Source organism: Chiloscyllium plagiosum, unplaced genomic scaffold (assembly GCF_037043375.1).
Source record: "Chiloscyllium plagiosum isolate Xiang-an unplaced genomic scaffold, Cpla_swu_hap1 HiC_scaffold_11, whole genome shotgun sequence".
Lineage (NCBI taxonomy): Eukaryota > Metazoa > Chordata > Chondrichthyes > Orectolobiformes > Hemiscylliidae > Chiloscyllium > Chiloscyllium plagiosum.
The window spans coordinates 56,189,430-56,477,787 of NW_028270149.1; the positions used below are offsets into that span (position 1 = coordinate 56,189,430).

A 288,358-nucleotide genomic window follows, 5' to 3' on the forward strand; every position below is an offset into this window, starting at 1 on the left:
TCCTATCTGCTCCAAAGGTGCGTCAACATATCTTAGTGTCATAGAGATGTACAGCATGGAAACAGACCTTTCGGTCCAACCCGTCCACATATCCCAACCCAATTTAGTCCCACCTGCCAGCACCTGGCCAATATCCCTCCAAACCTTTCCTATTCATATACCCATCCAAATGCCTCTTAAATGTTGCAATTGTACCAGCCTCCACCACATCCTCTGGCAGTTCATTCCATATATGTACCACCCTCTGCGTGGAAAAAGTTGACCCTTAGGTCTCTTTTATATCTTCCCCTCTCACCCTAAAACTATGCCCTCTAGTTCTGGACTGCCCAACCCTAGGGAAAAGACTTTGTGTATTTATCCTATCTATGCTCCTCATAATTTTATAAACCTCTATAAGGTCACCCGTCAGCCTCCGACACTCCAGGGCAAACAGCCACAGACTGTTTAGCCTCTCCCTGTAGCTCAGATCCTCCAACCCTGGCAATATCCTTGTAAATCTTTTCTGAACCCTTTCAAGTTTCACAACGTCTTTCCGATAGGAAGGAGACCAGAATTGCATGCAATATTCCAACAGTGGCCTAACTAATGACAGGTTGATTAAAAACATCTAGAAGGTCCTAGGTTTAGGGTGAGAGGGGAAGATATTAAAGAGAACTAAGGGATAACCTTTTCACGCAGAGGGTGATTCTGGGGAAAAAGCTACGAAATTCACTTTGCTGCACAGCTGATCCGCTGTATCTTTTCACCATTAAAATAAAAGCAAGATACTGTGGATGCTGCAAATCTTAAACACAAAATATTGGAAAATTTCAGCCGGTCAAGATAGACCTGAATTGTATCGCTTTCCACAGATAAAGTTAAAAATCACACAACACCAGGTTATAGTCCAACAGGTTTCATTGGAAGCACTAGCTGCTCCTTCATCATCTCTCCATAGATGCAGCCAACCCTCCTGAGTTTCTCCAGCATTCTCTGTACAGTACACTTTCCAATGTTGTTTTTTGTTTTCCTCAAATGTAGCGTCTGGCTTCTCGCGTGCAGTAAATGGGAGATGTCTCACCTCGTGTTTCCAGATTAGTTGTCGCTGACACATTTCAATCATTCATTTCTGAAACCATGCTCCAATTTGGCGCCAATCTCGGCTCGCGGTGACCGCGCATGCGCCCCCGGTCACACCAGGGGTCTGCGCATGCCCAAAGTGAGTGTCAGAGGTCGTCTTTATCTAAGATGGTGGCGGCGATGGTGGTGAAGCTGATGGTGATGCGAGCGGTCGGTCTGTGAATGCCACTGGCCAACAAATGGTGGGACCGAGTTCAAGCGAGCCCGAGGCGGGAGTTGATCCGGGGGCACCAAACGGCTCGGGATGCGCGGCTGCCATCGTCACACCGCTGCTCGACGCAGACAAGGAGGTCAAAAAGCTGCAGGATTTGGTCAAAAAGCTGGAGTTGCAGAATGAGCAGCTCCGGTGTCGGAGCGGCCGCGGGGGGAAGGCGCTCACTGGCGGCGGGGACAGGCCGCCCCCTCCGGCTAACGGCGATCTGATCGGGTCCGCCCCTGATGTCCTGGACGTGGAGCTAAGTCCCGGTGACCCGCTTCTGGCCGACTGCGAGGCATTGTTGAGTACCGTCCTCCCCGGGGTCGCCAGGTGCTGCTCGGAGGGGGGTGAAGAGCAGCCGCCGCCGGTTTATCTGGAGGAGGATATCCTAGAGCTGGAACCGGACTTCGGGACTGTGGAAGAAGACAGCTGGTAAGTGCTGCCAAACAGAACCGCATGGTTATCCTCCCCAGTCTGATTACAGTGCACCTATCCCGACATTTTGAACTGTCTCATGAAATCCGTGATATCCTATTCCGAGAAGTTGTCGATCTAGTCGTGTAGTGTTCTCCCAGGTCAGTTTTAGGACATTAGCTGTCGACAACGCATTCCTTTGGCAGCAGAATTTTATCGACCAAGTATTTGGATCATTTTTAAGCTACCTACTTTATTTTCCCATTGAGGGTGATTCGTTCGCTGCTTGTTCTCATGTTTATACATTTTTTTTCATGTTTTAGTCAATATACATAACACTTAAATAAGGTGAACCATTTTAAATCAGAGGTATTGGCTGCAAAGCTTTTACCTGTTGATGTTAAATATATAGAGTTGCTAAGTTTAAACTAAGCTGTATGCTTAGGTGTATCATTAAAAAAAATTGTTGGAAAACTTGATCTCCCAATACTCTAAAACCAACCAACTAATTACTTGAAATGGCTTCTTTTCATGAACAAGTTTCCTCTCTTGTCTCCATTTTAAAACTTTGGATGCAGCCTATCTTGCTTAAATAAAGTAGTATCTGGTAATTTTGATTTAGAGCTGAAATTGAAATTAAACCAGACTAACTTTTTAATATAGTCTAAACTCGCCATAGTCTTGCCAGATCATAGGGCTGCTCTCTCATCAGACTGGTAGCAGTTTAACCTGAGGGTCACCATGCCTCAGGCTAGGGGAGAGGTTGCTAGGTACTTTATGGTAACTGTGTGGGAATTGAATCCATGCTGTTGGTATTAGTCTGCATCACAAGCCAGCCTTAATTTCAAAAACATACTTTGTTCATAAAAAATATATACATTGTCACTAAAGCAGTTTGGCTCTGTACAATAGCATATGGAAAAAAAACAAACACTGGCATTTGTTTGTATCCAACAAACTGAAAGCATTCCTTACTTGTGAAAGACAGTATTTACATATACTGGAGCCACTGTTGGGGGTGGAAAATGTTTGATAACTGAATGAATCCCATTTAATTCTGGCAGAACGACGTTAAACAGTTGTCTTTTCCTGTTGTGCCTTGGCAGCAGCTGCCGCAAACTTTAATACACACCTCAGCACGTAGTCCTAGATTTGGAATGCGCCAGTCTGCAAAACTCATTCAGGACCCACTTCTTGCTCTGGAATACCAACAGGTTTTGGACAGACTAAACTGCATATTTCACTGAGTCAATGGTCCTCCATGCACAATCAATCTTTGCCTCAGTGTGTCCCCCAGACGAACATTGACAAAAACCACTGGATCTCTCTCCAGGCTTCCCTTGCAAGGGCACATTCCAGTAGGTGTATTACAGTCTCCATCACCCCACCCAGCAGTGGTACCACAGACTCCAGGCATACATGAAGGATCTCCCAGTTATTGTCCTCCTCACCACCAGCCAAGTAATGTATGGGTGCGTTTCAAAAGTTCTGGTGATGAGGCATTATGCAAAAGACTATGATAGTCTGATCAAGAAACAACCCGACAGGGTCCACTCTATGTCCCACAGGGTCTCAAGGATGCTTTGTGCTTACCATTTCGTGATGGACTTGTGATTGAAGATGTCCTTAATGAAGACATTTGCAAGGGAAAAAACAAATATGGAGTGGTCCAATGACTTGAAGCCAAACTAGGCCAGGCCAGACCATCCTTTGTAACACCGGTGCCAGATAGAACCTCAGTACAAGTGACACTTGGTGTTTGTGTACCGAGGATCTGCACAGAGCTTGCTGCAGCTACACATGGGTGGCTATCCGGATGAGGGTTGTGTTGGCAACGTTCTTCCTCACTTTATCCAGAGTTTTGTACATGTCCCTGACCTCCAAATGAAATGGAAGATGGCTCGGGTGAATTCAATGACGCTAACCAGCCTAACTGACATTGCATAGCTGTTGGATACAACTATGTAAATTTACTTTTTACATAACATTTTTAACATAGTAACATCACGAGGCACCTCGTGAGATAAATTGGTATCTAGACAGATGAGCAGATACTAACCACTGCGCCATTGGCGAGGCATGGGACCAAGTTCAGTTCCACCTCTGATTGCTGTGTGGAGTTTGCCCATCCCTGTGTCTGTGGACTTCCTCTGTGGGTATGCTAGTTTCCTCCCAAGCTCCAAAGATGTGGATTTAAGTGGATTTGCCATGGGAAGTGCAAGGTTATGGGGATATGCTGGGAGGTGGGGCTGGTTGGAATGCTGTTCAGAGGGTCAGCAATGAGCCAAATGGCTGGTTTCCACACTTCAGGCATTCTATGACTCTGTTCTAAAACAAGAGACCAAAACTTGATAGAAGGAATCATCTTCTAGGAAGAAAGACAAACAAGTGTTTAGAAGCTGAATTTCCAATAACTTGGAACCTAAACAATTAAAGGCTGTCACAAATAGAGGGCTAAAGGAATGCAGATCTTGGAGGTTTGTTTAACTTTTTTTGTAAATTGTTGAAAGTATGGTCACCATTTGAAGGGAACCATGACAATCTGTTTGTGTGCAAGTTCGTAATTATGGTAGGCAACTGAACCTTTTTTTTTTGTATCAATATCAAAAACACCAGGGTGAAATCCAATATTCTTTAAAATAACCTGAGGAGCCAGATAGGTCTTGTTGCAACTGAGTGATATTCTACAGAGAAGAGTAGAGAGAGATGATTATTGGTGAGCTGGTAGTTGAAAGTGCTGGTGAGTATGCAGTTTGGTTAAATTGACCTACAGCCTTGCTGGGTAGAAATGGTGTGAGTGGGATGGCGAAGTTGAGACTAGTATTTGTAGAGGGCAGTGTTGGTGAAAGGTGAGAAATATTGAACAGTATGGCCAGACTGCTTTTCTTGCTAAAGAAAAGCCTTTTAAATAAGGTTGTCATTCAGTTAGATGATCTGTTGTTCAGATATCATAGTTCACTGATAACTGTACAAAGTTATAGGTTTCTTGTTTAAAAATCTAGTCATTATAGGAGGAGGAGGATGTAAAGACAGGAACGCTAATTCAATTTGAAAATGCTTTCCAGCTGAAACTACTACCGGAAGAGATCCATTCTTGTTAGTCAAAAGTAAGCTGCTGTAAAGTTTAATTACTATAATGCTAAATACTAACACCCTCGACACTTCAGAGATTTTGCTTCTTTCTCAGTAGAATGTTGGAGGTTCAGTCGACAATCCCAAATCTCAGCATGGAATCTTTGAAATAGTCTCCCAGACCTTCTGAGAGGGAATGAGGTGGAGGTGGAAAGCCCCAAGCCTCCAGTGTAAAAAGATAAGCATGCTGTTTTAAACAAGGTCAGCTGTGTGCACACTTGCTCTGCAGTTGATGTGGGCCAATATGTGAATGTTTCTTTATGCTGTGATGTTAAATTGAACTTCACGTGGATTCAGAAGTTTGGAATTTATTTTGGAGACCAGCGATCTCACCCACTATCTTTTAACATTTTGTCCTTCAACCAGGACCTACAAAGCAGATTATGCCATTGCTTAGCTTTGAGTTGTTTATTATTTGTTTGGGTTGGTCACACTGTTTTTGTTTTAAGAATTATTGTATTTTTACATCAGAAGATCTTTTACTGTGAAGGTCTTTGATTTTTTTTTTCTCTCTGGTTGGTGTGAAATATGTTGTATAATTTTCTTTTCTGGTCCGATACTTTGCTATCATAGCTTGAATTTTCAGATCAATGACAGGAGCATCCTGGTTTGCTTCTGTTGACTGCCACAATTGTGACAACTGTGCTCTTAATCACAGTGCAGAATCAATGGGTGAAATGGCCGAGTTCTGTTCCTGTATTTTATGTTCTTACGATCTTAAACCAACAAAGTTGCAGAATGCCCATGAAGAGGCAGGATCCAAACCAGGAAGTAGAAAACAACAAATACAAATTAGATTGCATCTGATACAGAGATCAATATAAATGGAAAAGAGACGGATAAAGTAACAAATTTTGTAGATTTTTCCAAAATAAGACTCAAGACCATTTGTCAGAACCAGATTGGCTGATCATGCTACTAAAAATGAATGCAGCTTTGCCATAACTTTGAATTTGCATTAATTTCTTTGTAGAATTCATTGATAAATCACTATAATTACCTGTTCTGTGGAGGCAAAGGGTAATTTGGATGGAAACTTGGAGGTTGTTGTGCTTAACTCCATGCATATAAGCAAAACATAGAATTGGACAATACTGTATTAACTGGAGAGTGTTGATGGCCCCATGTACTTTTTTTCGCACATAGTCAAGGCAGTTAGCTGAGCCTACTTCTGTTGATCACAGTTCCAACCAGGCAAGATTTTCTTTTTGTTGAATTTCGGTAGTAAAAGAAATTGCAACAACACCTTCTGACCCTGAAGCAGTTTAGCTTCATAATGTTCATAATGACTTAACTACCTTTTTTGCTTTTTAAAAAAAGCGCAAATTAACCAACTTTCGTATAATTTAACAACGTGACTATTGAGACACCTCTCTATTCTTACCCTAATGTAAACTTCAGGCTCCATAAATCCTCTTTCCTTGAAACACAATTTTTGTAAGAATTCAGCATAAGTCTCGAATGTAGCCTCAGCATTTATTAAAGGACTCTTGCCACATTAACTTTGTGGCAAATTTTAAAAGATTAGAACACAACCACACATTTGGAAAGTTCTTAGTTTGGGTGGAAAAAAGCTTTAGTTAATCCATTAGTCACCGGATACTTATTAACTGCAGTCAAATAAGGTTACGATGGATCACTAAGGGGTAATTTTATCAGAAGGTGGTGTGTGACTGGAATGAACTGCCAGAGATAGTTGTGGAAGTGAGTACAATTTCATGATTCATGATTTCATGACTTGGACCCGTGGACACAGCCTTAGAATTAGAGGGGGTCATTTCAGAACAGAAATGCGGAAACATTTCTTCAGCCAGAGAGTGGTGGGCCTGTGGAATTCATTGCCACGGAGTGCAGTGGAAGCCGGGATGCTAAATGTCTTCAAGGCCGAGATTGATAGATTCTTGTTGTCTCGAGGAATTAAGGGCTACGGGGAGAACGCTGGTAAGTGGAGCTGAAATGCGCATCAGCCATGATTGAATGGCGGAGTGGACTCGATGGGCCGAATGGCCTTACTTCCACTCCTATGTCTTATGGTCTTATGGTCTTAAGAACCATTTAGAGAGGTGTGTGGAGGCGCATAGACCAAATGTAGGCAAATGGAACTAGTTTAAATTGTGAAAACTAGCCATTTGGGCAAATTAGGTCGAAAGACCTGTTTTTGTGCCATAGACCCCTGACTTTACGACTCTATTAATAGAAGGAGAGCTATGTTGCTATAGACATTTGGATAATGAGGGTTTAAGCCCAAATTATCTTTATCCATATAGTTCCTTGTTGTCACTCTTACTGCATATTAGTCTGAAGTTGCATATCTGCAGAAGGAACTGTTTTCTGTTTTTTTTGTTTAAAAGGTTATATGTTTCACCAAAGAAGACAGCAACAACAGATGCAAACCAGAAGGCACAAAGTCCTCTCAAATGGTGCAGGCAGGTGCTTGATCATCCTAGCCGAGAGACTGAAGCTGCTTGCCGCAGTCTCATGTGCAGACTTGATCAAGGTAAGTTGAATGTGCTAACTGAATAAAATACTCAGGTTTCATGCAGTCTTTTGTTCAGGATATCTTGTAAATTGCGTTTGTCTTGCAAGTGATGGGTATAGGGTCTTCTGCTTTGTTTTTACCTCCGATAGCTCAATGACTGCAGATGCTGGAAACCAGATTCTGGATTAGTGGTGCTGGAAAACCACAGCAGCTCAGGCAGCATCCGAGGAGCAGTAAAATCGACGTTTCGGGCAAAAGCCCTTCAGGAATACAGGCAGAGTGCCTGAAGGATGGAGAGATAAATGAGAGGAGGGTGGGGGTAGGGAGAAAGTAGCATAGAATACAATAGGTGAGTGGGGAAGGGGGTGAAGGTGATAGGTCAGGGAGGAGGGTGGAAAAGAAGATAGGCAGGTAGGACAAGTCATGGGGACAGTGCTGAGCTGGAAGTTTGGAACTAGGGTGAGGTGGGGGAAAGGGGAAACGAGGAAACTGTTAAAGTCCACATTGATGCCCTGGGATTGAAGTGTTCCGAGGCAGAAGATGAGGTGTTCTTCCTCCAGGCGTCAGGTGGTGAGGGAGCGACGGTGAAGGAGGCCCAGAGTCTCCATGTCCTCAGCAGAGTGGGAGGGGGAGTTGAAATGTTCGGCCACAGGGTTGTGTAGTTGATTGGTCCGGGTGTTCCAGAGATGTTCCCTAAAGCACTTTGCTAGGAGGCATCCAGTCTCCCCAATGTAGAGGAGACCGCATCGGGAGCGATGGATACAATAAATGATATTGGTGGATGTGCAGGTAAAACTTTGATGGATGTAGAAGGCTCCTTTAGGGCCTTGGATGGAGGTGAGGGAGGTGGTGTGGGCACAGGTTTTCTGTAACTACCTGGTCAGGTCCACGCCCCCCCCACAACCCACCCTCCCGTCCTGGCACCCTCCCCTGCCACCGCAGGATTTTACTGCTCCTCGGATACTGCCTGAACTGCTGTGATTTTCCAGCATCACTAATCCAGAATTTGAGTTGTCTGAGCCTGGCTATTGGTTTATGGGTTTTTTTGAATCCCAATGGTCGGAGAAGTCCGGCTGTCAGTTCTGAGACCTTTTCATGTAAGGTAGCATGGATAGTGGCATTTCCTTGTCGCCTTGTTCGTCTGTTAGCCATCTGCAGATGAAGTTGCGGGGATATACATTGTTGGTGGATACTCTGTAGAGGGGTTATTCCCTTCATAGGTCGGGAGTGTTGCAATGTTTTTTGCCCTTTTGTACAGGGTCCCAATGCAGCATCTCTTGTGTGTGTTTGTGGTTTCTGCGTTGTTCAGGGCCTGGTCGGCATGTGCATATGGTTTTCTTGTACACTCTGATGCATTTACCATTATATGTTCTTTCTACCATCACGTCCAGGAATGGGATTTGATTGTTGGTTTCTTCCTCTTGTAAATGTGATCCCTGTGAGCATGGTATTGATGATCCGGTGTGTGTGCGCGTGAAATTTCTGTTCTCTTAATGATAACAAAAGTGTCGTCCACTTATCTGATCCAGAGTTTGGGTTGGATTTGTGGGAGAGGTGTTTATTCCAGTCTTTGCATCACTACTTCTGCTATTTGCCCAGAAATTGGTAAGCACATAGGTGTTCCACTGAGCTGTTTGTATATTTGGTTGTTGAATGTGAAGTGACGTCAAACGCAAGTCTAGTAGTTTGAGTAAGCAGTCCTTGTTGATAGGTTCCCCGTTGTTGTCTGTTCTGCTTGTCCAGGAGGTTCTGCATGAAACACTATACAGGGGAACCTCGAGTATCCAAACATGATGTGCGGGCATTATTTCATTCAGGTAATCGATTACTCAGTTAATCGATTTTAAATGCCTTTTTCCTCTGGGGCTTGGTGTGTTCAAAGTCTGCTCCCCATTCAGGAGACTGCAGTAGCGCACAGCATGCGAATCCCCAACCCGCCCCAACACCACCCTCCTGACCCCAACCCCGTCCAACGCTGACCCCCACCCCCAACACTGCCCTTTGATGTTTCTTGACCCCATACTTTTTCCTTACTAACAGTGTTCTTATCCCTTATCATAATTAACCCACCTTCTTTTCTTTGAGGCCTATCTTTCCTAAATGTCTTTTTTTTTAACGTTCAGTGCCTACCAGTGGCTACTCTCAAATCCCATCTCCATCACAACCAGATCATGCTGGCTTATTTCTCCTGTCAATTCACCTGCTTTATTATGAAAACTGCATGCATTCAGAGTGCCTTTTAATTATGTGCTTTTAACATTATTCTATTCCACAATGTGACTCGCTGGTACTTGTTTGTGCTGTCTTCCACTTTCGTTTACTACAGCAATACTTAACAATTGTTAGTTTTGTTTTTCTCGCATTAGAGTTCCCTCTGGTTCCCATCCTCTGACTGGTTGCTTTAAATTAGTCAGACTGATCAAACAGCAACCTGACATTATCTGTATAGTACGGTTGATAGCATGTTTCTGATGTGCAATTTAGTACTTATTTTGAGAGGACTTGAATATAAAAGCAGTGATATACTTCTGAGGCTCTATAAAGCTCTGGTCTGACCACAATTAGAGTATTGTGAGCAGTTTTGGGTCCATATCTCAGGAAGGATATACTAGCCCTGGAATGGGTTCAGAGGAGGTTCACAAGAATGCTGGAAGACTGCAGGTTGGCTAATGTGTACCACAGCTTTAAGGTGGTAAGGAAAAGCCAGGGAACCAGTAATGAAAAGCGTCTCACATGAAGAACATTTGAGGACTTTGGGTCTATATTCGGAGTTTAGAAGAATGAGGGGAAATCTTTAGAAACTTACAGAATACTGATTGGCCTGAACAGAGTGGATGTTGGGAAGGTGTTTCCGTTGGAGGGAGAGTCCAGGACTTAAGGCACAGCCTTAGAGTTTAGAGAATACATTTTTAGAATGGAGAGAAGGAGAAACTCCTTCAACCAGAGTATGGTGAATCTATGGAATTCGCTGCCACAGAAGCCTGTGGAGGCCAGGTCATTGAGTATATTTAAGACTGAGATAGGTACATACTGGATTGTCCAGGGTTATGGGGAGAATGGGATTGAGAAACATGCCAGCCATGATTGAATGGCGAGCAGCCCCGATTGGCTGAAGGTAGCAGAAATTAGGCCAATGTCTTATGGTCTTGTATCACTGTCCCATTAGTGGTATGCTAGTGCCCACCCCTGTAAAGGGAATCTACCCTTGCATTGATGTTAAATGGCATTAGATTTGCTGAATCTCCTGCTATCAACGTTCAAGGTTAGCATCGACCAGAAAGTGAATTGGGCCAGCCATAAAATACTTTCTACAGGAGCAGGTCTTTGATTAGAAATTCTGCAGTAAGCAATTCCTGCCCTTTTTCTTCCCCACTGTCCATCTGTCATCTGCTGTGCATGAGTCGGGAGTGTCAGAGGTTACTCTCCATTTGCCTGATGTTTGAAGTTGCACAAAGGACCCTTGCTATGATATCTATATCATCGATGGTCACAGATGAGGTGCTGGAGGACAGGAGGTTGGCTAACATGGTGCCACTGTTTAAAAAAGGTGGTAAGGAAAAGCCAGGGAACTATAGACCTGTGAGCCTGATATTGGTTGTGGGCAAGGTGTTGGATGAAATCCTGAGGGACAGGATGTGCATGTATTTGAAAAGGCAAGGACTGATTAGGGATAGTCAACATGGCTTTGTGCGTGGGAAATCATGTTACGCAAACTTGATTGAGTTTTTTGAAGAAGTAATAAAGAGGATTGATGAGGGCGGAGTGGTAGAATGATCTATATGGACGTCAGTAAGGCATTCAGCAAGGTTCCACCTGGGAGACTAGTGAGCAAGATTAGATCTTGTGGAATACAGGGATAACTAATCATTTGGATATAAAACTGGCTTGAAGGTAGACAGAGGATGATGGTGGAGGGTTGCTTTTCAGACTGGGGGCCTGTGACCAGTGGAATGCCACTAGGATCTGTGCTGGGTCCATTTGTCATTTATATAAAATGATTTGGATGTTGCAGATGACACCAAAATTGGAGGTGTAGCGGACAGTGAAGAAGGTTACTTCAGAGTACAATGGGATCTTGATCAGATGGGCCAATAGGCTGAAAAGTGGCAGATGGAGTTTAATTTAGATCAACTGCGAGGTGCTGCATTTTGGAAAGGCAATTCAGAGCAGAACCTATCCACCTTAATGGTAAGGACCTGGGGATTGTTGCTGAACAAAGACCTTGGAGTGCAAGTTCATTTCTCCTTGAAAATGGGTCGCAGGTAGATAGGATAGTGAAGAAGGCATTTAGTATGCTTTTCTTAATGCTCTGACCAGTAGAGTATAGGAGTTGGGTGGCCATGTTGCAGCTGTACAGGAGGTTGGTTAGGCCACTTTTGGGATATTGCGTGCAATTCTGGTTGGAAGGATGTTGTGAAAGGGTTCAGAAAAGATTTACAAGGATGTTGCCAGGGTTGGAGGATTTGAGCTTGAGGGAGAAGTTGAACAGGCTAGGTCTGTTTTCCCTGAAGTGTCGGGGGCTGAGGGGTATCCTTATAGAGGTTTATAAAATCATGAGGGGCATGGATTTGATAAATAGACAAAGTCTCTTCCCTGGGTGGGTAAGTCCAGAACTAGAGGATATACCTTTGGGATGTCAGGGGCAAGATTTAAAGGACCTAGGTGGCAATGTTTTCACACAGCGGGTGGTGCATGTGTGGAATGAGCTGCTGGAGGCAGTGGTGGAGGATGGTACAGTTACAACCTTTTTTAAAAGGTATCTGGATGGGTATATGAATAGGAAGGGTTTAGAGGGATATGGGTCAAGTACTGGCAAATGGGACTATATTAGGGTAGGATATCTGGTCATCATGGACGAGTTGGACTGTTTCCGTGCTGTACATCTCTTTGACACCAACCGGCACAAAGCAGCCTGCATGATTGGCACCATATCTAACAACTTTGACATTCATTCCCTTCAGCACTGGAAGCTGTGTGCCACCCATAAGTTACAATGCAGTAATTGCCAAAGGCTCCTTCAACAACATCTCACAAACTGTAATCTCTACCATTTAGATGGACAAGGGCAGCACACAAACACCACCATCTGCAAGTTTCCCTCCAAGTCTCACTCCTTCCTGATTTGGAGCTATATCAATGTTCCTTCACTGTCACTGGGTTAAAATCATAGTTATCCCAAAGAATGCAACAGTTGAGAAGGCAACTTGATGACATCCATGTGCAAGAAGGGCTTTTGTAATGCAAAGAGGTTGAGTATGTTAGACTTCTAATCATTGCACTTGAAGAATGAGTGAGAAGAAACTTTATTGTAATATATAAAATTCTTAGGTGACCTGACTGGCTAGATGAGAGGTTGATTTCCTTTGTGGGAGAGTCGAGGACCAGAGGGCATAATCTGAGTAAGGAGTTACCCACTTAAGATAGATGAAGAGGAATGTTTTGTGGAAAGTCAATCTCCAGAATTCTTGACTGCAGAAGGCTGTGGAGGCTGGGTTGTGTGTTCAAGGACTGAGGAAGGATTATTTTAAAAAAGAATCGGAATCATTATGGGAATAAAGCAGTAAAATGGATTTGAGGGTTATCAGATTGGCCACTATCTCATTGAATGGCTAAGTAGACTGTGAGCCAAATGACCTTCCTTTCTCCAACATCTTAAGTGACCTGTTCTCCTTGTGCAAGACCTATCTGCCCCAGAATCAGACTGTAGAAATTGAAAACCCTCCCTCCTAATCCATTTTCTGTGTTTATTTCTTCTCGTTTTGTGGTGCTGCCTTAGAAGATCACCTCTTACAACTCTTTCTTTTGTAAATTCTTCATCTGTGCTTCTTGGGCTGTATCCTTCTTTCTACCTATCTTATTGTTACCACAATCTCAACCTCTGGCAGAAAAATATACTGGAACAGCTCAGTGATAGCTTTGTTCCTGTCACCAGTGAGACAAGACAGAGTCCAGCACTCGCATCTACTTTCTTTGATAGCTGCATGTGCAAGCATTCTTCTCCTGCCCTGCCCTCTGGAAAAATAAAAGTGTCATCTTCACAGTTCTTGGTGTTGTCATCTGTCACAATCACTTTTCTGAATCCCAGGTTCTACTTCCTGCAGCTGGTGACACTTCCTGAGCATGTGCCTGCAGGCCATGTCAAGCTTAGCCATAGCCCTGCCGTGCCTAAATTTATGTTCAAACTGTAGACTAGAAAACAAAATTACTCTCCCTTTCTCCATCATTCCTGTGACTCTAAAGTAGGCATCTGAGTCGTGTAAAACACTTGATTTTTTTTACATTGCATGTATTTCGACTTTTTTCTAAAGTCGAATCATAGAATCCCTACAGAATGGGAGCAGGCCATTTGGCATCAAGTCCATACTGACCCACCAAAGACTACACTCCTTCAACCCTCTCCCCCTCCAACCCAATCCTGTATTGCCATGGACAATTCACCTCACCCACACATCCTTGGATTATGGGAGGAAGCTAGAGCACTTCGAGGAATCCAACACAGATACTAGCAGAATGTGCAAACTCCACACAATCACCTGAGGGTGGAATTGAATCCGGATCCCTGACACTGAGGCAGCAGTGCTAGCCATCATGCCATCCATAATGGATGACCTTCCCTTTGGAAGTGCAACATCTGAAAATTTGAAGGTGAGCTGCATTTTGTGTAATTTCACAAATCAGGGTACAAGATGTGAAAACTATTAAACACTCATTACACTTTACTGAAAAGCTAGTTACACCATTATTTGACTGACCAACCACCAAATATGCCCATTCACCGTGTTCAGTCAAAATATAACATACTTGAAGCTGTGACGGTCATATTGGAAGTCCATTAAAATGACAGCTAAAGAAATGATGACCCAACATGTCCTGCACAAAAATATTACCTGGCCAACTAATTCGACTTCAATGTGCACACCATATTTTTACTTTGCACTATGTCAAGAGTGCAAAAATAATGAGCCCCTCAATATCCAGAATTCTGAGCAAGCAGTAGCTCCCAACAATTTTATACCTTTTGATCCAGCTAACGAAGGAATTAGTCACTTGCAAAATTATGGTGAAATAAATACTGATCTAGATTTACGGTTAGGTGCTTAATTCTGATATTAATCACATCAAAACAGATTCATCAGAAAAGCATTCTTCAACTCATTTTATTTGTATTCGTCAATTATTCGGTTGATGCCATGCATCCTACTAAAAACATAAAGTGGTCAGGTTTTGACCTAAAGGAACATTTGCATAATCCTGAGTTTATTAGAAGTATTATTTGTTCTCCTTCATAAGAATTTCCCACATATATTTAATTATATATAAAAACATTATCTGCCTTCTAAATTTCTGAAGTTCAGCTACAGGTAATGTCTTACAGACTGAAGACATTGGAAGAGCTTTGTTTTGCAGATTTAAAGCAAATCTGGTCAGATGTCCTTTCATCTTCTCCTCCCATTTTCCTATTAAACATATTTAGCACCCTCTAATGCCAATCATTTTCTGAAATTACCTTTATCCGCTTCTAACCCAAATCTAATAATTACCAATGCCAAGATTGTCATCTTCTAGACAACAAATCAAAGGAATAGTAATAATGAGGTGCCCGCTGCACAAGGTGTTGTAAAGTGGGTTGTACAACCTATGAAATAGAACTTGGGGCAGCTCCATCCTCAATATTCAATCATAGTCCCTTTGGCACATTGCTGAAAAGAAAGAAACAGGTGAGTGCCGACAGTAATGCCTGCAAGTAACAGAGGCACACGTGTGTGTTGGATTGGATGTGTTAAGCATACACTCACTGGTTAAACATATTTCAGACCTTTTGGGGTGGACTTGTGGTGGAGGAAAAGTTTAGTAAAGCAAAGTGGTCTTTTAGGTTACTGTTCAACATGCACTTGTTTGTGTAAGTTCTGTGGATTTATTACTGCCAGTTCCTACACCCAACTTAAGACAACACTCGGATCTTACTCCATGTTCAGGAGGTATCAAAATGTAAAAGGTACAACTGGAAAACTGAAGCTGTTAGCATATGGTCCTTTCACTTGCACAAAAGTCAGGAAAAGAGAACATCACCAATAACCTAAATCACATGCCTAAAGGGAAGAATAATAGATTAAATCTGGATGTGGATATTTTTCAAGGCATCCAAAACTAATTCATTCTTACTGCATGCACCTTGCTCTCATATCATTTAGCAGATCTATATAATTAGTGCATGCTCCACAAGAATATTTATGACAAAACATCACTCTTCAATTATATGTGCAATTCATCTGCATGAAACAAATTATTTGAAACATTTGTTTTAAGATCTCCTTATACATAAGGAGATATTATATATTAACATCTACAAGAATGCAGCTATTTAATAGAGTTTTGAATTGAGCTCCCAAAATTCTGGAAGGAGTCTGAGAGTTGGATTTCATGTATACAACTTGGAAGACAGGAAATGTGATCAGTTTCATCTTTTTCTATAGCTCTTGACATGTTGGTTGTTCTGAATGAAATAAGCTTTATAAACTGGTATCTCATCGAGCTTTCTTTCGGACCCTTCAGTTGGAGACTTATCAATCAATTGCTTCCTTCTTAGTGGCACCACACTTCGATTCTTCAAGTGGCAGTCCAGACTGAAGTGGCTGTTATTTTTCCCCTTGCTTTCTAAGTAGCTAGAGTTCTGCCCATGTCGCTGTTACTTAGTCCTGCTTAATTTTTAAGTTTTTTTTTTGTATTTATTTAGCTAGATTGGACCTTGAGTTTTATTGCATCAAATTCCCTTGCGCTCAGAATTCCTAAATGCTTTATCTAGCTGCAGTCATTAATAAGCTGCTGTCTTTGTACTGCTGATGTGTTTGTAAAACGATCTGTTCTAAACTACAATGTTGCCTATTTCACTTTTAAAATCCTTTCGTGGGACATCAGTATCATTGGCAAGTCCAACAGCAGTTGCCCTTAGATTGAATGACTTTTCGGCCATTTCAAAGTCAGTCACCTTCCTGTTGGTCTGAGTCACATTGGCTAGATCAGGTATGCATGGCAGATTTACTTCCTTCTAAAGGACATTGAACTCGACTGACTTTTTTTTAAAAACAAAAATTGAGAGTCTCAGTGACGTGTGAAACCAAGTTTGAATGCCTGATTTTAAATTTCTCTAAGGGTAGATTATGGCCTAGTGTTGTTATCGCTTGACTGTTAACCCAGAGGCCCAGGTAATGTTCTGGGGGCCTTGGGTTCAAATCCTGTCACAGCACTGGGAATTTGAATTCAATAAAAATCTTGAATTAGGAGTCTATTGACGATGTGGAGGTGTTGGTCTTGGACAGGGGTGGACAAAGTTTAAAAGTCGCACAACATGGAGCTGTGCTCCGAAAGCCAGTACTTCCAAATAAACCTGAGAGTCTAATGATTACCAGGCAGCTGTTGCTGATTGTCGGGGGGAAACACCCATCTGGTTCACTAATGTCCTTCAGGAAAGGAAATTGTCATCCTTCCTTGTTCTGGCTTGTATGTGACTCCAGACCCACAGCAAACACAGTAGACTCTTAACTGCCCTCTGTGCAATTGGTGAGGGGCAATAAATGCTGGACTAGCCAGCAATGCCCTATGAAGGAATTTTCTTTTAAGAAAGCTGCCCTGGTGAGACTTGTACCCATCTCTTGAGTGTTGGCCTGGCCCATGGTTACTAGTCCACTGATTAGCACTATATAACTATCCTGAAGGCTTTAGAGTCTGTCAGCCTATTGAATATCTATTTGGAGCAAGCTTTGCACTATGCCAGGTATGAATTTCAAAGACTTGCTGCCCGGGCATGTACAGTTCGCGGGGAATTCCTGCACCCAAGAAGACTCTGTGGAATTTTCTAGAAGTGCAAAAGAACTTGGTGAAGTCGCAAAGGTCATCCTGAGCAACCAACTTTGGCAGCCAACCAAGACAAATGAAATGAGCTCAACTTTGCAGTTGTACACATTCCCAAATACATTGAATTATTTTTGCACCATTGGGTCTATCCTATAAAATAATGTCATAACCCTAGAAAAAGGTGAATTTTAAAGTAGTTGCAAGTAAAAATATGACCAATTAATTTCACTTTGATTTGAAGGAAGCAGAGTGGCCAGGATTTCAGAAGGACTACCTGTTCTTTAAATCTTGCCAAAACTTTTGGAATGTGCACTGGCATGTGGAAATAGAACATTGCTTGGAGAGATCTTACACATGCATCCTTTGTATTGCACTAGTGTCTATTTAGATTATGCATGAAAGTCCTTCAGTGGGGTTTGAACTTGCAACCTTTTAAGCATGCCAGCATTTGAGCCAATCATAATTTGTAGCAGTATTAATGACTAATGCAGCCTTGGTAGCTCATGGAAGATTGTTTCTAATAAATGTTACTTGGTATGATGTGGTAGAGTTTGCTTTGTTACTTTAGTATCTTCATATTGTGATCAGTATGTAATTAGCTAATCCACCCACTTCTGGTGACCCACTTACTCCAACGTCTCGAGTTGTAAGGAGCAAGTTGCTAGCTTTTCCATCCAAACTACAGCCTGCCATATCAGTTATGAACTAACTCGTTGCAGCATTGAGGGCAGTAACCTAGCCTCAACAAACATAAAAGTACATCTACAGTAGAGCTAGATTTCTTTTTAATGTGCACTGTCAATACAGACTGCGTCTGTTGTGTTCATATCTAACTGTGCATGCATTTTTGCTTTTCCACTCTAGCCAACAGATGGAGAAACATCTATTGCACTCCGTTTGCTTCAACCTGTGCTTATAGCTCCAATACAGATGTCACTTCGTGTAGCAATCTCTCAAACTCTTCTGGTTTCCTCAAAACATCTACTAAACCAGTACTAACCTATGGCAGTTCAGGTATGGTACACCTGTCCATTAATGAAGTGTGGATCCTGTAAAGTATTTTAAAACGTTAACAATGCTTTTTAAAAACTTTGTACAGACTGATGCATGTTCTGTTAGAGCTTCCAGATTTCATCAGTGTGAAATTGAAAATAATGCATGATGGATGTTGCTTTTTGTTTCACTGCATGGCTTTGGTGAAAACTCACTGATCTTAGTCTCAGATATTTGCATATTATTATGCCTCAAAAATGAAAAAGTTATAAAATTTGCATGTTATATTCCTTTCAAAATTGAATCTTAAATTAGAAACTAAAGGTACAAAACTGTAACAGTATTAGTTAGCTTTCACAACATTTTCCTCTTGATCTTGGATTCAACTTGTTTTGATTGCATGAAGGTATATTAAATGGAATGCAGTGCATCAAACTAGCAATGTACTGTTATCAATTCAGCAGTTGGGTCCTCCGTAAGGAGTGTTTTCCTAAATTAAAAATTGTCAAAATCTACTGTCTGCATTTACTAATATTTCCTTTATTCTTCCAAAACTATCTTAAATGCAATTATTAATGTGCAAGAGAAAATTATTGTCTGCTGTCCATATGAAATTATGATTAAACATTTTTGTTTATTCTAAGCTTTGTGATCTTCCAGTTGAAGATTTAAAAGTAGGACATAGCTTATGACCGTATTGTTACTGAAGGCACAAACTCATTTTAAAATACGCTTCCGTGGCTCTGCTGCTGTACCTTATTAATTTACTGTTTATTCAGTGTGAGCCCTGGTGATGAATGTCAGAAATGTTTGACCTTGAGACATTTATCTCTGAATCTTATGTCTTTAACATAGATCAGCATATAATCTCTAAAATGAAATAAGAGTGAGCAGGATCACTGGATGTAAGAATGCTAACACAAATTGTTGCTCCCTTAGTGAGTTGCAAAACAGAATAACAAAGTTCGTTTAACTTCCAAGTTACAAACTGAATGGAGATCCTTTGTGACTTGAATAATTCAGTGTTGAAATTTATGATGCACTGAGTTAAGAAAACAATTGATCTATTCTATCAAAATCATGTATTGATTTTAAAAATTAGAGTGCTATGTTTGTCATTTGTGATTTTCATTATAAATGAGTGCTTGCTCTAATCCAATTATCTATGCATTAAAAGCAAATTGCAGAGTTATATTTAAAAAGCCAATTTTAAAAAAAAAAAATCTGTTCCAGTATGGTTGCCGAAGGCTATATCAAGTTTTGTAAAGGAGCATAAAGGGTATTCTTCTGATCTTAGTCCAAGAGGTGTAGTTGGATTTCATGATATCTTTTCTGGGAAATAAATGAACTAAGTGCTTTTAGCGTTACCTTTACAACAATTAACCATTGCAACAAACAATGAATGAATAGGTTATTGATTCTGTGTCGGTTTGAATAATTCAATGTCTGTCTTTTTGTTTACAAGCAACATTTGTGAATCTCTTGTTGAAGTAGGGTCACTGGAACTGAAATGTTAACTCTGCTTCCTCTTCACTGATGCTGCCAGACCTGCTGAATTTTTTTCTAGCAATTTATAGATTCCAAGTTTTTCCAGTTGGATCGGGTTGCCATGAAAAAGGCACAAGAAAAGTAAAAGCTTTTGGTTTGTGTGAAAAAAGCTATTATGTTGCGGTTACTTGATTATTTCAAAAACGTGTATTTCAGTCTTGTTTATACTGACCAACTTAAGCTGTACAGCCCTCTGTGGTTAAACAATTCTAAAAACATTCAATCCTCAGAAGAAATTCCTAATCTGTGTCTTGATAGGGTGACCCCTTATTCTGAGATTATACCCATTGGTTCTAGGTACTCTCACACAGGGAAACCATCTTTTGTGCTATGAACCTTGTATGTTTCAATAAGGTTGCTTCATTCTTTTAAACTCAGTACAGGCCTAACCTCTCCTCCATAAGGGTCCCTTCATATCCGAAATCAGCCCATTGAACCTTCTGGTCTGCCTCCAGTGCCAGCATATCTCCCCTTAGAAAAGGGGTCTAAAACTGTTCACAATAATCCAGCTGTGATCTGATGAGAACCTAATATAATTTTAGTAAGAGTTCCCTCTTTTCATATTTCATTCTTTTTGGAAATCAAGACCAGCATTCCATTTGCCTTCCCTATTACCTCTGAACCTGTACGCTAGCTTTGTGATTTGGTGATGGTTATAGATAATGTCTTTAATCTGTTGGACAGGTTTCTGTTTATGACTATTATTGTTTCTATTGTAGTTGAGGGTGAATGAATTTGTAGTGAAAATAATTACAGGTACACAATCCTTTATCTGAAATGCTCAGAACCAGCTGGTTTTCGGAATTCAGAATTTCTTTTGAATTTCAGAATAAGTGACAGTTCAACGGAGAAATTAAAAAAAAAACCTTAGTGAACAGCAGACATGGTGAGTACTACAGGCCCTGAGACAGAATTGAGGCCTGCCAGTACTGGGCCATGCCCCAATCACATCTGAATGACATGCATCGAGTGGGTGTGGATTTGGGTTAACTGTTTGTACACCAAACAACCTTGTTAATGAGATTTTTTAAAACCTTCAGATTTTGTAGCTTTTTGGATTTCGGATAAAGTTTAACATACAGGTAGATGTATGTTAATTCTAAATTTAAGTTATTTTTATTTTCACTGACAAAATTATAGTTTGAAGTTCCACCTGAATTCACTTAATTTTTTTCTCTACACCTACATAAATTCAGGATTTATAGATGCAATTTATGCTCGAGCCACTTAGCAAATTGTAATGTGTTTAGTTTAAAATGCTGATTATCTTTCAAGCTTTTAAGCTATTTTTTCTAATCCCAAATTCAAGAGACTGCGGCAATGCTGTATATAGTGCCAAAGTAGATTTTATGATAAGTAACAGTAAAATCATCATAGTCCTACCAGACTATAGGGCTAGGTGAGGAGAGAGGTTGAGCAGGAGAGTCCTTCACGATAATCTCAGCTAATGCAGAAAATAAACCCATGTGTTGCAAATCAGCCATCCAGCCAACTGAGCCTGTCTTATGATCGATAATCTATTGTCAAGCTTATCCAAATATTCTAAAGAATATTATGCCTCAGTTTTTTTTCTGATTCTTAATTGAAGTGGGTATTATATTTTCATGCATGACTTTGAATTTTTGTGTACCATTTTCTTCATAAGTTACTGATCTTTTAATAAAGTAATTTCATAGATGCTGGGAACTCTCTAATAATTAACTTGCATTTTCATTCTTCATATTGAAAATCTCTCTGCAGTGTTAATATTGATTTTGCTGGGCAAGATTTTGACAGGAAAAGTTACTGATATTATTTTCTCTTTAAGCAGTACATGAAATGTTCTTAAACTATTGAAAGACTTGAGTCAATAGTTAATTTTGGCTTGGTAATTGAGAATAGTTTTGTAATTTGATCCCTGTAAATGACTAAAGCAAAATAAAAATGAGAATCTGGGATATATACAGACAGAGAGGATTTTTAACAATGTCGCAAAACCTGGATGCAGTGGAAAGCAACGCACAGATGTTTTGCTGTCAGGAAAGTCCAGACCATTACCCAGGAAGATATTTATTTGGATTTTTCAAAGTCCCGATGCATGGATTACATGATATTTGGCTGGCAAGTTGAAATTTCCAAGGGCGAGTATCTGGTATCTGGAAACCTCTGGATAGAGTCCCTAGTTCTGTCAGAAGTCCGGTTTCAGAGGGTTCTGAATTTCAGGTTGTAAGTTTGCTCACTGCGCTGGAAGGTTTGTTTTCAGCCGTTTCATGCTAGGTAACATCGGTGAGCCTATGGTGAAGCACGAGTGTTATGTCCCGATTTCCATTTGTGTGTCTTAGTGTCAGAGTGGAAAGGATTTTGAATTGCATCTCAAGGCAATCTTTGCAAACTCCTCTAAACTTGCAAATTCATGTCTTAAGTGGACTTAAATTCTACAATGCCTCTTTTCCATCAGTTGTACCGTACAAGGTAAAGGGAATGCAGTTTCTAATAAATTGGGATGTGTAGATTTTGTACAAAATTATCAAATAAAAATAAATCTCGAATTTGTCAATGTGGATCAGTGTGTTTCAAACAAAGAAAAACTAGGAAAGGGCCAAGTAGAAATACTTTCTTGTTTTGTAACGCTATTTTGTCCAAATTCTTTTTGCCAACTTGACCATTCTTGATTTTTGACTTCTGTGGACACTTTTTGCATGTCCTCTCGTTTTTTTTTTTCAGTAATTGTATTCCATTTCCATGTTGTCTTTTGGAGTTTTATTAGTGGGTCATTTGGAAAATGTTTTATAATTTGCCTGCTGATTTATAAAAATTACATATGCCCTTTTGCACAAGTAGAGATTTGGGGTACAAACATTATCCACAAAAGCAATTGAATAAATATGGATAGGATCGGTGAAGTATTTCTTTAGGAATGTGAGTAACGATGTAGTTCATTCTAGACTGTACACTTCACCGCAAATCATGTGTTCATAACATTCAAATGAATGGAAGTACAAGTAGGTGCATGTGCAAATCTGTTCTGAACCCTCTCCAATTTAATATCATTCAATAGCAGGGTGACCACAACTGTACATAGTACTCCAAAATGTGGCCTCTGCCTCGGCCACGTCCTGTACAAACTCCACAGATGTCCTGACTCGGATATACAATGATCTGAGCAATCAGTGCAAGCTAAGTGCTTTCTTGACCACCCTGTTTACCTGTAATGCAACTTTCAAAGAGCTATGTACCCGAACTCCTACGTCTCTCTGACAGCACTACTCATGGCCCTACCATTAACTGTACAAGTCCTAGGGTGTAGGTTTGCTTGCTGAGCTGTAGGTTTGATATCCAGACGTTTCATTACCTGGCTAGGTAACATCATCAGTGGCGATCTCCAAGTGAAGCAAAGCTGTTGACTCCTGCTTTCTATTTATATGTTTGTCCTGGATGGGGTTCCTGCGGTTTGTGGTGATGTCATTTTCTGAGGGGTTGATAGATGGTATCTAGATCTGTGTTTGTTTATGGCGTTGTGGTTGGAGTGCCAGGCCTCTAGGAATTCTTTGGCATGTCTTTGCTTAGCCTGTCCCAGTCGAAATGGTGGTTTTTTTTCCCTCCGTGTGTAGGGCTACCAGGGAGAGAGGGTCGTGTCTTTTTGTGGCTAGCTGGTATTCGTGTATCCTGGTGGCTAACTTTCATCCTGTTTGTCCTACGTAGTGTTTGTGGCAATCCTTGCATGGAATTTTGTAGACGACGTTGGTTTTGTCCATGGGATGTACTGGGTCTTTTAAGTTTGTTAGTTTTTGTTTGAGAGTGTTGTGTGCTACTAGGATTCCGAGGGGTCTTAGTCGTCTGGCTGTCATTTCTGAAACTTCTTTGATGTATGGTAAGGTGGTTATGGTTTCTGGCTGTGTTTGGTCTGCTTGTCGTGGTTTGTTCTTGAGGAATCTGCACACTCTTTTTTTTTGAGCATCCTTTCTTCTTGAATACGTTGTATAGGTGGGTCTCCTCTGTTTTCCAAAGTTCGTCTGTGCTGCAGTGTGATGTGGCTCATTGGAATAGTGTTCTGATACAGCTTCGTTTGTGTGTGTTGAGATGGTTGCTGATGTAGTTAAGTATTTGGTCAGTGTTTGTCAGTTTTCTGTATTTGCAGGTTTGTAGTTCTCCGTTGTCCGTTCTTTTGACTGTGACGTCCAGGAATGCGAGTTTGTTGTTGGTTTCTTCCTCCTTGGTGAACTTTATGCCTGTGAGGGTGTTGTTGATGATGATAAATGTCTCTTCTATCTTGTTTCGTTTTGTGATGACAAAGGTGAGATCTACGTAGCGGACCCAGAGTTTTGGTTTGATGGTTGGTAGGATTGTTTGTTCTAGTCTTTGCATTACCGCTTCTGCTATGAATCCTGATAGCGGAGATCCCATGGGTGAAGGATAACAAACTCCTGGTGCCGTTGGTTTGTTTGTAGATTATGTTGTTGAAGGTGAAGTGGGTGGGTGGTGGTGGGTCCACTAGCTTCATGATGTTTTCATTGGTAATGTGATTGATGGTGGTTGGGGGTGTGTGTGATGGTCTCTTCTAAAAGTGTGGCAAGTGTTTCCTTTGCCAGGTCGATGTTGATGGAGGTGAACAGTGCTGTTTCGTCCAATGAGATCATTGTTTCGTCTTCCTCTGTTTTGGTGTTTTTGATGATTTCTAGGAATTCGTGGGTGGAGTGCTGTGACTCTTCTAGGTATTTCAGTCTTGCGTATAGTTCTTTGGCCAGTCTGTAAGTTGGTGTTCCGGGTAGTGAGACAATGGGTCTGAGGGGGGCTCCTGGTTTATGGATTTTTGGTAGACCGTAGAATCGTGGGGTGTTGGTCCCGTCGGGTTTCATTTTTTTTTGGAATTCCATCTTGTTTAATTGTCCGGAATTGTGTAATTTTCTTAGGAGATATGTAATTTTGTTTCCTAATTGTGGGGGTCGGGTCTAGCGCCACCTGTTGGTAAGTGTTGGTGTCTGCGAGTAGTGCCTTGGCTTTCTCTATGTAGTCCCTTCTGTTCAGGATGACTGTGAGCCGACCTTTGTCTGCAGGTAATATAACGATGTTTTTGTATTTTTTAAGGTTTTCTAGGGCTTTCTTTTCTCGTGTGTTCAGTTTGTTTCCTTCCCTCTTTCGGCTCAGAGTAGGTGCAACTGTCTGTGTGATCGCTTGTTGTGTTTCTTCCAGGAGTTTGTTATCCTTCAATGTGGTTTCTAATGCCGCTAGGAAATCCTTGTCAGCATCTCAGTAATTGAAATTTAGTTCACCAAGGAGGAAGAAACCAACAGCAAACTCCCATTCCTGGACATCACAGTTGAAAGAACGGACAATGGAGAACTACAAACCTGCGTATACAGAAAACCGACAAACACTGACCAAATACTTAACTACACCAGCAACCATCCCAACACACACAAACGAAGCTGTATCAGAACACTTCCAATGAACCACATCACACTGCAGCACAGACGAACTTTGGAAAACAGAGAAGAACCAAGAAGAACAGATACTCAAAAAAAAAGTGCGCAGATTCCTCAAGAACAAACCACGACAAGCAGACCAAACACAGCCAGAAACCATAACCACCTTACCATACATCAAAGAAGTTTCAGAAATGACAGCCAGACTACTAAGACCCATCGGAATCCTAGTAGCATACAAACCCACTAACACTCAAACAAAAACTAACAAACTTAAAAGACCCAGTACAACCCATGGACAAAACCAACGTCATCTACAAAATTCCATGCAAAGACTGCCAGAAACACTACATAGGATAAACAGGAAGAAAGTTAGCCACCAGGATACACGAACACTAGCTAGCCACAAAAAGACACTACCCCCTCTCCCTCGTCGCCCTACACACAGAGAGGGATTAAAAAAAACCACCATTTCGACTGGGACAACACACCTATCCTGGGACAGGCTAAGCAAAGACATGCTAGAGAATTCCCAGAGGCCTGGCACTCCAACCGCAATGCCATAAACAAACACACAGATCTCGATACCATCTATCAACCCCATAGAAAACGAACAGGAAATGACATCACCACAAACCCCAGGAACCCCATCCAGGACAAACACATAAATAGAAAGCAGGAGGCAACAGCTGCGCTTCACTTGGAGGTCACCACTGATGATGTTACCTAGCCAGGTAATGAAACGTCTGGATATCAAACCTTCAGCTCAGCAAGCAAACCTACACCCTAAACCTCAACCTGATGTACAGGTCCTGTCTTTGTTTTACCAAAATGCAAAACCTTGCATTTATCCACATTAAATTCCATTTGCCACTCTTCAGCCCATTGGCCCAATTGATCTAGATCCCTTTTCTAATCTTAGATACCCTTCACTATTAACGAGACCACCAATTTTGGTGTTATCTGCAAAATTACTCACCCTGCCTCCTAAATATTCGTCCACGCAAGTAGGCAGTATTCCATCATACATCTGACTTGTGCCTTGTAGGTGCAGTTGATATGGCTAAAGCAGTTCAGTTTCTGGTTTAGGGTAGAACAACCTCCCCACCCTACCCCACCAACCCATACAACTCCTATCAGCTGTATTAAAGGAGCTGAAGTATTTGTGGTAGGCTTAGAGAAGATGATGACATCATGGTAATGTCACTTGGCTGGTAAGCCAGCACCCCAGGTTAACGTAGTGGGGACTGAGAAATGAATGCTAAAATTTAAGATTTTTATAGCATCTGGAAACCAAAGCTTGTCGAATAGTGACTTTTTTTTGTAATCATAATACAGAGTTCACAGTTTTTAGGAGAGAGAAATCTGCTATCCTTGTCTGGTTTGCCCTGAATATGATTGCTGAGTTGAATGTGATTGACTTGCAACTGCTGTCTGAAATAACCTACCAAGACTGCTGAAGGACTGTTAGGGATCTGTCTAGTGGGCCTTACCAGTAATGCTATGGAAGAATAAATAAACCCAAAATTTTAGCTAACATCTTGGAAAGTAATGCTTGCATTGTCATCTTTGTGTGCTATCACATTTATTTCACAATCTGTTCATGTTATAGAGTCATAGAGATGTACAGCTTGGAAACAGACCCTTCGGTCCAACTCGTCCATGCCGACCAGATATCCTAACCTAATCTACTCCCACCTGCCAGCACCCGGCCCATATCCCTCCAAACGCCTCTTAAATGTTGCAATTGTACCAGCCTCCCACTTCCTCTGGCAGCTCATTCCATTAATGTACCACCCTTTGTGTGAAAATGTTGCCCTGTAGGTCTCTTTTATATCTTTCCCCTCTCACCCTAAACCTATGCCCTCTCATTCTGGACTCCCCGACCCCAAGGAAAAGACTTTGCCTACTTATCCTATCCATGCCTCTCATAAGGTCACCCCCCAGCCTCTGACGCTCCAAGGAAAACAGTCCCAGCCTGTTCAGCCTCTCCCTATAGCTCAAATCCTTCAACCCTGGCAACATCCTTGTAAATCTTTTCTGAACCCTTTCATGTTTCACAACATCTTTCTGATGGGAAGGAGACCGGAATTGCATGCAATATTCCAACAGTGGCCTAACCAATGTCCTGTACAGCCTCAATATGACCTCCCAACCCCTGTACTCAATACTCTGACCAATAAAGGAAAGCATACCAAACACCACCTTCACGATCCTACCTACCTGCGACTCCACTTTTTCAAGGAGCTATGAACCTGCACTCCAAGGTCTCTTTGTTCAGCAACACTCCCTAGGACCCTACCATTAAGTGTATATGTCCTGCTAAGATTTGCTTTCCCAAAATGCAGCACCTCGCATTTATCTGAATTAAACTCCATCTGCCACTTCTCTGCCCATTGGCCCATCTGGTCAAGATCCTGTTGTAATCTGAGGTAACGCTCTTCACTTTCCACCACACCTCCAATTTTGGTATCATTTGCAAACTTACTAACTATCTCTTATGCTCGCATCCAAATCAATTATGTAAATGACAAAGCGTAGAGGACCCAGCACCGATGCTTGTGGCACTCCACTGGTCACAGACCTCCAGTCTGAAAAACAACCCTCCACCATCATCCTTTGTCTTCTATCTTTGAGCCAGTTATGTATCCAAATGGCTAGTTCTTCCTGTATTCCATGAGATCTAACCTTGCTAATCAATTTCATGGGAAACCTTGTTGAATGCCTTACTAAAATGCATATAGATCACATCTTCTGCTCTGCCCTCATCAATCCTCTTTGTTACTTCCTCAAAAAACTCAATCAAGTTTGTGAGACATGATTTCCCATGCACAAAGCCATGTGGACTATCCCGAATCAGTCCTTGCCTTTCCAAATACATGTACATCCTGTCCCTCAGGATTCCCTCCAACAACGTGCCCATCACTGACGTCAGGCTCACTGGTCTCTAGTTCCCTGGCTTGTCCTCCCCACTCTTCTTAAACAGTGGCACCATGTTAACCAACCACCAGTCTTCTAGTACCTCACCTTTGACTATCGATGATACAAATATCTCAGCAAGAGGCCCAGCAATCACTTCTCTAGCTTCCCACAGATTCTAGAGTACACTTGATCAGGTCCTGGGGATTTATCCACCTTTTATGCATTTCAAGACATCCAGCACTTCCTCCTCTGTAATTTGAACATTTTGCAAGATGTCACCATCTATTTCCCTGTAATCTATATCTTTCATATCCTTTTCCATATTAAATACGATGCAAAATACTCGTTTAGTATCTCCCCCATTTTTTGCGGCTCCACACAAAGGCTGCCTTGCTGATCTTTGAGGGGCTGAAAATGTGTTGCAGGAAAAGCGCAGCAGGTCAGGCAGCATCCAGGGAACAGGAGAATCGACGTTTCGGGCATAAGCCGTCGATTCTCCTGTTCCCTGGATGCTGCCTGACCTGCTGCGCTTTTCCAGCAACACATTTTCAGCTCTGATCTCCAGCATCTGCAGACCTCACTTTCTCCTCAATGATCTTTGAGCGCCCTATTTTCTCCCCAGGTACGCTTTTGTGCTTAATGTTTTTGTAAAAACCCTTTGGATTCTCCTTAATTCTGTTTGCCAAAGCTATCTCATGTCCCTTCTTTGCCCTCCTGATTTCCCTCGTAAGTATACCCCTCGTAAGTATACAGGAATATACTTTGTGGATTCTTGTTATCTCATTTCTGAAGGCTTCCAATTTTCCAGCTGTGCCTTTTCCTGCGAACATCTGCTCCCAATCAGCTTTTTAAAGTTCTTGCCTAATACCATCAAAATTGGCCTTTCTCCAGTTTAGAACTTCAGCAGCTTTTGGATCTGGTCTATCCTTTTACATCACTAATTTAAATCTAATTGAATTATGGTCGCTGGCCCCAAAGTGCTCCCCCACTGACACCTCAGTCACTTGACCAGTCTTATTTCCCAAGAGTAGGTCAAGTTTTGCACCTTCTCTAGTAGGTACATCCACATACTGAATCAGAAAATTTTCTTGTACACACTTAACAAATTCTTCTCCATCTAAACCCTTAACACTATGGCAGTTTCAATTTATGTTTGGAAAGTTAAAATCCCCTACTATAATCACACTATTATTCTTAAAGGTAGCTGAGATCTCCTTACAAATTTGTTTCTCAAATTTCCCTCTGACTATTAGTGGGTCTATAATACAATTGCAATAATCATCCCTTTCTTATTTCTCAGTTCTACCCAAATAACTTCCTTGGATGTATTTCCAGGAATATCCTACCTCAGCACAGCTGTAATGCTATCCCTTATCAAAAACGCCACTCACCTTCCTCTCTTGCCTCCCCTTCTATCTTTCCTGTAGCATTTGTATCCTGGAACATTAAGTTGCCAATCCTGTCCATCCATGAGCCATGTTTCGGTAATTGCTATGATATCCCAGTCCCATGTTCCCAATCATGCCCTGAGTTCATCTGCCTTCCCTGTTAGGCCCCTTGCATTGAAATAAATGCAGTTTATAATTTTCGTCCTACCGTGTCCTTGCCTGCCCTGACTATTTGACTCCCTTCTGTTCTAAACTGTGTCAGTCTTGGATTGACCTCTTTCCTCACTATCTCCCTGGGTCCCCCCCCACCCCCCCCCATCCTTACTACTTTAAATCCTCCTGAGCATCTCCAGCAAATTTCCCTGCAAGTACATTAGTCCCCTTCCAATTTAGGTGCAATCCGTCCTCCTTGTACAGGTCACTTCTTCTACCCCGGGAGAGATTCCAATGTTCCAAAAATGTGAATCCTTCTTCCATACACTAGCTCCTCAGCCATGCATAGGAGGCTGTATCCTCCTGTTCCTGCCCTCACTAACTCGCAGCACCAGGCGTAATCCAGATATTACTACTCTCAATGACTCCTTTTTAAATTCCTGCCTAATTCTCTGTAATCTCCCTTCAGACTCTCCACCTTTTTCCTTCCTATGTTGTTAGTTCCGATGTGGACAATGACCTCTTGCTGGCCCCTCTCCCCTGTGAGAACATTCTGCACCCTCTCTGAGATATCTTTGATCCTGGCACGAGGGAAGCAACACACCATTCTGATTTTTCGCTACTGGCCACAATCGTCTGTCTGTACCTTGATCTCGAGAATCCCCTAACACAGTTGAACTCTCGGAAGCCGATGTACTCCTCATTGCATTAGAGCTAGTCGCAATACCAGAAACTTGGCTGTTTGTCCTACATTCCCCTGAGATTCAGTTCCCCCCCCCCCCCCCCCCCAACCCCCAACATTTTCCAAGTCAGCATACTTGTTTGAAATGGGTTTAGCCCAAAAAAACTCCTGCACTAAGTGCCTACCTCTCTACCTTTCCTGGCGTAAACCCATCTATGTGACTGTATCGGAGACTTCCCCCATTCCAATAACTGCCATCCATCACATATTATTGTTGTTGCAAATTCCTCATTGCTTCTAACTGTCTCTCCAACTGATCCATTCAATCCGATAAGATTCGCAACAAACAGTATTTATGGCAGATATAATCCGCTGTATTCCTTAAACTCTCTTTTAAACTCCCACATTTGACAAGAAGCACATTTCACTCTACTTGCATCTTCACAATTTATAGACCCAGAAAATAACATTGTCTTATTCCTCTACAAACACTGCCCCAGGTTAAATTAATAGTTATGACTTATATTTTAAGTTTCATCAAGAGACACCTCCAAAAATACAATCAAGAAACGACCCATTCTACTCACTACTGCAGCCTTTCTGTAGGTCACGCTTAAGACAACAGTACACTCATCTGTTTCTGTGCTGTGAACTTCACCCAACAGTTCCTCCAACATCAGTTGTGAATTTCACTGTTTGTTAATTTTCCCACTCTCACTCCGATGTCCAGCGATACATGAATTCAAACAGCAAAGGCAGTGTCAGTTTCTTTATCTCTCTCTCTCCTGCACTGACCTCACCATGTGTTTCCTTTGTCTATTCTTTCTTTTAAAACTGCTGGTTTGACTTTTTTTTTTCCTCCAAAGTTCCAAAACAATGTAACAGCATATTAACAGCTGCTCCTGGAATTCAAGGAAATCACCTTCAGCACCTAAAATACTTCAAAAAAAAGGAGCAGCTGTTAACAGCCAGAAATTTTTCCTGTCATTCATCTTAGATTACTCAGAATCCAAAACATGATTTTAAATTCACAAATGTTTGCATTCAAAATATCAAGAGTAAGCAATAATGCATTAACGAATGTAATTTAACAGTGCCTGTTCCCTGACCAGGATTCGAACCTGGGCCGCGATGGTGAAAACGTCGAATCCTAACCTTGGTATAAGCAACAATTTACACTACTTTTTGCTCAATAGCGTCACGTTAGGTGAAAAATAAAATTCCTACTTTATTTATTAGCTGTATAAAGTTGAGTCCCTCAATTTGAATTTTATTTTTCTGACTGCTTACACGAGCTTGTCCAGATTGGACCAGTTTAGTCTCCAGTCTGCTGCCTAAATGTTTCATCCATTCCCAATCAGGTCACATTGGAGTCGCTTAAGTGGAGAAAACATTTATGTAATCATTGTGGATTTTGATTTGAGCTCTTGATTCCAATAATGAAAAGCAACAACAATCCTCTTGCACCACTATCTCTGATGTTTCAGTATATTTCTTATTTCATACACTGGTTGTTCTGATTGTAGTGCACTGCTGTATATTCTAAGAAAATCATGTCCCAACATGTGTGTGATTGTTCTGTATATCTACAAAAACAGGACAACCATGATTATCTAACGAGATGGGCAGAGAGTATTTTGTTCAGATAACTGTTCGGATAATGATTTTACAGGACCTTGAGATAGTATTTGGATAATCTGAAATTCAGATGATTGATGTTCGTATAACTGAGGCTGTTCTATAAAAAGTATATTTTAAAAAATTTGATGTAATGTGATGTTTGTTTAGTTACTAATGATTTTAAAAGCTAATTTGAAAACTATGTATCCATTTGAATCTGCAGAGAAATGGTGTCAATCTGAATCAAAAAGAAACTGACAAATTGATCATCCGACTCTGTTTGAATAGAAAAATATTTGCAGCTACCTAATACTCAATTGGATTTGAGTACTTTGGTAAATTGTTCCTGTACATCTGCTTTAGCTAATTACTATATTTCACTATTTGTTTTCCATCTCTTTGATTATAAAGGTTATCCAAATATTCACTCAGCACTAAGTTCCCAGTCATCCATTGACAGTGAATTGAGCACTTCCGATGACTCCATCTCCATGGGGTATAAATTGCAAGATTTGACAGATGTCCAGATAATGGCTCGATTACAGGAAGAAAGTAAGTGGAAAATATGTGAAAACATATTGTTTTCATACATAATGAAAACAATATGTGTTATCTTGTTTTCATTTGAGTAATGTGGAATAGCTTCGCCATAAAGAATGAGAGCAGGAGGCAACTATTTCGTTTTCCCAAGCCATGCTTTGGCATTCTGTCCAATTATGGCCAATCTTAAGCTTCGAGTTGATGCTTCTGCTTGCTCCCCATATCCTTTGAGATTCCCTGAGGAAAAATAATTGGCACCTTTGGTCACAAATATGGATAACAATGGACCATCCACTACCATTTGTGGCTGAGAATTCCAAAACATCATAACCCTTTGAAGAAATGTATTTTCAATTTGGTCTTGAATGATCAGCTCATTATCTTGACATTGCCCACATGTTCTCCATTTCCCAGGCCTCTTGCCATCCTTTTTAGTGATCGTTTTAATATTTTGATCAGGTCATCCCTCATTCTTCTAAAACTCCAGAGAGAATAAGCCCAATTTACTCAACTTCTCACTGGAGGACAAACCTCTCATCCCATATATCGATATAGTGAATCTCTGCTGTACTGTGTAAAAATTGTCTCCTTCCTTGAATATGCTGACCAAATCTGTATACGATTTTACAAGTTTGGTCTTGCCCCATTGCTAGGTCGTGTTGCTACGTGATGTCCATGGCTGTCTGGATGTGCTTTTCAGATTGCAGTTTGAGAGATGGGCAAAGAGAACAAAATTCTAGTAATGAGACTGTTTGTTTTCTTTCTAAAGGTCTCCGTCAGGACTATGCTTCTAGTTCAGCATCTGCATCCCGCCGCAGCTCTAGTGCCTCATTAAATTCCCTCCGGAGAGGTACTTATAGTGATCAGGAATTTGACACTTACAGTTTGGATGATGAAGATGAATATGATTACTCATTACCCCAGCACAGTGTGCATAGATATTCACCTTCTCCACGAAATTCACCTCGATCGCAGTCTCCAGTTCGTGGCGCAGCAACTGCAGGCAGAGTTCGGCCTTCTCGGCACTGTTTGCAGGGTCGTGTATCGGAGCTAATGAATTATACAAAAAATCAAGGTACTAAATCTATAGTTAAATTGAGTAAGAAGTTCCTGGAGATTGTTTTAAGGAAGTGAAAACTTCCATGAATCTTGTTCAGTGCAAACCTTTCTTTTGACATAGGCTATGATTGAACTTGTGATTCTAAAATATTCTATCTAATTGTTGATAATAAACACACCCACCTTTCTTTATGGACAAAGTGCTCATCTTCTGGATTTTCTTAATGTTGCACATGTAAAAAAAAGTTTTTTTGTTCTTGGGATATTGACGACTCTCAAAGTGGCATTTGTTAACCAGTGCTGTTTGCTGGGAGCATTAAGTCAACCACAGTGTTAGACTGGAGTTGTATATAAGCTGGATCAGCTAAGCCTTGCTTCATTTCATTTTGTTACAGAGGAAATGCGTCGTAGTATGCCCAATCTGGCCAAGTCTGGAATTCGCTGCTCTGATTCGGGTAGAAACAGTCGGAACTTTGAGTCTAATTTGCAAATACCCAGCAGTCGAATTTCACGATTGCAGCAGTCTTCGGCTGGTATGTTGCATTGGATCTGCTCTAAGAAATGAGGAAAACATTAACCAATCGCTCACGTGAAGCACATATTTTCAGTTTTTTCAAATGTGAAATTAACCTGCCAGATAAATTTTATGATGGGCCCACATGGTTTCTGTTTTAATTGAGAATTTCAAAGTAAGATTGAACATAAGGCTTTTCTGTTAATTATCCTCCATAACAATAATCAATCCAATTCTGAAGTTACAGCACCGTTGATCGGTTTGAAAATTTATCATCTCTCAACTTGAGGGACTTAGATATTTTAGATTTTAAATTGCAAAGTTTTTAAAATCCAATTTAATGTGGTCTGGTGTTTGTGATGTAGCCTTTTTTACTTGTTTTCCTTTCCTTGAGCTAATGCTGCACAGACACAGTTCTCGGGCAACAATTGAAAAGGATTCCAGATATACCCTTACAGGATTGGCCTTTGATTTGGGATGAATTGAGGTTTAATTGTTAAATAAGCCTGAATGTAAACAGAATAACACTATTGCCAATTCACCCGGAAACTTAATTCTGAATATCACGCTCTTAGAGAGATACCTAATTAGCAGCACAACTAATTTCTTCTATACTGTGATCTAGGCAGGAACTCATTGGTATAAAATAGAAAATTTGGAGAAATACTAAGATTAGGCATCATCCTAATGAAGGATCATTAGGCCTGTGTTTTTATTGCTCCTCGGGTATTGCCTGACCTGCTGACTCCTGCCATTTTTTGGTATTTGTTTCAGATTCCCAGTATTTACATTTTTTGCTTTGTTCAAATTATCCAGAGTGACAACCATTTTGACTAATAAAGAGGAACTTCAGGAGAGAGGGAGGAAAGAAGATGAGCACCCAAAGGGATTGTTGATAGTAAGCTGGGGAGAAGTGAAGCTTGATAGGTGATAATGGAGGCTAAGTGTGGAAAATGGTTGGCTGTGCTAAAAACAACCCATTTCATTATAGTACCTGGGTGTGGGGGTGGGTAATAAACATGGAAGGAAGGCATTGTGCTCTGCAATTGTTTAACTTGATATTGAGTCCTGAAGGACGCATGGTTCTTGAGTGGAAAATGGGTGTTGTTCTTTCAGTTATTGTAGTAAATGTTTAGTCAAAATCTTATGCTGGAGCAGCTTAGCTATCTGATGTATCATAAGTTTTATCAGTTCTGTCAAATGGATAAATTCAGCTATGTATGCCTTATTTATGGTAGGAATAGAATTCACTGTTTTGAAATTTTGTTCTTAGTCCATATTTTTAAATTTTAACTGTCATCTTGAAAAGATAAAGTAGCTTTATGTGAAAGATGCTTCTATAGATAAGTGTCTTATTAATAATTTATCTTCTTATTTTGGCTAGGTTCATCTGGTAAGCTCAGGTACACTACTGGGAACAGTAGCCAGATTTCTCCCTCCAGCAGACAGCCAGTGAAAGCTCTTGCAAACAGTAATTCTCCCTTGACAACAAGGCATCCAGTGAAAACAGGATACCCATGTTCTGGGAGTACTGTTCGTAGAATCCAGTCTCCAACTTGTTCGAGCATTTCTTCACCTACTGGCATTGCCACGAATGGAAGATCTTCTAGTTCAGCTCCTGTTCCTAGGAGCACCCCTACTAAGTCACGGGTTGCTAGCACTTGCACTCCCACTTCCACAGTTTCCAAGACCAAGCTTTTGCAGCCATCAAGAAGGTATGTGTTGGTTATTTCAATTAAAGATAAAAGAAGCATAACTTGATGTTCAAAGTCTTTGTATTAGCAAGGACAACTGCAACACTAATTGGGAAAACTTGAGTTTATTTTTCTCTTTGAGAAAAGGAAATATATCACTTTAATCAAGATATGAGAATTTTGTTTAAAAGCAAGAACTTTCCAAACCCCTCCAAATAAATGGCTTGGCAATTAGCTTCAGTTTGGATAATTTCCCTAACCATCGATATTCTGTCAATTTGGAATTACAATCGTCAAGTGCTATATTGACCCCAGGTGTTCTCTACCATAGCTACTCTTCATTGGCTATGATAGCACAAGCCATTTAACATATTGAGGTTCCAAATGCTCTGAATGAATAAGTCAATCTCTGGGTCTGTACTTAGTTTACCCCTGGCATGTCCTGTGCACCCTCTTAAAGTGATTTGTTTTTGACCATGGCAGAGAGACAAAAAATACCCAGGGGGACACTCGCACAGACCATTATGAATTCTTACATCATGTTTATATTTTAGGGTTTTTTGTACATTGATCCAACTGCATATTCTTGAAATGCAGCCTTCTGGACCAAGGTATTTAAATGAGAAGCAGCCTGCTAAAGTCTGCTGATGCACTTTCACTTCTCTTAAAAAGAGTCAAAAAGGAGCTTTATCTCGGTAGACATGGTGATCTTGAGAGTATCCTCACAAAAATGCTACTTGCCAAAATAATATGCTAATTTGACAATTCAAAATATCAATGTACTTGATCAACTTCGTGCTTGCCATACTAACTTGCAAAAGATTTCCACCTGTCAAAGCTATATTTTTGCCCACTTGTTTTCAGCCATTATTGCCAACATAGCAAATAAAATTCTGAAGGTGAAGAAATCGAAAAGTCAGGGTGTGGAATGAAATTTGGAAATGGCAAAGAATGCAAATAAAAAGTCAGGTAATTGGAGAATATTCAGATAGTCATGCAATAGACGCATAGCCAGCTGATTTGAGATGGATAGACATAAAAGAATATACATATAGGTAAAAGGAAGAGGAATGGGGATAATGTTTTTTTTCTCATTTAACAGACTACATGCTAGTTGGAGACTGATCATTGCCAGTTGATTCCTATCAGTATTCTGGGCACTCCTGTTGGTTTGCTTCAACAAAGTGTTTGTTTTTGTGAGCTTGTCTGGGTGTTCGATTACATGATTTGGAACTAACTGAATTTCCCTTATTATCAGGACATTGCAACTCCCGAAGACACACAGCACTGTGACAGAAGACAAATGGAAAGAAGGCTGTTATTGAGGAAAGCCCAAAGATTCGCAAACTGCTGGCACCTGATGAAGTGAAAGCCCAGCTGGCTGGGCAGAAGTCCAATTTAAATCAAACGAGAGAAAAATTCAGTTTCTGGTAATGAACAATATTTTGTAAAGACAGGTTTTAGAAGTCAGAGACTGTCTGTGCCAGGATTCTGCCTCCTGGGCTCCTGTTGATTGCATCATCAGCCCAGTTATATGAAGTCAGGTTGTGTCATGTAGGTATCTTTAAATCCACTTTACATATTTATGCATTGCAAATCCAAACTCTCCAAACTGATCTTGAATGTGAGGTAAAATTATGTACTACTCAATCTTTTAAAGAGCGAAATCAATCACAATTTGTCTTGATGCTTTAACATCTAATTTCTTTATCATTCCTTTCTTAAATCAATGCACAACAGAAGAAGGCAAGAAAATGAGATCAGTGTTTGGAGATGTCTGTAGTTGCCAAGTGCTTGAACATTCCTTTGCTCAGTTCTATTCGAAAGCTTGCAATTTATTTAAAGGTTGGTTCATAAGAGCCACATCATTTTTTTTGTATGTGGTAATGTTGCAATTGATCAAACTATATTGCATGAACATTAGGAGTCTATCTTTCTCAAGTACTTGTTGCATCCTGCAGGAGCAGCTGAGAACATTGTTTAACTTTGTAAGTTGAGTATCTAATATCCTTACAGCGCTCCAAATGTGCAATGTTTAACTAAACTTGCCTACTCCCTTAAGGCGGTGCTTACCAATAATTGCTTTTCAACAAAGAACCCATTTTAATGCCTTGTGGTTCAAGTGAAAGTTTGGATGTGGGGATTTAGGGGTATAGATTGATGAATGGGATCCCACATGGCGGATATATATTGGTGGGGTATAGTGTTTAAAACTGCTGAGAAAATTTCACGCTCACTTTTTATTGGCTGTGGTTCAGAGGCAATTGAGCCTCCAAACAGGCTATTGAGGCATGTCTAGCAACAGGAAATAAAACCAATTAAAAGGGGACCTCAAAGCTGTCAAAATACAGTTCAAGTTTCGCAGCCACCTTTGCCTTGGAGCTTGTCACCCCAAAATCTTGTGAACTCGCTAGGTGTCAGTTTGGAATGTCCCTACCCCAAGGTACAAAAACTTACACCCAAGCGTGTTGAAGTGAAAATTTTAACAGTATTTCTTGTGATGTGGTGCAGTAAGTTTAAAAGTTTCAAGAACATTAAGTTACTGATCCTGTCAACTACTCCACTAAATCTACTGTAACATTTGAAATGATGTAATAGATCCTGTGTTCTGTGGTGGTGGTGATCAATTGCTGTTAGTTATTCTTCCACAATTTCCAGCTACTGCTAATTTGCCTGCTGTACCAAAAATCAACTGACTTTTTTTTTACCTTGTGCAAAGATACTGCCTGTGCACTGAAGGTCAAATGTCTCACGTTTGCACAGTGAATGTTTGATCTCTGGACATGTTTTCAACTGAAAGAGAAATTGACTGCATTGTAGTTGCATGGCACCTAATGTGAAGTTGGTTTGCTTCAGAAGAAGATGAATTGAGATAACCTTTGTAAAACCTAGAATATTTGATTGGGAAAGGGGAAAGAAAAATTTCAGCCCATCAGTCTTTCTATTTCTGTAAGAAATTGAAGTTTTCAGTTAATTTAAATAACTCCAAAAGAGAACACTTTCAGCAGTATTCTATAGCAAGTTTCAATAGTAAACTGCTAAATACAGGCACACAATCCTTTATCCAAAATCTTCGGGGCCGGTTTTCGGATTTCAGAATAAATGACATTTTCACAGTGAAATTAAAAAAAATTACCGAACAGCAAACCCATGTGTAACTAGTACGAGCGCTGAGATGCAGTTGACGCCTGCCAGTGCTGAGCCACGCCATCATGTCACATTTGAGTGATGTGGGTCGAGTGGGTGTGGAGTTTGGTCACCTGTTCGCACGCCAAACAACCTTGATATGCAGAAAAAAACTTTACAATAAAAACGCCGGATTTCGGAATTTGAGATAAAGGATTGTGTACCTGTACTATACTTTTAAATTAGTCAGCAGTATGCCCCATTTATATACAATTTACCTGGTTGGTTGGTTCAATTACTCTATTTCTTGGAGTGAGGGAAAGTATCAGTTACATACTGGTCAGCAGCAAACCGGTTGAAGTATGGGATTGAATCTTCAAAATATGTTTCTTATGCAATTAATCCCCGTAAGTTAGTAGTAAGGTCTGTGCTGTGATGTGAATTTTATAATTTCCATTCTCAAGCAGCTGATTTACCCAACTAGCTTGTTTTGAATTTTAGTTCTTAAAGGACATTATTGAAGAACTTTTGAATTTGTGATTACGGAGTCTTTATAAGATAGAAGTGTTAACAGTCTGTTTATATTCAGTTGTAGACTAGCATGAAGTCATGTATGTGTTTTTATTTCCTTCCTATGCCAGCATTGATTGGGTAAGTGTCAAAGGCATTCCATTTGAATTTCTTTATTAAATTAAACTTTTTGAATGAAAATTTCTGAATGTTTTATCTTTTTGATGTGCAGCAATTACGAGACTTGTTTTTATACCCTCAGTTGGACTTCCAAATTTTGCTACACTCAGTTTCTGACTTAAATTCCTTTGTATTGATGGGAGAGTGAGGAAACCATTGCCACCGCAGTAAGCAAAATAGCTTTGTTTCCATTTATTCTCTAGTCTTGCTAATGTTGGAAGGAAAGGCTGCATTATTGCCCACATGTCAAGGTTGGATTGCAAGGCTTCTAGTGGGCCTTTTCCTTTAACTGTTACAGTTCTTGTGGCATTCTGTCAGTGACATACATGGGATCTTCTAAGATATTGACTGAGCATTAGTAAAGGAATGGCAAAAACTCTTAAGACACTACGGTGTACCATGACATTGTGCTTATCATCTGTCATAATAATAGATGTTTAAATGGGCATTGTGTATAATCCACCAGTTCAGCAAAAAGTGTGATTATAACACAAGTTTTCTTTTGACATTCTCATTTTCACTGTGCAATTGTTATTTCAACAGCAAACCAAAGATTAACTATATCATAGCACCAAGACTTTAGACTTAAACTCTTGGGCTTCTTGCTCTAAATATATTTTTGGTCATTATGTCTATGTAAATCTGATCTCAACTGTTATCTGCTGCATCTCTAATCAGCACGTTAAATATTAACAGGAATATCTATCCTGTTCCTCAGATGCTGCCTGTCCTGCTGTACTTATCCAGCATCACATACTTGACTGATCTCCAGCATTTGCAGTCCTCACTTTCTCAGTCGATTCAACCTGTTGCCAGGATATTGTGGCTATTCAGTATCCCAATTCCATTTGCCAGCCTTGATTCCATATCTGTATGAATCAAAATGGAATTTGCACTCATTTGTATGAAGAGCAACATAATAAACAGTGCCAGAATATTGCCAGCCTGTGAAATCGTGCAGGTCAGCATCAAACCATCTCTTTTCTGTTGACTTGGTACTAATCGATTCCACAATGTGGAAGGCAGGATGGGTCTGTGATGCACAAGCAAAACAAAAATGCATATGTCTGATTTTCATGACCACTTGAAGCCTGTACTTCACTCGTCATGAACTGTTGTAATAAATGTGGTAGCAATATGTATGCAGCAAACAGTCAAAAGGCAATGTGAAAATGACCAGAATTTTTTTTGGTGGTATTGATAAAGAATTAACATTGGTCAATTCATCGAGAATAATTTCTCTGCTTTAAAAAGTGTCATGGGAATTTTTATATCTGTATGAGCAGACAGTCTGAACATTTTGGTTTTACACTTCACTTGCAAGATAAACTCTCTGGTGTTCTGTCAGTCCTGCAATGGCTTGTCAGTCTAGATTTTGGAACTCCAACCCCAAAGTGAAACTTGAACATTAGACTTATGACACAGCCAAGAGTGCCACCAATCTGAATCACAGAAAATTAAGTCTGTTAACCTACTAACTGTCAGACATTTTCCTGCATTTTTCTAATATTGTACATGCCACAAGCTATCCATAGGAGTTTGCTCTCACTGCCTCATTAGAAGCCATACTGTGGAACGGTCTGCAGGTTGTCTCTTGTCTCTATCACATTCGCACTTGGTGGAGACAAAGGATGCCTCTGTCTGCAGTGGCTAAGGAGATGGGGCAAAGAGACTTGAGTGTGTGGGCTTTATCTGCCCATAGTATCAAATTTCTGATTGTACTAATTTTTGTCCCCCTCCCTCTCTATATTGGAATTAGAATTGGGGCTGCAATTACATGGAACAACTGTGCAATGCTAAGGTGTCTCAGGAGAGCTAACGCCAAACAAATCAAACTTTGTACTCTCAAAATGCTGCTTGGGTTAAAGGGTGTTATGTCAGAGGTTTGGCTTTATGGAGATGAAGGACCAATATCTCTGAAGATTGCCTAACTCCAGGCAGGTAATGAAGCTGACTGCTATGCTGAAATAAAACTTTACATCATGGAAAATCTTAGACATCCAGAGCCCATGGCAGCAAATGTGATGATGGCACCTCTTCTCATCTGGTGCATTGTAGGTATCGTTAAGATAAACATGGCATATGAAGGATTTCAAGTACCATCCAATGGTTCAATGTATTGGAAGTTTGAACAGTTCAGGCCAGTGACCATTTTTCTTCAGAGTCATAGCTATATTTCCCCAGGTGGAGGGGAATCATTGATCATACCCACATGGTTATCAAGACTTTATTTGCAAACAGGTGATTTTCTGAACAGGAAGTATTACCTAAATGCTTACATTATCTGCATCCGCTTGTAATGCAGGTTTGCATATGGGTTTTGGGAAGCTGCCAGGGTGCCGACATCATTAGACAACCCTAAAGCCCTCCATTCAGGTCACATGAATGGCATTCTGGTTGGCTCCAAGGTTGTACCTTTTTTAAATTTACTTATTCATGGATGTCATTATCTGGGTCGATGTTTATTGGTTACAAGGGGTACTTACTTGCGACATTGTCTCTGAACCCAGTGCACAATCCCAGAACAGCTTTATTTTAAAAAAAAAAAGTGGACCAGCTTTACTGTATGCTAGCAAGGGTGACCAACTACCCAATTTTATAGGAATGTCCAAAATTTGATTCTGGGTTGTCTGTTTTCTGGAATGCTGTTTGTCCTGTACTTTTTGATCATTTGTTACTTAATTTCCTTTTAACCCACAGGAGTTCTTATGTTTACCTTCGTGTTTCAGCTCCTTGTGACAGATATGTCTATTCTATTTCAACTACATGTGCAGTATTATCACCATGAGGATATGCAAAGGCAATCAGTGCTCATCCTTTGTACTGACTCTCTCCAGTGATTCACGAATATCGCTCCTTATTCAGTGGAGGATGCCATGTGTTCTTGTGACACAAAGAAAGCGTGAAACTTTATTGCTGGAACAGCACAGCAGGTCAGGCAGCATCCAGGGAACAGGAGATTCGACGTTTCGGGCACAGGCCCTTCTTCAGGAATCTACACAAAAGAGCCACTACTACGATGAATGGGTTTCTTTTTGTGCAGAGCATTGTGCTGTATCTGTAAACTCAGGTATTCACGCAATTTATTCTACTGCTGAAGCAATTTCCCTCTTGACAGCAGAGACTAGGCATTGGCAAGAGATCTTTTGTGAGACCTCTCCTCACTTCAAGTCAGAGCCACAGCTGTCAATACCTTTGTTACCTCTTGCACATCTGTGCTGTACTCACCATATTATAGCATTTGTTACTTGCAGCAATAGGTTTAGTTTGATTTGATTTATTGTAGTCACATGTACCTGAGCTTTGTTTTGTGAGCAATACAGGCAGCTCATAGGGTGCTTAGAGTATGACATGCAAGCACAATGAACATTAGCAAGTTCCATGTTATTGTAAGTTAGAGTCCATTCAGCAGCCTAATAACTGCAGGGAAGAAGCTGTTCTTGAACATGTGTGTGTGTGTGTGTGTGTGTGTGTTCAAACTTCTGTAAGTAAGCATTACTAGAATGAGACAAGTAGTTGGCAGCCTTTCTGCGGCACTGAGAAGTGTAAATGGAGTCCATGGATGGGAGGTTGGCTTCTGTGATGGTCTCTGTGCACACGACCTTCTGTAGTTTCTTACAAACCTGGGTAGAGCAATTGCAGTACCAGGCCATTATGCACCAGGATAGTATGCTGTCTTATGGTGCATCTGGAAAAGGTGGTCATTATGCACGTGCTGGAATTCCTAAGCCAGCTGAGGAAGAAGAGGAATTGTTAGGCCTTTTTGACTGTTATATCTATATGGAAGTCCAGGATAGGTTGTCAGTTATAGTCATTCGTAGGAGCTTGACGTTCTTGCCCCCGCCACCTCAGCTCTGTTGATGTAGTTGGGGGCATGTCGTCCTCCTTTATTCCTGAAGTCAATGATCTGTTCGTTTGTTTTGCTGGTGTTGAGACCAAGACCTCTATCTCCTCTATGTTCTGACTCATCGTTGTTTGATATCCTTTCTATTTTTTTATTCCTGTTTGTATATAATTTTATTACAAAATTACAAAACATCTTACAAAAAGGAAAACTTAACATTTACAGCAATTTTACAAGGGAGAGGAGCAGCAAAGCCAGGCCCCAAACCCTACCGTTCAACCAGTTACAGGGAGATGAGGACAACCCTCAAATCCCAGTTCCACATGTGAAAAGACTGTGACAATGACATTTGCACATGTAACAATACTGTTACATACAAAAGTGCAGACAATACAGACCCAGCAAGCCCCTATCCCTCCCACACCTTCAGGCTCTCAGTCCATCCCATGCCCCTTCCAGTTCTCGGTCTGCCCTGACACACCTTTTGACCACCTCTAGGCTCCCACTATTGAGGGTTATCGTGGAAGAGGTGCAGTTGTCTACCTTTTCTGATTGCGGTCTGTGGTTTAGGAAGCTGAGGATCCGGTTGCAGAAGTGGAGCAGATACCTAGGTCCTGGAGTTTTGAGATTAGTCTGGAGGGGATTATAGTGTTGTAGTCTGATGTAGGTGTCCTTGTATCCAGCTGTTCCTGGGATGAGTGTAGTGGTAGGGAAATAGCATCTACTGTGCCTCTGTTTCAGCAGTAGGCAAATTGCAGGGGATTGAGGTGGAAGTTGTGAATGGAGGGTGCACTGTGTTAAACTATCTAAAATTGGTATTTGAAATCCCCTCAACATTTTGTGTAACTAAAGCAGTCAACTCTTCCTTATCTGTTGCTGGACCTTGACAGAAGTAATTGAATGAACAGCTAATTCAGTTTAATCAACCCCTCATGCTTCCACTTCCCTTTTTGGATTAGGCCTTCCACTTGTGAAACTTGATATGGTCTGGGAAATGTCTTGCCACTGGTGACCAATCTGTATCCCATGGCATTGTTGACAACTGGCATCACTGTCTATATGAATGGCACTCCACTTCCTGTGCATTGACTTTCTTTGGCATTATGAACAATTTTTTTCTAAGTCCATCTGTGCACTCTGTCCCACTTCACCAATTACTAACCAGAGGGTTCAACTCATCTGTATTAAATGGAGTACATTGCCTGACCTTTTAATTTTTACTTCTATATACTCTATTCATGATCACACTGGATTAATAAGTCTCATGAAGTGGATTTAGGTTTTCAAAACCATCTTGCCTCTACCAATAATTGAGGTTTGCTGGATGTCTAACACCTACTGGCAACAGGAAATCTGTCCTTTGTAACATGACCAGGTATACCACTGAATCATGGCATAAATATTACTTATGATTTTATTGTTGTTGTCTCAATTAACATAGACCCCTACTTTTATCTTGTCTACAACCTACCTAGATATTGCAGTCTTTAGAATTGATGTTGGCAATTTGTTGAGATGCCATTAGCTACTCACCATCCATAATAGGCTAATTTCTCACCTGGCCTTAATCAACTTACCCTCATGAAATCCTAGTAAAGCTGTAAGTGAAATGTTCCCATCAACCCCTATCCTGCTGAACCATCCAGCCAACTGTAGATGTAAAAAAACAAACAGCTACTGCAAGTCTGGTAGCAATGGAAAGTTGTCCAGGCTTGCTTGTAGTTTACTGTGTCTCTGTCTCTGTTGCAGTCAATCCATTAATATTGGAAATTACCCCATACAATATTGACTTTATTTCAAAAGTAAGTTCCCAAAGTGAAAGATTCTAATTCCAACCCTGGGCCATTTTAGAACTCTGAATACGTAAGCATTTATTTTTCCAAATATCTCCAAACTGCCCTTCAAAAAAGTCAGTATATTTGAAGACAAAGCAAAGGTTGTTACAAATGTGTTTTGATATTCTGATAGTCATACCACTAATCATATAGGTGTTAACAATTTGTAGGAATGGCTTGATGTTTTTCAATTGCTTGCAAAAGAACATTGCATTGTATTGAATTGACAGGGTCCCTTGAAATAGATTTAGGGAGATGGTTTCCAAAGTGCTGGACTTTTCTTTAGACTAACAAAGATATTAACTTTGTCTACAGATGTTGCCAGTCCTGAAAGTGTAATGTTTCAGCTCCAATGGCTCTGCAGAAAAAGATACTGAATTTTTAACAATAAAGTTTACTGCCTTTAACACTGAATTTACTTGTTTTCAATCTCCCCCCATCCCAGCCTCAACCCTGACTCATCTGCCCTCTTGACTTGACCTACCTTCACCCACCTATCACCATTCCTATTGATCTTAGACCCTTTCTTTCTCCCCAGTCCTGAAGAGTCCTGCCCCAAATGGTGACTTCCTTGCTTCTCGCAAACCATATTATCAACTTTGACTGTCCAGCATCTGCAGTAACTCAGTTTCTCCAGGTTTTTAAATAGACTCTGCAAAATGGAATTATAGTTTACCAAAGAAAATAACAAATCTTAAACATTAAATTGTAAGTTCATGTTGATTTCTGGGGCCTGGGATATGAACCCAAGTCCCTCCAGCTTCAGAGATACTTAAGTGGAAGGGATCAGTTAGCAAAAACTTTAAAACAGAGCTGGAGACTGGAAATTCCCAGTATTACTTTCACTGTCTCTTCTGGGATTGGAAGTTACTAAACAGAAAAGGAAAAGTGAAGCCAGTCAGGAGCCAAGAATTATTTTGAACTAATTCAGAGAACTGAAGGGTAATCTCCAAAGGCTGCTGGAACAAAAGGCAAGTGTGCCTTGTTATACTAAACTAGTTGTGCTGTGCTTTAAACTAGAAGTAATTGACAAAATTGAACTTCCAATTGATATATTAAAAGTAATTTATAAAAACCATCTATAGAAATTGTCACAACATCTTAAAGCAATGTAGTCATTTTTCATCCTAGTTAATGTCAAGGTATAAGCATATACTTTCAGTGAGTCATTTTTCACCCAATAGATATGACACTGATGAATGAGAATGATCTTGAAATTTGAAACTGAATGCCACTTCAAACAGGAATCTTAAGGTTGAACTTTGATACAACTCTGGCATGTAATTGTCCTTAAAGTCCAACTTTAATTAAACTGCAATTAATTTGAAATTGAGTTGGTGTTGAACTGCTTGTATCTTGCAATTTGTTTACTATATTAAGTGTACAAGTGGAATATTAGATGTAATAAAATCTCACTATGAAGTGAGTTTCGTTTAAACACCAATTTTACCAAATTGAGTTTAATGACCAATTATGTAACTGAAATGAAAACATTTCAAAAGCTGGTTTAAGTGCACAAATTGGACTGCACTCACTATCATTGGAAAAGAGTCTGGATGGAGCCTATTCTCTAACTCCACACGTATTACATTTAGTTGCTGTAGAGCACAAAATTTTAAAATGCAACTACACAAGTCATGTTTAAACAATTTATTTCTACCATTCAATAATGCAAAGTACAAGAGCAAAAGCTTCTTATACAGCCAAAGTTTATTACAAATGATTAATATTTTAACAAGAGCAAGATTGATATTAATATATTTCCACACAGTTTTAAAACTTGAACAGTGATCTGAATGCTTATCCTGAGGTTAGTGTGGGGGACAGGTGTAATTTATTCAGAGGCCATTATTTCACATGAATCTTCTACTAGCAAAACTTATGAACAGTGAAGGATTTCAGTAGATGAGTTGAGATGTAACTACGACTTAAATTAGTGACATCTAGATTTGTTTCAATCTACACAACTACTGAAGATACCAGATATGCATAAAGAGTACCAAGGAACCCAAGCATAAATCTTGATTAAAATAGATAATACTTAATCTTAAAGATTTGCACCAGAGATTACATGTTAACTCAAACAAAGCCCTCCTGTAAATTTGTGCTTGTTAAAAGGCAAAGATGTAATTGCACAAATAAGTTGCAGTATTAAATGACAGCCCATTGAGCAGATTCTTTAGAGGTGGGGGTTCAGTAATAGATATGCCATTAAAACAAAACTAAAATACATACATAACAGGTGAGGAAAGTGTTGCTTTGGCTCCAAATGTGAGAATCCAGTTGCAAGTAGGCTAAGATTTATATTTAACAACAGCTGTAGGAGTTAATATTTATTGATACTTTGATGCAACCCTCCCATCTTGTTAATCTAATAGTGATAGAAACAGTACAAATGCTGCATTTCTCTTGCGTGACATGGACCAACTTATCAATAGGAACCATTCTGCACAGCATTTTACCCAAGTATTTGGCAAGGCAAACCAAAACAAATGTAAAAAGTGATTTTTTGGATTCTTATAAGGATTAAGAATGCAGTGTTAATGTAAGCACAGGGAACTGAACTGGGTTGAGTTATTCTAGATAGGAACTATACAAGTTCCATCTCATGGACTGAGCTTCACAAAAATCCATATCCCACATATCTGATCATCATTCTTATCCACAATCATCCAGTAGTTCACATCAGAACCATGGAGGTGATGTGCTTCTCTTGAAATAATGCAAATCCAAATCAGATGACATGAAAAGACAGAGCCACCACTTTTTTTAAAAAAGCCATGAGTCCCTGCATAATCTCCAGCCACCAAAGGATACAATTCCAAAATTATAGGAACATATGGTTTAAAGATTTTAAAAAGGTTGCTGCCTTGGGTCCAGAAACCACAGTGGAGGCTGTTTTTGAAAAATCCTGTTCAGTTTTATAAAACAATAAAACTTCAAACTGAAACTCTTATTTTGCCTGCAAAGGGATCAAAGCTGCACAAATACAAATGTGAACCATAAAAAAAACTTTACAGATTTGGCTAACAAAAGCTCTACATACAGCAGCGTAAAAGTAATCATTTAAGTAACCCATGACAGGTGTGTACCACATTGCTATAGTAGATTTGTTGGGATGTACTGTACATAATACTGGCCACATGACTGGCATAAGAAACATATTTACATTTTTACATTGGTCCAGTAAGGATTCCCATTACTACAGCATCCATTCAAATGTCTTTTTGGTTAATACCATCCCTCAATTCTGGAGTTATGCAACACCTCAAACACTTTCCAAAATGTTGCGGAATGGAGCTATTTAGCATTACGGTTCCCCAATTTGTATTGAGAACACAGATGGTCAGCTCCCCTGGATGATTCAGAGGAAGCACTGGTATTTTTTGTTTCTGCTCAGACAAGTTATTCTCATTTTACTGGGGAAAAGGAGGGGGGCACCAAAAGAGAAAAGAAAGGCAAATCACAATTGACCTCATGCTTCTCTAAACATCTCCTGCACACAATTTTAGAAAGTGCTCAACAGGTTGATTCATGTCAAAGTAATGCACTATATTAATTTTTAAAAATTAGAACATTTATTTCTCAACTGAACACAATAAAATGAATTATTTCAATTGTAATGCAGTAACTCCTTCAGTTAATATGAAAAGTATAAAAATGTCAAATATAAGGCAAGCAGAAACTACAGCCTTTCAATGCATGGTATTTGGAGAAAGAAGATGAATTTCATGTAGATCTCCAATGAAATCTGCATACCAGTGGTTAAAACTAGATTGCTCCATTTTTCCTTCCAGCGAATAGACCAACCACTCAACTCATTTCTTGATGCAAGTTGGCCATGAGAGACCACCACATGCTGCTGATACAATGATGTAAACGACTACCTGCAAAAGATTGTTTGTTTTTCAAAGCAAATCTGCACTGCAGGTTTCATTCTCCTCCTCCCAACCAATCATCCTCAAAATAATACACTTAACACTTCCAAAGATGAACAGTACAATGGAGTGAAAAGATGGTCCACAAAAAAGGTGAAATCTGAATGCACATTTTCGAAACAAAAGCACACGAATTGATAGTGCAAGCAAAAATAATATGATTTATTAATCAGTTTAGAGAAATGGCTGTAGAATGTCACATTAGGACTTGAATATGATAAGGGTGCATGACATTTAGGAAGGACAAGCTGGGAAAAGGTGGCTTTGTCAGTTTTAAAAAAGCATCGACCCAGCAGAGTGGGTTAAGTTCAAGAAACTAGGATGTAGAAGCAATTTGGGGAGAAATAAGAAATGATAAAGACAGGAAATCACTTCTGGCTATGATGTGCAGGCTCCCAAATAGTACAGCAGATAAAAGTAGTAATTGGACCTTGCCAGAAACGTGTGATCATGTGGGATTTTAATCTACATAGAAAATCAGATGAGCAAAAGATAGCCTAAACAAAGAATTCCTAGAATGTTTTTGAGTTGGTTTCTTGGAACAGCACAATCTGGATTCAACCATGCAGCAAGCTGTATCAGATCTGGATAGTGGACTGAAATTGACTAATATAATTAAAAGTTTTACATTTAAAATAGAATATTTCTGAATCCAAAGAAATACATTCAAATGGGAAAGAAAGCTTTCAAAAGGGGAAACCTACCATCTTTGGTCAACTTGAAAAGTTAAAGAAACCATCAAATTTGTAGAAAAACCATGTAATTCTGCAAAAAAAAAATGCAGAAGATTGTATAGAATATAAAAGACAGTAAGAATGGCAGATTAAGGAGGGAGATTTAGAATGAGAAAAAGCTAATAAAAACAGTTTTTTGCTCCAAACATTGTAAACTAAATGGGCAAGAGTTCCAGCAAGTGTGTGTTTAGGGAATTTGAAAAGGGAGAATTAGGGGATGGCAGATGAAATATTAAAGTAGTCTTCAATAGAGAAGGTAAGACAATATAGTGGAAATATCGAAGTCAGGAAATGGAAGAAAGGGAGGCTAAAGAAATTGCACAGGGCACTTTGTTGGAACAGCAGGCCTACAAGGCCTTGGTGGATTTCATCCTAAAGAACTGCCAGTGACAGCTGATGTACTGATTTTAATTTTACAAAATTTCCTAGATCCAGGGAAAGTTCAGTAAGACTGAAAGTTAGCAAATGTAACTCCTACATTGAAAAGTGGAGGGAAACAAAGCAGGAAAGGCAAAGCACTTAACGTTGTAGGTTAATCAGGAAGAGTCACAGTTTTCAGACGGTTAAATGAGTCCAAGCACATGGAGTGGCAGCAGAGGGAAGCAAACCTCGGGGCAAACAAATGTACCTTCCAGATAAATAGCTAAGGAGTAGTGCCTGGATCAAGTGTATTTGGAGGAGTGGTGGCAGCACAGTAAAGCAAACCTGGATGTCAATGGGAGCAGAGTAGACCAGACAACACTGTTCAGAAAATGACAGATCAACAGGAGCAACTGATTGATGAGTAAGTGAATATTTTCAAGCATAAATAAGTCATTACTTAAGCAAGGGTAGATACTTATTTGGTTTTCAGAGAAGTCTATAAAGTTTTTAAAGAAAGTGATTTAGGGGAGCTCAAAGCCATGGTTTGCCCCTCTTGCTCCACATGGGAAGCTGGGCACATTTCCAGGTGTGCAGTAGACTGCAGCTCCTAGAAATGTGGGTTTAGAACTAGAACGGTAACTGGAGACATTATGGAGCATCCAGGTGTCAGACAGCATTGTGGATAGCATGTTTACAGACATGATCACACTGCAGATGAAGGGACCTGAAGAAAGGGAACAGGTGACCACCAAACAGCCCAAGAGAAACAGGTAGGTAGTTCAGCAGACCCAGGGTTTGACATGATTGACAGACGGAAGGAGAGATGAGGTCCTGCATCAAAAGTTCAACAAGCTAGGCAGTAGACTAAAAAGTAGAGCCACTTCAGTTGCAATCTCTGGATTACTCCCAGTGCTGAAAATGTGTTGCTGGAAAAGCGCAGCAGGTCAGGCAGCATCCAAGGAACAGGAGAATCGACGTTTCCGGCATAAGCCTTCCTGTTCCTTGGATGCTGCCTGACCTGCTGCGCTTTTCCAGCAACACATTTTCAGCTCTGATCTCCAGCATCTGCAGTGCCGCATGTTCATGAACAGAATAGCAAGAATGAATGTGCGATTTAACAGTTGAGGCAGGAGGGGAAGAGTGGGTTTTAGATTCCTGGATCACAGACTGTTTCTGGGGAAAGTAGGACCTGAACAAAAATCTGTCTCCAGCTGAATCAGAGTGGGACTAACATTCTTGCAGGACATTTTGTGCGTGCTGTTGGGAGGAGTTTAATTCAGCAAGGGGAAGGAACAGTGTGTTACTGAATAAGGACACAATCAGAGTAAAACAAATCAAGTCAGGGAGTGTAGCTGTATTAGTTTAAGGGTGTAAAGTAAGGCTGGGTGGTCTTCTTTGCCAGGAGTATCCTAGGTAAAGTGGATGAGTTAAAAGGTGATGGTTCACACATTGAAATGTGATATAGTGGCCAAGGACAAGGTTGAGAGAAGGGCAGGATTGGCATCTGAACATTCCAGGTTATGGAATCTTCAGATGAGACAAGGAGGGGGGGGGGGGGGGGTTTAAAAAAGGCAGCATTGCATTTTTAGTTGAGTAAGAAATGATACCTTGGTGCGTCTATGAATAAAAAAAAAAGGGGCAGCCACGCAAGTACGTGTTTATTATAGACCACCCCAAATAGCTAATTATTGTATGTGATATCATTAACATTAACTGGGATAGGTAGTGTTAAGGGCCTTGAATGGAAAGGATTTCTTTAAAACATGTACAGGAGAATGTTCTCAGCCAATATGTAGAGGGTTAACAAGGTGGAGTTTTGGGGAATGGAGGTGGAGGAGAAGCAGTTTGGTGATAGCGATCTCAACATGATTCAATTTAAGCTTATTATGGACAAATAAATAGATAAGTTGCAAAAACGAAGTGCTATAGGAGAGAGCATATTTTAGTAAAAGACGACAGGATTTGGCCAAGGTATATGGGTAACAGCAACTGCTGGGGAAAATCTACAGAAAAACCACAGAGGGATGTTTAAGAAAAGGAAATGTGGAGGGTACAAGCTCAACATGTTCTGTCAAGACAGATAGGAAGGATTAACATGCCCACAGAACCATGGATAACCAGAGATATTCAGGATACAATGAGGAAAAAAAAGGGGGCTTTTAGCAACTGGGAACAAATCAGCAGAGGCATTGAGAGAACCGAGATTGCAGGATGGAGTTAAAGCAATTATGAAAGCAAACAGGAGATGTAAGCAAGCTCTGGCTAGGAACAGTGGGGAAAATCCTAAGATATTATAGATCAATGGGAAGAGGATAACCAGGGAAGTAGTAAGGACCAAGGTGGGCAATCAAAGTGGATCCAGAGGACATTGGTAAATTGTTTAATCAATACTTCACATCAGTCTTTATCCAACAGTATGACGATAAAGGTATGGAGACCAGCAGTAGAGACTGTGCAGCTATTGAGTAAATTCATATAGGGAAGGTCAAGGTACTGGAGGTGTTGGCAGGCTTAAAAAAAAAATGGACAAATCTTCAGGTCTGAATGAACTGTGCCCAAGGTTGCTGTGCGAGGCAAGGAGATTGTAGGGGCTCTGACCCACATTTTTAATTCCTCTCTGACCACAGGGGAGCAAGCAATCAGAATTGGAGAACAGCTAATGTGGTTCAATATTTAAGAAGGATGACAAAGATAAGCCAGAGAACTATAGACCATTTAGTCTCAGGTCAGTGGTGGGGAAACAACTAAAAAAATTTAAGTATGGCTTGGTCAGGGATAGCATGACCACCTCTGAGGGGAAACAACATTTAACAGGTTTGACTGAACTTTTGAGATGACAATTATGTAGATTAGATTAGTGTAGTTGATACAGTTTACATGGATTTCAGCAAAACCTTTGACAGATCCCATTAGGAGACTTACCAAGGCAGCAAATGTACACGGAATACAGGGTAATTTGATAAAGTGGATTCAAAGTTGGCTCGGCTGTAGGTGATAAGGGTAATGACAAAAAGCTGCACTAGCAACTGGAAACCAATGTCCATTAGTGTGCCACAAGAATCTATGTTGCATCACCTATTGTTATTGTGTATAAATGACAGATGTCTAGATGGAGGGTTGGATTCGTAAGATTATGGATGACAAAGATTGGGTGGATGATTGACCATCCAATATATAACAAGACAAATTGGCAGATAAGTGGCAGATTGAATTTAGCCCTGAAAAGACAGAGGTGATACAGTGTCAAAGGAGTATTTTAACAAGGAAGTATTCAAATGGCATGACACTAGGAAGTTCTGTGGAACAAAGGGATCTTGGGAGTGTTAGATCATGTGATCTCAAGATAGAAATGACATGAGTGTTGGATGGTGAAAAAGGCATAGTGTACACTTGCCTTTATCAATCAAGACATGGATTACAAAAAGTGGTTGATCTTTTTGGAGATCTTTAGAAAGCACAGCTAAAACACTGCTTGCAGTTTTGGTAGTCACATTACAGGAAAGATGTGATTGCACTGAAGAGGGTGCAGAGGAGATTCACCAGGATGCTGCCTGCGGAGTACAGTGTACAGTTCTGGTCACCCCATTAATAGGAAGTATATTAAATTGGAACGAGCACAGAAAAGATTTAAAAGGATGTGCCCCTTCTAATAATGTACATCTCAATCTGACTGAGATGTACATTATTACCAGGGGCACAGAGTGAATAAGGAGTAGCTGTTCCACTTAGTTGAAGTGTCATTCAACAGGGGACACAGGTTCAAGGTGAGGGGCAGCATCATGTGCAAGAATCTTTTACTCCGAGGGTGCTAACATTATGGAACGTCCTGCCTAGGAAGATGAGAGAGGCAAATTGCCTCATCCTTTTAAAAAAGTACCTGGAGACCACTTGGAATATCATAACATTCAAGACTATGGGTCAAATTCTGGTAAATGAAATTAGGATGACGGTCAGGAGTTTCTCATGTCAGAGCAGACTTAATGGGACAAAAGGCCTCTTGTCGACTGATTCTATGTCCCAATTTGGAGTTTTTTCAAGTAGTAACCTGCTGTGGGCAGATGCACTTAGATTTCTACAAGGTATTTGGTAAAGTTCCAACTTAAAAAGATATTGTTAAAGTGTGTTAGGAGGTACACCATTGGTACAGATAAAAGATTGGCTAACAGGAAACAATGGGCAAAGCGTCTCTTTCTGGTTGGCACAATTATAATGAGAATTGTGCTAAAGAGATCAATGTTGCTCCTTCAATTGTTTCATTTCTACAAATGACTTTGAAGACAACAATGAAGTATGTTTCAAATTTGGTGACGACAAAGATACAAGGTAAGTTAGTTGTGAGGGCGCACAAATATAATCACATTGCAGTGCCCTTAAGTGAGTGCTCAAACAGAATATTATGTGGGAAGATATGAAATTGTACAACTTAGCAGGATGAATAAAGGAGCAGCATATTTTGGTAATGACAGATTGCAGAGCTAAGTTGTAGAGGGATCTGGGTATCCTAAAGCATGCACTGTAAAAAGTTTATGTACAGCAAGTAGTTAGAAAAGCCAACAAAATATTATTGTTTATTGAGAGGGGGATTGAATATATAAAGGATCAGATGTTTTACTTTAGTTACATCGGACATTGGTGAGAGCACATCTGAAGAACTGTGTATAGTATCGGTCGCCTTATTTAAATGCAATGGAAATATAGACCAATATTTGGAATGAAGGGGAGGCTAGGTCACAGACTACAGAACTCCAATGAATGAGCCTAGCCTAAGAGATGACTTGACTGAAACAAGATCTGTCAAGTCTTGAGTGTGGATGTGTAAGGGCATTTCAACTTGTGGGAGCACGCAGAACTAGGGTTTACTGTTTAAAAAGTAAGCAGTCACACATTTCAGACAGATAAGGAGAATTTCCTTCCCTCAAAGGATAGCATATTTTTCTAAGTCTCTTCCCCATAGGCAGTGGAATCAGAGATTATTGATAAGGGGACTCAAGTTAAACATGGTAGGCAGAACTGTGGAGTAATTAGATCAGTCATGCCTTTATTGATTGGCAGAGTAGGCTCCAGCGGCCCAATTCATTGTTCATACTCAAATCCAACTACTGTCCCAGTTTATTCAAACATCAGCAAGGCAATGGAAAATGCCGTCAATAATGCTGTTAATGGCACTTAGTCAATAAGAACCTGCTCAGATTCTAGGTTCTAATTAGATCCACAATTCTTGACCTCATTACAGCCTTGGTCCAAACATTAAAAAAGTGTACTCAAGACAGGAAGTTTGTTACTGCCCTTGACATCAAAGCAGCATTTGACCAAGTGTGACACTGGGAGTAAAGCTTGAATTGGGGAAGTCTCTCCATTTGTGGAGAGTCCTATCTAAACGAAGATGACCATGGTTATTAGGATTAATTGTCTTAGCCATAGGACACCACGGTAGGCATTCTCTCCGTGCAGTGAACCACCATCAATATCTTTATCAAAGACCTTCCCTCCATTAGGTCTGGGGTGAACGTTTGATGAACGTACAATGGAATTTGCAACAGCTCAGACAGTGAAGCAGCCTGTGCCCAAATACAGCAAGATCTGGAGGTTTGATGTTCCTTATGGGGCAAGTAACATCAGCACCACATTAATACTGGGCAATAACCACTGAGTAAGAGAATCCAGTCATCAACCCATCACATTCAAAGGACATTTCCATTGCTGAATTAGCACAATCAAAATCTTGGGTTTAACATTGATCAGAAACTGAACTGGATTAGTCAAATAAATACCATAGCTTCCACATCACCTAAAAAAGGTACAGTGCATCAACACACTAAGCTTTACTAGACAACACCATCCAAACCTGCAACTCCACTGGGACAAGGACAGATACATGGGAACAGCACCACCCACAAGCTGCCTCTGGAGCTAGATGTTGTCGTCACTTGGAACCACACAGATTATTTGCTGTAACAGGGTCAAAACCCTTTGCAAGTTACAAACGGGAAGGAAACACTACCAGTTTTGCAAGGCAGCTGAGCTACTATTTTAAGATCCAACTATCCAAAATAGGACATTTTGTACTAAGGAATTTCACAGCAGGGAAGCACTGTTCAATCATTAAGTGTTCATTAGTATGCTTTTGTATCTTCTAAACAGTCACATTACAAAGAGAGAATATACTTACAATTGCTACGATGGCGATAATTATTGTCAACTTGAGGTTTTTCATACACATCGCTCTGGCCAGGTTCCTACTGGTGGTTTTAAATGTGACCGACTACAAAAATAAATACACACTACATTTGATTTTTGATTCCAAACAGAATTGAAAAGCAATGCAACATGAATGCTGTGGTGGAAGAACTGGAGGCAAGCATGGGGCAGAAGTTGGTTGGAGAGGTTATTCAGTCACTGTCTTTACTTTGGATGCTTGCAAAACCAGAATAAGCACCATAATAAATGGGCATGTTAAAAAACAAAATACTTGCACTCAAAAAAACACCTTTTATGACGACCAGATGTTTAATGCACTTTAAAGGCAATGAAATACTCTGACATGTACTGTCACAGTGAAGAAAAATTAGCCAATATAAATCTCCAAGCGTTGCTAATGTTTTGCGATATTAAGCTGGATTTTAAAATTGGCCACGACACCAGGATTAAATGTTTTGCTCTTCTGCAGAAAGTGCCATGGGATCGTTTACATCCCCTCAAGCAGAGATGCAGCTTTGGTTTAACATCTCATCTGAAGACAGCACTTCTGATAGTGCTAAACTTCTTTAGTAACACACTGAAGCTTCAGGTCTTATCTCTGTACTCAAGCCCTGGAGTGCAACTTTATCTAGAATCTTGTGACATGATGTGACAATTCTAGTGACTGAGCAACAGATACTCAAGGAGAAATTAAAAAAAAAAGCCAAGGCTCAAAGGAAATAATGCACTGACAGCATCATTTTTGACTTCACAACCGATATTTGCAACATAAAATAAATTCCATCTTTTCAAAATAAGATAATAAGACGGTGTGTGTGAGAAGCAGTTCAGAGAAGGATTACTAGACTAATGTGTATTAAGCTGATTGCTTTATGAGGAAAGGCTAGACTTGTAGGCTCTGAATTAAGGACACAGAAGAAACAACTTAATTGCAACATACAGTTTAAAAATCGGGGGACAGACATTTAAAACAAATGAAACAACTTCTTCCATCCTCAGGTTTGAGTTGCTCAGAATTTCCTTCCTTAAAAACAGGGAATGTTTGCAGAATTGTTAAATACTTTAAAAGACAGAGGTAGATAGACTCTAGATTTCCAAGGGGATGAAGGATTATTGGAGACATGCAGAAATATAGAATTTAGGTTAGAATCCGATTAGTCATGATTTTACTGAATGGTGGAGTAGGCTTGAAGGCCAAATGGCCTACTCTTGTTCCTTGTTCAAATATTATATGCAGTTGCCCCAAAAACACTCATTGCAGGTTTTAACTTCTGATAACTAAAATTTTCCAGAGTCTGAGAAAAGATCTGTAGTCAGAGTGGAAATCTAACAATGTTTGTACTTGCAGCTATTGGCTGCTTCTATGGGAAGGAGTGAAGCCACTGAAACAGCTCTTGGAACCTCAAGAGCATGGGTTCCATATCATTACATTGGCAGCTCGCAGGTAAGCAATAGGGAGGGGACTATAAAATTGTAACTTTCACTGTTCTACACAAAAGTAATGAAAATAACAAAGAAACTGAACATATACAGGGGACCCTCGATTATCCGAACGTGATGGATGGGCACTATTTCATTCGAATAATCAGTTATTCGGTTAATTGATTAAATGCCTTTCCTCTGGGGCTCAGTTTTTAAAAAGTCTGCTCCCCGTTCAGGAGACTGCAGAGCCCGCGCCCAGAACTTATCCAACACCGCCCTGCGCCGTCCCGTCTCTCCCCCCCACCCAACACTGCCCCCACCCACTCCCTAACCCTGTACACACCCAACCCCTCTCCGGGGCAGCTGTACTGTACACCAAGACTGTTGTTGCTGCTGCTGCAGTTGCCTTTGGGGTATGTCTCCAAAAAGTGTACACACTCGTGCGCGCACGCACACACACAGCCATAGACCCTCACACAACATTTGGACAGGTTCCACCTTTGCCCTGTACAGGACAATGTAGGAGAGATTATCCAGGGAAGGGGGGGGGGGGGGGGGGTTAGGTAACACCTCTAGAATTCCAGGGAATGTGTGGGGAGAGAGAAGGGGGTGGGGAAAAAAAAAAAAGAGGGGAAGAGAAAAAAAAGAGGGAAGAGGGGTCATTTGGAGATAGTGCCTGTTTAATCACTAAACAAAAGACCCGATCTCTGTTGGAAACATGTCTTTGATGTAATGTTTCCATCGGGACCTCAAGACCTCCTTCAGATAATCGAAGTTCCTGTGTATAGTGAAAACTTTCAGGGGCTTCAAAAGACATTACAGATTATTATATAATCTCTCCTCGACCTCAACCATTGCTCACGGAGAAAAGTCACATCACCTGAGAAAATATTAGAATGTTTATTTTGAATTTCAGTGCAAGGGATAAGACAGACACTTGATACTCACAGAATCCACTAAATTTTCAGTTTTGTCAATTAACAACTCCAATTTTTCTCCTCTTTGTGCTACCAAATCTGTAAATTGAAAAAACCAACAGATCAAGTCATATCACAAAGTAAAATTTCATGACATCAGTTCATATTTCAGTTGAAATCTCAATTCAAATTTTTATTCCTGGTATATATTGCATCAGCTTACTGTAAACAGTAAAAATTAATTTTTACTATTGGTCTTTGACACCAACATTCCATAGCAGATTATTTAAAATAAGTCTACTGAAGGAGGCAGGACAGGAAGGTTGTGTGAAGTTGTAGAGAAATTTGAAGAGAAGTGCTTCAAAATTCAATGTGCTCCTTAATAGCAAAATCAAATAAGAGAGAACTTCACATGTAGCAACAATTACAGTTTTGAAAAATTGTGGTTCACAGTTTGGGCAGGAAGGAATAGAAATGGGAGCAAGCAACGAGGACTTAAGGAACGTACAGATGATAAAACATGCACAAGGGTTTCACTGGTAGATTACAGTTAAAAATCAAACAACAGGTTTATTTGGTAGTACAAGTTTGCAGAGCGCTGCTCCTTTGTCAGTAGTTGTTATAGGGGATTCTATAATTAGGGGGACAGATAGTATCCTTTGCAAGTCGGATCGGGAGTCTCACATGGTGTGTTACCTGCCAGGGTGCGGGACACCTCCAACCGACTTGAAAGGAGATTGGAGCAGAAGGGGGAGGATCCAGTTGTGGTGGTCCACGTTGGGACTAACAACATAGGCAAAGCTCGGGTGGAGGACCTGTTTGGGGATTATCAAGTACTAGGAAGGAAATTGAAGTACAGGTCCTAAAAGGGTGATAATCTCTGGATTACTGCCCACGCCACGTGCTAATTGGCATAGGGATAAGAAAGTTAGGGAAGTAAACAAGTGGCTAAAAGTTTGGTGTGGGAAAGAGGGATTCCACTTCATGGGGCATTGGCATCAATTTTGGAACCGGGGCGATCTGTACCGTTGGGACGGTCTCCACCTGAACCGGTCAAGTACCAATATTCTAGCGAAGAGGATAAATAGGGTGGTCAGTAGGACTTTAAGCTTCTGAGTTTTTTTTTTGGGGGGGGGGGGGGGGGAGAGAGGGGAGGGAAAGTGAAAGCGACAGGGAGTATGGAGTTAAATGGAAAGATAAGCAGCAGGATAGCATGTGTGCAGGCAGATTTAAACGAGGCAGATTGGGAATGCAGCAAAAAAAAAAAAGAGGATAACTTAAGACATCTTATGACTTCCAAAATCTCTAAATAAGGAAGTTAGCATTAAGGCACTTTACCTGAATGCTCGTAGCATTCGTAACAAAGCAGATGAACTAATGGCACAGATCGTGAATGATTATGATGTGGTAGGCACAGACGTGGTTGCAGGGGGGTCAGGATTGGCAGTTAAACATTCGAGGATTTTCAACTTATCGAAAAGACAGGGAGGTGGGCACAGGGGGCGGGGTTGCCTTGTTAGTTATGAACAAAATTAAATCTATGGCACTTAATGACATAGCGTGGATTTGTGCAGTCTGTGTGGGTGGAATTGAGGAACCACAGAAGGCAAAAAACCATAATGGGAGTTATGTACAGACCTCCTAACAGTCGTCAGGACCAGGGGCGCAACATGTACCAGGAAATAAAGGCATGTCAGAAAGGCAAGGTCACGGTGATCATGGGAGACTTCAATATGCAGGTGGACTGGGTAAATAATGTTGCCAGTGGATCCAAAGAAAGGGAATTCATGGAATGCTTACAGGATGGCTTTTTGGAACAGCTTGTCATGGAGCCCACAAGGGAGCAGGCTATTCTGGACCTAGTGCTATGTAATGAACCAGACTTTATAAAAAAATCTTAAAGTAAGGGAACACTTAGGAAGCAGCGATCATAATATGGTAGAGTTCAGTCTGCAGTTTGAAAGAGAGAAGGCAAAATCGGATGTAATGGTGTTACAGTTAAATAAAGGAAATTATGAGGGCATGAGAGGAACTGACGAAAATAGACTGGAAGTAGAGCCTAGCGGGGAAGACAGTAGAGCAAAAATGGCAGGAGTTTGTGGGTATAATAGAGGACACTGTACAGAGGTTCATCCCCAAGAAAAGAAAGATTATCCAGGGAGAGATTAGACAGCCATGGCTGACAAAGGAAGCCAGGAAATGTATTAAAGAAAACGAGAGATCCTATAAAGTAGCCAAGAGCACTGGGAAATCAGAAGATTGGGAAGTCTACAAAAACAGAGAAATAAGGAAGGAGAAGATCAAATATGAAGCTAGGCTAGCCAGTAATATTAGAAGTGATAGTAAAAGTTTCTTTCAATACATAAGAAACAAACGACAGGCAAAAGTAGACATTGGGCCACTTCAAACTGATGCTGGAAGCCTAGTGATGGGAGATAAGGAAATAGCTGGAGAAGTTAGTAAGTACTTTGTGTCAGTCTTCAGTGGAAGACATGAGTAATATCCCAACAATTAAAGGGAGTCAGGGGGCTGAGTTGAGTATGGTAGCCATTACAAAAGAGAAAGTGCTAGAAAAGCTAAAAGGTCTTAAAATTGATAAATCTCCTGGCCCCGATGGGCTACATCCTAGAGTTCCGAGGGAGGTAGTTGAGGAAATAGCGGAGGCGTTGGTTGAGATCTTTCAAAAGTCACTGGAGTCAGAGAAAGTCCCGGATGATTGGAAGATCGCTGTTGTAACCCCCTTGTTCAAGAAAGGATCAAGGCAAAAGATGGAAAATTATAGGCCAATTAGCCTAACCTCAGTTGGTAAAATTCTAGAATCCATCATTCAGGATGATGTTTCTAAATTCTTGGAAGAGCAGGGTCAGATTAGAACAAGTCAACATGGATTTAGTAAGGGGAGGTTGTGCCTGACAAACCTGTTGGAATTCTTTGAAGAGGTGACAAGTAGGTTAGACCAGGGAAACCCAGTGGATGTGGTCGATCAAGACTTCCAAAAGGCCTTTGATAAGGTGTCACATGGGAGGCTGCTGAGCAAAATGAGGGCCCATGGTGTTCGAGGTGAGCTACTGGTATGGATTGAGGATTGGCTGTCTGACAGAAGGCAGAGAATTGGGATAAAAGGGTTCTTTTTCGGAATGGCAGCCGATGACAAGTGGTGCCCCGCAGTATTCAGTGTTGGGGCCGTAGCTGTTCACGTTATATATTAGTGATCTGGATGAAGGGACTGGGGGCATTCTAGCGAAGTTTGCCAATGATACGAAGTTAGGTGGACAGGCAGGTAGCACTGAGGAAGTGGGGAGGCTGCAGAAGGATCTAGACAGTTTGGAAGAGTGGTCCAGGAAATGGCTGATGGAATTCAATGTGAGCAAATGTGAGGTCTTGCACTTTGGAAAAAAGAATACAAGCATGGACTACTTTCTAAATTGTGAGAAAATTCATAAAGCAAAAATACAAAGGGTTCTGACAGTGCTAGTCGAGGATTCTCGAAAAGGTAAACATGCAGGTTGAGTTAGTGATTAGGAAAGCGAATGCAATGTTGTCATTTATCTCAAGAGGGTTGGAATATAAAAGCACCGTTGTGCTATTGAGACTTTATAAAGCTCTGGTTAGGCCTCATTTGGAGTACTGTGTCCAGTTTTGTTCCCCACACCTCAGGAAGGACATACTGGCACTGGAGCGTGTCCAGCGGAGATTCACAATGATGATCCCTGGAATGGTAGGTCTAACATATGAGGAACGGCTGAGGATCCTGGGATTGTATTCATTGGAGTTTAGAAGATTAAGGGGAGATCTAATAGAAACTTACAAGATAATACATGGCTTGGAAAGGGTGGACGCTAGGAAATGGTTTCCTTTAGGCGAGGAGACTAGGACCTGTGGATACAGCCTTAGAATTAGAGGGGGTAAATTCAGAACAGAAATGCGGAGACATTTCTTCAGCCTGTGGAATTCATTGCCGCAGAGAGTAGTGGAGGCCGGGACGCTAAATATCTTCAAGGCAGAGATTGATAAAGTCTTGACGTCACAAGGAATTAAGGGCTACAGGGAGAATGCGGGTAAGTGGAGTTGAAATGCCCATCAGCCATGATTGAATGGCGGAGTGGACTCGATGGGCCGAATGGCCTTACTTCCACTCCTATGTCTTATGGATTTATGGTAACTACAGGTAAACATCAAATAAACCCGCTGGACTATACGGGTTGTGTAATTTTAACTTTGTCCACACCACTCCAACAAATGCACCTCCACATCACTGTTAGGTTAGACAGTGGAAGTGGATAAAACTTTCAGAGATTCAAGTAATTGGCCTTGGGGATGGATGAGGGGTTGGATTTGAAACACCCACCTGTTTAAAAAGAATGAATACCAGTGGGAACTGACAAAGACCACAAGCCCTGAAAGTACCTATCCCTGAATACAGGAGGGAAGAGAGTGTTGAGAGAGATGCTGGCAGAGTTCAAATATGAAAATGGAATGTTGTTTAGCTCTATGGAGTTGGACAACATAGGAAGGGTGGAGGAGGAAGTAATGATGGTCCAGATTATTAAGGGCTGTGGAAATGCAGGAGGGAAAATACGTAAAGGGAAACTTTGATGCTCTGGAAAACAGGACAGAAATTGGCATGTAGAGATTGGACGAGAATTTGGGAGAGACACAATAGTTAGTTGATGACAACACGAGCGCCTTAGTGATAGAAGCATTTAGAGACAACATACGAATTGGACTGCACAGACATGGAAGAGGTTTGTGACATCTCTGTACATCTTCGTTTCAAAACAGAATATTATTCAGAAATTAAATTAAAACAAAAAAGTTTAGTGGAGAAATTAGATTGGAGAAAGGACAACAAAATAGAAGGGAAATTGCAAAGTGATGGAAGAATTATAGTTAGGAAAGGAAGACTAGGCAGAGGAACAAAATATAAATAGCAATGACTGGGCGGCACGGTGGCACAGTGGTTAGCACTGCTGCCTCATAGCGCCAGAGACCCAGGTTCAATTCCCGCCTCAGGCGACTGACTGTGTGGAGTTTGCATGTTCTCCCCGTGTCTGCGTGGGTTTCCTCCGCGTGCTCCGGTTTCCTCCCACAGTCCAAAGATGTGCAGGTCAGGTGAATTGGCCATGCTAAATTACCCGTAGTGTTAGGTAAGGGGTAAATGTAGGAGTATGGGTGGGTTGCGCTTCGGCGGGGCAGTGTGGACTTGTTGGGCCGAAGGGCCTGTTTCCACACTGTAATGTAATCTAATCTAATCTATACGAGACTGCTCTGTATTGGACAAAGAAGCAAAAAGTGAAGTAGCAGAAACACATTTATTGTCTCATGCCAAAAATGAGCTATATATAGTTCAGAATGATCCTGAAAGGGTAGGTCAGAGGCCTAATACTTAAAGCTGGAGACAACTCTAGCTATGAATAATTGTGCGTGAAGTTGAGGATTATTACACAAATAGAAATTGAGATAATCTGGTGATGAGGGAAAGGCATAGAGACAACAATTATGAGTAGCAAAGTATTGAGTTGATAATCAAATTATAAAAGATTGATCTAATGTTCTCCAAACTGTAACTTTTATTTTCCCTCTCAAAATCGTCCCATTTATGACCGATGTCAACCTCTTGATCAGGCTGCCTCATGAGAGGATGAAAAAGGGCATTCACAATGTTTTCATTGAGGCAGATTGGGGTTTGGGGATAGCAAGAGAAGAGTGCAGGGAAGGACACTAGATAAAAAGTCGGAGAATGGAGCTGAAAATGTGTTGCTGGAAAAGCGCAGGTCAGGCAGCATCCAAGGAACAGGAGAATCGACGTTTCGGGCATAAGCCTTTCTTCAGGAATGAGGAAAGTGTGTCCAGCAGGCTAAGATAAAAGGTAGGGAGGAGGGACTTGGGGGCAGAGGAGATGACCTGGGGTGTCAGAGGAGGCAGACTCTAATTGAGAACAAAGATCGTAAGTCAGACAGGTCTACAGCACAGAAAACAAGACAAAGAAATGAGCAAGTTTTACAGTAGTTCCTCTTTCATAGTTACTCAAGTTTCCCTGAACTAATCCTATTATGATCATCCACAGAAGTCATGAGCCATGTGAGAGTACCACACAAAAGGATAATAGACTGAAGGTCAGGAGTCTTTAAAGGGTATTTTCAAATTGCTCACAATAATACACACAATAGTGACAACTTGGGTCACAGATGTTAAATTCAAATATACAATATTTTGCACAAATCACTTATTCCTGCAATCCTAAAACATCCACAGCATCCTACTGCCCAGTTTAGGACAACACAAAGAATAAAAGTATCGAGAATTAAACTTAAAGCAAAACATTGCAGATGTTGTAGATCTGAAAAAACAAAAAACAATGTTGCTTCCAGCAATGTCAGGATGCATCTGGAGGGTTAAAATTTCAAGTTTAACAGATGAAAGGTCATTGGATTTTGACCTGTTTCTTTCTGCAGAGGTATTGCCTGACCTGCTAAGTGCTCCCGTCGTTTGTATTTTATTTAACTAAATCCAAAACACATTGGTGTGAATAGGAAAAGATCTGTAATGCCTTTGATTTAACAGATTCACAATGCTGGAATCATACAATAGTACAAAAACATGAGAAACTTATATATGCAAACAAATTTACTTAACTAATGTTGTATTATAGATCAATATTTTTCAGGGGATAAACTCACCAAACCACAAATTATATAGGTCCCTCGGAGAGGTGGTACTGGTGTATATCAATATGCAGTTATCACAAATCTTAGCAGCTAGGTTAAAACCAGTAAGGCTGACAGAACTGTGTTGAACTAGATTTTTATATTGCCATTTTTATACATACCAATATTTCTGACCATGATTCCTTTCAACTCATCAACCTGCGCTTGAGTCTCCAAAACACGATCAGATTTCTTGTTTTCTGACAAATGTTTCTGAAATCATGTGAAAAGTTCAATATTCTCTATTTAGAAGAAAGGTCAGATACACATGACATCCATGCAGATCTTCGTTCAAACTACTTATTTAGAGATCCACTTGCATGAAAAGCAATACTGAAATGACTGCCAACCTAGAATTTCCTTTTCTCACTCGTTCCCTATGCTCAAGAAAGTTTCTTATTCTTACACATTTATTTGGGATTAAGATGTATGAATTTATACAAAATGCTGGATTCCAAAAAGGTGGTCAGCAATATCAAGTGGTCACAACATTAAAAAAGGATCTTTCAAACCTATATTCAGTCATTTTACTAGAATTAATGATTTTGTTGAGGTAATAGTGAACAAACTATCAGATCAATTAGGAAATTCACAACTTCTGAGTTATAGTGTCTTCAACTGAGACCATTTGCTGGAACAAACCAATCTGAAAGAGAGACCACAAGAGTCAATAATCTGTTATTGTGCAGGTCTATGAGAAACTAAATTGGACAGCATGCATTTGAAATCAAGCACTTTTGCCCAAACAGTTAATACCAACCTTTTCCTTTCAATGCTTCCTTGTTTATATCCTACTTCACAAAGTAGGAATCTTCCCTAATTTGACACCCTTTTAAGATGAACACACAAGACGCTTTTACAAAAATATCTGATAAAAAATGCCATGTAAAGCAATGACAAGGTATTGCATTTTAAGTAAAGGCAGGACAAACTGTAATTCTCTTTACAGTTTCTCCTGAATACACACACATGTGCAGTTATACTATGCTATTTGGTCTCCAGGCAGACCAATGCACCTTAAGTCCAAACAACGAGTCTAGCAACAATATTTAATTGTGTGGAACACCTGCCAATCATGACCTTCTAATCTATAGAGTGCCCTGTACATAGGGTGTTAGTGGTATCAATGAATAGCTCTCAAGAACTTTGGAACCTTGACCATTATTTCCCTTTTCAGCTGCCTTAGCTGGAATCAGCGAAACTTAAGCAAAATGGAACTTGGAACCTTTTGGTTAATATAGCCAAGTGCTGTACTGAATGTTGACTTTAAAACACCATTCTTAGACAAGATGATATCAAACTTCAAATCAGAGATTTAACTACTAGCTTCTCAATGTATTTATTCTGTTGAGGGGCAGGTAAGGAGATAAAGACTTATAGAATGTTGTATTTTTGTACTAAACTGCAAATACGTTACTTATTAAAACTTGTGGAATAGTGGAGAGAGATACTGACTGAACTGAAACAAAGCAAAAAAATTTCCATTTGTCAGGAGTGAGACAAAGTTGCACAGGACTGAATGCAAAAAAAAGGTTAAAAACACACCAAAACAAAATGAACAGCCTCTCTACTTTGAGTTCTTTGGGCATTAGTTAAAACAAAATTATCTAGCCTTTCAATCACAGTTGTTTCTCACCTGAAACAACAATCTCCTTGGTTGCTAATGCATCATTTACAGTTAAGAGATTGCACTCACCATTTGTGCAGCTAACACACTGGAGAATTCGCTGTTCATTGCATAAGGCAAGGCTGTTTGTGCCCTTGATCCATATGTAGTTTGAAATCTTTTCTTTATTTCATTTAGAAAAGTAAATGCTCTTGATCGCTCAAAATCCTGAAATGTTAAATGGAATAACGGTCATCTCAAATCATAGAAATTCATTTAAGTTTCAAAGGACCAACATATGCAAATTGGTAAAAATAATAGTCAACAAGTTCCTTCCTTGGGAGCAACTGAAGGTCAGCCCATTCTTTCTCTTTACATTACTATTACAATCAATCAGTCAGCAGACTTGAAATACCTAGAGACTGAAATCTAGGTGATCTGGATTAGAGTGCATTCTTACATCACAAGGAAAGTTGTCAAAGCAGTTTAAAAAATCTGTTCATTAAAAAGCATAAATTCACTGTGCAAAAAGCACATAACTGGCTCTAAATCTCCAAATCATATTTAGCTGCATGTTAATCCCCCAAAGGTTACTCGTTTAGATTTCATACTTACATCATCTGTGATACACAAGTATATTATCCTCTCTTGGCAAATATAATGGAATAAGTAACTGAAAAAGTGAAGAGAAATTGGTTAATATGCAAAAGCTGGATAAGTCGAATAGTTTGTTATTAATTATCAGCATGTTTTGTCACTAGTCACTTGCAGTGGACATGGGAAATTAAAATATTTTTCTGCATCTCTCTGGCTACTTTGAGTATTAGTTAACATGTGTAAAACAGCAATTATTTTTAAACTCACATAAAATGTGGGGGTCATTGGTTGGTTCAACGCTAATTACTCTTCAGATGACGTTGAGCTGTTTTCCTGAATGTCTGCAGCCTAAATGGTGTAGGTACACCCACTGTTGTTGGGAAGGGAGCTGCAGGATTTTGACCCAGTGTCAGAAAGAATGGCAAAATAGTTACAAACCCAGATGACGTGACCTGGAGCAGAATCTGCAGTCAGTGGTGTCCCCACGCATCTGCTGTCTTTGTCTGTCAAGTTGGTAGAAGTCACTAAAGGAGCCTTGGTGAGTTGTTGCAGTGTAAACTATAGATAGCACATATTGCTGCCACTATGCAGTGATGGAAGGAATGAAAATTGAATGTGTTAGATAGGATGCCAAACAAGTGGGCTACTTTGTACTTGGTGTCAAGATTCAAGTATTGGAGTTGCACTTGCCCAGGCAACTGGAGTGCATTTCTTCGCATTCCTGATGTCCCTCGTAGATGATGGATACACTTTGGAAAGGAGATGAATTACTTGTTCCTAGCATTTTACCTGCTCTTGTAGCCAGAGTATTTAGATGGCTCATCCAGTTCAGCTTTTGATAAATGGCAGCCCCAAGGATATTGATAGGGAATTCAACAATGACATAAGTTTCTATCGACATGAAATATCATTCATAAAACTCTCAGCAGTATTTGCAAAGTATGTCAGCACATCAAATAAATTGAAAAATTTAGGTGGGAAACAGAACATGCACAAAAGATAAGTTCAAAAATGTTGAAAGTAGAAAGGTCAATACACAACAGTATATTGACAATATGAAATCGTGATGGAGGAGGAGTCAGGAAACAAACACTACCTCAGATTCAAACAGGGTAAATACACTTGGACATGTGACTGAAACATATACAAATGGCTTGACAGAGGGAGAGATTTTCAATAGGTGCACCAGTTGAGCCACTGAAGGTGATGGAGTATTTAATTAGCTTGTCAAATTTAATGCAGAAGACTGCAAATACTGAATTGCAGTAAATGAAGTTTATACTAAGTTGCATAGTTAACAAGGATACTATTTGAAATGTTGATCAGGTGATGCACGGTATAAGCAGAGTGAGAATAAAGCAGATAGTGCGTTAAACATGAAGGCTGTGACCTTGATTACATACCAGATATAGGTTGAGGAGTATGACACTAGTTATAAAACACTACAGGTACAAAATGCAAAGTTCTCAGAAAAACACAAATCAACATTAACATAAGCAGTCTTGCTCAAATCTATCCAGGTTCAATTTACTGAATCCAAACACTGTTACAGATTAGCACTATTATAACTATTGATTTTTAATCTCACCTTCAAGATTAGAAAACCCAAGATGTTTTAAAGCAAAATTTATAGAAGCTTAAATGTGGTTTAGCAATGCAGTGCCATGCATCATCTCTCTAGTCTTGATTTGGCCCTTCAAGTCTGCTCCACTATTTAGTATGATCATGCCTAATCTTTTACATTTCTGCCATATGCCTACCTTCTCTCATACCCCTTGATCCCTTTTATTTTAGAAAAATACAAAGTTAAAATTCAGCTCTGAAAGTATGGATAGCATTTGGTAGGAGAGATGTCCAAGGTGAAACTAATTTGGGTTCATGACAAATGCAGTTAAATTCAGCAACATGGCAGCCATAGATAAGCTGAAATTGGAAAATGGAAAAATGTAATTAGCACTACAATGACAATTTTCTAACTTTTAGAAAAACTGATGCAAGTGTTAAAACAAGTTTACTTTGCATCAGAAATAACCTGATTAGTTGACCCTGAAACAAAAAGTGGTCGGCCATTCAGCACAAAGCTGCCCCACCATTCTAGGTCATTGATCAAGTGACATTTTTGGTTCTTCAACCCACACAATGATTGAGCTTCCATAATCCTCTAGAGAGGATTCGAAAGACTCAGGCCTTTCCAGTGAAGATTTTTTTTGTTTATCACAGTCTTAAAATGGCCTGCTCTTTAACCAGTGATTTGGTGCCTGGGATAAGGTCACAACCAGGGAAGTGCCTATTTATATTGTCACACAGCATGAATTTTGCAAGTTGCAATAAAGATCACTACTTCCATTTCCAAACTTTACAGAATACAGACCCAGTTTCCTCAGTCTCTCATGACAATCCTGCCATCTCATTAATCTAGTGATCTTTCTTAAATGGGTAAGTGTTCAAATAGCACACTTTGTCTTTGTGGTATTAAGTCATTCTATTAACTCAATATTTTCCAAATAGTAAGACAAAAACAAGCTCAATCTCTAACCATAAAATGAGGGGAAAAAACTAGTTTGGGTCACACTGGTGTTAAATTACAGGAATAAGGATTTCCTCGTGAACATTTTGTTCTACAGAATGTCCAACACATACAAGTAGGAATGATTCACTACCAGAATAACCCTTCCACATATGCATGACATTGCTAAAGGAAATGAAGCTTCTGCTTTTATTTTAATTCAAACAAAATATGCTGGAAACATCTCCGTGTGAAAGCAGCATTGCAATACAATTCTCAGATCCAAGACTTTGGTGCTTACTTTCCATGGGAATAAGTCAGTTTATTATTTTCTGATGGTATTTTTGATAGTATCTGTTCAGTCACTTCCAAAAAATTCCCTCCACACCAGGCATTCTTTGCAAGGATGGTAGTGCCTCTTGCAACTACTGCAAACAAGATAGCCATGGCTCCTCTGCTATAAGATATAAAACAAATATACATCACAATTTACAAATTACTATTTCGACAGAATAAATACTCCCACTATCAACAATTTTTTTATATACTCAAAGTACAGAGGTAATAATGAAATACACAGTTTGGGAAAAGCAGGATCGAGAGTCAGAATTTAAGGATCAAGACAGCCAGACAAGAAAGTTTTAAAATCACTTCACTTTGCCCTTCACTGGTAGAACAAGTGCTTTACTTCAAATCAATTTTAACATTGGCCTGGAAATAGGATTGAAATAAATGTTCACCTTACTTCACAGAATCATGCAGTACAGAAAAGGCCCTTTGGCCCATGAAGTTTTTACAACCAGAAAGACACTACACTCGTCCACTTTCCTACACTAGGCCCATAGCCTTTAATATTATGGGACTTCAAGGCATTCATCCAAGTATTTTTTCCCCCAAAGTTGAGGCTTCCCACCTCAACTGCCCTTCCAAATAGTGTATTCAAGATGGGAGAAAAAAAAAATCTTTTCCTCAAATCCCCCCAATCCTCCTGCTTTTCACCTTAAAGATTCTGCCTCCTGTTGACCCTGAAGGGGAACAATCCATTCTCCTCCATCTTACACATTTCAACCTTCTCTGCTCCAAAAAAGGAAAAAAAAGAGACTTGAGTTTATCTAACCCCTCTTCATTGAGAAAAACTCCATCCCAGTGGATCACCATTGAACACCTAATAGTGCAATTACACCCTTCCATAACATGGTGAACAGCTGTGGCCTAACCAAAGTTAGGTACAGCACCAACCAACCACCCTGTTTTTAGAACCTATGCCACGACCACAAAAAAGTGAAGGAACATGTATGCATTGTTAACTACCCTAGTAATCTGCCTTGTCACCTTCAGGACAAATACCCCAAAGTTTCTCAAAAAACTGATGAGATTGCACCAAAATCTGAACATATAACCCGAGAGAAAGATAACCATCTAACGCAGTATTACAGATCCTGGTTACGCTGTCCAACCACAGACTGCAACGTTCCGTACATAAAATTATACATTCAGGATAAAGAAAGAAGAGGTAAACCGTCATTATACAAACAGGGACAACTACACAAAATTTTCTCTCGACTTTTCCCAACAATGTCATTACGCTGATGTAACACACTTCCACTAAAACTATATTATACAAAAGTCAGTGGAACAATCACATTTTTATACCACACACTTATCTAAACACTCTTTGCAAAACGTCGCAAATTTCAAGAATCTCAAACAGATCCTGCAACTGACTTCCAGTTGCCTTCGCCGACGACCATTCACATTTCGTAGCGTTAGATAGCCGAGAGCAGGGTCTTAACAACAAATGGAAGAAACGATGCGATCCGGAACAACCCACAGTTGAAGTTCTCCACCTGCAACTCGTCAAAACACCAGCAACACCTGAGCCTTTTCCCTAAATAAACATTCCTCAAACTGGAAGTTCCACACCACAATGTTACACGTCTTCACCGTTAAAAACAAACAGTATCAGCACATCCCATGCTAACTTGACTAAAGTCCAAACGAGTGTCAATTAACCAAAACCTATCCCATACCCTTCCCTGAGCAGCAGCCTCCTCCTCTCCAGGGCCTGATTATCCTCAAGCTTCTCCCTTTCCACACACACACACTTCCGGTCAGGTGAGCCCTTTTCACGGTGCACCCGCAGGTCGGCGCAACAGCCCCGACTTCACACACACACACACACGACGCACGCGCAGTGAGCCAGGCTTGATTTGTGGGAAATGTCGTTCACACCGTGAAAATCTTGGTCAGTCATCGGCGCGTGTGGTTTCAGGAGACTACAATTCCCGGCATCCATGGAGAGTGACGTACAATCCTGGTGTCGACTTCAAGGGGCCTAGGTCGACCCGCAGAGCGACAGCGTGAGCATGGCAACAACTGAAGGGACGCAGAGACCTGTGCTGGAAGTGGTGAGTATGTTCTCTCGGACAGCATAACACTTGACGAATCTTGTTGACTTTTTTTGTTATTTGACGGTGGTACCAGAGAAAGTTGATAAATTTATAAATGCAAGTGATCTGAATTTTCGAAAGGTTTTCAGAAGGTGTTTGGAAAGAACGATAAGGTCAGAGAGTATAGAGTTTGGAACCAGAATTGATTATCAGCTAGTTTCAAAACTATTACCTTGCATCACAGAAGAAGCACCAAAATATTTATGACTCAAATATGAAGTTCTATGAATTTCTGTCAACAAGAATAATTGGTGAGTAGAAAACACCAATGAAATCCAGTGCTACGCAGACCTCTCTAACGTGCTCAGCTATTTCCATTCTTGAAGACAGTAGTACATTCCTCAAGGATGATATAGTCACCCAAGAGTTTTGGAAAGAGAATTACCAGTGTTGGACAAGACCCCAGCAGTTTGATAAATTAATTTTGGGTATATGCCAATGCTTGCTGAGAGACAAAAGACTATCCAAAAGATGAAGTACAACAAGGTGTACAGTTAGACAATGTTTCTGCAGAATTCAATAAAGCTGGTAGGCATGAACACTTAGGGTCTGTTTATGTGACTTTATGACTCTTCGATCCAACTTGTCCATGCCAACCAGATATCCTAAATTATTCTAGTCTCATTTGCCAACACTTGGTCCATATCCTTCTAAACCCTTCCTATTCATGTACCCATCCAGGTGCCTTTTCTCAAACCAGGATCCCAGGTTCAATTCCAGCCTCGGGTAACTGTTTGTGTGGAGTTTGCGCATTCTCCCAGTGTCTGCGTGGGTTTCCTCCCGGTGCTGTGGTTAGGCGTTCAACAAAATTGAACAATCTGCAAGTAAACTGGTGTCTTCCACTTGGTGAATCATTCAATACCAGACTGTGAGGATTGAAATGCAACCGTATGCAAATGTTTGTCCTATGCTGCCACAGTCTGACAGACCCTTCGGTTTCCCAAACGAAACTACATGTGACCTCTAATACGAGACATGTCCAGGGTCGCCATTCATAGCTTCAGTCTTGCTCCTGACATGTGCAGGTCAGGTGAATTGGCCATACTAAATTGCACATGCTGTTGGGTGCATTAGTCAGAGAGAAATGGGTTTGGGTGGGTTACTCTTCGGAGCGTCGGTATGACTGGTTGGGCCGAAGGGCCTGTTTCCGCACTGTAGGGAATCTAAACTGATCTAGTCTAAAAATCAAGGAAGAAGATGTACTTCCTCCCAACTTCCATAATACTATTATTGTTTTCCTGTTTTAAGAAGGGTGCTAAATCAGTGCCATCACTGGGGTATTATCAAGGTCAGTGGTCTTAGTGGTATTCGGTGCTGTCGCCTGTTTCTTGATATCATTGTAGAGTGTATCGAATTGGCTGAATACCAGTATCTGTGATCCTGGTGTGTAAGGTGATTGACTCAGTACTTCTGGCTTAGAGGATTTCAAATGTTACCTCCTTTTCTTTGGCATGGATTTGCTGGGCTCCCTTACATTTGAGGAAAGAGCTGCTTAGGGAGCCTCAAGCTTCAGTTGTTCAGTTGTCCACTACTATTGATGACTGGATGATGCAAGACTACATAGCTTAGTTTTGATTCCATTGGTTGTAGGATCATTTAGCCCTCTCTATATCATTTGTTGCTTCTGCCATTTGATACGCAGTAGTCCTGTATTCTAGCTTCAACATACTTTGAGGTATGTCTGCTGTAGCTCCTGCTATGTGCTCTTGCACTGTTCATTGAATCAGCCTGTCAGCTTGATGGTAATTGTACAGTGGACTTATGCAAAACAATGAAGATACAGATTGTAGCTGAATATAATTTAGTTCCTGATGGCCCATCGTGCCTCGTGGATGTGTAGGTTTGAGTTGCTAGATCTTTTCTAATTCTGTCCCATTTAGCGCAATGGTAGTGCCATGCAATAGGATGGAGATTATTCACAGTGTGAAGATAGGACTCTACCTCAAGGACAGTCCAACCATAAGGTAATTGACAGGTTCATTTGCAACAGGTAGATTGGTGTGGACCTTCTCAGCTGAGCAATCTGGACTCCCTTTACTCTACTAACAATCAAATGACCCATGGTTGCTATCAAGAGCATTTCAATATAGGTTACATGAAATGAAGATCCAGTCCCAAGAAATGATAATCTTATAAATTTCATCATTATAATGTAATTGATCACAGAGAATTCTCTTGGCATTTGATCATTTTGGTCAGTATGGACCAGTTTGGGCCAAAGGGCCTGTCTCTGTGCTGTAGGACTCTATGACTCTGTCTGGCCATCACTATTTTGGTAGGATGGGGTACAATTCTTCAAATCTAAACTAAACAACAGTTTAGATAGAAATGAGCAGAGATGAAGATTTGAACTTTGAAACAAACTCTACTCCCAAGCTGTTGACCCTGTTCATCTTTGGAGCTACTGTCTAAAACATTAGAAGACCGTGTTGTTGAATATGACCCCAAATTAGCTGACCGCATACTCACTTCAACACACAGACTGCCTCTGTCTGATTCTGGAGCACTGCCCAACTCAGCCCCCGTTTCAGCTCATCTGCTGCTGAGATCTTCACTTGTTGTTACCTCTGGACTTGATTATTTAAATACACTTCTGGCTGACCTCCCATCTTCTCCCCCACATAAACAAGTTCATGTAACTTTATATCTTTACTGGAATCTAGCCTTGTTTTCACATTGTCTCAATGCTTTCTGATCTACATTGACTCAAATCTTGCAGTTTCTCAAATTTTAAGTTCTCTTCTTTATTTTCAAATCACTATCATCTTACTACTCCCTATCTCACTGTAACCTTTCTAGTGAGCTCTCTTAACTCTGCAAAACCTGTCCTCTAACTGCCCTTGGCCATCTCTGGACCCTAAAATCCAGAATTCCTTCTTTTCTTAACCTTCTCTGCCTCTCTCTCCTCCCTTTCAGAAGCTCCTCCAGACTATTAATTTGATCAAGAATTTGGTCATTTCCTTACGTGGCTTGGTCTCAAATTTTGTTTGCTAAGGCTCCTATGAAATTTCTTGTTACATTAAAATGCAAGTTATTTTCTTACTTGACATTTTCAAGCATTGGCTTGGATCTCTAATCATTTGAAAGCTGTCTGATGTTTGCTTCTCTTCAGGTTGTGTATGACTTTAAAACAGAGCAGGTATATGTGTATTATGGTCGTTGTCAATTGTATGACAGAAATTAAGCAAAGTAGGGAGAGGCTGAACAGGTTGGGGCTGCTTTCCCTGGAGCGTCGGAGGGTGAGGCGTGACCTTATGGAGGTTTACAAAATTATGAGGGGCTTGGATAGGATAAATGGACAGAGTCTTTTCCATGGGGTCGGGGAGTCCAGAACTAGAGGGCATAGGTTTAGGGTGAGAGGGGAAAGATATAAAAGAGACCTAAGGGATAATTTTTTCACGCAGAGGGTGGTATGTGTATGGAATGAGCTGCCAGAGGATGTGGTGGAGGCTGGTACAATTGCAACATTTAAGAGGCATTTGGATGGGTATCTGAATAGGAAGGGTTTGGAGGGATATGGGCCAGGTGCTGGCAGGTGGGACTAGATTGGGTTGGGATATCTGGTTGGCATGGACGGGTTGGACCGAAGGGTCTGTTTCCGTGCTGTACATCCTCTATAACTCTAGAGGAGAGTATTCAAAGGTGGGTGCCATTGTTATGACCAGAGGCAAATAAGTTGATATTGTAATGATTTTAAAATCAGGAATGTAGCAATATTCAGTTTGTGCCAACTTTTATCGTTCAGTGGCTGCACTCCTGATATATCTAAAGTTTTACACTTCTCTAAAAGTAATGTATGATAGCCTGGTAAGACATGCATTTTATATTTAAACAGGTTACTTATTGGGTGTGCACACATGTGCAGCCTCTGTTGTAAATTAATGGGAGAATTTTAAAGTAAACTGTAGGGAGCTAGCTATGCTCAATTTTGAGATATGGAAGTTCACGTGGCCAAGGAAGTAATTGGTGTAACAGACTTATAGATTTTGCAACTTCTAAAAGAAATTCATTAACAGGATGTGGGCATCACTGGCTAGGCCAGCATTTATCACCCATCCCTAATTGCCCAGAGAGCAGTTACAAATCACATTGCTGTAGCTCTGGACATATAGGTCAGGACAGCAGTTTGCTTGCCTAAAGAGCATTAATAATCCAGATTTTTTTTTTTCTTTTTATGACAATCCTAGTTTCATAGTCATCATTTGATTCTTAATTTCAGATTTTTATTGAATTTAAACTCTTCCTTTTGCCATTGCAGGTTCAAACCCAGATCATGAAATGCATCTTTAGTGTAACAGTCTCAATAATATCATAGGGCCATCATCTACCCTGGTCCTGTCAAGCTATGTTTGTACATATGATAGGGTAAAACAAAACTAAAAGATTGAACTGGAGATCTGAAACCAAAACTAAGTGCTGGACAAACTTGGCAGGTCCAGCAGCATCTGTGGAGAGAAAAACTGAACCAATTTCCCGAGCCCAGTGATCCTACTGAGTTTCTCCAGTACTTTATTTTTCTTTCATACATTGGGTAGTTTCTCTATTATTGAGTTATAGAGATGTACAGAACGGGAACAGACCCTTCAGTCCAACTTGTCCATGCCAACCAGATATCCTAAATTAACCTAGTCCCTTTTGCCAGCATTTGGCTCATATTCTTCTCAACTCTTCTTATTCATGTACCATCCAAATGTCTTGTAAATGTTGTAATTATACCAGCCTTCACCACTTTCTCTGGCAGCTTATTCCATACACACACCACTCTCTGCATGAAAAAGTTGCCTCTTAGGTCCATTTTTAAATCTTTCCCCTCTCACCTTAAGCCTATGCCCTCTGGTTTTGGACTCCCCTATATTGGTAAAAAGACCTTGGCTACTCAGCTTATCCACGCCCCTCATGATTTTATAAACCACTATAAGGTCAACCCTCAGCCTCTGATGCTCCAGGGAAAAATGCCCCAGTCTATTTAGCCTTTTCCCATAGCTCAAACCCTCCACACCTGGTAACATCCTTGTAAATCCCTTCTGAAATGTTTCAAGTTTCGCAATATCTTTCCTATAGCAGGGAGACTAGAAATGAGTACAGACATAATGTGACATCCCAACTCCTATACTCAATGCACTAACCAATAAAGGCAGGTATATAAAATACCTTCTTCACTACAATGTCTACCTGTGACTCCACTATCAAGGAACTGTGAACCTGCACCCCAATGGCTCTTTGTTCGGCAACACTCCCCAAAATCATATCATGAAGTGTATTAGTACTGCCCTAATTTGCCCTACCAAAACCTCACACATATCAAAATTAAACTCCATCTGCCTCTCTTCAGCCCATTGGTCCACCTGATCAAGGTGCACTGAGGTAACCATCTTTACTGTCCGCTATACCAATTTTGGTGTCATCTGCAAACTTACTAATCATACCTCCTGCATTTACATCCAAATTATTTATGTACATGATGAAAAGCGGTGGACCCAGTACCATTCCCTGTGGCACACTGTTGGTCACAGACCTCCAGCCAAAAAGCAACCCTGCACCACCACTCTGTTACAATATTAAGTTGCTGATTTTCGGATAGTCTTTTTATTTATACACTAGATTTGCTTTTACTGATGTACTGATTAGATTCCCTACGTTGTGGAAACAGACCCATTGGCCCAACAAGTCCACGCCGACCCTCCAAAGAGTGACCCGCCCAGACCCATTTCCCTCTAACTAATGCACCTAATACTATGGGCAATTTAGAATGGCCAATTCGCCTGACCTGCACATCTTTGGACTGTGGGAGGAAACCGGAGCACCCGGAGGAAACCCACACATGGGGAGAATGTGCAAACTCCATACAGTTGCCCAAGGATGGTATTGAACCTGGGTCCCTGGAACTGTGAGGGAGCAGTGCTAACTACTGAGCCACCATGCTGCCCATATTTATACTATGTTTGTCTCTCTTCAATCTGGAAGGTCCAATGCTCAAGAAATATCAGTGAAGGAATGAATTTGCTGAATGAAAAACTGAATTCAGTGGCATAAGTTGTGATATCACTAATGCTGGCCTCTGTCAGTTGCACTGTTTACAATTACAAAGAAGGAAGTGAGAAAGAAGCAGGTTAGTACTGGAAAATAATTTCAAAATTGTTTACATCAATAACTAGGATCATGTTTGGTTTCCTTTTTTTTAATACTCCCATTATAACTTCTTGCAACAACACTCCAAGATATCATTTCATGATCTGTTTCGAAACAAGCCTGACAGTGGGTGAAAGCGTCAGCAACATGAAAGTGATAATATTTTTGCTTTTGCTTGAGAACACTGTGCAAATCACATTATAGTCACATTTTAACTTTATTTTTCAATTTGTTACTGTACGAATAAAACTAAAAATTGCGCAACTGTTGCCATGCTTGCGTCTCTGAAATGGTATAACAGAATGCATCATGGAGTGATTGAAAAAAAACTGTGGCTACCATCTGGAGAGGAAAATGACTGTAGGACCTGTTTTGATAAAGTCCTTTGGCTTGTTGTATGCTAACAGAGATGACACACTTCCTTTTTTTTATATAGAGCAAAATTATGGAAAACTGGTGGTTCTAAATTCCAGTACTTAAGAGCGAAAGCAGGAGGGTGAAAAGGGGACATGAGATAACTCTATTTGCCAAAGCTAAGGAGAATCCAAAGGGTTTTTACAAGTACATTAAGGACAAAAGGTTAACTAGGAAGAGAATAGGGCCCCTCGAAGATCAGCAAGGCGGCCTTTGTGTGGAGCCTCAGGAGATAGGGGAGATACTAAACGAGTATTTTGCATCAGTATTTACTGTGGAAAAGGACATGGAAGATGTAGAATGTAGGGAAATAGATGGTGACATCTTGAAAACTGTCCATATTACAGAGGAGGAAGTGCTGGATGTCTTGAAACGTATAAAAGTGGATAAATCCCCAGGACCTGATCAGGTGTACCCTAGAGCTCTGTGGGAAGCTAGGGAAATGATTACTGGGTCCCTTGCTGAGATATTTGGATCATCGATAGTCACAGGTGAGGTGCTGGAAGACTGGAGGTTGGCTAACGTGGTGCCACTGTTTAAGAAGGGTGGTAAGGACAAGTCAGGGAACTATAGACCAGTGAGCCTGACGTCAGTGGTGGGCAAGTTGTTGGATGGAATCCTGAGGGACAGGATGTACATGTATTTGGAAAGGCAAGGACTAATTAGGGATAGTCAACTTGGCTTTGTGCGTGGGAAATCATGTCACGCAAACTTGATTGAGTTTTTGAAGAAGTAGATTAGATTAGACTTTTAGATTAGATTACTTTACAGTGTGGAAACAGGCCCTTTGGCCCAACAAGTCCACACCGACCCGCCGAAGCGCAAACCACCCATACCCCTACATTTACCCCTTACCTAACACTACAGACAATTTAGAATGTCCAATTCACCTGACCTGCACATCTTTGGACTGTGGGAGGAAACTGGAGCACCCGGAGGAAACCCATGCAGACACGGGGAGAATGTGCAAACTCCACCCAGTCAGTCGCCGGAGGCGGGAATTGAACCCGGGTCTCTGGAGCTGTGAGGCAGCAGTGCTAACCACTGTGCCACCGTGCCGCCCAGTAACAAAGAGGATTGATGAGGGCAGAACAGTGATCGTGATCTATATGGACTTCAGTTAGACGTTCGACAAGGTTCCCCATGGGAGACTGGTTAGCAAGGTTAGATCTCACGGAATACAGGGAGAACTAGCCATTTGGAGACAGAACTGGCTGAAAGGTAGAAGACAGAGGGTCGTGATGGAGGGTAGTTTTTCAGACTGGAGGCCTGTGACCAGTGGCGTGCCACAAGGGTCGGTGTTTCGTCCACTACTTTTCTTCATTTTATATAAATGACTTGAATGTGAGCATAAGCGGTATAGTTAGTAAGTTTGCAGATGACACCAAAATCTGAGGTGTAGTGGATAGTGAAGAAGGTTAATTCTGATTACAATAGGATCTTGGTCAGATGGGCCAATGGGCTGAGAAGTGGGAGATGGAGTTTAATTTAGATAAATGTGAGATGCTGCGTTTTGGAAAGCAAATCTTAACAGGACTTATATACTTAATGGTAAGATCCAGGGGAGTGTTGCTGAATATAGAGAGCTTGGAGTGCAAGTTCATAGCTCCTTGAAAGTAGAGCCACAGGTCGATAGGATAGTGAAAAAGGTGTTTGGTATGCTTTCCTTTATTGGTCAGAGTATTGAGTACTGGAGTTGGAAAGTAATATTACAGCTGTACAGGACATTGGTTAGGCCACTATTGGAATTTTGTGTGCAATTCTGGTCTCCTTCCTATTGGAAAGATGTTGTGAAACTTGAAAGGGTTCAGAAACGATTTACAAGGATGTTGCTAAGGTTGGAGGATTTGAGCTATAGGGAGAGGTTGAATAGGCTAGGGCTGTTTTCCCAGAGTGTCGGAGGCTGAGGGGTGACCTTATAGAGGTTTATAAAGTCATGAAAGGCATGGATAGGATAAATAGACAAAGTCTCTTCCCTGGGGTGGGGGAGTCCAGAACTAGAGGGCATAAGTTTAGGGTGAGAGAGTAAAGATATAAAAGAGACCTAAGGGGCAACTTTTTCATGCAGAGGTGGTACGTGTATGGAACGATCTGCCAGAGGAAGTGATGGAGGCTAGTACAATTGCAACATTTAAAAGGCATCTGGATGGATATATGAAAAGGAAGGGTTTGGAGGGATGCTGGCAGTTGGGACTAGATTGGGTTGGGATATCTGGTCGGCATGGACAAGCTGGACAGAAGGATCTGTTTCCATGCTGTACATCTCTGTGACTCTATTTTGGTTATAATCTCACAGACTGATGAGCCCAGGAGTACATGGATCTGCACATTTACAACAAGTGACAGCACAGTTAGAGACTGTTTTGCAAAATGGTAGGATTGTTATTGGAAAATAGGAATGAAAATGGCTGAAGGTCCTTTATCTTATTTCATGGTATCTTGTACAATAGCACTGAAACATTTAACAATATTACCAATTATACTTTTTAAACTTTATTTTGCTGTTTGAGACCTCCACAAGTCATTCCTATAATACAGAAATTTTTGCTTTCCCAGTATCCTGGTAAAATATAAACACGGAATGCTAAGGAAACTCAGTAGGTCTGGCAACATCTGTGTAGAGAGAAACAGTTAATGTTTCAAGCTGGTATAACTGTTCTTCAGAGCTGAATCTTACCAGTAAAATATGTCAACAACAACAACAACGTTTGGTTCTATAACACTTTCTAACATTTGGAAACCTTCCAAAATTTTGCATAAGGAGTGGGAAGTAAAGCCATTATTGAGCATGTGCTAGTGAAGTAACTGTATTCCAAGCAGTGGATTTTTAAATTCCTTTTAAATATGGCATAGCGGAGAAGAGAGATTTACACAGAGTAGTGGAGTGTTATTGCCAGGAATTTATGATGAGGGAATTAATATTGTTGGTTTAAGAAAACCAGTGGCAAGTGTTGTAGTAAAAGTCACAGTGAATGTGTAGGTTGAAGCAAAGAGAAGCCTTGGGACCATCTTTTTTGGCTGATTGTACATAATAGAAAAGTTAAATGCTACAGATATAAACAAGAGCAAATGTTGTTTATAGAGGCGAGGGTGTATACTCAGGTGTTTTATTTGCTGTGCTGTATGGGAGATGGTGTGGGGTGATTAAAGTGTGGGTCTTGATGTTGCAGACAATTCAGTGTCTTCGTCATACTGAATGGGGCAGAAAGAAGATGTTTTTTGTGATGATCTCACGCTGGAAGCAGTCTGCCATTCAATAGGTGAATGGCAGATCCTCTATCTATCAGTGATATTCCCACTTTTTCTCCATACCATTTATGCCTTGAATATCTAAAAAAATTAAAAGTCTCTTTCTTGAATATACTCACTGAACTGGCCTCCTAAGGATTCTGTGGTGGCAAATTCCACAAGTTGACTACACCGAATGAAGAAATCTTTTGTTATCTTAGTCCTAAGTGGCTGACTTCATATCCTGAGACTGTGATCTCAGTTGGTGGATTCTTCAACCAGGGGAAACGTACTTCCTGCATCTAGTCTGTCTAGCTCTGTTAGAGTTTTACATGATTTAATCAGATCCTTTCTCACTCTTCTCCTCCCTCGTGAATACAGGCCCAGTCGAACCAATGTCAGTAATAGCCTTGTGACCTTTGCTACATTCTATGGCAAGTATATCATTTCTTAGGTAGAAACCAAAACTGCACACAATACTCCAGCTGCAGCCTTACCGAGACCCTGAATAACTCCAGTAAGACACCCCTACTTCTAAACTCAAAATCCTCTTGCAATGAAGTTCAACATTTTGTTTGCCTTCCTAATTGCTTTCTGCCCCTGCTTGTTTACGTTTATTGAGTGGTGTACAAGAACAACCAGTTCCTTTTGTAAGTCCACATTTCCCAATATATCACCATTTAAATCATACTCTGCCTTTCTGTTTTTCATACTACAAGTATATAAGTTCATATTTAGCTGTGCTGTATTGCCTCTGTCTTATAGGAACAAATCAATGCAGTGTTGAAATCTGTACCGAAAACAGAAAAGGCTGGAAATCAGTGGTCAGGCAGCATCTGTGGAAAGAGAATAAACTAATGTTTTGAGTCTGGATGGCTCCTCATCAGAGTTGATGTGAAATCTAGAGGAGATGCACTTATGCAATAGTGGGAGAGTGGAGTGCTTGGTCATTCCTGAAGAAGGGCTTATGTCCGATACGTCGATTCTCCTGCTCCTCGGATGCTGCCTGGCCTGCTGCGCTTTTCCAGCACCACACTTTTCAACTCAGGTCTCCAGCATCTGCAGTCCTCACTTTCTCCTGCTTGGTGAGAAAGGGTGCTTGTAGTGCAGATTAATCTGATGTTCAAGCCTTGCTCAAACTGAATAAATCATATATTTTTCTACACCTGCTTAGATGCCTTAAGTCTCTGGAGAAAAAGCTACTGTAATTTTGAACAAGGGGAAAGCTGTCAACATCAGATCACAGAGTGTAACCTTCCATATCAATCAATCATGCAGTCAAAGCTATTCAAGGTCATTGGTTGGGTATACTATTGCTTCATGAGATGCTTTACCCTGCAAGTGGCAAACCTAAGTGGTGCCATATGAGCAAATTCACCTTTGGCAGGAAAGATAAAGCATATGATAACCAAATGGATATGCATGTCACATACACACATGATTTAGCAATATATAAAAGGAACTGATGAGAATAAGCATTGTTTACTTCTTCAGTAAGCAGCTTTTAATCACTAACTTTAGATAAATATGGCAGAGGTAACCTGATTTTATTTTAAGTGATAGATACAGATGCCAGGAAAGCTTTACAGGTCCGTTAATATTTCTGTCAAGTTCTAGGAGATCTTGACAGGAGATCCTGAGCCAAATCTTCTCTTAAATGCCCCTATTCACCAGTAGTCTGTTTTAGGGACAACAGAAAGAGGCATTCCTAATTCTGCTGCTGTGTGAATTCATACAATGTTGGAGCACAGAAGAAAGCCAGTCATTTATGCCCATACCAGAACACTTCAAAGGAGCTGTACACTCAATTGGAATGTGTGAGAATGGCAGAACAATGGTGTGTCTAACTGCCAAACTGGAAAGAATAGACCGTTCTACTGGGGGGAGGAGGAAAGAGGGGTGGAGCAGAGAAGAGAGGACATGGTGACAGAGAATGCAACAAGTAAAGCTGGAAGAAATGGAAGTGAGTACACAATCTGAAGGTGTTGAACTCGTTAAGTCCAGAAGACTGAAGATGAGCTGTTGTTCCTCAAGTTGTGCTGAGATTCCTTGGAGCATTGCAGCATGCCAAGGACAGACAAGTGGGCATGTGAGCAGGATGCTTTGGCTACAGCAAGGTCATGGTCATGCTTGCACATGGACTGGAGGTGTTCTGCAAAGTGGTCACCAAGTCTGCATTTGGTTTCTCCAATGTAGAGTAGGCCACATTGGGTGCAGCGAATGCAACTTACCAGATTAGAGGAGATACAGGTGAAATGCTGCTTCAGTTGGAAAGACTGTTTATGTTTAGGCCCTTGGACAGTGAGCAGGGAAGAGGTGAAGGGGAAATTACATGGGAAGGTGCTGTGGGAAGCAGGGTGGTGTTGGTGGACGAGAAATGGACTAGGATGTCCTGGAGAGAACGGTCCCTGTGAAATGCATACGGGGAGTGAGGAGATGATGTATTAAGTGGTGATGTTCTACTGGAGTTTGTCTGAAATGGCAGAGGATAGTCCTTTTGAATGCAGAAACTAGTGGGATGAAAATTGAGGGCAAGGGGGACCCAATCATGCTGTTGTGAGTGATGGGCAAGGACGGTAGCACAGGTGATAGGTTGAATGTGGTTGAGGGCTCTGTCAAAGACAGTGGGCGAGAAACCATGATAATGGAAGAAGGAAGCCAAGTGAGCAGTGCTGTTTTAGAAGGTGGCAATCATTAACCTTTTTTAGATTATTCTGAAGTCTCCTTGAAACCTCCTTACAACTCACAGTCCCACCTAGTTTTATGTCGTCAACAAACTTAGAAATATTGCATATGGTTCTCTCATCTAAATGATATGTTATATATCGTGAATAGCTGGGGCTCTAGCACTCACCCCTGCAGTATACCTCTAGTTGCTGCCTGCCAGTCCAAAGACCAATTTATTTCTCATTTTCACGTGGACACAGACATACATACACGCACACATACTCCTCTGTTCCTGGCACACCGATTGTCTGAGCCTGCTCCTGCCAGACAGACCTTATTTTGTTCTGTCTTAATCTTTCCCTGTTCTGTCCCTTCCCACTTACATCTGCCATTCATCTGAAACTTCATGTTGGTTTCAATGCTTCCACTTTACTGCCACCAGCCTACACCATGTACATGCAATCCCTGTACATGTCTGTTTCCCATCAAGGTGATTTTGGGGTTCTCCACTTCTTCCTTGAGAGTAGGGAGTAACCATCCCCCAGATACCTCCACACTCTTCTGCACACTCTTCTGCTTGCTGCGTTTGTCCTTACTTAGAACAACAACTCATTTAACTCGTCTCACTTTCTTCAGGAGAAAATTGTGGCCATGGGTACTTGTATGGGCCCAATTGTGCCTGTCTCTTTGTGGGTTACATGGAACACTCAGTGTTCCAATCCTACTTCTTGTCCTTCCTTCCTCCCTCACAACTCTCTCTCAGTAATATCGATGACCTGTTCAATGTTACTTTCCTCTCTCATCTGGAATTGGAAAAAAGGTCAATTTTGCTTCCGATTTCCACCCTGCTCCCCATTTTTGACGACTCCTTTCCCTTCCTCCACACCTTTTTTTTCCATTTCTGGGGGTAGACTAGCTGCTGATTCCCACAGTTATCTTGACTATTAATCCTCATACCCTGCTCTCTGTAAGGCCTCTATCTCCATCTCATGTGTTTTGATAGTGCCATCTTTTGCAGAGGGCTGGTAAATGTCTTCCTTTTTTCCTCAACCAAAGATTCCCCACCATCGTGGTTAGCTGAGCGCTCAGCCATATCCAACCCTTTTCTTGCACCTTGCCTTTGCCCCTTCCCTCCCCTCGCATAACAACAAGAGTCATCCTATTCCTCACTATCCATCCCATCAGCTTCCACATCCAAGGATCATGTGTCATTTCCCATACCTTCCAAAGATATGCCACCACCAGATGCACATCCCCCTCCCATTCCTTGTCAGCCTTAGCAGAAACTGTTCCCTCTGGGACACCCTGGTCCACTCCTCCTCCACTCCAAACACCCCACCACACACTAGTGCCATCTTCTGATGCGACTGCAGGAGGTGCAACACTGCCCGTTTACCGCCTCTCTCTTCTCTACCTAAGGCCCTAGACACACCTCCCAAGTGAAGCAGCAATTTACCTGCACTTCATTCAATGTTGCCTGCTCACAATGTAATCTCCTCTATACTGGGGAGACTTAACACAGATTAGGTGACCACGTTGCTGAACAACTATGCTCTGTCTGTTAAAAATGATCCTGGGCTTCAGTTGCCTATCACTTCAATACAATGCCATGTTCCAGTGTTGTCATTTCTGTTTCAGGCCTACTGCAGACCTCCAGTGAGTCTCACCATAAAGTGGAGGATCAGCAGCACATCTTTAGCCGAGACATCTCACGACCTTCAGGACTCAACATTGTGTTTCACAATTTCAGAATGTGAACAACCTCGCCCTTTATTAGCTTTCCCCACACCCCTAGGTCCTGATCTGTATGGGCTGTTCTCAGCACAGCCAACCTGTTTTTAAACACTTTGCACTCCACCTAGCTGTTATGCTCTTTCAGTTTATCATCAGCAGTCTCTATATGCTTATCCTCTTTTTTTTCTCTCTCTCACTCTCTTAAGGAGAGTCATTGCACTCAAAACATTCATTCTGTTTTCTCTCTACAGATGCTAACAGACCTACTGTATTTCTGCAGCACTTTATGATTTTGTTTAAGATTATTAATTAATCTTTTCTCATTGCCCAATACCCAGTCTAGTTTAGGCTGTAGGTTTGCTCGCTGAGCTGTAGGTTTGATATCCAGACGTTTCATTACCTGGCTAGGTAACATCATCAGTGGCGACCTCCAAGTGAAGTGCAGTTGTTGTCTCCTGCTTTCTATTTATATGTTTGTCCTGGATGGGGTTCCTGGTGATGTCATTTCCTGTTCGTTTTCTGAGGGGTTGATAGATGGTATCTAGATCTATGTGTTTGTTTATGGCGTTGTGGTTGGAGTGCCAGGCCTCTAGGAATTCTCTGGCATGTCTTTGCTTAGCCTGTCCCAAGATAGATGTGTTGTCCCAGTCGAAATGGTGGGTTTTTTTCATCCGTGTGTAGGACTACGAGGGAGAGGTTAGCCACCAGGATACATGAACACCCGCTAGCCACAAAAAGACATGACCCACTCTCCCATACAAGTACCCATGGCCACCCTAAACTTCAACCTGAGCTACAAACCTTGCAAAAACCCAGTCTAGTATAGTCTCTCTAGCTGGCTCCTCAGCATATTCATCTAAAAAATAATCTCACATACAGTCTATTGTTGCTACTTTGGTTTGTCTAATCTATATGTCAGTTACAAACAACCACCCATAATTACAGCTGAACCTTTTTATGCATGTGTCTCTGATCTCTTGTTTAATTTGTTGCCTTCTATCTCTGCTACTGATTGGCAGCCTAGTCAACATCCATCAATGTTTTCTGACCCTGAGTGTGTTTATCTCCACCCATGAAGATTTCATATCATGATTTTCTAAACCAATACCCTGCCTCAGTATTGCATTGATATTTTGTCCTTTACCAATATTGCTGCCCACATTTCCCTATTTGTCTCTCTTTCCTAAATATTAAATATGCTGGACATTCAGTTCCCATCCTTGGTTGCTCTGTAGCCATGTCTACATAATTGCATCTGTATCATAATTGTATATCCGTAAGTGTATATCTATTTGCGCTGATTGTTTATCTACTTCCTTGCGAATACTCTGTGCATTAAGATACAATGCCTTTAACTTGGGGAATTTTGCAGAATTTTTTAAGAACATTTAACTTTTGTGTCTACTCTGAATAGCAGGGCTTGATTTCCAGTCCTGTACCCCAGTGAGTTGTGATGTGATAAGTGTAGAGGTTCAAGGATTGCTGAATATCATGGGTGGAGCTGGAACACAAAGGCTGGAATCTCACTTGAATTCATACAGTATAAATCAAAGTAACAGACAGTTGCTGAAAAAGGAGATGTACAAAACGTTTGGTACGTGCAGAAGAACCTCGAATATCTGAAGGACGCAAGTGGGAAGTATTTTGTTCCGTTAATCAAATTCCGGATAATCGAATAGATAAAATAGTTCAGCCAAACATCGGGACCTTGCGATCTTGCCGGCTAATCCAATATTCAGATAATCAGTTGCCAGATAATCGAGGTTCCTCTGTATATACTTCATCGAACGTGAGAGAAAGTGAAAGCAGTGGAGGCGAATAAGACAAAAGAGACAAACAGAAAAGTCAAATTTCTTCAAAGTGGGAATTCTTAGGAAAGAATTCGGAGAGTGTTGCACCTTGGGAGTGATTTTCATTAGTGGTTGTTATAAATAATTTGAAATATTCCATGTTATAGTAGTACCACAGGGAACCTTCTAGTGGTGTTGCAATGTTTTTGATGATTCTCCACATTGCTTTTTGGAAAGAACTTAGGTCCTGCAGGAGCAGAAGAAAGAGTGGAAGAGTATACTATGCTGAGGCCTGGCCTATTTTAACTCCCAAGCCCGCTTTTAATTTCTGGCAAGACCATTATCCCTGAATTCCCTTATTAGAACCATGTTGACCGTGGCTGCAATATTCCTTTACTTTCCATGTTTCTCTATTTCTACATTGAAAATAGAGGTCTTGAGCTTGCTGGGCCATTCATTATGATTGGCTGATCGTTGAGTTCAATATTCTAATCCTGACTTCTGCCCCCATATTCCTTGATCCCTTTAACAACAAGAGCTCTCTCTACCACTTCCTTGAAAACACATAATGTTTTGGTCTCAGGCAAATTCTGTGGTATTGAATTCCACAGGCTCACTAAATACGAGGGAATTCCCTGGCACCAATGATGTCATGCATTCTATTCTGTTGACCCGTGGAGTTCTGAACCCGTCTGTTATAGGCCTGTTTGTACGTTATGACAATGAGATCCATTTTGCCTCTTCCATTTCCCTGCAGCTCAGTAAAGCCCTTTCATTTGGTCTTCCCTCTTCTTGCCTCTACCAGAATGCAAAGCCTACAGTGCAATTTAAAACAAGTTTCAGAGAAAATCTAAAAAGATATTTTCAAAACATCTCAACAATCGAGATGAATGCTGCTTTAAGTAATTTCTAACCTCGTCATTCTCTTCTTTATGCTTCAAATTATGATCAGAAGTGTCAGCTCTGAGTCACTTCAAACTGTTGTCAGGATCCTGAACACACCACCAGACCTATTTGAATATGTTCCCAAGCCTCTTTATCTGTTTCTGTTCAATCAACTTCCTGTTTGTGGTATTACATTCCCTTTAATACCATGTTTCTTTATTTTATTGACAAGCAAAGTATTTTTAAAGTCGAAGTACGCTACACTTACCCCTTTCACTGAGTTTTCTTTATTGATACAGTTCCATAATTCCCATATTGCTTATTATTGCTAAAGGGGCTAACAATATTTCAGAATCTGTGTGCTCAGGATATATGCTGTAATAATTGTTATTTTGCAGTAGAAAAGGTACTCGGGCTTTTTTTTGTTGTGATCTTGACAGACGTTTTGTAATCAAAGAAGTGAACAATAATTATAGGAACATTGAACTTTTTTTTGTTTTTGCCTTGGGTGGGAGGATGGAATCAATACTTTCTTGCATTCATGGTTTATTTGTTAGTCTGCGTCTCTTCCAGGTCCAAGCAGAAGGTTGTGATGATTCGAGCGTTACATTTGTGTTGCATGATGAGGACCACACACTCGGGAATGCTCTACGATATATGATTATGAAGAAGTAAGGAGTTTAGATATCTGTAATTGAATATTTGGAAATACTCTGTTGGAAAGTTTAGGCCAAGGAGCATGATTAGCACTCGTTAATTCAGATCCAGAATTGAAATGAAATATTTTAAATTGGAACATATGAATGTTTTTATTTAATTTTAACAATTTTTCTTTTATATAATTGTGATGTATTTTGATGAGAAACAGTGAGAAATAATCTGTGAATAGACTTTTTGGTCTGGGATTAGATTACATGATTACAGTTGGAGTTCTGTCCCAGTGTTTTTTTTCCCTCAATTGATTTATGAGGAGAGCAAACTATATCAAAAAGTACAGAAATAAAAGCCACAGCAAATATGTATATGCTTTATCCATTTCCCATTCACACAGTCAACATTACTTATTCTACAGATAGCAAAGGATAGGATTACATTGGTTCCATTGCCAAATTTAATTGAAACCATTCCAACTCCCCTCTTTCAGAAGCTTCCGTAAATAACTTATATTCCATCTGTATTTGTACACCAGACTTTTGGACTATATTCTGTTGCAACGTTTATGTGTAACATGAGACTACTGATAAAAGGTCACAAGTCTGAAACCTTAACTCTGTTTCTGTATTCACTGATGTTGCCTGATGAGCTGAGCATGTCCAGAGTTTAGGTTTCCAGCACGCTCAGTGTTTTCCTTTTGTATTTTTAAAATTTGTTCATGCAATGTGAGCATTAGATGCCCACCTTTAATTGACCAGTGATGATATTCTCAAGGGCCATGTTTTTCTTCTTTTGGTTGTATTTTAATATACCAAAACAGATTGATAAACTCGTCCAAACAGTACACAAAGCAATGTGTTTTGAACCAATAAATTTTTGTTACACCAAATGAAACCAGTTTGGAAATAAGGAAAGGCTGATCAATCCAATTTCTTTATCCATATATATCAATCCAGTCTAGATAGCAAACCAGAGCTGAACAGTGTTCAATCTGGCCATTTTCTCAAGGTAGATGAGATGATTCCAAATTTGTACTGCAATATTCCAGGGAGTTGGGGCCATTAAGTCCCCATATGACTTTGTGTTTAGTATAAGTGAAGAATTATGTTTTGAAAATTTGCTGCACAAATCTGGACATTGTAAAATAATAGTGTACAGATTCAAAAAGTGATCAAAAGACTAATCAAGTGTTGAACTTTACTTCGAAGTAATTGGAATTCCAAAGTAAAGAAGTTATGCTTCAGTTGCACAGAGCCTTCTCCAGAACTTATCTGAATCGCTGATGTTATAGTCCAGGCCAGATCCCCTGAAAACATTTTAAGAAAGTAGGCCGGACCTTAACTTTGCTAGTTGAAAGCAGGTGTAACGTGGATATTCCAGGAGTGGTGCAGCTGGTCAAACCACATAGTTTTAAACAAAGCAGAATTTATTTACAAGATTACTGGATGAAACACCAACAAAAGAGAACAGAATAATTTAACCTATCTGAAAACCCAACAGATTATGCCAATTTAACGATGCTGTTTCCAATACTTGCAACAATCCCCATAAATATCCCTTGGCACAGAAGGTAAAATCAAACACTAGGTCTTACAGGAGAGAAGTGAGAGAGAGTGAAGGTCAGCATAGACCTGCTTCTCTTGTGTCCAGTAGCTTCACAACATGACCTTTTTCAGTGAATAGCCAGACTGCCAAAAACCAAATCAAACCAGAGAAATGCTGAACTGGGAGAACTGGCTACTCCCCTTCCATTATACGTGTTTAATTTTAAACCTTGAAAGCCTTTTTCTTGAGGCAGTATCTGTTAGCTGTAACCAAATTGGCCCTAAAATCCATCAAACTTGGACTTTTCAGAATCTGTGTCTTTTCCAACCTTTTTGGGGGAAAAGAAAAGCCAAGGACACCATAACTTTGTTAAAGGAGCAGCATCATCAGAGGTTCAGGTTTGAGTATTGAACCTAAGGAAAGCTGCAATAACTATGGAAAGGATATAGTACTAATTCACCAGAATAATGCAAGAGCTTAAGGTGTTCAATTATAAAGACAGATAACATTAACAATACTTCTACTCCTTTTGGTAGAAGGTTGAGGGGTAATTGAATAATGTTTTTTAATAAAGTTAGATACAAGGGAAAATCTTTGCTCATTGGAGAAAGGATTGTGATGCTTTGGGTTGGATTGTAAATGATAACTGCCTATAATACTCCTGCAGTTGTCACAGTGTATCTATTACCGCATTTCTCTCTCTTGAATGTTCTAATATTCTGTAACTGACACTAATAGACTGAAATCTATATAAACTTCCCGGTTTGTAGAAGAATGAGCAATGTTTTCAAGAATGACTTAAGCCAAAAGGGCATTTATGGATATAATTAAAATAAAGAACTGCATGCGCTACAAATCTGAAACACAACAGAAATTACTAGAGGAACTCAGCAAGTTTGGTAGCATCTGTGGAAAGAAAATAGAGTTAACATTTCGAGTCCAGTGAGTCCTTTCTGAAGAAGGATCATGGGAATTTAAGGAATTCTGTGCAGTCTTTTCAGCCTCTTTTATTCTTTCAATGACCTATAACAATAACTCATTTAACCTTGTGCTTCAAAAGCAACCATTGCGTGATGTAACTAACTCTGCATGTAGATCGTGCCAGAGTTTTTTTTTAGATAATTAAAATAATTAATATTAGTTTAAGTTTAAAAGCTTCATATATTTAAGCTGTAGTCTATAATTTTTCACACATTTACTAATATAGTTGTAATAGTGGATCAACTATATGTTCATTGTATTTTCTCACACACACACACACAAAACACATGTGGATGGAGTGTAGGAAATCTCTGTCCTTTAGTCTCGTTTCTCCAGGTTCTTTTCACTTCTTTGAAGTTGTGTTATATACAATTGGTACATTAACTGCAAAGTTTCTTTGTTACTAGTTAAAGAGCACAGCTTACATCAACTTGTGAGGGAAAATAAATTGGCTTTCTTCAGGCCTTGGGTATTTTACTGGCGAGTAAGACACACCATCTGTCCTTGCAGCAGCCTGAAGGCTTCAGCCAGTATCTTTCCCACCCGCAAGCTGCTCAGCTACTCAGGAGTCAATCAGATATTTGTTATCAAGCTGTTAGGTTTTGGCATCTTTAATTGATCATAACTCCACAAGTCAATCAACAACCTGTTGTAGGAAACATCTCGCTTTGTATATGCTTCTTGGTACAAACAGCCTCCCTCAGTGCTTGAACAAAGCAGCAGTGTAAACCGTCCTTGCAACAAGTTTCAGTTTTTAATAGTATAGCAATTCCTTCCTCGGGGCTTTGCTGTAAGATAGTCACTTTCCCATTTCAGAATGAAACATACCAAAAAAAATATGGGCTTTACATATCTCAATTTAAAAGTGAGATGGAAACATTCAATAATCTGGATCTGTATATGGAAAGCCAAAATTCAAGAAATCCCTATTACTCATCATTGTAGCTCTCCCCCTTCTCTCGACCCACTTTGGTAACAATTGGTTTCATGGAAAAAGATTCCATTATATTTTCTGTTGTAGATTGTAGAAATTTCAGGTGTAACATTCTAGGACAAAGATCATTTAAACCAGAGTTCAGAGTTATCCGTTGGAAATGAAATGTCTTTTAAAACTACAGAATAGTTTTACAATCTGGTGAAAAAGAGATTTTTAATTTTACTATTCACTTTTTAATCCTAATTTCTTTCTTCTCAGCCCAGAGGTAGAATTTTGTGGCTATAGCATCACTCATCCATCAGAAAGCAAAATTAACTTCAGAATTCAAACAAGAGGTAATTCCTGTATTTGATCCAATAAGCCCTTCTAATGGATTTGTGGAAGTCTTCATTGTTGATTAATCTTGTCTTATGCTCTGTACATCTTTCTTATTTCCCTGCTGTCGTTGATTGTTGCATGTACATACTGCACATGTAATATTCATGACCTATGTACTAAGTGCATGCTTTTGTTTCTATATGGATACATGGTGCGAAATATTGTTCATCAGAAAATGAGATGTGATAATTTTGAGAAATTCAGACAATTAATTAATAAGCTGTCAAACAGTTCAGTGGAGAGCCTGCAATTATGTCTAAGATGCCCAGTTTTTGCTGATTGTCATGACAAGATTACTATCAAATGAATCTGTCGATTTCTACAAATCTCAAATATTTAAACTTTCAATAGTCTCTAGTTTTCTATCTTCATCTCTTCTAAAGGCTCGTGCTTGGAGTGCAATTGAATGTGAACTAAAGCACTGCAGAATCACAGGACCATAGAAAGATTACAGCACAGAAAGAGGCTATTTAATTCATCTTGTCAATACTAGCTGCGCATTCTAACCTGACTGTCCAGAATGTGGTCTGTACCTTTGCATGTTTCAAGCTCTTCTGATACATATTCATTCTGGAGTAGCACTGACCATGAAAAGTCCTCGAGGTCTTTTCCTAGATGAGGTGGCCATTTTAACATGAAAGCTCCAAATTATTAAACTATCCCACCCTGTGTTTACAGTAGACACTTAACCATGGTTTATAAAGTATCTGATCAAATGTATCACACTGCTTTAAAAGTGTACATCCAAGAGGAAATTAAAAATTATTCTTAATGGAATTATTAATGGAGACAAGAATATTGATGAATGTTTCAATGTATGACACACAGTGGCAGGTGGGCTTCCACTCACCATCATCCCCAAGCTTTGCCATACAACTGCGTTTCTCCTGCTTATTCCTTATTCTTTGTGATTTCATATTCTAGGTTCATACTGAAGGGCACAGGCAACCTCAGGTTCCTCTTCCTTCCAGCTAACTACCTATTTGAACCCTATCATCTTTTTTTCTAAATATAGAATTTGCTGAATGCTATATTTCTGAAATTGAGGTCATCAGCTTTTTTGGCTGCTTTCCACCAAGTCATCCACCCATACAAGCTGTCATTTCTCATCACTTTGCAGGTTTTCTCACATTCATCTCCTCTCCTCTCATTTCCTCCATGACTCTATCATCTTCTGACCGTTGACGTTGCCTGTTCTTGACTCATTAATACATTTCTTTCCTTTGTCATTATCTCCTTTCCATTGTAAAATTTTTTGTCACCCTTCCTCAATACATCCGTCCACCTTGTGCATCATTATCTTTTTGCTTCACTTTCATGTCTTCAGGCCTCTCTGCTCCTAGCTTGTATGCTCGTTTCTCTGAAAGCTTCGTTTTTGAGTTTCTCCAGTTCACTTAAATGTTGCATTTTTGTTTTTATAAATGGCATTTTCTGTGACCATAATGTATAATTTCCCCCCTCGATCTCTTTGCAATGTTTGAGTAAGTTGACAGTCATCTTTCACACCTTTACCATTTGTTAAACTCCTAATTGAACTGCATTTGCCGTGATTACAGCATTAGAATTCAATAAACCCCAACAATACCTTGTATCTATTCTCATTGGAGTAATTTCAAAAGTCATCCAAAGTTCAATTCTATCTCTGTTTTTCCTATTGATATGTTGTTTCTCAACAATATCATCTGTAGATATGTAGTCACCTTTCATTTGTACTCTTAACACCAGATCTACAACATCAATATCATACTTGAATCACTGACCGCTTGATGCTCACACAGCACTTGTTTGACAACAATTCTTGGATGAGGTCCAACTGTCTTCAAATTGACACTGGAGACCAAAAAAGTCATTATTTTCAGTTCCTACATAGAATCAATAGGAAGAAGCAAGATTTTATTTACCTTTTAGAGGCATTTGTTCAGACTGTACCAGATTATACAAAGCCTTTGTATCTGTTCCACCCTGATTTGAGTTTCAAATCTGACATCCCTTCCTTCATTAATTTCTTAGTTCCAACATTGTCTACTCCAGCCTCTTTGTTACTGAAATGCTTATCCTTTATTTTTAACTTTTGGAAGCACTTATTCAATGCGAGAGTTTCTGTTTTTCCATGTTCCAACATGTCCAAAATGTTGCTTCTTATATCATGTCCTACTCTAAATACACTCTTCCAATATTGCTGAGGCATACTAATTTGCTGTCTGCTTGTGCTCATTTTCAAATAATTTCATTGCCTGATACTTTTCTATTACTACAGTTTCTTTCCTGCATTAAGTGCTTTAACTTTGTATTTAAGCTCTCTTTGCATCGCCATTGCTGGTTGATCCTTCCATTGTCTTGACTTTACAGTATGATGCTCTTTTCGTAAACCTCTTCACCAGTTTGTTGAAATCCTATGCTTTTGACCAGGGTTTGAATACCCCAGTCTTTCACTTCTGCCAATATACATTTCTCTAATTTTTTTTGTTTGTACAGCACATTTTTTTAACATTATGGAGACTGTATAAATGTTAGTTACTCTTATTTGTCCATGGAGGATGGTGCAACTGATTATCTTTATTCATATTCTCACCTGACATCGAAGCAACTACTTGGAGTATACTGGGTTTTTCTCTCTATGACCCCAAATATGCTGTGGTCAATTGGTCACAAAATCAGTCCTCTATGCTGGCTCAGTTTGGCTATTTCTGCAACACGTACATAGAGTCATAGAGATGTACAGCATGTAAACGGACCCTTCGGTCCAACCTGTTTATGCTGACCAGATGCCCCAACCCAATCTAGTCCCACCTGCTAGCACCCGGCCCATATCCCTCCAACATAATTGATTCTCTAAATTAATTGTTGCCATGGCTTAGCACAACATCTCTAAATGCATTTGTGCTTTCCAGTTGGGTTACTCAGTACCTTTATTTTGTGTTAAAAGCTGATGATATTGTATCTGGCTCACAAAAGTGAAACCTGCAACAAGCAAAAGTTTTAGGCCCCCTAGAACAGTTTCTGTCCTAATCTCAGATTTATTTCAGGCAGCCTTAAATTAATTATCCCTAATTTTTGTTTATTAATGAAGATATAGTGGAGTCAAATGAGTTAGGATATTGCATTTGTGAAGATGATATGCCTTGTGCCCTGCCATAATGCTGAATGCATTCCCAAACAATTAAGTTCTACATTAAATAGGACAATTTCAAGAACTTGTTTTGTGTAATTTGTACTCCGCATTGCTGAAGGTGCATTGTGCTGGGAAACAATCCGGCATCTTTCAATTTGATGCATGCTACCAGATGTTTCAATATACCATTTTGCAATGGTCCAAATGCACCGAATACTTGCACTGCTATCACCGAACTCCAATAACTCCCCAAAGCTTTTGGCTGTGATTATTTATTTTCCATTTCATGAGGATGTTCTGTACCTGTCAGGAAAGTGAGATTGATGGTTTGGCCAGAATACAAGGTTATCTTTTAAATGGCTTTCTTTCCCCTAAGCCAGCAAAAGTATTTGGGAGTTTTTCCAGTCAAGGTCATTCTGTGGAATTAGGGAATGAAATTCACTATCCTGAGTTCTGACTGTGCCTGAAGCTATTCTGAGGGAACATGATCCCATTTGTAAACGTCTGTACCTAAAAAAAAATTTACATCCCTTCTTGGACTTTGAGTTATTCCATGAATAAATGACTAGAAATGCATAACAACATGAGCAGTTGTGTTCAATGAGAGCTGTAATCCTGATGACACCTGATCAAACAAAACAAACTAATGAATAGTTACATCTGGTTTTCACTTTTGCTGCTTTCAGCTGTGCTGGTTTCTGCGCAAGTATCCTAACTCTTCAACTAGGTTTATTGTTTGTGACTATAAGCACTGCATTCTAGAGTATTATAGCATAATAAAAGACGTTTTATTATTGTTAAACATATACATCCAGTCAAGTAGTTGTCATAGTGGAGAAAGTACAACAGCAAGCACTGCATCCCACTGCATGTGTGTCCCTGAAATGTTGCATCAGTCCATAAGCTGTAACTATATAACCATATTCATATTTTAATTGTGGATAAACTTTCAGGAATGTTAATATATGTGAATCTATGGAAAGACTGTAAAACATAGAAACAATTTCAATTGTGAAAAGCCTGTAGGGAATGGTGTATTAGAGTTGCATATTGTAAATGTGAAACAGAATGCTGCAGTGAACTGGAAGGAGTTAATTACAATGTACTGTGAATTATTTTGCAGGCGGAATTCCATCTGTAGAGCCTCTTCGCAAAGGTCTCAATGAACTAATGACTGTCTGTCAACATGTGCTGAATACATTTGAGGTTAGTCTCCAATTCACTGAACAATTCCTAAGACACAGAAAGCTGCAACACTGAAAATGAGATTCTGCAAATTATTCAAAATTATTTGCTTGTGTCTGATCTATTCAATCATTTGTTGTTAACATAATCTTGCAATAGCTGTATGTTTAAGATTAGCATTTTCCCGCATCAGTGGACTCAACTGTTATTAATGACATGAGTGAATGTTTTAAAAATGCTGACCATGAAACTACTGTATGGTTCTAAAATTTAACTGGCTTACTGATAACCTTTTGGGGAAGGAAATGTGCTGTCTTTACCTCATCTGGTTTAAATTTCTCTTTCCCCCACCTCCTCACAACTTCCTGTGTCCAGTTGGGAAATTCAGTCTGGAGTGGGAAGGTTCCCATTCTGCTGCCATTAGACCCTTACGTAGGTAATCTATGCCCACTGCCACCACTTGTATAGTCCAGCAGTGATAAGTAGGGAAATCACCATGCTTGAAACCCAAAAAGCAAGCCTAATTCTGTTTACCAGCAGGCTCCCAGGGGAGGTTCAGTCATTCAAAGGCACACCGTTCCTGATCGAGGAATCCAATGCTGAGAAGCTGCTTGTCTTAACTCCATGGAGAAAGCAGGGTTGGGCATTATTGAGATGGCCATTGCTGCAAGTGGAACTGAAACTAGTGTAGTTGGTATCTTCATACCTCTTTCACTATACATTTTACCACCATTCCTGGAGCAACAAGGACACTTCTGATACCCAGGAAACCGTTCAAATTATCCTAATTCTTGCCCTCTGCTTTTGTAGGATATATCACCAAAAATTGCAATAATAAATTATTCAACCTGAAGCAAAAGTTTGTTTTATTACATTTTGTATTGACATCACAATATTAAGAAAGATTGTATACATGTAGGGTAACTATTGATAGTTGAATTATAAGTGCATTTCCAATAACTATGAGAGTATATATTTCAATTGCATCATTCAGGAAGTTCTTATTCTTCCCAATTTGAAGCTATCGGTACTGAGATAGTTCTGTGAAAGTATATCAGCTTGTTGCAACACATTCTGCCTGACTGTCACATTCCTAATTCTGATTAATTTCTTCTTTTAGATCAGTATTAAGGAGTATAAAGAGCAACATAGACAAGGAGAAGCAATGGATCAATTGTGATAAGATACATACTTTGCTGTATAGTTTTGTATTTTGAAAAATAAACATTAAAAATTTATTTTAAAATTTGTTTGATGACTTAGGGTTTCTGTGAAGACTATTTTATCATCCCAGTTGATTGCAGCTGATTTTCTGGATGCATTTAATTTCCCAGGTTGATCATCTTCTCTTGGTTTAAATCAGATTTTGAAATTCCAGATACATAGCAAGTCCAACTCAAGACTAGATTAACTTGTGTTAGGTCTTTTTCTCTATATTTTCTGTTATGTCCAGCTGCTTATAGATATACAACAGGCATGCAGTGCAATTTGACAGATCTAAGGGGACTTTTGTGGATGTGAACCCCCCCTTAGGCAAGGTAAACACTGTCAGTTAAGGGCATATAGTACTGCCAATAAAGGGTATACTGTAAACATCTTAAAATAAAAGGATGCAGACTGAAAAATAGTTATCTTCTTGAGTTCAAAAATGTTTGGATACTTTCTCTGGTTAGAATTGAATCAAGTTGATATGGGTAAAATGTAATTTAATTGTGAGCAATGGCCTTTCTCTCTCTAAGTTGTTCCAGGTACAACAATACACTTGTGATTGGGTTAACCCCTCTCTCAAGTAGCAGTGTGTAAATATGCTTTTCCTGTTTATGTTCCTGCTAACTGGAAAAAAAAATTAGTTTCAGTCTTTAAGAATGTAGTTTATCAAACTTTTAGAAGTGTTTCATTTCAACCAAGGAATTTGTCAATGATAGCTAGCTGTTTTTAACATGAGTTTGTAATGGGGTTGTTGGCCTAAGTCTGTCTAAATCACTCTAATGACCCAAAGCATTAACTTTTTCTTTTGCTACAGATGCTGCCAGACTTGCTCAGTTTCTCCTGCTTAAACTACTGCAGTATATCTGGTACAGACACATCTATGCTGCTGTTTGGAAGCAAGTTCCAAGATTTTGACTGAGTAACAACGAGGGAATAATGATATAGTTCAAAATCTTTATTTTGTGTGGCTAGGAGGAGAACTAATGGATGGTATTCCCATGTGTTTGCTGTCTTAAACTTCTAGATTTTAGAAGTTTTGAAAAGTGCTAATAAAAGGGGCTTATGGAATTGCTGTGGTGCATCTGTATATGCACTGTTGCCGTTTTGGGTTGGTTGTGGTGAGAATACCTGTTTTAAATTGACAGATGAGTTGTTGATCAGGTTGACTGATTTGTCCTGATACTGTTGAGCTGCAGTCATCCAGGCAAGTGGAGAGTATTTATCACACTTCTGATTTGGCATTGTAGATGGTGGATAGGCTTTGACAAGTTAGGAGGTGAGTTACTTATCTCAGCATTACCAGTCTCTGATCTGCTGATGTAACTATACTATTTATATAGCTGGTCCTATTCAGTTTCTCGTAAATGGTAACCCAAGACGTGAAATTGAGGGTTCAGTAATCATAATATAATGTCAAGGGAATGTGGCTAGATTCTATCTTATTGGAGATGGTCATTGCTTGGAAGTTGTGTGATGTGTATGTTTGCCATTTATTAGCTCAAGCATGGATGTTGTCCAGGTCTTGCTGCTCATCACACAGATGGCTTCAGTGTCCAAGGAGTTATAAGTTTTACTGAATATTCAGCAATAACCAGTGGACACCTCTACTCACCTTATAATGGAAGGAATGTAATTAAGGAAGTTGCTGAAGACAGTTGGGCTGCTGATACAACCCTGAGAATTTCTTGCACTGATAGCTAGGGACTGAGATGATTAGATTACATCAATCATGACCGTGTTTGTTTGAACTAGGTATGACTAACCAGTGGAAGAGATTTTTCCTGATTTCTGTTGACTTCAGTTTTCTTGGGGCTGCTTTGTACCATGCTTATTCAAGGTCCATCTTGATGTTAAGGGCAGTCACCTTTCACATCGCTATTCAGTTCAATTTATTTGTTCATGTTTGGACCAAGATTGTAATGCATGCCAAGAGCCAAATGGCCCTGACATAAGCCAAACTGAGCATCAGTGAACTGTACAAGTGGCACTTGACAGATGTTGTCATCAACTTGCTGATGATGGAAAATAGCCTAATGGATAATTGGTTGGTTTGATTTGTCCTGCTTTTTTTTTTGTTAGGTTGGTGTGGACTTGTTGGGCCAAATGGCCTGATTCCATACTGTAGGGATTCTATGATTCTCTATACCATGGCAATTTTCCACAATATCAGGTTGATGCCAGTGTTTTAACTGTATGGAAAGCTTAGCAAGGGACACGGCTAGTTCTGGGGCCAAAGTCTTCATTTCTAATTTTACAGATTCAAAGTGGGCATGCCATCTAGGAGTAAGGTAAATCTCCCAGTGATTGGTACATAGATATCTGTAACTGCAACTACAATTTCTTGGAAATATAGCATTGTTTAAACTTCTAATGGTTAGAATCTTTATGAAAAAAAGTCTGCTTTTCAGTTTCTTACTTTTTAAAGAGCTTTTGGCCGTTAGGATAAACTATTTACATTTTATTTTTGTTCTCTATGGCAATTAAACATTTATGTAGGTGATCAGTAAAAGATGAACATTTGATATTGGAATATAGAGAGCACAGTCAAAGCATTTGCTTTATTCATGCCTGCAAATATTCAGAGACTCACAATGTGTAGACAGACATCTCCTTTGGATCTTCCAAAACAAAATGCAAGTTCACGTATGAAACTGACCTATGTGGCAGTGAGAGCCAAGAAGTGTTTTCTCCTTTTCTTTAAAAAAAGGCTCATGATGAACTGTACTTGTTACTGAAGCGTGAGCTGCTCCGATCCAGGCCATTTGCATGGCTGTTGGCTTTCCATTTGACAACAGCCATTCTCTCATCCATTGGTGTGCTCAGAGCTGGCCGCTGACACCAGCAACACAAGCAAGACTGTGGTAATAAGGAAATAAATTTAGCATAAAATTAACAGATTGGGGGAGGAAACCCATGCAGACACTGGGAGAATGTGCAAACTCCACACAGACAGTCGCCCGAGGCAGGAATCGAACCCAGGTCCCTGGCACTGAGGTAATAGTGCTAACCACTGAGCCACTATGCCACCCTAATAGAATAAGATAGTGATTTAATAATAAAAGTATTTTAAATGTTACTTGTATAAACATGAGCCAGTGTAGATGACTGCCTGAAGACAGAGATAAATGGGGCAGAACTGAAAGTCATTAAATTTTGAAAAAAATTAGAGCTCCTGGAGGGTGAGAGCTGAGGATTATTTAACAAGTGAATGTTAGCAAAGCTGTTATTGGATTAAAAACATGAACATACAGATTAGCGGCAGAAGTAAGTTACTCAGCCCCTTGAGCCTGCTCTGCCATGACTACTCCACATTCCTACCTACAGCAATAACCTCTCATATTCTTTGCATAGCTATTTTCCTCTGTCTTAAACATATCTAAAAATACTGCTTTCACTGTCTTTTGAGGGAGAGAGTTCCAAGGACCCTTCCCCCTTAGAGAACAAAACTCTCATCACTGTCTTAAATGGGTGACCTATAGTTTCAGAGAGTTATGGATCAAATGAGGGAGCTGAATGTGAATTACTGATGGAGTAAGTGAGTTAGTTTGTTTTCTAGGGTTGTGGTGGGTAGAAAAGTGTGGGTGGAAATGGACTTTAACAAGTGGACAGAAAATGGCATGAAGATCTAAGCAACAGAGAGTCCTAAAATGATTGTGAGATCTGGGTGAGGCTATTATTATATTAATTTACTTGCAGAGTAAGAATGAGCAAGGTTAAGAGGTAGAGAAATTGGTGGACAGCAGACAAGGGGCATGAAGACATGTGTATGACAGCGCCTTAGAATGAGTATAAAGCTTGCTTATGACTCTCCACGTGGAGTCTTTAACATGAATAGGCTGTTACACTCTGGCTACCATAGAGTTCTGGCTGACCAGGAAACACTCCTGCTCTCAACACCTGTTGTAGACAGTCGGAAGCATTTACAAGATCATAATCAATCTGTTTGGCTACATTATGATACCGTTTTTCTAACCATTCGGAAGTGGGTCTTGAATCCAGAATTTCTGGACCAGAGGTAAAATTGCAGCTACATGATCTCCAAAAAAAGTTAAGGTAGAAAGCTGAAAGCATTTTAAAAATTGTTCACAGATGGGGTGTCAAAGGTTACCCCAGCATATATTGCCCAAACCTAATTGCTAGGAGTAGATGGTGAGTTACTTTTTGAGCTGCTACATTCCCTGGAGGTTTAGGTGCACCCACAGTGCTGTTAGGGAGGTAGGTCTAAATAATCGCAGTAAAGTGAGGTCCTTGTGCCTTGCTACAGGGTTTTTAGGCTGGTCTGCATCCACTGTTCTTGATGACGGTTAGGATATAGTTCAAAAATCTATATAGAAAATAAACCCTTTGATTTCACTATTTGTAAACTTTGTTTCAAAATTACCTTGAAGCAGTTCTTGAATTTTTGACTCACAAAATACAATGCCACTGGATTTATGCAGGAGTTGAGAGAAGCCATGTTAATCCCAATGTAATCCAGAACTAGAAGAAAACTGAATAGAAACACTGTGAAAATTAATTGTGTTGTAAGTTAGCCATTTATTTTCTACCTCTTTTCTAATACATGAAATTACAGTCAGATCTATTAGCCTGTTATTCTTCAATTCAAGAACTGTTATAATTAATACGAAATAAAATGAAAGCCTCATACCTGACGTGATAAAAGTCAGAAATTAAATGATTATAGGACAATGCTCTAGCAAGTCCCAAATAATTTACAGTAGACAATTTAAGATTTGTCATTCTTCCTATTCATCCCCCCTACTCCCAAATCATCAATGTCAGACCCCAATTTTCTTATCTCCTTAATCTCTTTCATGGAGTAAACATAAATTTCTTTTGCTATTTCTTAGCCTATTGATTTAAGAACTTGAATTATCCAATGTTTCTATTTTTCTGTAAGAGTAAACAGGGTGGCCACAATAATTTTAAATGTTATCTCATTGCAGGCTGCATTGGTTCACTTCCATTTTTGGCTAAGGGATACTTGGTACCTACCCAAAGTATGAACAATGGTTTAATGACCTTGTGTACCTGAACTAAGGAACCAAGGTGAAAAACCAAGATCTGCAGTACAGGGTGCCACCAAATAGAAACAAAGGCATCTTTCAAAATGTACCACACACTTACCTGAGGAGTTCACATCTGTGGGGGTCTTGCTGATCATAGATAGTTTTCTTAAGAATTCTGCTTAAATGCAGTGGGAGCCAACACATAGCAAAGACAACCACTAGACAGAAGACTGTTTTAGCCACTTCACGTCTCTGGGGAAAAGTAAAGACCATTTTAACATTTCTCTAATTATTAAGTCTCTTGCTCTAACAGAATAGCTAAAATCAACTTGGTATGACTGTGTTGGTATTTGAACAAAGATCCACTAGATAAATAGATGTTTTAAAATGTTTATGTGAAAGGAAAAATGCAGTTTATGGTACAGTCACAAATAGTCTACAAGTGTTATGACCAGACTCAAGTGTATCTTTGAACTGAGGAGATGTTAGTGGGGGTTGTGTGTGTGGTCAGACTTGGGTGGGCAGTTTTATTATATTGATTTAATCTCTTACTTAATTGTACAGTTGGACCCATTTGGACAATGGTCTTGGTTTAATAGCTGTTGTGAATGTATCCTGAATACGATGGATAACTGCCTCCTCCGCTTCCATTAGAATTACTACTTTTATCTATTGTCCATGCTGTTGAAATCTGGTTTATTAAATTGGAGTGTAGCCAAAGGAAGTTGAAGTATTGGGCCACTATTTGTGGTGTAAAGTGGATCATGTTAAAGTTAAATGAAAGTTTGCATTCTTTAAATTTTGAGACTTTATTTTCAGTGTAGGCTTATATTTCTGTATACTGGGTACTTTGTACATGTGTTTTGGTGTATCTGAGTGTTTCAGATTCCTTACCTGTTTGATATGATCATTGAGAGCAATTTGCATCCCATTCCTCCTGCTCAGCATCTCACAAGTCATGAGAGTGTAGAATATACCAGTGCAAGCCAGAGGCAGACAGAAGTAAAAGCCAAATAGCCACCAATCTTTCACATTCTTGTAGAACTATATGAAAACAATCCTGATAGTATGAATTTATAATTGATAAACAACAGCTACCTAAACTTTACACTAAGCACTCTCCATGAGGTAGTTCAAATTACTTCTATGTTGAACAAAGTAGAAATTGAAAAATCTAATTTTGAAAATAAATCCTATTATAATAATAGTTTTTTTTTTAAACTGGACGTAAGTTGGAAACTACCAGCTCCTTTTCACACAGACAAGTGAATGTCTGATTGTAAGTAATTCTAGCTCCATTCTTATTGAATGTCAGAATTTCATCAGGAATTCAGATTCGAAGATTATTTTACTCAAATTTTATAATAATTTATTAAATGGCTAAATAAAAGACAAAATGTTATGTAGAGAGAGAAAATCATATTTGATCCTAACCAGGGAAGAAAGCAATCAATTACAGCACTAAGCTCTCTAAATATGAACTGGATCTTCACTCCCTCGCACACTTTTTTAAAATCCAACTCTTGTTCCTTCCTCCATTCCCATTTCAAGGAATATTCACTTTGTCCCGATGCCTTGGAATGATGCCACACAATTGAGATTAGAATTGTTTAGATTGCTTAAAGTTGTAATAAAATTGCAGCCCAAATTACGTTTAAAAGAGAGTCTAGCAAGTATACAGTGCAATTGTAATGTCAATAAAGGACCTTTTGAAAATGGTGGTTATGGGAAACGTGGCAGCCATTTTATAGAACAGCAAGGTCTCAAACTTGCAAACCATATCTATTTGGCAGGTGAGAGGTAGTCTTATGATATGCCATAGATGCTAATATATCCAGGACTTTCATGTCGCTGGCCTTTTCAACTTCCCAAACTACTGGATAACACTGGGACATTAACACAGGGATAAATCTGTTTCACGGATAATTTATTTTCAGGTTCTGGATTCAGGACATCTCTATTCCCTTCCCTATTCCACATTACATCAGGCTGTATAATAAGAGTAATTATGTTATCTAAATATTCACATCCAGTACAGATTGGACTGTTACGATCAAATTTCTAATTGTCATTCTTGTCCCATGTTGCTTAAATGTTAATATAGAGATTTGAAGTTTTATGTTGACACCTACCTCCATGAATACTGATGGCTTTGTTAGATGGAGTAGACATACTTTCAGTTTCTCTCCCCGATAGTCTATTGAGAACATGTTAAATCCTACAGCTTCTGGAATTGCTAAAACAATTGAAATGACCCAAATAGCTATTACTTCCACTGCTTTCCTCAGGGGAATGCCAATTCCCTGAATTCGGCTCCAAGATGCTACAGCTCGGTACCTGCAAAAAAACACAGGCAAAAAATCTTCTAATTGAAATGTTTTCATTTTAGGAAATGTATTTGCAAAGGTAGTTATGATGCTCAGTTGTTTCATGACAAATCTGCACCCTTGTTATCACTTCCATTCAGCAGAATGTTTCTGATAATTTTAGAGTCAACTAGTTGCCATTAACAATATTTTAGAAATATATTAGTTGATTTCTCATACTGTTGCTCATGGACAAACTAAATGATGCCTTTGTGTAATTGTAAGGTTGATTTCTTTCCAGTGTAGCAATTGGAATCCTACTCATCTGGAACACAAAATGTGGGTGGACCTAATGTAATCATGGGCTCTGAACTTGCGTAGGAGAAAAAATTGGTAGTCTTTCATGCAGTCTGTCTCGTGTATGCTAGATATGCTGCTTCTGACTGAACAATTCCCAGAGATGGATGCTTGACTGAATTTGAGGCAGATAGTGAGGAAATCAGTAACAGGAAGTAACGTTTTTGTCCTTGCCAATCTATCAATTGCAGATGCATCTTTCCACAATAGGATTGGAAGGAATGACCACCATACAGCCCTTATAGAGATAAAATCCTGTCTTCACATTGAGAATATTCGCCATATGTGTATTGTGGTGAACTAGATAGGATGGATTTAGATGATCCAATAGATAGTTTAGATGATCCAATCTAAACTCAAAACCAGTCATCGATGGGGTGTTAAGGAAGCAACAGGAGAATTGTATTCAACCACAATGACTGAAGGATCTGTTTCCATGCCATATGACTCTATGACTATAACAATCTGTAACCTTATGGCCCAACATATTCTCCAATCTTCCATTACCAACAAATTGCGGTATCAACCTGGTTCTCTGATTTTTCAAAGTACTTCAATAATTAATCTGTGTGGATAAAAGGGAACCGATCTCACACCTGCACACACACAGCATGGCTGCTGGGGGAAAAAATAAGCACTACTGCAGTTAGGCGATAGTGTGGGGTTAAAATAAAAAAGGAACCGATAGATGTACAATATGGATTTCAGGCGACTGACTGTGTGGAGTCTGCACATTCTCCCCGTGTCTGCGTGGGTTTCCTCCGGGTGCTCTGGTTTCCTCCCACAGTCCAAAGATGTGCAGGTTAGGTGAATTGGCCACGCTAAATTGCCCGTAATGTTAGGTGCAGCGGTAAATGTAGGGGAATGGGTCTGGGTGGGTGCGCTTTGGTGGGTCGGTGTGGACTTGTTGGGCCGAAGGGCCTGTTTCCACACTGTAAGTAATCTAATCTAAAAGGCAATAATGCGGTGCCACATTAAAGGTTATTACAGAAAATATAATCTTATGGTGTCGGGGCTAATATTGGTAGGGATAGAAGTTAGTGAGTTAACAGGAAACAAAGATTAGCCAACAATGGATCTTTATTTCTGACAATGCTTCTGAAGCAGGACTTGCTTAGCAATAACCAACTAATGACACTTTGTTTATTTGGGCTGTGCCAGAACCACTCTGCTCCTGACCTCATTACAGCTTTGGTCCAACAATGGTTAAAAGAGCTGAATTCCACAGGTGAGTTCCTTAGCATGAAGATAGCATTTTTCTGAGTATGACCTAAAGGAATGCTAGCATAGCTAGAGTCAATAAAAATCCAGTGAAAGCTCTCCAATAGCTGGCACAAACAAAGATGGATGTGATTGCTAAAGGTCAATCAGTTTGGGTCTAAGTCATTGCTGCAAGAATTCTTCAGAGTAGTGTTGAAGGCCCAAATCTCTTCAGTGGTTTAATTCATCATAAGGTCAGAAACGGTTGGTTGTGAATGCACTATGTTCAGCACCATTTGCAGTTCCTCATACTGAGCAGTCTGTGTCCATATGCAACAAGACCTGGACAGTGTCCAGGCATTGGATGGTAAGTGGCAAGTAACTTTTGCACCACATCAGTTCAAAGCAATCACTAATCCAACAACAGAGAAAACAATCACCATCCTCTTACATGCTCAATGGCATTACTATTGCTAAAACCCCAATTTGAACACCGTGGAGTTTATTGCTGCTCAGAAACTGACTGAATCAGTTGTTGAAACTTTATTGCTGGAACAGCACAGCAGGTCAGGCAGCATCCAGGGAACAGGAGATTCCCGGATGCTGCCTGACCTGCTGTGCTGTTCCAGCAATAAAGTTTCAACTTTGATCTCCAGCATCTGCAGACCTCACTTTCTCCAACTGACTGAATCAGCCTTTTAAATACAGTGGTAACAAGAATAAGACAGAGATGGGTTCAGTGGTGCATAACTCAACTCTTTGAACTTCAAAACCTGTTCTTCATCAACTAAGCACAAATGAGGATTTTGATGGAATGCCAATTGCCTGGATGAGTGCAGTCCAAGAACAATCGACACCATCCAGGGCCAAGGCAGCCACTTGATTAGACTCTCATGCATCACCTTCAACATTTATTCCCCTCACTACTCACGCACTATGGCAACAATGAATTCCATTTACAAATTGCACTGCGTCAATATACAGTAGCGCCTCGAATTACGAACTTAATCCGTTCCGGGACCCGGTTCGCGAATCGAAAAGTTCACGAACTGAATCGATTTTCCCATTGTTCAGATATTTCCGGAGTCTTTTCTCTTTTTTGTCTCTTGGAGGTTGGTGATGCCACAAGAAAACGATCCAGAGAAACTTGTTTTTTGCTTTGTTGCAGAATTTTCCGAAAATGGGACATGACATTGTCATTTAAAATGTTCACTTTCGTTCGTACCTTAAATTTCGTATGTACGTTGAAGCAAAATTTTACGTACAATCCTGTTCGTAAACCGATTTGTTCGTGAATGGGGTCGTTCATATGTCGAGGCGCTACTGTACCACTGATTCAACATCACCTTTCAAACTCCCAAACTCTACACCTAGAAGCACAAGCATAGCAGATTCACAGGAACACCACCACCTGCAAGCTCCTCTCCAAGCTATGTGCAATTCTGATTTGCAACTATATCTCTCTTCTTTCATAGTCATTATGCCAAAATCCTGAAACTCCTTTATAACAGCAGTGGGTGTACTTACATGCCAAGTACTGCAGCAGTTCAGGGATGCAGTCCACCCTCACCTCAAGGACAATCAAGCATGGATTATAAATGCTATCCTAGCCAGTCACACACTCATCCCAAGAGCACTGATTAGATTATAGATTACATTACAGTGTGGAAACAGGCCCTTCTCCCCAACAAGTCCACACCGACCCGCCCATACTCCTACATTTACCCATTACCTAACACCATGGGCAATTTAGCATAGCCAATTCACCTGACCTGCACATCTTTGGATTGTGGGAGGAAACCGGAGCACACGGAGGAAACCCACGCAGACACGGGGAGAATGTGCAAACTCCACACAGTCAGTCGCCTGAGGCGGGAAATGAACACTGGCGCTGTGAGGCAGCAGTGCTAACCACTTTGCCACCGTGCCGCTCATCTTGTACTATCAAATTAATATGGATATAGGAAGGTTTTACACTCTGAAATCACTGTCATGTTTTAAGCACCAGCTCTTGATTCTGTGAATATCTGTACAGAATAAGTATATTGTTTTTCAAACAAAAAGGCTGCAGCCTGTTCTTTCGTTTCCAATTGTTACATCCTAGTAAATCCTTTCTGCAATTCTAATCATGCTTAAATGTCCAGTTATGAAATGGAAATCACACCTGAACATAATACAATATATCAGATCTCACTAAACTTCTTGTTAAGATTACCCTTTGGTTTCCGGCTAATGAGGTGTCTGCATGAGTCAGCTGCTTCTCTGTGCTGCTAAGTTCTGAGGTAGCAAGCCGAGTCATCACCCTGAGTGAGCATGTCTTCATCAGCCTTGTTTTATTTATCAGGGTCTAACTGTCTCTAATGCATGACCGGGGACATGTATAGACTAATGATTTTGTCTGCAATGAAAATTTTCATATAGCACCTATAACATAGCTTTACAGGGACATTAAAGATCAAAATTTAACACTGAATCATGCATTTCAATATTGAGGCAGATACCTAAATGCAGTTTCAAAGTTTCATTTTAATAAGGGCCATTTTAAAAGAGGAGGGAGATGTACAGGGGTGGAGATGTTTCCAGAGTGAATTCCATAAATTAGGCCTATGACACTGATGGTGTAGTGACTAAATTTGGGGATGCTCAAATGGCTAGACTAAGAGAAGTGCATTTAAGTGAGGAGCAAGAGGATGGCCAGAGTGAGAGTAGGATTGATCGTGTTAGGGGATTCTGTAGTCAGAGGTACAGACAGACGTTTCTGTGGCCAGCAGAGAAAAAGCAGAATGGTGTGTTGTTTCCCTGGTGCCAGGATCAAGGATGTCTCAGAGAGGGTGCAGAATGTTCTCACGGGGGAGAGGGGCCAGCAGGAGGTCATTGTCCACATTGGAACCAACGATACAAGAAGGGAAAAGGTTGAGACTCTGAAGGGACATTACAGAGAGTTAGGCAGAAAATTAAAAAGGAGGTCCTCAAGGGTAGTAATATCTGGATTACTCCCAGTGCTATGAGCTAGTGAGCTGAAAAATGTGTCGCTGGAAAAGCGCAGCAGGTCAGGCAGCATCAAAGGAGCAGGAGAATCGGCGTTTCGGGCATAAGCCTGAAACATCAATTCTCCTGCTCCTTTGATGCTGCCTGACCTGCTGCGCTTTTCCAGCAGCACATTTTTCAGCTCTGATCTCTAGCATCTGCAGTCCTCACTTTCTCCTACGAGCTAGTGAGGGCAGGAATAGGAGGATAGAGCAGATAGAGCATGGCTGAGGAGCTGGTGTATGGTAGAAGGATTCACATTTTTGGATCATTGGAATCTCTTTTGGGGTAGAAGTGACCTGTACAAGAAGGACGGATTGCACCTAAATTGGAAGGGGACTAATATACTGGCAGGGAAATTTGCTAGAACTGCTTGGGAGGATTTAAACTAGTAAGGTGGGGGGGGATGGGACCCAGGGAGATAGTGAGGAAAGAGATCGATCTGAGACGGGTACAGCTGAGAACAGAAGTGAGTCAAACAGTCAAGGCAGGCAGGGACAAGATAGGACTAATAAATTAAACTATCTATTTCACTGCAAGGGGCCTAACAGGGAAGGCAGATGAGCTCAGGCATGGCTAGGAACATGGGACTGGGATTACATAGCAATTACAGGCACATGGCTCAGGGATGGGCAGGACTGGTAGCTTAATGTTCCAGGATACAAATGCTACAGGAAGGATAGAAAGGGAGGCAAGAAAGGAGGGGGAGTGGCACTTTTGATAAGGGATAGCATTACAGCTGTGCTGAGGGAGGATATTCCTGGAAATACATCCAGAGAAGTTATTTGGGTGGAACTGAGAAATAAGAAAGGGATGATCACCTTATTGGGATTGTATTATAGACCCCCCAATAGTCAGAGGGAAATTGAGAAACAAACTTGTAAGGAGATCTCAGCTATCTGTAAGAATAATAGGGTAGTTATGGTAGGGGATTTTAACTTTCCAAAAATCGACTGAGACTGCCATAGTGTTAAAGGTTTAGATGGAGAGGAATTTCTTAAATTCTTACAAGACAATTTTCTGATTCAGTATGTGGATGTACCTACGAGAGAAGGTGCAAAACTTGACCTATTCTTGGGAAATAAGGCAGGGCAGGTGACTGAGGTGTCAGTGGGGGAGCACTTTGGGGCCAGCGACCATAATTTTATTCGTTTTAAAATAGTGATGGAAAAGGATAGACCAGATCTAAAAGTTGAAGTTCTAAATTGGAGAAAGGCCTATTTTGACGGTATTAGGCAAGAACTTTCAAAAGCTGATTGAAGGCAGATGTTCGCAAGTAAAGGGACGGCTGGAAAATGGAAAGCCTTCAGAAATGAGATAACAAGAATCCAGAGAAAGTATATTCCCGTCAGTGTGAAAGGGAAGGCTGGTAGGTATAGGGAATGCTGGATGACTAAAGAAATTGAGGGTTTGGTTAAGAAAAAGAAAGAAGCATATGTCAGGTATAGACAGGATAGATTGAATGAATCCTTAGAAGAGTATAAAGAAAGTAGGAGTATACTTAAGAGGGAAATTAGGAGGGCAAAACAGGGACATGGGATAGCTTTGAAAAATAAAATTAAGGAGAATCCAAATAGTTTTTACAAATATATTAAGGGTAACTAGGGAGAGAATAGGGCCCCTCAAAGATCAGCAAGGCGGCCTTTGTGTGGAGCCACAGAAAATGGGGGACATACTAAATGAATATTTTGCATCAGTATTTATGGAAGATATAGACTGTAGGGAAATAGTTGGTGAAATCTTGCAAAATGTCCAGATTACAGAGGAGGAAGTGCTGGTTGTCTTGAAACGGTTAAAAGTGGATAAATCCCCAGAACCTGATCAGGTGTACCCGAGAACTCTATGGGAAGCTAGAGAAGTGATTGCTGGGCCTCTTGATGAGATATTTGTATCATCGATAGTCACAGGTGAGGTGCCGGAAGACAGGAGGTTGGCAAATGTGATGCCACTGTTTAAGAAGGGCGGTAAAGACAAGCCAGAGTACTATAGACCAGTGAGCCTGACCTCGGTGGTGGGCATGTTGTTGGAGGGAATCCTGAGGGACAGGATGTACATGTATTTAGAAAGGCAAGGACTGATTCAGGATAGTCAACATGGCTTTGTGCATGGGAAATCATGTCTCACAAACTTGATTGAGTTTTTTGAAGAAGTAACAAAGAAGATTGATGAGGGCAGAGCAGTAGATGTGATCTATATGAACTTCAGTAAGGCGATCGACAAGGTTCCCCGTGGGAGACTGATTAACAAGGTTAGATCTCATGGAATACAGGGAGAACTACCCATTTGGATACAGAACTGGCTCAAAGGTAGAAGACAGAGGGTGGTGGTGGAGGGTTGATTTTCAGACTGGAGGCCTGTGACCAGTGGAGTGCCACCAAAATTGGAGGTGTGGTGGACAGCGAAGAGCGTTACCTCAGATTACAACAGGATCTGGACCAGATGGGCCAACGGGCTGAGAAGTGGCAGATGGAGTTTAATTCAGAAAAATGCGAGGTGCTGCATTTTGGGAAAGCAAACCTTAGCAGGACTTATACACTTAATGGTAAGATCCTAGAGAGTGTTGCTGAACAAAGAGACCTTGGAATGCAGGTTCATAGCTCCTTGAAAGTGGAGTCACAGGTAGATAGGATAGTGAGGAAGGTGTTTGGTATGCTTTCCTTTATTGGTCAGAGTATTGAATACAGGAGTTGGGAGGTCATGTTGAGGCTGTACAGGACATTGGTTAGGCCACTGTTGGAATATTGCGTGCAATTCTGATCTCCTTCCTATCGGAAAGATGTTGTGAAACTTGAAAGGATTCAGAAAAGATTTACAAGGATATTGCCAGGGTTGGAGGATCTGAGCTAAAGGGAGAGGCTGAACAGGTTGGGGCTGTTTTCCCTGGAGCATCAAAGGCTGAGGGGTGACCTTATAGAAGTTTACAAAATTATGAGGGGCATGGATAGGATGAGTAGACAAAGTCTTTTGCCTGGGGTCGGGGAGTCCAGAACTAGAGGGCATAGGTTTAGGGTGAGAGGGGAAAGATATAAAAGAGACCTAAGGGGCAATCTTTTCACACAGAGGGTGGTACGTGTATGGAATGAGCTGCCAGAGGATGTGGTGGAGGCTGGTACAATTGCAACATTGAAGAGGCATTTGGATGGGTATATGAATGGGAAAGGTTTGGAGGGATATGGGCCAGGTGCTGGCAGGTGGGACGAGATTGGGTTGGGATATCTGTTCGGCATGGGTGGGTTGGACCAAAGGGTCTGTTTCCATGCTGTACACCTCTATGACTCTATGACTCTATTCAGTACCGAGAGGGACCTTGACGTTTTTGAGGACAGCATGAAACAGGCTGATATGCTCGAACAGGCTGATGTTAAGAAGAAGGATGTACTAAAAATTTTTAAAAACATAAGGATAGATAGGTCCAGGTCCAGATGGGATATACCCAAGGTTACTACAGGAAGCGAGGAAAAAGATTGCTGTGCCTTTGACAATGAACTTTGACAATCCTCACTGTCCACTGGAGTAGTGCCAGATGACTGGGAAGTGGCAAATGTTATTCCCTTGTTTAAGAAGGGAATAGGGATAATCCTGGGAATTACAGATCAGTCAGTCTTACGTCAGTGGTGGGCAAAATATTGGAGAGGATTCTGAGAGACAGGATTTATGATTATTTGGAAAACTGTAGTTTGATTAGAGATAGTCAGCGTGGCTTTGTGAGGAGCAGTTCATGCCTCACAAGCCTTATTGAATTCTTTGAGGATGTGACAAAACTCATTGATGGAGGTAGAGCAACAGATGTGGTGTACATGGATTTTAGCAAGGCGTTTGATAACATTCCCAATGGTAGGCTCATTCAGCAAGTAAGGAGGCACGGGATACAGAGAAATTTGGCTCTTTGGATCCGGAATTGGCTGGCCCATGGAAAACAGAGGGCGATAGTAGATGGAAAGTATTTAGCCTGGAGCTTGGTGACCTGTGATGTTCCACAGGGATCTATTCCAGGACCTCTACTCTTTGTGATTTTTAGATATGACTTGGATGAGGAAGTGGAAGGGTGGATTAGTAAGTTTGCTGATGACATGAAGGTTGGTGGAGTGGTAGATAGTGTGGAGGGCTGTTGTAGGAATTCAATATAGAAAAGTATGAAATGATTCATTTTGAAAGGTCGAATTTGAATAAAACATTCGGGGTTAAAGGCAGGCTTCTTGGCAGTGTGGAGGAACAGAGGGATCTTGGGGTCCCATGTCCAAACATCCCTCAAAGTTGCCACTCAAATTGATAGGGTTGTTAAAAAGATTTAGTGTGTTGGCTTTCCTTAGCAGGGGCATTGAGTTTAAGAGCTGCAAGGTTATGCTGTAGTTTTATAGAGCCCTGGTTAGACCACACTTGGAATATTGTGTTCAGTTCTGGTCGGCTCATTGTAGGAAGGATTTGGAAGCTTTAGAGAGAGTGCAGAGGAGATTTACCAGGATGTTGCCTGGACTGGAGGGCATGTCTCTTGAAGAAAGGTTGAGGGAGCTAATTGTTTTCTCATTGGAGCGAAGGAGGAGGAGAGGTGACTTGACAGACCTATACAAGATGTTGAGAGGCTGAGTTAGAATGAATAGTCAGGGACTTTTTCCCAAGGCAGAAATGGTTATCCCAAGGGGGTATAATTTTAAAGTGATTGGAGGAAGATTTAGGGGAGATGTCAGAGGTCAGTTTTTTACACAGAGTGGTGGGTGCATGGAATGCACTGTCAGCAGTGGTAGTAGAGTCAGATACATTAGGGACATTTAAGCGACTCTTGGATAGGCGCATGGAAGATAGTAAAATGAAGAGTATGTAGATTAGTTTGATCTTAGAGTAAGGTAAAAGGTTGGCACAACTTCACAGGCCAAAGGGCCTGTACTGTGCTGTTCTGTTCTATGTTATGTAAATTGATGAAGAGGAGCAATGCAATGGATAAATTTTAAAGTAAATATGAGTTGCTTGATAAAGCAACTCATCAAGCCCAGTGTAATGGGTGAACAAGACTTGGTGCAAGTAAACACGTAAGGAGTAGAGCTTTGGAGGATACCACGTTGGAGATGCGATGGTGGATGTCATAATAGTCAGGTCTACAGGCAAAACGTGTGTGGATGATGGCTTTTATCAACAAATGAAATTGTGACCCTGGGTTAATGACATACCAACTAGGAGAGACAGAATATCCTTTGCCCATTGTCAAAAATTGTTCAGAATTTTGAACACATCAGATAAGGTCACTTCTAATCTTTTCTCTGCTGCAATAAGTTACAGCATCCCAGCGTGATCAAGCTACTTGATAGTCAGGTGATTACAGCAAATTCTTAGTTCAGACATAACAAGATGGCCAAACCATTTTCAGCTCCTTCAGCAATGACATTCCTTCCTCCTTCAGGTCAGAAATGGAATTTTCACTGATGGTTGCACAATGCTCAATACCAAAAATGGCTCCTCGGATACTGAAGCAGTCCATGTAGAAATGCAGAAAGATCTGGGCAATATCTAGGCTTGGGCAGATATGTGGCAAGTAACATTTGATCCACACAAATTTTAAGCAATGGCCATCTCCAACAAGAGGGAATCTAGTCATCTCCCTGTAATGTCCAAAGGCATTAGCATCACCAAATTCTCCCATTATCAATATCCTTGGGGGTTACTATTGACCAGAAACTGTACTGATCTAGCCATATGAATACTGTGAAAAAATAAGCAGGTCAGAAGGTGTAAGAGCAGCGAGTAACTCATCATTTGACTCTCCAAAGCTTGTTCATCATCTACAATGCACAATTGAGGGATGTGATCGAATACTTCCAATTTTCAAAAGTCTAATACTACTGATTGCCTGGGTGTGTGCAGCTCCAACAAAACTCAAGAAGCTTTACAACATTCAGGGCATCACAGTCCCCTTGATTGATGTCACATCCTCGAGCATTCACTCCCTTCCCCACTGATGCACAGTACTCTGATCCATGAAATGCACTGCAGAAGTTCATCAAGGTTCCTTAGACAGCACCTTCCAAACCCACAACCATTACCATCTTGAAGTAAAAGTGCAGAACATACATGGGAGCACCACCACTTGCATGCTATTTTCCAAGCTACTTCTTATCCTCACTTGGAAATATATTACTGTTCCTTCAGTATCACTGGGTCAAAATCATGGAATTCCCTAACTACATTGTGAGTGTACCTCACCAAATGGTTTGCAGCAGTTCAAGGAGGCAGCTCACCATTACTTTCTCAAGGGCAACAATGTTCCCTCTAAACAGTGCGCAGCCACTCTGATGTTCTGTGCACAGTGATTGGCATTGGCACACTGGCATTGACTTCTGGTTCTGTAAGTCACTACCATGCAAGGGGCGCAGGGGCATGCACAGCCAGAAAAAAAATTAAAAGGAATACTGATAGACAATAAACTGTGCCTAGTCAGTGAAACTCACATCCCATGAATAAAAAGTGTCATCTACTCACATTCCAGTCTATGATGACTAGTTATGGATTTGCTTAGCCTTTTAAAGTAAATGAGCACATCGGAACACAACGTCCTTTTGCAAATGTGGCTGGAATATTGTCTTAATATGCTCAAAAATGCATTCACCATTCTGTGAAAATCCATTAAACATTCTTTACTGTCTGTTTTTAAGACAACATTGTAAAGAAGGATGATATAATCTTTATGAAGTAACTTGACACTTTTGGTAATGAGTTCAGTATCTTGACTAAGTCTGGAAATTATAGTATATTTGGGGTAGATAGGGCTCTTGTGGTATAGTGTTATGACCTTACCTTTGGAACACAGGGTCCAGGTTCAAGTCTTACTTGCTCCAGGCATGTACCTGAGCAGGTTGATTAATTGATTCAGGGAAGATGCTTTTGTTTTATTTAACCCATTTTTCCTAAATAACCTGTTCAAAGATGTCTTTACACAACACTGGAGCAGGTGGAACTTGAACCCAAGTGTCCTGGTTTAGGGGTAAGAACTCTACTTCTGTGCCACAAGTGGCCTCCAGGAAAGATATTTAAATATTGAATCTTAATTCCAAGTAGAAAAAATAATACCTGAAGCTATGAGTGGCTTTTTAAACAAGGTGGAGTTTTTATTTGTCACATTATCATTTTTTGCATCATCTGTTAGCCCTATTGACATCTATTTACTTTAATTCAATTCAATATTAAATTGGCTATTAAAACCTGTGATCACCATCATAATTAAAACTGCTTCTACTGGTTCATGTCTGAACAAGATGACAATGAGAGCTCTTTTACCTGTCAATGCTCAGTGCGCACAGACTGAGGACTGTGATACCAACAGATGCCTTCTGGATAAATGGCACAAGCTTACATACTTCAACACCGAAAGGCCAGTCTACAGCCAGAAGCTAATTAAAACAAATAAAAATAGAAATTAAGTGTTATTAAGATATTAGAATAACACAAATTTATATTCATACAGTGTCTTTAATGTAATAAGCATCTCTTTACAGGTGCATTATAAAACAAACATGATACTGACCATATAAGGATGTATTAATTCAGATGGATAGGATTCAGTGAGAGTGATCAATAAAAAGTTGTAAATTCATGTAAAGAGTTGGTTCATGATATTCATGGTGATTTATGAATTATATACCTTCATTCCGCAATTTATAAAATTCTGTCATGGTTAAGTTGTCTTCAATGATGAAGGGTGAGGGACTGCTCCACAGGTTCGCTGAAAGGACAATCAAATCAAGTGGAGATGCCTTTTTGTAGAGTTATAGAATCACAAAGCACAGAAATAGATCCTTCGGTCCAACTCGTGCATGCTGACCAGACATCCCAATCTGACCTAGCTCCACTTGCCACCATTTGGCCCATATCCCTCTACACTCTTCCTAATCATATGCTTATCCAGATGCCTTTTAAATTGTATAATCTTCCACTATTTCCTCCCGTAGCTATATGTGGTAAGGAAAGAAAAGATACTCCAAATATTAAAAAGTTGAAGGGGAAGATGTCCTCTGTTCTCAGAAGGATAACGTGCTCACTTACTATATGTTTGGTAACAATGTGCCAGTACTACAGATGAATTTATGTTCCAGTTTATATGATTTTGGTGTGAATTAATGAAACTAAAATCAATTGTGAAAAAAAGTAGTGATCTAGAAATATATTATCTAAAGTTACATAGTTGCAATTCATTTTATAGATTTTATTTATCATATCAACCAGACCTGATATGGGTCTTTGTAACTGTTTAGTCACATCTTTACATTTCAACTTCCAAAACTTGCCTTTCATTTTCTAATCTGAGATAACCTATCTGTAATACTTCCTGCAAAAACTGAGCAATGATATCACTCCATTTATTAATATGAGTACTATAGAAAACAGCTTGGACATAGATTTGTTCATATTAGAGTTACTTTGTAAATTTAAGGGGACAAATAATATTTTCAAAAATGAACTTCGGAGACAGTGGACTTTAATAAAAGGAACAATGTACTATAGGCATAAATCTTGTTTGTATCATTCACCTTAAAATCTAGACATTGGAAGATATTATTTTTGCTATTGTAGGTTGACCAAAACATAGCCAATATCAACCATGGTTTATGAGGACATAGGAGGAGAAAGTGAGGACTGCAGATGCTGGAGATCAGAGCTGAAAATGTGTTATGAGGACATAGGGCAAAATATTCACAGCTTGGGAAGAATGTGGAAATGGCAAGAAATTGGAAAAACATGGCAAGTATGAAAAAAAATTCTTGATGTTTAGAATGTTGCAAAGTTGAGTAGAGTACTTGTAGAATGGGAGGCAGGAAGTTAGAATTTAGTGTTTGTAAAGTGCTGAGGGGGGTGGGGACAGCATTGCATGGTCCCTTAAAAGATCATGTGATTTTTCTGTGGTTAGTGGTTTAAAATGGATGTCTGTGAGCAGCAACTTGAAGATTTGTAAGTACACAGAGAGCCTGAATTGAAACATTGTGTACGAATAATAGGCCAGCCAGCAGTTTTTGCCAAGACAACAGGCTTTTAAATTTAGCCAATCAGTTTGAACCAGGTACTTAGATACCAAAAACCTATTAAATTTAAATCTGTTAAGAAATATTGATATGTCATCATGGGTATAAAAGGAGGCAGTTGGACATAGACCCCAGAGCTACTGTCACCCACCAGGGCTAACAGCCCTCAGCTCTCGAGAGAATTGTTGGCTCTCACAGCCTGTATGTCTTAGAAAAAACACCATCTGAATAACAACAGAACCAATGATGGAGAAGGCATTCCTGACAGAAGAATCGACAGAGAAAGCTCAGAACATTCCAGGAGAGGTAACCTGGCTGTAATTTCAAAAGACTAAATTCTATTCTTTTTGGTTATGAGTCAGACATGCATTTATTGGAACAGCATACCATTAGAATTTTGTTTTATTTGGGAATAGTTAGTACTCAGATGGGATTTATTCGGTTTGTGAATAGTTTAGTTAATTTGTTAACTGATAGAGTTAGATAAATAAATTGTTACTTGTTGATTTTTAAAAGTGAGTGTCAGGGATTTATTTAACTACTGTAAGTTGCTGAAGAGCAGGTTACACCACTTTACACACCTTTTACAGATGGAGGGGTAGGTGTTCTTCTTTGGGTGTTTCTGTTTTAGTTCTTGGGGTGGGGAGTGAGTCAACCTATGCTTTATAGCAAGAACAACAAGTCCCTTAAGATCCCCCAAATAAGCAAAAAATCTTAACTGCCACCAATTTCATCTCATGGCTAATTCCATGCAATTGCTATGTCCCAGGTACTGTTGAGAAACTAGATGATGCTGATTCACACTGATGTGAAATTCAAAGTAATTGGTGCTGGTGGTTGCTGCTTGCTGGTCTATTTGCATCTATGTTGACCATTTTTCTTCAACATCTGATGGCATGCTCCATGGACAGTGAATGCCTAGGTTCTCTGTACATGGAAGTTTGCATTGGTAAAGCATGAGCCTCATCATATCATGTGACAACTGCTAGACTAATTTATAGTTTAATTCTACAATGCTGCCTTTTGGAGCTCACCAGCACCTTACATTGCAATGCTTCTGCCAGGTCACTTTTGATGCAGAGACATGCACCCATCTCATTAATCTGAACAGAATGTATCTCAGAGGCCTTAGCATGCTTTCCTGGTACAGACTGACTTTGTGCTCACTTAGATGCTCACTGTATTGTCTTGTGCATTTTGCTGCTTCGTTCAGAATTTGCAGGCTCTCAAAAGTTCTGTTTCACCTTGCATTTTAGCAGAGACAGAAAACCAAGCATCTTGTTGTTGTTGCCAGCATCAAACATTCAAAGGAGCAGTAATGTTGCTGTTGGTGCCATATTATGTCAATGCCACATCCTCAGCATGGACCAGCAGTTATGCAGCAAATCCACTGCATGTCATCAAGAAAATGATCGTGTTGAAAGCCCAAGGAGAGCAGCCCTTAGCCAAGTGGAGAGGCTATGGTCAGTCAGTGGGTGTCGCCATAATCAATGAAAGGCATTGCCCATTCTAAGTCCAGGGGCTGGGCCATGTTCAGTCAGATACTTTGGACTGTCCTCCCAAGTCAGCCACAATCAGTCTAGGGATTTGGAGGGTAAACATTAAGGGGCAAGTTTTATCAAGGTGCAGCGCATGCTGTACTGGGGAAAGTGGGAAACTTAACTGTTCCATTTCCTCCTGTCTCAACATATTGGTCAATCCCCACAGTTATATGTACAGACATAAAGGTTGCGGGGTTGTGGGTGCATCTACAATAACTGGCAGAGTCTGCAACTCATCCTTTGGAGCAGGATCCGAAAAGCCTTCTATTTTCAACTAAATCTCAACTACGCAATAAAGATGAAAAGCAGCTGTCAGAATACTCAAATGGAATAAGTTTTTTTTCTGTTTTATCTGTGGGTTGGGTAATCTGAGACCCTTCAGCTGCAAGAGGCAATTGCATTAATCAGCCACTCAGATTTAACGTGATGCATCTCCTCCATTACATGAATCTGCATGTGCAGCTCATACATTGACCCAACAAGATACATGAGAAATCCTGGCAACTAGCAATCCTGACCATGTCATTAATCATTACAAGTTAATCCTATTAATCTCTGTGAAGCAAAAGGTGATCACACACAGTGTTTAAAGTGTCACTTGTAGTCACAATTCACATTCCAAAGGTGCCATTGGCTATACAGGGTTTGGAGATGCTGTCCTCTCACATGACCTATAACTACGTGAGAACATGAGTTCACAAATGAAATTTGAGTTTCTCGGTGATTTATAGAGGAGTGGGGATTCAGGATGTTAGTAATCCTATTGCACTGATGATATTCTCATGTATTTGTGTCACATGGCTTGGGCTGCATGGTCTAACATGTCGAGATTCGTCTTTGTGAGAGGCATTGAGGTCCAGGGCAAATTGTTATTTCTGTCCGCTGTAACTAGCAATGGGCCATATCACTGAGAAGCTGTCTTGTCTTCGATAACCCTGTGTGGGACTATTGCACTTGTCTTGAATGGATCCAGCAACAACAGATATTATTGCCACTCTCATCGCCACATAAAGATGGTGTAGAGAAACTGATCAAACATAATGACACCCACAAGCTTAGGACCAGCAGCATCATTCAGTGACTGCTGAACAGCCTCTACATGGAGGGGTCGCAGCAGAAAGTCCCTTTAGGATGTGGAGGAGGTTCAGGTGGCCCAAGGTTTATAGTTCTCAATGTTATTTCCTCTATGTGAGTGAAGCATAATGCCTTCAAAGAATGAAGATAGTTTGGGAACCTGTGATAGAACTGTGTTACCTGCTGGAGCAGGATTTGTGCTCAGATGTGGGCAGCCATCTTATACTCGTGGCTGACATGGTAGCAACTATGCTTAATTTCTATGTGACTGATTCCTTCCCAAAATCCAGTCGAAAACATGTGTGGAATCTTAATCCTGAATCCACAAACATGTATTAAGGTAGTTCCTGATTCAGTTTGTGCCAGATCTCACCATTTCATCTTGTTTTTCCTGATGAAGTCACTGCTGTAGCCCAGGCACCACTTTATCAACACTGCTGGCTTCCGCCAAATTCAGAATATTGTAGGCTGAACACCCATCATGTCGACAGCCATATAATAACATGGCTGAATTTACTAATAGGAAAATGTTTCCCTTAGTTAATATCCAAGTCATCTGTGATCATCACAACCACATTTTGGAGGTCTGTACTAGGTATCCTGGAAGCTACCATGGTTCCGATGTCCTTGCTAAGTCTCAGGTTGCGGTTTTATTACAAGGGCCTGATGCCACACAAGCATAGTTGCTGGAAAACAAGGGCTACTCCAAACATGGCTGATAATTCCATTATGGAAAGCTCTGACTGAGTCTCTGTGTCTGTACAATGCAGCATATTCTTCCTCCAAGGCCATCATGGAGCAGACAATAGACCTCATCAAGATGGAGTTTAGTATTCAATCGATTTGGGGATTGAAGGTGTGCCTTGGAATACACTCCATACGCAATATGCCGCATAATCTTTGCATGCAGTGCACTGCACAACTGGAACAGGCAAAGGTAGGATATGATGGAAGTTGAAGAGCAGGGATAGTGGCATATGAGGAAGACAACGACATTGAGTGGAAACAGCAACACCTTCAATGTGATCTAGCGCTGCAGCATTCAACACATTAATTCACACAGGACTTAATTCGCAAACCCTTCCATAAGATCTGAGTTGGTAGAAGGCATTAAGCATTGACATTGGTTTGTTGTTATCTTAAAAGCAACAGCCTTTGAAAAGTGTTGAAAACAAATGTTCTGGTAGGTGCTAACAAAGGGAAACTGCGGTTAGTTGACTCTTGGTCCTACAACTTAAATGATTGTTGATCAAACAGCACACAAATATTTGCATTTGTGATATTCTGTGAATAATAAAGCATCACCTGTACCACTGATGTGTCCTCGGAGAGTTATTTTCCTTTCCCTCCCACTATATCTAAACGCACTCCCAGGGATCTGCATTTGGGGAAGAGAGAGCCTCCCTACCTTATATAGGAGACTGCTGCCTTTGACAATTTGGGCAGAAGAAGCCAGAGACGTTTGTGTCTAAAGAACTCTGACACGGTAAAAGTCCTCTGACCAAATACAGTTTCTCCTTCTTGGGCTACATGTCTGTGGGTGACCCATTAAAGATGGAGGACCTGAGAACTTGTGGATTGTCTTAAGAGGAGACTTCTGGGGTTCATGTATATGGTTCACCCTCCATCCAGGTACCATTTTAGGATGAAGGTATACCTGCAGTGAGGACAAATGGCCTCATCACCCTTTTGGTTTGCCGCTGATGCTGAGCACCAGTGGCTAAAGCAATGGAGCACAGGTTTGTGTATATGCCAGGCAGACCCTAAGTGTTCTACTACACCTGGCTTTCCATGGCAGCTGCCAACCAGTTTGTGGGGACAGCCAAACAATTGCATATCAGAGCCAGCACTGTACTGATTAGATGCCTTCAACCTTCAATCTAATTTACCAAATGTCTCTGACAAGCCGACCTGATGCTCCTGTATTTGTGCACTCGCACAAAGTTATTGATGGCTGACACATCTTTAGCTTAGTGTTGGTGCTGATGCTCCTGAAGTCGTCTGTGTGCCACCATTCAGAGGTGTTTCCTTTTCAGCCAGCTGCAGAGTTGTGCTAGTATTGTGCTCATCAGAATGGGCCCCTGAGTCCAATCTAGTTAAAGTACCCACAAAGGTCAAAATGTCTAAACTAGTGGAGTGTGCAGGATATGGCTGTGTGGGTGTATCCTTTGAGGGATCAATGGCTTAGAGGTGGAGGAGGAGCTAATATGTGGGAGGGCTGATCTCTTGAGGATAGGTGTCAATAGTACCTGCAAAAGTCAAAGGGAATGAGTTGTGTAATGGGTGGAGATGCTTGAACACTGGTGGTAAATGGATGCGGGATGTGTGTGTGCATTATGCAGAATAGTGCTATGAATTTTACATGCTTGTCAGGGTTTGGAGGCCTTAGCATCCCCCCCCCCCCCCCCGCCCCCAGTGAGTGAGCATGGTCCTCTTTCACAAGCTGAAGAATTTTCTATTCATACACAGAGTGAGAGGAGGAAAGTTAGCCACTCTACCATCACCCCTTCAGCTCTACTGTACATTATTTTGCCTGATGTGCCATTAACAGGCAGGAGGAAAGCACGGGTTTGAAAACATCCCAGACAAACTGAACAACCAAATATGAAACCCATTAATCAATCTGAATAACCCCGCCAATTTGAACAAACAGACTGAAACACAAGATGGCAGTGGCAGGGACACCAGTGTTCGGCTCCTGAGCATGGGGTTCATCCAAATCCATACGGCTTCATCATTGCCTTTCCAGCTTGGTAGCTCGGTCACTTTATTTGTTTTGGATGGCCTGGGGCCAGGGTCCTATGTACGTGCATCCCTGCACCACCTCAGTGGCAGCATCAGAAGATGAACTAGGACCCTGTCGGCCAATGTCCAGTGTCGGAGGATGTGGTGCAGGATCCATGCAGCGTGATCATCTCCATCTCAGAGGCAGCTAACACAGAAATGATGGCACCTGTGACGGTAGAAAAGGAGCACATTGCCAGGACCATGGGGATGATGCTGGATTGCACCAACCCGAGGAGCAGAGCGGATGAAGACTACGGAGAGAGAAAGATGAACTTTTGAAGCTATCAGGTTTTAGTAATATCAATTTAAATATGAATTTATTCAGTATTTTATCATTTGTCCAATTTATTCAGTAATTTATTCTGTAATCCAAGATGGCACCAGAATATCATAACATTATACACTTTTCACTGTACCTAGGTATAAGTGACAATATTAAATAAATCTAAATCTTTCTTATGCAATGAGACAAAGTGAGAGATTAACTGAGATGCAAATGGCTGGATGCTCTGCTAATGGTGGTGAGGTGACAAAGGGGTTGAGGTTTCATAGTTCTGGCAGATAGGATAGGAGAGAATCATTGAGGGAAGATGCTGCATATAAAAGTGAGAGTTGTAGATCATGAGCCTTGGTAGGAAGTCTGTGCAGTGGAAGAATTAGAGTGAGGTAGCAGAAAGACTTTGGCAGTTAATCTTACAGAGCACAGAAGGTCATTAACCTTCTTGTGGCATTGCTATGCAATCCTCTGAACCATGGACGCCGCACTGACCTGTGGTTACTTTGGACTTGGTTGGCAGTGTCTGATGTCATGATTTTCTCTGATATTGATGGAAAAGAAGTAAATCCTCCTCTCCACCATCCCATCCACAGTATCTCTAAGCTCCTCTCAACTTTTAGAACTGTGCAGCAATAGTTCCTAGCTTGCAGTATTTCATGTAGTATATAGCTAGGTTTGAATATGGAGTCTGTCGAGTGAACGGTCAAAGTTCTAGGTGCCATTTCTGCCTCTACTCACTGCAGGATTGTGTTTGTGTGTGCACAGTGAACACCAGGTGTATAATTAATGAAGTGGACAGTGGAGAATTGCTTGAGAAAAGTCACCAGTGCTCGCAGAGGAAACCCTCCATTATACTCTCTTAATTGACACTTAGCAAAATGTGAGAAATAATCAGCCATCACTTTTGAGTTTTATGTCTGAAAAACATTGTTGGAAAGAATAGAATTTTGTTCAATTTGCTACCTTTACAATGGGAGCGAAATGAGTAGATTTTAGTCATTTGGTAGTACAGAATATGAATATTGGTGAAAACGACACATTATAAAAAACAAAGCAATCTATTCAGTTTGCTGAAATAAGACATTTTGTTGAAGCTCATTATCTTCCATTTATCAGAACATTTCACAAGAATAACAATAGAAGGGGAATAAAATTTAAACTGGATGAGAAGAGAGCACTGATCAGTCTGCAAGTGGACTCTGATAGAGGCATCATGTCGAATGCAACAGTTAGATGATTGACAAATAACATGCAGGCTTTGTTTAAATACAAACCATGTAGAATGCCCTTGGATTGGTCAAAGCATTGCTTTGAGGAATTAACTGGAGAATAGCTGTCATTGGTTTAGTGTATGTCTGTAAAGAACAATGCTCTGTGTGTTAATATATGTAGCTTCCAGTACATACATCTAATCACAGTGTATGCCCAAATTTTCCACACTTCAGAAATATTTAAATCTTAATGATTAGTTTAAATTCATGCCAGTTGGACCTGCCAATCAGCACTCCCAGATAAAGTTAGAGACTACATTTTGCAAACAGTCAGGGATAGATAGTCAATGCTTTGGAAATGATGAACTGATTTGGAAAAGGGGGAGAATCTGGGAGGAGAAGCTGGATTTTATAATCATGAACAGCATTATTTATCTATGGGTGTAGCCTAGCTGGCAGCTGTGAAAATTGATGGAGTTAACAAGAGAGGCATGTAGGTGCAAACGGAAACTGAAAAGGATAATTCCATTTTGCTGGTAAGCAGTTGGAGGAAATGTAAGTACTTCTAAGTCGTGATAATGCATGGGTAATTGGAGAGATTGACAATAGCCTGGGAGGTCAAAGAGGAAGTGAAATGGAGTGTTACCAGTATACTTGTAAAAGCTGATCCCATGTCACTAGGTTATGTCTTCAAGAGGTAGTATATAAATAATGGTGAGAAGTGGTGGGGGATGACAATGTAACCCATAGAGTTATAGTCAGCAGCGGGAGAAAAACCTTCAGAAACAAATGCACTGTGAGACACATAGGAGTGAAATCACCAATTATTTGCAGGTTTATCAGTGTTACTAAGAAATCCTTAATAAACAGTTTTATGAACACACAAGGATCTATTTCATCATTAATATCCACATATGTTCACTTCCAGTTACACGGTGAAATAATTGAATTTTAACTAGTGCTCTTTATAGGTACATGAGCTATTGACTCCAATGAACTAATGGATTCTGCTTGGTTATTGCTAAGTTAGAGTAATGAGGTGAATGGATTTTGCACATTCCATTGACTCAGTTGTTTAACTACTTTGAAACTCAATATTATTCCTGTGATTTGACTTACATTGCAGTTCTCCCCATTCATACAGATGTGCTAATTTTGTTTTAAACTTATTTCGTTTATATATATGACTAATATATTAAAAAATTGTGAAAAAAAGAACCACTGCAAGAACAATGTGCAACATTATATTTTATGTTGTTAACTTTTTGGCTTCTATTCACACCAAGTTGGTGTAATAGCTGATCCAAATCCTTGTTTGAGCCTAATCCCCTTCCCTAAAAGATTTTTATTCCTTCTTCCAATTATTCTTTTCCAAATGATTATTTAGTTCTTCTTTCCTAATAATAATCTTTGAATTTCCCATGATATAATCTGATTTGGTCTATGTTTTTCTTCATAAAGAATCTAATTCGTCTCAAAATGTAATTATTTAATATCTATAGCATTTCATCAAACTCTCCACAATAAAATCTGACACTTGCAAAGCAGCTTAGTATGCCAATTTCATTTCCTCCCATAGAACTTGGAGTCTACATAGTCTTAGCTGCCTATGGAGTGTGGCTGTTTTATGGTAAAGCTTGGTTACGTTCCCACCATCACCATACACTTTCGCCATTTGTCCCTTTCTGTTATTCTTCATACCTTGTATACCGTAATGGGAATGTCTATCAAGATGTAGAGTAAATCTCCCAAGGCAAGACTGGCGATTAAGACATTCGGTCCATTTCTCATACATTTATTCTTGTAGATAATTCGGAGCAATGTAGAATTTCCAATGATTCCCACCACAAAGATCATACAGGAGACCACAGAATTGATGTATTTGAAAGCATGTCGTATTTCCGTTTGTTTAATACACAAAGGAGGAGATGAAGACCCAGTTTCTTTATTTGAGGGGATAGCTGTTTTCTGATATCCATCTGTAAAGAGCAGCACAGCTTTTGGTCTTGGTGGGCTTGGAGTAGAAATTCCATTTGTCATTAATTTTTCTGTAATAAAGTTCCTACTGGAATTATTTTTGGAAGATTCTCCTTGCCCATTGGTGATCACAATCTGCCAGGTTAATAATAGAGCAAGGAACATCACAACATTTGCTGCAGCCATTTAATGATTGGAATCAGGCACAGATTCACAAATAACTGGTAGATTTGTACTTAAGTGGCAATGATGAAATCTCTTTCGTCAGCAGGAAACTAAATGAAAAACAAAGAACAAAATAAGATCTTGCAAAAATACAATTTACTTCACCTTCAACTTATATTTCATAGAAAAAAAACTTGAAACTTAAAAACTTCTGCTGTGGTACCTTTACTTGATTTTTTAAAATACTTGCAATTGCATTTTCTGATAATTATAATCCCATTTTGTACTACGTTGGTGCTGAGCATTGGATGATAAAGTTTCCGATAGTTTTCTAACTCGTGCATTACTGAGGATTAATTGAGGAGGTGAATATATCACCATACCCTGTAGTGGTCAAATGAGGAGGGCATAAATTCTGAAGAGCATCCAGTCACAGTTGTTCACTACAGAAGTGCATAAATCTTCAGAAGCATGGGCTTTGAAATTATTTTTAAAACATTCTGACCACACAAATTAGTAAATAACTTTTTACCATTTTAATTAAAATTAAAAGCAGGCTTTATTTTGGTCTTTTGGCTCAGTGTAAAATAGAATTTGCTCCAGACAGTCTGTTTCTTGGAGCACTTTGCTATCATGCTGTTTTGTATTTTCCACTTAACATGTTATGCTGACTATAAACTTTACTCTGCATGATTAAAAACAATGAACAAATTAAAAATGTACTTTTCATAATTACTACTTGTTGTGACTTGCTTTTCAGAAGGAACTTGCACAAGATCTGGATAAATGCAAGATCCTTTTCCTTATTATTATGGGTGAAGGTAAAGGATGTGAGGGCAATGTTTCAGTTTAGTATTGGGAGAAAAGGAACTACAGCTTAATTTTTGGTCATCCACCAAATAGGAAATGCAGAGATTCTGAAAGGTGCTAGATAAATGTTGTCCTCACATCCCTTACCTTCACCCATAATAATAAGGAAAAGATTGAGATTGCACATATATGTATAGAATATTTCATGCAAGTCAGATGTGTTAAATTACTTTGTAGCTAATGATACGCTTTTGAAATGTACTCAGTATTGCAAGGCTGTGAAAATGACATCCAACATCAAGATCCAATAAACAGCAATGAAATAATAACCAAATAATTTTACTTTAGTGACAATGATAAAGGGAAACTATTGGGACATCAGGAGAACACCACTGCTTTTATTTTCCATTAATAGCACAGGTTCTTTCATGTTCACTGAGAATGGACGTAGCTTCAGATTGTCTCATATGAAAGCTGGCAGCTCCAATAGTACAACACTCCTTGACAGTGTCAATGCAGGTAATGGGCTGGATTTTTGCAGAGTCTAGGAAGATCTGGGGGCTCTCAGAAATGGCACATGGAACACAGATCTATATTTCTAATTGATCCTATTCTCACTATTAGTGGAATGGATCAGGAATGACCCATGATGGAAACCAAGTCTCAACAGAGCCATTTGAACTGAGTGATGAGCTCATAATGGCCCCATTTTTTTTTTGTAGAATGTGGGCATTGCTGGTGAGTGGCCTTCTTGACCTGCTACAATCCTTGTGGTGTAGGGACACCTACTGTGCTGTTGGGAAGAGAGTTCCAGGATTGTGACCCAGTAACACTGCAGAAGTGATGCTACAGTTCCAAGTCAGGATGGTGTATGACTCAGAAGCGACCTTGCAGGTGTTCTAAAGTAATTGCTGCTCTCATCCATTTAGATGGTGAAATTGGGTGTTTGGAGGATGCTGTTTGAGATAACTATGACAGTAACACACACATAAATTTCAAATGGTACAGAGTGCTACCACTGGTGCTTGGTTTTGGTATGAGCCAGTTCAATTTAGTGCTTGTGGGGGAGCATCCAAGTAATAATAATCATCATATCATGCAGTTTTAATTGGTTATGGAAAAACATTATTGTCCGTAATTTTAAACGGCATTTCTTAATTGGAAGGGGACTGTATTCAAAAGATGATCTAGCTCAGTAAAATGGAATTAAAAGACAAAGCAAAAACTGTAACAGAACAGTGATCAATCTTTAAGATGTTTCAGGAGCTGTCGAGGTTCATTCTGACAAGTGTGGAGAGTAAAGGAACCAAACTATGGCTTCTGGGATATTGAGGGAGATAGGAAAAGTGATGATAGACATTAATAGGTTCATATTAGGGGCATTCTTTGAGCTCAAATCAGATTAAATACAATAAATGGAGAGGGGAAGTAAAGAAAATAATAAGACTAGCAAGGAGAGAATATGAGGATCAAATAGCAGTTAACATAAACGGAATCAAAAATCTTCTATTGGCATAGTAGTAAATAGTAAGCAGATAGTAAAAGGAGATTTGGGTCCTATTAGGGACAAAGAGGGTAATATATAGTTAAACAAGTCGAAAATAGTTAATGAGTACCTGGATTACTGTTTATTATGGAAAAGAATGGTGACAAAAAAGCATTAGAAGCAGACAGCAAAAGAGAAAATGCTGGAAAATCTCAGGAGGTCTGGCAGCATCTGTAAGGAGAGAAAAGAGCTGACGTTGCAAGTCTAACTGACCCTTTGTCAAAGCTTTGATAAAGGGTCAGTTAGACTTGAGACGTCAGCTCCTTTCTCTCCTTACAGATGCTGCCAGACCGGCTGAGGTATTTCAGCATTTTCTCTTTTGGTTTCAGATTCCAGCATCCGCAGTAATTTGCTTTTATCCATTAGAAGCAGATGTTAGAGGTAATGGAGGGTATGAGCATTGACAGACTGCATGTACTGAAAAGTCTGGCTATTAAAGATACATTACCTCGTCTGGATGTCTTGCATGGTTTACAACACCTCTTTTTATGGGAAGTGAAGGTGGAGATAGCAATGTTTGCTGTAATCTCTTGCACCATTTCAACACATAAGCAGAAAAGAAAACAAGGCTGTCACTGTGGTGCAGGTTTGAGGGAGAACTGCACTATTAGAGGTGCTGTTTCTCATGTTAGTGTTTAAACCATACCCTGTCATCCTGTTTGTCTGATATAAGAAATCTGAAGGCATGCTTGAAGAACAGCAGTGGAATTATCCCCACTCTAAGCCAGTATTTATCCCTCAATCAACATTATAAAAACACATAATCTGGTCATCAATTGCTGTTTGTAGAGTTTTCTGAGCAAATACTGGCTGTTGCATTTTCTACCTTACAGTAGTGACGATAATTCAACATTACTTCATTGACTATAAAGTGCTGAAACACCCAGCAACTAAATGCAACACTTTCTATTTCACTCCATTAGAGATGTGAACATTCCAGAATATTTGAATGTGACAAATGTGACACCAGTGTTCATGAGAGGAAGTAGGAGCATTCCCCCATAAGTATACACAGTCAGCTTAATATGCATTTCATTGAATTGGATTTTAAGTGTTTGACATATTACCATTCACAGGCTAGTTAACAAAATGGAGTCTCATGGAATAGAAGAATCAGAAGAGATTTACTAAATTGGTTCCAAGAATCAGGAAATTTAGCTACATGATTAGGTTGGAGAAGCTGGAGTGATTCCCTCTGGAGAACAACAAGTTGAGAGGAGAATTAGTAGAAGTTAAAAGATTGTTACGAGTTTAGAAAAGATACCAAAAAAAAAGTGTTGCATTAGCTGATGGTACAAGGATGGGCACTTGAGGAGAATAAACACAGGATAATCAGGATAGAGCAATGAATGGGTCTGAGTGGATTGTTTTGCAAAGAGCCTACATGGACTCAGTATGCCTAATTGTCTCCTCTGTATTTTTACAACGCTATGACCTAATAATGTTGCTGCTTTTTAAAATGGAACACTGATGTAAGGAGCGAGTTCCAGTGATAGATGCAATATCGAATGCATTACTACTGGAGCTAAACAGAAGGAAAGATGCCATGCTTCCATGGAAGAGGATCAAGGAGATCGCGAGGATCAAGGAACTCACAAGGCTCATCCTCAGACGGGAGTTTGAGGATTTAGCCAGAGAGATCAACTTAGTGTCGAAACCCGAGAAACTGATAATAGTGTCAAAACAATGCACCATGAATTTCACAGTATCAGGTCAAACACCTACTTACTACTACCTATCTCCTGCTGCCATCCTTCAACTAATGTAACTGTACACCTTCACATTAAACACTACTTAGAAGTAGCATTAAGGGTAGCAGAGGCAGAGTGCACACTAGATGGAGAACATCAATGCCCATCAATAATTATGACTCAAACACCATTAGTGACAAATTGGTTAAGTTGTGAAGGACACAGATGGTATGGTGGTTCAGTGGTTAGCACTGCTGCCTCACAGCGCCAGGGACCCAAGTTTGATTCCAGTCTCAGGTGGCTATCTGTAGGGATTTTCTCCAGGTGCTCTGGTTTCCTCCCAGAGACCAAAGATGTGCAAGTTCAGTGAATTGGCTGTGCTAAATTGCCCATAGTGTTCAGGATGCGTAGGTTAGGTGCGTTAATCAAGGGTAAATATAGAGTAATAGGGTAGGGGAGTAAGTCTGGGTGGGATACTCTGAAGGTTGGTGTGGACTTGTTGGGCCTAATGGCCTGTTTCCACACTGTAGGGATTTTAAGATTCTACATCTTCCAGATTGTGACTGCAGCAGGTAGCGAGAAAACAAGCGTGAGGAAAATATTTACTTGATGTTGTTCTATCATCAATCTCCCTGCAGCTAATGCTTTATTGATGGCAGCATTGTTGTTACTGACCAAAACAGTCTTTGTGGGGACCAAGACCTGTCTTCACACTGAGGGTACTTCTCTATTGTATTGTGTGGCACCACCACTGTGCCAAATGGAATGGATTCATTTTAGATTGAGCAGCTCAAAATTGGAGATCTATGGAATTGTATTTCACCACAAACTGCAGAATTCTGGCTGGACAAAGATCATGAACTCCAGTTACTGGGCTTTGAAGAACTCTTCTGTCCTGGTCCTAACCAGGGCGACCTTGGTTCAAATGAGGAATGTAAGAGAGCACAACAGGAGCAACAAGCAATATGTAAAAATAAGATACCTATCTGATACAGCCACGACACAGGACATATTCAGGCTTGGAAGGCAATGTGGCGAGTAACATTTGTGCCACACAAATACCAAGTAATGATCACCTCTAATAACAGACAATCTATCAATCACCTTTTGACATTCAAAAGCATTACTATCACTGAATCCTCCACTATCAACGTCTTGGGAGTTAGCATTGGTCAGAAACTGAACTGAACACATCAAATAAATACAACAGTGGATCAAACACTAAGGATACTGCAGTGAGTATCTCACGTCCTGATTCCCCAAATCCTGTCCATCTACAAGACACAATCAGGAAGGTGATGGAATACTCTCCATTTGCCTAGTTCCAACAACACAAGAAGTTTGACACCATCCAGGACAAAGTAGCACACTTGACTGGTACCACATCCACAATCTCCACCACTGATCCTCGTAGCACCAGTGTGTATTATCTACAAGATGCATTGCAGAAGTTCACCAAAGATCCTTTAACATCACCTTCCAAATCCACAACCACTTCCATCTAGAAGGAGAAGAGCAGAGTTACATGGGAACCCCACTATATACAAGTTTCCCTTCCAGCCACTCACCATCCTGACTTGGAAATATATTACCATTTCCTCAGTGTTATTGAGTCAAAATCCTAAAATTCCTTTTGTAACAGCATTGTGGATCTACCTACAGCACATGACTGCAGGAGGTCAAGAAGGCAGCTCGCCATTACTTTTTCAAGGACAACTAGGGACAGGCAACAAACTACCTGCCAGCCCAGTGATGCCCACATCCCACAAGTGAAGAAAGAAAAGTACACAGACTGCCATTGCTGCCCCCTCATCCATTGTAGCTTTGGTGTGGATAAATCATTGAATCCTCTGGCATTCCTGTCAGAATACAGTAATACTTATTGGAAAATCTAAGGTCCCACCAAAAAACCTCAAAATATTCCAGAGTACTTTCTGGCAATTTGCAATCACCTTAATCCTTAAAAATGGCCTTATCTACAAGTTGGGTAAATCTTGCATCTTCATGTTTGTGAACACCTGTAGAATCATGCACAAACTCATTAGAACCTGCTTAGTCAAAATTTGGAATCCTCCTGACACACAAGACAGTTGGCTGTATTTTGTCAGGATAGAACAATTTAGACCCTTCTGACAAATGGTGAGGTCACCTCTGTGGGACTCTTCTTATGATGGAATGTGTGCAGCTTGCATGGTGCTGGTGGCATAACACACAGAGAAAATGGGTGCAAGATCAGCATTGGCTGTGATTTTTCCCATATTTCTCCTAAGTATTTGGATTGGCATGTTAGGTGGTGATTCACACACCACCGCCACTACTGAGCTAACTCATCCAATCAATAATCAACTCATTAACAGTAATGCTTAGTATCTCACCCAAGCATAGCCCACGACACTAGTTTCTTGGATTTCTAAAAGCTGCTGGTCAGAAGACGGCAGCTTCTGGATCCTAAAATCCTGGATTGAGGTCTACTCCTCAGACAATCAATGGAGAGAAAGTAAGTTTTGCCTCTCTTGCCTCATCCAGAGAGGGGAAGATACTGTCAATTATGTTTTGCTTTAATATCTATGCACAGGAATAGAAAGGAATTGATATATATATGTTCCATCCCTTTTTTACTATTTGGTTCCAAAGAAAACTGTCTCCTATACCTCAAAAGTGGCTCATCAGTAGAAGAATCCTCATTAATATAACTGGTTTAAGAAATTATTTGTTGAAAACAATGATTCCCTTGGTGGTAGAACTTCGCTTTCAAACAAGCACCAATCTGTAGCTTGACTGGTGGTGAGCAGTGTCCTCCTAGTCAGATCCTTCATGCACATGCTGAGTATCAGCACCATTGCACACACTCCCTGGGGCAGCTGCAGTGGGGTGGACACGATCACCTTGTTGGATGTCCATTTGATCCGGAAGAAAATGCAGTGGCAAATGTCGAGGTGCATTCCAACCAGCTCTGTAACAATTGACAAAATACAGACCATTTCCAGGGATGCAAACCAAGACAAAGATCAGGGGCTCTTGCAATGCCATCAACTTAGTGAAAGACATTTTTTGTTATGGTCAAAACAGTAGGCTGTAACTGAATATAGTGAACTGACGTTTTCCAAGTTCCAAGATTATGTTCTATGGGATAGCATGGATTCAGCTGGGAAAAAAAAACACTGCTTTTGCCATAGCAAAATGAAGAAACTAGTGTAAAATTCATTCAGGTTGTATGAATGAGTAAAAGTGTTTAACATGCATAATTTCATTGATCTGCATAGTATGTAATTTGTGATATCTAAATTGCACTGTTATCTTCAAAGTTTATTAACTAAATATATTTTAAGAATAAAAGCAATTACCTTGAAATAATATGGTTATAACTTAAATTCTCCCATCACTTACAATAGCAAAGAAAGGAATTCCATACAAATGTTAAATATTTACGTGCTGGTCTCTCAAGCAACCCTTGTCCCTTTCTACTTATAAGCAAACTGTATTTCTTCAGAGTGATAGACAACATGGTTCAGGAAATATCATGAGAGGGCCCAGAGCAGAATTTATCATGTGGTAACCAGGCAGTATGGATCACAGATCAGTTTGGTTGATTATATCCCTTTGCAAGCTTATGCATCAATGTTGTTTATTCTGATGCAAGTTTTATTCTAAAAATGTTTTTACTTTCTACTTTGTGTGTATGAATTCACTTCTTTTTTGTATCTGACAAGCTACATTAAAATTGAAAATGAACAGTTTAAAGTCAGAAGCCTGTATTATGCAAAGGACTGCAAGTAGAAGGGAACACAAGGGCAGCTAGCATTCTGAGGTTTACGTGTAGGAACCACAAATCTAAGAACAACACAGATGAATCAATGACCCTTTTATCCTTTAAAAATGATCCCAGTTGTGTTCTGAACGTGATTGCTGCCTGTCACTTGTAACAGCCTCAAAAATTGGCTATGGGGTTTTGCATCAGGACCTTAAACACTGATCTTACAGAATTTAAGAGTCATTGAGAGTTTTCCTGATGTCACTAGAAAGTGCATCAAGTACACCTGGCACTCTAGGAATGTCAGAAAGTCACTGATATGTGACTGGATGGACCTAGTGTCAGGTCACTCCCAGCAAGATAATCTATTGGACCTGCATTTTTAAATATAACAATTTGGTTTTAAATGGAATTTTAAAATGCCCTTTAAATTTTCAACAGTCCAGGCTATGGTTTCAGCCTGAACATCTCTGCAGTGTGCCCCACTTTGTCAAATTGTTGGAGATACATAATTGATCTGAGTACATACTTTTGCTGACACTATGCCAAATCCTTGTGACCAAGGACACAGGACTCTTTACTTGGTGAATCTCTGATTCTCTCCAGGAGCCCTCTGATCTCCCACAACCATTACTGATTTCCCATTTTGATCACCAACTTTTGCCCTGCTCAAGATTCCATTGTCCCCTCTGCATCTGTCCCAACCAAGTCTTGAATCTCCTTTCTGGCTTCTGATCTTCTTTCCATTCTGATGTTATTTCTGACCTCTAATTTGATCCCCTACACCTGGATTTACCACTTGCTTCTACTTCCTCTGCTCCTTGACTGTGCTACAGGGTTACACACCAGCCTGACACTAACACCTCAATTGGAAAAGAAGTACCAAAAATTGTGAATCTGGTCCTGCTGTTACATTTGGCAGGATAATCATGAAAGCTCAAAAATAGTACCTCTGCTCCCTCTCTCCCTCTGATCCAATATCAAATCCAGAATATCTGTGACCTGTTCTTATTTCCTCCCAGTCTAAGTTGTTGTGAATTTTTGGAGCCTCCATATCTTAATAACACATTGCATTAAAGAAAATGGCTTTCAATGCTTTTTAACAGAAATCCTCAGTTTGGCTTCCTCATTAATAAGTTAATCATCTGTTGAAATAATCTTCTAATATTTATCCTATCGAAGGATAGGATCCTCCATTAACACAAATATAACTTTGGTTTTGATCATACTTATATACTTTCATCTTTCTTATCTTAATAATAATCATTCCTTCATCATACATACAATGAAACAACATTAGTAGCAGAAGCAGGCCATTTAGCTCTGAGAGCCTGTTCTGCCATTCAATATGTTCATGGATGATCTGTTTGTGTTTAAAATTCCACATTGCCAAATACTCCTAACATTTTAGTTCCTCTGCCAATAGGAACACTTTTACCTCTGCCTTAAAAATTTGAATTACCCAACCTCCACCGCCTTCTGAGGCAGCGTTGCAAAGTTGCACAACACTCAAGAAAGTATTTCCCCCCAGTTTTGTCTTAAAATGGTTATTCCTTAATTTTTAAACAATGCCCCCTAGTTCTGGACTCACCCACAAGACAAGACATCCTTTAGTTCATCATAAAGTTAAAAATAGTAGAACTTCCTACCCCACCTCAATGAGATCTTCAGGCGTCACGACAGTGCTTCAGGAGCAAAGCTCACTACAACTTCTTGATCAGCTCAGAATAGGTTCAAAAATGTGCCTTTCCAGAGATACCACATCCAAAAAATGATTAATAAAAAGAAGTCTGTATTGCACTTTATACAGTTCCAATATCTTTTTTATATTAGATTGCTAAAACTGCACACATGAATTGTATTCTAAACAGACCCATCATCAGCCTTGTATTCAAACCCTTCCCTATGATATAAAACCTGGAGTCCGTTATTCTTTTTATTCCATATGCAATCTTTATTATTTTTCTGTTTTTACATTGACAAATGCTTGCAGAATAAGGAAGGTGGTTTGGAAATAACGTGCAAAATTAAATATCGGTCTAATGCCTTTTTTTTGACAATGTTATAGAGTCATAGAAACAGACATGTACAGCATGGAAACAGACCCTTTGGTCCAACCTCTCCATGCCGACCAGATATCCCAGCCCAATCTAGTTCCACCTGCTAGCACCCGGCCCATATCCCTCCAAACCCTTCCTATTCATATAGTGAGTAGCATACATATGTGAAACCATGCTCCTTTCAGATCAGGACCACTCAGTTTCAGTTGCACCTTTGACTCTTCAGCTTTTAAAAGAAGTTTGCACAAGTAACCAAATTGAAAATCAGGAACAAAAACAGAAGTTGCTGGAAAAGCTCAGCAGGTCTGGCAGCATCTGTGAAGAGAAATCAAAGTTAATGTTTCAGGTCTTGTGACCATTCCTCAGAATTGATGGTAGTTAGGAAAATGTCGGTTTGTATGCAGAAGATTTTGGGGGCGGGGGGAGTAAATGGTAAGTATGGATAGAGCCCAAAGAAAGAGACAGACAAAGGAGTCAATAACGATCTGCTGTGAGTTTTCTCAGACTATGAATACCATGGGAGAAAAGTAATCTGGGTGGGAGACACGTTTGTGTTTACTCCCTTCAAGATACAAATCGTTCTGTTGTAAAGTGTGTTTTGTTAAAACAAATTCGCTATAACACAATTGACGAATTGGAGACACTGTTTTTAAAGTATGAAGTTTTAAGGCATGTATTGGTTATAATATGATTCCAGCTTCATTAGTTTAAATGGTGCTGCTGTTACATGACTTTCTTATAACATGGGATTGCACTAGAAGGGAACTACCACAGTATAGCAGAACTGGCTACACACAAGTCTAGGAGGTAAAAGCCAGTTTCAACCCAAGTCTGTGCGTATTAATGGGTGAGGTGCCTGCTGAGAGAGTCACAATTTTGAAAAACCCTTATTTATACCTGCTCTGTTGGTAAAAATGAAAATTTGTATTTGTTCTTTTCTGGGAGCCAGAAAGTAGTCAAAATTGCAGTCAAAGGAATTAGGACAACGGCCTTTCAGCTGGCCCACAAAGGCAGGCTCTCAAAATCAAACAGTCGCCAATGTTACTGTTATCACCCAGCATAATGATGGCAATGTCCTATTGTTCACTTTTCAGAGGCTGACCTGTGCATTCACTTTAACTTGCTTGAAATTAGTTCTGATTTCTAATCAGAGCATGTGTTGCATTTTTATTTCTTTTCTTGTTTAGTAACCAATACATTCTCCTCTTAACTCAAGAAAACCTGATTAAAGCTGCTCCTTTTAAAACATAAGCTCACTTGATCTTCAAGAAAGGTATCCACAAGGGAAGGGATAATTTCTAAACTGTTTCAATCACCAAAGGGGTGGGTGAATAAAGAAAGGAAGCCGTTTTATTCCTTCGTACCCAGGAGCTTGATAACGTGGGGTATCTAATTTGAAACCATAAGCATTTGGGGAACATTGCCCAGGACTGTTTGTAATAGTAGTCTAGAAATTGGGATCATCTTAGAATATGGAAATGTGTTGCTGGAAAAGCGCAGCAGGTCAGGCAGCATCTAGGGAACAGGAGAATCGACGTTTCGGGCATTAGCCCTTCTTCAGGAATGTTCCTGAAGAAGGGCTAATGCCCGAAACGTCGATTCTCCTGTTCCCTAGATGCTGCCTGACCTGCTGCGCTTTTCCAGCAACACATTTCCATCTCTGATCTCCAGCATCTGCAGACCTCACTTTCTCATCATCTTAGAATAACCATGTGTAAAGATACCAAAGGAATGGATGAAGGATTCAACATCAAGTGAACTGAGGCTTAGGGAACATTGAAGATATCGAGGTAAGCAGCCTTGAAAATGATGTTGATACGTGGTCAGGAACTTATCCAGGGGTGTTTGGTTTGGTGGAAAATGGAAAGGTAGGAAGCAGTGGTGGAAATTGTGAAACTGCCATAACCTTCATGACAAAGTAGTCCCTGCACTTTTTGAATGAGGGTATATGAGACAAGAGGCAAGAGTTAAGGAGATGATTTCCAGTGGTGAAAGAAAAAAAAGGGTTATCTTTTCATTCCAGATAATCTTGGATTAATGAGCAGTCTTAGAAGATAAATGTAGGACAGAGTTGTAATTGTATTAATACACATAGATACTATATGTGCTATGTGTCCTGTAGAAATGAAAAGTATAATTGGTTAGAATATGCTGTCATAATAACAGAGGCTAATACCACCTCTCATTATCTATGTCCAAATGGTACCACAATTTAAGGTTAGAAACAGATGCACAGTTAAATGTGAATATTCAAAATTTGCTGTCTGAATTGTGCTTCTCTGCCATTAGCATCACAAACATGGCATATTGATGACTGTTGCATTGTTGATATTATTAAATGAGATTACATTTTTGGTTTTAATAATATGCAAGTTGTCAGTATTGACATTTATTGAAGAGTAAATCTCAGACAACTTTTGCTATCTGCACATATGTAGTTAAAGATGGAAATCAGGAAATTACCATTCCATCTGTTCTGTTCCTTGAAAGCTTTGCTACATCAATATCTCACCAATGACAGACTCTGCATTCAAACACATGATTGCTGTGACATTCTAGTATATAACCCCTGGTTACAACAAGAAGAAAATAGTGTGTGTCTATTCCAAACAAAGTCCACATTTCGTGGAATGATTGCCAAATAACGTATGTCACTGAAAATCTATTTTTGTCACTCAAATGTGGAATCTCAATCCTTCCAAATTTGATTATTGTTTGAGACTTTAATTAAAACTCTTTTAAACATTTTTCTTTATTCTATGTCCCTCTCTCTGAACATCCTTCCCCCCCACCTTGTTAGTTTATTTTCTATAAATGATTATACAGTGAATTAACTACCCTAACTTAGACTTCCTGATTTGAACTCTGCCCTCCTCAATATGGGTTCTTCAGGCTGATTGGTTCATGAGGCAAGTTGATGATTGACATGTTCACAGTGGTCCTGAATCACATGCCGAGGGTGCTGTGCTGTTTTGAATGTCTGATTGCGTAAATCAAAATATGAATGATCAATTCAAGTCTGCGGGTAGGTGTAAAGATAATGCATAGCAAATGGCATGTCTGCTATCTGGACAAAAATCATGAAGTTGCATTATTAGAGATATAAACTAAATACAGTGCAGATGTTTAATGCTCAAAAATGATAATTGCTGATTACTGCCAATCAACCTCACATTCAGGCTTGGAATTTCAGGGAGATTTTGGAAGTGTTCAATTTTAATTTGTTTTTCAACTTTTCAGTTTTTTTCTGTATTTTAATGCAATCTTTTATACCCTTCCTATATTTCTCATCTTGTACCCAATTTGACATTGAATTTATCCTCTTATTTACCACCCTGCTTAGTGTTTCTGCTGTTTATTTTCCAATCCTTGAGACCTATTTTTAAAATCTTGATTCTACATTCAGATGGTCAGTTTCCCTAGCTGTGATGTGATCTTTCTGTGCTATTAACAACTTTGGGGAAAAGTGTTCAATGCTGAAGTGTGCAAAAACATATCTACCTAAAGACGTAGCATTAAATGTGCTATCATGGCAAAATATTTGGTCAGGAAATTCTCCAAGTTCCTTCACTATAGCTTTACTATATGATAGTAGCTCTATTCTGTTCAGATATCAAATCATAGAGTCACAGAGGTGTACAGCACAGAAACAGACTGTTCAGTCCAACTCGCCCATGCCAACCATATATCCTAATCTAATCTTGCCCATTTACCAGCACCCGGCACATATCCCTCTAAACCCTTCCTATTTATATATCCATAGGAATACCTTTTACATACTGCAATTATACCAGCCTCCACCACTTTCCTCTGACTGCTCATTCCATACATGCTCCACCCTCTGCATCAAAACATTGCACCTTAGGTTTCTTTTTTAATCTTTCCTCTCTCACCCTAAACCTATGCCCTCTAGTTCTGGACTCACCTACCCCAGAGAAAAGACCTTGTCTATTTACCCTATCTACACCCCTCATGATTTTATAAACCTCTATGAAGTCACCCCCCCAGCCCCGACACTCCAGGAAAAACAGCCCCAGCCCGTTCAGCTTTTCCCTATAGCTCCCTATAAATCCTCCAACCCTGGCAATATACTTGTAGATCTTATCTGAACCCTTTCAAGTTTCACAGTATCTTTCAGAAAGGAAGGAGACGAGAATTGCACACCATATTCCAAAAGTTGCATAACCAACGTCCTGTACAGCCGCAACATGACCTCCCAACTCCTGTACTCAATACTCTGACCAATAAAGGAAAGCCTACCAAACACCTTCTTCACTATTCTATCTATCTGCAACTTTACATTCAAGGAGCTATGAACCTGCACTCCAAGGTCTCTTTGTTCAGCAACACTCCCCAGGACCTTACCATTAAGTGTACAAGTCCTGCTCTGATTTGCTTTTCCAAAATGCAGCACCTCACATTTATCTAAATTAAACTCCATCTGCCACTCCTCAGCCCATTGGCTCATCTGATCAAGATCCCACAGTACTCTGAGGTAACCTTATTCACTGTCCACTATATCTCCAATTTTAGTGTCATCTGTAAACTTACTAACTATACCTATGTTCACATCTAAATCATTTATATAAATGACAAAAAGTAGTGGACCCAGCACTACTGTGGCACTCCTTATGGCACTCCTCTGGTCACACGTCTTCAGTCTGAAAATCTACCCTCCATTATAACCCTCTGTCTTCTACCTTCGAGCCAGTTCTGTATCCAAATGGCTAGTTCTCCCTGTATTCCATGAGATTTAACTTTGCTGACCAGTCTCCCATGAGGAACCTTGTTGAATGCCTTACTGAAGTCCACATAGATCACGTCCACAGCTCTGCCCTCATCAATCCTCTTTGTTAATTCTTCAAAAAATTCAATCAAGTTTGAGAGACATGATTTCCCACAGACAAAACCATACTGACTATCCCCAATCGGTCCTTGCCTTTCCAAATATATGTAAATCCTGTCCCTCAGGATTCCCTCCACCAATGTCAGGCTTGCTGATCTACAGTCCCCTGGCTTTTCCTTACCACCTTTCTTAAACAGTGGCACCACTTTAGCCAACTTCCAGTCTTCTGGCAGCTCACCTGTAACTATCGATGACACAAATATCTCAACAAGAGCCAAACAATCACTTCCCTAGCTTTCCACAGAGTGCTAGGCTACTCGTGATCAGATCCTGGTCATTAATTCACTTTTATGCATTTCAAAACATCCAGCACCTCCTCCTCTGTAATCTGGACATTTTTCAAGATGTCACCATCTATTTCCCTACATTCTATATCTTCCATGTCCTTCTCCACAGCAAACACTGATGCAAAATACTCGTTCAGTATCTCCATAACACTGCCATAACATTGAATGCATTTCTGCCAAGGTTTATGACACCAGATCAGGAGTGGGTCTGAAGTTACTCCTTGCGAAAAGTTGTTTTAATAATGGATAAAGTCATAGGCAATTTATCAATTAAATATTTCAGCTTGTAAACTATTTGTTTTACAGTGGGATTTCTTTTATCCTGTTTACTAAATATCATATATATTACTTTTAGAATCTATCCTAATCCAGTTAATGATGCTTTTCTGAAGCTGTGATTTTTTTTAACAATAGGTTGAGTTACTCAAATCATGAGCTGATCATGAGATTTGTTAAAAAAATACACAATCGTTTCTTAAAGTCTTCATCATGCTTTATCAGCTCGATTTTATTCTGGGAATTACTCTCACATTATAAAACAAAATACACAATGCTGTGTCCCTTGTGCTTTTTAATTTAAACCGTGTCCCAATTTCCACCCATAAATATTTATAGTTGTGGAACTTTATTTATCCAAATGAAACAGCTTTCTTTTCTCTTTTTATTTTCTCAGTCTCTTCCGTTTTATTTTCCCCATTCAAGGAAGAAAGCCTCCATCTCGATAACATTTGTCATATAATACAAAAAGCAGTTATTTTCCTTACCCGTTTCCTGTCCCGTGGGAGAGAAATCCAAGGAAAGCGATGTCACAAACTTGCTAATATTCCATAGGTTACGCTCCCGTGTGCTTCATATTATTAATTCGCTTCAGAGGTAAAAAGTTCCGATTTAAACTCAAGATCTTGGCCGGCCGGGTAAATAATTTCTAAGGCATCTCCTTGCAGTGTGTGTCTCTGAGAATCAGTTGTGTAATGTGAAACATTGAGGCGGTTTTTATAGACTTAGACTCCTCAGGACTCTTGGGGTTGCGGCTATTCGTATCTTATGGTCTTAAGCAACTTGAAACTTGTTCAAATAGGACGATTTTCGCCAGTAGGTGGCTCGAACCAACGGAGCGCCAACTGTTTGAGTCCATATTTTCCACAGTTTGAATCAATTTGAATCATCCACCAGCAATATCATAAACTTTAATAAAATAGTGTTCTCAAAATTAAATTTAAAAGTTGTAAAAAAGGAACAAGAATTCCAATCCGTACTAAGGCTCATATATTCTTTGAGGTAAAAACAATGACTGCAGATGCTGGAAACCAGATTCTGGATTAGTGGTGCTGGAAGAGCACAGCAGTTCAGGCAGCATCCAAGGAGCTTTTTCGAAGCTTCTTGGATGCTGCCTGAACTGCTGTGCTCTGGAAGCACCACTAATCCAGAATCATATATTCTTTGAGGCTGGTGGGAGAGACAATACAAGACATTCCAAAAGCTGGTTTAAGGGTTTTTTTTTCAAAATAAGCAGTTCTGGAGAATGCTTCGGACACTGTTCAGATGACTAGCAGAAGGAATTTATCATACGTTTGTGTTTGGAAATGAATGTTTCATAACCTTTAAGACCCACTGTCTAAAACGTTTGTGTTGGGCTAGCAAATTAATCTAGCAGATTCTAAGTGCAGCAACATATGGGACTTGTTGTTTAATGTTACACTGCATTGAATCACGCACACCACTAATATCTCCTGAACTTATTGAGAACTTAACCCAATCTCAAGTCTAACAGTAAAGGTTCATACCACGGTTAACTGCAGCTTAAGTCCTATCAAAGTGGTCATTTAATCAGTGGCTGGTGAATGGATGCTAACGAATAAAATGAAAACAAAAATAAATATGGAGTATCAATTATATTTAACTCACAATGAAAAGTCAACACTGCACAGTCAAAATACTGCAGTCAGAACATTGTGTGGCTAGAAATCAAACCAGACCTACAGAGAAATCAGGGATAGTCATTTGACACCAAGTCAAAGCAACAAAAGGAAGGGATATCAATTATGGCTATGATTAAATTTGAGATGCCGTTAAGATTACATTTTACTGTTAGTTTTAAGATTAAGTCAAGGTTCATGTGTTCTCATTACTTGATGAGCAATTGAAATGTTGTAACATTCAAGACTATGGGCCTACTGTTGCAAGGTAGGACTTGTGTACTGAAAACAACAAATGCTAGAGATCACAGCAGGTCAGACACCATCCATGGAGAGATAGCAAGCTAACATTTTGAATCTAGATGACGCTCTATCAGAGACTTGTGTAGATTTCATGTAGCATTTGGTGGTACACACTGATGAGCAAAAGGGCCTCCTCTGTACTTGTGTGATTCTATGATTACATTCGTGGAGTTATTGTAAATCAAAAACAGGGCTATATATCTAATCAAAACAATACTGCATCAGACTAGTCATACTTGTCAAAATGGAACTCATTATAAATGTCATGAATGTGCAATCCCACAATATCTACAATTTAAACTGCACCTTTAGTGTAATAAAATTATCTGAGGCATTTCATAGGAGCTACATAAAGTTACAACTAGATGCCAGGCAAGGGTCCACAAGACAGGATATCTCAAGTTGTTAAGCTCCCATATGAGGAGGGATGAATTGGCTGCCGTCTTTATTCACCTAACCCCTCTGTTGGTTTCAATATGACTACTCTACAAAGAGTCCCCACAGATACCTTTCTTCCAGAACAAATGAATTTATGTTTTGAAAGGAACAAATTTTACCAGACTTTTACCAGATTAACTTTATTAGTTACTAAATCCAAGAAGAAATACTACCACAACCCACCTGCATTTGGATCAGATATCAGGAGTCCAAAAAAAATAAAAGTTAGAAGATATACAGTTCAGCCTCTTAGTTATTTGTGAAAAGTAGATAGTGGAATATAGATTGTTTTGTGATTCTTAGTTTTGTAAATTGACTGAAAATCTTCTGTTTTCTTTTAACTGGCTTGCTAGTTAAAGGGATTCTAGTACTCAGAACAACAGAGCAGTGCAGAAGTGATTGGTGGCTCGGTTGTTCAACCATGATCTTCACTGCATACTAGAGCTTGAATACAATCTAATCCATGGAAGTATCGCAGTCTGTTGGCACACATGAGCATCTCAGCTCACTAACACATCTTCTACAACGAGTACACACAGACCAGGACTGAACCGTTGTTCTTGTACATACCTGAAAAGGAACCACCTCGAACAAGTCTCTCACACAAACTGTTGTCTTTTCTCCCACTACATCTACAGTCTGAGATAGCTCCCAGGAGATTATAGTTCAGAATGTATAATCCATTCCTTTGAAGGTTCCTTAGAACCTTATTAGATCAGATACTCCAGGGCTTCTCTCTCTCTAGATAGCCACTGCAATTACATCCAAAGTCATTTTAGATGTATCAGTCCTCTTTCTAAAATAGACACATTAGAATTAAAGTTGGAGTTTTGATCTGCGGTCGTAGTGTATGGCAGTTGACCAAAAACTTTATCAAGACATTTTGAAGAACTTCTTCAAGGGGAATGAGGTGGAGAGGCTGAGAGAGGTAATTCCAGAGCATTGGGTTCCAGTAGCTGAAGACCAGGTCACCAATAGTGGAAAAATCAAAATCAGGGATGCTCAGGGAGGTAAAATTATAGGCATTCAGAAATCACAATGGAGCTGGATAAGATTACAGAGAAGTCGAGGTTTAAGGCTGTGGTGAAGGTACATGAGGAATTTTACAACGGTGGCATTGTTTAACAGTTAATGAAGATCAGTGAGCTGCAATTTGATAGGTAACAATTGACAACTCAAGAAGGGGAAATAATTTTGTTGCAGTCAACTTGGATATCACTGAAAAATAAGAACAGAGGAACTAGGAGCAGGAGTAGGAAATTCAGCCGCTTGACCCTGCTCCATCATTTAATGCAATCATCGTAGATCTCAGCTTGTACTCAAATCCACTCTCCTGCTCACTCCTCATAACCCTTCAACCCATTTCTAATGAAAAATCTGTCCATCTCATCCTTAAATTTATTCAATGTCCCAGCATCCACCATACTCTAAAGGTAGTAAAGTCCATAGATTCACAACTTGGTGAGAGGAGTAATTTCTCCTCATGCCTGATTTAAATCTGCCACATTTTAATAAAATGCATTAGGTTACTTACAAAGGGAAATGTCCAATCTACATCTACTTTGTCAATCCCTTTTGTATTTTATGTACTTCCATTAGATCTCCCCTCATTCTTCTAAACTCTAATGAGTATAAGTGTAAACTACTCAATCTCTCCTCATAAAACAAACCTTTCCTCTCTGGAATTAATCTAGTGAACCTTCTCTGAATCTCCTTTGGTTCTTTCATAAAGCCATTTTTGTACATTGATGGGTGGAAAGCTGGTTGAAATGATTCAGGTATGGATTTCAGAGAAAGATGGATATGGACACATTCAAGGAGTTTGGAGAGGAAGTAGTGGAAAGGAAAAACTGAAGTAATAAATTGAGTTATTACATTGAATTAATGGAAGTCAATAGTGTGTTCTTCAAATTTGTTTGACTTATTTTTTAGAATTATAGATTTATAGAGTCTGAGAAGAGACCTTTCAGCCCATCAAGTCTGCACAGACAAAAAAAACTCAATCTACATTGATCCCACATTCTATAGCACATTCTGTTATGACATATCAAGTACTCATCCAAGTATGTTTTAAAAGTTGGGAAGTTTCTTGCCTCAACTATGCTCATAGGCAGTGTATTCCAGATTCCCATCACCTTCTATATCAACTGCACTACCGTCATTTAGTCATCTCAAACAAATTTGTTAGGCATGACCTCCCACCAATAAAGCTATGCTGACTATCCCTGATCAAACCTTGCCTCTCCAAGTGGAGATTAAATCCCTCCTTCAGAATTTTCTCCAATGATTTTCCTATGACTGATGTGAGATTCAGTGGTTTATATTTCCCTCGTTAATCTATACCACTCTTCTTGAAAAGTGGTACCACATTAACTATCCTCCAGTCCTCCAGCACATCTCCCACAGCAGCCTGGGATAGAACTCATGTGTACCTGGGGATATGTCCATTTTTAAGCCTGCCAAAATCTCCAATACCTCCTCACTCCCTATGACAAACTGCTTGTGAACCTCACAATCCCTCTCCCCGAATTCTTCAAAGTTATGACAGATGTGAAGTATTTGTTTAACATCCTATTAATATCTTCTGACTCCACACACAGATTTCCCCATTGCTTCCTAATGGACTCTACTCTTTCCTTCTTACTCTTGATATACTTATAGAATGTCTTAAGATTCTCCCTAATCTTTTCTGCCAGTGTATTTGCTCTCCTAATTACTTTCTTAAGTTCACTCCTGCACTGTCTATACTTCATGAGGGCCTCTGCTGACTTGTTCTCTTTGTACCCACTAAAAACCTTTCAATTCCTTCTTATCCAGTTCTTATTCCTAGACATTTAGTGTTCACTTGGCTTGTTGCTCCTACATTTCACCCTAAAGGGAATATTGGACCAGTATTCTCTCCAATTCCATTTTGGAGACCCCTTCCTTCAAACTGTTCTACTGTAGGTTTACCCTCAAACAACTATTCCCACTATACTTTGACAGATTCTGTCTTATTTTAATAAAATTTGCCTTACCCCAGTCCAAAGTCCATTTTTCCAAACTATCTTATTTCTTTTCCATAACAATTTTAAGATGTACAACATTGAGGTCACTATCACTAAACTGCTCTCACTAGACTAATAATGCAGAAACTCAGCTAATGTTCTGGGATCTGTGTTTGAATTCCACCATGGCAGATGGTAGAATTTGAACTCAACAATAATCTGGAATTAAGAATCTACTGATGACCATGAAACCATTGTCAATTGTCAAGAAAACACCGTCTGGTTCACTAATTCCCTTCAGTGAAGGAAATCTGCCATCCTCACCTGGTCTGGCTGACATGTGACTCCAGACCCACAGTAATGTAGTTGACTTTCAACTGCCCTCTGAAATGGCCTGGCAAGCCATTTACTTCAAAAGCAACTAGGGACGGACAATAAATGCTGGCCAGCCAGCGACTCTCATGTCCCTTGAGTGAATTTTAAAAAAACGTTGAAAACTTGTGCAGCTTCACTTCCCAGAATTAGTTCCAAAACTGCATTGTCCCTTGCTGGACTCTCTACATGTGAATGTAAAAAGTTTTCCAGAATACATTTCAAAAGAGCCTGCCCCCTTTGCACTTTGACTATCCCAATTAATATCGGGGAAGTTGAAATCTGCTAATATAATTACCGTATTATTGATTTTACACACCTTAGCGATCTGTCTACATATTTGCTCCACTATTGCCTAATGACTATTTGTGGGTCTAATACACTGCCAGCAGAGTTATTATGCCCTTTTTAATTCCTAAACTTTATACATAACCTTATTTATTGCCTTAACCTTTGATCTGGAAGGTTCTAGTGGGGTCAAGAACATCTGAGTCAACTGCCCTATGTGTTTTACATGCACCCACAATGAGCTAGAAGGCACAGCAGAAGGGGTGATGTCTAACATACCCAATGCTGTATTTTGACTCCAAAATGGAAAATTTCAACCATTATTCATAATGGTATACATTGTTTGGTTGTTGTGTCTTATTCTTGGCTTTGTTGTGTTTCCAAACATAACTAACTGTAACAATATTTGCCAAGCATCTGACTTGTTGCGATGTTGTAAGAGTATAAGCATGATTATGTCATGTGACACTATTTCTTCCTGATTCGGAGATACCACTATTACGCGTGGGAACACCTCCCACCGTGTACATGGCAGGTACTTATGTGACTCAGCCAACATTGTCTATCTTATACGTTGCAGGCAGGGATGCCCAGAGGCATGGTACATTGGGGAAACTGAGCAAAGGCTACGACAACGGATGAATGGGCACCGCACAACAATCAACAGACAGGAGGGTTCCCTCCCAGTTGGGGAACACTTCAGTGGTCCAGGACATTCAGCCTCGGACCTTCAGGTGACCATCCTCCAAGGTGGACTTCAGGACAGGCAGCAGAGGAAAGTGGCTGAGCAGAGGCTGATAGCTAAGTTCGGTACCCATAGGGAGGGCCTCAACCGGGACCTTGGGTTCATGTCACATTACAGGTGATCAGCATTGCACTACACACACACACACACACACACACACAGATATTCCTGCACACACACACACACACTCTCACATGCACACGGACACAGATACACACAGACGCGCACACAGACACCCACACACACCCTTATAGACACACAGACTCCCACACATGCACCCCCTCACAGACTTAAGACACTCTGCACTCACTACACACACACACCCACACGTTTTCACACTCACAACCCCCACCCCAGACAGACACACACACAGACAGACAAAGACCCACATGCACATATATATATTGTGTGTGGTGAATTTTTTTGTTACAAAGTTACATTGCACTTTGCTCAAAAACCACATAGATTCATGTCGAACTCTGAGCTCAAAAACTGCATGAATTTATGTAAAACTCTGTTTTTTCACTTTTTAGATTGGAATCAATCTAAACATCAGGTCATAGACAGAGAACACAGGGGGCCAACACATTGTCTAGCTATCACCATTGTTAACAGCTAACCCGAGAATGCAACTTTAAAAAAAAGGGTTTTGTGATTTACACATGAAAGAAGTGAAACTATCACTGTATTCTAACAGATGAAAGGCTTAACAGACAATCAATTCTTCAATGTATAATTTCAGTTACATCACACTGCAAATTTTTGCTATAAATTCTGTGTTACGATCAAGCCCTCCACAATCACCTGATGAAGGAGCGTCGCTCCGAAAGCTAGTGTGCTTCCAATTAAACCTGTTGGACTATAACCTGGTGTTGTGTGATTTTTAACTATTTCTTTCTGTGATGGTGTACACTATCTCTCATTTTAATATCACATAGTAATGCCTAACACTACAAATAACAGCCCATGAGAAGTAGATATAAGTCTGAGAAGACAGGTAGGGTTCTGATTGTTGCAAAATATTTAGAATAATTAGGATACACATTATGCAATGTAATTATGCTACTTTATTCTTCAATCGCTCATAGTGCACAATTTTATTCAGTGCCACGCATTGCAAGATTGATGCATTGGGACTAATAGACCTCTAGGAGAAAGTGAGGTCTGCAGATGCTGGAGATCAAAGTTGAAACTTTATTGCTGGAACAGCACAGCAGGTCAGGCAGCATCCAGGGAACAGGAGATTCGACGTTTCGGGCACAGGCCCTTCTTCAGGAATGAGCAGAGAGTGTTCGGCAGGAGAAGATAAAAGGTAGGGAGGAGGGACTTGGAGGAGGGGCGTTGGAAATGTGATAGGTGGAAAGAGGTCAAGGTGAGGGTGATAGGTCGGAGTAGGATGGAGGCGGAGAGGTCAAGAAGAAGACTGCAGGTCAGGAAGGCGGTGCCGGGCTGGAGGGATCCGGCTGAGACAAGGTGGGGGGAGGGGTGATGAAGAAACTGGTGAAGTCCAAGTTCATCCTCTGCGGTTGGAGGGTTCCCAGTCGGAAGATAAGACGCTCCTCCTCCGACCGTCGGGTTGTTGTGGTTTGGCGGTGGATGTGGTTTGGCGGTGGTCATTGGACTCATCCACCACCAAACCACAACAACCCGACGGTCGGAGGAGGAGCGTCTTATCTTCCGACTGGGAACCCTCCAACCGCAGAGGATGAACTTGGACTTCACCAGTTTCTTCATCACCCCTCCCCCCACCTTGTCTCAGCCGGATCCCTCCAGCCCGGCACCGCCTTCCTGACCTGCAGTCTTCTTCTTGACCTCTCCGCCTCCATCCTACTCCGACCTATCACCCTCACCTTGACCTCTTTCCACCTATCACATTTCCAACACCCCTCCTCCAAGTCCCTCCTCCCTACCTTTTATCTTCTCCTGCTGAACACTCTCTGCTCATTCCTGAAGAAGGGCCTGTGCCCGAAACGTCGAATCTCCTGTTCCCTGGATGCTGCCTGACCTGCTGTGCTGTTCCAGCAATAAAGTTTCAACTAATAGACCTCTGACTGAGGAACCAAACAAAATGCAACAAATTGTTGAACTGTCAACTATGCGTTACTTAAACTCAAAGCTGCAGAAATTGCTTAATTCCCTAGGAATTGCACAGGCTCCAGTTTTTTTGTTTTAACTGGATCAGTTCAATGTATGTGAAACCCAAAATTCCAGAACAACCTCCACTAGTATAAGCCTGCATTCTCCATTATTCTGTTTTTCTCATAAAACCTCTTTGATGATATATTACCCTCCTAAGAAGTACAGGTACCTCTGTGAAATTGAATCATCCAAAAGTCTACTTTCCATTTCCTAACTCACATCATGTTCCATTAGACCTTTGTTATTATCATTATTATTGTTCCATGCTCATGACCGATCCTAGAACCTCCAATCTGCACTGCAGCCCTCAGAGAACCTTCCTTCAAATCTGCATCCTTATATTCCTTTGTCTCATCTTTGACAGTTTTAGATGTTTATAGCTTAACCTCTGGAATTCCCTACCTCACTCTACTGAAGCAGTAATTAAAACCTATTTGATTGACTCAGCTGGTTCACTAATGTACCAGCTAGTTAAATTGTTTCAGCAGCTCAAGAGAAAGGTAAACCAAACCATCTTCTCAGGACACCAGGGATACGCACCAAAATCTGGCCCTGTCAGCAATATCCACATCCTGATAATGGGAATAGAATATATTACTTGGTTTTTATTTTTTCAGTCAGTTTTCACATCTGTTATTCACTTTACTATCTAAACGATTAAGATGCTTAAGTAGTCACTTAGAACAGAAGCAAGAATTAAACAACCAAGCACCATTGTCATCACAACAATTACTGCAAAAATGTATAAAAAGGCAAGAATGAGCTTTTGCTTTCATATATTGATTAGTATCATTTGATATCGTAGCAAAACAATATATATCAGGATGGGACTCTAACTTCCACACATTATGAGTTATGTGATCCATGTTAGCACAAAGTTTTGCCTACTGTAACCAACTGCTGTTTGGTACATTCCAGTATTTATCTAAATCATAAAGTTTTAAGTACTAATTTAACGGTCTGAGTATTTTTGGTTCTGTTGTTTACATCAAAATTTAATAAAATTAGGTTCAATATGGAAAATCTTTAAAACTTAAGAAAGCAAATAAAGAATTAAAAATGGCACAATTAAGTGAAAATTGAAACAAAGAGTTGAATAAAGGAGGAGTTGATAAAATAAGTTTGGAGATGGTTTTAAATTTTAAAGGAGAGAGAATTGACAGGCAGAGGTGTTTGGGAAGAGACTTTTAGAAGACAGACCCCACTGCCTCAAGTCACAATCAGCAATAATGTGGTGAAGAGACGATGATGTACAACAGGTTAGAACTAGGGGAAAGTAGAATTCATAGTTTACAAAATTCTACTGTTTATTTTTTGAGAGAAGCTTTAAGCACTTTATTATGTGGAATGCTAGAGCTGATCAGATAAATCTGTAAACTATAATGAAGCTATTTCTTGCTTGACTTGGAGTATAAGAGTTGAAACAGATCCTACTATATATTATCATTTGGAGATGCTGGTGTTGGACTGGGGTGTACAAAGCTAAAAATCACACAACACCAGGTTATAGTCCAGCAGGTTTAATTGGAAGCACACTAGCTTTCAGAGCGTCGCTCCTTCATCAGGTGATAGTATCACCTGATGAAGGAGCGACACTCCGAAAGCTAGTGTGCTTCCAATTAAACCTGTTGGACTATAGCCTGCTATTTATTAAGTAACCTTCTTTCAGTTTGTTGAAGCATGTTGTGTCGAATTATATGTTATGTAACTATTCACATTCTGAATTTTCTTCATTGGATATGGCAGCCAAAGTTAGGTCCTGAGATGACACATTGTAGAACCTGATGTTTAGCACAAAGAACAGAAAGAATGTACGTTTCTTTCCATTACAAGACATTTTGCAATTTTAACTGATCTTCTGACCTGAGAAGACTTGGAATTTATAATGCAAAATAGGGTTAATAAAAATCTTCAACCAATCTTATCTACAACTGAAGACTCACAACCTTTTCAGTAAAACAGCTCCTCTTTATCTTATCAAAGATAAAGAGGAGTTGTTTCACTGAAAAGGTTGCGAGTCTTCAGTTGTAGATAAGACCGACCCGTTAGCATGAGACAATGTCACCTGATTGTAGACACCCCAGTCAAAGGAAACAACCTTCCAGAACCTATCTTCTTGTGCATCAAGGGATTCCTGGAGCTACCGATTATAGCCCAGAGAATAGCACCTCATTTGTAGTACTTTGATGAAGTACTTTGCAGACGTCTGGATTCAACATTTCAAGAAACCATTTCAGATTGCAATCTCTGCCCACATTTAGCTTTCAATTCCTTTTCAGGTTGTGGTTCCAGTCTCATATTTGCTCTGCTTTTAATTTTGGACATTAGCTGCTTATCATTTTCACAATCCTATGTACTCCTTTTCTGTTTTTACTTGCCCAATTACCACTCCTTTTGATGGTGCACTGCCAACTCTTTTGTCATTTGATTTCTTCTGTTTTCTATGCTATCACTTGCATAAAACTTATTGTAGCATTTGTAACTTTTTCTACTTCTAATGCAAGTTCTTGCACCTGAAACTTTAGTTCTCCGAGGATGCTGCCTGATATGCAGAGTATTTCCAGCATTTTCCGTTTTCATCCCAGGAATCACCCAGGAATTTGGGAGCTCTCCATTATCAGAGATCAGGCACTTGGATTGATGCTGCTGACTTTACTGATTGAAATGCCTGTTGCACAACAAACTCTAATAGCTGGGAAAGGTTATTCCTGTGCCTGCATCTGGGATTATTGATTTACCTGGTCTCAGTGAATAGAGGAGAATTGGAGAAGAACACATTCATAAACAGGAAGCAGACCAACTTTTTATTAATTGTAGTTAGTAGGCATTAAATTTGGAAAGTTATCTTCTGGCTGTGCATTCATCCCCAAGCAATTGTCCTTTCTCTGCTATGTTCAAGTGTAGAAGTAGGGATATTCACTCACAAAAATTAAGCATTCAAGTCTTCTTCCAACCCAAATGTGGAAATGAATTTCCACTAAGTGGGATCTGTGCAAAGAGGCACTCTGTTGACTTCTGTGCTGAATGGTATCACCATCACCATCACCAAAGGGAGCTCTACCTGGTTTTCATTAAAAATATAGTTTGTTTTATGTGGGATGATGCACCCAAGCAAATTACTTATGAGTTCTGAACAAGGACCCAGAACATTAATTCTGATTTCTCTCCACAGATGCTGCCAGACTTGCTAGTTTTTCCAGCAATTTCTGTTTTTGTTCCTGAGTTCCAGCATCTGAAGTTCTTTTGGTTTTTAAATTATTTCTACCCTTCATTTTATACAGGTTTGTCAATAGGCATACAGCATGACAATGAAGTTTGAGTGACCCATTAATATTCCAGTGGAAGTCCTTCCAGGCTGGTATTATTGTGTTAGATAAAAACTGTTAAAATCTCAATTTAAAGAAAGTGAAGTAGATGACATTAGGGATTTTTGTTCTTTCCTAAAATAAAATTCTGTTCATATTTGTAGTGGAACAGAATTGTTATTATTTCAACAAATATTTAATACCTTTTAATATTTTTGTACAGACTAAGATGAAGATAATAAAATGGGGAAGGGTGGCCATTTGTTTACCATTATCATGGGAGATTGTATAAAATTTTGTTCCAAACATTCTGCTGAACAGGTGGATATGTAAAGATCACTGGACCTGTATAGTATCTCCCTTTATAGTGTCAATATTCATACTATGTAGATGTGCATTAATACGTCTAATGGAAGTTACACCAAGACTTTTGGCAATCATTATTATGTTACTGAAATAAACACGGAAAACGCTGGGAACACTCAACAAGTCACACATCTATCTGTAGATATAGGAAGGGAATTAGCATTGGTCTTATGGAGAAATGTGCTCTCTAGATCTTCGAAGCTTGTTTCCTTATTTTAGATATTGTACAGTTTCTTTTAGACGTGGCAGATCATGGAAAGCACCAAAATGTTGAATTCAGTTTCAAATCAACATTGTGGTAAATCTGATCATTTAAGTGGCTCCGCTCATTGGCAGCATGTGTCCGTAAGGTTACGAGGTTCAAGTTTCACAGCAGGGCTTTTGCATGTTGTCTGCAATAATGTTTCCATTCCTGCAGGAATGCTGCTTCATTGGATGTGCTGCCCTTCAGCTCAGATGTCAAACTAAAACAATATTTACCTTTTCTGCTGCCCGGTGTACTGTGGCGAGACCATTATACCAAGTGCCATCCCCAAGGTCATCCCCGTAGGACTTAAGATGTATCTCTGAGCTGCGGTACTGTCTCTGATTATCTACATCCCCACAATTTACTAAGCTGCATGCATCGGCGTCTATTACTTGTGGATTATCAGACTCAGGGACCGTTAATAACAAGTATGAAAACGATGTTTGACAAAATCCCAATTCTAAGAGAGCTAATATTATAACCCTAAGCATCCCAGCATTCTATAATAGTATTGAAGCACCGAGAAACTTTACATGTAATCTATATAAAAACCTTCTAGCGCTCGCATCGCCACGCTATAATCAGTCACTCAAAGTCTTTTTAGCCTGAGTTTCAGTGGTTCTTGCATTGATTTGGCTGTCCAGACTTCTTTCTCAACTGGGGATTCCACTGGTCCCTTAATCCTGGTGTAGTGAGTCCAGCCTCCCTCTGCCATCCTTATTGCTGTTTCGGTAGTCAAAAGAGCCTGGTACAGTCCCTCCCAATCCGGTTGCAATTTAGTTTCTGGCCATGACTTAATTAGGATTCAATCTCCCGGTTGGATGGGATGAACGGTGAATTCAAGGGGCGGAGTCTGTGCCAATAAACCCTGTTTCCTGAGGAAAGGCAAAGAGGAGGACAAGCCCAATATATACTTCTTCAAGAACAAATCTCTAGTTTCTGGGATTGGCAGTTCCCCTTTTGTTCCCAAGTAGGGCAGGCCAGACAATATCTCATAAGGGGACAGCCCCAAATCTTTCCTTGGGGCTGTCCGCACTCGCAAGAGGGCTATAGGTAAACACTTAGTCCAAGGGAGTCTGGTTTCTATTATTAATTTAGATAACTGCCTTTTGAGTGTCTGGTTCATTCTCTCAACCTTTCCTGATGAAGGTGGGTGCCGAGGGGTGTGGAACTCCCAGGAGATTCCTAACCCCTTCATCGTTCCCTGGAAGTAAAGTGAGTTCCCTGATCTGAATCTATGCACCCCACTATCCCGTATCTGGGAACTATGTGTTCAAGTATTATCTTGGACACCCCACTTGCAGTGGCAGTGGCCAGAGGATACGCCTCCACCCATCCAGATAGGTGATCAACTATTACCAACATATATCTCAACCTTCCCACTCAGGGTAATTCGGTATAATCTACCTGGATGCTCTAGAATGGTCTTAGCCCAGGTTCTCTCCCTCCTGGGACTTGTTTCCTTAGCACCTTCTTGTTTACCTTCCTGCATGTTATACATCCCTCACATATCTGTTTGGCTTTCGTATATATCCCTTTGCATCCATATTTCTTTGGGACTAAATCACACATTGCTTGCACTCCCCAATGACTCCCCTGATGTAGGACAGCCATAATCTTCGCATCATCATTTTATTCAACATTTCCCTCCCATCGGGTAACATCCAACGTCCATCTGCTGACTTTGCCGCCCTTAAGTCTTTTAGTTCCTCCTCCCCCTTTGCAGTAAACAACGGGGTACCCTGAGGATCCGGAATTACAGGTATTAGGGGGTATATCACTGCTCCTTGTGGATTCAGGGCCGCTTCTTTAGCTACCTCATTGGCCCGTCTATTTCCTCTTACTTCCGGATCATTTCCCTTTTGGTGTCCATTTATATGAACTATCGCTATTTCCCTCGGAAGTAACAGGGATTCTAATACTCGTTCTATCAATTCCTCATGTGCTAGTTCTTTTCCTTAACTATTTATTAGTCCTATTTCTTGCCAAATTTTTCCGAAGGTGTGCACCAATCCAAATGCATATTTGGAGTCTGTGTACACTGTTCCTTCCTTGTCTTCTAAGGCTCTGAGAGCTCTCTCTAGGGGATAGAGTTCACAAGTTTGGGCTGATCAGCCATTAGGCAGTCTCCCGGCCTCATAATGCTTCCCTCCATCCCATGTACTACAGCATATCCATTATATCTCTTGCCCTCAATCATCTGGGAGGACCTGCCGATAAACAACTGAGCTCTCGCATAGAGCAGGATGTCCCTTAGGTCCATCTGCACTTTCATCTGATATTCAATAATATCAAGGCAGTCGTGTTCTGGATTATCAGGGGCCTCCCCCTCTCCCCTCCACAGGAATGTGGCCGGATTTAAGCAACTATCTGTGACTAACATAAGGTCATCCCTCTCTATTAAAATTGCCTCATGTTTCAGGATCCTAGAGTCTGTGAGCTTTCTGATTTAATATGGTCCATACCTGGTGTGGAGTGCTGACTATTAGAGCTCCCCCAAAGGTAAATTTCTGACTCTCCTCTACCAATAAGGCTGTTGCTGCCACTGCCTGCACACACTCTGGCCACTCCCTTGAGAGCAGAGCTAGCAATTTAGACAAGTAGGCAATTATTTGTTTCATTGCCCTCCATCGCTGGGTCAGGAGCCCTAGAGTCACCCCCCTATCCACTGTGGCAAACAAGTCGAAGGGCTGGTCTAGGGAGGGTAATGCAAGGACAGGGGCATGGATCAGGCTCTTCTTTAGTTCTTCAACCAATTCCCTCTCTTCATCTGTCCAATTCAATGATTCGGGTCTTCCCTCCAATAGTTTCAGATATAATTTCTTTGTTTTCTGTGCATATAAGTCTATCCATAATCTACAGTAGCTGAAAATGTGTTGCTGGAAAAGCGCAGCGGGTCAGGCAGCAGCCAAGGAACAGGAGAATCGACGTTTCGGCCATAAGCCCTTCTTCAGTAAAGATTCCTGAAGAAGGGCTTATGGCCGAAACGTCGATTCTCCTGTTCCTTGGCTGCTGCCTGACCTGCTGCGCTTTTCCAGCAACACATTTTCAGCTCTGATCTCCAGCATTTGCAGCCCTCACTTTCTCCATAATCTACAGTACCCTGTTAACCCTAAGAATTTTCACAACTCCCTTTTGGTCTTGGGCAGTGGCATTTCCACGATTCCCGTTATTCCTTCTGGGCTTACTTTTCTTTTTCCTTCACTGATTAGATGTCCCAAATACTGAACTTCCTTTTCTACATACTGTAATTTCTTCTTGGAGACCCTCGATCCTTGTTGTCCCAGCAAGTTTAGTAATTTGTTTGTGGCCCATATTGCTTTGTCTCTCCTCTTGCCTGTTACCAGAAGATCATCTCCATATTGTAACAGAATAGTCCCTTTGGGACTACTGAATTCCTCCAAGACTTGTTCCAACACCTGACCAAAGAGGTTTGGGGATTCAGTGAATCCTTATGGGAGTACTGTCCACCTGTACTGTTGCTTTCATTCTGTCTTTGGATCCTCCCATTCAAAGGCAAACATATTCCTACTTCCTTCCACCAGTGGACATGCCCAGAAGGCATCTTTTAGATCCACTACACTGAACCATTTATGGTCATGGGGAATCTTACTCAATAGTGTATAGGGGTTAGGGACCACAGGGTGGCGGATTGTACTATTTGGTTCAATGCCCTCAGGTCTAGTACCAGACGGTAAGTGCCGTCCGATTTCTGTAATGGAAGAATAAGGGTATTGTAAGGGGACATGCAGAGCTCCAATAATCCATCCTCAATCAACCCCTCAATTACTGGCTGCAATCCCCTGCATCCCTCTGTTGAAATTGGATACTGTCTTTTGCATACTATGTCTCTCTCTCTTTAAACTGATCTCCAAAGGAGGTATTTGTAATCCTCCGCGATTCCCTCCCTGTGCCCATACAATGGGTTTTATTTCTCTCTCCTCTTCCTCGGTCAGGATGGCCATTTGTATCACTAATCTCTGGTCCCATACTCCAATTTCCAGTCCCAAGAGTATGATTAAATCCCTCCCCAATAAATTACTTCCAATATCAGGGATATATAACAGTTCGCCTTCGACTATCTCTTCTCCACTTTCAATCATCATAGGTTTAAAAACTGGGACTGCAAATCCCTCCCCTTTTACCCCAGAGACAGTTAATATTTGCTTCGAAATTCCCACTCCCCAAGGCTTGAAATGTAGAGATGACATCGCTCCCCGCCCTCCCGTATCGACTAAGCAAACTACATCCTCTTTATAAGATCCCACCTTTAAGTTTATCAAGGGTTCCTGGTGGGTCCCTGGGGGCAGGAACCCCTGACACCCCTATTCTTCATCAAAGTTCATAAGCGGTATTGCCCTCTCTTCTCTTTTCAGATCCGGACACTCCCGCTTAAAGTGACCTGTCTTTCCACAGTAGTAACATCCCGCCTTGGAGATTTCCACCTTGATCCCTGTCCCTGTCGACTGGACCCCCTTACGGGTCCTCCTCGTCATCTTCCCCTACCTCTATTTTCAACATGCTGCCAGCCACCACTCCGGTTGCTTACTATCGGTTCCACTCTTTTCTTAACTACCTCATCAACTGTGGCTACCACCATTTTTGCTTTCTGTTTTTGCTTCGCATCCTCTCTCCTCACAAACACTTTCTGAGCTTCCCGCAACAACTCATCTGGGGGCTTTTCGCTCCATCCCTCTATCTTTTGAATCTTTTTCTGGATGTCTGGCCATGATTTTGTTATGAAATGTACCTTCAGTAGCCCTTCTGCTACTGACCCTTCTGGGTCTATTCCAGAATACTTTCGCATAGAACCTCTTAATCTTTGGAGAAAGGCCGAGGGGGTCTCATCCCTTCCCTGGCACACTTCAAACGCCTTTGTCAAATTTTGTAACTTCGGTGTCACTTCTCTGATTCCCTTTATAATAAGTCTTTGAGCTCTTTCATTTCCTCTCTATGATCTTCATTTTGATTATCCAACCCGGGGTCGCTAAGGGGAAACTTAGCTTCACCTTCTCCAGCCTGACCGTCCTCGACTGGATGCTCCCTGTCCCAGATCTTGATCATGGCTCCTCTAATGAGCCCTCTTTCTTCTCCAGTAAATAAAATACTTAATATAGACATTAGTTCCGCCCAAGTGTATAAACTGGGACCCAGAAATTGGTCGATTTGTTCGGACAACCCCTTCATTTCCTTCTTAAAGGTCCATACCTCCCCGCTCATTCGGGGTGCACTTACAAACCGGATTTCCTTATCCCCTACTGGGACTTCACGTAGGGGATACATAGTGGAACTTCCTTGTGGGTCTTTGTCCAATTTTTCCTTCTGCATTTCCTTTTGTTTGCGGGTAATCGTCCCCGTCGTTTTAGTTTCCCCCGGCCACGGCCCTGGTCCTGTCTTTGACTCTGGCTCTGGCTCTGGCCCTGTCTCTGCCGCTGATTCCCCTGACCCTGCTCCTCCTGAGTCCCCTTCTGCCCTATTTGCAGGTTTGTTATATGGGGGCGGCAGATTGTCTAATACTTCCCACGGAGGCGGCGCCATGGGAGAGTCTTTCTTCTCTGTTTTAACTTAATGAATATTTGTTCCTGAACCCCTCTTCCAACATGAAGCTTAATCTGATTTCTCCTGACTGAGGGGCTGTTTGCTGTTGACATATAATTTCAAATATTGACAAACCCAGTCCTCGCCCGACCCGTACTTTGGCCAGAAAGTGGCGGGACGAAGAATGGGCTCCTTAGTCCATATAAAACAACAATATTTAATCATCTTCTTCTTATCCTTTTCCCTTGTACAAATATTATGTTTCCAATTCCTCAACATCCTCCCTAATGGACTTTCTGGAGATATGTTGTCAAGGACCCCGCCTCCATTTCCATTTCCTTTTTCCCCGGAGGCTTTTTCTTTACCCTCGGCACAGCCCATATTGAGTTCCTTCGTTAGTCCCTTATTAACTACTAGAACTCAATCCCAACCACCAAGGCAATACTTAAAAGTCAATTTTCTTACCTTGGCCTGTGCATGGAGTTGCATTGCTCAATATCTCCCTGTGCCTACGTTCAAGTATTGCCACCTAACTCTTTCCTGGTTCAGAATGACTCCCTGAGGATTCTGGTCAGTCTGCCGGGAGGGGCACCCACCGTCGAGAAACACAGGACCATTCTAAAAGGGAACGGGACGTGTCTTCCCAGCTGTCGACGGTGCCTACTCTGCCGGTGATGACAGGATCCCGGACGAGCCCCCAATTGTGAGAAACAAAGCTCACTGTTCAATAATTTCAGTCCGAGTCAAACTCTGAAGCAGTATGTATTCATATGGTCTTGCAAGCCAGGTCACTATTAAGTAGGCACACCAATCAGGAGGTTACATTACAATTTATACAGTTCAGTTGAGTCTCTTGGTACTTCCCCTTTTACTTCATATCTGATAGTTGTATTGCTCTGTGCAGTTGCTAATCTAACTGGCTTACAACATCTGTCTGTGGCCTGGTGTTGCTGTGCAACCTCCCCCCCCCCCCCCCCCCCCCCACCCCCTCCGATAGCTGGGTCTTATTTGGTTATCTTGTTCATACTAACTCCCTATGTGTTTGACAACTGCAACTGTCATGTCAATATATCTGTTTCTACCAGTCGACTACCTCCCTTTCCGGTTTGTTATTGCTTGGTATATACCCGCATGATTCCGCCTTGCGATTTTTGCAGAAGCAAGATACAGTTGCTTGTAACTGTTTATGCAAGCATATCTAGCTTAGCATACCCTCCCCCCCCCCCCCCCCCACCCCCCCACCATGACTCAGCCTTATGATTTTTGCAGAAACAACAACCTTCACAAGAGCATCTCACAATTCTTTGCAAGAGAAGGTTCTTGTCTGAATAACATGTAGGTTGTTGTTGCATGTTAGCAATTAGATACAAATTACATTTTTAGTTTGACATTGTTACTAAGATTGTTGAGGGACATAGATGACACATCTATTCACTTTGAGATCCAGAGGTATGCTCCTGATCCTTCCCAACCAAATGTAGGAAAAAGGGAGGATGAAATTAAACAATGATTACTGTTCCCCTCTTAAGTCTAAGTTAGCGAGGTTTTACTTGATTTACTCCTTTTCTTTTTCTTATTCCCAGTCCTTACTGAGGAAGCCAAAATGTTTGCCCAACCCTGAGTTCTAGATTATAATTTTTGATGCTGAGATATGGGGTGGCATGGTGGCTCAGTGTTTAGCAGTGCTGCTTCACAGCGCCAGAGATCTGGGTTTGATTCTACCCTCAGGGGACTGGTTGTGTGGAGTTTGGGCATTCTCCCCATGTCTGCGGGGGTTTCCTCCAGGTGCTCTGACTTCCTCCCACAGTCCAAGGATGTGCAGGTTAGGTGGATTGGCCATGCTAAATTGTCCATAGTGTCCAGGGATGTGCAGGCTAGATGAATTAGCTATAGGAAATGCAAGGTTACAGGAATAGGGTAGAGGGATGGCTTTATTTGGGATGCTGTTCAGAGGGTCAGTGTGAACTGTTGGTCCAAATGGCCTGCTTCCACACTGGGGATTCTATAATCTCTATATCCCAGCAACCAGGGAAGCTTCATTGTGTTATGCTGTGCTGATCTCTCATTATTACCACCATAAATATATTCTTAACACATTCAGGCTTCTACCCCATTGCACAATTTCTTTGCTCTCCTTACTGTTGTAGTTATCAGTAGCATCCACTGAGCCTTCATTAATAAAAAAACTCTCTGACTATTCAGATATCACCTCCTCATCTACCGCTGAGGAAAAGCCACTGATGCCTCAGAGGTTACGCCATCAATACCATCTCTTGCACATTCCACCAGTCCATTAGAGGTGGGAGCACTTTCTGGTGAACTCAACACAGCCTGTCTCCTTGGCTGAGCAAGGAAGAAATACCCCAGCCTGCCGGCACTTGGAGGACTGCCAGTAACTAGGCACCTGCTCAACTCCAGGCAGGACAGGATCTCATGATCTAAGGCATTAATAGCATCAATGGACAATCCAGCTAGGTTGAAAAATTGCGTGTCATTCCCATTTTATTAAAAGCTATTTCTATCAGGCAGTTCTGTTTGATTTGCAAAAGCTCCATGGGGATTCCAGTTAGTTTTCAATTGCTTTGTGGAGAACCTGAGTTGAAAGAGCACTTTGGGTTTTGCCAGGTGCAAGAGGTATTAGAAAATCCCATCTGATTCATGATGGCTTCATTGTTCTGTCCTAGTTAGCTTTAGGACTGAAATGGAATTGTGTGTTTTTGCTGGTTGGCAGTCAAAAGGACCAGTATATTAGAATGGTTTTGGTGTAGTTCTTGATCCAATTGTGTCTGTGGCCTTTCTGTCATTAAATTGAACCACTGACTAAAGGTCAGTTTATGGACAGTTCCTCAAGCAATTCTGACTCTTTGGTGACTGGACAAATGTGGCATCTTCAGCTGCACATGTGCTTTCTCTGTCTATAGTGACAACCAAGGAGTAATTTACTGTGTGCCACTGAACTAGTATATAGAAGGACAGCAATTGAGATCAGTGCAGATTTTAATGCAATCTTGTTTCATAACAGGATCTCACTTACAAACTCTGATACTTCCAGTAACGCATATTTGGTGGCTGTATTGATAGTAATCCTTCTTGAATAGTTTATTGTAAAGAAACATAGTTGTAGAAAATCAATTTGTAAAACTTGTACTTGTTGTAGTCATGGGATTGAGCTTGCTAGTATTATCACAGAGGGACTCTTGTTTAAGGATTCTGATTTCATTTAACAAAATCATACATCCTTTATCAAATTAGTCACAAGGCTATGTTTAGCAATCTTGTTACAAAAAAGATTTGTGGTGAATATTATTCTGTTAAAAACCATATCCCTATTATAAATATATTAAGGACAAAAGGGTAACTAGGGAGAGAATAGGATCCCTCAAAGATCAACAAGGCAGCCTATGTGTGGAGCTGCGGGAGATGGGGGAGACACTAAACGAGTATTTTGCATCAGTGTTTACTGTGGAGAAGGACATGGAAGATATAGAATGTGGGGAAATAGATGATGACATCTTGGAAAAAATGCCCATATTATAGAGGAGGAGGTGCTGGATGATTTGAAACACATAAAAGTGGGTAAATCCACAGGATCTGATCAGGTGTACCCTAGAGCTCTGTGGGAAGTTAGGGAAGTGGTTGCTGGGGCTCTTGCTGAGATATTTGTATCATCGATAGTCACTGGTGAGGTGGCGGAAGACTGGAAGTTGGCTAAGGTGGTGCCACTATTTAAGAAAGATGGTAAAGACAAGCCAGGGAACTATAGACCGGTGAGTCTGACATCTGTGGTGGACAGGTTGTTGGAGGGAATCCTGAGGGATAGGATGTACATGTACTTGGAAAGGCAAAGACTGATCAGGGATAGTCAACATGGCTTTGTGCATGGGAAATCATGTCTCACAAATTTTTTGAAGAAGGAACTAAGAGAATTGATGAGGGCAGAGAGGTAGTCATGATCTATATGGACTTCAGTAAGGCTTTCAACAAGGTTCTCCATGGGAAACTGGTTAGCAAAGTTAAATCTCATGGAATACAGGAAGAACTAGCCATTTGGATACAGAACTGGCTCGAAGGTAGAAGACAGAGGTTGGTGGTGGAGGTTTGTTTTGCAGACTGTAGGCCTGAGACCAGCGGAGTGCCATAAGGATCAGTGCTGGATCCACTGCTTTTCATCATTTATATAAATGATTTGGATATAAACATAGGAGGTATAGTTAGTAAGTTTAGAGATGACACCAAAATTAGAGGTATAGTGGACAGCAAAGAAGGTTACCTCAAAGACTATGGGATCTTGATCAAATGGGCCAATGGGCTGGGGAGTGGCAGATAGAATTTAATTTAGGTAAGTGCGAGACGCTGCATTTTGCAAAAGCAAATCAGAGCAAGACTTATACACTTCATAGTAAGATACTGGGGAGTGTTGCTGAACAAAGACCTTAGAATTCAGGTTCACAGTTTCTTGAAAGTAGAGTCGCAGATTGATAGGATAGTGAAGAAGGCTTTTGATATGCTTTCCTTTATTGGTCAGAGTACTGAGTGTGGGAGTTGGGAGATGTTGCGGCTGTACATGACATTGGTTTGGCCACTTTTGGAATATTGAGTGCAATTCTGGTCTCCTTCCTGTCAGTGTTCAGAAAGGATTTACAAGGATGTTGCCAGGTTTGGAGGATTTGAGCTACAGCGAGAAACCTGATAGGCTGGGGCTGTTTTCCATGGAGTGTCGAAGGCTGAGGGGTGACCTTATAGAGGTTTATAAAATCAGTAGGGGCATGGATAGGGTAAATAGATGAGGTCTTTTCCCTGGGGTAGGGGAGTCCAGAACTAGAGGGCATAGGTTTTGGGTGAGAGAGAAAAGATATAAAAGGGACCTAAGGGACAACATTTTCATGCAGAGATTGATGCGTGTATGGAATTGGTGGAGGCTGGTACAATTATAGCACTTAAAAGGCGTCTGGATGGGTATATGAATAGAAGGGCTTAGAGGAATATGGCCAAGTGCTGGCAAATGGGATTAGGTTATTTTAGGATATCTGGTTGGCATGGACGAACTGGACCGAAGGATCTGTTTCTGTGCTGTACATCCTTATGACTCTATGTCTGATAAATAATCTGAGAAGTTGTAAGGTCTACTTTGAAAATAACATTTGTCAAAACAGTTTATTTGCTAAATGTTTAATCAGATAGCTTAATCTTGCATTCAATTAAATAAATTACACTATGAAAGAGGTTCTGCTATTTTTGCAGGTATCCCCAAAAGGATCAACATAGTTATACTCAACCTTGTGTTAATCAGGACAATGCATTTCAATCTTTCAAACCTGTAATTGGTGAATTTGAGCAGGATTTTGTTGGATTTAGCAAGATGACCTTTGGTTTTTGAACCAAAGGAGCCAAGTTCATCCCCAGAAACAGACTAGTAATTTGATACCTGAAGCAATATATGTGGATGATTGGCCGCACAACATAACCCAATGTTGAAAACTGCAGACTTGTCAACAGCAACTGAAATATGTTTTCCAAATCCGTGAGTTAGTGTTCTAACGGGTAGGATGATAATAACTGGACAAAAAAATGAAAGTTTAATCTTCCATGCTGGTAGGATAGATAATCATCTATCATCACCTGGGATGATTGTTGGTCCCTAGACTGTGTCTTTATACCTAAATTATCTGACTATTGGATAGTAATACTCCAAGTCAGTCAAAACAAAATGCTACAAGTCTCTTTTCTCAGTATTTTGACTTGAATACCATCACCTGGGCGGCACAGTGGCACAGTGGTTAGCACTGCTGCCTCACAGCGCCAGAGACCCGGGTTCAATTCCCACCTCAGGCAACTGACTGTGTGGAGTTTGCACATTCTCCCTGTGTCTGCGTGGGTTTCCTCTGGGTGCTCCGGTTTCCTCCCACAGTCCAAAGATGTGCAGGTCAGGTGAATTGGCTATGCTAAATTGTCCGTAGTGTTAGGTAAGGGGTAAATGTATGGGTGGGTTGCGCTTTGGCGGGGCAGTGTGGACTTGTTGGGCTGAAGGGCCTGTTTCCACACTGTAAGTAATCTAATCTAATCTAAACCTGTTGTAATAATTTTCTGTCATGCACTGGCAAAAATACTTTGGGCTCATTGAATACTCTGATTCTATTTTTCTAGAGGCATGAGAATGCTTGATTGAGAATTAGTTGGGGGATAGGAGACAGAATGTCAGATTTTGTGGATTGCCCTCATTTGCAATACCATGAGTAAAAGGTCAGGAGGCAGACTGCTCAGGATCTTGATGGCTGCCCCCACAGTAATCTTAATCTGAGCAGTTGTGGCCACTACTGGCACTACAGACAGTCACACTGTCTGCTGGAGCTGAGGTAAATCAAGGTTTAGTGCTCTCGGCAAGGTGGTTGGGTGGGTGGAGGTCAAGGGTTCAAGACACTGGGAGGGAGGGGTCAGGGCGGGGTTGACATTGATTTTTCAGTGCCTCCAGGGGACTGAGGGGACTTGCAAAGGATGTCCACCCACACTCCTCCCTGTCTTTCCTTCCATCACCTCAGGCAGTTGAAGGTATGTGTCACAAGCCTCCCTCTCCCATAGGTAAAATGCTGACAGGGGGATGAGATCCTTAAGTGGTTATTAATTGGTTTCAATAAGCCCAAGGGCAGCCCATCATGTGCCTCCACTGCCCCTCCCATTATCATTTCGGACAGGTGGAAGTGGAAAAGCCACCCATGGCCCCACCACCATCTTCAAAACTGCCAAAGGGGGAGTGTACAAATCCAGCCCAGAGAGTAAGGAGAATGGGAGCAATCTCTGACTAATGGAATGTGACATGCACAATGTTCACCAGGAATCTGCAGTTGTGCTCCAGCTTTTCAGTGAATGATTTAACGACTAGGATGAAGGAACACAGAGTTGTATTGTTTTCAGAAGAATGACAAAAAGTTAAAATGGATAGTATCTTGTGCAGTTGGGTGCAGAAAGTTACTAAGAGACATAGCAAAGTAACTGAGTGCAAAATTATTACTGATGTGGACAATGTGGGCAAGAGAAAGGACACATACTTAGGATCTGAGAAAGACAAGCTGTTATCACTGACTACAACTAGGATTTATGTAGTGGCTTTAAAGAAACAAGACTTCTCATTGTAAATCATAGGAGTGTTCACAGAAAACATTTGGAACTGAATCACTTAGAGATCTTAGGGTATGTGACCAATTGTTTGCACAAGGGGTAAGTTTTTTTAAGGAGCATCAAAACAGGAGAGGTAACAAGGGGAAGAAGTTTCAGTAGAAAATTCTAGGGTTTAGATAGCTGAAGGCCACCAATGTAAAACTAACAAGATCATGGATGCAATAGAAATCAGAGTTAGAGCTATATGGTGATCATAAAGGGTTGTAAGTCTACCACTTCTGCCACCTCCAAACAGACCCCATCACCAAAGATATATTTCCCTCCCCATCCCTAGCAGTGTTCGGGAGAGACCATTCCCTCCACAACTGCCTCGTCAGGTCCACGCCCCCCCCCCCCCCCACCATCCCACACCTCACTCCTGGCACCTTTGCCCGCCACCACAGGAAGTGCGAAGCCTGCACCCACACCACTCCCCCCACCTCCATCCAAGGTCCCTGAGATTCTTTGACATCTGTCAGAAATTTACCTGTACCTCTACCAATGTCATCTACTGTATCTGTTGCACCCCGTCTCCTCTACTTCGGGGAAACAGGACGCCTTCTTGTGGATCATTTCAGAGAATATCTCTGGGACACCCGCACCCATCAACCCCACCACCCCGTGGCTGAACACTTCAACTCCCCCTCCCACTCTGTCAAGGACATACAGATCCTGGGCCTCCTCCACCACCAAACTGTTATCACCCGACGCTTGGAGGAAAAACGCCTCATATTCTGCCTTGGGACTCTGCATGGGATAGATGTGGATTTCAACAACTTCCTCATTTCCCCCCCCCCCGTATTATCCCAGTCCCAAGCCTCCAACTTGGCATCCTCCTCTGGATTTGTCCATCACGCACCCCTCTGACCTATCACCTTCATCCACCTATCGCTTTCTCAGATGCCTTCCCCCCAACCCCACATCCCTCCCATTTATCTCTCAGCTCCAGCCCACAAGCCTCATTCCTGATGAAGGGCTTATGCCCAAAATGTCAATTCTCCTGCCTGCAATATCTGCAGTCCTCACTTTCTCCTATTAAAAGAAATACTATAAAGATTAATGGAATGTTGGATTTTACCCCAAGAAGACTGGAATTTTACAGTGAACATGTGTCTCTTCAGTTGTACTGTACAATGCTTGTTTTGATGTTCATGAAGATTTTAAAATGAATATAAAAAAACTTGCAATTATATAACATCATGACCCCAGGGCATTTCAAACTGCTTTACAGATGAAAAATACATTTGAAGTACTCTGGCAGATTTGCCTAGATGAAGGGGAGGGGGAGGTGAAATTGCTGGAGTGGCCTTAATGTTGGTAGCTGGTTTGGTAATTCTCCAAAAACTGATGGAAGCAGCTAGTAATAGTCACAGGACATTATGAGTTGGAAAAACTGAGAAATGTGATTAGGAGTTGCTCAGAGTTGATTCTGATAAAGACGGTAATCCTGATGGAGAGTGCTCTATAATCTATTGTAACCCAGAAATATAATGTGACCTGGAGTTATTAGTTGAATTAAAACAGTAGTGGGGTTATATTTTGTTTGGTTTAATGCATTTACTGCCTATTAAGTTATTATTATTTGATGTTGCTTTTAGTTATCTTGTTACAATGAAAGTCTTAAAACTTGAAATTTTGTCAAGCGATCTCTTTATAAATTGAGTAATGGGAATTCAAGTATTCTTTTAAAAGTCATGTCTCTGTGAGATCATAACGCAGAGAATCTCTGGAAGATCAGCAATAAAGTATCATGCAAATATAAAAGATATGCTAACATAGTCAAAATCTATAATTACTATAAATTCATAATTTGCATTTGCTTCTTTTCCACTTTATGAAAGTATTTGGATTATAGCCAAAGCCACAGTCTAGTGAAATGTTTATTCTACAATCTTCTGAAGTTGAGAAAAATCATGTGAGGGCACATGATATGACCAAAAAGCTGAAATGTTATTACAAAGGTTTTTGGCTCACTGCTTAGTAGTGCATAAAGATGAAGGCACACTCTGAGCTATGGGGAGTTAGGGCTCACCTGTCTTTCTGAGTCCCTGAATCCAAGAAAATATTAAGTGTAAAAACCCAAAAATATAATATGCAACTTATTCTTAAAAAGTCACACAGTATGTGCTGCTCCAACTTGAAAATAAGATGACAGGATGAAGAATGTTATCTATAAGATCCAAAATATCGTAGCTGCATCTCCATCTTTCAGAGTGGTCCCTCTGTTTGACTCAGGTGGCGTATATTTTGAGGCAGCAGCAACCAGCCAATGAGGAATAGTCATGCCTGAAAGCTTTCGATGGAGGAGGTGGTACTAGCCATCACTATGCTGTGAATGTTCACATCCCAACATCATCTCCAGGCCTGGCTCATGGGTAACAGGGAGTTCTCCAAGAAAGCATAGCTAATGATCCCAGTATGAAATCCTCAGAAAACTACTGCAGTCCACTCACTGGGTAGACCCACAATCCCTCTTAGGGATGGAATTCCAGGATTTTAACCCAGCAACAGTAAAGGAACAGAAATATATTTCCTAGTCAGGATGGTGATTGGCTGGGAGGGGAACTTCCAAGTGGTGAAGTTCCCATGTATCTGCTCCCTTTGTCCTTTTAGGTGGTCGTGGGTTTGGAAAGTGCTCTCTAAGGAGCCTTGGTGAATATCTACAGTGCATCTTGTAGACAGTGCTACGAGTGGTGAAACTGGTTGTAATACCTATCAAGCCGGCTTATTTGTCATGGATGGTGTCAAGCTTTCCAAAGTTTGTCTCCAGGATTGTTTGTTGTGCCCTGAACATCCTTGCTCACCAATGAAGTGACAATGTTACAGGGGAAGAGACGAGCCAGCGACATGTCTCCTTAGCCTCCTCCCTCAGGAAAAAGAGGGGTCTGATAGATTTTCTGAGGGAGACACAAATGTTGCTGCTTTTGAAGAAGCCAGGACTGAAATGACATGTAACAGAAAGGCTTGAAGAACCTAATGGAAGCTACATTTGTCATGGAAAGACCTTGGACGGACAAATGTAAACATTCAGGGCTATGAACCAAATATGGCTGAGAGGTGTTTCTGCCCTGAAGGGAATGTTTGCTTTTAACATTTCAAATTTATGCTTCTTTGTTTGACATTCAATGAAAATTACTTTGTTTGCTTTGCTCATTCTTAGCTTCTAGGCCAGAACATCAGTTTGAAGTTATGCATAAATACATGAAAGCTTTGCATACATTCCTCAAACATCAGTGAGCAAAGGCCATTTATCTATTGCAAGATATAGAGTGTCTATACCACATTGAGTGAGTCATCAAAGCCATTAGTCTAGCTCAAAGTTGTGCTTTCCTGAAATCATGTTCATCCTAGAGTGCAGCAGAGATTGGCAGCTTGAGTGCTCCAGTCACAGCTCCGTTTGAGCATCGATAGTGGTCAGTACCCTTCAAGGTTGACTATAATAGATTCAGAAACAATCAGAAGCCTTATCTTATAGGAATAAACTATATTATTGCTGTGCAATGTGCTACATTTGTGTGAAGCACTTGGTTATTTTTTTCTCTGGGCAGATGACACTGGGACAGGTGAAAAGCCACGAGTAATTCTCCTGACAGCTTGTGGACCTACAGCTTTTTTGGTTATTAGGAGTCTAACTTGCTCTGACGCACCAGATACTAAGACTTTTAAAGAGTTGACAGGTCTAGTTAAGGACTATTATGACTCCAAGCAAGCCTCCTCTAATTCTAAGATGCAATTCATTTTACTTGGCAACTTGAGAACCAGTAGAGTCTATATCAGGATTTTTGACTAAGTTAAGATGACTGGCAGAGGCATGTGACTTTGGTTTAACCCTTAATGAAATGCTGAGAGACCATTTGGTATATGGTATTAATTATATAACTATGCAAAAACATCTACTCGATGAAGCCCAAGTCAACCTCAAACAGGCACTACAACTGGCCTTAGCATTGGAAAATGTGGCAAGTGGAGTATTTGAGTTGCAAAGTATTCCAATGGACTCACCATTCGACTGAGCTTGGGGTGAACACCGCCTGAGCAAAGGCAATTTGCATAGCTTCACCCAGGACATGTTCTGAACAGAGGGACCGGAGGTCAGCCCACAGCAAAACCCCAAAGCAGAGCCAAGCCTCAGGCAAACGGTTAAAAATTTCTTCAAAATCCAAGCCAGCAAGTCATTGTATTTGTTGCCAACATGCGAACTCAAGACAGCAAAAGAGTCCCACTAAGCCTGAATAGAGTAACAGAACTCATTGGCTGGTATCCAGGAGAGTGCATACCCTGGAAAGTCCATCTACAACTGGTTTGGAACAATTAAATTGCTTAGCAACATCCAAGTCAGAACCGATCAAACTAAATGTCTGGTTAAATCGTCACTCAGTGCTAATGAAGGTCAGCACCGACATGGCTGTTTTAGTGATGGCAGAATCAGTTTTCAACAAACTTCATCTGGACTCCAACCCTTAAGTTTGCACAAGACCTTGACTAGACTGAGAACCTATACAGGAGAACCTTTACAGATTAAGGGCACAACGTTGGTTCTAGTCTCTTATAAGAAGCAGCTGGTTGAGCTGCCTTGATTGTAGTAAAAGGCTCAGGCCCAAGCCTGATGGGGCGAAATTGATTGAGAATGATTCACCTAGATTGGCTCAATATTTTAGATTAGAAAATGGCTGCCTGAGTGAAGCCCTAGTGAAATACCCAAAGTTTTTCAGGAAGGTCTAAGAACTATCAAAGGAAAAAGGCCACCTTGCGTGGTGGCCAAGAAGCAATGCCATGATTCTGCAAGGCGCACCCACTGACATTTGTCTTAGGGGCAAAAGTAGAGGGAGAAATCAGGAGGATAGAAAATGAAGAAATAATCAAGCCAGTCCAGTTTGCAGAATGGGCAGCACTAGTCGTACCGATTGTGAAGCATGTCAGTTGGTTCATCTTTGTGGGGATTTTAAGCAAACAGTAGACTGCGTCTGGAATCTGGATAAATACCCAATCCCTCACATAGTGGATGGATACGCAAAGTTGGCAAGGGGCTATCCTTCATAAAACTGGACATGAGCCATACATACTTGCAATGGCATTAGATGTGGACTCCCAGAAATGCTACAATTAATATCCATAAGGGTTTTTACCAATGTACAAAGCTGCCATTTGAGGTACCGTCAGCCTGTGCAATCTTTTAGTGGACAATAGGGAATACTTTATCTAGTCGCTATTTATCTAGGTGACATGTTAATAACAGGAAAGATAATAAGGAGTACTTAGAGAACTTGTACATAGTCCTTGGATGGTTCTCCCAGGTGGGCATACACTTTAGAAGAGAAAAATGTGTGTTCCAGGCACCCCAAATGACCTACTTGGGCTACAGAGTTAACAAGACTGGATTACACACATTGGAAGATAAGGTGAAGGTGATCAAATGTGACCTGGCTCCCATGTCTGTACTGGAGTTTAGGTCTTTCCTTGGGCTGGTGGATTATTAAGGAAAGTTCATACATTGGAGTGGCCTCCACTCTGGCATCCTTGCATCAACTCTTAAAAAAAGGGTCAGCCTTGGAAGTGGTTTCTCAGCCAGGTTATAGCTTTGCAGGAAGTGAAGAAACACCTATTATCGTCTAAGATGTTGGCACACTATGATCCCAAGTGAGATCTGGTATTGACATGTGATGCCTCCCTGTATGGCATCAAATTAGTATTAGCTCATATGTGGTTCAATGAAGAGGAATGCTCAAGAGCGTATGCATCTTGGACTTTGGCTAATACAGAGCATAAATATGGCCAGATAGAGAAGGTGGTCGTATTTGGATTCAGGAAGCTCCACAAATATCTTTGTGGATGTAAATTTGTAATATGAACAGACCAGGTTAATAGTCACAATGAGGGAACTCATATTCTATGAGGTTGACCTGGACAACCTTGTTACAATCACTACAGTGTCACTGCCCTGGACAACCCTGGCTAAGGCTTCCTCACAAAAATATCCCTCCATGCCCCAATTCGGTCTCTACTCGCCCATTGAGAAGCCCTTCAATACGCTTTGTCTAATCCTTGACATACCTGAATCAATCAAGGTGTATGTGATAATGCTTGGCAAACATTTTGTAATACCTTTGAGAAGCAATTGATTAGGACAGCATTTAGATAACATGGCTCTTTAGTCTAAGCAATGCAGCTCAAAGGCAGAATAAAAAGCTCCCACTGGCCAGACGTGGCCAGCAGAGCATAGTTTATGCTCTCCTCCTCTGAGAAAAACAATTCCAGCTTCTTTAGTCTCTCCACATAACTGAAACACCTTAACACCAGGAGCATGCTGCAAAATTACCTCTGCAGCCTTTGCAATTTCTTTGTATCTTTCCTAATACATGGGGCCCAGAATTGGACAAGATATTTTAGCCGGCACTTAGTCAATAGCTTATAAAGTTGATGGGTGATGGGATATATTTAGATATCAAATAAATAATATATAGATTCTTTTGAGGGAATTATAGATGGCTTGCATAAAGATGAATATTGTATGCAAGGCTTTTCAAAAGTATTTAAAATATATCATATACGAAACTGATATGAGTTTGAATGTAATTGGTATTAAAGGAATGTGATAAAAACAGGAAGTGCTGGAGAAACTCAGTAGGTCTGGCAGTATCTGTGGAGACAGAAACACTTTAATGTTTTGAGACTGATATGACCCTTCTTCAGAACTGGAAAATTGGTAGTCGATGGGGACTGTTCAGGCTTCTTCACAAGGAGGAATCGGAGAGCTTTCAGACTATCATGCTGGAGGATGGATGTGGAGAAGGATTACATGTCCATGGTGTGAAGGAGGTGGCTAGGGCTTAAAATTGGAACTTGTGGAACTGACATCAAGTGTCAGAAGAATTGTGAATGTAAGTGAGAAGAGATTGAACAAATGAAGGGAGATAGAATCAAGATAGGAAGAAATAAATTCAGGCTGAAATGATTGGGGCAGTTCTATGTGGCAGTTCTTGGGCAAGAAGGCAGATCTCCAGAGGAGAAGAGGTTAGTGTCAGACCCGGAAATAATAGTTTGGTGTTCAGTAGTGGGCTCATGATCCAGGGGTAGATCGGAAGTAGTATTTAAGAGTTGGCACTCAGCCTCTTCAATTTAGAGGTTGGCACATAAGCTGACAACTGAGTTCTGAAGAACTTGGAACATTAATTCTATTTTTCTCTCTGCAGATTCTTCCAAACCTGCTGAGCTTCTTCAGCACTTTCTGTTTTTATTTCAGATCTCTGGCATTGGCAATATTTCTCTTTCACTGAAAGACTGAGAGTTGGCTATGAAACAGTGAAACAAGGGTATCAATAAATGGACGTTTTTCATATTGTTGTGACATGGGGAGATATGATTCTCAAGGACTATCATTGGGATTTCTTGCTTTTAAATTATGTAAGTGATTTAAGTGATGACACAACATGAATAACAATAGAAATTTGCTAATGGAGACTAATTATTGAGCAGGGAAATCTGAGAGTAAGATTTCAGAAGGTTGCAGGAGGACCTACTTAGATGCTTGAAGTGGGCAAAATGATGGCAGATGCAGGTTAGTTCAGAAGACTACAAAGAAGAATGTTTCATATGAAGGAAAATGCTGAATGGAACTATATCTCAAGAAGAGAGTGGAGTTACAGAGAAATCTTGAGGTACAGTTACACAGATCTTTAAATGTGGGAGACAAATAGGATTCTGGTTTTAATGCATGCTACCTTATGCATACGAACAAACATTCAGAAGGTACTGACTAGGTCACAGCTGAAATACTGGATCAACCAGCCATCTTTCGTAAGCAAGACTCAACTTTCTCTCCAAAGGAAAAGAAAATCAAGTAATGGACAATTAAGTTGCTATCATAGGCTCTTCACCCAGCGATATAATTTGGAGTTGCCAGCTTGGTCGGCGTTACAGTATTATCCTTTGTTTTGATGCTGTTCTAACTCTTTGGATCCTGGGGGGATTCAGCTGCTGTACAAGTTCAACATTTAGAAAGCTCTACAATTCACATACAAATTAAAAACCTTGTGTTCTCCTTATGGATTATTTTTGCCTTTATTGTAAAACATAGAGACCATTGTTTTCTGGGACTACCCCCGAGGACTCCTTTAGGCCTTGTGACTGTGTTCAAACTAGCCTGCTGATTTTTCACGGCTTGTCATTACAGTATTTACTCATATTTCATGGTTTAATTAACCTTTGCTAGTGTGATTAGACAAAGCATGTTTTATTAAATGATCAATAAAAGAATCAGTGAAACAAAAGCAAGACTTTCAGTTCCCAGCGTTTGTCTGCCAATATTATTTTGCAGAAATCCTATGTTTTACTATATTAACTGCACCAAAGGTTCAGTCAAGAAGTTGCAAGTATGATAAAGCAGTAAAGAGAGTATGATAAAGAGTAAAATGTAACAATTCAGATTACAGGAAGGTAGAAAGCCATGTTCCAGGAGGATCAACGTTGAGACCACTTTTGTTTATAATTAGCATTAATGATTGCACTTAGGGTCACCGAGACAAAGAGTTTTACAGCACAGATAAAGGCTCTTCAACCCATCATATCTGCATTGAGCATCAAGCACCTATCCACTATCATTCCAATTTGCAGCACTTGGCTCAAAGTCTCATATCCTATAGTGTTTCAGATGTTCCCGTAAATACTGCTTAAATGTTGTTTCTGTGGTTAAATGTGGTTCTGTGTCTACAACCTTTCAGGCAGTGGGTTCCAGGTACCCACCACCCTCTGGGTGAAAAATTCTTCCTCAAATCTCCTATAAACCTTCCTTCTCTTACGTTAAATCTGTACCCCTGATCATTGACCCCTCTAAAAGTGGAAACTTGTTTTCCTATCAACCCAGTCTAGATTCCACATAATTATGTACACCTCAAACAGATCCCCTTTCAACCTTGTCTGCTCTAAGTAAAAATGAAAACAGTCTATCTAGTTCGTCTTCAGAGCTGAAATGCTCTAGCCCATGCAACATCCTGGTGAATCTCCTCTCATGCTCTCTGGAGCAATCATATCTTTCCTATATTGTGGTAACCAGAACTTCACACAGGGATGACCAAACTAATGTCTTATATATTTGCATCATACTTCCTTGTTTTTGCATTCAATGCCTTGACTAATAAGGGCAAGTATGCCACATGCCTCCACCGTATCTACTTGTCCTGTTGTCATCAAGGATCTCTGGACATGTACGCTAAAATTACTTATACACAAGTATCATAGTGTTAAAAATTATAAATAATGCAGATATAGAACTTAGAACAGTACAGCACAGTACAGGCCCTGGCCAATTACTGTCCCTTCACTCTACTCTCGATCATCAGTAAAGTGATGGAAGATGAAGGATGGGCTCAGTGACGCCCAGTTTGGGTTCTGCCAGGGGCACTCAATGTCATTACAGCCTTGGTTCAAATATGGACACAAGAACTGAATTCCAGAGGTGAGGTGAGAATACATGCCCTTGACATTAAGGCTACAATCAACCAACTGTGGCATAAAGAAGCCCTAACAAAGCCTGGGTCAATCTGAATCAGATGAAGAAACCCCATTGGTTTGAGTCATATAGAGATCATGGAGTCCTACAGCATGGAGACAGACCCTTTGGCCCAAACTAGTCTATGTCGACCAAAATGTCCACTTTAACTCCACGAGGCCTATATCCTTCTAATCCTTTCTAAACTATGTATTTGTCCAAATGCCTTTTAAATGTTACTAATGTATCCACCTCAACCCCTTCTGCCTGCAGCTCATTCCATACGTGTATCACTTTGTGTCAAAACGTTACTCCTCAGGTTCCCTTTTATTCTTTCCCCTCTAAAAAAAAATGATGCCCTCTAGTCCTTGATTCCACAACCCTGGGAAAAAGACTAAGTGCATTCATCCTATCCATGCCTCTCATGATCTTGCACACCTCTATAAAGGTCCCCTCTGAGTCTCCTATGCTCTAATGATAAAAGTCCTCGCTTGTCTAACCTCTCCCTATAACTCAGACCATTGGGTCCAAGCAACATCTTTGTAAATTTCTTGTGCACCCTTTTCAGTTTAATAACATTCTTCCTATAAGAAGCTGACCAAAACTGAACACAATGCTCCAAGTGCAGCCTCACTAATGTCCTGTATAACTGCAACATAACTTTCCAACGTCTATACGCAATGCCCTGACTGATGAAGGCCAGTGTGCCAAAAGCCTTCTTCACTGCACTGTCTACCTGTGACTCAATTTTCAGAGAAGTATGAAGCTGAACTCCAAGATCCCTCTGTTCCACTACACTCCTTAAGGCAAGATGGGAGTGATTGTCAGCGATCAGTCATCACAGCTTCAACACTTTTCTGCAGGAGTTACTCAGGGTAGTGCCCTCGGCCCAACCATCTTCATCTGCTTCATCAATGGTGTCTCTCCATTGTAATGTCAGAAGTGGGGCGGGGGCGCGGTGTGGGGTGGGCAATGATTGCTTTATGTTCAGCACCATTTGTGACTTGTCAGTTACTGAAGCAGACCATGTCTAAGTGGAGAAATATCCAAGCTTGGGCTGAAAAGTGGTAAGTAACATACACACCACACAAGCTTCACCAATAAGTGATAGTCCCCCCCTTGACTTTAACTTCACTGAATCCCTCACGATCAATTAACTGGGAGCTACCCATTGACCAGAAAATGAACTGGATTAGCCATTTAAATACAGTGCCTACAAGAGCAGGTCAGATGCTTGGAAACCTGCAGTGAGTAACTCACCTTTTGACTCGCCAGAGCATGTCCACACCCTATAAGGCAGAAGTCAGCAGTGTGATGGAATGGTCCCCATTTGCCTGGATGAATGCAGCTCCAATCACACCAAAGAAACTTGATACCATAAAGCAGCCTGCTTGATTGGCATCGCATCCATAAATATTCAGTCACTCCACGACTGATTCACAGTAGCAGCAGTGTGTACTAACTACCAAATGCACTGCAAAATTCATCAATGATCTTTGGAAGCACCTTATAAACACATGACCACGACCACCTAGAATGACAAGGGCAGCAAATATATGGGAACAATACTGCTTGAAAGTTTCTTTTCAAGCCACTTACCACGGTGGCACAGTGGTTAGCACTGCTGCCTCACAGCGCCAGAGACCCGGGTTCAATTCCCGCCTCAGGCGACTGACTGTGTGGAGTTTGCACATTTTCCCCATGTCTTCGTGGGTTTCCTCCGGGTGCTCCGGTTTCCTCCTACAGTTCAAAGATGTGCAGGTCAGGTGAATTGGCCATGCTAAATTGTCCGTAGTATTAGGTAAGGGGTATGGGTAGTTTGCGCTTCGGTGGGTCGGTGTGGACCTGTTGGGCCGAAGGGCCTGTTTCCACACTGTAAAGTAATCTAATCTAATCTAATCTATCTTGGAAATATACTGCTATTCCATTTGTCACTTGGTCATAATCCTGGAATTCCCTCCCTACAGGATTGTGGATCCACTTACAGCACATGGACTGCAGCTGTTCAAGAAGGCAGCTCACCATCATCTTCCCAAGGGCAATATGAATGATTAATAAATGCAATACCCAGGACCTATGATCGAATTTTTTTAAAAAAGAGTCATTTCTGGGCAAGGGTAACTCTGAGAAAGTTGGTAATGGGTGTCCCCTGTGGGTACAAGATCAACACTATCCTAATGAAAAACAATGAAATAACTGAAAAAAACCCACACATTTCCTTGATTGAGCTTAATAACTCATCTTTCATTGGTTTGGTGATGTGCAATGTTGCAAATGTATTAGTTTACACAGTATAATGATTGGAACAAGGTCAGCTAGGTGGACCTCATAGAAAATTAGTTCCCTGAGCTGTGCTGTTAACCTAGTCCAATTGGGGAGCCCTGGCTGACAGATATACACAGGAGTGTCAGAGGTTCTGTTCATTCTAGGAGCTAGCTTTGAGGGAGCTGAGCCAATGTCGTGTACTATGCACATATAAATAAAGGGTGACTTGGTGACAGGATACCGGCCCTCGTGGAGTTATTTCACACAGATACTGAGAATGTTCTTAAGCCATTAAGATGCAATACAACTGAAAAAACTGTAAGACTTCACTGAAATTGTCACTTACGCAATTCTTGCAATTTCCTGCACAATAAGTTGAAATATTAGTAAATAAACATGTTCTCAGATGGATTTTCATTGACAGAATACATCCTATCACAAGATGAGGCAGTAAAGGTTAAGATACCAATGCAACGATTAATCTGAAATTCAGCTGAGAATGGTGCAGTGCTGTGACAGGGAGTCCTTATTGGATTTCTGATGGGCCCTGTAGAACTTTGAGTAAATCAGTGAACTCCAGTCGATCAGTTTAAGATCACGAAATATCACTCATAACAGTTAAATCTTGAACTAGCCTTGAGAAAACTTTTCCTTCTGAGATGGAAAGTATTTAATTCTATACAACGGGCATCCCTTACTCTGAAAAGTACAATTAATTTTGCTTTCTCAAGCATTGATCTACAGCCAGTTCTGTTATAATGTGTATTTCTTCAACGCAAATTGGCTATAACACGACTGAAGAAGTTAGGCTATGATTTGTAGAACCCGAACTTTCCTTACCTGTATTGACTATAATCTGATTCTGGTCCCATTGGTTTGAATGATGCCGGTTTTACGTGATTTTCTTATAATGTGGGATCACACAGGAATGGAACTATTGCATTATATCAGAATGGACCATATTAATGTGCTCCTATGAGTTTAGCTTTTAGCAGGACATGTTGAGGAAAATTATTTTCATGGGTTAAACATAAAACCATTATTAATTATGGCATAAATTTCTTATACAATGAAAAACAATTTGTTCATGTGAAGTGACAATTTTACTGGCATGATTAGATGTGCTGGGAACTATAGTCCCTGTTGCTTTCTCGTGGAAATTTCAAGTAATAGCTGTTTCATTTTGGGCTCGACAAAAATAGTTTTCTGGAAGAGTTCTCATGGTTTAGGTGGGTGTTCTGGCACTCTGCCAAAATTGCCATTAGTGAGGTGCAGGGGCAAAACTGCTTCAAGAGCAAGTTCAGCAGCTTTCCTTGTTTCCCAGTTTAGCTAAATGCACAAGTCACAGGATGCCACTAACAGATCAATGTTTGAAAAAACAAACTGATCTGCTGTGCGAGTTTTTGTGAACATAGTGTTTATTTTATGGAGATGGTTGTAATGGATAGATTGCAAAAATGTTTAGTGAGACCAAATTACCAATGAGCCTAAATAATTCACTCCAAATCGATTTTGAACCTAGTGTGCATCTCAAATATAATAACAGATCATTTCTGATCTGTTTCACAGGAATGACAATCACAGGTGAGAATGGAAATTCTTCAAAATAATGACTTAATGGTGAAGTGAGCTATCCTATTATTTGCTTTAGTTAATTCAAACTTAATAAAATTTACTTAGGAGCAGACGCGGAACTAGTTTAGTTTAGGAGTATATTTGGCAGGAACTGGTTGGGGGTGGGGGGTAGCGAGGAGTGTGTGTTTCCATGCTGTATGAAATAAGTGACTCATTTCTCTTACTTCTATATACAACATACAAATATGTTAGTATTTAAAGTCATTCTGGATTTTTTTTTCGAACCACATGTTGCATTCTCATCTTTTGGAAGAATATTCAAAGGTGTATCCACAGGAAATTGATTTAGCAAATAGTAAACTAATTAACAAAACGTACAATATGTAAAAAATATTGTTGATACACCTTTCAAATTTGCATAGAAGGTAATTGAAAGAACTTAACTAAAAAGTATGAAGTGCTAATACTTATGGATGAAATATTACGAAAACTTAAATTGAAGAGGCCACAAATAGTCTGTCTAAAGGAAACAAATCCATGAATCACTTTAAACTACTAAACTGGTGCAGTTATTTTGATAGCATATATGAAACTGGTTGACCTCATTCAAAATGACTCATTAGCCTATAAGTTATGTATAATTTAATAAGCCGTATTAACAACTTTTAATAGAAATTTCAGGGCTTACCCTGTGCTTTTAGAAGGGACAGTAGGATATATCCTTTAGGTAGGAAGTGAAAATTCTGTTTCTTGACAGCAGGTTGAACATCTGCTATCAATGTTCTCAGAACTTTTCAAGTGGGTCAGCCTTCCTGACATTTATGCTTAAGAACCTTTTTTTGCAATCATTAGCACATTACTAATACTCTTTAACACTCCAGCCTGCAGGAATTATATTCACATGTACTATTTTATTAGCCAAAATTGGGAAACATGTGTTACAAACCTTTCTATATATAATCACACATATAGCTCTACTGATTACAAGTTTCTTTAGTTACTTGGCTTTTTCATAAGCAAGCTGTTTCTTTGCTCAACTGCTTGCTGTGTGAGGGCTGAAATCTGCTCAAGCCAACAAACCTACCCAGGTGTGGCAGCTACACCAGTGGACACCAACAAATCTGTTTGGGGCAGGCAAGTGAATTTGAACTCAAAAGGAAGCTCAACTCAAAAGGTAATGATGTGTCCTTGTATCAAGCAAAACTTTGGTGACAAATTGTTAGATGAGAACATTCTCCTAACTGTGATGAAACATCAGTGGGACTTAGGAACAACTGAATGTGAACTGACAGACGTGTGAAAGACACACTACTGTGGTATCAATGGTGCTATGTTGGTAAGTGCGGTGAAGTGATAGACATTGATTCCACATGAGGCATCTAATGAAGATGTTTTATACCCATTGTTGTATCCTTTTCAGTGGCAACTCTGCATTGCTAACTCAGTCTCATAGGAATATGAAGCATTGAGTAGACAGTGTTACATTACCTAACGTAGAGCAGCTCATTCATCCTCTTGTCGCTGTGGAGCCAAGTCCTCTTGAACCACCCCAGATGCTGACCATTGCCACCACCTATGTACAGACAGCCTTTCTCAATCAGTTTGGCTGTTTGTTGGCAACCATATGAAAAAGAACTTCCCTTCTCTCCTGAATTGGCTTATGTCCATATGATTAAGAAAACGTCAGTCTCACAAATTCAAGAATGCGTGCTTGTGGAGGATCATGACTTAACCTTGGAAGAAGCTTATCTGAAAGAGGTTGTACAGCAATGCACTTCATATTCATTTATAAATATAGCTTACCAACCATCTCTAGTGTAAGGATTATGGACTAAGTGGACTTGTCATCTTATCAACATTTGCCCCATCACAATGAAAAATTATCAAGGTACTTATCTATCACATTCAACTTGGTAGAAAAAGTGTGACTGATGCTTAATAATTCACCACTTTACAAAATTGTGCAGTTTGTTGAAGTAGACTTTGTCTATTCGACAAGTAGATGAATTTCTTCCTGTGTGAAATATGGCATGTGTATAACGTCACAAAAGGTAATTCACTCTCTCAATTTAAGGACTTCTAAGTAAGAATTATGGATGCCTCAGTGATATTTATGCAAAGTATCTATGTTGACCAACAAACCATATCACTCTTCAAGCTAATGATCACAGTTCCAGTACACTACAAAATTATCCACCAAGACAAATTCACATTCTAGGTGGGGGACTTTTTATAGGAGTAGATCATTATAGTCATTTTACTTGGCTTCAAACTTAAAGATTCCACTTGATGGACTGATTATCTATATTCCTGATTCCTCATTCCTGATGCAGGGCTTTTGTCTGAAACAGTGACTCTCCTGCTCCTCGGATGCTGCCTGACCTGCTGAGCTTTTCCAGCACCACACTCCCGACTCTAATCTCCAGCATCTGCAGTCCTCACTTTCACCTACCTGATTATCTACAATCATATTCTTCTTTGTTTATTGGATTTGGGACACTGTCAACACATCAATTATGCCAGCTTAATAAAACTTGAGAAAGTTGCAATTTATAATCTGTGCCAAAATGTTACAGGAGCTGAAATGAGTAAAAGTGGATGGTATCATTTAGTGAATATATTCATTTCCATGGATATCAAACTGAGTCATTGAATAATGAAGGTATGGCAAACTTGGGTCTTTGTTGATATAAAGGAAGTCAAAAAGCTGTCATTTCAGACAAATACGCACTTTCTATGATCCAAAAACTGTTGATATTTCATGTCTCTACAATCGTCACAAAGTTTGACATGTAATTGAATAATCTACGATTGCTGCTGATGGAGGAATTCTAAAATATCTTACATTTCATATCAGTCACAAAGTTGTTTGAATTGCTGTAGAATACCTTGGTAACACCTTGTGCATTGCAGATGATTGTTTCTTAAGTGTTGTCAGAATTGAGGAAATGCTCAATTTATTTGATGGTGTTGTTCAGGAAAAGCATAAACAGAACACAGTCAATAGTTATCAGGGGTAATAATCATTTGACTCAGAAAATATATGCACAGTTTTTTAGGACACAAAGTGACAGCAGATGAAATAAAGCTTATGCACAGCAACATGAAAGCCATTCATGCACTTTAATGTGAAAAAATTGATATAGTTCCTCAATGCTACTAACTCTAATCACAAATCCATTCCTAAGTATAGAACCCTTTTGAAAACTGTTGCACAAAGATGCATAAAGAGAACGGACCGTCCTACATCAAACAGCATTTAATATATTAAAGGTAATTATAGCAACATCGTCACATACAGAAATGTATCACAACTGAAGTGTCTGGAAATGTATTGGAGCTGCACCATTACCACACTGATGGAAGGAACTGACCATGCACCTATACATCATGATCATTGTCAGAATCTGAATGCAAGTACTGCACTGGAGAGTGGGAGCATATATGCTGTGAACATTGACACATGTCACTTTCTGGTAGAAATTTGACTTACTGCACTGATCATCAAACACTGACTATGTTGTTAGCCACATCAGCATTTGGTGTGATGGATCATTTTTATCACATAAATTCGATGCTACGTCGCAGGTTCATGCAGCCGAGTAGCTCACGCGTTGAGCTGTATTACTATTCCAGGTGACTTTACATACATCTCTAAATTTTTCTAAATGAGAGAAGTCAAAGACGGAAATAGCAACAGATAGTATACTATAGAAAGTAAGATAATACCTAAAACCTGAGTAGCCTTACAAAATAGAGAAAGATTTGCTCTTGTGTAACGGAATATACAATAAACTCCCATCTTTGATGTCAACTTTGATCAAATGCAGAACTTGAGTAGTTATGCTGAATGATGTTGTCACATCTTGTCCATGAAGAACACCTGGATATTATTGAAATGAAGCAACAATCTCATGAAGCAGCCTAATGGCCAGCAGGAGATTGCTGCCTGGAAAAGTTCATAAGAAACTGCATTTGCTAGTGTACTCGTGAAAAACCCCATTAAACTGTGTTCCACATCTCTGCAACTCATTGCATGCTCAACAAAACCATGGCAACAACTCCAAGCATATATTTTTGGAGAACTGCAAGAGGTCCCTGACATTAAAATCTTTTTAGCTTGTTCATGTCTACTCAGAAAATGTGAAAATCACAACAAATTCTGTAATTACATCTTTGGTCATTGAACTTTTAGACAAGTTGTATACAGAATGGTGTTTGCCAGAAGCTATCATTACAAGTAGTTTTGACTTGTTTCCAGCCAGTTTGCCGAGTTCTTAGCAAGCGATAGAAGTCTCCACCATCTGACGCCCTGTCACATGGCAACATCAAATGATTTATCAGGATGAGAAAGGACAATCAGGGAGCTCATATATTGGAGGTGAACAATGTATTCATATCATGTTTCATACATTTTGATCCAGCCACACTTTCTGGCCAGTCTTATAATCATATAAACCATGTGTCATTAATCATTACGTCGCAGTGACTAATTTAGAAGCCTTGGACTTGAGTTTGAGAGAAAACAGTTAGAAATAAGTTGGAGTACTTTAAAATGGCTGCCAAAGTCACCTGACCTGAACATAGCAAGATAAACTGGAATATCTGAATAACATAGCTGAAACTAACCACTTTGAAAAGGCCATCCAGGAGTAAAAACCTGAATGTTAGGCTAGTTTGTATGGAGTCCTCAAATATCTCTGATGAATGAAAATTTTCAATTTCAGTTATAGTTAGAATAAAGACTTAAATCTGAAACTTGATATAGAGAGGAAGATTAAATTCCCTAATCCCATCCCAAAACCAATCTATTTGAAAAGATGACAGAGGAACTCTGACAAAGACCTGTTGAAACAGTCTTAAATATAGTTTGTCCCCATTGTGGGATCCAATACATAGACACTGAAACCCCCTCCTGTGAGAAGTCATGATTATTTTAGCTTTTGGTTCTTTTTTGCTGCAAAAAAGAGCAACATCTGTGGAAAGGATTCTCTCGCTTTGGGGAGTGGGCCCAGTTCTGCAAAGGTAATCAGCCCTGAGAGAAAAACAACTGTGAACTGAAATGTTTAAAATGTAAAAACCTGCTTGATTCAATTATATCCACCAGGACAACTGTACTAGCTTTGTCACATTTCCTATGGTGATAGTACTGGTTCAACGTCAGAATGTATAATTCCTTCACTTAAAAATTATACTTGTTTTTCAATTTCACCTCTCCTCATCCTGTACTTTAGTTTGTTTGCTTGTGCATGTGTGTGGTGTAAGTTCACATTATCTTCTTAATTTTGAACTGTTTGGTTGGTTCTTCATTCCATATTCAGGAACTTATTGTACTGAGGAAAATAACACATCTTTTTAAACCTCTGCTTTACTAACCTCAGGGTGAACAGAAAGGTATTTATTTAGCCCTTTGGACTTGGCCACAACATTGCAAAAACATCAGCTGAACATCTGATTGACCATAACTTTCACATACCACTGATTATTGTTAAACCATCATCATTATCCAATGAGAATTTATTCATGTCATGCTTGCTGTGTCTGAAGACGGGTCATTGCTCATTGTTTGCTCAGCTTTTTCCTGAGCTGTTTGGTTTAACAACTTGTTGTCGGTGGTGCTTTGCCATTCTCTTCCATTCTCAGGGACATGGTGAAGAAGCAGGTCCCATGTCTACCTCGGCTAGAATTCAGAATTGATCCCATGCTGTCAGTGAAGTCTGAAACATGTGCTAGCCATCTGAGCGAACTGAGTCTCACTAACAACACCCTCCGAGGAAACATTTGCAAAGCAGCAAGACAGGGCAAAAGCGTACTTCACAAGTATGCATGTGTGAAGAAACAATTATTTGAATTTGGAGTCTGGATTTGCAGCAAGTGACCAAATTATAAGCACAAACCTACATTTATCTTGCAAGACTGAGCAGATCAAATGATTGTTTGATACCAAGGCTGACAACACAAATTGGAATGTAAGATGCTTGATAGCTAGCAGACCAGGATATTTTGAGGATAGCCGTTCCTGAAAGGGCTGTTCCTTCTGAAGAACATCTTCATGCTCTTACTTGGCAGAATGATGTGGCTCTAAAAAAACCCTCACAATTCATGACAGAGCCCTGGTTTTCCATAATCCAAGAAGTAACTGAGTCCTTTATCTTTAAGGTACTGTATGAAGGTCCACACATTATGTGCAGTGAAACCTGGTGCAGACAGGCCATCCTATTTCCTTGGTTACTTCAGTGGAAGGAGATGCTGTATTGCAGATACACTGGACATGATGACATAGTGCTCTGACCTTCATCTCTAGACAGAGTGTAGCACAATTGCCCCTACCTCATTAGAGCAACATTTCATTGAAGATGAGGAACTGTTATTGCCAAATATCTTTGCCACCTCACAAGCGCACCTATAACTGTAGGCTCCACAGTAGGTGTTGGCTCCATATCCACTAGGGGTTGATACTGGGCTTCCAAGACAGATGTATTTCTCATTCATCCATGTCACAGCTCTTAGTGCAGTGGACACAAAATTGACCACAGATTCTGTGCCTGGATCCATTGGGTTAATTTCAATGAGTCTTTGTGGCTAAATCAGAAACAAAGGACATGCTCAATATCATGATCAGTTAGCCATTGCAACAGACACTAATAACATTTGAACAGTAGCCTCAAAGCATTGGGATACACAGATCCCTGACAAGGAAGCTAAAGAGTAACCAAAACATGAAAGTTATTCATTGTTGTCCTGATTCAGATGCCTTATTGCTCTTTGGCAGAATTGCAGTACCCCCAGAGGTACATGTAGCAGCAATAATGAGGACCTTTCCTCCCATCCCAACCCACAGCCCCCACAGTATCCTGTGAGATCTTGGAAGGTGATTGCTACTCAGGGCACAGAAAGGGTTGATTCATAACATTGAATGCTGCGTTTGTGAGTATATGAGGCCAGATTTTTTAGTTGATCAATGTATGAGTTGCCCATGCAGCATTTTGTGATAGCAGATGCATTTTACCAGTATTGTGTGGGTGTCTATTTAATGCTATTTCCGTTTGAAGAGTCTCACATTGCAAACTTCTCCCCTCTCAGAATGAAACACTTACTGTAGCCCATTTGCATTACCATTGTGCATTTGCTATTTTGTTAAGTATGGAAGGCAACATAGTCTCATGCTCAGCTGCTTAATCTTTGTGTTCCCCTCCAAATCTTAATGTTGATTTCTTCCTTGTCTCCCTGTCATCCCCATTCACTTTAATCTTCCCCGTTCCCACTCAATCTGTTTATTTGACTGATCAATGACCCATTTTATCTGCTGAGCTGCAGACATATAATATAATCGTACTTTTGGAGTGATTCTTGTATTGTCTTAAGAAGGGTAATAATGAATACCTGATCAATTCATTTGCATCTTTTTATTTTTCATTGTCAATTTTCCAGACTTATTTTCTATGGGACTAACGCTTGCTATCTGAACTGGTTTCTTTATTTGAATACTCTTTGAAATCCTATTGTCTGCTTTCTAAAAGTATTTCATAGAACATAGAACAATACAGCGCAGAACAGGCCCTTTGGCCCTCGATGTTGCGCTGACCTGTGGACTATTCTCTGCTTGTTCCCCCTACACTATGCCAAAATCATCCGTGTGCTTACCTAAGGATTGTTTAAATCTCCTTAATGTGGCTGAGTTGACTACATTAGCAGGTAGGGCATTCCACGCCCATAGCACTCTCTGCGTAAAGAACCTGTCTCTGACATCTGTTTTAAATCTATCACCCCTCAAGTTGTAGTTATGCCCTCTTGTACAAGTTGACATCATCATCCTAGGAAAAAGTCTTTCACTGTCTACCCTATCTAATCCTCTGATCATCTTGTATGTCTCTATCAAATCCCCCCTTAGCTTTCTTCTTTCCATTGAGAACAGACCCAACTCTCTCAGCCTTTCCTCAGAAGACCTTCCCTCCAGACTAGGCAACATCATGTAAATCTCCTCTGCACCTTTTTCAATGCTCCACATCCTTCCGGTAATGGGGCGACCAGAACTATACACAATATTCCAAGTGTGGCCGCATCAGCTTGCTGGCTTGCTTTCTCTTGTACTTCTCTATTTCCTTCCTTTTTTTAGACATTCTTTCCTGTTCTTTTTATAATCTGTCCAATCTTCTGAATTGCTACTTATCTTTGCATAATTATGTGAACATACAAAATAAACACAGAGGTAGGCAAATCAGCACCTTGAGTCTGCTTGTCCATTCAGTAAGATGATGAGTGAATTGTTTTTGTTTCAAATTCCACATTCTCGTCAATCCCTGACAACTCTTGATTCTTCTTCTTAACAAGAATTCGGCCCCTTCTAACTTAAAAATATTCAATGTTCCCACCATCACAGTCCTCTCAGGTATAGAGTTCCAAAGCCACATAACCCTCAAAGAGGAAATAAATTCTCCTCATGTCTGACATAAAAGAGACTCCTGGCCCAGAGGTAGGGACACTACCACAACACCATAAGAACACAACAACAATTTCTGTCTGTCTCCCTTCTTGAACTGATTGATTATATTTGCTATTTTGCAATCTAATGAAATCTTACCAGTATCTAACAAATTTTGGAAAATTAACACTAATGCACCTGCCACCACATTAACTACCTCTTTTAAAACCCTCAGATGAAGTCCATTAGGACCCAGAGACTTATCAGCCTGTAGCTCCATCACAAGTAATTATAATCTCACCAAGTTCCTCTATTCCTTCAGCTTCCTGATCCCGAGGAGTTACTGGAATGTTTCTTTGTATTCCATATAGTGAAAAAACAGAAGACATATTTATTCACTTCATTTGTCATTTCTTTTGTATCTATTATTACCTCATCATTCTCATAATCTGAAGATCCCAACACTCACTTTTAATTCGTAAATACCTGTGGAATCTCTTGCTACCTGTTTTAACATTTCTAATCAGTATCCTCTTGTGCCTATTTGTCATTCTTATTCTTAGTGCTTGGCTTCAGTTTTAGGGTGAACAAAAATGAATCAATTCTTGATGTTGAGAGAAGTCTTGCCAACTTTCCCCTCAAGTTATAAATATCAAATTCATAATCTCCCCAGTGAGGAGCAATTATCTTATTTCTATATATTTGTATCTCCTTCAAACTCAACTCACATTTTTATGTGCCACTTCTGATTGTTGTCTTCTTTCCTGAGAAACAAGACCATCCAAATTCCTGACATGTAAACCAGAACAGCTACCTAGTGGCTGAAGCTCATGGAATGCTTGTCATGGCATTATATTCCATAGCCAGCATCTTTCTCAACTCTTTAGTCTGCCATATCAGCGTTGGTGAACCACCAGCTTCACCACATCATCTTGCTTGCTCTTGAAGACCATTTCAGTCCTTCAACACTTCAGAATTCAGCAGCACCTTTGGCTTCCATGATTCTGACAGGTTGCTTTGCATATAGTGAGGGACATGCACCTCATGTATTTACATGAGGGATACACTGGAATGCACTGACTGCTAAAAAAATGTCTAAATATGAACCCTCTTGGAATGTCATACCTTGTAAGGTGGCAAGAGAACTTCAAAGAGAAAGACTACAAAGGGCAGAGATGCAAATCTGACTATCTCCACTCAGCAGAAAAACAACTCTTTCAGGTTAGATTTCGGACTGGGAACATATACATTTGTATTTCCCCTTCCAGTAATATATTTAAAAATGATGTTAAAAACCAACAGCAAAGTTTGGTCTATATGTGGTAATGGAAAAAAATTATGTGTGATGAGGGTCAGAGCTGGGAAAACCCTGAGTCTTTCCTGTACTGCAGGTTAAAAAGAAAAGGATTCTCTCTGTGTATATGTCTGTCTCTCTCTTTCTCTCATTGTTGGTTTACTGAAGTTAGAACATAAGAGAAAGTGTGATTAAAGAGAAATAGACTTTTTAACAGATAAAAGAGAAAAAGACAAGGAATTTTAGCTGATCTAGTCATAGAGTCATAGAGATGTACAGCATGGAAACAGACCGTTCGGTCCAACCCATCCATACTGACCAGATACCCCAACCCAATCTAGTCCCACCTGCCAGCACCTGGCCCATATCCTTCCAAACTCTTCCTATCCATATGCCCATCCAGATGCCTTTTAAATGTTGCAATTCTACTGGATTCCACCACTTTCATTCCATACACTCTCTGTGTGCAAACGTTGCCCCTTAGGTCTCTTTTATATCTTTCCCCTCTCACCTTAAACCTATGCCCTCTAGTTATGGACTCCACCACCCCAGGGAAGAGACTTTGTTTTTTTGTCCTATCCATACCCCTCATTATTTTATAAACCTCTGGAAGGTCATCCCTCAGCCTCCAACGCTCCAGGGAAAACAGTCCCAGCCTATTCAACCTCTGCCTATAGCTCAAATCCTCCAAACCTGACAACATCCTTGTAAATCTTTTCTGAACTCTTTTAAGTTTCACAACATCTTTCTGATAGAAAGGAGACCAGAATTGCACACAATATTCCAACAGTGGTCTAACCAATATCCTGTAGCTGCAATGTGACCTCCCAACTCCTGTACTCAATACTCTGACCAATAAAGGAAAGTATACCAAACACTTTCTTCACTATCCTATCTACCTGCGACTTCACTTTCAAGGAGCAATGAACCTGCACTCCAAGATCTCTATTCAGCAACTCTCCCTAGGACCTTACCATTAAGTGTATAAGTCCTGCTCTGATTTGCTTTCCCAAAGTACAGCACCTCACATTTATCTAAATTAATCTCCATCTGCCACCTCTCAGCCCATTGGCCCTTCTAAGATCCCATTGTAATCTGATGTAACCTTCTTTGCTGTCCACTGCACCTCCAATTTTAGTGTCATCTGCAATCTTACGAACTATATCTCTTATGCTCACATCCAAATCATTTGTATAAATGATGAAAAGTAGTTCTCGAAAGCCAAGCATCTTGAATTCCCTTCTCTTACCACATGAGCAGATCAGGATATTTTGAGGACAGTGATTACATGATACACTTCTATTTCCAGTGAGGTTACAATGTTAATCATCTGCCTCATTGAAATGATCACACGGAACAACGACATCAAGTTTGTGGATCTCATCACTGTGATCAGTAATCTCATATCTCTTTGAGAAAATGGTCACTCAACTCTGAGAAATTATTTTATGTAAATATACCTGTTTAGGATGGTTTAATTTACAACATTCTAATTAGCTGAAGTCCACAAAGGACGATAGGCATCTCTCTACGTTATAGAGGGACAAGTGGTTTCACAGCTTAAAGGCATCATTCTTCACAAAGTTTAGGGCAAGACAGGAAGGAAGATCTCCATGAACCACTACAGCCATTACAGGGATTAAAGGTCCTTTAGTTTTACAAGAAAGGAAAGATGTGTTCAATTCTTCCACTAGATTGTATTGGCAGAATTCTCCCATTTGCAGTTCAAGTATTTTGCAAAGTGACACTTATGATGCCGAGTCTACCTTGTTTCAGAATGACTTTCCTCAAGCAATCTTCTGCTCTTCACCTTATTCATTGCAGAACGAGGCTATTCAACAGCGTTTGCATGGAACTGCATAACCAAGGAGGTAGAAGTACCTGCCATTGATGGGGCTTTTGGGTTTTCATGCCTTTAACATCATATTTAAAACATAGATGAATACTATTTCAGTTGCTGCAAATGTTGTGACAGTCCCTGGGCTAGGTTTTCCAATTTAGTTCCATTCTAGATAAGGTCTCCCAAATTATCATAGCCCAGCTGAAGAGGGATGAACTGACTCCTTTTCCCAAATTAACTGACCCCCTTAATTGATCACGACAGAGTTAATTTTAAAAAGACTTTTAAAATAGATATAAATTATCAAGTGTGTTAGGAATATATTCACAATGGTGGTCATGGGAGAGCAGCACAGCACTTTGCAATGAATTTAACTTGGTTGCTGGAACAGGAAGTCTTGGCATCACTACATGAGTGGTCACTATCCTCTCCCAAAAGGGCAATGATCGTTTCCTGATAGGGGGTGAGCAGTTAGATGTCTCTCTGCTTTATTGAGGGCTGTTTTCTCCTGGAATGAGATGAAGGAAGAGATGAGTAAGATGAAAGTGTCTGGTAATGTGGGTGCAGATAGGGGAAAGATGGTGAGGTGATCCAAGTGGGTGAGCAAGCAGCACAGAGGGCCTGCAGGGTTAGTAATCTGGGGGGGTTATGGACGTGGGTATGAGTGAGGAAAGACGTTGCATGCTATAATGAGAGTAGTAGTGTATGAGCATTGGTGGGAGGTGGGTGCAGTAGCAGATGGTGAGCAGGACTCGCTAGATACCTGCTCATGCCTTCATGCTGGGAATTCTCAAGATCTAGTTTCTATCTGTCCCATGGTACAAGAGGAAGCTGCATATTAATGAAGTGGGATTTGTAGTTAATGAGGATGAAAACAAGAAATGATCCTTGTTAATAGGCCTCTAGCCACTGCCCAGCAAGAATTGCATCCCAACTTCCAGAATGCTGTTGGAACATATTGTTCCTGATGTCAAAGAAGGCCTCACTGGACTCCTCACATGATTCTTCCGGAATTCCTATCATAGTCCACATTATTCAGAGCTTTCTAAGTTTTTGCACTTGGTTTCTGATTCATTAGCTGATTTCATTAGGGTTAGTAATGAGGACATTCTAATTGGCTTCTCTACCTCTGGACTGGGGACGGGGGGGGGGGGAGTGGATATTGGATAATATTTCTTTTCCTGATGTCAACAGTGATCCATGCTGGATAGGATGGCATGGTGGCTCAGTGGTTAGCACTGTTGCCTCACAGCACCAGGGACCCAGGTTTGATTCCAGCCTCGAGCAACTGGATTTGCACATTCTCCCTGTGGCTGCATGGATTTCCTCCAGGTGCTCCAGTTTCCTTCCAAAGTCCAAACGTGTGCAAGTCAGATGAATTGGTCATGCTAATTTGCCCATAGTGTTCAGGGATGTATCAGTTTGATGCATTAGTCAGGGGAAATGTGAAGTAGTAGGGAAATGGGTCATAGAGTCACAGAGATATACAGCATGGAAACAGACCCTTCGGTCCATCCCGTCCATGCTGACCAGATATCCCAACCCAATCTAGTCCCACCTGCCAGCACCCGGCATATATCCCTCCAAACCCTTCCTATTCAGATACCCATCGAAATGTCTCTTAAATATTGCAATTGTACCAGCCTCTACCACATCCTCTGGCAGCTCATTCCATACACGTACCACCCTCTGCGTGAAAAAGTTGCCCTTAGGTCTCTTTTATATCTTTCCCCTCTCACCCTAAACCTATGCCCTCTAGTTCTAGACTCCCCGAACCCAGGGAAAAGACTTCGTCTATTTATCCTATCCAAGCCCCTCATAATTTTGTAAACCTCTATAAGGTCACCCCTCAGCCTCCAACGCTCCAGGGAAAACAACCCCACCTGTTCAGCCTCTCCCTAAAGCTCAGATCCTCCAACCCTGGCAACATCCTTGTAAATCTTTTCTGAACCCTTTCAAGTTTCACAACTTCTTTCCGATAGGAAGGAGACCAGAATTTCATGCAATATTCCAACAGTGGCCTAACCAATGTCCTGTACAGCCGCAACATGACCTCCCAACTCCTGTACTCAATACTCTGCCCAATAAAGGAAAGCATACCAAATGCCTTCTTCACTATCCCATCTACCTGCGACTCCACTTTCAAGGAGCTATGAACCTGCACTCCAAGGTCTCTTTGTTCAGCAACACTCCCTAGGACCTTACCATTAAGTGTATAAGTCCTGCGAATATTTGGTTTCCCAAAATGCAGCACCTCGCATTTATCTAAATTAAAATCCATCTGCCACTTCTCAGCCCATTGGCCCATCTGGTCCAGATCCTGTTGTAATCTGAGGTAACCCTCTTCGCTGTCCACCACACCTCCAATTTTGGTGTCATCTTCAAACTTACTAACTGTACCTCCTATGCTCACATCCAAATCATTGATGTAAATGACAAAAAGTAGAGGGCCCAGCACCGATCCTTGTGGCACTCCACTGCTCACAGGCCTCCAGTCTGGAAAACAACCCTCCATCACCACCCTCTGTCTTCTACCTCTCAGCCAGTTCTGTATCCAAATGGCTAGTTCTCCCTGTATTCCATGAGATCTTACCTTGCTAATCAGTCTCCCATGGGGAACCTTGTCGAACGCCTTACTGAAGTCCATATAGATCACATCTACTGCTCTGCCCTCATCAATCTTCTTTGTTACTTCTTCAAAAAACTCAATCAAGTTTGTGAGACATGATTTCCTATGCACAAAGCCATGTTGACTATCCCGAATCAGTCCTTGCCTTTCCAAATGCATGTACATCCTGTCCCTCAGGATTCCCTTCAACAACTTGCCCACCACCGAGGTCAGGCTCACCTGACTATAGTTCAGTCTATAGTTCCCTGGCTTGTCTTTACCACCCTTCTTAAACAGTGGCACCACGTTTGCCAACCTCCAGTCTTCTGTCACCTCACCTGTGACTATCGATGATACAAATATCTCAGTAAGAGGCTCAGCAATCACTTCTCTAGCTTCCCACAGAGTTCTCAGGTACACCTGATCAGGTCCTGGGGATTTATCCACCTTTACCCATTTCAAGACATCCAGCACATTCTCCTCTGTAATCTGGACATTTTGCAAGATGTCACCATCTATTTCCCTACAGTCTATATCTTCCAAATCCTTTTCCACAGTAAATACTGATGCAAAATATTCATTTAGTATCTCCCCCATTTTCTGTGGTTCCACACAAAGGCCGCCTTGCTGATCTTTGAGGGGCCCTATTCTCTCCCTAATTACCCTTTTGTCCTTAACATATTTGTAAAAACCCTTTGGATTCTCCTTAATTCTATTTGCCAAAGCTATCTCATGTCCCTGTTTTGCCCTCCTGATTTTTCTCTTAAATATATTCCTACTTTCTTTATACTCTTCTCAGGATTCACTCGATCTATCCTGTCTATACCTGACATATGCTTCCTTCTTTTTCTTAACCAAAACCCTCAATTTCTTTAGTCATCCAGCATTCCCTATACCTACCAGCCTTCCCTTTCACCCTGACAGGAATATACTCTCTCTGGATTTTCGTTATCTCATTTCTGAAGTCTTCCATTTTCCAGCCGTCCCTTTACCTGCGAACATCTGCCTCCAATCAGCTTTCCTTGCCTGAACAATCAGTTCTTGCCTAATACCATCAAAAGCGGCCTTTCTCCAATGTAGGACTTCAACTTTTAGATCTGGTCTATCCTTTTCCATCACTATTTTAAAACAAATAGAATTATGGTCGCTGGCCCCAAAGTGCTCCCCCACTGACACCTCAGTCACCTGCCCTGCCTTATTTCCCAAGAGTAGGTCAAGTTTTGCACCTTCTCTAGTAGGTACATCCACATACCCAGGGTGAGTTACTCTTTGAAGGGTCAGTGTGGGCTTATTGGTCCAAAGGGCCTGTTTCCACACTGTAGGGGTTCTATAATAATGTATGTGGAGAGGATTGATTGAGGGTTGGGTCGATCTCTGCTAATATGTCTCCCAAAAATCCAACACCCTCGCAAGTCTAACCAATAAAAGAATTCATTAATTGCAAATGTAATTTTCAGAATGTTAGTTTGATACTATTAATAAAGGCAGTAATTTACCTATTAATATTATAATTGAAATCTAAAAAAATAAGTTACTCATTCATAATTCATTATAAAATGATTTTTGGTGGAAAACATGAAACAAGACAGTTAAACAAAAATAAAGACAAACTATTGAGTTCAGTAACTGCTTTCTTGTCAGTCATGCATGTAATTAATGTTCAAGTACATGTGAGAGTGATGCTGCTGACTGGCCTGACTCTCACACACTCGTGTGTCTGTTTCTGGAAAATAGCTTGCAATAAAAAGGTCACAAGCATAAAGCTTATGACCTTCTGTTATCTGCCCTGATCTTTGCCAGTAACTACCCACTGTGCCAGAGCAGCTTGGTTTCCTTCCAAGGGTAAGCAGCTGATTACAATTTCTTTCAGTACGTTAAGAGAGCTCACTGAAAATATATCACACATCAGTGTCTGTGTAAAATGGTGAATGAGACCATCTCACTAATTAGATTACTTACAGTATGGAAACAGGCCCTTCGGCCCAACAAGTCCACATCGACCCTCCAAAGAACAACCCACCCAGACCTATTCCCCTACATTTACCCCCTCACCTAACCTGCACATTTTGGGACTGTGGGAGGAAACCGGAGCACCCGGAAGAAATCCACGCAGACACGGGGAGAATGTGCAAACTCCACACAGACAATTGCCTGAGGCGGGAATTGAGCCCAGGTCTCTGGCACTGTGAGGCAGCAGTGCTAACCACTGTGCCACCGTGCCGCCCACCTTTGTGGGTACAATATGAGAAGATATGACGTGTGTAATAAATATCATATAAAACTGTAATCTTTGGTGACTTCACAAAAAGCATACTTGTATGCTGATATAACAATCAATGATAAACATTCACTCAGAATGCCAATTGCAGTTCTACTCAAGTATGTAACACACTGTTACATTGTTCTTCACTGACTGATGTAACGATCTGAGAGCATTGTACAATTCCGATGTATGCTTCTAATGGCCATGCTAATGCTCTCAGAGTGGTTCATGTGTGGATACAGCTTTGGAGCTATAAATGCCAAGTCTGTGAACATTAGGGGCCAGGTCTAATTATCAAAGTCTCATCCACCGGTCAGACAATATGCAAGGAATGCCTGTCAGTTCCAAGGTGAGAGGTCCAAAAACATTGTGATCTTGTGGCAATTCATGGCAGAATCCCTACAATGCGAAAGCAGGCCATTTGGCCCATCGAGTCCACACCAACTCTCTGAAGAGCATTCCATCCAGACCCACCCTCCCCTACCCTATCCCTGTATTTCCCATGGCTAATCCACCTAGCCTGCACATCCTTGGACAGAATGTGCAATTTAGACTGGCCAGTCTACACACCCTGCACATCTTTGGACGGTGGGAGGAAACTAGAGCACCCGGAGGAAACATAAGAATGTAAGAACGAGGAGCAGGAGTAGGCCGTCTGACCCTTTGAGCTTGCTCCGCCAATCAATAAGATCATAGCTGAGCTTTCTGTGTACTCAGATCCACTTACCTGTGCTCCCACCATATCCCTTAATTCCTTTATTGTTAAAAAAATCCATCTTAGCTTTAAAAACATTTACTAAAGTAGCGTCAACTACTTCACTGGGCAGAGAATTCCATAGATTTACAACCCTCTGGGTGAAGAAGTTCCTTCCCATTAAATCTGCTTCCTCCAATCTTGAGGCCATACCCTCTTGTCCTCACTTCAGTTGCCAGTGGAAACATCCTGTCTACTTCTATCTTACCTATTCCCTTCATAATTTTATATGTTTTGATAAAATCCCCCCTCATTCTTCTGAATTCCAATGAATATAATCCTAATCTACTCAGCCTCTCCTCATAAACCAACTCCCTCAACTGCGGAATCAACCTAGTGAACCCCCTCTACACCGCCTCCAGTGCCAGTATATCCTTTCTTCAGTAAGGAAACCAAAGCTGCACACAGGTGTGGCCTCACCAGCACCCTGTATAGCTGCAACATAAACTCCCTGCTTGTAAACTCAATCTCTTTGGCAATGAAGGACAAAATTCCATTTGCCTTCCTAATTGCTTGTTTTACCTGCAGACCAACCTTCTGTGATTCATGCACAAGGACATCCAGGTCCCTCTGCACAGCAGCGTGCTGCAACTTCTTACCATTCAACTAATAATTCTTTTTACTATTACTCCTACCAAGATGATCTCACCTTTAATAACATTGTATTCCATCTGCCAGACTTTTGCCCACTCACTCAAAGTACCTATGTTCCTCTGCAAAGTTTCACAGTCCTCTGCACACTTTGCTCTGCCACTCAGCTTAGTGTCATATGCAAACTTTGACACGCTACAGGTGGTCCCCAACTCCAAATCATTTATATGAATTGTGAATAATTGCGGTCCCAATGCCGATCCTTGAGGCACACCAATAGTTATTGATTGCCAGCCAGAATAGCACTCATTTATCTCCACTCTTTGGTTCCTGTTAATCAACCAATCCTCTATCTGTGCTAATACTTTACCATAATGCTATGCATCTTTATCTTATACAGGAACCTCTTGTGTGGCACCTTGTCAAAGGCCTTTTGGAAATCTAGGTACATCATATCCACTGGGTCCCCCTTGTCCACCTTGCTCATAATTTCCAAAAGATTTGTCAAGCATGACCTGCTCTTTATAAACCCATGCTGCATCTGCCCAACAGGGCAATTTCTATCGAGATGCTTTGCTATTTCTTCCTTGATAGTAGACTCAAGCATCTTCCCCACTGCAGAGGTTAAGCTAACCAGTCTATAATTCCCCATCTTCTGTCTACCTCCCTTTCTAAGCAGTGGTGTCACATTTGCTGTTTTCCAATCAGCTGTGACTGCCCCAGAGTCCAGCAAATTTTGCTGGACTCCCCATAATTATTTTAAAGTAGGCAGGCATTGTTCTGGACGTAGCTGAAAATGTGTTGCTGGAAAAGCACAGCAGGTCAGGCAGCATCCAAGGAGCAGGAGAATCGATGTTTCGGGCATGAGCCCTTCTTCAGGAATGAGGAAAGTGTGCCAAGCGGGCTAAGATAAAAGGTAGGGAGGATGGATTTGAGGGAGGGGCGTTGGAAATGTGATAGGTGGAAGGACGTTAAGGTGATGGTGATAGGCCAGAGTGGGGGCAGGGGCGGAAAGGTCAGGAAGAAGATTGCAGGTTAGGAAGGTGGTGCTGAGTTCGAGGGTTGGGACTGAGACAAGGTGGGGGGAGGGGAAATGAGGAAACTGGAGAAATCTGAGTTCATCCCTTGTGATTGGAGGGTTCCTAGCAGAAGATGAGGCGCTCTTCCTCCAGCCGTCGTGTTGCTATGGTCTGATTTCAACTGATTTCTGTCAGAGATTCAAAGCAATTTAAGGTGGTGGATATGATCTCTTTCTCTCCTGCTTACTTGCAAGAGGCTAGTTACATCTTGCTGATTTTCAGGACACTTTCTATTATTTTACCCAAAGAGTTAATGCCAATCTTAACAGTTTTGCGCATACTGACACCAAGCACATCCACACTGAAATTAAAACCTTCAGAATTTAAGCATACAATATTCATCTGTCAGCATACATCTTGAAAAGAATTATGATTTCGAGGTTCTGATCAGTTTTCAATTATTGGACATTTGTTTCATACAGTCCTTCATTAAGACATATTTATAGAACATGAAGTTGAGAGACTTTTCTTAGCTCATATATTTCAACAATCTTTATTCCTGGAGACACACAGAGACTTCCATACCTAGAAAGCAGGTAAGTGCTTTCAGGAAGTACAGGCCTTGCAAAAGAACCTGTTGTTCTCCTTAATTAATGTAGTTATTGAACTTGTGCTGTGCTACTATTACCAGATGCAATGAATATTACTGGGAAGCACAGAATCTAATTTCATTTTGCACTGTGGAAGGTGCAAAGAGAAAGTTACATTGGGAATAACCAGTCTGCATTTATCTGCATCTTCACTGCCAACTTGCTATGTCAAGTCTGTTCCTATTCACTCTGTGTCCATTCAGGATCAAATTCAGCAGATGTTTAGGCAGAGCAAGTAAGTGAAAGCATGTGAAGTGGTGACAATTTATTTTGTTTTGTGGCTTGACTTGACTGAAGAAGAGAGGGTAGATTTGTATTCTCGTGATTAGCCTAAAACATAGGCTTTAGTGGATACAATGCAGTAAAATTGTTCAGTTTTGTTTTTCTATTCATTCATAGGATATGGGCGTTGTTACCTGGCCCAGCATTTATTATCCATCCCTAGTTGTCCTTGGGAAGTTTGTAGAGAGTTCAATGGACTTCCCATCTAGGCAATCTTTGCCCATTTGAATTTTCCAGTCTATGTGTAGATTAAAATGATCATCACTGTGTCTTTCTGATCAGGTCTCATTATTTTTTACTTTGTACGTCACTCCACTGTGTGATTATTTTTATGGGAGGTCACAAATGACCCCTAGTCTTTAGCATTTCACATTTATACCTAAAATACTTCCACACCTTGATTTTCAGATCTTAGCTCATACTTCAATATTGTTTGAATATCATCATTAATTAACAGAGCCATCCTTCCATCCTACCCTACTTTCCCACCATTCATAAATATCTTGTAGACTTCAAGATTCCAGTACTAATATCATTCTACTTGGCCCTGACTCTACACTTTGATTTATCACATTTTTCTTGCCCCCACTAATTAGTTTAAAATCCTCTCTACTACAAGTGGTAAGAATACCAGTTCCAGAGCAGTTCAGAGGGAAAGCTGCACATTGGTACACATCCCACCTTCCCCAAAACTGTTGCTAGTGCTCTATGAATGGGAACCCATTTCTGTCACACCAGTCTTTGAACTATACATTGGTCTTTCAAATCTACATGTGCTTTAAATGATAATGCAGAAATTATGACACTGATGTTTTGCTTTTTAATTCGGATGCCTAACTACTCATACTATCTATGCAAAACCTCCTTCTTCATCCTGCATATGTCATTGGTCATATTTAGAACACAACTGGATCCAACCTCTTCCACTTTAAGCTCCTCTCCAGCTCTGAGTAGATGTCGTGATCTTTGGCACTGTGTAGGACTCAACCAGCTGGAGTTAAGCTCTTTGCTGCACAAAAGGGTGTGAGTACCTGTCACTGTATTGTCCCCTGGCACCACTGCTAACACGGGATTCAGTTCTGCAATGTAATAAAATGATCTGTGTACAATGAATGATTTTCAGTCTCTGAATGTGAAGAAGGTAGTAAGACTGCCAATTTAATGTACGTTCTATTTCAGAGTTGACTCTGAGATGATTCTGGAGAAGCTGCAGGAATACAACAAAATCAATCAAGTTGTTTGAAGCACAAACTCATGGTGCTTGTTATCCACAATGTGGTGCTGAGCAGGGCTTCAAAGGCAACTTTGAAACAGTTTGGAGGTCATGCCCTTAAATGCCACTGTGAGGCACAAAGCACAGTAGTTTTTGAAGAGAAGAAGTCACACATTTAATACCTATGAATTGATACTCCACATAATGACCTAAAGCTATTTCACCTAAACTGAATGACTTATTCCAGAATCAAACTTGATTTAAAACATACACTGTTCAACAAACATACTTCAAAAGGTCCCCTACAGCAATATTTTATAAAGACTTCTTATCTAAGTATCTCACTGAAGACAGATCTAATCACAAGGGAATAAATCACTACACTGTGCTATTGTTTGAATAGAATCCTAAATTCCGACTCGAAGAATGAACAGTGGTTGGATGGATTATGTGAAAAAAATCAATTAAGAGAAAAGAACAGCAGACTATTGAAACCCACTGCCAGTGAGACTATCATGGTTAAAGAGTTAACTTATGAGGAGGGGATTATACAAGTGTAGATTGTATATCCCACAGTTTGGAAGGTTAAAGGATCTTCTAACTGAGGTATTTAAAAAGACAGAAGGAATTGATAGATTCAATTCAGAGAAACTATTTACTCAGGTGAGGGAATCCAGAACAAAATGGGACAATTTCAAAATTAGAGCATTTAGGAGTGAAATCGGAAAGGACTTTTTTTTAAAGTAAAGGATAGGGGAAGAGTGGAATGTAAGTGGGCTGTGAATGCTGTATCAATTTTCAACATTGTTATTGCCAGATAAAGATATGGTTCAGGGCTTCTTTTGCGACCATCCCAATGCATCTGCATTAACGTTGCCTCCTCAATCCTCTGCACGCATAACAGTGAAATGCCACTGACAGTAAAAAGATACTGATCAAATAATTATAAAAGCAGTGCCTGATTGTTAACTTAATCCTGTTCCTGTGACAGTGTCTTCTTTTGCTAATAGAGTCATAGAGTCAAAGAGGTGTACAGCATGGGAACAGACCCTTCCAACTCATCCATGCTGACCAGATATCCTAACCTAATCCAGTCCATTTGACAGCACTTGGCCCATATCCCTCTAAACCCTTCCTATTATATACCCATCCAGATCCCTTTTAAATGTTGTAATTGTACCAGCCTCCACCACTTCCTCTGGCAACTCATTCCATGCATGCACCACCCTGTGCGTGAAAAAGTCGCCCCTTGAATCTCTTTTAAATGTTTCCCCTTTCACCCTAAACCTATGCCCTCTAGTTCTGGACTCCCTCACTCCAGGGAAAAGACCTTGTCTGTTTACTGTAACCATGCCCCTCATGATTTTATAAATCTCTATAAGGTCACCCCTCAGCCTCTGACCAGGGAAAACAGCCCCACCCTATTTGGCCTCTCCGTAGCTCAAATCCTCCAACCCTTTGTAAGTCTTTTCTGAAACCTTTCAAGTTTCACAACATCCTTCCAGACCAGAATTGCACACAAAACTTCAAAAGTGGCCTACGCAACGTGACCTCCCAACTCCTATACTCAATTCTCTGTCCAATGAAGGAAAGCATACCAAATGCCTTCTTCATTATCCAATCTACTTTCAAGGAACTGTGAACTTGCACCCCAGGTCTCTTTGTTCAGCAACACTCCCCAGGACCTTACCATTAAGTGTAAAAGTCCTGTTCTGATTTGCCTTTTCAAAATGCAGCACTTCACTTTTATCTAAATTAAACTCCATCTGTCATTCCTTAGCGCATTCGCCAATCTGATAAGATCCCATTGTACTTTGAGGTAACCTTCTTCGCTATCCATTCCACCTCCAATTTCGGTGTTATCTGCAAACTTACTAACATATTTCCTATGTTCACATCCAAATCATTTACATAAATAATGAAAAGCAGTGGACCCAGCACTTATCCTTGTGGCACACCACTAGTCACAGGCCTCCAGTCTGAAAAGCAACCCTTCACCACCACCCTCTGTCTTCTATCTTCAAGCCAGTTCAATATCCAAATGGCTCGTTCTCTCTGTAGTAGTCTAGTAATGCATTCTCTGTTGTTTAGCTCTGCCTTTAGTAGATCTGTGTGGGTTGGGAATCGGTTTAGCTCAGTTGGCTGGATTGTTGGTTTACTAAGGAGAAAGTGAGGTCTGCAGATGCTGGAGATCAAAGTTGAAACTTTATTGCTGGAACAGCACAGCAGGTCAGGCAGCATCCAGGGAACAGGAGATTCGACGTTTCGGGCACAGGCCCTTCTTCAGGAAACTGGTTGTTTACTAAGCAGTGTGATGCCAACAGTGTGGGTTCAATTATCATCAATGGTTTGAGGTTACCATGAAGGACTCTCCTTCTCAACCTCTTCCCTCACCTGAGGTCTGGTGGTCCTCAGGTTAAATCACCACCAGTTGCTTCTCTCCAATGAGAGAGCATGTATGGGTAAAGGTGTCTACAATGACAATAGGTACCAAACCAGGAGAACACTGACAGTATGGGTACATTGTGACTTTTGAATGGTAACAGCAGGGATGTGAAGAGCTAGAAAAACATTTGATGCAAGAAAGAGATTTGCTATTAAGAGCATGGTTATGAGGGTAGTTCATGGGTGCAGCAAAGAATGACAGCATTTGAAAGCAAGAAGAGGAATGAAGTGGATGAGCTAATGAATGGCAATGAATTTTGATGTTAATATAAATATAAAATTACACACATTAGATCAAGAATATGAGGGTTCTTGATAACATAGGAGCATACTTAAATGATGGACAGGATAATTTCAATACAACATGTCCTACATGGTTGTGCTGCCTTAGTTATCCACTCTCCACATCAAACAGATATAATCTCCTTGAAGAGGTGGGAAACCAGAATAAAAACTCAGGTCAACTGAGGAAAGATAGTTGCAAAAGACTTCTCAGACTCAAGTGAATGGAGAAAGATAAAACTGGCTCTGATTAATGATATTTGTGTTTATAATTTGTACAATTTGCAGAAAGTGAAGGTGAAGGATGCCAGTTAGAAGAAGGCATTGCGTAGAATCTGGTGAAGCTGCTAGAGTGGGAAACAGGGTGGGTGGAGACAGTGGGAGGCAAAATGCCAGCTCTCCACTAGAAGAGGACTTAAATTAGCACAAGGAATTCAGGAAAGAAGCACCCTTCCTTTCATTGACTAGCAGTCTGCAGGGTTAAACCATATACGTCCCTGAGACTTCTGTTTCATGAATCCTCATCACTGTTCATCATGTCGTTTGAGCTTTCCGGACTATTGCTGCACATGAGATAGAATGGTTGCTAACATAAGGCAATCTATCAGTTGGAATACTGAGTGCATTTCTGGCTGCTACACATGATTGCGCTGGAGAGAGAGCAGAGGAGATCCCCAGGATGTTGCCTGTGAGAGAAAGTCTCAGTTATAGTGAGGGACTGGTTTGGTTTCCCCAAGAACAGAAGAAGCTGAGAGGGGATCTGATTAAGGTATATAAAATTATGACCGGGATAGATAGAGTAGATCTTTCCCTTGTGGCAGATGTGTCTAAGAGCGGAGTGAATAAGTCTAAGGTGAGGAGTAAGTGGTGTGAGGGAAACCGATCGCCCTCCCTGAGAGGGTGGTGGATGTAGTTACTGTCACACATCAAAGAAGAATCTGAATGAGAATTTAAAATGTCAGGGCATAGTAAGCTATGGACATACTGCAGGTAAATGGGATTAGTATAGTTTTGTGTTTGTCACCTGGCATAGACATGGTGGTTCGAAGAGCCTGTTATTACACTCGATTGGTGCATTGTTGGCAGGATGAGGCTGTCATAATGGGATTACTTGTGCAATTCAAACTCAATATGATCATGAGTGATTGGGTCACTACCCTAGCCACCTGCAAAGACATGGTGGGTAGACTGGGAGTAGTAATACTGCCAATGATCTGACTCTCTAACTTATGGGTGTAGCAGCCTGTTTATTGTTGGCCCATAAAATTCAGCCCATTTTGTTTTCCGTTCTGATATCAGTAGTAACAAAAATAAAGCTAAATTTGAAAAAAATTGTGAGCAAAAATGAATTTTGATGCTAATTAATAAATCTTATTTTTTCTCTAGTCTAGCAGTTAACAATGTGCCTAACAGAATAAGTATGCCATACAAAATAAAACTGCTTTCAAAAACATTACAGCCTGACCTTTAATATTTTGTTAACGAAAGGTTCATTTTCTCAGGCAGAGTCAAACAAGCATCGGAATCCAAGTTCAACAAAAGTCTGAGTGTTTTCCTGTCCCTAATGTTTGTGAACATGGATCGGTTTCTGGCACAGAATCTCTTCACTCTTTCAGGGAAACAGCTATGCCTGTGAAATTACTGGATGTTCCTCAGCTGATGGAAAGGCATTCAAAAACCTTAGGGTTTTCATGCTGCTGAGATCCCACACCAACGGCAACCCTGTGTTGCAATAAATATTTTATTCTTACCTCCAACATGGTGGAAATTGCATGAAGTTGAAAAATGTGATGCTGGAAAAACACACAGCAGGCCAGGCAGCATCCGAGGAGCAGAGAATCGACATTTCGGGCATAAGCCCTTCCTCAGGAATGAAGCTGGTGTGCCAGGCGGGCTAAGATAAAAGGTAGGGGGGAGGGGATTTGGGGGAGGGGTGCTGGGAATACGATAGGTGGAAGGAGATGAGGGTGAGGGTGATAGGCCGGAGAGGGGGTGGGGGCGGAGAGGTCGGGAAGAAGATTGCAGGTCAAGAGAGCATTGCTGAATCCGGGGGTTGGGACTGAGATAAGGCGGGGGGAGGGGAAATGAGGAAGCTGGAGAAATCCACATTCATCCTGTGTGGTTGGAGGGTTCCTAGGCGGAAGATGAGGCACTCTTCCTCCAGGCGTGTTGTCAGGGTCTGGCGATGGAGGAGGCCAAGGACCTGCATGTCCTTGGCGGAGTGGGAGGTGGAGTTAAAGTGTTCAGCCACAGGATGGTTGGGTTGGTTGGTGCGGGTGTCCCAGAGGTGTTCCCTCAAACGTTCCGCAAGTAGGCGGCCTGTCTCCCCAATGTAGAGGAGACCACATCGGGTGCAGTAAATGATGTGTGTGGAGGTGCAGGTGAATTTGCGATGGATATGGAAGGATCCATTGGGGCCCTGGAGGGAGGTGAGGGGGGAGGTGTGGGTGCAAGTTTTGCACTTCTTGCGGTTGCAGGGGAAGGTGCCGGGAGTGGAGGTTGGGTTGGTGGGGGGTGTGGACCTGACGAGGGAGTCGCGGAGGGAGTGGTCTCTCCGGAATGCTGATAGGGGTGGGGAGGGGAATATATCCCTGGTGGTGGGGTCCGTTTGGAGGTGGCGGAAATGACGGAGGATGATACGATGTATCCGGAGGTTGGTGGGGTGGAAGGTGAGGACCAGAGGGGTTCTGTCCTTGTGGCGATTACAGGGGCGGGGTTCAAGGGCAGAGGTGCAGGAAGTGGAGGAGATGTGGTGGGGAGCATCGTCGACCACGTCGGAGGGGAAATTGCAGTCTTTGAAGAAGGAAGCCATTTGGGTTGTTCGGTATTGGAATTGGTCCTCCTGGGAGCAGATGCGGTGGAGGCGAAGGAATTGGGAATATGGGATGGCGTTTTTACAGGGGGCAGGGTGGGAGGAGGTGTAATCTAGGTAGCTGTGGGAGTTGATCGGTTTGTCGGCCAGTAAAAACGCCATCCCATATTCCCAATTCCTATTTCCCCCTCACCCTCACCTCCTTCCACCTATCGTATTCCCAGCAACCCTCCTCCAAATCCCCTCCCCCCTACCTTTTATCTCAGTCCACCTGGCACACCAGCCTAATTCCTGAGGAAGGGCTTATGCCCGAAACGTCGATTCTCCTGCTCCTCGGATGCTGCCTGGCCTGCTGTGTTTTTCCAGCATCACATTTTACAGCTCTGATCTCCAGCATCTGCAGTCCTCACTTTCTCCTAGGAAATTGCATGAAGACCATTTATGTTAACCAGACATTTTCAACATCCTGTGATATAGTAATAACATTTGACATACCTTTGAAATCTATAAGAACTAAAACAATAACCTGTTTAAGTCATTCTGTAGGATGTGCTTTTTTATTTTCTTCTCTACCACTATCCTGTATGTCTTTGCGCTTTGTTGAAGCGAGAAGTTAATCTTTTGACTGATCCAGCTGGATACTTTTATTCATTCATGAAGTGAGGGCCTTGCTGGCTAGGCCAGCTTTTACTGCCCACCCCTGAATGCCCAGAGGGCAGTTAAGAATCAATACATTGCTGTGGTTCTAAATTCTCATGTAGGCCAGACCAGGTAAGGATAGCAGGACATTAGATTCTTTTTTTCCCCAACAATGTTTCCATGGTCATTATTAGATTCATAATTCCAGATTTTTATTGAATTCAAATTCCACCATCATACACACACCATAAATCTGTCCATAAATCTCACCATATCCCATATTACTATAAGATTCAGACGTCCACGTTTCTCAATTATATTTTTAGGCTAAAATTTGATTATCTGCCTGACCACCAACAATATGCTCATTTGTCTGTAGTTTCTGGAATAATTTTATGTCCCATTTTTAAATTGAAGAATTAGATCAGTGTCTGCCTATCCCTTGCATGTATTTCCTTTTCCTAATGAATTTACATATAAGCATGAAATAGTGAGTAAGGGCACCATACGCCAAATGTGTAGTTCATCATTAGTGGTAGATGACTGCTGATGATTTAGTATGAGAGCCACCATACCTCAAGAAAGGGGTTAGGTTGAGAAGGTGGGACCTTCATGGTAATGTCAGCTGGTACAGGAATTGACCTTTTGCTCTTGGTGTTACTCTGCAAACTAGCTGTCTAGCTAACTAAGCTAACCGACCCCCAGGAATGTGTAATATGTAATAGTGCCTCTGCTCATTCTTCCCTACATTCTGTTATGTTCTTCATTATCTTTTTAAAAAGGCCATTAAACATTCCAAATTAAGGAGTCTTTTAACTGAGGGAAGACTGTCCCACTCATGAAATTATGAGTTTTATTTGGTATTTTGTGCAGAAAAAAAGTCTCATATCATTAGGGCTTAAAGCTGCTTGTTATCAGTCCTGTGTAGATTGTAGTAGGGAGATACAACTGCGAAACTGATTCCAATCTTTTAAATTTAAATGAATATCACTCGGAAAGGGGAAAAGGCAGCTTTAGTTTAATTTCCAGAATGGGAGTTGTTATCTGAGGACACAAGGATGAAAAATTTCCACTTTGGTGACACATATGCTTATCTTACGCATGTTCTTTATGCAACACTGGAACCAATAAACTTTTGGACTACTGTATATCTGCTTTACATGCAATGATATCTCTGTTCATTCCAAAAAACAAGTTAATTTAAGCATCTTATCTGTTAACACAAGTTACTATGAGTTACATACACATGCTATCAAAGGGTATGTTAATTACTTTCAAGTTTCTTATCCTTCATCCTGAATCAGTTTAGGAGCAATTTCCTGCAGATGCTGGAATCTGGACTGAAAAGAACAAATGCTGGAGATCACAGCGGGTCAGACAGTATCCATGGAGTGAGACCGACCAAGCTAACGTTTCAAGTCTAGATGAGTCTTTATCAGAGCCCTGATGAAGAGTCATCTAGATTTGAAACATTAGCTTGCTCTCTCTCATTCCATGGAAACTGTCTGACCTGCTGTGATCTCCAGCATTTGTTGATTTCAGTCCAGGATCAGTTTGTTATTTATCACTCAGCCTGAATTAGTCTATCAGTTTCTTCTTTCTATCTATGATTAAAAGGGACAATAAGTACCTCAACTTTCTGAATGGATGGATAGAATGCAGACGAGTCACTATTAAGGTACTCTGACAACAGTTTGTGAATGGAAATTGACACACTGGGGCTTCCCTTTTACCCTATATTGATGGTGTTTCCATCTGATGCCACCCATGTTTCTAGAAAGAGTGCCACTAAGACCTGTGACCAGCAATGTTCCTCCAGGATCAGTACTGGGTCCACTTCTGTTGGCATTTATATAAATGATTTGGATGAGAATATAGGAGGCATGGTTAGTAAATTTGCAGGTGACACCAAAATTGGTGGTGTAATGGACTGTGAAGAAGGTTATCTAAGAGTACAAAGAGATCTTGATCAATTGGGTCAATGGGCTGAGGAATGGCAGATGAAATTTAATTTGGATAAATGTCAGGATTTGCATTTGGTGAAACAAACAAGGGCAGAGTTCAAAACTGGGGGCATATTTTTAAGATGAGAGGAGAAAGATTTTAAAAGGACGTGAGGGGCAATTTTTTTTAGACAGAGGGATTTGTATGTGGAATGAACTACGAGAGAAAGTGATAGTTGCAGGTACTGTTACAATATTTAAAAATACATTCGGATACGTACACGAATAGGAAAGGTTTGGAGGGACATGGGTCAAGTGCACTCAGGTGGGACTAGTTTAGTTTGGAAACATGGTCTGCATGGTCTGGTTGGACCGAAGGGTCTGTTTCTGTGCTGTATGACTCTATGACTCTTAATAGGCAGGACGGGTTGTTGGTGAGACCTGGATTTATCTGAAAATTGTTGGTACAGATCTATTAGATGATGGGCAGATTCGCCACTACTAATTGATGCCAAACCAACCAGCATAATTCACTCAGTGGGAGGTGACCAACTAGAGGAATGTTAACCCTGTAACTGGAACAGTGGGGGTCTGATCCTCCAATCATAGCCTGCTTCTCTCTTGTGCTTGCTACTGATAGGCTCATAGTCAACCCATTAGCAGCATCATATGGCGAGTGAGAACCAGCCTGTGATTGGATGAGCAGCAAAAAGGTCGGTGGAGACAGTGAGCAAGTATTCCAAGGTCACATCAGGGCTGGAGATGGGGAGGTCAGAGGAAGAGAGATCTGAGGCTGGGGAAAATAGGTAAGGAGGAATAGAGTCTGGAAGAGGTGGGACTAGAAGCTGGAGGAAATTGGACAAGAAGCAGTGAGACTTAAGGGACTGGGACAGGAGATTGTAGGCATGAGGGGACTGGGCAATTGGGGACTGTCAAGGCCAGAGGTAGTGTGGCTGGAGGATGAGGGAGAGTGGATGGGCAGGAAATGAGACTGGTGAGACCAGGACATATGGAGTGAGGCCATGGTTTGGGAATGAAATGAATCAGTAACCAGAATAGAGGAGCTGCAGGGGATGGGAGGTAGAGAAGGAGCAAAGTTGGGTGAGGACTGCAAAGGTGAGATAGGAATTCTAAAATTTTCAACAATGGAAAGTATACTGTGAGACCATTACTATTGTAATGAACACTGTTAATTAGATAATTAAAACCTGAACAGTTTTATTTCATAAAGCTTTACATTTATGTGTTATCACAACTCAATAGTCACAAATGCTGCAAATCACGTGAGGTGCAGTCCCTGTATTAGCAAAAAACATGCAATTCTTTAGCTAGGACCTCACCAGTCTGTGGAAAGTGTGTTCATAATGATAGCTCTATGAGTATGGGTGTGTGCATGTCAGTTTTTTTAAAGAAAGAAGATAATTGCTGCTAACATATGCCTGATCTTTTGTGCCAAGTTAAACATTGTGGTGTTTGAAATTCATGCTTTGCTTGTTTGTTGTGGCTTTAATATTAATTCAGAAATGAACAGTACTGAGTATTTTGTGAATTCCTCTAATTCTGTTTCTGTGAGAGTCCAAATATCCCATATGTTAGCACAAATACAGAAAGCAAGATTACAATGACTGCATTGCTTAGTGAGGATGAAAAAGGAGTGCTGGAAAGCCAAAAGGAGCCTATCAAAATTAAAAGGAGAAAATCTCAAGAGGAGCGTTTAAAAACAAAAACAAGATGCCTGCCACAGCAGTGAATCAGTGGAATGATATGCTAGAATTGGTATTAGCTTCTAAATTAAATATAATCATTAGAAGACAACACACTGCCTTCCAACATCTGTGAGATATTAGTACAAACACCATGAAGTCTCTCATGTCCTAAATAATAAATAGCCTCTCAGATACCATGAGTGCTATAACTGAGTCCTGATGAGGTCATCTACTAGGCACATGAAACTGTTTTTCTCTCTGCTCAGATGTTGCATGATCTGCTGAGTATTCCTGACATTTTCTGTTCTGTTTCAGAAATTCCAGCACTTACAGCATCATGGTCTTACATAACTACCTCCCTAATTCTCAGACCTCCAAGTGAGATCCAGCAGTTTTTCTTCCAAATGGAATAACTGAGTGACAAACAAATACTTCTTGGAAACCTGTTCTTTCAACATATTAGGACAAATAAAACTAATGTGAACACTTTCTGCCTTTGTGATAAGACAGGTGAATATGCAAAAAGAATTTTATCTGCTGTTTAGAAAGAAATATTATTCTTGCTCTTTCAATACTGGTTAAAGCCACTTTATATTTTATATGTTGCATAGGGGATCACAGGTCAACTTTAATGTCCCATCTCTCAATACATTCAAGAAACAAATTTGACTTTGTAAGAACAATAGCAAAATCCAGTGCAACTTTGTGGATCAGGAATGCTGGAAAGATGCATGATTTTTGACAAATTGTAGATGCTTTACATATATCATTGCTGTAGTAGATAAGTTGTGAAAGTTGCTAGCCTTTGTCTATCTGATTGCAATGGGTATGGTCCCAATTTTAATGCATACTGGATTAAGCTAGCAGTAAATCAACAGGATTTATCAGTTATAGTTTCCTTTTCATGTGGTGCCATCTCCTGGCACTTACAGGAACACAGCCTGTGGATGAGAGCTCACCAGGCACATTAAATAGCCAGCCATCTACACAATACTGCACCCCTGCCTCACACATTTCTGTTTCCTCTCTCCCCTAAATAATCTGGGCATGTGTGAGGCTCCTGCGGTGCAGTGGTTCAAGATTTAAGGAGATCCAGGTTTAAGTTCCGCCTGCTGCAGAGGTGTGTCATAGTATACTCATTGGTTATACAGACATTTCTAAGTACAGACATCATTCATCCTGCCAAATCTGACTTATAGGGAAAGGCTTAATAAAAGAAAACATAATAAAAGAAAGTTGAAGAAAAATGCTGCAGAATTTATCTGACTGTATGTCAACTGGTTGTGGCTGGACAAGCAATATAAATATCATTGGTTTTCTGGGGCAGAGGTTTGCCTGTCCAGTTTTATTTGACTAGTTGTGGAACTAAATTTATTCAATTTGATAAGTGTTGGCTTAGAACTAGAAAATTGATAAAAGTGATTTGATTGTCATAGAAACAAACTGGTTAATGAATGTTCTTCAGGAAAGGGGATTTGCAGTTCCCACTCATTTTGGTTTCTGTGTGTTGTAGGCCAGGCCAGACCCTTCAAAACATTTCAAGAAGGCAGCCCAGACCCTAACTTTTCTAGTTGTTTTGAGCAGGTGTAAAATGGATATTGCAGGAGTGACACAGCTGGTCAAAACCCCTCAGTTTTAAACAAAACAGAATCTATTTATAGAGTACCGAATGGATCACAAGCAAAAGAGAACAGAGTACCAAATAACTTAACCGATCCGAAAACCCAATCGATTATCCCAACTTAATGACACTGTTCCAAATTCCTGCAACAATCCCCATAAACACTCCTTGGCAAAAAAGATAAAATCAAACAGAGGAGAGTCTTCCAGGAGAGAAAGAAGGCAGAGAGATTCAATATAGAACACCTTCTTCCCTGTAGCCATTTCTTTGACCAGCGGCCTTACAAAACTGACTGCTTGCTAAAACCAAACCAAACCAAACCAAACCAGACCAGAGAAAAGCTGAGCTGGGAGAACGGGCTAATGAATGTTCTGTCATTCTACAAATGTTTGTCTAAAATTTAAAAGCTTCTTCGAGTAGAACCCAGAATCCACATGTTTACGAACCCTCTGAAAGAAAAACCAAGAACAACCTAACCTTGTTAAAGGAGCAGCATCGTCTCACGTGTTTGATTCCAATCCCATAATATGTAGCTAACCCCTAGCCGCTGAAATATAAAACAAATATCACAGATCAGATCAACAACAGTGACCCAGATCTCTGAACCCAATCCAAACTAGACAACCCTGCCAAATCTTCTTATAACATCTGGAAGCTATTAAGCAAGCAGTCAAACAACACAGAAATAGTAGGAGGGTGAGAGACATTTCTAGAGAGATCTTTCTTATTTACTAATGGCATGAGAGCGTCACTAGCTGGGTCAACATTTATTGCCCATTCCTAGCTGCCTCGAGAACGTGGTGGCGAACTGTCTTCTTGGACTGATGCACTCCAATTGATGTGAGTAGACCCCCAAGGCATCAGCATGGAAATCTTGGAATCTGACTCAATGACACTGAGAGAATGATGATATATTTCTAGTTGATAATAGTTGTGAGTTTGGAAAGACCTGTCAAAGGAGCTTTTCTGCAGTCCATTTTGTAGATTGTGCGCATTGCTGTTACTGAGCCTTGGTGGTGGTGTGAGTGAATATTTATGGATGTGATGCCAGTCAATTAGACAATTTAACCTGGATAATTCTTGAGAATTATTGAGCTGCACTTATCCACATGAATTGGGGGTACTCCATCACACTCTTGACTTGTTCATTATAGATGGTGGACAGGCTTTGGAGGTCAGGAGGTGAGTTACTTACCGCAGGATTCGTAGAATCCCTACAGTGTGGAAGCAGGCCATTCAACCTATCAAGTCCACACCAACCTACCGAATATCATCCCACCCAGGCCCACCTAACTTGTACATCTTTGGACTGTGGAAGGATGCCCACCTTGAAGAAGTTCTCCTGCTCCCTCCACAAGGATCTCAGTGAGTCTCTCTCTCTCACTGCACCCCGCCCCCCCCCTCACCCCAGGTCACCTCTTCTGCCCTGAAGCTCTTCAGCCATATCCTGAAGCAGACCTGCTCCAACCTATCACTATTACCTCCCCACCTTCATCAACCTATTGTCTTCCAAGCTACCTTCCCCCCAGCACCTCTCCCCTCCCCCCTCCCCCATTTATCTCTCTGTCCACTTGGGCCCACCTCCACATTCCTGAGGAAGGGCTTATGACTGAAACATCGATTCTCCTGCTCCTCAGATGTTGTCTGACTTGCTGTGCTTTCCCAGCGCCACACTTTTTGACATTTGTCAGACCAAGCCAGGCCTTGCTTTATTTGGACATAGACTGCTTCAGAATCTGAGGAGTCACAAATAGTGCTGAACATTGTGTAATCATCGGTGAATATTCCCACTACTAACCTTATGAATGAGGGAAGGTCATTGATGAAGCAGCTGAAGATGTTTGGGCCAAGGACACTACCCTGAGGAATTCCTGCAGGTATGTCCTGGAGTGAGATGACTGGCCTCCAACAACCACATCCATTTTGCTTTGTGTCAGGTAAGACTCCAATCAGTGGAGACTTTTGCCCTGAATCCTGATGCAGCTGTTTGTTGTCAATTAATGGGGCAAAATGTTGGCTCAGTGGTTAACACGGATGCCTCACAGTGCCAGAAATGTGGGTTCAATTCCAGCTTTGGGTGGCTGTCTGTGTGGAGTTGACACAGTCTCTTCATGTCTGCGTTGGTTTCCTCCAGGTGCTTCAGTTTCCTCCCATCATCCAAAGACGGGTAGGTTAGGTAGAATAGCCATGCTAAATTGCCTGTAGTGTCCAGGGATGTGTAGGCTTGGTGGATTAGCCATGGGAAATGCATAGACACAGGGTTGGGTGGGGGAGTCTGTGTGGGACGCTCTCTGGAGAGTCGGTATGGACTAGTTGGGTTGAAGGGCCTGTTTCCATGCTGCAGAAATTTTATTGTTATACATCTGGAAGCTGACTCCATTGACTAGACTTTCAGATCACTCTGGGGGAATGAATGGAGGTGCGTGCAAAATAAATGCACTGATTTCTCATTACCATTCCTGGTGCTAGTGAGGAGACAAGTTCAAAGTTTGTGAGAAGATTTGTAGCTCGGGTGCTCGTTGTTGTGGTTCTGTTCGCCGAGCTGGGAATTTGTGTTGCAGACGTTTTGTCCCCTGTCTAGGTGACATCCTCAGTGCTTGGGAGCCTCCTGTGAAGCGCTTCTGTGATCTTTCCTCTGGCACTTGTAGTGGTTTGAATCTGCCGCTTCCGGTTGTCAGTTCCAACTGACAACACTACTATTATAGGACAAGCCAAACAGAGAACAGCCAGGGAATTCCTAGAGGCATGGCACTCATCCACAGATTCAATCAATAAGCACATCGACCTGGACCCAATATATCGACCACTGCAGCGGACAGCTGGAACTGACAACCGGAAGCAGCAGATTCAAAGCACTCCAAATGCCGGAGGAAAGATCACAGAAGCGCTTCACAGGAGGCTCCCAAGCACTGAGGATGTCACCTAGACAGGGGACGAAACGTCTGCAACACAAATTCCCAGCTCGGCGAACAGAACCACAACAAGGAGACAAGTGCCCAATAGCTCACTCAATCCATCTGCAGTGCTTAAAGCTGATTTAAAAATAAATCACTGGGGCATTGTTCGGGACCTATGATCAGGTTTTGTGGGGCTACATGGGCTAAAAGTTGAATGCGGCAAGCCAGGTGAATGGGGGCAGCTACACAAAGAGGAGCCAGTCATGGCTGGGCCTCATGAGATCGCAAAAGGGAACTTATCCACTGGTGCTGCACATCCTATTCGGTCAGCACAGATTGTGAGAAAGGTGGGCAGTAAGCACTTGGCCAGTGCAGGGATTTGTCATTGTTCTGGGACCATAGGCACGGAAGATGAGAGATAAGACTGGCAAAGTCAGTTGTGTGAGGAGTGGAGTTGTCCAGGGGTGGAGGTTGCCCCTGATGTCCTTTCTGCAATATCTGGGCAGGACCTTCAGTTCCAGAGAGATGCATTCTCACAGACACTGAGGGCAGTGAGGTTCTCCTCCAGTATTGAGACTACCTCACATGTGAGGCATCATTGACTGCACCAATGTGGCCATCAAGGAATTGACTGAGCAGCCAGTGAAGTCCATCAGTAGGAAAAATTCCCTCAATGTTCAGTGAGTCTATAATTACAGAAAGAACTTCCCCCAGAGAGGTGTGGACCTTGAAGATGATGAAGAGCTAGATGGATGCAACTTGAAAGAGGAAAAGGAGAAGCAGAATGTGAAAGAGGATGTTGATATTGCAGAACATGGGGGTGCGCTGGCTGTACAATGAGGTGGTCAGGGACAGTGCAGGAATGGAGGGTTTTGTCAGGATGCCATTAATGTCAGGGATTACCTGATGAAGGCACAGTGCAGTTGAATTCCTGTTATCCTGGATAAGAAACATGGTGTGGAATTCAGTTTGAACTGTTTGTGAAGACACAACCAGCTTCTACCTGCAATGAAAGATGAACATTTTTCCAGAGATTTCACTGTCACCATTCATAGATCTTTCTCCTCTCTGCCATTTCAATCCCTTCTCCTGTCCTGCCACTAATAAAAGGAGGCTCACATATCTGGCTTCTTGAGCCAATGTTTCTATGTTGTTTAAAATTACAGGAAATGTGTAGTTACATGTGATAGACACTAAAAGGCCCACTCAATGCTCTACCAGATGCTGTGACTCCACTCTCAGCTGCCTCCATGAGTTGTCCCTCTTGCAGCATCACAAGAGATGGTGACAGCCTGCTTTCATTTCTTTGTTTGTTGCTGAGATTTGCATACTAATCATCCTTATCCTGAAAACTACCAGTGGTGGCACCACCGGAGGGTTTTAAAAATAATTTCATGGACCATGTGTGTCACTGGCTAGGCCAGCATTTGTTGCCCTTGAGGAGGTGAGCAACCTACTTGAATCTATAGGGCCTATTGGTGTGGGGACACCCACAGTCCTTTTAGGGAGAGAATTCCAAGATGCTGACCCAACAACAGCAGAGGGATAGCAACATAGTTCCGCAACAGGGAAGTATTTAGCTTAGAGGGGAAACTGCAGGTGATGGTGTTCCCATGTATCTGCTCCCTTTGCCCTCTGAGGTGGTAGAGGTCATGTGTTTTAGAAGGTGCGATTGGAGGATGTTTGGCAAATTGCTGTTTCTATATGGTACACTTTGATGTCAGTGGTGAAGACGGTGGATGGGATACTAATTGAGTTGGGTGCTTTGTCCTGGATATGTAAAGCTTCTTGAATGTTTTTGGAGCTGCTTTCATCCAGGAAAGTGGGGAGTATTTCATCACACTCTTGATTTGTGCACTGTTGATGGACAGGTTTTAAGAAGTCAGGAGGTAAGTTACTTGCTGCACAATTATAGCTGTCTTTTACCTGGTCTTTTACCTTGTATTTGTATGGCTAGTCCAGTTTAGTGGTTGAATAAGGATAATCCTCAGGATGTTGATGGTGGAGGATTCAGAGATGGTAATGCCTTTTGATATCTTTTTGCATTTTTTTCTTTCTTTTTTTAATAGATATTTTTATTAGAAATTTAACATTTTTACAAGTTTACAAAAATAAACAAAACTCTCAGATATAAACATTGATATACAATTAGCTCAAATATACAATAGCCAAAATTTGACAAAAAAAACAAAAACAAAACAACAAAAAAAAAACCGAAAAGAAAAAAAAACAAACAAACAAAACTCAACTATCTACTAATCTAACCTACAACTAACCAGGGTGTATATTTAAGTCTCTTACATGCTCGGGATGTGTTAGCATCAGATATGATAAAACCCGTATTCGTGCGGGATTCCTCCCCCGAGGGGCCGCGGACCAGCCAGGTTTGTAATCTCAATTAAATAAAAGCCCTTGTTAGGATAGCCGAAATATCTGTATTTATGTAATTCAAAAAGGGCTGCCATATTTTATAAAATAATTCGGTCTTTCGGTGCACCATATTTGTAAGGAAGTCAAGGGGAATACATTCCATAATTAGTCTGTGCCAATTTGAAAATCCAGGGGGGCCCTCCGCCGCCCAGTTCACCAAAATATTTTTCCTTGCACAGAAAGAAAGAATAGAAAATAGTCTCTTCCCGTACGTGTCCAGGGAGGGAAAGTTCGAAAAGCCCAAGAGGAGAGATACGGGGTCCACTTTTATTTCCGTTCCTAAAATTTCTGTCAGGGTACTTGCTACTTTAGTCCAATATCTACGGATCTTATGACAGGTCCATAAGCAAAGTACAAGAGTGCCCACCTCTATTTTGCATTTAGGACACATTGGAGATGCTCCTGCCTTAAATTTTGCCAATCGAACCGGTGCTATATGGGCCCTATGAAGTATCTTCAGCTGGATAGCCTGGGTTCTGTTACAAATAATAATTCTTCTAGCATTTTCCCAGATATCATTCCACGTTTCTGTGGAGATTTCTAGTCCCAGATCCTGATCCCATGTTTTAAGCAGATTATCCATATCTCCCGATACTTCATCATGTAGTAAATGATAAATATTACTGACGGAAGATACCCCCACTGGTCGTAGGACACTACATTCTCTATCGGATTTATAAAGACTATCTAATAATGTAGTCTTCTTCTGTATATAATCTCAAATTTGGAAATATCGAAAGAGGTCTCCATTGGGTAATCCGAATTTCTGACGCAGCTGTCCAAAAGACATCAGGACCCCATCTTTAAATAAATCCCCGAGACATGAGATACCCCTGGATCTCCAGAGTTTAAAAGTGGCATCTATTAACCCCGGTTGGAATCCCCATGCTCCCACTATCGGTGCATAGGGGGATGTTTTATGTGAATTACCCTCATTTTGCCACATTATATTCCAAGCCTTGATTGTATTTAGTATTATAGGGTTTTTACAGTGATCTGTAATGATTTTCCTCTTGTCTGAGAATAAAAGGTTAATAAGTGGGTATTTTACTTGAGAAGCCTCGATGTCCAACCAGATTGATTGTGGATCAGACAAGACCCAATCAGCTATGTAACTTAATTGGGAACTTAATTGATATTTCCTAAAATCTGGGAAGTCCAATCCACCCCTTGCCTGTGGAAGCTGTAGCTTCTTCAGCTTAATGAGGGGCCGCCTATGATTCCAGATAAAGGAACTCAACCAGCCGTATAATTTACATAAAGCCGTCCTCGGCAGCATCACCGGAAGCATTCTCATAGGATATAGGAGACGGGGCAGGATATTCATTTTGATTAATGCTATTCTACCCAACCAGGAAATTGTCAGGTCTCCCCATCGCTGGAGGTCCTGCCTTATCCTTTCCAATAAATACACAAAATTAGCCTTATACAACTGACCAAATACTGGAGTAATAAAAATGCCTAAATATAAGAAACCCTCCAGGGACCAGCGAAAGGGAAAAAGGGAACCGTCCGCTAAGCGGGGTATCACAGCAAGGCCACCCATTGGCATAGCCTCCGATTTTGAAAAATTAATTTTATAGCCTGAGAATGCACTAAATGTATTAATAACTTGGATTAAACGAGGTATGGACATCAAAGGGTTACTGAGGAATAGAAGAACATCATCTGCATAAAGGGTAATTTTATGTTTACCTGTACCAATCCTTGGGGCCACTATATTAGGATCAGCTCGTATAGCTTCTGCTAGTGGTTCAATTATTAGCGTGAATAACAATGGCGAGAGGGGACATCCCTGACGGCAGCCCCTACCCACACTGAAGCTATCCGAGCCTAATCCATTGGTAACCACAACTGCTTTGGGATCACTATACAATGTTGAGACCCATTTGGTAAACACCTGTCCAACACCAAACCTCTCCAATGTGTAAAACAAATATGACCATTCGACCCTATCAAATGCCTTTTCCGCGTCTAATGAAACCACTACTCCTGGTATCTTTCCCTGATGACAAGCTTGAATCATATTCAGAGCCCTTCTAACATTATTGGATGATCTACGGCCCTTAATAAACCCCGTCTGATCCTCCTTTATAATATGTGGCAGTATCCTTTCTAGTCTCAGTGCTAACGTTTTAGAGAGGATTTTAAAATCTACATTTAGCAAGGATATTGGTCTGTATGATGTACAATCTTCTGGGTCCTTTCCTTTTTTAAGGATAAGAGAGATATTTGCCTCTTTCAGCGAAGGCGGGAGACAGCCCTGACTATATGCATAGTTATACATGTCCATAAGTGGACCAGCCAGTATTTCTGTAAATTCTTTATAGAATTCAGCTTGAAAGCCATCTGGGCCCGGCGCCTTACCATTTTGAAGGTGCCTAATTGCATCAACTATTTCTTGGGGTGTAAGAGGAGCATTTAGGACCGATACTTGTTCCGGAGTTAGGTCTGGAAAAGTCAAATTTTTAAAAAATGACTGCATCCTCTTCGTCCTATCTTCACAATCCTGTGATTTATATAACTCAGAATAGAATTCTCTAAAGGTCGCATTAATCTTTTTATGATCATGAGTCAAAATACCAGTACTTTCCTTGATAGACATAATAGTCTGAGGGGCCTTTTTTTTCTTTGCAAGAAATGCTAAGTATCTATCCGGTTTGTCGCCATATTCATATAACCTTTGCTTTGCAAATAATATTTCCCTCTTAGCCGTTTGAGTAAGTGTAGTGTTTAGAGCTGTCCTAAGAGCTGTAATCCTTTGCAATTTAATAATAGAAGGTCTATCAGTGTATGCTGTTTCAGCCGCTTTTAAGCGGGCTTCAAGCAGACGCTGTTGTTCTCCCTTTAATTTCTTCTGGGTCGCTGAGTAGGAGATGATCAAGCCTCGCGTGTAAGCTTTGATGGTCTCCCACATCATTGACGTGTTGCTAGCTGTACCTGAATTAATTTCTAAAAAAGTTTTAAATTCTTGAGAGAAGTACTTTACAAATTTACTATCTTTCATTAAGAAGGGGTCCATACGCCAATGCCGAGGGGATGTCCCACTGTTCCTCGCCTTAGTTTCCATATATACAGCAGCGTAGTCAGAAATTGCTATATTACCTATTTTACAGGATGATATGGTATTTAAAAAAATCGAGGGGGCAAAAAACATATCAATTCTGGTATGACATTTATGTGGATTAGAGTAGAAAGAAAAATCTCTGTGGATGAAGACATCTCCATACATCTACTAATCCTAATTCTTTGTTCAGATCCATCAATTGTCTAGATCTGGGAGATACTCCTGCAGTACTCTTGGGAATCCTGTCTATTTCCGGATCCATAATACAATTAAAGTCTCCCCCTATAATTATATGACGGGCATCAAAATCCACCAATTTTGAAAAGGCTTCCGTTATAAATTTAAAGGGGTGTGCCGGGGGGCAGTACAAATTTAAAATCCCATATTCCTCTCCATTTATGAGGGCTTTAATCAAGATATATCGTCCAGATTCGTCTTTTATCTGCTTTAGGATTTTGAAGGGGAAATTCTTCCGAACAAGAATAACAACTCCCCTGCTTTTTGAGCTAAAAGAAGAAAAAAAGGCCTGATCAAATCCGCCCTGTCGTAATTTCAAGTGTTCTTTATCTGACAGGTGTGTCTCCTGTAGGAGAGCTATATCAACTCTTTCCTTCTTAAGATTTGATAATATTTTCTTCCTTTTGAGTGGCGAATTACTCCCCTTGACATTCCAGGTGCACCACTTAACCGACTGATCAAACATAATCCTCTGGGCCAATCCGAGACCCCTCGGGAGGGGGAACCCTATCCAGAACATCCCGAGCGTGGAACATGTAAAATTTACAAAAATAAAGCCTCTTTAATACACCCACAACAATACAGTAAAAAACTATTTCTAAATAAAAAAAATATAAAACGTATCTAAGTGGAGACTTTCCCCCTTGTTCCCAGGGGGCGTAACTTCCTCTCCAAAAGTCCCTCATATCCTCTCCCAACCAATGCCCCACCCATGACCCAGGCACTCCTCAATAAAATGAGGAGAATTCAAATATAATACAAAGCTAGAGTTAACAGTGAGCACCCCACCCCCACCCATACCAACACCTGGGTATATTTGGTAATGTTAATACCATATATAAACATATAACTATAAAATTACCACTTTAACAAATAATAATTAAATATGATAATACAAAATAACGAAGGGAAAACAACCCCGCTCCTAAAGACAGAGGTAAAATCGAATAAGGTAACCACCTCCCCCCACCAACATTAACCAAATCCCCCAGCTTATATATATATACACATATATACATACACATACACACATATATATATATATATATATATATATATACATACACACATATACATACATCCCTCATATATACATAAAATAATAACAGAAAACAACTCCAAGGGGGGGGGGGGAGAAAATCAAATCCCTCTCCCCACCCCCCATGATAATATTAAGCAGTAAGGTAAGAGAAAAAAAAAGGGAGGGGATATATACCAAAGCGGGGGGGTGAAGGCAGACCAACATCCATTATGTCCTACAGTTTATCTAAGAGAGTCCAAGAATTCCTTAGCCTTTTCTGGTGATCCAAAGTTATATACGGATCCTTCATGGTTAAAGCGTAACATCGCTGGGTAGCGTAAGGAGTACTGAACATTTAAGTCCCTTAAACGCTTCTTCACCTCGTCAAATGCCTTCCTCTTTCGAACCAGAGCCGGGGATAAGTCCTGAAATAGCATGATCTTGGATCCTTTGTAGATCATAGCTTGGGGGTCTTTTCCGAGATTTCTAGAGGCTTCTAGGAGTATCTGCCTCTCCCTATAGCTCTGCAGCCGGAACAGGACCGGGCGTGGGCGCTGGTTCGAGCCGGGCCCGCGTATTGCGACCCGGTAGGCCCATTCCACCCTTACCTGGCCTGATCCAGCTTGCAGATTCAAAAGTTGTGGCAGCCACTGCTCCAGGAATGCTGTAAGCTGGCCTTCCTCTTCCCGTTCGGGAAGGCCCAGCAAACGAATATTTTTTCGGCGACCTCGATTATCGAGGTCGTCAATATGATTTTCCAAGGTCCGGACTCGCTGCTCGAGAGTCCGGACCTGATCCACGGCCGATTGAGCGGTTGTCTCGGAGGTCGCGGCCTTTAGCTCCGCCCCTCCGACTCGGCGTTGAATTTCTTCAATCTCACGGTCGTGCTTCTGCAGCGCGGCCGAGAGCGACTCCCAACGGTTTCTGGATTCGACAATAAAGGCATCGATCTTCGAGTCAAGCTTGGAAAGCATTTCTGCAAGGCTTGTTACTGTAGGTAAGTCCCCCGGGGCGGCTGTGGACGCCTCTGCTGCAGCTGGAGAGTGTGGGGGAGGGGTTCCTGCTTGCTGAGAGCTGCGGGCTCCCTTCCCTTTAGTCATTTTAACTTAGGATTAAGTTGTTTAAATGTAATATTACACAACTAATTGAATTACAAAACTATTATAAATGATTTGGTGAGCTTGGTAGGGGGTAGGTGACCCACTGTGCCCAAGTCTTGGGAGGAGCACTATAGACTCAGTCTTACTGGGTCGCCGCCATCTTGGATCCCCCCCTTTTTGCATTTTTTAAGGTAAAGCATAACCAGCTGTGGTGTAGATCCTGCATGTGGGCTCATTGGGTGGTAGAAATATGGAGAGTGAAGGACATCGGAACAAAGGGAGAAGAAATCAAGAAAAACCATCATTGATTGACTTCTACAAAATGAGCCTAAAGAGAGAAATCAGAAGCAAAGGAGATCTGTTGCTAGCCTGCAGCTGGAACACTCTTTGCCCCTTCTCCCACCAGTTGAGAGTAGGAAATAACCATATGTGAGACACTCTTGGGTACCAGAATTGAATTAGCCAATTGGATGATCCAAATTAAGGTTTTACCTGATATAGCCCAAGGTGTAAATGCTAGTTCCAGTCTGGAGTGTCTTGGTTGATTGTTCTCTGAGAGTGGAGATGTAAATTGGAATTCCAGGCTGAACAATGGTTCGAAGCAGCCATCTCTGTGTCTGTGTATTATTCCCAGAGCTCAGCCCAGCTGCATCTTTTAGTTTTAAAAGTTTTGAAAAATCCAGGGTTTTGGGTCACTATTTCAGATGATGGGGATTTTTGCTCAATCCTACACTGATCCCCGTGAAACCACCAGTCACATGTCACCAACATGAGAAAGAACCTATCATCCCCACTCACTGTTTCCTGTCCATGAGTCAATTCTCTAGTCACACCAATGTGCTTCCTCCAACACTCTGGGGTCTTATTTTATGACTTAACCTTTTGTGAGGTACCTTTTCGAATGCCTTCTCAAAATTAACATACCATAGTATTGGAAAACTTGCAGGGTTTATTTAACGGGACAAAGAGGAAATTTAAAAGAATTAAAGGAAGTGTCTGACAGAAGAAGAAATTTACCTTAGAACATCAAGTCACTCAGATTCTAAGCTGTGATTTTAACAGAAAGATTTATTCAGGCTGCAACCAAAGCACTTTAGTTTAAAAGTTTTACAAGGGGACATACATTGTATTTTGGACTGCAAAAGATGAGAAAACATTAATTCTACCCAGGAAGAAGTGAAAAGCCTTCATCTTTCCTGGAGGAGGTGGAGAAATGTTCCAGAAGTTGGAAACCACCATTTTGATTATCAAAAAAAAGGAAAAACACCAGTACAGAGATGCAGCATTGCTTCTAACACAATTTGAATTTTGAAATAAATAATATAGTACAGTTTACTAGTTAACTGAATTTAAAGTATTATTGGAAGAATTCCATATAATATTGTAATGACACAGAATTTTAAATCTGGCAGATAAATAAAACGTTGTAACATTACAATAATGCAGAGTTTAGAAGTCCAAAGACAAATGACAACAAAATTATAACAACATCAATGCAGTGAAAGAATATAGGCTTAAAGGCATCAAATTGGAAACCATTTTGAAATGTTCAGATATAGAATTGCTTCAAAATTAAACATTGAAACTGAAGCTGAATAAGTTATAATGGAATTGCGTTCACTGGATCCTATTGTGGATAGTGTTATAAATTATTAAAATATCAAAGGAGGCATAAAAAAACATTTGACAGTGTCTTAAAAGTCTTTGATAACTACTTTGATCTGAGAACAAATAAAAAACTTAATGGGCATTATTTAATAGAAAAGTTCAAACTTCAGGGGAACCTGTAGATAATTTCAATAATAATCTTTACAAATTACTACCGTGATTATGGAATTTTGAAATCAAAATTCATACAAAACCTTGTCAGATTTCTTTGCCATCGAAGGAGGATTTAACTTTAGAGAAAGTGTTTTGAATTGTGCTGGCTGCAGAGGCCATAAAGACTCAAAGATGGATCCTGAGGGAAGGAGAAGAGTCCTACCATAGGAGAACAGAATCAATTCTCTTTATAATGCGTGGGCATTTTAACAATAGTAAGACAGGTCTACACAGAAAATAAGCTAAACAGCAGATACTAAGATTCAGTGTTTGCTCACATACACAATGTTCAGACGTGGCAAAAGAATGCTAAATCTGTAAGAATGTAGGTCACTTCCAGAAAGCATGTAGAAGTAAAACATATTTTCAGGGTAGCAAAAAGCCAAATGCTTATACTTACAATGAGGTTAATATTATTGGATCACCTCCTTTTGAAAAGATATCCATATTTTTTTATTTCATTTACATTTGAAAAAGAATACCTGAGATATTCTAGGGGAAAATGATCATTCAATTGAAATTAATGATTCTTCTGACTTGTGTTTCCCAGAAATAATTTATGTCAATGAACATCTTATTATTTTCAAGCTTGATTCAGGAATGAGTGTCCTGTCAATAGATACAATGGCTGAAGAAACAAAGGCTACAGCCTGCAAAGATGAAACCACATAATCTGTGTGGAACAACTCCAAAGGCTAAATGTGTGTTACAAGTAAAATTTCAACATAAACATAAATGGATGTTGAAAATGAGTGTGTGGTTTGCAGTCAACACTCCTTACTTTTGAGTCTACTAGCTTGCTTTGGCCTCATCATCCTGAGAGGGATGAAGGTGTTCAACTAGCTCCCCAAGAAGACTTGTTTAATGACAAATGGTTATCAACCAAAGGGTCAAGTAGCAGCTGGATAAAGATTCCATTGAGCTTCCTAGACTGACAACAGAACCAAAATAAGAAGAATTCTTTTGAGATTACCTGTGTTGATTCAAGTGAAACTGTTTCTTACTCTCAACAGGAAGGATGTTGCACACTTTACTGGACTGGTGGATACATTTCCCATTTCTGTCATTGCTAAAGAAAATTTCAATTTGTTGTCTTGCAAAGCTGAATCATCAGTGCCAGCAACAGAGACAGAGCTGAGTGGGCAGTAACACAATTGGGGATGTGAAAATACCTCTGGCACCAGGAAGCCTATTACAGTAGGTGAATAAAGACTCCACTTTAAACAATAAGTTTAAGTAGGAACTATTATACTTTAGCTAAGATATATCAGCAACCTGCGGGTAAATATTCACTTCAACAAAATGGAAATTAGTTTTCTACGACTCTTTAAAAACCAGAAAAATATCCACAGATTCAGAACATAGTTAAAAGGAAGAAATTAAATCGTCTGAACGTCCAAGATAATATGAGAAAAACAGAATACCCATTCAAATAATAAAAAACTTTGTCTGGATATCCAGAATACTACAAGGGAGAGGTATTTGTTTTAACAGCACAGCCAAACCTCTATGAGAGACATTCATGAGACTAAAGGCCCCAGATGAGTCCCCATACTGAGTTAGCAGGGAAGTGTTCACTTGTGAAGGAAATTCAGGAGATCAAGTGACCTCGACATAAGGCATTGAATCATCTATCTGGTTTAACGCGAATCACCTCCTCCACAAAACACATCCGAGAGATAAAAGAGCCTCTGGTAGAGAAATGGTTTACTGACCAATCAAAGTCAACATCTAACCCTCAAGCCAAGGGCTTGTCAATCTTCTAAGCCAGAAGGGAATGCATTCTGAAAGAATGATGCAGCTTCAAGAGCATTGGAATCTGTGAAATCAGAGATGTGGGGTGAGATGGAGCAGTGGTAAAAGCAATAATATTTATATAAATGAACATTTAAAAGATAACTGAGAGGAAAAATTGTGTGGAGAAGTATAAGTAAATTGTTCTGAAAGATTTGACACATTCATTCTCGAGTCATAGAGTCATAGAGATGTGCAGCTCAGAAACAGACCCTTCAGTCCAACTCATCCATGTCGACTAGATATCCCAACCTAATCTAGTCCCACTTGCCAGCACCCGGCCCATAGTCCCGCCAAACCCTTCCTATTCATATACCCATCCAGATGCCTTTTAAATGTTGCAACTGTGCTAACCTCCACCACTTCCTCTGGCAGCTCATTCCATACATGTACCACCCTCTGCATGAAAACGGTGCCCCTTAGGTCTCTTTTATATCTTTCCCCTCTCACCCTAAACCTATGCCCTCTAGTTCTGGACTCCCAACCCCAGGGAAAAGACTTTGTCTATTTATCCTATCCATGCCCCTCACGATTTTATAAACCTCTATAAGGTCACCCCTCAGCCTCCAACACTCCAGGGAAAACAGCCCCAGCCTGTTCAACCTCTCCCTGTAGCTCAAATCCTCCAACCCTGTCAACATCCTTGTAAATCTTTTCTGAACCCTTTCAAGTTTCACATCATCTTTCCGATAGGAAGGAAATCAGAATTACACACAATATTCCAACAGTCGCCTAACCAATGTCCTGTACAACCTCAACATGACCTCCCAACCCCTGTACACAATACTCTGACCAATAAAGGAAAGCATACCAAACGCCTTTTTCACTATTCTATCTACCTGTGACTCCACTTTCAAGGAGCTATGAACCTGCACTCCAAGGTCTCTTTGTTCAGCAACACTCCCTAGAATCTTACCATTAAGTGTCTAAGTCCTGCTAAGATTTGCTTTCCCAAAATGCAGCACTTCACATTTACCCAAATTAACTCCATTTGCCACTCCTCAGCCCATCAAGATCCCATTGTAATCTGAGGTAACCTTGGTCACTATCCACTACACCTCCAATTTTGGTGTCATCTGGAAACTTACTAACTATACCTCTTACGCTCACATCCAAATCATTTATATAAATGACGAAAAGTAGTGGACCCAACATCGATCCTTGTGGCACTCCACTGGTCACAGGCCTCTTTTCTTCTGTGTCTAGAGCTGAGGTAACTTTGGGCATGTAAAGATTCCAGTCTGAATTAACACTACAAAAGGGTACACGGCATAGACAGGAAAGTGGAAAAATCAGGTCAGCCACAATTTTATTGAATGTGGAGCAGACTTGATTAGCCACGTGGCTTATTTTGCTGTTATTTCATGTGTTCATATGTAATGCAACAAAAAAAATGCACTGAAATAGTTTCCAATGGGTTTAAATTGGGCCCAGGCTCCTCCAGATCTGCCTCCATTGCTACCATTGTAACTGTTATTTTGTTGTTTATGCCATTTTCCAGGCTGTTAACAGCTTACCCCTGTTAAGATCTGGGCTCTCATTTATTAAAACTCACATTAGACTACTATAGAGACCTTTTAACAGGGATCACTGATCAACAGCAAGACCCCTGGTTGATTTTATCTTGTCTTAGGTTTCCTGGGCTACGATGATACTGGCTGAGGTAAGTTAATTCCTGCTCTGTGCAACTTAATTCCACATTAGACATGCACTTATCAACGAACTGATCAGAGAGTTATCAATGTCGAGTCAGTATGGTGTACTCTTGCAATTGTTGTTTTGATTTATGCTTGCTTAGAGAATTCCATATGGTTGATACTAATATGGGCTGATATAGTACAATGTATATTATTATGTATTCCTTAAGCAATGTCACATGGGGGCTGTCTGAAATATTTCAACATGCACTTTGGTAAGACATGTATTGTTTGGCACAGGTTATTCTGTAATGTAATGGTGAGTCCTCAGCTCTCTAAACAGACAGAGGCTGAATGCTGTGAGCCAATAGGTGGCAGCATCAGGTAAGCTACGTGTTCAGCCAGTCTGTAATATGCAATAGTTGAAACAACATTGGAAAATTGGCATTACCTTCTGTCCAAAGGACATTCCCATTTGTAAGTGGAGGAACATGAACAATATATGACATGCTAACTGCTATTGGATATTCTTGGCCTGTTAGCTGATCTGGACATAAAGATACCATACCCTTCCATTTCCCCAGCCTCCACACGGAACAGATTATTTTCTGTTATTTCCGCCACTTTCAACCTTCAACCAAAAACATCTTCCTGTCAACATTCTGAGAGATCATGCCCTCAGCATCATGTTGGTGCACTCCTCAATCTTTCCCAACATATCATCCTCTTCTCATGTTACTCTTTCATAAAAACTCAGGGGATGCAATACCTTCTATTTTCCCTACCCCTTCCTCATAATCTAATGCCCAGACATACCTTCCAGCTGAGAGAGTAGTTTATGTGTGCTTTTCTCTATTCAGTGTACTGTACTCGCTGCTTACAATGTGGTCTCCACTATAATGGGGAGTCCAAATGTAGGTTGGTTCACAATTTGGGTGGAATGGCTCTGCTCTCTCCATAAGAATGACCCCGACTTTCTAATAACTTTCTATTTTAAAGTCTCTGCCTTTCGCTCAAGCTGACATTTCTATTCTGTCATGTTTCAGTGAAGCTGAGCACTAGCTCCTGTAACAGCACCTCATCTTCTGATTAGGCACTTCAGAGCCTTCTGAACTAAACATTGCATCCAACAATTTCAGACCATGAATTCTGTCCTCTTACTTGGTATTTTTTTTTAATTGGCTAGTCTTAAATCTTGTTTTTCAAGTTTTTGCTTCTGAATCTAACTGTTCATTGTGCCATTCATACCCAATCTGGGCAGATCTTTTGTTTCTTGCCTATACCTCAAGGGAAGTGGACACACTTTCCTCATTCCTGAAGAAGGGCTTATGCCCGAAACGTCGATTCTCCTGCTCCTTGGATGCTGCCTGACCTGCTGCGCTTTTCCAGCAACACATTTTCAGCTCTGATCTCCAGCATCTGCAGTCCTCACTTTCTCCTTGAAGATTTATACCTCAAGGGAGACAATGGCCTGGTTATTAGACTATTAATCCAGAAACTCAACTAATGTTCTGAAGACCTGGGTTCCAATCCTGCTATGGCAGATAGTTGAATTTGAATTCAATAAAAAAAACAAAATTAAAAGTCTAATGATGATCATTACACTAATGTCAATTATTGCAAAAATGCATCTAGTTCTTTAGGAAAGACAATATGCCATCTTTACATCATCTGGCCTGCATGTGACTCCAGACTCAGCATTGTGACTCTTAACTGCTTTTTGGGCAATTAGGGATGGATAACAAGTGCTGGCCTAGTCAGCGACACCCACATGCTGTGAATGATTAAAATAAAACCAATCCCTCTGTGTTTCATACCATGGAACCTTTCATTTCTCTCATCTACCCCATTGCAAATTTTTCTCTCTTTTTGTCCTCCACCCAACTTGCACAAAAGCTTCTACATTTCTATCTTTCTATTTTCAAAATGGATTTCTGATCTGAAATGTTACTCCTTCTCTCTCCACTGATACTACCAGATCTGCTAGGTACTGACAGTATTTTCTGTTTCTATTTCTGATTTCTCACCTTGGCAGGATTTTGTGTTTGTAAAAATGCTGGCTCTATTTATAATGTTCTTATAGTCAACTCGAGTATTTCTTTGTCGAATAAGAGAAAAGTGCAGATAAAGTAAGCAATACCCAGCCTTTCTAATTTTTAAAAAATCTTCTCTTCTCCACTTCCAGAAAGTGGAAACTCATACTGAAGCATTGTTTCACGGGTGGCAGCCAGTATATAGTACCTTGTATCAGTCATCCTTCTTTGTATAAGATTAGCCAGTCTCGACAGACTAGAAAAACTGGGAAGGGTGACCTCACAAATGATTCTGTTTCCATTAAGCATCCACGCAGTCTCATTGTGTTGGCATGCTGTTTGTTTCAAAAAAAGACAACAAGATAACCCATGTAACCACAGACTCATTAGCATTAAATAAATAATGGGCAAAGGAATAACATAATGTTAACCTTACAGATTTATCTTATGTAAGTAATGTAGACCAATTTCATTGTGGTTTCAGAAGAAAGATATCTTATTCAACCAAACTCCTTGCATTTTTTTTTCAGGCAAAGCCACCCTAAATAAGTGCTGGAAAGTTTTATGCTGTGGAGCACCACCGCTTTCAGGCAATCTCTAATCTTAAAGTTCTGCATCAAAGGCCTGTACAAGTTTTTAAAAAGCAGGTGGATTAGTTAACACATGCAGGTGGATAAGAAGCTTTTCAAGGAAGGAACTCTACTAAGAAGACATTGCACTTTCCCAACTCATCTGGGGTCAAGTGTGGGAATGGAGACTGATAGACGAAGCGGAGTAGATTGTCACACCTGACTGGCTGCTCATTTTCCATGGTTACTGCAGGCTCGTGTTTCCATAGCGATGGAGAATGTGGATTCTACTGGCACACAAGAGGCATTTAGGGGACAGGTGAGCTCTACAGGGTCTAGGTTACATCATCATTCTTTGTAGTGACACTTTGATTTCATTTTGCCGAGTTTTGGTTAGTGTTTCAACGTGTTGTTCCAGTGCTCCACTGGGGCCTGATTAAACTGATCACTGTTTATTTAAAAGAGTAGAAGGTGGGCTGATATGTTCCATCTTCTAATTTGGTACAAATGGGCTTTTCCAGAAGAACAGCATTCAAGCATGTTGATAGAGTCAGCTGAGGGGAGGCCAGTACAATTTCCTAAAAAATAATGAACAGATAATGATTTTTATAATTGCACAGATAGATAGGTGACAGAAATACATTCCTAATGGCGTGAATACCTGCTGTGCATTATTTATATTAGTCTACTGCCACCAATCCTCCAAAATCCTGCTCAATGGCATATGGAGAATTCCAGTAGAAGAGCAGAAAACTGAACTTGCAGAAATGAGGAGAAGTTGAAGAGCTAGGTGAATGGAAGTAACCAGTAGTAGATGCAATCTCGGCAGCTAGCATAGTAAATGGGGAACTGGTATTCTAGTCTGGAGCAAACTACCTACCTTAAACTTTTGGAAAGATTAAGTGGCACAGAGAAATCATGACAAGCAGGTTGTATTATGCAGTTCAATGGGGAAAAAAAAATAATCCTGAGAGCAGAGGAACTCTAGAATCATAGAATCCCTACTGTGTGAAACATGCCGTTAGGCCCAACAAGTCGACACTGACCGTCCGGAAAGTAACCCACCAAGACCCATTCCCCCACCCTATTACTCTATGTTTACCCCTGACTTATGCACCTAACCTACACATCCATGAACACTATAGAAAATTTGGCATGGCTAATTCATCCAATCTGCACATCTTTAGATTCAGAGATTTTAGGAAATCAGAGCTGAATGAAATGTATCCCCTTTTTAAGTTATACAGTAAAGGACCGTGTGTCCATAACATGACATTTGCGCCCACTGCCTGCAGACTTATGTCTAATGACTGAGGGGATATATTCTACAGCCTGTGGCATTTTGCACTGTATTTCAACACTCATATTGCAGTGCAAAAGTGAATGTAACAACAGTTATTGAGTACTGTATAACATATAATAATAAATCAATGTGACATTGTGGGTGTTAAGTGCGACAATTGCTTGAGTATGAGTGCTATGAGTGCTAATGACATTGTAACAGAGTCATGACAGATGCATTAAGCTGAATGGCCTTCCCATTCAATGTGAAGTTCTATCTCTACAAACTGACTACCTGACTGCACACAATCCAATGGAATGACTAGAAACCCAAACCTTCTAATCAATAGAATAGAATGGATTCTGGTGAGAACTGCATTGCAGATAATCATCTCCTTGGCATTTTTTGACCAATGTATAGGATTTTCCTTTATGTTAAAATTGATTCAGAGAGAATGCTTTGTCCAAAGCATTTATATTATCAAGTTAAAGTTACTTAGAAATTACTCTCAAGGAAAACTAGAGACAGGCAATAAATGCTGGCCAGCCAACCAACAACACCCACATCCCATGAGACAATAATAATGAAGATTCAGATTCTATTAAATATTTTGACTCAGTTGTTTGACTTTAGTGGGGTGAAGTCTGAAAACTGCAGTTAACCTCTGCACAGTTGAGTTTAGATGTATTTCACATTCCAGTGACTCTTACTGGGGAATGTTTATGAGTATATTGGGTTTGAATTTAATTCATATAAAGAATGGTCATGTGAAAATGGGTTACTGGCTGAATGAGGCATCCGTGGAATTGTAGCCCAGTATAAATCACTGTCTTTAAAGAAGTAAAGGGAGAACAGGTAACAAAGCTCTACCATGTCAGAGGAGAATATGGTGTTTTATTCTTAGGGTGTCCACACTTTGCCATCAGTTACATAAGTATCAGCCAACGATCAGTTAGTTTTTTAAAGCTAGAAGTTGGAGATTTGGTGGAATCACATATTGTGAACAGACAGAACAAGATCTTAAAAGAAACTAACACATCTCCAAGGATTATTAGATATTTTATGTAATGATGATAAAATATTAAAGGCCTGTGTTTTGGTTTTTGAACTGCTTTGATGTGCAGCATTGGGATCATATAGTTGATCATTCTGAGACAGTGTTACTGTAAAACTTCTACTAGGAGTTCATTTGCTTAAATATTAAATAATTAAATCTGTTTGGTACATTAATCTAATGAAGCTCAGCTATCCAATTAATTAACTATACTTTAAGCCTGGATTTCATGCAGTGCTGTAGTTCTCATGCCAGCACCAGCCAGGTATAAGAGCCAGTGGGGAGCCCATCAATGGTTTCATGGCTGTTGGTTAGAAATGGGATTTCCAATGCTCAGGGACAGGAAGTTCTGTCTCAGAGAGCTGCTGGACAATTTAATTTCCAGTTGCCTCATAGATCAAGCAGCCTCAGACCTGGTCACTTTTGGGACTTCAGGTAGTCCCCACTGGAGATCATCTCTGGGGCCCGACACCAAGAAGTTGCAGTTCACTAAACAATTCTACTTTTGCTGTTTGCTTCATCATTTCTTACCACCTTTAAAACTAAGAATAATAGAAATAACAAGAAGACTATCCTTAGTATGCCCGATAAAAGCCACATTTTGTCAAAGCTTTCCACTTGTTGGAAGATTTGACAGAAAAATTTTGAGTAACTTAAAGTTAGTTGTTTTACAAACAAGTATTATAGAGTAACAGAAGGAGTGGTGTCCACTGCTAATAGGATGCTGCAGTCAAGCCAAAAGGAAGTGCTGCTGATCACGCAAAGAAGGGTTACACCTAAAACATTGACTTCTCTGCCTCCTGATGCTGCCTGGCTTGCTGTGTTCTTCCAGCCTTCTGCTTGTGTACCTTGGATTCCAGCATCTGCAGTTTTTTTGTCTCTATATAAATTTCAGTGCCATATTTCCCAAACACAGGCTGATCATCTTAAATAGCAGCCCTTTTAGTTGTTCACGGCAAGCAAAGTATTGACCATACCCATAATTGTAAAACTCACAAAACAGTGCCCACTGTAAGCTGCGATGTTGCAATTTTGCACCATTATAATTCTGAGTGTGTGAAGTATTACACTAACAACCAATTTTGGTCCCAGTGTTTAAAAAAGGATATTCTGACATCAGAGGCAGTTAAACTGAGATTCACTGGGGGCTGCTTCTTGGGAGAAAGGGGACAAACAACAAAACAACTTACGACTTTGTTCATTAGAGTTCAGAAGAATGAGTGATGATTGGCTCAAGTCTGGCCTGACACAGAGATTTGTAATAACATGTTCAAATGGATTGAATAAAAATACCTAAATATTAGATCTTCCGTTATTGGTATTCTTGAAAATTGTTCTGGTGAGAGCAGGATTAAAAGCTTCTATATTTTTTTTCTCCACAATACTCAAGGTCTGTACTAGCAAACAACTATTTGACACCATTTTCCTGAATTCCAAATATATTGAATTGAAGAGGCTGAATACATTTCAAAGACAGGAATACACTGGTTTCAAATGTTGATAAAGCATTCCAATATTCCAGTCTTGGGCAATAAAATCAATAAAATGAGAGACACATTACTACAGCATATTTCAGCCAATGTGTTCCCATCTGGGCATAACACCTGGAAGATAAAACACTAAATTTGCCAAAGGATGTTACAAGAAAAGATTTGCATTTATATAGCACTCTTCATGACCACAAGACATCCCAAAGTCATTTGAATGTACTATGAATGTACACATTTTAAGTAGTCACTGCTGTAATGTAGGGATCACAGCAATAAAATTGTGCATAGTAAACTCCAACACAGCCATGTGATAACAAACAGTTAATTAAGAAAAAACAATTGGGTTATCTGACTTTGTGACGTTATGTCTTTCTTTACAGATGTAGGTACACAATTACCAAAGTAATAATTGTTAATTAATTCCAATTAACTTTACTGGTATTGAAAATTATCTATTACTTATTTCATTTCTTAAGGGATTAGATTTGGAGAATTTAGAAACCTCTAATCTGATGTTTCAATTTTATCCTTTTTCTTTCTCTCAAGTAAATCTTTTGTTCCCTGTACCTATTCTTCTTCCTGTGTCTGATTTGAATCCACCACTCCAAAATACACTTCCTTCCTAGTTCTTTTGCAGATAATTTGATTTGATTTATTGTAGTCACAAATACCTAAGGATAGTCAAAAGCTATTTCTCAATCTTTCAATCTAACTGATTAAGGAAATACAAAGTTGCACTGCCTGTTCATTCAGGGCCTAGTAGCTTGTTTGCCTCACAATCATCTCCCACTTTCGGAAACATAGTGGTTAAAAGTTTTTAGGTTTGAGCAGTTTAGGGGCATGAAGTATTCCACAACAGTAAAATCTGGCCCAATGTGAAGTGGAGCGTATAATTGCATCAACACTGTTTTGCATGTCAGCTTGTACTGAATCATTGCATGTGAAACAGTCCTGATGCAATTATACCATGACATGTAAAGGATTCCTGTTACGATACTCTGACCGCAGATGTGGTGCTGATAGAATTGCACAGTAACACTGTACGATGTATTTCATTTGATGATTTATAACTGCATGGTCCCTGTGCTCTGCCTTTAATAAAATCAGTTTGTGAGGATGCAATATTGATTTGCAGTAAAAATCCAGATACGATGATTACTCTTTTCCAAGAAAATCACCAAATTATTATTTTTTGGATTCATTTTTTTTTGTGGTGTATCTCAAGTGTCAGAAATCCCTACAGAGCTCATTATACCCAAACCTTGCACTCTTAAGAGGGCTTAAGGTCTAAAGCAGGTTGTTCTGAAATGATCAGTATTAAAGTCAATGATCCTCTGCTGCACCAAATTAGGCTGCCTGATTAAATCCCACAAAAAAGGGAAATATTTTAAAAAGCATAATTGAATGTGACATTGTGAACTGCCTCACTGGTAATTGAGAACATTCTGCAACTCAATTCAACCTGTTCTCTGGAAGAATATGAAGAGGAAAGTGTACCAAAAAATGCAATTCTTCAAAGTTGTTAAGCAGAGCCCATGGAAACTGTACCTGTTCTCCTGAGAAGAACATAAAATTGTGTCCATCTGGCAGAGAAATAGATGTTCTGTCCACATGTCAACTGGAGAATCACACAAAAAAATCTTGTCTTTTGGGATATAGATTAAAGGTATGGAAATCACACTCTCAAAGAGACAAACTCACCCTCACCCTTCCAAAAAGTTACATCAGCCAGGGCCATCTCTATCCCCTTAAAAGACACTCACTATCTTTACTTAGGCAAAAAAAACTACAGCACCTCTCTTCAGGACAAAATCTACCAACCCATTCAACCCATTGTGTCTGTGCTATTTCTTCGAATGAGATGTCTGATTAAATCTCAGTTTCTCCTCAAAGACCTGACAAATTAATCCTCTGTATGTTACAGGTCCAATTGCTTTTTCAAAGTTCAAACTGAATCTGCTTCCACCAGCATTTCAAACAATGTGTTTCAAATCCTAGCATGCCTCTGAGTGAAGATTTTTTTTTCATTTCCCCCTTTCTTCTCTCAATTATTTTAAATCTATGACCACTAGTTGTCATCCCACTTGCCAATGGAAAACAGTTCTATTTGTATATTCTATCATAACCTCACATCATCTTGAATACATCTATTGGGCCTTCTGTTAACTCTCCTCGCTCTGAGAAAAATAATTACAACCACTGGAATTATCAGTGGCATGCCATTTCCAATGTCATAACTGAGCTAGAACTGAGTGTCACATTTTCTTTCCTCTCTTGATTCACTTTTCCCAGGCAATTTATAGTTAAAATTTAAGTGCCAGCAGTATGCAGGACAAACACATTTGAATTATAGGCTGGGGAAAATTTTCATTGGTGAAAACCACCATTAGCTGACAATGCTGCATTTATAAGCGCCCTAGGTTCTCTTGATTAAACAGAGGAGTTTCATATCATGGGTAAAACACTCTTGCCCAATTACATTGCTAACAACATAAAACTTGAAAGATAGCATTTTTGTTTTCAAAATTAAATTTATCTTGTAAATAATTCACATTGCATTAATTTCACTATATTTATGTGTGCATCATTGCTAGATATTGAAACTAGCTTAGTCAGAGAGCTAATTGCACTAGAGTTGGAATATATTCACTATTATAGCACAATTACAAACATCTCCTTTATTGCAGATGAAACAATATTGTTCACTCTTAATTGAATGTTCTTGTTATGGACATTTAAGCAAAGGAGTAGGCCAGTCAGACTCTTAAGCCTGCTCCATCATTCAATAAGATCTTGGCATTCCCTGTGTATCTGACAAGCTTTCACCTTGTGCTTAACAAGAATCTATCCAAATCTTCCTAAAAAAAATAATTCACAAACTCTGCTTTCACCTTTCAGGAAGAGAGTTTCAAAGACTCTCAATCAACTGAGGAAAAGAAAAATGCTGCATTAGCTCTGTTTTCAAGGGAGAAACCTTGAATGCACAGTGACTACTTTGTTCCATCTGAGGAATCCTCTATCCTATCAAGACTTCTCAGGATCTTGTATGCTTGAATTCAGTTGCCTCTTGCTCATTTAAACTCCAGGTGTATGCAAGCAAGACGTCTTCAACCATTCCTCATAAGACAACCCACTTTCTGCAGGTAGGAGTCTGTCAAACCTTTTCTGAAATGCTTCCAATGCATGTACACCATTTCTTAAATAAGTGACAAATGCTGAGCACAGTAATCCAAATGATGACCTGTATGACTGAAGCGTAACTTTCTACTTTTGTATTTCGTTAACTTTGTGATAAGTAACATACTGTAAGCTTTTCTAGTTACATACTGTATCTGTACCTTTAGTGATTCATGCACAATGTAATTTTGCAAACTCTCACCATTTAGATAAAACGCATCTTTTTATTCAACCTGCCAAAATAGATAAATTCACATTTTCTCACGTTAAACTGTATCTGCCAGTTCTTTGTCCACTCACTGTCCCTAAATTTCCTGCTTTCTATAGCTCTCCCTTTTCAAATAAAGCTGTTATGTTCACGATATTTCAATTTAATGGGATTGTCCCCAAGTCAAAGGGGTTTTGGAAAATTAAAACCAATGCATCAATAACGTTTCTCACTAGCCCTGATTTTTAAGATGCTAGGATGAAGTCCGTCAGGACCGGGGTACTTGTCATCCCAAAGTTCCAACAATATGCTCAGTACTACTTTTGGAGTGATTGCAATTGTCTAGAGTTCCTCGCTCCATTCAATATCCTGATTTGTCGCTGCTTCTGGGATGTTACTTACATCCTCTATGGTAAATACCTGTTCAATTGATCTGCTGTCTCCTTATTTTCCATGATTAATTCTGCAGACTTACTTTCTGTGGAACCATCACTCACTTTAATTTTATTCTTTTAAAAATATTTATTTATTTTTATATTTCTTACCGGCTTTCTCTTAGACTCTAATTTTCTCTCCTTGCTAATTTTCTGCTCACACTTGCTGTTTTTGATATTCTGGCCAATTTTCTGACCTACCATCTGCCTTAGAACAATTATGTGTCTTTTTGCTGAGTTTGATACTACCTTTAAATTTCCTTATTAAAAATGGATGGTACATTCATTCTGTTTTACCACCTTTCTTACTTTTTGGAATGTATCTATTCTGTGCATTCTGAACTATCCCTCAAATGTTTAACTTTGTGTCTCTATTGACCTATCCTTCAATCTAATTTGTCCAGTCACATTAGCTCTTGTGACTTCATGTTTACTCTTATTTAAATATAAAAATAAAATATTCTTGGACCCATTCCTTTCTCCCTCAATGAGTGCAAAGTTCAGTCATATCATGGTTGCTGCATAGGGGCACCTTCACTATCGAGAAAATAATTAATCCTCTATCATTGTACAGCACTAGATATAGTTTGGCCTGCTCTTTGGTTGCCTTCAGAACATGCTGATCTAAGAAACTACCTTGAAAACATTTTATGAATTCATCACCTAGGCTATCTTTGCCCATTTGATTTTTGCAGTACCAGTGCCAGTACCAGGGCCAGTACTCACTCATACCAGCTTTTGAGCCAATCATTCGTCCCTTTAAGCTGATTTGCACATAGTTATTATTGTCCTCAACACTCTGGGACATGAATGAACTTACAGGTTCAGCTGACTCTTCCTTTGTTTGCATTGCAAAAGACAATGTCCAAAAGAAACCTCAGTGTAAGTAATTGAAAAATGAAGGTATACTCAAAGCTGTGTAAGGACACAGCCAATCAACATCCTGCAAGGGATATATGTTTGGATAGCACTGTCACTGGTCTTTAAGACCCTCACTTTCTTATCTTGACTGATTGTTCCAACCACTTCCCACTACACCCAGGATGGTAGGTCCTTTTCATTGAATTCCTTCATACCCAATGCCACCTATGTCCTTCACTGGATCCCTCTTCCAATTCTTCATTCCCTTAACCAGTGACTTGAATGCCCTGAACTTCCATGGAAGAGTCCATTCTCATGTTCGTATCCGTTGAGCCGTAGAATTAACCATGGAAAACTGCTAACCTTACACTCAACTGCATACAGCTTTGTGTAACTTGTCTTTAACAACTTCATCTGCTGTGTGTATATTTTGTTGAAGCTCTTGCTGGCAGTTAGTCTGCTTTGAGACTCCAGGCTACACACACACACAAATCAGTTGGTCACTGTAATGTCAGCTATATGATTATAGTGTGTTTTACTCTTTAAGATAAATAAACATGCAGTTAATCAACCCTGATGAGCAACTCTTCGATCATTATCAACAATATAATGCAACATATAGCAGTGGTAAACATGTGCTGATGAGACTCATCAAGATGGTGGCGGAGACTGCATTTCTTGTTTTTCTCTTTTTCTTTTTATTTACCTCTTGTCCTGAGGTTGGATGGCATTGGTGGTGGTGATGAACCCCAGCACAGACTTGAATAGGCCCAACGCAGACCTCATAGTGGTAGCGAGGGAGCCCCTACTTACATTTTCATGGTCAGCATGGGACCTGACATCAGAATCGGTGGTTGCTACATCAGCAGAGGTGGCATCAACAAGCTAGGCCAAGTGACGAAAAATGGTGCTTAAAGAGTGGCACTTCAATGTTGGTTGGGTCCAGTGTAGTTAGCAGCGAGGCAATGGAGGAGGCTTGGTGGTGCAGGCGTCATTGATGATGAGCTAGCTCAGGACTGATGGGCCCTCTTTAAGCTATATCCTTTGTTTTCTTATTCTTAAACCTATTCAAAATGTTGCTGGATCATGGTGACAGTGGAAAAGTTTTTCATTTATTTTGCTGTTTTTCTTACTATAAAATATATATGACAATAAAATCATTCATTCATTCATTTATTGTGCTCGAGCAGTCAGCAAAAAAGTTGATCTATAGGTGAAACACATTGTTATCGGACTTAAATCATGTTAAAATGCCTAACAAAAACATTGATAAAGTGTTGAAAACAGATCTTGCAGGTAAGCAGACCAATTCTTAATGAGAGGCCAGTTTAATTCAGTTGAGAAAGGCAAGTTACTTCTAGTAAGCTTTCAGTGGACACAACCATGAGAATGCCCAAATATAAGTTTGTTCTTCTGCATACACCAAGAAGTTGTCCAGATTTTAATCAATTTTGTGAGTCATGTAGCAGAAAATGCTAGTGGCAGAGACAATGTAGTAGAGCAAAGGCTGGTGCAGCTACAAAGAGCTGTACACTGACCTAAACAGACTGCACAAGGTGAGTAACTACAAGTCACAGTAGAGACCATCTGGCATCCCATCACAGGCATGCACGTGAAGTGATCAATGAACAAGAATCCGATCTTGTACATGACAGGACAGAGTGGTGAACACATTTCACACTGTCAATCTTGTGGAAAATATCAGTGTCATCATACCATTAAATTATTGGTAGAATTCAAATAATCTGTCCTCAGAAAACTAGTGACTATTCATTATTGGCTAAGATGCACACAAGGACAAGTGCCAATATACTTCCCTTGTGAATTTAAAAAGACATGTATCCATGGACATGGGAAGCCATGATAAATCATATGAATGTAAGACTTACAGCATCCGCTGTTCTCCAATTTCATGTGCACCATCGATAATATTGGAGATCAAGTACAGTCTATCTGCCTAGATGTCACATCAGCAACGACGTATGCCAACATGCAATGTCATTAAACTAGACACAATTAATGGAATCAGAGACCCAACAGAAACTGCAGGAGTCTATTCAAGAAGCACTGTACTTTCACTGAATTAGTGGAGCTAGTATCTCAGCTCTCTGCTTTAGAGATAAAATTAAAACTCAAGAGAAGAAAGTCTGAAAGACTAGCTCAGGATAAATCCAAACTTGACAGTACCGTTTCTGAAATGAAGAAGGGGTTTTATCATTAGACAGTTAATCCAGAAACCCAGGTAATGTTCTGGGGATCTGTGTTCAAATCTTGGCATGGCAATGGTGGAACTTGAATCCAATATAATTAAAATATATGGAATTAAAAATATAATAATAACTATGAAATCATTGCTGATTATTGGTAAGACCCATCTGGTTACTAATGTCCCTTAAGGAAGGAAACTGCCATCCTTACCTGGTCTGGTCTACATGTGACTCCAGACCCACAGCAACACAATGGTTGACTCTTAACTGGCATCTGGGCAAATTAGGGATGGTCATTAAATGTTGGCCTAGCCAGCAATGTCCTCATTTGTGAGTGAATAAAAAAATATATTTAGTGGATTCCTTCACTCAGCTCACAAAGATGCATGAATTGTCACATTATTGATCCATTGAAAGGGTTGCCATTTGCAAATATATCTGGAGTAACTTCCACACAAAGCAGATCAGACTCAGAGCAGCTGTTGAATTATTGACTTGACCTCAAAGTAAAGACAGAGAAAATGACAGAGCTACAAACACAGGTACAGGTGTACACTACAGACAAGGTAGATCAGAAAATCACTTGTTCTTTCAGCAATTAATGTGGGCAATAATGCTGTAGTCAAAGAGCTCACAGGATTATAGAACTCAAACAACCAACATAGCAACCAGTGAAAGAGATCTAGGCTTCAAAGGAATCAAAAACGGTAACAAAATGAAGAGGCTAGGCAGTTATTAGAGCCAGTAATGAAGAAGAAAAAATATTTGCCTAACAACAGGCTAAAACTTTGGGAGGATTACAAGTATTCTGGGTGTAAAACCAAAAGCTTCAAAATGAGCTGGAAGCTCTTGAAGAAAACAGTAAATTCTAATAAAATTTGAATTGCTGAAAACAGCTTGAGGAACTTGATCAGTCAATGATTAATATGAAATGAAACATGGCTGCATTTCATCTGTTTAGGGACAAAAAATTGCAGATGCTGGAATCCAAGATAGACAAGCAGGAGGATGGAAGAATACAGCAAGCCAGGCAGCATCAGGAGGTGGAGAAGTCAACGTTCTGGGTGTAACCCTTCTTCAGGACTGGGGATGGGTGTAAGGGGAGCTGCAGATAAAGGGGTGGGGGTGGGAGAGGGTTTTGCTTTGGGTGGGAGGTGGAGTGGTGAAGTAGGGATAGGTGAATACTGGGAGGAGAAAGTGAGGACTGCAGATGCTGGAGATCAATGTCAAAATGTTCATCAGGAAGAGGGTATGCTTGAAATGTCGACTCTCCTGCTCCTCAGATGCTGCCTGACCAGCTGTGCTTTTCCATAGGTGAATGCAGGTAGAGGATATGACCTGGTTGGTCAATGGGAGGAATGAATCAGGTTGATAGCTGGAAGGAAGGGTCTATCAGAAGAATGGATGAGAGAGGGAGGGGCTGGGCAGGGAGTCAGGGGATGGGAAGGGAGGTTATTTGAAACTGGAGAATTCAAAATTCAAAGTTGTGTCCTCCGGGCTGTAAGCTGCCCAGGCAGAATGTGAGGTTTGTTCCTTCACTTTGTGGTCTGAGTCACTGTAGAAATGGAGGAGGCCAAGGATGGTCATGTAGGAAGGGGAGTGGGAAGGGGAATTAAAATGGGCGATGACTGGAGGTCAGGTCGGCCCTCACGGGCCTGGCTGAGATGCTCGGCGAAACGGGCCCTTTGTTTATATTTAGTCTCGTTGATGTAGAGAAGACCACCTTAGGAGCACAGTGGATACAGTAAATTTGGTTAAGCAAATTCTGGAGCAGCAACTGCAGTCAGAAAAAATTAATTCACAGACAGGAATGCCAGACAAAATTACTGATGACAATGGAAATCAACAGCACCTTCAGACAAAATCCCAACCCGAGATCTGAATGTACCAGTAAATTACTTACACACAGTAAGAGCTCACAGGTTCACCTGGTATTGTGAACTGTAAAGCATTCTTTTGGAAAGGAGGGGCATTTTGTGTGTGTACCTTACCTTTTGTATGTGTACCTTACCTTTTGTATGTGTACTTTGAGAATTTGCCTTTAAGGACACCATGTTGCAGCTCTTCCTGATAATTAGTCAGCTTTGGGTTTGCCAACTTTGCACATAGAAATCAGGTGGTTTAGTGTACTGTCTGTTTCAGATCTGAATTTGTTTAATGTTTCATATAAACTAACCCATGTAGTTAATCAAAACAGTTCATTATTAGGCCATTGTCATTACCATGACAAATGCCACTTTTTTAATGATTGTGAATTGAGTTGCCATAAGATTCTCACTGTCATTATCTTAAATGTAGGATTTATTGAAAACTGTTTCACGTTAATGAGTGTTCATGCGGGCATAATTTTCAACAGATCACAAACATTCTGCTGACTTTCTTGTTGCATCTTAACCCACCATAGGGAAATTGAAATTTTGTAAAATAATTGTGGAGCAGACTGAACAAAGCTTATATTCATTTTAATGAAGATTCTTTTGTTCGAGCAGCGAGAGCAGAATTGGAATCAAGACCTCGGAAAACTTATCAAATCTTTATTAGGTCTTAAAACTATAATACAGATAGAAAGTGCAAGAAACACTTAGTGGGTCAGACAGCATCTTTGGAGAGAGAGAAAAACAGTAACAGTTCAGGTGTGATATTTTTAATCAGAACTGAGAAAGGTTTCAACAAAGGCGGGAGTCTGTGATCGTCTTAGAGGTGGGATGGATTAGATGAAAAAAGGTTTCAGTGGTACAAGGCACAAGGCCAAAGAGAATGGTAATGGGGTAGGCAAAGAAACAAAAGATGTATTGAGATGAGGTGCAAATAGCAGGATAGCACATTACATCTTTGTATCCCTTCCTTCTTTCACATCACAGTTCACTGATTCTCACCTCTTGAATTTTCACTTTTTTCCTTTACTGGACCATTTGTGGCGTTGGTTTCATCTACCACAGCTCTGTGGTCTGAGAGTCCCTCCCTAAACCCTTCTATCCCTCGTCTTTATTTTAAAATTTTCCTCTGACCAGTTTTATAAAAATTAGTGTCTATCACCTTTTCTGATCTCTCGCCCATGGCTTGGGTGCTAGTCCATTCAGTGCTACTTCTTTGTCCTCTGTGAAATGCCCTGCTTGTTCTATTGCTTGTAGTATTGTAGTAATTCCAGTGCAACAAATAATTGAGACACTGAGCTGATGCCAACTCGCAACAATTATGTTCCTGTCAGTGTGACAGTATTTGCTGACTGAAGCCAGCATGTTACATCTTTGGGGCATTTTTATCAAAGTTAAACAGAATTTTTCAAAACTCAGGCATGCATGAGCCAGTCAGCAGTTTGGGATAGGTCATTTGTGCAAGAGTTTCAAGTTTTCATTCATGGTGTGCAAATAAGTAAAAATCCATATATAAATGGCTCAATCTGGTGATTATGTAGTACAAAAGGTTTTATTTTCATTTATTTTGGGTTTAGGCTTAATCTCTTAATAACAGGACTTGCTTTTTATTATTCTTCTGTAATAGTTTCTGAACAGTAACAAGTCTTCTTGGTATTTCCTCTGATGAGAAAATTCCTTAAAGTTCCCTATTTGTTTTTACTTGGTTTTCAACTCCAAAAGTGGGATTTGAGTATGAGGAAAAGTTGGGATAGTTTAAAAAGCTATTCATGAAGTGTAGCATAAACTCTTTGAAACTTTTACCTTTTGAAGTTCAAAGTTTCCTGAATTGTTTCCAATTATAATCCTGATCTCACACTAGAAATGCACTGAACAGTATGCTTCTTGCATCTGTTCAATTTATTTCTCTGTTTATGTCTTTTTCGGAACAAATGACTCATTTATTAACACTGGTATTTGGAAAAGATTGAGGTGGTATAATTTTTTATATTTGTTTTGTTGACAGAAACAAACATTGAACACTAGCAATTGTTTTTTGCTGACAAAAGCCAACCTGGGATTTAAACTTCCCAAGCTGTCCCAGGAGGCTTCTGAATTATCCTGTGCAATGGAGTTCATGCATATGTGTGGATTTGTGATTGGACATCTATAAGGCATCAGGTATGAAAGCCCAACCTTTGATGGATTGAACTATTCCCAAGTCTTAACTCAATGCCAAACTGTGCTTTCAGTAATTTTATGAGTTCCTTAATCTCACCTCCCAGTTCCTCTGAATGCTACATTTCTCTGGTTAATTTCTCTTTTTGCTATTATTGTTCAACACAGCTGTTGATGTAATGACACTTGTGACAGTGTGGTTGCAGTGACATTGGTGGAGGTCTGGCAGCTCCAGTTTAACAGACAGTCCTCTAAATGTGTCTTGCCGATGCTAGAGATATGGGTGGTCACAGCTGGCACATCAATGTTTAATCAAACAATTCTTTCAGGAGGGACAGCAGAGAGAACCAGAAAATGGAGAGTGAAGCAACAGACACTACTTCCCTTCAGATATCACTGTATATTGGTCAGGACTGTAAACAATTCCTTGTTCAGAGTTGTTGGTCCTCTTAACCACTCTGGCTAGAATCATATCTGATTTAATGTGGAACTTTCAGACTTTTTGAGTATTTTTAAATTACACAGCAAGTCACATTATCATCCTCACATTGTATTAAGAATTTAAGCTTCAATCAAATCTGCTGAAGGCCAGTAGTGAGGGGAAGAAAGCCACAAAGGTTCTTTGAAATGATTATAGTTGACATTCCCTTAAAGATCTCCCTGAACATTATTAGCACAACAAGAGGAAATAGATATTTATGAAGTGTACCTAGAATAAAATACATGACATAAAGAGTTAACATAACCATTACTGGCTGGATGTAGTAAATGAATGCGTTTAATTCTATGTGACAATATGCTACTTTCAACATTGTCAATATGTGTGAATGAAAACATGGAAGCATTTAAAGTGCGTGGAGTTCAGTGTGAGGTTAATACAAGCACCTCAGAGCCCACAAGTTCACTTCTCACAGTATTTATGAAATGTGCAACCGTGTGTCACTTTTGTGTGATTTCCATTTTATTATTCAGGTCATGTGTCAAGGCAGTGACTGCAAGATGTGTATTTCCTCTGTTACCCATCTTGTTGGAATCAGAAGATACTGACGTTCAACAAAACATTCCCAGGAGCCCAAGTGAATATGTGGTGGCAATGTTAAAGGCTATCTTATTATAATAATCCATTTTGGGGAATCTCACCTACTCCATCAACATCTTGGTGGTTATAATTGACCAGAAACTGAATTGACCAGGCAAATAAATACAGTGGCTACAAGAGGAGGGAAGTTGGGAATTCTGAGGTGCTTAACTTGCCTCTTGATTCCCAAAGCCAGTCCATTCTCTTCAAGGCACAAGTCAGGAGTGTAAAGGGATATTTTCCACTTGTCTGGATTAGTGTGACTCCAACAACAGCTTGTTTTACTGGTGCCACATCCACAACCTAAACATTGACTCTTTTCACCAGTAATGCATAGTAGCAGCAGTGGGTCATCTACACAAAAGGCACTGCAGCAACTCACCAAAGTTTCTTCAATAGCACCTTCCAAACCTGCAACGTTGACCACCTTGAAGGACAAGAGCAGCCATCACCACTTACGAGATCTCTCATCCACACCTTGTATCATAATGATTTAGAACGATATTGAAGATCTTCAGCATCACTGAGTCAAAATCCTGAGACTCTCTTCCCAGCAATTCTATGTGTGTACCTGCACCTGATGGATCACAGAGGTTCTAGAAGGTTGTTTGGTACCTCCTTCTCAAGGGCAATGAGTGATGCACAACAAATGTTGGCCTTGCGAGTGAAGCACACATCCTGTCAAAGAATTAAAAAAAGCCTCAGGTGGCACTCCCACTAGCATCTCCGTGACAAAGGTGACTGTCATGTGCACCTCAGCATAGAGACCAATGGAAAATCCTCAATAGTCTTTCCAAAATTGCCAGTAGATATATTCGAACAAATGTCGAAGAGTGTGGTGCTGGAAAAGCCAAGCCTGATGAAGGGCTAACACTCAAAACATCGATTTTTCTGCTCCTAGGTTGCTGCCTGTTCTGCTGTGATTTTTCAGCACTACACTCTTCGACTCTTCATAGCAAAGCCCCAGCATGCTCCACAGACATCCTCTGAGAGGAGAAATTTCTCTTTATCTCGCTTTCACTCTTCAACATGCAATCCCTTATTCTAAGATACTGCCCTGTGGCACCCAACTCTCCCATAAGGGAAAACAACCTTTCTGCATCTAATCAGTCAAGTCTCTTATGAATAGAGTCATAGTCATGGGGATGTACAGCATGGAAACAGACACTTCAGTCTAACCCGTCCATGCCAACCAGATATCCCAACCCAATCTAGTCCCACCTGCCAGCACCTGGTCCATATCCCTCCAAACCCTTCTATTCATATACCCATCCAAATGCCACTTAAATGTTGCAATAGTACCAGCCTCCACCACTTCCTCTGGCAGCTCATTCCATACACGCACCACCCTCTGCGTGAAAAAATTGCCCCGTAGGTCTCTTTTATTTCTTTCGCCTCTCACCCTAAACCTATGCATCTAGTTCTGGACTCCCCGACCCCAGGGAAAAGACTTTGCGTATTTACCCTATCCATGTCCCTCATAATTTTGTAAACCTCTATAAGGTCACCCCTTAGCGTCCAACACTCCAGGGCAAACAGCCCCAGCTTGTTCAGCCTCTCCTTATAGCTGAAATCCTCCAACCCTGGCAACATCCTTGTAAATCTTTTCTGAAACCTTTCAAGTTTCACAACATCTTTCCGATAGGAAGTAACCCTCTTCGCTGTCCACTACACCTCCAATTTTGGTGTCATCTGCAAACTTACTAACTGTACCTCTTATGCTCGCATCCAAATCACTTATATAAATGACAAAAAGTAGAGGACCCAGCACCGATTCTTGTGGCACTCCACTGGTCACAGGCCTCCAGCCTGAAAAACAACCTTCCACCACCACCCTCTGTCTTCCATCTTTGAGCCAGTTCTGTATCCAAATGGCTAGTTCGTCCTGTATTCTGTGCGTTGTATGTTTCAATAAGGTCACCTCTCATTTTTCTAAACTCCAAAGAGTATAAGCCCATCAACCTCAACCTTTCCTTATAAGGCAGTCCCTCGAGCCCCTGGACACAGCTGAGTGAACCTTCTCTGGACTGCCTTGTTTCTTCTGAGTAAAGCCATGCTGAGTCTGCTTGGTCATATCGAAGTATTCACAAATACCATACTATTAGATCCTTTGTAATACCCCGAAGCATTTTCCCAAAAACAGATACTAAGCTAACCACACTACAGTATCATGTAATTGTCTTCTTCCCTTTCGTATACAGGCTATTAAATTGGCTGTTTTCCAAACTTCTGGAACTTTGCCTGAAACTGGGGATTCCTGAAAGATTATTACCAGTGCATCCAATATCTCTGTAGCTGCTTCTTTCAATACTCTAGGATATATCCCATCAGGTCCACTGATCAATCTCTAGCCCTATTAGTTTCTCTAGCACTTTTTCTATCATAATGGTTATGTCTCTTCAGTGCAGGGAATGGGGCACCATCAGTCTTGCAGGTCAAGAGTAAGCAGTCGGTGGATCAAACATATGTCTGTTGAGGTGCTGTGGAGACCCCTTTCTGGGGGCTGCGATATTCTAAGTCTTGACTGTCCTTCCAAGTTGGCCTGAGGGGAGGGGTGATGGGATTTAAAGGTGGGCCACACTCAGTCCTGGGGCTTTGGTAATCACTGTCGAAGAGTTTGGTGGTGAAAAAGCACAGCCGAGGAGCATGAGAATCGATGTTTCAAGCGTAAGCCTTTCATCAGGAATGAGGCTTGTGGCCCAAGGGGGTTGAGAGATAAATGGGAGGGGGTGGAGCTGGGGGGAAGGTAGCTGAGAATGTGATAGGTAGATGAAGGTAGGGGTGAAGTTAATAGGTTGGAGAGGAGGGTGGGCCGAATGGGTGGGAGGGAAGATAGATATGTAGGATAGTTCAAGAGGGTGGTGCTGAGTTGGAAGTTTGGATCTAGGAGGGGGATGGGGAAAATGAGGAAACTAGTAAAATCTACATTGATTATGTGTAATTGAACGGTCCCAAGGTCAGGCAGCATCCAAGAAGCAGGAGAATCGCTGCTTCAAGCATAAGCCCTTCATCAGAAATGAGGCTTGTGGCCCTAGGGGGCTGAGAGATAAATGGGAGTGGGTGGGATTGGGGGGAAGGTAGATGGGAATGCAATAGTTAGATCAGTGTGGGGTGAAGGTGATAGGTGGGAGAGGGGGCTGGAGAGAATAGGCGGGAAGGAAGATGGACAAGTAGGAAGGAAGATGGACAGTTCAAGAGGGTGGTGCCGAGTCGGAATGTTGGATCTGGGATAAGGTGGGGGGAGGAAAAATGAGGAAACTGGTGAAATCCATATTGAACCTGTGTGGTTGGAGGATCCCAAGGCAGAAGATGAGGCATCGGATGGTTAGAGTTTGGTGGTAGAGGAGGCCCAGGACCTGCATGTCCTTGGCAGAGTGGGTGGGGGAATTAAAGTGTTCAGCCACCGGGTGGTGGGGTTGTTTAGTTGTTTAGTGCATGTGTCCCGGAGTTGTTCTCTGAAATATTCTGCAAGTTGGGGACAGTCTGTGGAGTTCAGGGGAAAGCGGAAAGCTCAGGTCTGGAGTTGATGTTTTTTGGACTGGTTCTCTGAGGAAATTATGCTAGTGAAATGAAGGAATTCAAGAAAGATAGTGAGATCTCCCAGAGTATATGAGGGGACATAAAGCTATGGGGAGAATTGGTTCCCCAAGTCACAGTTATTCTGGCCTCAATGTGGGAAGAATTTAGAGACAACAAGTGCATGGTAATTCACTGTGCCATGAGTTCGAAGGTAAATGAGGAACATAAAGAGACTAAACAGAAAGTGGGAGAGAGGGTAGAAGGTAAATGGGGACAGTAACACAAAAGGGAATATGAAGGTTGTGGGCATCACTGTTCCTCTCAGCCTGTAAATCACTGACAAAGTCAAGACCATACCATCTGCACACAAAATGTAACTGGGCAATAAAGAAACAACTTGGCTGACACTTCACATAGTGGATGAAATGTGTCTCTTTGGGGATGGAGTATAATTCTGTGCATCTGAGCATCTGATGGGGCAACTATATTACTCAAGCATTTATTAGTTGCGTAATTCCATCCATCTGTTTGCTGTTTAGTTTCTGACATTCAGCTCACCATCCGAGATAAAACGTGTTTTTGGAGGATTCCTTTCTGCCTACCTGAGCATGAGACACCAACATCAAAAAAGACACCAATTGTAAAGTTGCCAGTAAGCCCACCAGAACAGTAACATCCAGGCACAACCACACCAGCAGGTTGAGATGCCCCATGTATTTGGCAGTCTTGCTGACTTTATGTAAAATTGTCAGAAACTCAATGTAGGTGTAAATTAAAGATCTCTCTGGTCATTGTCACTAAACAGCATCCTCTGCTGGAGCAGAATTTGTGCTCAGAAGGACTGAGGTTACATCAGTATGAACTGTTGTGCCAGCAGCTCCTTCCAAAGAGCAACTGGGGGCCTGTGTGTCATCAAAAGTGCTATCAAGCAGGACCTGTTGGAGGTCAACCATTTCAGCTTCAGGCCATTTCTGCAGGAGTTCCTCAGGGTAGTGTCTTCCACCCAACTATCTTCAGCTCTTCATCAATGACCTTCCCTCCATCATAAAGTCAGAAGTAGGGATGTTCATCAAAGATAGCACAATGCTCAGCACCATTCACGACTTCTCATATACTGAAGCAGTCTATGTTCAAATACAATAAGATCTGGACAGTATCCAGGCTTGGGCTGATAAATGTTACATTCACACTATGCAAATGCCAGGCAATGAACATCTCCAGTAAGAGATGGTTTAACCCTTGTCACTTGACATTTAATGGTGTTACCATCACCAAATCCCCCACTGTCAACATCCTGGGGATCATCATTGACCAGAAACTCAAGTGACTCACTGTATAAACATAGTGGCTACAAGAACAGATTAGAGGCTAGGAATACCTCAATGAATAACTCATCTCCTCACTCCTCAAAGCCTATCCATCATCTACAGGGCACAAGTCAAGAGTATGATAAAATACTTCTCATTTGCCTGGATGGGTGCAGCTTCAACAACACTCAAGAAACTTGGCGCCAAAGAGGACAAAGCAGCCCACTTAATTGGCACCACACCCAAAATCATCCACTCCCACTGCCACTGATGCTCAGTAGCAACAGTGTGTACTATCTACAACGCGCACTGCAGAAGTTCACCAAAGATCCTCAGACAGCACCTTCCAAATCCACAACTACTTCCATTAAGAAATACAAGGGCAGCAGATAATGGGAACACCACCACTCACAAGATCCTCTTCAAGCCACTCCCCATCCTGACTTGGAAATATATCGGCATTCTTTCAGCGAAGCAGAATCAAAATCCTGGAATTCCCTCCCTAAGGGCATTGTGGGTCAACTTACAGCAGTTAGACTGCAGCTGTTCCAGAAGACAGCCACCATCACTTCCTCAAGGGCAACTAGGGATAGAGAATAAAAGCTATCAACGTCCCTTTCTCACATCCCATAAGCGAATTTAAAAAAGTCCAATCTTCAGCACACAATTGCATTCAAGTGATTACTCATGCATTTTCTCTAGAAAATAGGCTCTTCATATTCCTTCCCTGTGATGAGGAGAATCAAGCAGCTCTGGCCGTGGACATTGCTGGGTTCCTCCAGATGCAAAGTGCAATAGAGTGTAGTCATGTTGCCTTGAGAATGCCATATGACTAACCTGTAGAGTTCATCACCTGAAAAGTCTTCTGCTTCCTTAGTTATTAGCTTATCTGTGACCACTGATACCACATTTAGGAGGAGTGCAGCAGATATCATATGAGTTGCCATGATGCATACATACTAGGTTCAATGTCTCTGGGCCACAGCGAGATGGCTGCTGGGTGACAAAGATACTTTGCCTAACAAAAAGGGAAAATTCCACCCATAGAATTTGACTCATCTTCATGTTTGACCCTGATGTAGACAATATGGCCCTGGTTTGGGGATCTGGGTGGAAGAAGCAGGTTCAAAATTAAACTCTAAATACTGCTTCCAAAATATTTTCCAATAGAACTCTATTTTACCATTTTGAAGTTAACATGATCCCAGATCCCAATGAAAATATAACAGCAATAAAACAGTATTGTGACATTCAATATGTATTCATCAAAGTTTGTGATCAACATGCAATAATATGAAGCATAAATATGAAAATATTTATTTTTAAAGTACTTTGTGAAATTATTACTTAATGTAATCACCTTCATTTCATGCACTTTGGGCAGAAAGCCTGAGAAGTACAAGTTGAGTTGTATTGAAATGGGCTGATGTTGGAGCCTAGGCCCCTGTGTGACAAGATTGGATTCAGATAAATCTCAAATTTTCTTCCGCAATATGATTCCAAATCATTCCAAGTAATTATGAACTCACATTTTTTAATGAGTGCGTTAGATTAAGCATTACTGAAATTTCAATGACAGAAAATAGAATGCATGATATAACAAAGCATACTCAATGGAAATATTGCACTCCTAATTGCACAGGCATATCTATCTGATCAGCAAAGAAAATGCTGAAATATATAATAGATGTTTCTGTCCATATACGCTGGATATTTTCATGTATTTAAAACATCAAGGGATACAGGGATGGTGCAGGGAAATGATACTGAAACATAAAATCATGAATGATCACGTTGAATGATAGAACAGGCTCAGAGGGATGAATGACTGATTCCAGCTCCTACAGCTTGTGTTAAGATGGTATACAAGATCCCTACCCACTTTCTGCTTCAGTATCCTTGAGAATTGTATGATGTAAGAGGAAGTCTATTCACTGCAATTGTCAGATTATGTTCTGTGCTCTCTGTAGGGTTTCCAGAATTGCCTGATTCCATTTTGCGAGATACCCGCTCTGCTTTGAAAGACACACAATGAGTAGATCAAAATGATGTCAAAATAATGAAAATCATTAATATTCATCATTTTGGTAGCAAAATCCATTTGAGGGTAAATTTCTCTTAGTTTTTAGATCTTATCATTAATGCATGATGCCAATAAAATTATGCGGAGCACAAAGGCCTGTTAAGGTTGATGAGGCCTAGCCCTGGTATGACATTTAAACACATTTCCATTTCAAGACTTTTTCTAATACAGAAATTAATGAACTGCTTTCGAGGGAAGGCAAGGTGAATCTTGCCCTCTCCTTGAAAGCTATTCAGATTGTTCCTAATATAAAAAGAAAGCCTTATTGACCCTGCCCTCTAATTACTTGTCGCAGGCATAGCAGCCATATTCACATGACTTGTCTCAGCAGAACCTGCTTTGCATTTTATAAAAAGTTGTCATCTTCCTGACGTTATCAAAGCTGACTTTCCAGAAAGGGATCTGACTTTCATTCTCATTTAAACTACAAAAGATGAAAATTTAGCATTTGTGTAACTCTTAACTGCTCAATAAAAGTTTTTATGTGTGTATATATATATATATATCAAAGTTGGCTTCCTTCCAGTCCTCTGCTGTTACTGTAGAAAAGAAGATATATTTGAAGTTCTGTCACTTTTACTATTAATTAAAATGCCTTCAAAATGTTGATCATAGTTACACTAAAATACCTTGTCGAGATTTCTTCCAAAGTTCCAAAATCACAACACCCAATCTGTAACTGCAACATTGGACCCATATTTTAGCTCACTTTCAAATTTAATGTTCCAATCCAGACTTTCTGAAGCTGCCTAATGAACTCAAGGTGTATACACAATGGCAAATGTTGGAGCTGAAATAAAGCAGAAATACTGGAGTAAACATCGAGTTTTCACAGCTGTTGTATCGCCTGTTGGTGGGAAAATGATTGTTCACAATATTTTATGTTGAGAGCTTACTTTCTCACTTTGAAAGGTTTCTGAATCATACCTGGGTAAATGGCACATTGATTGCCAAAAATTGAAACTCAAAGAAAAACAAAATGCCCAGCAGTAGCTGGCTACACTTGAGAAATGAGTAGCATAATATTTGACTCAGAGCTTAATGTTGATCTCTGGTTGGCTTCACACAGGAGCAGGGTATCACTGACTGCATACTTGTGGCAATTTGAGTGCCAGTAGGTCAACCAGGAGTATTCTTGTAATGCAGAGTTTCTGCTCAATCAATATGCATCTGGGGTACAACAGCAAAAATATATTTATACAAGTGTCTACCAGATTCCCAGCATGAGTCAATGATGCTTTTGTCCTGCAGCAGTCCAGGCTCCCTGAAATGCTTGGACCTGAAGGGAGAAATACAGGAGTCTTGCTGGAATGTAAGAAATATCCACTTTATTCCTATCAAACCTGCTAGAAATCTGACTCAATGAAGCTCAGCAGGGCTACAGTTAATGCCATATGGCAACCAGATGTAACCAAAGATGGGCTTTAGCTGCTGAGAAACATCTGGAGATATTCTGAAAGATGCAGCAGTCAGGGAGCTAGTGTGAATGTCATTGTACAAAATAGAGGAGCATATGGGGTTCTATTTGCAGAAGGCACAGAGTTCAATCCTCTTTGATTCCAAGAAGGAAGAGGAAGGTGATGATGGTGATGCATCAACAGCTGATTTCATTATTGCCTGGGATTCTGTATTAATATTGTCCCAGCAGACCAATGTTGGAAGCATGTGCAGTAGCCACCTTTTCTACCACCTGTGCACATTGGTCCTTGTCACATTATATTTTCTCATTCATCCTCAAATGATTTAAAAAGCGACTTACAATCCAGTAGCTAAGAAAGGACAAGATAGGAAATCGAAGCAGAAAAAAAATTAAAATCTTTTAACTCTATAACAGAAACCTGACAACACCCCATTTTAACGTATGCTCATGTGCCTAGCGTTTTCTATTCATACTGCCCCTTCTTGCTGCAAATCCTTTGTCTTCAGCAGAGGTAGAGGTAGGCTACTCAAATCCCTGGTCTGACCTCTGAACTGCTCTTGGCTAAGGCTGCTTTAAACCTGCTGCAACTATGCCAAACACAAGCAGTTTTGACCATCAAGAGATGAGACAGAATGAAAAAGGGGGAGTTGGTGTGAAGTATTTTGAATACAATACCAACTTTCCCATTCCATTTGATCATTAAGCCTCTCATGGTGTGACTACAATTGGCAGTGACCACTCTGCTGGAAAGCACTTTAGTGCAGATCTGTGCGGTACACTGAGGCCAAAGTTAAGGACATCTGTCATCTTTCATGCTTTCATTCTATTTACTATGGTTGACATGTTGTCATCTAGAGTGTGCAAAGTGATGGTAGCATTGTGGTAGACTTATTTGACTGGTGGTTCTGCAAAACTGACCACTCTATCTGTGCAAGAACATAGCATCACAATGTCCAACTGCATCAATCCACTTGTGTTTGAGGTGGACTCCACCATTCATTCTATAGATGTAGTCAATGTGCTTGGAAAGTCTGTTAGTGTTTTACACATTGTCTGTTGGTGTTCTCAGTTCCATTGATCACCGAAAGGATACAGGATTAATGTCCAGTTCAGCAGAGCTTGCAGAGGGCATGATCTCCAACACAGACTGTCCCCTGTGTCCCTATCACCATCATCTGCTCTTTCCCTCTTGTGAAGTCCCAATAATATGTTTAAATGGCCTTAGTGAATTGTAAATATCTGAGCTTGTCTGTGATGTGCCCTCAGAAGAAATTCAACTCCTCTGAGAAGCCTTAGTCCATGAGTCCTACCATTATAAACCATTAAAGGCACTGTCAGAGTTCAAAGTTATGAATGTGTATTGGAAAGATAAGATTGCTGCAAAATATAATTATGATGATGATCCTATTTTTCTTACTGCTGAAATCAATTATCTTTTTATTCTTTCACAGGGTGTGTGCATCACTAGACAGTATTTGCTGTCCATCACGAATTCGCAGTAGAAACAGTTCAGACAAGGTTCACTTGATTTATTTTGGGAATGTATGATCCCAAGGTTTCATCAATGCATCTGCCTGTGGTTTCAATAAAATTAGGTGTTTAATCTGCTCGCCAGAGATTGCTTCCTGATTTATAATTATATTTTTTATCATGCTACAAGCCTCAAATTCAACCACATTTTAAATTTAAAGATGCCGATTGGTGTTCCCATGGCTCAGTGAATCATGCGGTTGAAAGGAGGGGAAAACCGCCAGACTCCGCATCTCAATGCTTTTGCAGTATTCTTGTGGAGCAGGTTAACCAGTACTTCATAAGTGAACCTACTTCTTTCCCCATGACTGAACTCTCTCTCCCATACCCTCAGATTCCTATGATTGGGCACTTTTTCCTGTAATGGTTTGTTGTGGATAAGGACAATCCATCTCTTTGGTCTAAGAATTAGTGGTCTTGGTAATCAGTATGATCAACAATAAAAGGTTTAACAATGTTGTAAACTATATCCAAGTTACATGTGTACTTCTATCAGTAACTGCTGCGTATGCCATAAGATTTCCATTTCTCTCCACTGACTGGCTCAGAGTGGCTGCATCTGTCTATGTAACAACATCACCATGCACAGTACTAATTACACTTCCAGATATTAACCCATTCCATATCCATACGTGACATCTCCCCACTGCAAGTCTTTGGCACATTGTTATTATTATTATTATTATTATTACTACTGTTAATGTATACAATCATCTTTTTCTGGAGGAGAAAGTGAGGACTGCAGATGCTGGAGATCAGAGCTGAAAATTTGTTGCTGGAAAAGCGCAGCAGGTCAGGCAGCATCCAAGAAACAGGAGAATCGACCCTTTATGCCCGAAACTTCGATTCTCCTGTTCCTTGGATGCTGCCTGACCTGCTGCGCTTTTCCAGCAACACATTTTCAGCAGCAATCATCTTTTTCTATTGACATTTAAATATACTCCATGTCTCTCCCAAAGTTTTTGACCTTATCGATTCATTTTGCTGGAGGTTTCATCATTGTCCTCAAATGTGATTTCTCTTCTAAAGCAGAAGAATGATAACCTTTCTTGTACTATTTTATTCTTGACTTAGATGATTTTCCTGTAAGTCTGATGTTTCTGTTCCTGTACGATTTCAGGTTCAACATCTGCTTATCTTGATATATAACTGGATATCTCTGATGTATTGAGACAAGATCTCCTCTTTTCCATCTGATGCTAGTATCTGTATAATGCAATTTTTTTTGGTCTTCATTTCTCTGGACAATCTCTCCTGTTCTGATCATGTATCCATATCTTTTGACCTTCCATACCTTTTATTGTAATTGTTAACTTGCTGCTTTCTGTAAGACTTCTTTTGACTTGAATTTTGTGATAATCCTTGGGTTGTAATTTTGGAAATAATTTCTGAGGTAGAAGTTGTGTTTTGAGTTTGCTTATCAATATTTCAGGAAGTGCTAGTCTACATTGTAGCAGAGTGGATTTGTAGTCTAATAGTAATTTTTGAAATTCATTTTCAAAAGTAACTTGATAGCTGTGATAGTTCGACTGAGGATATGCTGGCAGACTTGTAATCTCTTCAATCCACTACTTCTGCAATATAGTATTTTTATTTGCAAATTGTAGTTTGTTGTCAGAAACAGCTATCTGGACTTCCATGACCTGCAAAAGTTTTTCATACTCTGATAGCTATTTCTATAGTCATTGTACATAGTATTTTAAACTTTAATCCATCTTGAATGCAGTCAATGTTAATAAAATTGAAGATAAATATATCCATACTCAGTCTTTTCCATGTCAGGGTTGGAGATTTAGTCAACATTGTTACCTCAATTTTGTCAAAATTTTGCATATATTTTGTAAAAGTAACTCATTTCTTCAATATTCTTTGACATTCCAGATCACCACATTGATGACTCAGTCCTTGATCTACATTTGGTGATTCCCAAGTTAGTTTGATGTTGATCTTCTCAGGTTTTTTCTGTAAGTGAAATTGGGATAGGCAAAATCTCTCACTGTGAACTAATATCTTGTGGACACCAGTCAGTGCTTTCAATGTTTATGACAAACTTTCATGACCATATACTTCTAGGTCTTTGACACACCTTCTGTACAATATTGACATATTTTGATGCATTCCTGGTCCAGCATTTCCTCTTGATGGATTTCTATGAACCTTTTCTGACTTGCTGGCCATTTTGTGCGGTCGGCTGAGTGTAAAACTCAATATCTTCAATGAAACACCTCATCATATAATACTATCAATAGTGCTATAGAGAGTGCATCTGCTGTTGTTTGCAGTTTATGTAGGATATAAATTGTTCCATATGCAAATCTCATCAATCTCAATCAAAATCTTTATATTCTTCAAAGCTTCTTCCAATTTCCTCTTGCCCAAAGTAACTAAGAGGGAGTCGACTGTCTTAATAACTACTTTCAGACCAGTGAGGCAGTTTGAGAGTTTCATGCATGCCTGTGTAAATGTATTTCCCAATGACTCCACATCTCAGCTCTGATAGTGCTCTAGATAATGCATAACAAACTGGTCTTCGATAACTACATGGCTGCTCTTGAAACAAGTCGCTCCTAAGCCTTTAGGTGAAGAGTGCACTGCTAATATAATTGGTAATAAAGCATTATAAAATATTAAAACATCAGTGGAAGTTGGTATTTTCTTAAATTCCTGAAATGCTTGCCCTTATGTCCAGTACAATGTTTGAATTTTCTTTATGTTACCTTAAAAGGTTCAGTGATAATTGCTAAATTGACTGACCATCTAAAAGATACCTAAAGACTTTAGATTATCTTTGGAACTGGAAATTCTGTTCCAAGACTATCTGATTTTCATGACACGTTTTAGTTTCTCTTTCTCTGTTCCTCTGTCATGGTTCTTACCTGTAATGGTGGTGATGCCCGATTGGAGCTGCAAACCTTTTGCATTACTTGGCCTTTCAATCTGATTTTATTTAGATTTAGATTTATCACTCTACTCAAGGACTTTTCTAACCCAGTCATTGATTACTGTTCATCTTGAAAGTGCACCCAGCAGACAACTGTCTCATATGATACACCTCTATGTTGGAGCTCTTCAAGTTCCTTCTTCTGCATCTCTGTTTCAGGCCTGCTCTTTTTATTTTGTTACACCATGTTATTACTTGTTGTGGCTGTGGGCAATGTACCTTTTTAGTCTAACTAGTAGAGAATTTGAGTTGGATAAAGTAAACTATAAGACGTTTATTGTACTGCTGCAACTTATAGACACTTTCTAATTGATCTGTTTAGGGATGTCAATATAAACTTCTGGAACAGGTGGAACCTGAATCTGGGCCACTTGGTTCAGAGTAAGGGGCACAACTACTGCATCACAATGAGTCTTTGCTGTGACCCATATGCAGGTTATATGAGCATTATATGAGTACTATTTGAAGTCTTCCTTCTCTATATTGACTGTCTCAGACTGTCTCTGATTGTATGAAATCATCACTGAAGTGCCAATCACACTTCCAGATATTAGCCTTTCCTGACTGATATGCAACAGACCCAGGATCCTCACCCCTACTCTAATGTCTCTGATTAGCTCAAGCTTTACAAACCTCACATTCGCCTCTAGCATTTCCTGTTTATTTTATAGGCCTTCCTAATCCCCTGGGACTTTCTACTTTTTCACCTGACTTATCCACCCTGCACTCCACAATCCTTTTCTTCATTTTTGAGGTCCAACTGTTAAATTTGGCAAGAACTTCCAATTATCTGTGTTTCTGGGATTCTGGTCTGCCCTATCTTCCCTCTCTGTCTCTCTGTACATTTCAAAGCCCATGGATTCTGTTGCTAAGTGTTAAATAGAACTTCCTCTGATTTTTCTCTTCAAACAGATGCATGTTGAATAGGACATGGGTCACATGAAAGGTCAAGCTCCCTTCCATTTTCTAGAACATAGAACATAGAACATAGAACAATAGAACATAGAACAATACAGCACAGAACAGGCCCTTCGGCCCACGATGTTGTGCTGAACATTGGTCCTAGCTTAAGCACCTATCCATGTACCTGTCCAATTGCCGCTTAAAGGTTACCAATGATTCTGACTCTGCCACTCCCGCAGGCAGCGCATTCCATGCCCCCACCACTCTCTGGGTAAAGAACCCTTCACCTTAAATTTATGTCCCCTTGTAACACTCTGTTGTACCCAGGGAAAAAGTCTCTGACTGTCTACTCTATCTATCCCCCTGATCATCTTATAAACCCCTATCAAGTCACCCCTCATCCTTTGCCGTTCCAATGAGAAAAGGCCCAGCACTCTTAACCTATCTTCGTATGACCTATTCTCCATTCCAGGCAACATCCTGGTAAATCTCCTCTGCACCCTCTCCACATCTTTCCTAAAATGAGGTGACCAGAACTGCACACAGTACTCCAGATGTGGCCTTACCAAGGTCCTATACAGCTGCAACATCACCTCACGACTCTTGAATTCAACCCCTCTGCTAATGAACGCTAATACACCATAGGCCTTCTTACAAGCTCTATCACCTGAGTGGCAACTTTCAAAGATCTATGAACATAGACTCCAAGATCCCTCTGCTCCTCCACCTTACTAAGAACCCTACCGTTAACCCTGTATTCCGCATTCTTATTTGTCCTTCCAAAATGGACAACCTCAACTTGACAGGGTTGAACTCCATCTGCCACTCCTCAGCCCAGCTCTGCATCATATCTAAGTCCCTTTGCAGCCGACAACAGCCCTCATCACTATCCACAACTCCACCAATCTTCGTATCGTCTGCAAATTTACTGACCCACCCTTCGACTCCCTCTTCCAAGTCATTAATAAAAATTACAAACCACAGAGGACCCAGAACTGATCCCTGCGGAACTCCACTTGTAACTGGGCTCCAGGCTGAATATTTACCATCTACCACCACTCTCTGACTTCGACCAGTTAGCCAGTTCTCTATCCAACTGGCCAAACTTCCCACTATCCCATGCCTCCTGACTTTCCGCATAAGCCTACCATGGGGAACCTTATCAAATGCCTTACTAAAATCCATGTACAGTACATCCACAGTTCTACCCTCATCCACATGCTTGGTCACCTCCTCAAAGAATTCAATAAGACTTGTAAGGCAAAACCTACCCCTCACAAATCCGTGCTGGCTGTCCCTAATCAAGCAGTGTCTTTCCAGATACTCATAAATCCAATCCCTCAGTACCCTTTCCATTACTTTGCCTATCACCGAAGTAAGACTAACTGGCCTGTAATTCCCGGGGTTATCCCTATTCCCTTTTTTGAACAGGAGCACAACATTCGCCACTCTCCAGTCCACTGGCACCATCCCCATTGACAGTGAAGGCGAAAAGATCATTGCCAACGGTTCTGCAATTTCCTCCCTTGCTTCCCACATAATCCTAGGATATATCCCATCAGGCCTGGGGCACTTGTCTATCCTCAAGTTTTTCAAAATGCCCAACACATCTTCCTTCCTAACAAGTATCTCCTCTAGTCCGGTTCATACTCTCCTCTCCTATGGTCCCTCTCATTTGTAAATACTGAAGAAAAGTACTCATTCAAGACCTCTCCTATCTCTTCCGACTCAATATACAGTCTCCCACTAATGTCCTTGATTGGACCTACCCTCGTTCTCGTCATTCTCATGTTTCTCACATACGCATAAAAGGCCTTGGGGTTATCCTTGATCCTACCCGCCAAAGATTTTTCATGCCCTCTCTGTTCTCCTAATCCCTCTCTTCAGCTCCCTCCTGACTATCTGTGTCCCTTTAATGCTCTGTCTGAACCTTGTTTCCTCAACCTTATGTAAGCCCCCTTCTTCCTCCTTACAAGACATTCAACCTCCCTCGTCAACCAAGGTTCCCTCACATGACCATCTCTTTCCTGCCTGACAGGTACATACATATCAAGGACACGTCGTATCTGTTCCTTGAAAAAGTTCCACATTTCAACGACATCCTTCCCTGACAGCCTATGCTTCCAATTTATGCTCCTCAGATCCTGTCTTGCAGCATCGTATTTACCCTTCCCCCAATTGTAAAACCTGCCCTGTTGCACGCAGCTATCTCTCTCCATAACCAAGGTGAAAGTCACAGAATTGTGGTCACCGTCACCAAATTGCTCACCCACTAACAAGCCCATCACTTGTCCCGGTTCGTTACCAAGTACCAAATCCAATATGGCCTCCCCTCTGGTCAGACAATCTACATACTGAGTTAGAAAAGCTTCCTGGACACACTGCACAAACACTGCCCCATCCAATCTACTTGATCTAAAGAGCTTCCAATCGATATTTGGGAAGTTGAAATCGCCCATGATTACTACCCTGTGGCTTCTGCACCTTTCCAAAATCTGTTTCCCAATCTGTTTCTCCACATCTCTGCTGCTATTGGGGGTCCTATAGTAAACACCCAACAAGGTGACTGGGTGGATGGATATTAACCCCAACTTTTACAGGATCATTGTGATACTTCTGTTCCCCAAACCAATCAATTCATTCTCTCTAAATATGATTACCTATTTGTGCAAAAGAACTTGTTAAGCATGAAAATGGATAGAAAAATGAGAAGCTGAGGTATACTAAGTTGACTAGATTTGGACCCAAACCCCACTCCACTTCACCTTTTACACTTTTTGGAGTAATAATAAGTGATGTTATGAGCCCATTGAACAAACAAGACAAATCACATTCATTTTCAGAAACTGCAATTGATTGTGGTGATGACTAATTAATAATTGACCAAATAATTAATGTACTCTTTCTGATGGTACTTCACTGTAGTTACATAATAATGAAATAAAGAGCACATCTGCTCCTTGTCTCCAAGCACCAGGGAAATGAGTTTAACAAATCAATAATATGAATGAATCCAGCCTACTGAATGCTAACAACAGGTTCATCAGGGAAGCCAAGGTACAAATCTCCTCAGCTGTAGTGAGCTCTGCTGACACTTAGAACAGCCTGTTGGGTAATTCTTATCTAATTAAGGGATTAGCCACAGCACATAAGATTTTTATTTTCAAATTGCTAAATTCACCAATATATCGTAACCATATTTAGCAACATACATAAAAACAGCTTGGAGATTAATTAAATGTATTATTAAATATACATTTTATTAATTGTTGTAACATATTTTGACCTTGACTAGTTTGTTGAAGAGGTCATTTCAATTTCATTACATTTCTAAATTATTTAAAAAGTAATTTTTCAAATGGTAAAGGCAGTCAATAGAAATGGCTATTTCTGTTCCTTTCTAAGCTTTCAGCTTGCAAAGAGTGTGGGATCAGTAAAATCACACAGGGGTGTGTCAGGTAACATGGTTCTATGTAATTCTGACTCAATTTTTCTTTTATTTATCTTCTGAATAAATAATCTTATTCAATTTTTCAATCTCAACAACGTTTCTGATTTGTTGGGCAGAATAGGCTGTGCTTTATCACAGATAATGAAAAGAATAGGAGACTGTTCTATTGTCAAATAAAGTGCCATAGATCATATAGCACTGAAAAGGCCTTTCAGCCCATCAAATCTTCATCAACCCAGATACACTAATGCTTCTTTCCAGCACTTGGTGCACAACCTTGAATGTTATTTCAAGTGCTCGTCCTCATACCTTTTAAAGATTGTGAAGTTTTCTGCCTCTACTGCCCTCCCAAGTACCACATTCCACACTCCCACCACTCTCTGGGTGACAAAAATTTCCCTCAAATCTCCTCTAAGCTTCTTGCCCTTCATCTTAAAATTCTGCCCCCTCACTATTGACCCTTCAAATAAAAGGATTAGCTTTTTCATATTCACCCTAACAATGGTTAGTGGTTAGTGCTTGTTCATTAGTCCCTTTACACGTGTCCCTGCACAGTCTATCTGTCAGTGCAGAAATGTGCGTTCCTTCTCTTTATTATATGTGAATATGCTGTTTGTATTGATGTGTAAGGATTCTAGTCAAAGAAATCCAAATCTTGGCTCTCAATGCAACGAAACAAGAGGACATAGCCTCAAAAAACGATTCACGCTCCAAGAATTACCAATACACTAGGCCAGACATTTCCCTTCTGAGTCAAGGAAATGTGATTTGGGTCATAGAACCATATAATATGGAAACAAATCCTTCGTCCCCTTTCACCCGTCCTGACCAAGTTTCCTAAACTGAACTCGTCCCATTCCCTCCACATCCCTCTAAACCCTTTCTATCCATGTATTTATCCAAAAATGTTTTAAATGTTGTAATTGTACTCACCTCTGCCACTTCCTTTAGCAGCTTTTTCCATATACATACCACCCTCTGTATGAAAAAGTTACCCCTCAGGTCCCAATGTTGCATACCTGACTTCTGAAAGTCAACCCGTTCACATGGAACTTTCATGACCTATTTGGGCTGGGCAGGAATTGTGCCTGCTTCCAGCGGAAGTACATCCATGGTGGGAATGGGAATGGATGGATGCCAAAGTGAGCAGGATAAAAGGCCCATCTGCCTTTGCTGGGTCCCTGTCCCAGCTTTCTACATGACTGTTGGAATCAGGTCCTTACCTGTTAACCCACAAAATTTAGTCCTTACCTCTTACCCCACACCCCCATACTCAGTTAATCCTTCAAGTATTCCCCATACACTAATGCATCCTCCGTACTCACTCACCCAGTATCCACTATGTGCAGAACTCAAAAACTATATAATAATACTTCTAAGTGCTCAGCAAATAAAAAAAGTTGCCTATTCAATTCCCATTTGAAAAAAGTATCCCTCTTAGAAGCTCTTAAAACTGTCAATCATTCAAATACACATTGAATAAAGACTGTCCTCTCAAGTGTTCATTAATCTGTCAAAATAGTCATTCAAAAGCTTCCTCAAAACGTTCAATTATATGAGCTCCACAGAAAACAGTTAATCAACAAAGCACACACACAAATTTCAACAACTTCTGCAGAGCTGAATCTAATAGTGAGGTTGTAACTTGTCCATGCATTCATAATGAGATTACTTTGCAGAACTGAATAAACAAGCACTATAGTCTTTAAAGTTGCCTGACAAGATGTCCAGCCATATATTTCATTTTTCATAAGCTCCATAGGGTTATGACCAAAGAAGACCGGTATTTAGTCAGTTTTTTTCCCCAGAAGTGCTAGTTGTATAGACTTTAAGTTGATGTAAAACTCAAAGCCCAGTATTCAGATGATTCAATTAAATTAGATTTTAAATATGGTTGAATGAAAATAAACACTTTATCCAGTGGAAAGATTAATGTCTGTGAGCACTTCCATATAATTAACGGTTCTCTCCACCACCTCTGCTGTGCTCTAGGAACAAGAGTAGGCCATTCAGCCCTTTGAGTCTGTTCCAAGTAATTGCACTGCAGTAACACTACAAGGCTTCTTTTGACTTCAACTTCCAAACCTGCAATCTCTGCCACCAGCAGGACAAGGATAGCATATGCATAGGAACACTACCAACTATAACTTCTCCTCCAAGCCACTCACCACCCTGAATTGGAACTATACTGTTGTTTCTTTAATGTTGCTGAATCCATTTTTTAAATCATGTATGGAATGTGGGCATCACTGGCTTGCTAGCATTTGTTGGCCATCATTAGTTGCCTTTGAGCAGATAGTGATGAGCTGCTTTCTTGAACTGCTATAGTCCACCTGTTGTGGGTAGACCCACAATGCTATTAGGGAGGGAATTCCAAGATTTTGACCCAGCAACAGTGAAGTAACTGTGATAAAATTCCCAAGTCAGGACGGTGAATGACTTGGAGGGGAACTTGCAGGTGGTGGTGTTTCCTTGTATATGATGCCCTTGTACTTCTAGATGGAAGTGGTTAAGGGTATGGAAGGTGCTGTCTGAGGATCTTTGGTGAATTTCTGCAGTGCATCTTGTAGATCATACATACTGCTGGTACTGAGCGTCAGTGGTGGAGGAAGTGGATGCTTGTAGATGTATTGCCAATCAAGCAGGCTGTTTCACTCATCCACGCAAGTGGGAAGTATTCCATCACTTTCCTGATTTATGCCTTGCAGATGATTACAGGATGTGCATTTCCTGCAACAGTATTCCCAGTCTCTCACCTGCTCTTGTAGCTACTTTGTTTATGTAATGAATCCAGTTGAGTTTCTGATCAATGGTAACCCACAGGATATATTGAGATTAGGAACTGAGTGGCTTGGCACAACACAAAATGGGCGTCACTGAGCAGGTTATTGCTGAGCTGCTTGATAGCACTGTTGACAACACCTTTCATCACTTTACTGATGATCGAGAGTAGACTGATGGGGCAGTAATTCGCTGGGTTGAATTTGTCCTGCTTTTTGTCTGTAGGGCATACATGGGCAATTTTCCACAATGCTGGGTAGATACCAATATTGTAACCAGTCTGGAAGAAAATACTGTTACTCTCTTCCTAATTTCACTGAGGATGTACCTATTGAATCTTGAACTGTGATGTTTCAAGAACAAAGAACAAAGAAAATTATAGCACAGGAACAGGCCCTTTGACCCTCCAAGCATGCGCCAATTCAGATCCTCTCTCTAAACCTGCCACCTATTTTCTAAGTGTCTGAATTCCTTTGCTCCCAGCCCACTCATGTATCTGTCTAGATACATCTTAAGTGATGCCATCGTGCCCACCTCTACCACCTCCACTGGCAATATGTTCCAGGCACCCACCACCTACTGAGTAAAGAACTTTCCATGTATATTTCCTTCAAACCTTTTCCCTCTCACCTTGAACTCGTGACCCCTAGTAATTGAATCCCCCAATTGCTCTCCACCCTGTCTACACCTCTCATGATTTTGTAGACCTCAATCAGGTCCTCCCTCAACCTTCATCTTTCTAGTGAAAATATTCCTAATCTAACGTCCTCCATACCAGGCAACATCCTAGTGAAGCTCCTCTGCACCCTTTCCAAAGCATCCGCATCCTTTTGGTAATATGGCAACCAGAACAATACGAAGTATTCCAAATGTGGCCAAATCAAAGTCCAATACAACTGTAACATGACCTGCCAACTCTTGTACTCATACCAATCTGATGAAGGAAAGCATGTCGGATGCCTTTTTGACCACTCTATTGACTTGCGTTGCTACCTTCAGGTTCAATGGACCTGAATACCAAAATCTCTCTGTACATCAATTTTCCCCAGCGCTTTTCCATTTACCGTATAGTTTGCTCTTGAATTCAATCTTCCAAAATGCATCACCTCGCATCTACCCGGATTGAACTCCATCTGCCGTTTCTCTGTCCATCGTTCCAAACTAACTATATACTGCTGCATTCTCTGACTATCCCCGTCACTATCTGCTACTCCAACAATCTTAGTATCATCTGCAAACTTGCTAATCAGATCATCGATACCATCCTCTAGATCATTTATGTATATCACAGACAGCAGTGGTCCCAACGTGAATCCCTGTGGAACACCACTGGTGACAGTTCTCCATTTTGGGAAACTCCCTTCCACTACTCCTCTCTGTCTCCTGGTGCCCAGCCAATTCTCTATCCATCTAGCTAATTCACCCTGGACCCCATGCATCTTTACTTTCTCCATCAGCCTACCATGGGGAACCTTATCAAACACCTTATCAAACTTTGTCACTTGCTCAAAGAATTCTATTAAGTTGGTAAGACATGAACTTCCTTGCACAAAACCATGTTACCTATCACTGATTAGCTCATTTTCTTCCAAATGTAAATAGATTCTATCCCTTAGTATCTTCTCCAGCAGTTTCCCTACCACTGATGTCAGGCTCACCAGTCTGTAATTACCTGGACTATCCCTGTTACCCTTCTGAAACAAGGGGACAATGTTAGCAATTCTCCAGTCCTCTGGGACCTCACCTTTGTTCAAGCATGCTGCAAAGATATCTGTTAAGGCCCCAACTATTTCCTCTCTTGCTTCCCCCAGTAACCTGAGATAGATCCCATCCAGATCTGGAGACTTGTCCACCTTAATGCCTTTTAGAATACCCGACCCTCCTCCCTCCTTATGCCAACTTGACCCAGAGTAATCAAGCATCTATCCCTAATCTTAACATCTGCCATGTCCCACTCTTCGGTGAATACTGATGCAAAATACTCACTAAGAATCTCACCGATTTTCTTTGACCCCACATATAACTTTCCCCCTTTGTCCTTGAGTGGGCCAACTCTTTCTCTAGTCACCTCTTGCTCCTTATATATGAATAAAAGGCTTTTGGATTTTCCTTAACCCTGTTTGCTAAAGATATTTCAAGAAGGCAGATTACCATCTCATTCTTAAGAACAGTTAGGGACACATAACAATGTCTATGTCCTGAGAAAGAACAAATTTGTTTTTTTAACTGTTCTTTTAGTATTGTGAAAATTACCCGAAGTTTATAATGCATTCCTAATGAATGAACAAATATTGACTAATTAAACTAATTATCAAGAGATGAGTCATCTTCGAATATATTAACTGCAAACTTTGGGCACTTAAATACTAAAGACAAGCATCGTAAGGTATGTCTGCAATATTGTATAGAGATTAATTGTGTTAAAAGAAATGTAAGATACGTTAGAGAAGAAAACAAAAGAATCCTGTATTGTTCTTTACATAACTGTCATATAAAAGTTTCTTTCTTTATTCTTTCACTGGATGAGGGTGTTGCTGACTCGGCCAACATTTATTTCTGTACTTAATTGTCCAGAGGACAGTTTAGAGGCAACTACATTGCTGTGGATCTGGAGTCACGTGTAGGACAGACCAGGTAAGGCTGGCAGTTTCCTTTCCTATAAGATATTAGTGAGCCAAATTTTGACAATTGACAATGGATTCATGGTCATTATTAGACTCTTTCTCCAGATTTTAAAAATTTAGTTCAAATGCAATTCCACCATCTGCCGGATGGGATTGAAACCCAGTTCCCAGAACATTATCTGGGTCTCTGGAATAACTGTTGAGAGTATGGTGCTGAAAAGCACAGCAGGTAGGCAGCTCCTCAGATGCTGCCTGACCTGCTGTGTTTTTCCAGCACCATACTCACAACTCTGATCTCTAGCATCTGCAGTCCTCACTTTCTTATCTCTGGAATAATTGTCTAACAATAATATCATTAAGCCATCACCTCCCACACTATAAGTGGACACTGCCATTTATTTGAGGTGATATATTTCAAAGTTATACATTATTTACAGAGTTTCCTGTTTATCTTTTGTTTGCACAAGTACTTTCTTAGGTTTTCAGTTTTCTTTTGGTGAGTGGAGCCTGATTCAGAGACAAATTGAATGAAAAATAGAGAAGCTAAATATCAGTCTCATTCTGTACCATCTAGGGAGATATGAAGTGTTTGCTTCTGCTGAGAAGGCTGATGCCTGAAAACTGAGCTCATAGATTCCAAAGAGGCCTGCAAAGCATTTGGAAAAAAATCTTTGTGTTTAGATTTTAATAAAATCTAATTTCTTTCTTTACTGAAATAGGGAAATATTCTGCTGTCTTCAATATTCTTCAATTCCTTTATACAGTTTTACATTTAAAAAAAAATGGAAGTGGGGGTATTTATCCCTTAAATGTTTGAAGGTGAGGCCTACTTTTGTCCTGAATCTCTAATTGAGAGTCCCTTGCATTGATGGTTGGATTGGGAACTGTGCTGGGCTTTAGAAAGGACTGGGACATGGGAACTCCCACATTGGGAAGTCCTTGATGTCCAATGAGCTTCTCCTGAGGACAAAGCCCATACTTGGAGCATGCAGGCTTTTTGTATCAAAAGAAAATTGTGTAAACTTTAGGATATGATTAGGCTCCAATCTATCTAGAATCTCTTTATAATGTAGAGTGGGCCCATCCTGTTTCTTTCTGCTATTACTACAGAAGTAGTCATAAACCCAGTTAACTATGACACTTTGAGCTTGTGTAACCTCTGATATTTATCTTTGTCTGTTCTTTTGAATTCCTGTATAGAATGACTTAAACTGTTTCCACAGATTTAAAACAAATATTTCAGAGATGTTCCATAATATTCCTAAAATAGTAAATGTAAACATCGAAAAGAAAATGAAAACAATATCCTATTTTACGTCTTGTTATGATCAAGTTTGGAGGGTAAACTGATTCATTTCCAGTCCCACTCCTCCACTGCTTGTAACAAATGTTAAATTTAACCAGAGGGGCAATATAGCCAATTATATGAGTCTCAGGCTGGTTTAATATACAAATCAAATCATCCAGGTGTCTTTAGTCAATAAAGAATAATTAATTTGTTACAAGTGAAATAAATTAAACAAAAATGTATGGATCATTGACAAAAAATTAGACTGTGAGATATGATTTATATTCTAACATCCTAAAGTTGGTATGAGGCAAAAATAGTTAGAAGCAAATGTTCGCTCACACTACTACAGAACAGATGTAACAGCAATTGCAATTGCAACAGATCCCTTAGATTTATTAGTGATCCCACCCAGATGGTAATTATATTGTAGGTTACCAAATCATATTGCAAGGTGACTAGGACTGGGAGCTTAATATTCAAAGATATTTGAAGTTCTGGAAAGATAGGGGAAAAGAGAGGGGAGAAAACTGTTTATAAAGGATGGTATCAATGCGGTTGTGAGAAATAAAAGATTGTGACATGGAATAAGCTCAGTTGGAAATAGGGAATAGCATGTAAAAGAAGCTACAGGTGGGAGTTATCTATAGGGCCCTTACGAATTGCCTTAAGAGTAGGACAATGTATAAGTCAGCGTTATCAAGATATGGGTGTACTATATCTTTGAGAGAGTTAAAAGCAACAGAACTACCTGACAACACCCAAATGTTCTGAGAAATGAAATAATGTAACCTTTTGGTCCAGCAGTTAGTGTAGCTGGTTGCCTGGAGGCAAAAACAGATTCGAATTAGGCAAATCAGTTTAAATTATACCCCCTCCCCCACTAAAAAACAAACTCCAATCCAGTTTGAATTGAGTATCTTGACAATCGTAAAAGCTAATGACATAATTCGATGCTTTGGGGGGGTGTAAGACTGGGGAAAATTGAACAGTTTGGAGGAGAACTGCCAAGCCACCAGCATGTAAAGACTGCCCAAAACATTGCTCTCTTAAAGTACCTTTATCGATCAGTAATGTGTGAAGCAGAATCCCCAAGAAGAAGAAAACAGAATACAGAGAAGAACTGAAAGCTGCCTGGTTTTGAGATAAGAAGTTTTGTTTTGTAAATCTTAATTGGGATTTTTATCGGAACAGTATTGTAGGGGGAAAGTAAAAGATAGGTTAGAGGAAGAACTTGTAAATGGCTGTTAGTTAATTATTCTCTGTTATACTTTAAGAAATAGAGTTGTTAATTCTTACTTTAACTAGTTCTTGGCTTCTTGAATTTTCACAGATTACTGCATGGGATAAATCTCTTCTGTGTTGCTGGCTTAAATTAAGCCGGAGGGTTTACCCCCCTATCGTAACAGTTTCGGGGCTCATCGTCAGGTTTTGAACTGGTTTAGACAGATTCGAATAGATTTGGAGATACAAAACATCCCAGCAGATTTAAACACTTGCAGGTTAGTGTCCAAGACCTTTAAATAAACTGTAACTGAGACAATTTGTTTACTTTCGGTGACTTGTGATTGATTAAATTAAAAGTGAGAGAAATGGCTCTTAAAATTGCGAAAGTGATTCTGGGATTTGAAGATGATTCTCAAATTTGCCATGAAAGTTAAGATGGAAAGAAAAAGGCCATACTTTTAGAATGAGTAAATAAATTAGATTTGGGTTTAATCAAGGACAAAAGTAAAGCTGAAATTGTAAGGGAACTTAGGTGTGTCAGAGAAATAGACAAGTGCAGTAGAGGTAGAAAAACTTAAATTACAATTGAGGAAAATGGAGTTAGAAGATAAACAAAGGGAAAGAGAGGAAAGAGAGGAAGAAAGAGAAAGAGGAAGAGAGAGAGAGAAAAAGAAGAGAGAGAAGGTTCTTGGCTGAGCAAAGAGAGAGAGAAGAAAGGGAGAGACAGAAAGAGAGCATTTGAACTTGAGAAGTTGTGACTTAGCAAAGTCAAGTTAACAGGATGGAGATTAAAAGAGAAGGTGGTCATATATACAAATATGGCAAAACTCTGCAACATTTTGATAATAAAAATGTGGAAGCCTTCTTTATTTCATCTGAACAATTGGTGAAGCAGATGGAGTGGTACAAGGATTTATGGGTCATGCTAGTTCAGACTAAACTGGTAGGCAGAGTTAGTGAGATATTCGCTGCACTGTCAGGTGAGGGGTCAATTTTTTTCAAAGAGTTTTCAAGTGTTCTTCATCTATCAAGAGATTACAAAGAGGTCAAACAGGCTATTTTAAGTGCTTATGAATTGGTACCAGAGGCATAAAGACAGCAGTTCAGAAACACAAAGAAGGAACCAGGTCAGACTTGTGTTGACTTCAAAAGAATTAAACATAGTCATTTTGATCAATGGGTGTGTGCTTTGGAAATAGATAAGATCTCTGAGACTCTAAGAGAGATTACTCTGCTGGAGGAGTTTAAAAACTCACTTCCAGACATGGTAAGAATTCATGTGGAGGAACAGAAGGTTCAGGAAGTGAGAAGGGCAGCAGATTTAGCAGATGAGTACATGTTGGTGCATAAGACAAGCTTCCAGCCAGTATTTCGACCTGTGAGGGATAGAATTTGGGAGAAGGGGAGATCCTACTCCATAAAACCAAGAGTAGAGAACACTGGTAAAATTTTACCACAGTTTAAAGAAGCCCAAAAGGGTGAACAGGATGTGAAAGGCCTCAAGTGTAATGGAGTGAGACACAGAAAATTATAGTGCCGGTGGTTTCAGAAGGGCTCTGGGAAAAAGGTGTTTTCATTCCACAAAGTGGGACCCATAAAGTGACAGCGCTGGTCATTAAACAAAGGCACTGTGGGAAAAGATGTGGAAAAAGAAGCTAAGTCAGTGACATTAGTGAAGGTAGTAACAGAGACCCCAAAAAGAGCCGAGGAGCTGCAGGAGGGTACACAGCCTAGGCAGGGGCTGGGTATGGAGTTAGTACCTGAACTTTACAAAGAATTCACCTCTGTGGGTAAAGTTTACTCAGAAAGAATGGGGGAGAAGGACAAGAAGTTATAATTTTGAGAGATACAGGATCTAACCAGTTGCTGATAGTAAGGTATGAGCAAATATGCACTCTTTCTGATCTGTTACCCAAGAGTGTGGTAATTTGTGGGATAGATGGACAGAAATTTAGTGTTCCCCTATTTAAGATCAAGTTGGAGTGCCAACTCAAAACTGGGGAAGTTACAGTGGAAATGATTGACAGAGTGTCAGTTCCAGGAATTCAGTTTGCTCTTGGGAATGATTTGGCAGGATCCAAGGTGGGAGTAACACCCCATGTTAAGGAGAAGCCCAAAGAAGACCAAGAAACTGAGGAGTTCAAACAGAAATATCCTAGTATTTTCCCAGCCTGTGTGGCAACCAGATCCCACTATCAGAAGTCACAGCATGAAGGGAAAAGTAAAGATAAAGATGAAGGAGTTGAGGTTCAGTTAGCGTAATGGTGTAGGAAAAATCTGAACAGATAGAGGATCAGACTGAAGTGTTTAGTCCTGAAAGGCTAAGGACTTGCAACAGCAAGACAAGACGATAAGTGATATATATGTGGATGCATACTTTGAAAAGGAGACAGAGAATATTCCCGAGGGTTATTCTCTGAAAGATAGAATCCTAAAGCGGAAATGTAGACCACAGCAGGTTAATGCAGAGGAGAAATGGGCTAAAGTGCACCAGATTGTGTTGCCAGTAGCATACAGACAGGAGACAGGAGGTGTTACGGGTAGCACATGAACTACCTGTAGGAGATCACATAGAGGTACGAAAGACCCAGGCTAAGATACAAAAATATTTTTATTGGTTGGAATACACAAGGATGTGGTTAACTTTGTCTGAATCTATCATACATGCCAAATGTAGGTAATCCACAGCTGGTAATAAAACCAGCACCTTTATTGCCAAATCCTGCATTTGAAGAACCTGTCACACAGGTTATAATTGATTATGTAGGTCCCCTCCTGAGAACTAAAAATGGGAACCAGTATTTGTTAACCATAATGGATGTGTCTACCAGATTTCTGGAGGCAATTACAGCAAAGCAAAAAAGGGTCGTAGAGGAGTTAGTAGCTTTCTTAACACGGTATGGGCTACCCAGGGAGATTCAGTTGGACGAAGGATTAAATTTTACTGCTAGGCCGTTTAAGGAGGTTATGGATAGCTTTGGTATACAGCACTTTAAATCCAGTGTGTATCATCTTGAATCCCAGGGAGCTTTAGAAAGGTGGCATCAGACATTGAAGACCATGTTGAGAACAAACTGTCAGGATTACCCGAATGATTGGGATAATGGTATCCCATTCGTATTGTTTGCCATTTGAGATGCCCCAAATGTATCTACTCAGTTCACTTCCTTCGAGTTAATATTTGGGCATGAAGTGTGACGCCCTTTGAAATTAATTAAAGAAAAATTGACAGGACCAAAGTCAGAGATCTCACACTTAGATTATGTATCGGAGGTGAGAGAGAGATGAAATCGAATAGGTGAGTTAGATAAACAGCACCCAATGAGGGCACAGTATAGAATGAAACAGGTGGCAGATAAAAGCTCTGAGACTCAGATGTTAATGTGCCTCAAAATAGATTAAACAATGAAGAAGTCCTTGAGGAATGGGATAGATTAGTAAGCTATCTGCCTTAGGAATGTAGAACACAGTTGAAAGATTGTTACTACAGTGTAAGGATATACGTAAGAATCAGATGGTAATTGTGCATGAAGTAGATGTAGGGAATACTGCTCCAATAAAACAACACCTCTATCAGCTTAATCCTTTCAAATCCAGACAGGTCCAGATGGAGGTGGAAGCCATGCTTGCCGAGGACATCATCGAACCAAGCCAGAGCGAGTGGAATTCATCGATCCGTCTTTGTTCCCAAACCGAATGGGACTGAACGATTCTCTGTGGATTATCGGAAGGTCAACGTCATTACAAAAGCGGACTCATATCAAATTTCTAGATTGAAGGACTGTATCGAGAAAGTCAGATAAGCCAGTTATATCACCAAGTTGGACTTAATGTGTGGTTACTGGTAGGTACCTTTATTAGCGTTGGCAAAAGATATGTCTGTGTTTGTAACCCCAAATGGGCTATATCAGTTGAAAGTGATGCCCTTTGGAATGAAGAATGCACCCGCCACATTCCAAAGCCACATGAACAGAGTTGTGGCTGGGTTAACCAACTGTGCAGTCTATTTGGACGATGTAGTGATCTTTAGCAAGTCCTGGAAAGAACACATGGTACAACTGGCAGAGCTCTTTGAATAACTACAAGAAGTAAAACTGGTGATAAACTTAAATAAACAGAATTTGCCAAAGCAGAGATGACATTCTTGGGACATAACATTGTTCATGGAAGGTTGATCCCACGGAATGCAAAGATGAAGGCCATTGAGGAATTTCCACGACCAACCTCGAAGGAAGAGGTGTTTCAATTCTTAGGACTTAGCGGATTCTATCGGAAGTTTGTTCCAAACTTCAGCAGTGTAGTGGCACCATTAACCGATTTGCTGAAGAAGAACACAAAGTTTCGGTGGACAGAACAATGCCAGGAGGCTTTCGACCATTTGAAATCAATATTAACCACCAAACCAGTTTTAGCTACACCAAACGTTGCAAAACCTTTTAAAATCACCATTGATGTTAGTGACATTAGAGTTGAAGCTGTACTCCTACAGGAAGATGAGGATGGGATTGAACTGCCAGTTGGTTACTTTTCGAAGATGATCAACATCCACCAGAGGAAATACTCCATAATCTAAAAAGATTTATTGAGTTTGGTACTGGCCTTACAACATTTTAATGTGTATGTCATGAACAATGCATCAGAGATGATTGTAAATATGGATCACAATCCGCTTACATTCTTAGAACACTTTAAGGACAAGGGTATGAGACTATTTCATTGGAGTCTTATGTTACAGACTTTAACTTAAAAATCATACATGTTGTGGGCCTTAAGAATGTAATCGCAGGTGCATTATCATGGATTTAACTGATAAAGTTTAGATGACTTTTGTATTTATTTAATATATGCGAACACATAGGTATCGCATATATTAAATAAGTTAAGGTGAACTTATATTAAAGTTATCTGTATGATAGGGTAATGTGCTTAAAAATAGAAGAAAAAAATTAACCCATCTTTTCATTATGACACTTCATTTTCTTCTTAAGAGGAGGTGTTATGAAAATATAGATGTACTGTAGCTTTAAGAGAGTTAAAAGTGACAGAACTACCTGACAGCACCAAGTTTTCTGAAAAAAAGACATAATGTAACCCCTGACAGCATCAAGTGTTCTGAAAAAAGATATAATGTAACCTTTTGGTCCAGCAGTTAGTGTAGCTGGTTTCCTGGAGACAAAATCAGATCTGAACTAGGCCAATCAGTTTAAATTACACCCCCAAAAAAACTCCAATCCAGTTTGAATTGAGTACATTGACAATCTTAAAAGCCAATGACACAATCTGATGCTTTGGGGGTATAAGACCAGGAAAAATTGAACAGTTGGGAGGAGAACTTTATTAACCACTACCTGTGAAGCAGAATCCCCAAGAAGAAGGAAAGAAGACAGGAATACAGAGAAGAACCTGGTTTTGAGATAAGAAGTTTTGATTTGTAAATCTTAATTGGGATTTTTATCGGACCAGTATTGTAGAGGGTAAAGTATAAGATAGGTTAGAGAAAGGACGTTTAAATAGTTATTATTTAATTATTCTCTGTTATACTTTAAGAAATAAAGTTGTTAATTTTTACTTTAAATAGTTCTTGGCCTCTTGAATTTTCACAGATTACTGCATGGGATGTATCCTTTCTGTGTTGCTGGTTTAAATTAAGCAGAAGGTTTTATCCTATGTTGTAACAGTCAGGAAATAGTGGAAACTTGTAAGAATAGCGTTATAATTGTTATAGAAGATTTTAATTTGTATATTGACTGGACAAATCACATGGGAAGAGTAACGTTTTTCTTAGAGCAGTACATTGCACAATCTATCAAGGAACAGACTAATCTAGTAATGTGTAATTAGGTAGGATCTTATTAAGAGATCTTGTAGTTAAAAATTCTCTAGCCTGTAATCACAACATGGTAAGATTTCAAATTTAGCTTGAAGGGGAGCAACTTGGGTCTCAAATTGATGTCCTCAAGTTACATAGGACAATTACAGAAGTATGAAGGAAGTGTTGTTTAAATTGGCCTGGAAAAATAAATGAAGAGGAAAGTCAGTGCATGGGCACTGAAAGCCATTTAAGAAATATTTCATAATGCTCAGTAAAAACCTATAGTGCAGTTTAGTCAGGTCATGGCTGAGCGGTGAGTGGTATCACCATTCAGTTTGTCCCTTTAGTGCTCCATGTTCCTTTGCTGCATAAACATCTAATAATCTATCTCAAGAACCCCAATTTTCAGAATGCTAGAGGTGAAAGTTCGAGGGTTTCAAATTCCATTAGTATTTTACATGAAATAGTTCTTTCTGATTTTGCCTTTTTATGCTTTTCTTGCAAATTTGAAAGTTATCTCCCTTATGACCAACTCACCAATAACTGAAGCACTAACCTTTCACTATTTATGTACCCTTTGAAAATCTTTGAATTGTTTGACTTGAATTTTAGATGCAACTATACTGAGGTGAATGCAGACACAGTTTTAAGTCGTTCTTTATGCTATTTACTGTGTTGGAAACTGTTCAAAAGAGATTCACTAGGCTGATTCCTGGGATGAATGGGTTGACTTATAAAGAATGGCTAAACAGATAGGCCTTTATGCACTGAAGTTTAAAAGAATGAGGAGATGTATAAGAACATATAAGAACTAGGAGCAGGAGTAGGCCATCTGGCCCTTCGAGTCTGCTCCATCATTCAAGAAGATCATGGCTGATCTTTTCGTGGACCCAACTCCACTTTCCCACCCTCCCACTATTTCCCTTAATTCCTTTTTTGTTCAAAAAAATCCAGCTTAGCTTTAAAAATGTTTATTGAAGTAGCATCAACTACTTCACTGGGCAGGGAATTCCGTGGATTTACAACTCTCTGGGTGAAGAAGTTCCTTCTCAATTCAATCCTAAATCTGCTCTCCCTAATTTTGAGGCTATGCCTGCTTGTCCTAGTTTCACCTGCCAGTGGAAACATCCCCTCTATGTCTATCTTATCTAATTCCTTCATAATTTTATATGTTTCTATAAGATTCACTCCCTCTTCTAAATTCCAATGAATATAATCCTAATCTCCTCAATCTCTCCTCATAAGCCATCTCCCTCAACTCCAGAATCAACACAGTGAAACTCCTCTGCACCTTCTCCAGTGCTAGTACATCCTTTCTCAAGTAAGGAGACCAAAACTGTACTCCAGGTGTGACTTCACCAGCATCTTATACAGCTGCAACATAACCTCCCTACTTTTAAACTCAATCTCTTTAGCAATGAAGGACAAAATTCCATTTGCCTTCCTAATTACTTGTTGTACCTGCAGACCAATCCTCTGTGATTCATGCACAAGGACATCCAGGTCCCTGTGCACAGCAGCATGCAAGTAATCATCCTTTTCAATGTTACTCCTACCAAAATGGATGACTTCACAATTATTAACATTGTATTCCATCTGCTAGACCTTTCTCCTTAGTATCTCTTAAGTATTTATGTTCTTCTGCTGTTTCACAGTCCTCTGCACACTTTGCTCTGCCACTCATCTTAGTGTCATCTGCAAACTTTGACACATGACATGTAGTCCCCAACTCCAAATCATCTGTATAAATTGTGAATAATTGTGGTCCCAACACTGATCCCTGAGGCACACCACTAGTTACTGATTGCCAGCCAGAATAGCACTCATTTATCCCCACTCTTTGCTTCCTGTTAATCAACCAATCCTCTATCTGTGCTAATACTTTACCCATAATTCTATGCATCTTTATCTTAAACAGCAGCCTCTTGTGCGGCACCTTGTCGAAGGCCTTTTGGAAATCTAGGTACACCATATCTACTGGGTACCGGTTTCCACCTTGCTCGTAATAACTTCATAGAATTCCAAAAGATTTGTCAAGCATGACCTGCCCTTCATGAACCCATGCTACATCTGCCCAATTGTACAATTTCTATCGAGATGCTTTGCTCTTTCTTCCTTGATAATACACTCAAGCATCTTCCCCGCTACAGAAGTTAAGCTAATTGGTCTATAATTCCCCATCTTTTGTCTACCTCCGTTTTTTTAAACAGTGGCGTTATATTTGCTGTTTTCCAATCAGCTGTGACTGTCCCAGAGTCCATCGAATTTTGGAAAATTACTACAAGTGCACTTGCTATTTCTTCTGGCATCTCTTTTAGTACTCTGGGATGCATTCTATTAGGGCCAGGAGACTTTTCTATCATTAGGTCCATTAGCTTGCCCAAAACTACCTCTTTCGTGATAATGATTGTTTCCAGGTCCTCACCTACCTTCGTCTCTTTGTCAATTACTGACATGTTATTAGTGTCCTCCACTGTGAAGACCAATATAAAAAATCTGTTCAATGCCTCAGCTATTTCACCATATCCTATAACTAAATGCCCCTTCTCATCCTCTAACATTTACTTTAGGCACTCTTTCTCATTTTATATATTTATAGAAACTTTTGCTATCTGTCTTTATATTCTAGTTTTTCTAGTTTTGCTAGTTTTTCTTATCATGTTCTATCTTACTTTTCTTTATATCTCGTTTTGTGGCTTTCTGTTGACCTTTAAAGTTTTCTCAATCTTCTGGTTTCCTGCTGATCTTGGCCAGTTTGTATGCCTACTCTATCAATTTGATAGCCTCCCATATTTCCTTAGACACACATGGCAGATTACCCCTTTTCTTACAGTCTTCCTTTTCATTGGAATATACTTTTGCTGAGCACTTTGAAAAATTACTTTGGAAGTCCTCTACTGCTCATCAGCTCTTCCACCATAAAATCCTTGTTTCCAGTCTACTTTAGCCAAGTCCTCCCTCATCCTATTGTAGTCTCCCTTGTTTAATCACAGCACCCTGGTATTGGGTTTTATCTTCACACACTCCATCAATATTCTAAATTCAACCATACTGTGATCGCTCCTTCCAAGAGGATCCCTAACAATGAGATCATTAATTACTCCTGTCTCATTACACAGGAACAGATCTAGGATAGCTTGCTCCCTTATCAGTTCCATTACATACTGTTCAAGAAAGCTATCGTGGATACAACAAACTCCTCCTCAAGGCTACCCTGGCTGAGCTGGTTCGAACAATCAACATGTAGATTAAAATTCCCCATGATAATTGCCATACCATTTGTACAGGCATTAGCTATCGCTTTGTTTATTACCCACACCAATGTGATGGTATTATTTGTTAGCCCGTAGACTATGCCAATCAGTGACATTTTCTTCTTAGAATTTCTGTCCAAATGGATTCAACCTTATTCTCCATAGAACCTATATCATCTCTCAGCACAGCCCTGATGTTGTCCTTGAATATCAGAGCTGCACCAACTCCCTTACCTTCCTGTCTGTCCGAATACTCTGACACCCCTGGATACTTAACTCCCAGTTGTGACCATCCTCTGACCATGTCTCTGTAATGGCTACTGAATCATATTCATTCACAATGATTTGTGCCATTAACCTTTTGACCTTGTTACGAATGCTATGAGCATTCAGGTAAAGTGTCCTCATGCCAGTTTTCATGCAGAGTCTGATGAGGCTTCACAGGGTAGATGGTGAGAAGATGTTTCCACTAATGGGGAAATCTTGAACCAGGGACATAATTACAGAATAAGGGGATATTCATTTAAAACTGATGTGAAGAATTTCTTCTCCCAGACGGTAGTGAATGTCTGGAATTCTCTGTCCCAGAAAGAAATGGAGGCTAGCTCACTGAAAGTATTTAAAGAGAAGTTGAATGGATTTTTAAAGTAGGGTTAAGGGCTATGATGAAACGGCATGAAAGAAAGGTTAAGGACTGGGTAACATCAGCAATGATCTTGTGGTGGTGGGGAAGCTAAATGGACTACCCCTATACCTATATCCTATGTTATTCGAGTCATATCTTGGATTACCATATGGGATATAAATGCTTTAACTAAGCATTGGAGACTGGTTTCTTTCAAGAACTGCTTTGTGGGAGAGGTAATCTTTTGTGTGCTCTTTTACTTGAATTCCATAGGGAAGTAAAGCTCAGCATCATTGAATGTGTAAATGCAGAATTGGAGTCAACTTAGTCATTGTGCCAAAAATTCTATAAGGTTGTTAGAAAAATGTAAAGGGTTATAACTGATGGCATACATTGCTGCACTAAGGAGATGGCAGGACTTGAATCAGGGCAGTCTCTAGACTGACAGTTCAGTCTGGTTGTTTGATAACTGGCCAGTTGCATAGTATGATTGCAAAATGTTATATAATTTGTGCACTTGACATGAACCAAGCTGTGTAGCAGGTTATATTGAACCATGTGGAACTGTTTTAGCTGGAGAGCATATCACCTGAAAAGGATATTTTCCAGTCTTATGCAGTATCTTTGAATCATTCCTATTTTCAGATGAAGTTTGAGACGGCAATTTCAAGAGAACGTTTTTTATGTGTTGCAAAATGTAATAACTAATCCTATGGTCATCTTAATTTGATGTCTTTCTTATATCTGCACAGGAGCCATCACTTACATAAACTCGGGAGTATTCCTCTGTTCAGAAAATAATAACAAATTTTAGAAATTACTGTTAGTATTGTTACACTTTACACATTCATCTGATTTTCTTCCATTCATTATTTTAGTGCAGACACCATTACAAAATAATAGGCAGAGGAATGCAAATGAGTACACTTGGTTTATTGCAGCTAATATCACCTATAACAATTTCTAAGCTAAAATATCAAAGCAAAAGGTAAGTAAAATTAAAACAAAGAGTTCAGTAGAATGCAAAATATTCCCTAGAGGTTGGAGGATTGTGGAGGTCAGGGTAAATGATATAAGCCTTGAAAGAACACAAGACAGGTAGAATCAGTCTGTTTTGTGTCTATGGGGGCTAATTAAAAAGCCATATTAACCTATCTCCTGACCAAACTCCCCAAGAACATTAAAAACATAGATTTCCATTGAAATTCTTGTATAGTTATCATCTCATAGACAACACATCTTCTTCCTGGAGAACAGAATTCAAGCTGATGGTAGTACCCACAACAGATACATTGTGATTGATGGCCATCTTTGGAAAAAGAGCTTATTTTTATAATATTTGTCTGACTGTGAGACAAAAATATTTGGTATAATGACATTGAAATAATAAATCTTAGCAGTTTGATCTCCAGCAATCTTCAGTGCAAATATATCTCTAATTGTTTACATTGGTAGACTGGGATTGAAAATTGCACAGAAAATATCTAAATAATAGGCTAAGGCATCATTTCAAGTCATGACTCTAACCCTGCTCAAGTCAGTTACAGAAAATAAACTAAAATCCAACTAATGAGCTCCCACATTTTTATAAACAAATTTTAAAGGATGGTCATAAAATTTAAGGACTCATTCTTCATCTCCACATTGAGAACGGTGATGCTATGACACAAAGTCCCATAGATTCATATTTCTAACTTATCAACTTCTTTTAAAATCTAGATTTGGAATCGTTGTCCAGGAAGGTAGAAATGCTTATTAAGATATAAATTCAGAATTGGCCTCTCCTCTTAGATATCTGGTAATGTGTATGCTAAGGTTATAAATAATAAGCCAACTCCTACTGGGACTACTATATAATGAACCATAGCTTTAAATCCCAACTTGGATGCCCTCAACCTCTGCAGGGAGAAGAAACCTAATCACTATATAATTATTTGAGCTGCAGCTGAGGCTTGAAGGTGAGTATGCTTAAGTACTGGACTGTTAGAATTGTAGCTTAGCAATCCAACCTCATCTAAGAACTGAAGCCAAGACAACAGGTTTAAAAAGGTCAAGTTTATCACTCCCCCATTGCAACAAGGAGATAAATCTGTGCAATTTCTTTTGCAATGACAATTTAACCCTTTCCTCATTGTGTGGTTTCATTATGAATCCACTATTTTGCAAAAATAAGCAGCAAAAATGTAGAAATTTCATTCTGTCTCTCCTAAAGTTATGTCAATGGCACATGGACTACACCAAGTCTGGAATGGGTAGGATGGGCCAAATATTTTTAAATGTTTCCCTCATATGATCTGAGCATCTCAGGATAGTCACCATTTACTGTCCATCACTAATTGCCCTTGATAATATGGTGGTGAGCTGCTTTCTTGAACTACTGTAATCTAGTGGTGGGTGATAGAAGGAGGAAGGGGACAGTAGGTGCACCTTCGTGATATTAGGCAGATAGCTCCAGGATTTTGATCCAATGACAGTGAAGGAAAAGTTGTATAGTTTTCTAGTCAGGATTGTGTATAGCTTGGAGAAGAACTTGCAGGTGGTGGTGTACCCAAATGGCTGCTGTCCTCATCCTTCTAACTGGCACTGGGCACAAGTCTTCCTTTGTGCTAGATTTCAATACATTCAATGTAGATGTTTCCTTGAAATAAAAGCAAAGTACACTACACGCTGGAGATCTGAAATAACAACAAAGTTCTGGAGAACCTCAGCAAGTCTGGCAACATCAGTGGACAGAAAAACAGAATTAACATTTGAAGTCCAATATGCTTCTTTTTCTGAATAGCTATCTTCTCTCAATCTTTTTCTATCACTTATTTTGTGTGTTTATACATGCTGTGAGATTACGATTCAGGTTTCAATACAGTAATAGAATTGACAGATGAGGGATTAGCCCAGATTGTAACAGATAAACTGTAGGGTTTGATTTATAAGTTAAGATTCAAGTTAGCATTTAGGTTTGTATTAGGCTAACAGCTCACAGAGTTGCTTAGGAGAACTGTTACATGAAACACAAGGAATGCTGCCAGTAAAGCATTTTTATTTATGAAAAATGAAATAACTTGCAAAAGTAATTAGTTTTCTATTGAATTTAATATTGACTCAACAGTAAAATGTGGACAATTTGGAAATGGAATAGCAATTCTTTACAATGGGGAAGTTTGGTTATATCGAGTCATTTATCTTGTGCAT

At 40.4% G+C, this 288,358-nt stretch overlaps 4 protein-coding genes across 9 annotated transcripts; 2 read left to right on the forward strand and 2 right to left on the reverse strand.

The window, feature by feature from the left end:
- Window positions 1-1,236: 1,236 nt before the first annotated feature.
- On the forward strand, window positions 1,237-45,616 carry LOC122557191 (SLAIN motif-containing protein-like). 2 transcript variants are annotated; one of them, XM_043704608.2, is made up of 10 exons: window positions 1,239-1,747; window positions 7,213-7,358; window positions 18,057-18,206; window positions 32,312-32,452; window positions 33,210-33,515; window positions 33,895-34,032; window positions 35,398-35,728; window positions 36,966-39,690; window positions 40,242-42,593; window positions 45,518-45,616. In XM_043704608.2, exons 1-8 carry the CDS (start codon window positions 1,299-1,301, stop codon window positions 37,030-37,032), a joined length of 1,728 nt encoding a protein of 575 aa, XP_043560543.1. In that variant the 5' UTR covers window positions 1,239-1,298; the 3' UTR covers window positions 37,033-39,690; window positions 40,242-42,593; window positions 45,518-45,616. The 2 variants fall into 2 exon arrangements, with proteins under 2 accessions (XP_043560544.1, XP_043560543.1); XM_043704609.2 differs by lacking the exons at window positions 18,057-18,206; window positions 40,242-42,593; window positions 45,518-45,616 and having other exon boundaries at window positions 1,237-1,747; window positions 36,966-39,544.
- vamp7 (vesicle associated membrane protein 7) lies at window positions 43,384-72,352 on the reverse strand. Of its 4 annotated transcripts, none has more exons than XM_043704617.2 (8): window positions 71,916-72,135; window positions 70,492-70,647; window positions 67,703-67,760; window positions 67,178-67,315; window positions 65,604-65,694; window positions 58,806-58,873; window positions 56,407-56,499; window positions 43,384-43,524 (listed from the first exon to the last, which is right to left on the reverse strand). In XM_043704617.2, the coding sequence occupies exons 1-8, from the start codon at window positions 71,939-71,941 to the stop codon at window positions 43,519-43,521; spliced, it is 636 nt and encodes a 211-aa protein (XP_043560552.2). In that variant the 5' UTR covers window positions 71,942-72,135; the 3' UTR covers window positions 43,384-43,518. The 4 variants fall into 4 exon arrangements, with proteins under 4 accessions (XP_043560552.2, XP_043560549.1, XP_043560548.2 ...); XM_043704614.2 differs by lacking the exons at window positions 43,384-43,524; window positions 71,916-72,135 and adding exons at window positions 46,838-49,089; window positions 72,221-72,352; XM_043704613.2 differs by lacking the exon at window positions 43,384-43,524 and adding an exon at window positions 46,838-49,089 and having other exon boundaries at window positions 71,916-72,129.
- A 113-nt stretch (window positions 72,353-72,465) lies between these two features.
- On the forward strand, window positions 72,466-99,529 carry polr1d (RNA polymerase I and III subunit D). 2 transcript variants are annotated; one of them, XM_043704618.2, is made up of 5 exons: window positions 72,466-72,598; window positions 90,061-90,158; window positions 93,863-93,939; window positions 98,218-98,300; window positions 99,400-99,529. In XM_043704618.2, the coding sequence occupies exons 1-5, from the start codon at window positions 72,557-72,559 to the stop codon at window positions 99,457-99,459; spliced, it is 360 nt and encodes a 119-aa protein (XP_043560553.1). In that variant the 5' UTR covers window positions 72,466-72,556; the 3' UTR covers window positions 99,460-99,529. The 2 variants fall into 2 exon arrangements, with proteins under 2 accessions (XP_043560553.1, XP_087848211.1); XM_087992085.1 differs by lacking the exon at window positions 72,466-72,598 and adding an exon at window positions 83,568-83,704.
- A 2,498-nt stretch (window positions 99,530-102,027) lies between these two features.
- On the reverse strand, window positions 102,028-145,712 carry LOC122557192 (endothelin receptor type B-like). The gene is made up of 8 exons (XM_043704610.2): window positions 145,237-145,712; window positions 128,981-129,531; window positions 118,651-118,763; window positions 106,630-106,834; window positions 105,392-105,541; window positions 104,616-104,749; window positions 103,870-103,978; window positions 102,028-102,344 (listed from the first exon to the last, which is right to left on the reverse strand). The coding sequence occupies exons 2-8, from the start codon at window positions 129,440-129,442 to the stop codon at window positions 102,198-102,200; spliced, it is 1,320 nt and encodes a 439-aa protein (XP_043560545.1). The 5' UTR covers window positions 129,443-129,531; window positions 145,237-145,712; the 3' UTR covers window positions 102,028-102,197.
- Between the last annotated feature and the right edge of the window lie 142,646 nt (window positions 145,713-288,358).

Coding starts and splice junctions, on each gene's coding strand:
- LOC122557191 (XM_043704608.2), top strand. CDS start 1,299: ATGGTGGGACCGAGTTCAAGCGAGCCCGAGGCGGGAGTTGATCCGGGG. Junction 32,453..33,209: donor GGCTCGATTACAGGAAGAAA/GTAAGTGGAAAA, acceptor TTCTTTCTAAAG/GTCTCCGTCAGGACTATGCT. Junction 35,729..36,965: donor CTTTTGCAGCCATCAAGAAG/GTATGTGTTGGT, acceptor CCTTATTATCAG/GACATTGCAACTCCCGAAGA.
- vamp7 (XM_043704613.2), bottom strand. CDS start 71,941: ATGGTCGTCGGCGAAGGCAACTGGAA. Junction 67,761..70,491: donor CTGACTTATTCCCATGGAAA/GTAAGCACCAAA, acceptor TCACTTTTTCAG/TTACTTATTCCATTATATTT. Junction 56,500..58,805: donor CTGAAAATTTAGTGGATTCT/GTGAGTATCAAG, acceptor TTATTTTTGTAG/TCGGTCACATTTAAAACCAC.
- polr1d (XM_043704618.2), top strand. CDS start 72,557: ATGGCAACAACTGAAGGGACGCAGAGACCTGTGCTGGAAGTG. Junction 72,599..90,060: donor AGAGACCTGTGCTGGAAGTG/GTGAGTATGTTC, acceptor CGTCTCTTCCAG/GTCCAAGCAGAAGGTTGTGA. Junction 98,301..99,399: donor ATGTGCTGAATACATTTGAG/GTTAGTCTCCAA, acceptor TTCTTCTTTTAG/ATCAGTATTAAGGAGTATAA.
- LOC122557192 (XM_043704610.2), bottom strand. CDS start 129,442: ATGGCTGCAGCAAATGTTGTGATGTTCCTTGCTCTATTATTAACCTGG. Junction 105,542..106,629: donor AGCCATCAGTATTCATGGAG/GTAGGTGTCAAC, acceptor GTTTTCATATAG/TTCTACAAGAATGTGAAAGA. Junction 103,979..104,615: donor CACAGATGTGAACTCCTCAG/GTAAGTGTGTGG, acceptor GTTTCTATTCAG/TTTTCTTCTAGTTCTGGATT.